This window comes from Ictidomys tridecemlineatus, chromosome 7, assembly GCF_052094955.1.
Source record: "Ictidomys tridecemlineatus isolate mIctTri1 chromosome 7, mIctTri1.hap1, whole genome shotgun sequence".
Classification (NCBI taxonomy): Eukaryota; Metazoa; Chordata; class Mammalia; order Rodentia; family Sciuridae; genus Ictidomys; species Ictidomys tridecemlineatus.
The window spans coordinates 173,697,702-173,986,059 of NC_135483.1; the positions used below are offsets into that span (position 1 = coordinate 173,697,702).

General features: G+C 35.6%; 2 protein-coding genes, 1 long non-coding RNA gene and 2 other non-coding genes across 6 annotated transcripts; 2 read left to right on the forward strand and 3 right to left on the reverse strand.

Moving 5' to 3' along the window:
* Positions 1-7,456: 7,456 nt before the first annotated feature.
* Lancl1 (LanC like glutathione S-transferase 1) lies at positions 7,457-42,927 on the reverse strand. Of its 2 annotated transcripts, none has more exons than XM_005331868.5 (10): positions 42,798-42,927; positions 42,458-42,554; positions 38,749-38,866; positions 25,479-25,686; positions 17,777-17,912; positions 17,067-17,213; positions 14,214-14,396; positions 12,237-12,413; positions 11,732-11,804; positions 7,457-11,116 (listed from the first exon to the last, which is right to left on the reverse strand). In XM_005331868.5, the coding sequence occupies exons 2-10, from the start codon at positions 42,536-42,538 to the stop codon at positions 11,040-11,042; spliced, it is 1,200 nt and encodes a 399-aa protein (XP_005331925.1). In that variant the 5' UTR covers positions 42,539-42,554; positions 42,798-42,927; the 3' UTR covers positions 7,457-11,039. The 2 variants fall into 2 exon arrangements, with proteins under 2 accessions (XP_005331925.1, XP_013216820.1); XM_013361366.4 differs by having other exon boundaries at positions 42,772-42,925.
* LOC120893111 (uncharacterized) lies at positions 16,509-21,951 on the forward strand. The gene is made up of 3 exons (XR_005738101.2): positions 16,509-16,630; positions 18,823-18,935; positions 19,114-21,951. It is a non-coding gene; the product is annotated as an uncharacterized LOC120893111 (long non-coding RNA).
* Positions 42,928-109,968: 67,041 nt separating the features above from the next.
* On the forward strand, positions 109,969-221,265 carry Cps1 (carbamoyl-phosphate synthase 1). Its single transcript, XM_005331867.4, has 38 exons — positions 109,969-110,254; positions 125,011-125,120; positions 128,066-128,210; positions 129,128-129,217; positions 131,269-131,325; positions 133,987-134,079; positions 137,063-137,152; positions 138,949-139,077; positions 139,648-139,754; positions 140,590-140,728; positions 141,404-141,481; positions 143,501-143,599; positions 144,588-144,683; positions 147,563-147,752; positions 148,716-148,873; positions 150,623-150,751; positions 153,750-153,894; positions 155,540-155,750; positions 157,185-157,383; positions 160,685-160,861; positions 164,252-164,370; positions 182,539-182,680; positions 184,108-184,173; positions 184,631-184,694; positions 186,753-186,934; positions 193,296-193,490; positions 193,912-193,979; positions 195,575-195,650; positions 200,225-200,302; positions 202,728-202,835; positions 204,447-204,536; positions 205,867-206,037; positions 208,462-208,536; positions 211,178-211,276; positions 217,114-217,173; positions 217,885-217,997; positions 219,315-219,444; positions 220,196-221,265. Exons 1-38 carry the CDS (start codon positions 110,129-110,131, stop codon positions 220,292-220,294), a joined length of 4,503 nt encoding a protein of 1,500 aa, XP_005331924.1. The 5' UTR covers positions 109,969-110,128; the 3' UTR covers positions 220,295-221,265.
* On the reverse strand, positions 144,280-144,352 carry Trnaa-cgc (transfer RNA alanine (anticodon CGC)). The gene has a single exon. It is a non-coding gene; the product is annotated as a tRNA-Ala (tRNA).
* LOC120883880 (U6 spliceosomal RNA) lies at positions 164,674-164,780 on the reverse strand. The gene has a single exon (XR_005726059.1). It is a non-coding gene; the product is annotated as a U6 spliceosomal RNA (small nuclear RNA).
* Positions 221,266-288,358: the final 67,093 nt, after the last annotated feature.

Sequence of the window (288,358 nt, forward strand, 5' to 3'; positions counted from 1 at the left end):
TTTTTTTTTTCTTACAGCAGCTTTGGGGAATTCTGAACTCATAGTTTGCAAGTGTTTTCTCCTCTTCAATTTTTTTGGGGGAAGAATTGGTATTATTATTTATTTAAATGTTTGGTAAAATATACCAGTTAAGTCATCTGGGATTTTCTATAATGGGAAATTTTTAATTACTGATTCCATTGTATTTGTCTACATACTTGGTATGATTCAGTCTTTTTAAATTTGTTAAGGCTTGTTTTGTTACCTAATATGTGATCTATTCTGGAGAATGTTACATGTGCACTTGTGATGAAGGTGTATTTTATGGAATATTCTGTATATGTCAGTTCAGTCCATTTGGCCTATAGTGCTGGTCAAGTCTTCTATTTCCTTATTAATCTTCTGTTCATATCACTTAAAATGGAATTTTGCAATCTTTTACTAGTAATATGGTACTTTTTTCTCCTTCATTCCTCCCTTCATATATTTGGATACTCTGAAGTTGGATGCTATATAGTTGTAACCGGTATATATTCTCGGTGAACAGATGTTTTTATCATTATATAATGTCTTTCTTGCCTCTTTTGACAAATTTTATAAGAATATCTACTTTTTCTGATATAAGTATGACTACTCTTACCCTTGTTTGTCTACCAAAATATCTTTTTTCATCCATTAACTTTGGACCTATCTTTGTCCTTCAACCTAAAACGAGACAGCATATAGTTGAATCATTTTTTTTAAAAACTTCCTTTAGCCATTTTATGTCTTTTAATTTTAGCATTAAATTCAAGTACATTTAAAGTAATTATTGATTGGGAAGGGCTCACTATTGTTATTTGTTAATTGTTTTCTGTCTTGTGTTTTTTTTGTCTCTCTTTATGCTATCTTCTTTTGTGTTTCATTGATTTTTTTGTAGTGATATTATTGATCCCTCTCTCCTTTTGTTTAGAGGTATTTTCTTAATAGTTATCATAAAGCTTTTATAAAACATTTTGCTATCACAATCTGTTTTAAGCTGATAACTTAATTTCAGTCTTTTACAAATACTATAGACTTTTACTTTTCCCCTTCTATATTTTTGTTATTGTCAGAAATTATACCTTTTATATAGTGTATCTATTAATTTCCATAGTTATCATTTTTATATGTTTGCCTTTTAACTTCTACACCAAAATTAGAAATGATTTATTATTACAATATTATACTATTCTGTATTTGTCTACATAAATTTGTGTATATATTTACCTTTGCCAGCTAGTTTTATATGTCAAATGGCTTTCATGCTGTTGTTTAGTATACTTCATTTTAACTTGAAGGGTTTTCCTTAGCCTTTTATTCAAAGCAGATCTAGTGGTGATAAACTCCCTTACCTTATGTTTATCTGGGGAAATATTTATTTTTGAGGGAGAGATTCGTGGGTATAAGATTCTTGCTTGGCAGTCCCTGTCCTGTGGCACTATGAATATATCATCCCACTGTGGCCTAGGTTTCTGCTGAAAAATGTATTGACAGAGCTTATAGAGGCTCACTTGTACAAGACATTTTTCTCTTGCTTTCAAAATTCTTTTACTTTTGACAATTTGATTATAATGTGTCTCAGTATAGATTTGAGTTCATCCTAGTTGGAGTTTGTTGAGCTTCTTAACTCTGGATGTTTATTTTCATTCTCAGATTTGGGGAAATTCTGACCATTATTTCTTTAAACTTTTTTGCAATTTTTCCTTTCTGAAATTCCTTGTGATATTCCCTTAATGCATATATTGATGGTCGCCATGAATTCTTTAAGCTTTCTTCACTCCTTCATTCTTTTTGTTATTATTGTTGCTCCTCTGACTGGATGATTTCAAGTAATTTATATTTGAATTCATTGACTCTAATCAAGCCTATTGAACTCTTCTGGTGATGTGTGTGTGTGTGTGGGGGGGTATGTATTTAGGGGGGAGGTTCTTTTTTAATATTTTCTATCTTTGCTGATATCATTTTATTTGTTCATTATTTCTTGAGTTATCATACAACATATTTATAATTATTATAAGTTGTCAAGTAATTCATATCACTTTGTTAGGATTACTCTGTGGATTTATTTTGTTCCATTGCATGGGCCATATTTTTCTGCTCTTTCATGTCACTCATAAATTTGTGTTGGGATTCTATGCATGTTTAAAGAGATGGAAATGATTATTGTCCTGATGTGATTATCACACATTGTATACATGTATGGAATTAACCATAATGTTCCCCATAAAAAGACAGTAAGATTATATCTCAACAAAAAAAGAAAAGTAAAAACAGTCACTTTTCTCCTGGTGTTTACAAACTGGCTTCATACAGGCGATGACTTTCACCAATCAGCCAAGCTAGGTATTTAGGGGGGTTATATTTTGGGGAATGAAACTTTTTGGGGCCTGTATCTGCAATTTCTCATTTGGGGGTGGGGAAATTTCTTTTTTCAGAAATTTATAATCTCTTGCTCCCTCTGGTGTCTGTCTTGGACATTACAAGTTCTCTGGTTCTGCCATGGTAATTTGCTCTACTCTGTTTTCTCATTAGCCACCAGGCATTCAAAGTATGCTGGCTCCCTGTTAATACTCTGTGTCTAGAAAGACATACCAGGGCCAAAGGCAGTCTGTCCCAAAGCTGTAATGCCAGGCATAGAGTCCACTTCTTTTTCTTCATCGTGGTAGAGAAATCTCAGTTGTGTACCATGCCAACTGCATCGAACTGTCCCCTTCTGTTGTTTTCAGAGGTCTTTGGGTTTCAAACTATGTTAGGTCAGTTACAACTCTCACTGAGAAGAGGCAGAAACTATTTCCTCTGGAGCCCTTGATAGAACCAGAATGCTGAATGTAAGCTCCATTATTTTTCCTCCCTGCCCAAATCTCAACTTATATTTCTCTCAGCCATTCTGAAAGTTTACAGGTTGTAGCAACTCTCCTTCCATTCATCTTTGTTCTCAATGGTCACCAGGCATCCTAACTATGCCAGTTCTATCAGTTCTTTGAAGAGGGCAAGACAGGAACCAGCCCTTTGGCAGCCCTCCAAAGAGACTGAATGTTGGACTCATGCTCTACTCTTTTCTATTGGAGAAGCCATGAGATGGGGTGTTCTCTGCTGAGCTGTGCAGATGGGATAGAATAAAGTGGCTTATCTTAATGAAGATGTTACTGGGTTTTTTGCTTCCCTGCTTACTGGACTTCATCATCTGTGTTAGATTTTCATTGGTGTGACCAAAATACCTGACAAGAACTAATTAGGGGAGGGAAAACTAATTAGTTTGGCTCATGGTTTCAGTCTGTGGTTGGATGGCTCCATTGCTTTGGGCCTGAGGTGAGGCAGAGCATCATAGTATAAGGGCATGACAGAGGTAATCTGATCAGCTCACAGCAGGGCAGCTGGGAAGCAGAGAGAGAAGAAGGGGCCTGGGACAAGATAAACCCTTCCAGTGACCTATTTCATCCAGCTAGGTCCTACCTCCCAATAATCCATTCAAATTATTAATCCATCAAATGAATTAATTCACTGATAATTTAAAGTCTTCATGATTTAACCATTTCCTAAAAGCCCTATCTGTAGACATTGCTGCCTTGGGTACCAAGACATGGGTACATTAGCCTTTGAGGGGTCATTCAAGATCCAAATCCTAACAATTTCTTAAGAGGACTCTGAAGGTAATTTGATCTTGTTCTGTTAAATCAGTGTTTCTGTCGGGGAAGAAGGGCAGGAACTTCTGTCCCACCAACTTGTGATGTTACTACTCAGCAACTCACTTTTTAAACTGGGCAGGTAAGAACTTGTAAGCGATGAAACATGCCTGGCATTTACTATTATATGTGGTAGAAAATGCATTAGTTGTGAGTATATAAATTTGGGTCAATTCTTAGTACAAAGTACTCAGGGTATATATGCTTATGTGAACAAGAGTATAGAGGTATTAATGATCTCTCTCATTTGCATCAGACTTTCAAGTTAGGATTTGAGGAAATGATAGGTTTTTCTTATTTCTAATTAACATTTTCAAGTTTCCTGGGTCAGCTTTGTTCTTAAGTATTGAAGTGTCCCTGGATAAATGGCTTCAGAGGCACTACAGACTCACATCACTTAATAAATTCTTATATAGCAATCATGGCAAATGGCAGTTGACAGCAAATAAAGGCAAATGATACCTAGACTATTCATTTCCTACTCATAACATGCTGAGAAAAACTGTTAGGGAAAAAGAAATGAGAGTTTTCTGCTTTTGTGTTTACATCATTTAGAGTTGGTTGGCTAATCTTGACTCCTTATAAGCTCTAAATAAGGAGCAGAAAGACCTAGTATTTCCCATATGAGCCTTGATAATTCCAGATGACTTAATTCTTTGGTATAGAGGTATTTCTTTATGATTCTTATATTAATTGAAGCTTATGACTCTTTGAAGAAAATTCCAAGTTCTTAGCATTTTTCCACTCAATTCAAATATGCTACCTGTTTCAGATCCTTTTCTTTTACTCATTATGATCACCAGTACCAAAAAAATATGGCTACCTCAAGACCATGGCCTTTGCTTTGACATTATATGGAATTTTGTCACATTGGAAATCAGATCCCCATCATTCTGGCCCATGCTCTTTCTTATACTTATTGCCTGATCTCATCTGATTTCACATGTATTCAGTCAATTCTTTCAACCCATTAGCCAACTCCTGGCCTTCCTTTTTTTTTTTTTTCCCCTCCCCTAGTTGGGATTCATGACGAATTATCTAATGCCTTGGTACTCCAAGTAGGCTCTTTGGCCAGCATGGGCATTATCTGATAAATTGTAAGAAATGCACAATAATCTCAGGTCCACCCGCTTGCATTTTAGCATCTCTAATAAGGGCCTCAGTGATTTTTATGCACATTTATGGTTGAGCAAAGTCCTCATTTCAAGGTTTAACACATTTCCTTGATTCTCATATACTTCTATCATTCCATTTCTATTAACGTACTAAAAGCCAGTTCTGTATCCTTCCATGTCACCTTGCAATTACTTGCTTATGTTCACCTCCACCTCAAAAAGTCTTTTGTGTGCAGATAATACAAATTTCTAATCCTAACTAGATGCTCTAACTAGAATATGCTAACAACACGATAATGTTTGAATTTCTCCAAGTTAATAGCTACGAAGGTCATGAACCAATTACTAGGTGCTAATGGCATAGCAGGATCAATAAACTGTTTCTTCTAAACTGGATGCATCTTGAGAGTATTCCTGAAGGAAATGAATTGAACCTAAATTATTAATGCTGGGAGCTTTTCCGAAGTCGACCAAATGAGTGGCATTTTGGGGGCAAGCGACTTTTGTCTTCAGATTTCCCTCCACCTTGATCATCACCAAGGTAGTCCAAATGTAATAACTCTGAGTGCTTCTGGGCTGGCTGACTGGGTTTTTAAAGTGTCTTCTCCCTCAAGATACCTAACTTCAGTACTTCCAAATAGAGACAGAAACCACAGGGCACATGAGAGACCTAGACTTATATTAAATTTATAAAGCAAGGGAAAGAGTAGTTGGCAGTGTTACCAAGAACATTACATTTCCTTGTAATTGCTTTCCAGTCACCTGTCTTCTTCACTGGACTAAGACCTGCAGTGAAGTTGCCAGAGTAGGGATGTTTATTTTATGCACTCAGAAGTCCCATCTAGGTACCTTGCACACAAACATACTTGTTTAATGAATTTGGAGATAAATGGAAGGACTAACACAAAAGCATGTCTGCAGCCCAGAAGCTGACAGTGCCACTAGTTCAGAGTGTATCAGCAAGAGAGCCCATGTGAGTTTCAGAATGCCCAATCTCAAGAAAACAATCACTATTAGTCATCAACTTAAACAGTGAGCCACATTGATACTTCAGGTTAAAAATGCCTTTCTTGATATCTAGCTTTAACAGAGAAATCAGGCAATTTTGACACTATTAAAAGCTGATCTACCAAGATTGCTGCCTTCCTCTACAGAATGACTAAGGGCCTCACAAATGGTTTCACTAACACTTATGTACAAAGCGATAGAACGTTAGCTACAGATTTAATGTCACCAGGGTTGTAATTTGCATGTGGATGAAAAGTTAACATAATGTAGAAAATGTGAAATTAAACTGACTGAGCAGAGGCCTTGCTCAGATCCATTTCTCTATCTTCATTATTTCACTTTTGGCTTATTGTGTTTGCTGCTTTCTTTCATTACTCACAAAATTGTAAAATAAGTCCCTGAGGATGCACTAGCACAGGGCTTCTGGAAAATCATGTTTGGACAGTTTTGTAATGGGAAATATGAAGCCAATATGTTCTCCATTGTAAAAACACCAGTGTTCTGTTGCTTTGTTAATTGATCCACAGTTTTAGAAGGAAGAAAGTTAAGTTTGGATGTGAAACAGAATGAAGCAGCACATTTTTAGCTGACTTGTAGGCTTTTCTAAGTTTAAGTGATGCTTGAATACATGAGACTTAGTGACATTGACTCCACAGATGCAACTATTTTGGGAAAAAGAAATGACATGAAAATTATTAGTCTCTTCTAATCAAAGAGTATCAGGAGGAGGAAGGCAAAGGTCTTTTCTAATGCAGAATGCAGAACAAATAAACTACTATAGGTAAGTTGCAAATTCTATTTAAAGTTTTGTTTGTTGATGAAATTAAAACTGTGGCTTAATTTAATGTGCTTGCCATTATTTTTCTTCCAGTGGCGAAAGGTAAGCAGAGAACAGCACCAGATGGCTTTTTCAGATGAAATGTAATTTTTCAGAGGTAGTAGGAATGCTAAATCTGTGTGACCTCTGCAAGGCACTATCCTCTCCATGCCTCATTGCCTGAATCTAAAGACTTGATGCCACCATACATACTTTTACTTCCTTCAAAGAAGAGAAATAAAAATAACTCTGCATTTATCCTCAGTATTATGAGTCATTCAATCAATAAAAAAGAGAGGATGAAGGACATTTTAATCATATGTACCAGAGGACAAAATGTATTTAGAGATGAAAACAGTACTTTATAATTTGGTAGATCTCTTTTGTGCTACATGACACAAACTAGATGTGTCATGTAAAGTAATGGTACAAAGTCATCCCAGGTGATTTCACAGAACTCCTTTCTAACTTTGCATATACATTTTAAACTTAAGACTAATTTAATCTCTTTCTCTATTCAAAGTTCCTTTCAGAACTGGTCAGCAAGGAAATGAACTTCTAGAATTGGGATATGTTCACGAATAGTACCCACCTCTGCTTGAAGCCTTATAGACTTCTCTTAGTTCTATGATGACAGATTTATAAATCTTGAGTAGTGGAAATCTTTTGTGAACCAACAATGAAGAAAAAGTTAGGAAAGAACCCTAGGGAATAAGTGTGTGTGTGTGTGTGTTTATGTATGTGTGTGTGTATATATGTATATATATAGCATTTACCACTGAGGAAAAATATTTTTCAAGTTTAAACTGAAGCAAACAAGCAAGGAGACTATATAGCACTAGTAAAATTTTATTTTGAACCATTAGGTCAAATTCTTTACATAACATATAAATATGATCTCAGCCCTTCCCAATAAATGACAATATGCCTTTCTGAATATCCCAAATATGGTTTTCCACCTACAGGAGAGAAACATTTCTTTTACAGCTCAACAGTACAAAACACATCAAAATGGGGTGCTCTCACCAGTTCAGGGAAGCAGAAAATGGAATCAGAACTCAGTATAAAAATCAGGGATGAGTTCTAGTAGCCAAAGGAGTATATAAATAAATGTTCACTCTCCACATTTTCTACTTCAAAATCAGCTGGTAGAAGCAGGGCATCATAAAATCAGATACAAACTAACCTGAGAATGTAGGAAAAGAGTGTCTCTCTCAATTCAGTTCTTTAGGGAAGTGAGAGTAAGGAGAGAAAATAGCCTTAGATACCCTTTTAACTAAAATTCTACCTCCATGAAGGTTTTTGATGCCAAATAATTGAAACTTATATAAAAGATGAAAAGGGAGTCAAGTAATTCTAAGGATTAAAGACCTATAACTCAAAGTCCAATGGGCCTATGGAAATGGTCTTGATGATGTTAACATTTTTTCATGAGTAAAAATTAACCAGTGCAAATTTTCATCACTACAATAACAGAAGTGTATGCTGGGATAAATTGGACACTGCTTGGAAAGCTTAGAAGATTTTACTACCTAGTCTTCACATGGAGATTGATGTTATTCAGTTTTCTGGGAAGCAACTTTTGGGAAGAGTTTTTAACCAAGAAGAAAAATATCAGAGGTCAAAATATAATAGAAATAGAACTAAAACAATGATGCCAAGTAGCTAAGAAAACTATTGAAAAATTTCTTTCAGTCTCCACCACGGTCTTAAGATCTTGTCTTTGTAACTTCCGCCTGAATTTCAAATTCTATCAAAACTTTCTTAGCTCTTAAGCATAAATAAAACAAACAATGGCACAAACATCCTGTCAGCTTAATAATAATCTTAAAACCCTTAAAAAAAGAAAACACTTTTCTTTTTTTTGGTACGGGCCACCAAATGCCGAAGTCTGGCTTGGCACAATTCAGGAGCCACTTGTCAAAAGAAACTAACTTTATTTTTAGAACTACAAACGCCAAACAAAACAGCTCCAGGGAAAAACCCTCAGAGCCCAACTGCCACCACCGGCTTCCACAAGCCTCTCTCCCCCACACCAGCCTCTCAACCTCCCACAATCCTCCTGCTCCTGAGGCCGATTGGCTGGGTTGCGTGGGCAGAGCCAAAGAAGTCACCCAATGAGCAGCTCCGTGGAGGAGCCAATCAGCTAGATGTTGCTGGGGCCGCTGTGAGCCAATCATCAGCTGGCAGTCTGAAGGGCAGGGAAACAGCCCAATGAACATCACCGCAGAGGAGCCAATCAGCTAGATGTTGCTGGGGCCACTGTGAGCCAATCATCAGCCGGCAACTGGAAGTTTGCTGGCAGCTGGATCATCAGCCGGCAGCTGGAAGTTTGCTGGGGCCCCTTTGGCTGTGGCTCTCAACATCGAATAGATGAATTTGTTAATGGATAACAACTGCTAAAGTATAATCCAAATATTAACAAGAATCTCATTTGAAATGCTTTCCTCCCTGCCTTGATATCTTCCTGGGATCAAATTATAGTAAAATACTAAGAACTGTGATCAAGTGTCCCCTGGCTCACAGAAGGAGTGTTTGGTTCTTTTCCCCTTAGTTAGTAACTCCAGTAGTTAAAAGTACAGACACAATATGATACGACATTTAATTAAGCCAAATGAGCTGTATTCTCTCAAGCTGGATCCCCAGGCCAAGGCAAATGTGGTTTGCTGTGCACTACTTGTACTTATTCCTGGAAGGGCTGACACCCTTGGTCTGAAACTTGCACAAGAAAGGCACAGCTTGCACGAACTTACCAGAAGCACTTCTGAAATCTAAGAGGCACAAGTCCCTTGACTTATACCAGTAACGGAGGGAGTAACCTAATCCTAAAAACTAAGCAGTGGGCTACTTTTTAGATCCTATTGTCAAGTAGCCTTTAGAGAGCAGGACAATTTCCAATAATATTAGTTATTGTGGTGCTTAACAAAAAGTAACAGGGGACTACTAACAAAAGGAACCAGCATACACTCTGTAGGGATTCTTCCCCTCCACCCCCCACGCCCCGGGTAAAATAGCATTTTTTTGAGTGTGTGTGACCAAGAAAGCCACAAAATAGGCACTCTAAAAATTCTCAGACCCTGTTATTTTAAAGCTACAAAATGTTCCCAAAACAGTCCCAAGGAGTCTAAGCAGGCCTGGCAAAGGCAGCTATGGGAGAGAGAAGGAGGATTCCAGTCAATACAATTGTACAGAACTCTGAAGCACCAGGAGTCTTCATTTGCCATGTAAAACCTGATTCTAGTATCTCAGAAAATGAGGAACTATTAGCCTAGGATATGAAAAGATTAACTTGTTAAAAGCATGACCTCTGGTAATTTCTCTTAATGAACACAATTTTCTATCCAAAGCTTATGTTCTTTTTGAAGTTACTGACTACAGAGCAATGCCCTTCCCACCCTTTTTTAAGCAGAAGTAGAAGCTGTATTCTTCAGTGAAAAGACCAATGTTCAGATAAACTAATAGAACGGAATATATTTTATGGCTTGTACCAAACAATCAGCACTTAAAGCACAGTCATTGGAAATAAGTAAAATACAAGTCAAAGTTTAGAAGATCAAACATAGCAGACTAGATTCTGAGCTCTCCCACAGAAAATCAGCTTTGTGATCTAATTAATTTGAATACCAAAGAGCAAACAAATTCAATAGTTTGAAAATACACTGTATTTTTTCATTTAGAGAAAACAATAAACAGCTGTTATTAGTTTATCTTGAATTTACACATCAGAAAGTTCATGACAACCATCACATTTTAAGTTTTTTATAAAAAGGCTGGCATACAGTATCTGGATGCCTTTTGATAAAGAGGCAGATTTGAAAGTATGTTTCTAGACCAAAAAGACATCAGGAATTTGAAAAATGGTACGTAAGGGCCCAAGTCTAGTTTATAATTCTTGCAAGTTTTTCACCTGGAAGCATATAGTTATATTTTGTCCCCTTTTATAATGAAACACTTAGAGAAAGACCAAGTCATAAAGTTGCCCACCCTCCTGTTGGAGGAAATATATGACACAGAAGAGGTGAGGGCAATATTCAATCATGGTCATGTATGTAACCTTTTTTATCTGTATTTAGTTTCTTTCAAACATTTTTAGAACAGTAACAGATGGTTACATTCATAAATTTAAATAAGATTTTCCTCTAAATTCTAAAATACATGTAAATGACCACAAAATACTGTATTTATCACCCATCTTTCCTTTTGGAAGAAACTTAACAGATGTCCTTGCATACTTTTAAATAAAAGTACATAATAAAAAAAAATCAATTAAAGACAAATTCTAGAAAACAAAACCCAACTCAATCAAGCACATAGTTTGATTCTGTTTCCTTGAAAAGCAATGAAAGCACTTAGACCAGGATTGAATATACAGAAAGGGTCATGCTGTAAGTTGCAGGGTATGAGCATGCTTTCCTTTTAGAGTTCAAATGCAGGGAACTTGGCTTTCGTGGGGACTAGCAGGTCGGCCAGGAAATATATTGTTCCAGCCATTCCTGAAGGAAGAGAAGGAGATAAAAGTTATTACACCAAATGACTCCCATTTTTATAGAGTTACTTTTTCTTTTTAGCATTAACAACATTAGAGTATTAATGGCAAAAATTTAAATGAAATGAAACAGTCTATATTTATATACTTTACAGTTCTATATTACAGGAGATCCCTGTGAGGTGCCTAGTCTTTTTATCCAGAGGGAAGACAGGGGAGAGAATGGAACCATACAAGTTCAAGTCTCTGCCCCGTCATTTACCACATGTGAGTTCCTTCCCCATGGCACCATGGGCCACTTACCTCTCTTGAGTCTCAGTCTCCTTAACTGTGACATAAGAATACCATGCTTTTATGTTTTTGCTGAAATGATTTTATGACAGCATCTGAAAAATGCTCAGCATGTGCCTGGCTCCATAAATGGTGGTCATCATTATGACTACCACTATTAGGTCTGTGCTAGTACATGTAGTGATTTTTAATACTGACTTCTTGTATTAGTAAGTACTATAAGAAATGATCATCAAATTAATTTGTTGATACACCTCAAATTCAAATACATTACCAAGCAGAGAAGTAGCTGCTGATATTATAAGGCATATAAGTAATGTGTGAAAAATACCTTCAAAGAGGGAGAAGGGGGTGTCTGGTGTCCTGCATCCATGTGCTCCATAATCTAAGCACCATTCAGCAAACTGCAATGAGACCAAATTAAGTTACTAGAATAATTTGTTTCAGTGACCCTAGAGGTTGATATATTGCCCCTAAGTATTATTCTGAAAAGTCAAAAACTATCAAGTTGGAGAAAAGAGATAAATGCCATTCATACATAGCTTAGAAGGAAATATATAATGAGTGGTCTAAGCCACAGATTATCAAGGTTATGGAAGAAGCAGCAACAAGATCACCCTATACCTTTTTTCTCACATAAATGCTTTTGAGTAGAATTATGCCCTTTAAAAGGAATACTAAATTCAACCAAACAGCATTTGAAGGTTTTTCTTAAAACAACATTCACTACCTACAGATGATTCATGATTTAAAAATTAAATTAATATCAAGAGATGAATGAAAGCGCTTCTCTCAATTTTTTGAAGCTACTTTGCTTTTGGCAGTCTGAACCCTACCTTACAGGCCCGGTACAGGTACTTCACATCCTGTGTGAGGTTGTAAAGAGTCAGGAAGGCATAGGCATTTCCTGCAGCACCATGGCACAGCCCATACCCCTTCTTCAGCAAACCGTATTGCCAGATCACATCTGCACATTGGTAGGCACAACAGAGATACTTCTCCTCTTTGAACACCTGAAGAGTCAAGGAATGTGAGTTTTCTTATATAGAATATAAAAGAAGGTTCCTTCCTGCTATGAAAAAAGAAGTAGTAGGGGAAGAAAAGAGAGGGCCTGACAAGAAAGGCAAGGGATTTAGTGACAGAGATGTGTTATACCGGTAGTAAAAAACTATTAAAATTGGCTTTGCTTTTTTTTTTTTTTTAATTAACTGGGCCTGACCTTGTTTACATGGTCTTGTTTTATGTGCATGTGTCTGTGTATAGGGGTGTGATCATTGAAGCAGCATTATTTAACTTGAAACTTGCTATCATCATGAGTCACTCTCAGAAGTACAAATGCTAACTTTCGTATGTAATATTGCTACTATTAAATAGGAAGTTTGTTTATATACTGGGGAAGAAACTGATTATAAACATAACTATCAGAACAATACAAGTAGACCTTCATTATCTTTTATTGCCTGCTATATTTTGAACAAAGACTTAAAAAATACTCTTGAGTAGGTATTTTTAATATCCCATTGCAAATCCTTAAAAGCAGAATAAGGCAGTTTTAAAAGCTCTTCTATTATATCTGACTTTCTGAAATGTAGAATTTGATATACTAAAAGCTTGCTTAGTGGGCTGGGGATGTGGCTCAAGCAGTAGTGTGCTCGCCTGGCATGCGTGCGGCCTAGGTTCGATCCTTAGCACCACATACAAACAAAGATGTTGTGTCTGTAGAAAATTTAAAAATAAATATTGAAAAAAAAATGAATAAATAAAAGCTTGCTTAGTTATGAGATGCCAATGCCTATTTATAGCCTACAGACATAACTTATATTTGATTTAGACCAATGGTTATACATGTCTTAGTTTACTTCTATTTTTTTCCCCTCAATTAAAAACCTTTTCTTTGATTGTGGCAATGCCATCCATACCAGCCTTTTTAGGAGTGATATTTGTATTTTTTTTTTATTGTGGTAAGATGTACAAATAATAAAAGTTATCAGTTACACTTTTCAAGCATATAATCCAGTGGTACTAATTACATTCACCTTGTTATATAACCATCATTACTATCCATGTGCAAGACTTTTTAATACTCCCAACAGAAATTCTATACCTATAAGCAATAAATCCCCATTCCCTACTCCCTTCCTCAAGACCCCAGCATCACTTCATACAGATGGCATCATAAAGTATTTATCCTTTTGTATCTGGCTTGTTTCACCTAGCATGTTTTCAAAGTTTATGAATGTTGCAGTATATATTAAAATTTCAATATTTTTTAAGACTCATATATAGCATATTTTCTGTATCTATTCATCTGTTGGTGGGTACCTGGACAATTTCCACCTTTTGGCTAAGGAACTGTTATGAACACTGATTGGTGCATACAAATCTGTTTGAATTTTTGTTTTCCGTTTTTTCTGGGTATTTTACCTAGGAGTAGAATTGCTAGATTATGTGTTAATTAAATGTTTAATTTTGTGAGGGAACCACTAAACCATTTTCCATGGAAGCCATATCATTTCACATTCCCATCAGCAATGGATGAGGGTTCTATTTTTAATTCAGCCTCTGGGATATGATTTTGGCTCTGTCACTGATGTCATAATCTTGGTTATTCTGTCAATGAAGCAGTCTCTTGTTCTATGAAATAATGTCTTCTGTGGAACAATGGATACTGAGACAATAATTCATTTAGCAAAGTGATTTTAAGTCTAACAAATGAATTATATATTACTTTTTTAAGGACTGTAAGAGTCATTTTAAATAAAAAAAATTGTTATGTTTTCCAATTTTTTCTCAAATGAGAAAGTACACAGTACCTTATAGGCCTGGATGAGCATGTAGATCACCCCAGGGGCTCCATGACACCAGTGGACAAGCAGATCTCGATTATCATCCACACATGGAGGATAATTGCCAGAAGGGAATTTCAGCTGGCAAACAAAGTCTACACTGGGCTTGACCAAAGTATGTAACTTTGCTTGGCTCACTTGAAGGCTGGGCTAAAAATAAGAAAGAAAATTGTTAGTTTTGCTGAAGCAAACAGACTTTCTCAGGACTCAGTATGAGTTTTAAACCAGTAGAGAAACATGACCAAAAGGAATAAAGAGTCATTAAAACTTTGAATTTCACCTAGTACATCATTTTGCTTTAGTCTTTTGTGATTTCACTTTATAATTTTTAAATCAAAATAAAACTTGGCCATCAGTCAATGCTTATAGTCTTCTGTAATTATTATTTTTCAGCATTTGTTGTTATCTGCATACATATAAGTTTCCTAAGTAAACACTTGAGAATGTGAGTGTAGAAGAAATTTCCTAGTTTCAATACCTATAACATGCTCTAAAATTCACAAAGAGATTCATTAGGTAAGCAAGAACAACTTTCACTAATATATTCAGAAAGTATCAGGTAATGTTTTCAATAGAAAAGGACACTTACAAGTTAGGAGACATGGAATCTGATACCAGACTATAGCATAACTTTAAATCATATCTTTCTGTAGAGGATTTGAAACTCATCTATATACAGCATTATCTCACAAAATGATATACAGATTTATAGGACATATTGATATAAAGCATATGAATGGCAACTCTTGATACAATTTTTTAGCTTCCCTTTTTGATCTTTTTAATTCAATGCACTGCTCACTACTTAAACAATCATTTTTAAGTGTTGTTTTATCAGGCAGGGGGTGGGGCATGTGGGGTGGGCAGTGGTGTGAAGCATAGACAGGAGGCAGTGCTGGGAATGAAGCAATATTGATGAAACATCTTTCACAAGATTTTAAAAGTTCTTCAGGGGACATATGGATTATACTTTACATAAGAAATAGTGTTAAAGCTCAATTTAAAGTGTTAGTGTAGAATGAGTAAACTTGTCCAACATGGCCTAAAAATAATATTGCTTTATTTTATTGATATAGAGGCTTTTACTAAATGAACTTTCAGGATTAAAAATGAAATCATTTCAAATAGATAACAACCTGAAAATGAAAAAAATCAGTACTTAGATTTTCAGATTTCTTTTTACAACTAACGAAAAAGAGGCAGAGTAGATGTCCTCTCATTACCTGTTTTAATGAAAGGTCAATGAGGCAAGCACTCTACCAACTGAGCTATATCGATAGGGCAGAGAGGTGGGAGGGGAAAGAAGTGGGTGTGGGGTTAGAAATGATGGTGAAATGTGATGGTCATCATTATTCAAAGTACATGTATGAAGACACAAACTGGTGGAAAATACTTTGTATACAACCTGAGACACAAAAATTGTGCTCTATATGTGTAATATGAATTGTAACATATTCTGCTGCCATATATGAATTTTTAAAAAATTAATGAAAAAGAAAAGGTCAGAGAGGTAATCCAGTCACTGACACGTATGATTTTAATTCACCCTGAACTTCAGAAGACATGAACTCTCCTTCCCTGTAAACTTTTTAATAATTTACATGTACTTCTAGATAAAAAGAGTCACTGAGGGAGTGTGCTAGAAAAACAAAGGAACTTCAAGTCTAAATTATCAAAAATCCTAATCATAAAATTTCTAATTGAGAAGTGCAGAATAATTACTACAGCTGACATCTGATTGGCACTAACATACAAATTGTGATTTTGCATTAAAAAATCAGTAATAACCTTGAGTTTTTCAGCTCTATTTTCATTATTGAGTCAGAGAAAGCAGGCCTGACATTTTGTATTATTATAGCTGGCTACTCAACCAGCTGATAATATGTATATCCAAGCACTCATTTTGAACATGTTAATGAAGCACTTTACACCACACTGTGCTCTGGGAAGATGAGGGGTACCCTCTGTTGCCATTAAGAATTTATTTTCTTTTAACATAAATTCTTCTTCATAAGTACCAATTCTCTTTAAGGAGAGCTTCTAAGTCCCCTAAAATGACATTCTCTGAGAAGTTTTTTCTGACCTCTTCAAGTCATGTTTCTACAGTGACTTCTAAGTCTATCTGACTTTAGTTGATGTCTCCCAATATTAACAGGATCCAAGAACTGTTAGATGTAGCACTTTGTTGTTGTTGTTATAATATTGGGAATTGAACCCAGGGGCACTCTACCACTGAGCTACATCCTCAGTTTTTAATTTTTATTTTAACACAGGGTCTTGCTAAGTTACTGAGGCTGGCCTTCACCGCTCGTCTATCCAGTTCAGGGATTACAGATGTGCACCGCTGCGCCTAGCTGGGCAGAATACATTCAGCCGTTTTTCAGGTATATTATTCAAAATTCACTGAAGAGCTACAGGTAACATATACTGATTTTAGTTTCACTCCTAGAAAATTTGTTTCAGTGGATTTTATCTTATAATATGGGAATATATTAATTAAAGGCATTTGCTAAAAGAGAAGAGCAAAGGGCACTTCATATAGAATTACAGGTCAAAATTCTTTAGTCATCATGAGTGGCAATAGGTAGGAAGGTATGGTCACCTACAAATCAAATGTCAACTCAAAGCACAGTGTCTTTAAGTTTATACACTTTAAAATGCACTGAGGCCAAAGTTACCATTGTTTGGCTCAAGCAACTGACATGATGCTGTAGTTGCCAGAAGGATAAAATAAAGCTATAGGGTCTGTCTTCCTACCCAATACAGTGTACGTGTTAGTCGGGAGGCAAATTTTAAAGTCTCACCATACTCATCCATTACCTGCATCAGGTAGTAATAAATTCCTGCCAGGCCATGAGCAGCACCCACATAGTATTCCTGGTACCATTCATACATCAGTGGAGACTTTGCAGTGAAGTTTCTCTTTCTAGCTAGGTTTTCTCCAGAGGTTAACACTGTTTCACAAATCTACAGAGAGAAAGCCAACCGAAATAACAAGACAATTAGAATAAAAAGTTTTCTGGTGGAGGCAAGGAGCTTTTTGCTATGAGGTACTGAAAAATGTGGTACATTAAACTTCTGCCAGGGAGGGGCACTGTTTACTTCAACTGAAGAGAAGTAAATGTCTCAGAGAAGTGAGAAATGAAGTGAGGAAAGACAAGGAGGATCTTGAACTCTTTTTACTAGTGCTACAAGAATTCACTTGTCAAAGGAAAGCATAAACTCCTCCAGGCACAAAAGGAGACATCTGCATCTGGGGGGTGAAATCTAGCCCTGACTTTCCTCTGAAAGAGTCTCTAAACTCTCAAATGGAGCAGGTGGCCTTCTGACTCAAGTCTCTCGCCAGTGTTTCCAGCAGCATTTAGTGTGAATTACTGTTGGGCCTCTGTGTCTGACTTCTAAAGGTCAAGATACACCCTCTTTCTTAAGTAGGAGGATGTGCTAACTGGAGAGACAAAGGTAATAGGTTCGGCAATGAGCAAGTAAATGGGCTCCCAAAAAGACTTCTAAAAAGCATCAATTTGTGGTACCTGCTGAATATGGCTTTGAGGAATCTTTTCAACTCCAAAGTTCTTGTTGACAAAAAGAAGAGCATAGATGTAGCCCATACGTCCATACAGCATTTCATTTGGAGCATGGGGATCAATTTTATTTAGGTGAATTAGCCTAGGAATAGAAACACATGCCTAAAATAATCTGACAGGGATTGCTACTGGTGAATACTTAAAAATGTTACATTAATACACACACACACAGACACACACACTGTATAGATATTTTATGCATATAAAACACATTTGTATAAAGATATATATGTATACAATCCAGGTTCAAAGATTTAGCCCTCAATTAATTTTTTTTTCTTTAGTTTATAATGGAGCATACAAAAAAAAAAAATCAAAGGAAAAGAATACAGTGAGTGGTTGAGGCTGCCTGGAACCTCCTAGTTCTTCATGGAACTATAGCCTAAGACTAGTACTTAGGCAGCTGGCATCGGAGAAACCAAACTGCTGGTTATCAGAGCATGCAGCCTGGAGAAAGAACTACATGAACACACAAAGGACCACTATTTCCTTAAAATGAAAGGCTTGTTGTATCCCACTCATCTCCTTCCTTAGTTTATTCCTTAATGTGAAGAATCTGTATGGCAGCCTGATCCTCTGCAATTGACAATACATGTAGATGGCACAAAAGTATCATGTCCCTGTCTTCCAGTCTCTCAGCATTCTAGTTCTTATCTTCAGAAATGATCTTGGTGACCAATTTTTTTTGGTATGTATTCCTAAATTTATTTCATGTACATACAGACATAAAAACACATATTTATAAATATAAATATATCCCACCATGTTCTACACCTTTGTTGAATAACACATCTTTACGATCATTATATACTGGCACAGATTCCTTCTTTATAACAGTTACAGAGGACTGTTGAGCTAAGTGGATATATTATAATTTATTAGGTCTCTATTGACAAACTCAGTTCAATTTCTCAGATAAAAGTTATTTTTGTTACTGGTCCCAGGTAAGATGGAGTAAGCACACTCAATCATACCTCTCCCACTAAATATAGTCTCCCAAAGCTGGACAGAAAACATGAAGCAGCTATTTGAGAACCCTGAAAAGTAAACATAAGAAGGCAGAATGGGGAAGAAGACCATAATTTGAAGATCCACCAAACTAAAGGTAAGTTTGTCATGTTTTCCCCTCTGATATGCCCCTGGCCCAAAGCCCAGAGGTGGCTCCCTGTGGGCTGATAGCCCTAAAAGCAGTCCTTTACTTCTGTCTCAAGGATGAACAGGAAAGGGAGAGCCTAATACCTGGAGAGGGAGGGTAATTTTTTCTTTGTTCTCTTGTGCTCCAGTCTACAGGAAATCTTATGTTGCCAGCAGAAGTAAAAGCAATGGAACTCACAGGAGCCAGAACTCCAAAGGAAGAAAACTTTCTCACAGATATGAGGAGCTGTATTCCCCTGGGGGAAGGGTGAACCTCACTGCTTTACTCCTCTTTCTATCCTCCACATCATCTAGCTCCAGATGCAGGCAGCCATGAGAAGTACATGGCAGAGCAGGATAACTAAAGTCTGAAGTTTTCTTCCCAGAGGACCAAAGAGAGAAGCCCCAGGGAATCAGAAGATAGGAGGAAGTTAAAGATGGAGGTAAATAAGACTGGAAAAGAAATCACATTTGATAGTTAAACTCTGAGAATGAAACTTTTTTTCCTTTTAGCAGTGGGTAGAGGAGTAAATGTGATAGAGAAATGTCTTTGCTATTCACACAGAATTTTGAAAGTGCAGTTGGGGCTGTATATACTCGCTTAGCTACAGACTGAAATAGGTTTTATATTTACTCTAAGAAGGGTCTGAGGACGATGTGGCTTTCTCTGAGGTATAAGAACAGGATAGGGAACTATCTGCATGTGTGTATGTATGTGAATCTTCTTTCTAACAAATGTTTGCACATTTGGCAGAATGTACAACTACTTATACTTTCATTTTAACAAACTCAGAGGTAAGGGTATAGCTGAGAAGGTATACAGCTCCCCCTGCTAATATATGGGGGCCACCAATATTTACCAAAAAACAAGAATAAAAGAAACCCAAGTAAACACCAGGTTGTACACCAACAGGGAGAGTGGAGAGTCTCAGCTCCACAGGGAGCATACTTGTAAAAAGGAAAATAATCCTCCCTCTTTACTACTTCCATAAGCTTTGAGGGGAAAGATATGCTTAACATTTAAAATGAAGACGATATGTTTCAAAAAGACAGAATTAGATGATTTTAGTGACTGAAAGCAGCTAATAGTGATGAAACAAAGGCAAAGAAAAAGGTATAAAGGAGATTTCAAGGGAACTTCCTTCCCAATAGGAAAGAGGAGTTTGAAAGGGCACAGCTAGTTACAGTTATTGCAAAAGTTACAACTTTTTCACATTATACCTTGAGAACTGAGGCATCTCAAATTAATATGCAAATGTTGGCTCATGTAATTTTTTTTCTCCTTTAAAAAATAAGCAATAAACTCACAGTGGAGCAGAGGTTATGTTAGAAACAGGGTCACCATGGTCAGATGTTTCTTTGTATTTTTTCATAATACTTTGTTTAACCTTTGCTCATCATCATTCATGGCTATGTGGGTGGTAGAATTATGGGCCACTATGCTTTCTATTTCACTACCATATAAATATGTATATTCATTCACACACATATACATCCCTAATTTTCAAAAGAATTCAAAAGCATTTATTAAGAATTCTCTTTTTTTCCTCAAATCAGATATGGTACCCTCAGTATCACTGAGACTATAAAGAACACAAATCTGTTTAAAACTGCTGCAGTAAACAGAATGAATGTTTGCACTTAGATAAGAACCTATTATCATTTTAATATAAATGCATTGAGTTATATAGAATTTAGATTTTAAAAAGCATTTTTGATTTGTTTTTGAAAAGGAAATCAAAGAACTATTCAAAAGGGAGAATTTAAGATACTTTTTAAAGCAAACATGCACTATGGATATATTACTCAGAACAATTATTCTTTTACTGCTAATGAGGTTCCTGTCAAAATAAAATGCTTGAAATTAGAAATTGCCATTCCTTTCTCTTTGCCAATGTTATCACTTATACTACCATTAGGTGGCGATACAAAATTAGTATTCTAATTAATTTAGGTTGTTCAAAGCAAGTAGCAAATACTTTTCATATACTTACAAGTAAAATATGCTCAAAGTATCTCTTCAATGGATTTTAGGGTAATAAGGGAAGTATTTCATTTTTTTTCCTGGATTTTAATTCATATCACTAAACCAGTTGAATCAGAGGTTAGCAACAGTTGGACTTTTGACTGCATGTTTCACATGCTAAGAAAAAATAATAATAGCATTCATAAATCATAATGGTTATTTTGTGTTTTTGTAAACTCTCAAACCCGCAAGCATATTGTTCCAGCTCCATTTATTTGTTTTGATTATGTTGATATTAATAACAACCAATCTTTAAAAGAGAGATAAGGAAGTCATTGAAATGTCACTGAAGGAAAAATAAAGACATTTAGAAATAGGCTACTTCTATCCCAGAACTAGCAGTATTTCCTCAGGGTGTTATTGGGAGAGTGTTTTGGTTTTGTATTATATCAAAAGGTTTGTAAGTTAAAAAAAAAAAAAAGTAGTTCTTTTCTGACCCATCACACTACAAAAGCAGAAAGTTGATACATTTCCTGTCTAGAAAGCTAAAGCTCTTCATCAGTCTAAGTATGGCTCTAAAGCACTAAATATGTCAGGTTTGTCACCTAATTGGGTACCTAACGGGCTATGCTTTCTATTTGTGCTGTGGTACTAATGCCTCTGTGTAGAAAGAAGGGTAAAAGTGGACATGATATATATCAGGCAGTAGAAAGAACTACCAACTGTGATACTATGTACTGTTGTCCACTCCTCCACCCCTTGGTCATCAGCAGGACAATATGAACAAGAACACATACACACTCCTTTTGAGGAGTCAGAGACCCTTGCCAGAGAAGTAAAAATGGTCAGCCAGGCATGATGATACATGCTTATAATCCCAATGGCTCAGGAGGCTGAGGCAGGAGGATCACAAGTTCAAAGCCAGACTCAGCAACCTGGAGAGTCCTTAAGCAACTTAGTGAGACCCTGTCTCAAAATAAAATATAAAAAGGACTGGGGATGTAGCTCAGTGGTTAAGTGTCTCTGGGTTCAATTCCTAGTACAAAAACAGCGCCCCCCCCCCCCCCCCCCCCGCATGCGTGCGGCCCGGGTTCGATCCTCAGCACCACATACAAGCAAAGATGTTGTGTCCGCTGAAAACTAAAAAATAAATATTAAAATTCTCTCTCTAAAAAATAAAAAACAAAACAAAACAAAAAACACCCCCCCGAAAACAACAAAAACAAGATTCTCAAAGGCCCAAGGTTAAGATTTCTACCCAAGGAAAAAAACTTAATTTATTTGAATTTCAGTTTCTTTGTTGAAGAATTAGGGTTTTTTTATGATTTCAGAGGTCCTTTTGGATTTTAAACTCAAAATTAAGATTTCTGAAAGACCATACATAAAAGAAATGTAGGCAAGGAAAGATGAGTTAGAATATGATTGATATTGGCAGTGGAGCACAACACAGCCTCTACAACAAATCCCAAAAGGGGTATGATAAGAGAAGGGAGGTTGGTAAAAAGTAAAACAAGCATGTAGGTTTATTTAATACCTACTGATACCAAATAATTTTGAATTTTCTAAAATCAAACCATAAAAATTATAAATTATTCCACTGAAAGGGAGGAAATTTGAAATATGAAGCAAGCATATACAAATAATTCTTCTTTCTGTTCTACCATGAACTTTAAAAATCTAAATAGTTTATTTTTCAGTCATATATCTGTATTCCTAATTTTTAACCTTAACAAGTCTTCCAGTTATATTCTTGAAAATCTCATAAAATAAAAATATATAAAAAATAAAAAATTTTGTTACCAAGGTTATGAAGAAAAAACAGAATCTTAACTCATTCTTCTGATTTTAATAAACCAACATTGATGTTTGGTATAGTGTTTCTTAGACTAGGTCTTCAAGATGTGTGAAGACAGGTGTCTATGTAAGTTCAGTAAATGCTGCTCTCTAGAGTTGCAGTGTTTCTCTATGCACATAAACTACTAAAGATTCTGAGCAGCCAGTAGAGGTGTATATTTAATTTTGTTTAACTAGTGTTTGAATACAACCCCCAATCTGAATACCCTGTTTTCAATGAATACCATTAACATTCCTCACACAGCAAACTCTTACTATTTGGCTGCACATATATTGGGAAATGGCAGCATCATCTGTAAAATATGGGAGCACTACAATTTAATTTGATGGTATTTAGGAGCAATTCACTGAATAAGACTATCTTATGAACCTTGTGAAGTTTTTTAAACTGCTGAAGAAAAAAGAAAAAAGGTAGTTTCTGTGTTTCAAATTTAAGTATGGAATAGTTTTTGTATTGGTTAGTCTCACACAAGTCAATTGTTATGGACGGAACATATTTTAATTAAACTTTAAAGCAATCATTCCATTTGCCATTTTGGTCAAGCTTGGTAATATGTTTTATCCTAAATATTTCCCAGCCTTGAAATACAATTTTAGAGTTTTTTCTTCCACATACACTAAATAAGTTGTACTACATAATTTATAACCTTTAACAGATGTAGCATAGTTATACATAAAAAAAAATGGTTTAGAGTCCTGCAAAAGCTCATGTGTGAGACAATACAAGAATTTTTAGAGATGAAATGATTGGGTCATGAGAACCTTAACCTAATCCACTGTTATGAATTAACTGGGTGGTAACTATAAGAGGTATGGTTGGAGGAGATATGTCAATGGCTTGGATTGCCTTTAGGATTTATATTTTGTCGATGGTGGGCAAAGCTCTCTGCTTCCTGATTGCAATGTCTTGAACAGCTTTCCTCTGACATGTCCTTCCACTCTGATATTCTGCCTCAACCCAGGTTCAGAGCTATGGAGTTGACCAACCATGGACACTGACCTCTGAAACCATGAGCCCCCAAATAAACTTTTCCTGTTCTACATTGTTCTTGTCAAGTCTTTTGGTCACAGTGATGCAAGAGCTCACTAAAACATGTCAATTCAGGGGATTTTTTAATATAATTATTAACAAAGCATTATAGAGTAAAAGACTCCTTAACCCACTCATTTTCTCCTTCTCTTACAATTTCTAGTGGAAGCCAGGTGCAGGAGCACATGCCTATAATCCCAGCTGCTTGGGAGGCTGAGGCAGGAGGATTGTGAGTTCAAAGTCAGCTTCATCAACTTAGCAAGGCCCTAAGCAACTTAGTGAGGCCCTGTCTCTAAATAAAATATAAAAAAAGGGCTGGGGATATGGCTTGGTAGTTAAGCACCCCTGGGTTCAATCCCCAGTTAAAAAAAAAAGTAAAAAATAAAGAATTCCAGTGAAAGTTACAATATGATAATAGTAATAAGAAAAAAATAGAAAAATATAATAAAGAAAAATTGAAGGAAGAGGGAGAATTTGTTTGTGTATGCTTTTGCCAATTTGTGTACATGTGTGGTTAAACAATATGGGCATGAATGCTTCTTTCTTTAAACACAACATAATTATGTCCAAAAAGCCTGTTGATGAAATACACACCACCACACAGTACAGTCACCCCTTAGTATTCATAGGGATTGGTTCCCATTTCTCTGGTGGGTACTGAAATCTGTGGATGTTCAAGACCCTCATATGAAATGGCATAGTAGCATATAATCTATACTTATCGTTCCCATCTACTTTAAATCATCCCTAGATTACTTACAATACTCAATGCAATATAAAAACTATGTAAATAGTTGTATTGCTTAGAGAATAACAATATGTAAAAAAAAAAAGTCTGTACTATTCAGTACAAAAGAAAATTTTTTTGTAATATTTTTGATCCACAGCTGAATCTATGGATGTAAAATTGTGGATATGGAAGGCCAACTGTTTAACTAAGAGATCCTTAACTAACTTTACTGGTGATGATAATGTTATTTGGGTGGTAATTTATAATAGAGAATACTGGGCATGAAAAACCATGGACAACTCAGTGATAATCACTGATTAAAATGCTGCTGAGTTTGCAACTCTCCTGTTAGTGTAAACATGCTCAGTGGGAGCCTATGAGCCCTACATGGAGTTGCATGGCAGTCAGATTCCTTAGTAAATTCAAAGGCATGCTCAATAAACTCTAATAAGGCAACAAATAAAGTTTATTAATACAAAAGTTTAGTAATTCATAATTCATAAGGTTCCAGTGGAGTGCCATGACTTGTATTAAAAATGGAAATCTGGATTTACATGGCATTGTCCCTGAGAAAGGCAGTCTTGAATTAGTTGTGGTCCCTTAGGATGCCTCTCTAGGCTCAAATGCAAGAATTTAAATGCATTTCTTTGAATTTCTGATGCTGGATTAGCAATCACTTGATTAGGTTTTTGATCTCACAAACGTTACTGAACTCATGTTTAATCTGGAACATGCCGATGTCTTGTATCTTGCAATAAAATAGGGATTACAATGGTTGTTTCTTAACTACGACACAGGAAAAATATATAAGAACTGATCAAATACAGGAATAAAATTTATCTGCCAAGAAAAGCATTCACTAGAATGTTTTTTTGCTGACATATGCAAAATGCAATACGTCTAGGTAATAATCCTTACAAAGAAACATGATTACCGTGTGATGCAATCATCTGCCTGCTTCTCATTGTTCATCTTGCTATACAGCACAGCGGCCACTGCGAGGGGTCCTGCATCGCCGCAAAGGAAGGTAATGGAACGCTTGGTCAAACAGTTCAGGCTTTGCTTCACATAGCAATGTGCCATCTGGAGGTAGGCAGGGTCCCCGAACACTTCAAAGAGATGTAAGTAAAGCACAGCAATACCTTGAAAGCAAAAAGAAAACAATGTAAAGATGAGGAAAGGACAACTGATTTTATTTTGGCATGTGTGTATTCTTGATAGCTAAACGATAAGTTATGAAATCATGGTCCCCAAAACATAGTAATCTACTTAATTAATGATTTAATTAATAAGACATGTTTTGTCCTTGTAACCTAAAGAAACTCAAAGTAGGGATTGGAAAACTAAATTTCTTTTCATACAAAAAACTTTTGTGTGAGAAGGTAGTTTGTGTCATCAAATCCCCTACGTACACTATCTTTTCAGGCAGGGATTGTAAGAAAGTTATTTGATATTTGAGAAAATACATTCAATTTCTCTTTAATCTTTTCTTTTCTGTCAAGGACTCAGCTACCTACTATTAAGTAAGAGCTGTCAGTGACTTCGGCTTTGGGTTTTACTTGATTTGCTTCTTATCCTATTCTTGAAGCCTGCTACCTGTAACTGAGGTGTTGTCTGCATGTCCTTATTCCAACTACCTGTCACAGTAGATCAAGACTTTCTTCTGAAGCCAACTGGTCTCAGAGTAGACTCAAAGATGTGGAGTATGGAGCCTGCCTGCCTGAAGCATTTTCAAAAACTCTTTTTTCTCCTTAAAGTACATTTTCCATCTCATTTACCATTTTTAGAAGACACGGAGCCTCTGTTTAAATCTAAATTAATAGAGCCAATCTCTTCACAGATTTCACTGCAGTAAAAATGTGGTTTGCAAAATTACATTTCACTGTTCTGAGGACAATTTTAAATTTAGATAGTTTTCTCATTTTGCATGGGTAATCTCCAAAGCTTTGTGCTACAGACAATTCAATTTCACATGTATATTAAGGCCAAATTTTCATTTCCTACAAAAGTTAATAACCTTGTCTGCTCTTTCAAAGTGGCTCCGTGTTAGTAATTCCACAAGTTGATGATCAGATGTACTACTGCTTAAGGTTTGTAGACAAGTGTACAAAACCAAGTATGTGGGTAAGAAAAAAAATTCCCTTTCACAAATGATCAATGTCAAGAGCTTCTTCCTTGAATGAGGTCCTTAATAGGCTTCATCTCCATCCATATCACGCAGATGCTGGCAATCCATTTAAATTGTTACCCTTTCATCTTGCTCTCCTATTCCCACTGATGCCTGAACTTGCTTAATTAAGTTATGTAAGCACAAAAGCCAGATAATAACATGACCGAGATCTGAGAAAATAAAAAGTGATTAAATACAAGTCCAGTGATTGTTTTCCTTTTCAGACCTTTGTCTCTCACAAGCAACAATTTCTCTTAGCCTCAATACTTAACAAACAAAATGTATTAAGGCATACAATTTTAAGATTTGAAGTATTTCTCACGAAAAACATGTAGTCATTTTTTGAGTCTCACAATATTTCACTTATTCTTTTTCTTTCTGAACAGTAGAGAATTATCTAAGTTTCTGAGATTCCATATACTCATGTTTAACATAATTTATCTTCTCCCTCTTGTTCTGGGCCTGGTGTTAGACTTGCTCTTCAGTTTAGTGTTCACCTTCTCTGTCACAAAGCACCCATGGGTGAAAAGGATTTTAAATGATGAATGTTGCCAATTAGAAAAATTATTTTGGACATACTTACAAATCAGCCAAGGTCAGGAAAATAAGACAGAATGTATAAGTCAAAGACATTTCATGTCTTATTAATATTTTTTTATTCCATGTATCCCATTTTCAAGGGACTTACCAATTCTTTCCCTTTCTGCTTTTGTGCTGACTGGAATGAAGGTTTGATGGTGTAGCTAGAACAGCCACTTTTGACCTTAAAGTTGGAAGTTGTGTTATGAGGATGGCAAAATGTCAAGATGAAAGCAGCCTAGACCCTAGAGAACAATGAATTTACTACACCAGTGTTTGGATTGCTATTAACCTAAGATATAAACTTCTGTGTTAAAGCTACTGTTATTTTAAGAGCACTACTACTATTTTAGTAGTGTGTGATTACATCACACACTACTAATCCTAACCCTAAAGAATATGGCTCTTTTCAAAGCTAACAAGGTAGCAGAAGCTAGATCAGACCACATAGGATCTTTTAGCTAATTAAAGATTTGAGGTATTACTTGAAACACACCATTTTAAATCATGAGAAGAGCATAAATAGATTTGTTTTCTCTTAAATTCACTATAGCTACACTGTAAGCCTTGAAACAGTGGATGCAGGAGAAGCAGTTAGGGGGATGTTTCAGGAGTGGGAGTGAGACAATAGGCAGGTGGGTGTGCAGGAGAGATATCATAAGAATGAACTGAGAAGACATTGGTCTGAAAGGTAAAAAATAAACAGCACCTGGTAGGATAACTAAGAGGGAGACACCATGCTGTCTCCCAAATGTCTACCTTCCACAGTTGGGCAATGGTGCCATACCCCAAAGAGAGCAATAGTCATCACCAGGTTTGACAAAGGATGATGAACAGAGATTCATCTTTCTAATATTTTCTTTATTTTTAATCACAGAATATTCTACTTCTTTAAAATATGCCAACAGCCAACTTAAGTAAATTCTTGAGCTTAAGTTTGAATGTCAGATAAAATTTCCTTGTGAACTATGTCAAGCAAAAACTTGAAAAATTGAGATATGCTTCCTTCTTCTATCTATACTTTTTCTTCTCGACCAAAAACAATTTATGAGTTTAATTTTGAATGCATTTAATTATAAACATATACTCCCAATTGTTTTAAGATTTTTAGAATTATTTTTATTTAAAAAAATAAAAGCCTTCTTTTTTTGAACCTGGATGTTTTGAAATTTTCATTAAAATAAAATTTAAGTTAAATATTGTTCTTTGTTGTTATTGTTGGTCTATTCCATAACTATCATTAAGCTATGAAAACTAAGATTTTCTGCCTGAATTTCATTATCTTATTAGATATACTCATATGTGACTTAAACATATGAGTATATTAAACATATGGGTATATTTTAAAAGAGAAAATAATCCATAAGAAGAGAGATATGCTGAGAAATATGTAAAGCAAAATCTAAGTAAGACATTATTTCTCCATCAATCCTCAAGTCATTAAAGGTGATCAATAAAATATTTGGGATACCGTCTTAATTCTGTGTTAACTGAAGTACTCAATGATTCCCAATGCAATTTAGAAGGAGCTTGAATAAAAAAAGACAGTGCAAGTGGGAATTACTTTTCATTAAAAACAAATCAAGACAAAACAAAGAAAACCTGCTTATCATTTCCTCTGTGATCTGAGAGGCTGGGAGAAGCCCATATACTTATACTTTGATGTTAGGACTCCTGGAGCCTGCTTGGCTCTCCTGGAACTGCAGTGTTCAATGCCAATGGTCCTACTCATCAGTGGCTATAGAAACATCAGCTATTTAAAGTGAACAAAATTTAAAATTTAGTTTATCAAAAAAAGTTAAAAATAAAATAAAATCCAGTTTCTCAGTCACACTAACTACATTTGAATGCTTAATAACCACATGTGGCTAGTAGCTGCTGCAGTGGAAAGCACAGGAACATTTCCACCACTGCAGAATGTTCTAGAAATTCTGTACAAGAAGTTCATGAAGTCTGGCACTGCTTCATAGTTCATCCTAGGAATCTCTTGGTTTTGAAATGCTGTTAACTAATTTACTTGAAAGAAAATACTGTGAGGACCAAGTAAAACTGCTGTTGACCGGCATCAGTCCTGGTTGTCAGGATAGAAGCTTTGAACCTTCCATTTCTTTCTACAGTTACTACTCTGGGAAGGGAGGGTAAATTGTTTAGGGACATTTCTAAATCTGCAATTTCCTTACTCAGCTACTTATCCTTAGCAGTACTATAAATACAGCCAGCTGTTGGGAAGTAATTAATACTAAGCCTTTGAATTTCTGAAGAATCATTAGTACTATTCATCTTGACCAATCAAAGACCTTGCTGTATCTCAAATGATATGGAGATGATAAAAATCCCCACAGATAGATGAATCTCTCAAAACACTTTAATTCTGCATTCTACAGATCACTCGTTAACATTTTCCATTTATTTTACAACCTGCCTATAGTGCTATAAAAACCTTTGCCAAGGTACTTCAGCTCTACAAGGTAATTCCTTGCAAGAAAGAGGTTTTTAAAAATTCCCCTGATGTACTCTGATAGGAAAAATCAGGTTAGATTTAACCTCTTGGGAGCCACTGGTGGTGGTCAACTAATACCCAATAGTTTTGAAAGAAAGATACTTCCTAAGAGAGGGAGGTTATAATTGAAGTTCAAATACATTGCTCCTTTGTTGAAACTTTAAAAGCTAATTAATTATTATGTGTTCTTCTTTTTGCATTGGGGTGGCATATAAGAAGTATGAAGTAGGATCACCTGTTTTTCTACATCAGGTTAGTACTTTCTAATCTTAGAACTATTTTCCAACTTTGTGTGTGAATGCATGGATATGTTCATTTCTGTTTCGTCAAAAAAATTACAGCTGTCATTAGGGCAGCTTTCCATTCCCTGTCACTGTTGATACTGGGCACTGTACTTACCACCAAGCCTGGGTATGAACACTGCACACTGATCAGGACATTTGCTCAGCTGCTGGATTAAAGCTGAGCAATATGAGCTGCTGGCTTTCCATATACTCCAGTATTTAAGTACAGGTAAGCTGGGAAAAAACTAGTCATGACTCTGTGTCTTTAATATTATGCAAAACAAAGGAGTTGTTTTTCTTTGTCAAAGAAGAGGTGTCATTTATTTTCAGAGCTAATTGTGCAGGAGGAGAAAATATTTAAGAAAACATTAAACTTTCCTCTTCCTTCCTTTGGTGACTGAAGTTCACTGCTTTGTATATGTCAAATTTGGAAGCACTAGGTCTTTTATTCTGCCATAATAGGTGATAAATCCCTCCTCCTAACAGCTGTTAAGAGCATAGATTCTCCATGCTGGTGTTGAAGCCTGCCTTCTGCCACTTTCTGGCTGTGTGATCTCAAAAAAACTTGCTATATACAAGCATTTTTATCTGTAAAACGTAAATAATAGTAATTATTCTACAGAATGACTGTGAATCTTGCTAATCACTCAGAATAGTCCCTGGCATATAATAACAATAAATGCCCAATTCCATTAGATGTTAAGTCACATTGCCCTCTTTCCGATCCCTGATTTAAAGGGACAGTGTGGAAGAAATATACTCTCCTCTTTTCCCATGTTCCTGCATCTCTCCTCCCTCCCAGATTCTCTTATCCATGAGGCTAGAATAGTGTTCCCTACACATATGTTACCTGGCCTCTCTCATTAGTTTTCTGAAAAGTCTGTGCTTTCTTCAGGCTCTCACTTTCTTCTTTTTTGTTCCCCACACTGTCATGCACATCTTCACTCTTTTTAGTCTGCACAGGTAGTAGCTGGAGTAGCAATCACAGGGCACTTATCTTCCTTCCTTTCTTCCTTCCTTCCATCCATCCATCATCCATCCAACAAATATTTATTAAACACTGACTATGGACCTGGCTAGGCACTTAGTGCTGAAGTTATTGGGATGAAAAACATAGACACAGCTGTAGCTTTCTTTGGGTTGTCTGTAAAAGTCAAATTGCTTAGATATGTCTTCCTTCCCTCCCACCACTTCTTTTGATCTCTCTATACTTTCATCCTGCATTTTGTGCTTCACTGGTGAGGTTTAAACCCTACACTTATTTCAAGCTTCTGTCTTAGTAATTTAAGGTAACCTACAGAACAATAACATGAACATTATACACAGCACAGCTAGAAAGAGAGCAGGAAATGCTCTTGGCCTAGTCATCTATCTAGTGGCTGCTGTAAAGGGCTTTAATAAATCCGGTGTGGATTCACACCCTTGATTCCCTCCATGTGCCTTACCAGCCCTGGATGGGAGGAGGGATAGTTGCCTCTCATGAAGGTGAAGGACATTTGCTCAGAGCTCAAATTAGATACTGAAATGCTGGTTCTGATGCAGAGCTACTTATAAGATCAAATTACAAAGAGAAGACACCTGGCCAGAGTGATTCCTTTCAAATAAATATGGTGTCAGCAGTAACTAAGAGCCACATGCTAAAGCCATAGCTCAAAGGCTATACATTTGGCAGATCAGAGAAACAGCATCTTGAAACACTATAATGACTTGCAAGTTGATATTACTCTAGGGATTGTGCTGCACAGCCTCTTATTTAAAATGTTATCTAAACTTGAAAAGAGGAAATATATGCCAATCTTAGCCTCATTAATTTTGTGAGTTGGTTACAGAAACATGGGTCATGCTTTTTAAAAATAAAACCCCTGAAGTCCTGGATATATATATATATATATATATTTTTTTTTTTTTGAAGTGTGAGCTATTACCATTTCCCTTTGGAATCATAGTTAAGACTATGGAAAAAATGAAGTTAAATGTGAGCTAGTACTTTCCCTCATTTTTCCTTAAAGACCCTAGTGAGATAAGACACCTCTTGGGTTTACTTACTTTTCTACTAAGTTATCTGCAACGGGAGCAATCTTTCCCAGAAAATGCTTATTTCTAACTCAAGAACACTTCATCTGCTCATTTAATCCTTTATAATAATTCCTTACAAGTGTTTTGTGCCTTCCATCATATAAAGCATTTTAAAAATTCTCCTAGATACTCCCCAGAACCCACAATCTGGAACAAAACCCAGTCCAATGACAAGCTAGTGTTCTGGTCTCTGTGCCACAGATGCCATGGATCTCTGGACAAGGACCACTAAGTAGCTGATGGGATTTGATTTTACAGGGCCTCCACACCTGTTATTTTTCTGCACTGTGTGCTGTTATATGTAGACACATATAGAAGTTCTTAACTGAGTACCTAAATAACCAAAATGCTTCCCCTGCTGCTCTAGCTGAAAGAACATACTGTAAAGAACTCCTGTAAATCTACTGGGAGGAGAATTAGGGTAAAAATGAACAACTCATGCTTACTGCTGGCATGTGTCATATATCAATATAATGATAGATTATACTTCAGTGTACTAAATTTTATAAGAGAGGATACTGGTGAAAAGAACTGAGGTTGTTTCTTTACAATATCAATTATTAACAGCTGTAAAAACTACTGATTGATTTCAGGTTATGGATGATAATGCATTTGAGAAGATCCTCAAACAAGTCTTTTCAAATACAAGCAATTATGAGGAAAGTCTTGATCAATGAATTTTATATTCAGAGACCACATTGAATATATTAACATAGGATTAGGGGATGGGAAAAACACCTATATAAGAATGCTGGAGATTTCATTTTTCTAGCTGCAAACTGCCCATATGTTTTTCCAGGATTTACTTCATGTAAGTAACTATCAAATAACCTTTTTCTTGTAGACTTAACAGGAATTCCTCTTGCTGTTCAATAAGGCTTCTTTTCCTCTTTCCTTCCAAATTTCTTTTTTGCTTCACCAGGAATTATTCTTATTTTTATTTTTAGATAAAACACTTAAATCTGACTTGTCATTAGCCATTTCTAAAATGTTTGTAAAACATGAGTTATCGGGTCATCATTGCTCAGATTATTCCATTTCATAGCTTAAGTAAATAATCTTTGCTTATGAAATGTATAGAATAAAATGTAGAAGCTGAAAATACATGCAAACATACACTCATTCAAAGGCTAAATAATAGGACTCAAGAGCCAAGTTTGTTGGGCTGAACTCTAACTGTGTAACCTACTAGCTGTGTAACCTTGAGAGGTACTTGACCTTGCTTTTCTTCATTTTTCTTGTTTGTGAGATGGACCCATGCCATGGAGGTGTTCTGAGAATTAGAATAATGAATTAACACAAACAATTAGGATTGTACCTAATATATAACATTAGTTATTGGTGTACATTCACACACATTTTTGCTCCTATCATTCAAATGTCTCAGTAACTTTTAAGATGAATTATGTTTTGATCTTTACTCCTGTGCTTCAATAATCAAATGATATATGAAACTGCATACCAATGACCCTCATTCCCTTGGAAAACAAAAATTTATTCAATATAGTTCATTATTAAATTACTGAATCCTTTTTCTGAACATTAATGTATAGTAATAATCTGTTATCTTTCACTGTCTGAAAATTTGATTAATCACAATGCCTTATTCCTGGATGACAATGAGAGAGATCAGGGAGATTTATGGCAAAAATTGCCTCACTTGAAGATATGAGATAGCTTTGGGGTTTTAAAACATTCTACCTTTTCTCTTTCCTAAATTCAAGGCCTTTTTACTTCTCTTTTGTAAAGAAAAAAAGGTAAGAGTCAGGTTATCTGCAAGTCAACTTGACTCAGCTTGTGATACTGCACAAGGATAACCTAAAGGTATAAATATGTAAGCTTCAGTGGCAAATGTTTGAATTCTAATAATTTACTTTTTTAGTTACTTTTGTTACTATATCTCATTCTCTGCTTCTATTTAAGAATAAAAGCCAAGTTAATTTCACTTGTCAAATAGTTTGCAAAGTGAATGTACAGTACTATCTAAAGTGATCATTTGCTTCTTTTAAATTTCGGTTTAAACCTGTACATATCACCCTTACCAAGCAAATATTTTGTATATGTGAATTATTTAGAATATTTCTATTTCAAATCTTAATCTTCTTGAACTAAACCAGCATTCAGCTATGGAACTACAGTATTACTGGGAAGTAAACCATAACAAACAAGATGGTAAAGTTCTAATCATAATTGTTATTTTCCAAAGCACATATAGCATAAAGAGATGTTATAGAAGAAATTTTAATAAGTACCCCCATCATTGTTGGCCTCAAAAGACAGACAACGGGAAAAACTAAAAGAGTAAAGGCTTTTGGTTTTAAGTATGTGTGTAATATTAAGCCCAAATGTTGCTTCATCTCTTCAGTAGAACTCTTCAAGATCAACTGAACAGTGAAGATAAATCTAGACACAGCGTGAACAACGCACTGTGAAGATGAGCAGCCTAGTTCATAGCTTTCTTTACAGTTATGAAGTAGAAATACAGATGTGTAACCATTGGATTTAATATGGACTGGTACAAACAAATTAAGGACTTTAGAATCCCACAACAGCAAAGAGATTGAGAGGAAGCACAATGGACAACTGTTTAATCAAGCTGAAAAAGAGCAATGTTTTGCAGTATTAAGTCTGGAACCAGTTGCAATTCCTTCTAGACTTAAGTTATACCTACCTTTAGAAAAATCATTCATGACTTGGTGTTTTGGTTCTAGGCTTTAAAAAAAGATTATAATTAAAATGAAGAAAAAGACTTAACAAAGAATAAAGGTGTTCTGAAACAAAATGAATCTGCCAGGAAACAAACAGCTGGCAAAATATTGCTTATTAGCACATTTCAAACTACTTCATGATATTGATAAATTTATTACAAAAATTCCCCTCCCATCAAAGTAGATAGAAGTTAGAGATCCTTTTGCAGATGGAAAAATTGAGATTTGTCATTTAAATAGTTTGTGCAAAACACTGGAATAAAAGAGAGGATCACTTTTGTTGCTATGTAGATGAGTTACGGCAGAGATGACTGCATTTTATTTAAAAATTCACTCTCCTTTAAGTAACAAAACCTTGGTTAACAGACTACATTTACCGTCTTTCCTTATTAACAAAAGTGACTGTGTTATTATATTCCAGCCAAGGCAAGCTAAGCAGAATTGAAATAATGAGTGAGATTTCCACAAAGTCTTTTTAAGGACAAGGAATGCATTCTTCTTTAACTTTTCTTTCTTCCAAGAATCTGAAAAACTGATATAATGGCTGGATTTTTAATGGTCATCTTTTTTTTTGTTTTGCTTTTTGGTATTGGAGAGTGAGTCCTGGGGTGCTAAACCACTGAGCTACATCCCCAGATCTTTTTTGTATTTTACTTAGAGACAGGGTCTCACTGAGTTACTTAGGTCTTGCTAAGTTGCTGAAGTTGGCTTTGAACTCACAATCCGCCTGACTCAGCCTCCTGAGCCACTGGGATTACAAGCATGCACCACCACATCTGGCTTAATGGTCATCTCAATCAAAAGGCAGACCTAGTGGCTGAGGGATGATGAAGCAGAAAGAAGCCTGCATTCCCATTAACATCCTAAGGCTATCTTATTAACCCTCTCTCAACCTCCTTTTACATGAAAGAAAAAAAAAAAAACCTTATCTAAACCACCATAATTTTTTTGAGTATAAGCAGTTGAACCAAATGTATCCCCAGTTCAAATGCAATAGGAATCAAATAGTATTTCTATTGGAGAAGAAAATTTAACACAATAATTTAAAATCCTAATTATAATCATGTAGTTTTCTCACACAAACTATATTTAATGATAACTTGCAAAAGCTTTCATTGCACAGACAACAAATGCTCAAAAAATATCAATGTTGAAGAAAAGAAGTTATAAAGGTTTTCTATAATAAGCTAAAATTTCCCCAAATAATGAAATTAAAAAAATATTTTTTAGCTGTAGATGGACACAAATCTTTTCTCTTATTTATTTTTATGTGGTGCTGAGGATCTAACTCAGGTCCTTATGCATGCAAGGCAAGCACTCTATCAATGAGCTATAACCCCAGCCCAAATAATGGAATTTTTGACAAGTAAAAAATAAGTGCAAACAATAAGGTAATATTTATAAAAATATGGTGCAAAAGTTGTTGCTGCACAAAGTTAAAAAGCTATAATTCTTGATTTCTAAAAAGTATCAGTTTTAGAAAGAACATGGGCATGTAGAAAGCAACATACAAATACATCATCATATAAACATTGCTTTGACACCCAACATCAAGTATTTTGATTGTGTTGTTTGTGGATGCATTTTTTGGTAATAAATTGAAGTTACAAATAGATAGTAGTTGGTAAACTATAAAATAATGGGAAAAGGCATTAATATTATGATCTTCTGTGGTCAAATCAAACTTTAATTTCTTGTGCTACTCAGAGCTTTATGTCATTCAGACTGTCTCAAAACTGAAACAGGGAAGCATTTAACTTAACAAAACACTAGAGGAGACAGTCTATTTTATGTGGGAATAATGGCTTTTTAATAGTGTTCGATTAGGGGACATTAGGAATCTTGCCTCGAAAGCCATTAGCAAATTTATCCAGAAGATTTTATGCTACATCATAAAACAACAAGAAACTGAAGATATCCTAAATGGCTTAGTATGCCAATTTGCTTCAGATACTTGCCATATAAGCTGCTTTCAGGAGCCAGTAATGAGTATCACAGATACTCAAGGATAAAAGACACTGACATTCAAAGGAGATGATGCCAGACAGCCAAGAAAACAAACAACTTGCATTTTATTTTGGAGTGAAATTTATTTTATTTTTCTACAGAAAGCCTCTTTTTTTTTTTTTTTTTTTCATTTTTTGTGGTGCTGGGGATTGAGCCCAGGACCCTGAACATGCAACCTATGCATACACTCTCCCACTAAGCCACATCCCCAGCCTAGAAAGTGTAACTTTCAATTAGTTTCTCAACTAGCTCTAGCAGTTAGGGAGTCTGAATAATAGCTTTTCCTAACATTGTCCAATACTTGAAATCAGTCCCCACTTTTTTTGTCCTAAAGCAAGATATCTTGTAATAAGTAACAATATAAGCTCATCTGAATGGCTGATTTAGGGGTTAAGTCATTCTTTTGTAATCAGTCCAAGAATTAAGTCTAATAATCTGTCTCAGCCTCTCTCTCTCCTCTTTTCTTTGGTCAGGGAAAATAACAGAAACTCCAAATATATTAGGAAAAGATTTGTAAATCTAGGCATTATATATTATTACCATGTGGTAATCAAAAGGAAAGCTAAAGACAACTTGAATTGTATTGGCCCTATTTTATTCAAATTCTGATAATTTTAAATAAAGAACAGTAATGTTCACCAATGAGATTAATCTACTAATTACACCACATATGGAAAACAGCAGATAACAAATGAAAATTGTGGTAACTTCCTTCATTTTATTCTCATCTTAACAGTTCCAATGTTAAGCTTCTAAAATCCACAAAATCATTAAACTTAAGACAAATGGTTCAACATTATCTAGTCCATTCTTTTTTATTTTTGTGAAATACTAATCTTAAAGCTCCCCAAAATTATAACTTTGCTGATTCTATCTGCCTTTCCTATCCTTGTAAGGAAAAACAGAATCACTTATTACTAAAAAGAATTGCTAAAAAATTGCTGTTGTACATTTCTTTCATAAAGAAGCCCTTAAATTGCACTTCATATATCACTATCTGCAACAGGAACACTGATGCTTGTAAAATGGAAGTTGGGTCCCAATCATAACCTAGGAAATCAAAATATCTGCTGTATGATCCAGGAACCTACATTTTAATGAAAAGCAGCATGTCTTCAAATGCAAAGCTCTAGAATACAAACTTGTTCCTCCATTCATCAAAATAAATGGGAAACACTGGGTCTCTAAGACTATGCTTTCTTCAACATTATAACATAGCTTGTCTCTTTTGTCTCTCTAAATTAGGTCAACTATTTTTAGTTCTTCAATTTTCCTTCTTGGTTTCTCTCTCATTTTTTTTTTTTTTTTGACACCAATGTACTATTCGTTCCCAATTTTCTCCCAAGCTTTAGGTGTTTGACATAGGTACACAGCAAATGCAAAACAACCAGCAATAATCATATGAATTAATTCATGAACTCAATATTTACCCTGTGTGCTGTAGAGATCCCTATTACAGGACAACTGTTTGATAAATGATACTTCTAGACATATTTTATTCCCTGAGGATAAATCCTTCTTATCTGTTACAGGTACTATGCTTTGAATCTTTTCTTAACCTCTTTCCATTGAATTCCACTTCCAAACTTACTATGTAATGCTTAAAATCAGGTTTTTTTTTTTTTTTTTTTACTTCAGAAAGCTACTAGCCATCCAAATGTTAGGCATGAATATGGGCAGTATGCTTACCATGCCATAAATTCTGGGAACTGGTAACAGCCCAGAAGCCTGAGTTGAGAGCACAGCATCTCCTAAAGGCAGTGACTCACAGGCAAATGCAAGAAGCACTGAAAGGTGTGCCACTCAGCCAGACAGCACTTGAAAGGTAACACAGTGGATCTCATATACAATGCTTATGCCAGCTCATTAGCACTCTGTACCTGTCCAGCCAGTATAACCAGTGCCATCCCGAGGGTCTGCTGACTTTAGGCCTCTTTCCATTTGCTGAAGGAGCTCTCGAATCTTATTGGTCAAGCGCTGTGAGAACTCAGGAGTCAACTGTAGGTATTAAGGGAAAACAAATATTAAAAAACATGGTCTGAGCTGGATGGCCATGCCTGTAATCCCAGCAACTTGGAAGGCTGAGGCAGGAGGACTATGAGTTCGAAGCCAGACTCAGCAATTTAGTGAGGCCCTATGCAACTTAGCAAGACCCTGTCTCAAAATAAAACATAAAAAGGGCTGGGGATGTGGCTCAGTGGTAATGTGGCTCTGGGTTAAATCTCTAGTAACCCCCACCCCCACCAAAAAAATCCTCCAAACAAAACAAAACAAAAAAAACCCACCCCCAAACAAACAAAAAAAAAAAAAAAAGAAAGAAAAAAGAAAAAAAGAAAAAGAAAAAACGTGGTCTGCTGGGTGTGGTGGCTCACGCCTGTAATCCCAGTGACTTGGTAGAGGTTGAAATAGGAGGATAGTTTGGCCAAATCAGCAAGACCATCTCAAAATAGAAAAGAAAAAGGGCTGGGGATGTAGACAAGTGGTAGAGCACTCCTGGGTTCAATCTCTAGTATAAGATGGGGAGAGAAATTTAAAAAAATTTTAAAACTTGGGCCACCCAACCTCCTGGAGGGCACTTCATTTCCACCTAGACCACATTTTTCTTGAGAACTTTACAATTAACAAGGGCATGTTAACACAACTTAAAAGTACTACTACATTTTTCTACTCAAGACAAGAAATATTGTTTTAAGTTAAATGTTTTCAAAGATTTTTCCACCTAATAGGGAATCATCTATTATTTGAAACAATATTTTTATATGTAAAGTCATTATTAAATTAAGTATGAATTAAAGGTGTTGTTTTTAACAGCAACACTGGACTCAAGCAGTTATAACATAATAACATAAATCCTCAAAAGAAACTTGTGTTTTTGTTGTTTTAAATGGAAAATTAAAAAAAAAAATTTTGGCAAAAAGTATAAAGAAAGCAAAACAAATTCATGCACATCAGGAACCTCAAGCTGAGTAGAAAGAACTTGTCAAACCTATCATCAAAACCCATACCCAGGAAAGTGCCTGGCAAAAAGAAAGGGCTTCATAAATACTGCTGAATCAATGAACCTGGCTATATCCTCCCCTGTTATTAGTTGAATGATCTTGTCCGCCTCATAATTTTTCTATGTTTCAATAACCTTCATAAAGTCAGAACAATAACACCTGCCCTACCAATTTCAAAAGGTATTCTGAGGATTAAATGAGATTGTATGTTACATTTTTTTCTCAGACATAAATGTTGACATTTTTACAATTTTTTTTAGTAGGCCAAGGGTATATGACAAGTAATAACTTGGATATGGATTGAAAGTACACTAAAGTAGGAGGTCTGGGGTTATACATAACATCCATATGAAGGTCTACAGATGTTAGGCAACTATCTTCCTATAGGCATATGAAAAAAATATTTTTAAAGTTCTATATATAGAATCTTTAAGTGTTTTAAAAAGTCACTTTAAATTATCAAACATTTTAGGAACTTCCTGTGATTCTCAGACTTGGATTTCACAAACCAATATAATTTCAAAACAATATAAAGGAACATCACAAAGATCCAAATATTTTATATTACCTTGTGAGTATGGTACAAACAAATCTAACCACTGCCTATTGTCATCAGAATCCCATTTTTAAAAAATGAGTATCTTAACAGCGTGAAAGGTAAAAAGGAAGTATAAAGTTAATAATAATAAGACATTAAGATTCACTTCTTAGGAGCGCTATTGATAAGGCTGATCAGATTTTCAACCACATCTGGCTTTACTCTGAAGCACCACTATGATTCCTAACTTTAGGATCTGAAGATGAAACCGCATTGTTTGACAGACATATTTCCATTATTTAATAATTTCTGTCAAAAAGTTAAGATTTCAACTAGCCTTGGGAATTAAGTTTATTATGATAAAATATACTTCAATATTATTATAAAGGTCTATAAATCTCAAGTAGATAGAAGAGTGTGAGAATACACCACCTTCTGTACATAGATCATGTATAATTTATCATCTTGCCTGGCCTTACATTGAGGGGCCAAGAATAATGAGACTGCCTCAGCCTGAGAAAGGGAAGATACTTTCTACTTGGAACATGCTGCATTTAATAAAGGTGACTTGCCTGAGAGTATCGATTACATGTGGCAGACCACCAAATTATTCAAACTCTAGCAATTACATGAAAAGTCTCTAAAAGTCCTTTATTCCTGACAGATGCCAGAAAACAAAAGAGTTTCTTATTGAATAAAATCTTTATGTTAACAAATGAAGGAGGACAGACCCCTCCAGGGTCTGTCTGATCTTTTGTGTTCAACATTAAACAATTTTAGAACTGGTATGCTAGTTTCTTTGTAGGATCTGTTCAAAAACTGAAAGACAATAAATTACATTATGATTTGGGGGCCAGAGTTTAGATTTGTGGGGTTTTCCCCTCAGAATTCTGTGAATTAATTTATAAGAAGTATATAATTGATAAGTAGCCTAAATAGCAAGTTACATTTTTATTAAAGGCTTCTATCACTGAGACACATCTTCTAGTGTTTTCTCTGCCAAGCTAGCATGAAGCAACACATCCTCCTCTAACAAGACAAGGCATATACTTCAGCTTCCAGATCTGCAGGGCTAGGCAGAATGCAGGCCCATCTGGCCAATGGGAATCCACCTAACTTCAAGATAATGATGAAAAAAAGCCTTGTGTGCAGCTCAATAATGGCTTTTAAATGATCAGATTGACCCTAACTCTATACACATATGGGTAGCCTTCTATACTACACCTTCTATCCCTCCTACCTGCATTACTGACCCAAATTAATCTATAATAACTAGTGTCTTAAGGGAGGAACCAAAAGAGACGCATAAAGTTAATTTGACAGATATGGAATCTGTAAGGTCATTATATAAAACTGTGTGTGTGACTGACAACTTTTGAAGAAATACAGTGATATGAAAAAAAAAAAAAAAAAAAAGATGTGTCTAATCTAACTCAGGATTTCCCAAACTAAGTATTATTAAGCAGAGGCCTAAGAAAAAAGAGGCTCCTGAAAGCAAGTGCTTTCAACCTTCTGGTTTTTTCCCCCCAGCCATGGAGATGTCCTGCAAAGGGTGTCAAATAATTTCAGGTGTATTTTCCACCTTTCTCTTTGCATTATTAGTTTAAAAGCGTCCTTACCACACAATCAGTTTGCTCTCTCATTATTACCTCATCCACACTCGTGTACTGTCATAAAGGAATAACATCATGGCACCAATGAATACCATTAGGATTCCTCACCTCTTTTTAAGAAGCAAACCAAAATGTATCAGAAGTGCCAAACTAAGGGCAAACTGTGCAACCGCCAATTTTAGCAATTTATATTCCCAGAGACTGAGGTTATTTCTTTATTAATAGCATTAATAACTTTATCTTATTGCCAACATGTTCAAAGAATGCACTTTAACAAATATTTTATATATGTTTAAGTTATCTTTTATATTTGTCCTCAAATCACATTTTTTTAAATGGGAATGGCATCCGCCTAAAGCAAAACTGAACTCCTTTCCGAACGCTTGGAGGGTGGTGTAACGGGCAGGTAGGGATGCAGGCAGATACACCCCAAACTCACCCTCCCAGCAGAATCAAAGTAGCATTCGGCCAGAGATTTGTTATAATCGGCATAAGGATTCGGGAAGGCCCTTTGAGCCATGCTGCCGGAAGCGAGCCTGCAGAACAGGGGAAAAAAAGATCCTGGGCTGAGAAAGGGGCCTCGCGAGTTGCGAGGGCGGCAGCCGGCGCTCGTGAAACCCCTTCCTGGCAGCTTCTTCCCGGCAGCTCCGGGGCAACCGGGCGGTATCAGCGGTCCGAGTGGACACAGAGGCCCCGGTCGAGTCGCCAGGGCACGGCACCTTCGCGAAAAGGCTGCCGCGGCCCGAAACCCACCGAAATGAAGAGGACCCGTTTCGCACCCCACGTCCCCAAGCCTGTGATTAAAAGCAAGCGGGGAATCCTGAGGCCTGAAGCGTCCCTCCGCCTGGGCCTCACACCACGCAGCCTCTGACAACAACAGAAGCGACGCGATCACCGCCCACTTCCTGCCAGAAGGACCAATCAGAGTCTTCGCCGCGGCCAAGACCCGCCCCCTTGCTTTCAGTTTATTAAAGGGGCAAGAGTGTGATTACTAAAGGATAATGCAAGGTAATTTAATTTCTGGGTAGCAGCAGTGAGGACATCTTAAAAAAAAAAATACACACGTGCCCAATAGTTTCTACTCTTCTTTTAATGGGAATTCAAATCCATATTTATAATAATTGGTTAAAAAAATCTGGAGAAGGAAAAACAGACCGTTTTGAGATCTGAACATATATCAATGTTACTACTGCTCTGAGTAAATAAAATTGGCATTATAATGACTTTCTACAAACCTTTAAACCTTTATGTTTGTTTAAGAAAAAGAAAAAGAAGAAAGAAAAGAAACAAAAGTACTAACAGGACCACCATTAACAAAAACAAGGAAATGCTGAAAAGAGGGAAAATAGGTGCTTTGGGGATAATTTATACTTAAGGGCACTCTAGAGGCCATGTGAATACTCAAGTGACAATTGATAAAACTTCAGGAAATGACTTTATAAAAACCTAAATCGCAGCTCTTACACAATTGAATTTGTTATAGCCAAAATGGGACCATAACAATAGATACTGAAGCCCTTAAAAAATGAGGCAAACCGAGCAAAAGATTTATAAAACACAATTTCAGTATAGAAAGGAAACAAAGGAAAGGAAGGAAAGGAAGGAAGGAAGGAAGAGAAAGAAAAAACCCTTAAATCCCACCTGGAACACATTAGGCCCATTCTGTTGTTTCAGAGAATTTTGGACCCCAGTTGAATGGCAAAGTCACTCCTTTTCCTCCCCTTATTTAGTGAAGGATCCTAGCCTTCTACTTTCAATTGTTGAAGTTCAGCTCCCACCCCAGTTATGCTCACTCTGGACCAAGTTTGTCCCTCTGTGGTTGCCATCCTAAGCTTTCTCAGATATTTTTTTAACTGTTGCTCTCCCAGAAAAACATATTAGCTCCTTTACTTCACCAAATTCAGGAAGATTTAGTAGAGACTTTTAGTGAATCTGAAACTGAACATTGTTCCTATCTTTAAAAAATGGTTGTTTGGAGGAGCAACTCATATGAGAGAAAAGGAAAAGGAATTAGAGGTATTTGTCAATTTGCTTTCATTAATCATTAAGAACTTATTATGAATTTTTATCTTACTCATGGCCTTTATATAAGCAATTAAAATCATATTGAAGTGTCATATTGTAGCATGGAGCATGGGGTTTGGGTTTTTTTTTTCTTGTGAATTCAAAGAATGAAATACAGACACGAGGGTAATACCAAAGTAATAGGATTTATTGGAGTAATAAAAAAGAACAGAGCTTCCAAAGGGGAGGAGTCCCAGGAGAGAGATATCAAAGAAAGGCTGTTGTCTAAGGGTTTATATGGATCTGTAAGGGTTAATGGAGCTAGCCCCCTCCCCAATCCTGGATAAGAAACTTAGTGTCTATGAACTCTTCACTTGCTCTTTGGTCCAATCAGATGACTATGTCACTCCCGCCCCCCCCCCCAGTTTTTTCTTTTCTTTTTTTTTTACTACACAGGAGTCAACCTGACCTTGATGAGGCCTCTTTTGTGTCTGTATCTTCTCATCCCTGCTGAATAGAAACCTGACCTGAAGGAGCCCAAGTTTCCTGCCTGTTCACTTTAACCCTTTCTCCTTCTTCAACATTTAAGTACATTTAAGATTCATAGGGGGAGCAAGGCATCATATCATAGCAGCTAGCATAATGAAAGCATGAAATAAGAAAAGGGAAAGAGCAGAAGGAGGCAGGGAGAGAGGGAAGAAAGACCATGTTAGCTTGGAGGGCAGCCTCCCAAGACTGAAGAAGCATATACTACATGGATAACATGAGACTGATTAGGGGCTCTCAGCCTCAACACTATTGATGTTTTGAAACAAATGCTTCTTTTGGGGGGACTTTCTTGTTCACTGTTCAGCAGTATTCCTTCCCACTACCCACTAGATTCCAGTTCCAGCCCCCCAAGTAGTGCTTGGGGATGATTCTTCCAGGTGACAAGTGTCTGTTCCCTGGGAGGTGAGGGCGTGACAAAATTGATCCTGTATTTGTGGGGATGGTATAACCCAATTGGTATAACCAAAAATGTTTAATAAGATCATATGATTTTATTCCAATATCCCCATTGCAGATATGGCTTGCTAGAATAATGTTAGTGAATTCTCAGGGAACTTTTGCATATGTGTTGAAAACGCTGGTGCAGAATTGGTTTAACTATATCCTTGGGGTTTAGTACAGCATCATCAGTGCATTCAAGACCCTCTTTTGTCTCCTTACTGGTCTCTACTTCCTGCCCATTATTCTCCTCCAGAAGGCAACTAGTACAATGTTTAACTCATATGTCCTTTGAAAAAATATGTCATGTTTAGTGAAATCATGCAAGAAATACTCAATAACCTATATTTAGATCTATCTGGATTACTCTATGTACAGTTTGCTATTTTTAGATAATTGTACAAAAGTTTCATAGCATACTTTTATATCAGTTTGTATTATGTTGCCAATAACACAATACCACAGACTAATTAAGGTATGAAAAAGAGGTTTGTTTGGCTCATGCTTCTGGTTCAAGGTCAGGAAACCACAACTGGTGATGGCAGAGTCCTGAGGTGACACAGAGCATCACGTGTGTGACTGTGTGTGTGTGTGTGTATGTGTGTTTGTGGGTGTGCACACGCGCGTGTGTTCTCTTCTTGCTCCTTCTTATAAATTCACCAAGATTCCGTTCTAAGGGCTCTACCCGCACAAATTTATCCAATTCTAATCTCTCCCAAAGGCTCACCTCTATATACCTTAGGTAGATTAAGTTTTCACCCTCTTACTATTTCACATTTGGGATTAAATTCCAACACATGAAGTTTTGGGGGACCCATTGAAACCATATCAAAACCATAGCAGCTTCTATCTCATTTTACTAATCCTTTTCCTGAGTGATGGGCATTATTTCTAACATACCACAGCTAGGAATATCCAGGTATGTTTTCTTAAAGAGCTGGGTATGTGAACACCTGAGATATATGCATCCAGAAGCTAACTGCCAGATCATACAACATTCTCATACTCCCCCAACAATGTTAGATTACTTTTTAGAACCACTGGACTAGTTTATATTCCTTCCAATAGTCTCTAATATATTCTGTCATTTCCATATCCTCTCCAGCACTTTGTATTATTTAGAATTCTAATTTTTTCATTCTAATAGGTAACATTGAATCTCATAAATGTTTAAAGTTTCCTTTCTTTTGTTGCAAATGGTATTGAGCTTTATTTATAGATTGGCTAAACAGCTGGGATTTACCGGACCACATTCTTTATTGCATTATTTTCTTGTCAATTTGCAGGACTTTGATTTCTTTTGAAAGGCGTATTTCAAATATTAATTTCCTTTGGCTTTAGATTTTGCAAATATCTCCTTTAGTCTTCTAATTTTTTCTAGAGTATCCTTCATTGAATGGTAGCTCCTTCATTTTTTTTTAGTTGTAGATGGATACAATATCTGTATTTATTTTTATGTGGTAATGAGGATCAAACTCAGTGCCTCTACCACTGAGCTATAGCCCCAGCCCTAGCTCCTTCATTTTGATGAAGCTGAATCCATCAATTTTGACACTGGGATTTGAGAATCTTCATGTTCAGATGAAAGTTCAGATGTAGTCAAAGCATGAATAAGTCCTCTGTTTGTTGTGAATACCCAGAAATATGAATTTTTGAAAACCATATGATCTTGCTCTCCCTTCTTTTTTGTTAGAGAATCAACCCCAAGAATTCCTCTTTGGTACCTGTGATTGACATTTAGTACTTGTATTCGTCTGCTAGGGCTGCCATAACCAAGTATCAGAGACTGAATAGCATAAACAACAGAAATTTATTTTCTCATGGCTAAGGATAGAGGTACTCTACCAAGACTGATCTCATCAAGATGATGACAGAGTAGATTTGTTCTGTGGCATTTCTCCTTGGCTTGTAGATGGCTTGTCCCCTCTGTTTTCACTTGGTTGTCCTTACTCTGTGTTGTCTGGCTCCAAATCTCTTCTAAAGAGGACATGATCATAATTGGATTAGAATCCCCTCCAGTGATATTTCTTAACCACAGTTACTACATTGGAGATCCCATTTCCAAATATAGCCAGATGCTGTAGTACTGGGAATTAGGAGGTCAGCATATAAACTTGGGGGCAACAAGGTGATCCATAAAAGTCTATGCTTTCACCTATAGTCATGGTGGTGGAACACATATGTGATTAACACAGATTTCACTGTCATATTTTCTCAAGAACCTTTCCACTTTTGACAAATTTAGAATGATTTTAATGATGTTCCTTGTTGTGCTTGGGATGTGAGGTGTCCCCCAACAGCTCACGTGTGAGACAATACAGGAAGGTTCAGAGGAGAAATGACTGTGTTCTAAGAGTCTTAAACCAATCAGTGATTTAATCCCCTGATATGGGTTAACTGAGTGGTAACTAAGGTGGTAGGGTGTGACTGGAGGAGGTGGGAATTGGGATGTGGCTTTGGGGTATATGTTTTGTATCTGGTAAGAAGAGTCTCTCTCTGTTTTCTGATCACAATGTGAGCTGCTTCTCTCTGCCACGCTCTTCCACCATGATGTTCAGCCTCTTCTCAAGCCCAGAGGAATGGAGCCAGCCTTATGGACTAAGACCTCCAAAAACCATGAGCCCTCAAATAAGCTTCCCCCCTCTACAGTTGTTCTGGTCAAATCTTTTAATTACAGCAGTGAAATAGCTGACTAAAACATTCCTCTTCTTAATTTGTGAAGCAGTCTTGTGTGATCTCTCAGGAAATAAAAATTGTATTACAGTCTTTAAAAGAGAATACTTCTAGAAATTTAGGAAGGTTTATATTAAACAGAGAAAACAAGTATCATTTAAGGACCCTTTATTTCCATTCTAAGACCCCTCAATTTCAAAATGTTATAAGGTGCATGCAGGTAAAATCTAAATTATGGCTATAAAGAAGCCCCCGAATACAATCCTTGAAGTAGAAATGTATTTATCTTAGTTCAGGGTGGATTTTGCTCCATGTGACCATTCAGAATTGTAACTTCCTTTTATCTCACTCTGTCACAGGTGAGAATTTAGTCATATGACCATCTCTAGATGCCTGGAAGGCTTTGAAATGAAGTCTTCTGAGCAACTGCATGTCTAGCTATGGTGGAACAAAGCGGGGATTGACTTTGATGGGCATTTAGTGGTTTCTAACACATAATGGAAGTTCCACTTGCCTGCTGGCAAAACAGCAACATTCTTATGTCACTGTGGTCTTTCCTTCTCCCCAACCTCATAGCAACCACACCTTCTATTTCCTCCAGTATATTGTCTTTAACTTATTTTAGCAGCTGGATCATTGATCTATGGTAGAAGATAGACCGTGAAGCTACAACAGTCATTCTTTTTTTCTGAAAATTTTCCTCTCTTAAACATGCATATGACACACACACACACACACACACACACACACACACACACACACACACACACACCAGGCAAATGCCTTTTAGGTCTCCCACCCCCCATCATATACACTTCCGAGTATCATGTCTTCTTCTTCTTGTAGAGGGTATTGTATTTCCTTTTCATTTTAAAGAAGGTGTTATCTGAGCCTGAATTTAATATCATCATTCTTGTTTGAACATCTAGCTGAGACTGTGTACTAATGAGGCAACTTTATGTATTGTTCATGGTACAGAACTCATGAATTGACTGAGCTATCTCCAGTGGAGGAAACAGATATAGCCTGGGCACACTCAGGTACCCTTTTAATATTCTGGAGACTGTATTTCCATGGCATTGGCAACATTTCCTCCTTGCCGTCTCAGGATTCTGATTAGTGTGCTGACAGATTCCTTTCTCTAAATGTTCCTGCTGGGTGAAAGCCACTATTAGGTGAAACAGGTGATCTGGGGTTTCCTTGGGAGAATGAAAAGATTGTGAGTACAGAAAGTTGGTAAAGATGTACAAACATTTACACTGTTTATTTTTCCCTCCTATACTTATTTAACACTTGAGCAGGGCTCTTGGTCAACAGAACAGTTTACATCTTTGTGGACAAAATGAAAAAGAGGCTTTCGCCTTTAATGTTGAAAATATGAACCTGTATTGTGTTAAAATCATGCAGTCTCTATTCTCTGTCTGCTTGAAATTCATGGTGAAGGTGAGGATGGCCTCTTACCTGGGGTCTTCCTCTTACGAAGTCATTGATCAGGTAGATTCATTTATTTCCTCCCCAACCCAACCACACAGAACTCACCCACAGAATAGATGATGTCTTAGCAAAGCCCTGTTGAGGAGTTCTTCAGCATTTAAGTCCAGCCTTCTGGATGGGCAAAGCATCCAACAGAGAGCCTGGCCCTTATGGTGTTTCTTCTAAGTTCTGGAATTGCCTAACATAAGTAATTTTCAATTGTTTAAAATAAAGTCTTCAAAAATTTCCGACTTGCATGGTAGCCACGGTATTTGTACTTCATTTTTTTTTCCATTGACCACAGAGGCAAGAGTTCAAATGTATAGGTGAGTAACTGTGCATCCATAATAGTTTATAATAAGAGATGGGAAAAGCTGCTTTACCAGGGTAATATGGATTTAGCAGTAGAGTTTACAGACCTAGAAGGATATTATGAATCTAGCTGGTTCAGCCTGCTACCACCTGTGGGATCATCTTGAACTGAGCACATTACTGGTCTGGCTGTGGTGCAGGGAGGTGGAGGGACAACCAGCAGGAAAGGGCTGGGTCCTTTGCTTTTACTACATCTGGACTCTGTCAAAGCCTGGGTTGGAACTGTCTTCAGCAATGACTGAGAAAGTGAGAATGAAATTCTCAGGTCTGATTTCTTAACCCTTGAAGGCTAGGACCTGTAGTCCTAGGTCAGACAAAACTGTTGCCTGGTTAACTCCCCATTTCCAGACCACCGATCACCACACATTATTTTGCTTCAGAAGCTTATTCAAAATACAGATTTGCACACCTCACTGCCAGAGATTCTGATTTAGGAAGGTTTGGGTTGAATCTGCATTTTAAAAATCTTTATATGAATCTATTTCAGATTAGGGTCCTACATACTAGGTTGAATCTTTGTATGATTCTCTTGCAAACTTTTGATATATGTTAGTTTCAGTGAGAGAAGAAAAAAATCCTGAATATAGAAATATGGCTCTAAATGGTAACAGACTGAAATTCTGTGAATTATTATGTCTTCCAGTGTACATTTAGGGCATTGTAGTCTGTCAAATATTTCTTTGACTACAATTTAAAAAAATAAGAAAAGAAGAAGAAATGTCTGTCCACTCCAACCTATGCCAATGTGTACCTTTAGGTAATTATTTTACTCACATATTTTCAGAGAAAGAACATTCATAACTACTTTTGGCAGTTAAGATGTTTTATATACCCTCATTTCCCAGGATTTCTTTCTTAGAGATGACTTAAATGTCTCTCAACTAGAAGTTTAAACATATTTTGAGCAGGGTGAGTAACTAGTCAGGAAAGTTTATGGTGTTTTTTTTTTTAATAAATTTTCAAACTTAAAATTTCAAACTTGATCTTCAGACAGAATAATTTCATTTTACACCTTTTTTTTTTAATGGGCCAAAGCTCTTTAATGCAACTCCACACTGTTAAGCCAGATGCTACTCAGACAGATGCTGTGGGTACCCAGAGGTTTGCTTTCACTCTGTGTGCAAAGGTTCATAAACTGTCCAGAGCATTTGAGGTAGGTGGTAGGAACATAAAAAGGCCTAGAAGAGGAGATTGGTACATAGCCTGTTCCTACTGGCAGCATCTGCTGTTCAGAGGGCCTTCACAGTCACCAAGCACTTTACCATTATTCCCTTTGTCCTTGGAATAGTCTCCTCTGAGTAGCACCACACATCATCCTACCTTTACACATGATGTCACCATCATACTAGTGATGACACCAGAACTTCTGACTTGAGAGATAGCATGTATAACAGCCCTTATCCCCCTATCTTATCCCAGAAGGCTCCAACCTTCCATGTCCTCTTCTCCATCCGTGCACCCTGTTGACATCAGGGCTCTTGGGCCACTGCACAGGACCTGTCACAAATCCCATTCAAATTCCTAAGTAATTCTTTCTGCTCTAAGGCTGTATTTCCTACACACTAGGTTGCTCTGAATATTTGAGTAGAACTCAAATAAACTGGTAGAGATGTACACGACTGTTATGGTTTGGATCTGAAATGTCCCTGAGTGTCACGTGCCAAAGGCTTGATTGTCAGCCTGTGACATTATAAGGAGGTGGTACAATGTTTAAGAGGTGGGGCCTAGTTGGAAGAAGAAGGTCAGTGGAGTGGCACTCACCAGTAAAATTACCCATCACCTTTACTCCTGCCTCTTATAAAGTCTCAAGCCATAAATAGAACGCAGACAAATTCTTGATCATGGTTTAGCATTGCTGGATTCTAGTTCAGTTTCCAATAGATTCCTCATTTCCATCTGAAGATATTTACTATTCACATTCTCAGCATTTTGGTCTTCTCAGCCCTCATCAGAAACATCCATTAAGTTCTGTTTACAACATTCTTGGCTTTCCTGTAGCCTGCTTCTCCAAACTTTTCCAAACTCCTTCCATAAACCAAATCCATAAGCCTCCCCCATATCTCAAGGTGTATAATAACAGCAAAGATTGTCCCTCTCTTTGGTACCAGTTTCTTGTGTTATTCAATTTTCTATCTCTATACCTGAGGCATTAAACTGATAGATATGAAAGCTTTATTTGGCTCATAATTTTGGAGATCCATCCATGATTAAATGAACCCACTAGCATTAGGCCTCTGGAGAGAACATATCATGTCAGGAGCACATGGTATAAAACTGCCCACCTAATGAGTCAGGGAACAAAGACAGCCATCGTTTTTTATTGTTTAGTTGTTTTCCATTGTATGATTATATCACAGTGTTACTTCATCACCCATTACTAAACATTTGGGTTATTTCTAGTCATTGACCATTACCAACAAATCTTCTTGTAATGTGTACAAGCCTTTGCATGGCTATATGATTTTGTTTGTCTTGAGATTCATCTTCTTTCAGAAGAGGAAAGTCTGGGTAGTATGTTAACTATGTTAACTTTAAGAAACTAATAAACTGTTTAACAAAGTGATTGTACCATTTCATACTCCCAGTAGTAGGATTTAAGAATTTCAGTTCCTCCACATGCTCACCAACACTTAATGTGTTCAGTTCTTTTAATTTTAGCCACCTAGTGGATTTGTAGTAGTATCTCATTGTGGTTTTAATTTTTATATTCCTATGCTATTAAAAACCTTTTAATGTTTATTTGTCAACCACATGTCCTTTTTTGCTGTGTGATATGTCTATTCAAATCATTTGCCCTCCCACTCCCGTTTTTTTTGGGGGGGGCAGGGGGCGGTGCCAGGAATTGAACTTAGGGGCACCTGACCACATCCCCAACCCTATTTTGTATTTTATTTAGGGACAGGTCTCACTGAGTTGTTTAGTGTCTCACTTTTGCTGAGGCTGGCTTTGAACTCGTGATCCTCTTGCCTCAGCCTTCCTGAGCTGCTGGGATTACAGGTGTGTGCCACCACCCCGGCTTCACTTTTTATATAGTGTGTTTGTCTCCGTAATAGCATTCTGAACACAAGTCTTAGGAGATATAATTTGTACATGTTTTCCAAAGCCGGGGCTTGTCTTTTCATTTGATGAACCACGTCTTTGAAGAGCATGTAATGACTGACTGTTCCTCCATAGAAGAACAAGTGTCCAGGTCCCTTGCTTCAGTCTGGAACCACTCTGAAGGAACAACTTAGGTCTAGAGTTCTTCATGGGATGGGATGGCAACTCTAGTGCAAATGCATTGAGGGTCAACTTCTCTATCCACTTGATCTGTTTCTACATGGCTCTCATTTCAGAGAACGCTATACCATGACCTCTTCCATGCAAGCCTCCACCTCAAGTCAGTTTCCAGGAACCAAACTAATAATGTTGACTTGTGTCTATTTTTGTTTGCTTTAAATCTTTACTCTGTATATGAATCACTTCTTCTATATAAAGAAGAATGTATACAGAAGCACATATTTATTTGTCTCTCGCTATCATTTCTAGAAAATGAAATCTAACTCAAGAATACTCTTAATTTTCTACCCTCTCATTTCCTTAAAGAAGCTACGTATAATTTTCTTGGAAGGGTTTGCTTAATCACATGCCACTGTTTTTTACTCACATGGCTCTATATGTGGTGTCCCCACCTGTATTTTTCCGTGTTACCCTGTGGTCTTTTGACCTCAATCGTTTAGATATTCAGCAGAAGGAATTGCTGCTCTCTGCTATCTTACAGCTAGACAGTAGAAATGATAGATGAACTTCACATGTCACGGATTCAATCTGATTCATCTGAATTTGTGGCAGTTTAGTAGTTTACAAATGGGAGTGACTCAAGCAGCTGCTATGGGGTGGAGAACACAATGGGGTTGTCTGAACCTGTATTTGCAAAACACTTGACTAAGACAGAAAAGTGTCAGTTGTGCACATTAAGGAATGAAGAGAGAGGAGGTTGATGGAAATTACAGGATTGTTCCTCCAATTCACCCCTTGACATGGGTATTGTTTGAATGACTTCTTGTCCTTATGTTTGCTATTATTTTATTGGTTGCTTGTTTTATTGTGATACTCCTTTTTGGTTCAAAGCTAAATCTAATCTCTCTCTTTTATGAATCCTTTTCCCCACAGTTTGGTTTTTCTCATTCAAGCATTTGGATAGTATCTTTACCTTTACACATGTTTGTGCTCCCAGCCATATGTATCAATTTGTAGAAAGTGAAATAGAGAACAGTTTAGCATCAGTGAAATATCAGGAAAATGCCCAGAAGGCACCATTGCAATACTTGAGCTTCGAATTTTGAGAATGGAATTAGGCCACTAAATCAGTTTTCCTGCCTGTGTCATGGACTATGGGGATGTGTCCTAGTTCTTTAAAAAAATGGTATCTGCATCTCACTCAGTACAACTCTGTGGTGGGGACCTGTGGGAAACCTTTGGACTTAAAACTAATTGAATCTGCATTGCAATCGCCTTTTCTTTTCTTTATTCAATCTCTGTTTTGCTCCACAACCTTTCTCTGTGCCTTGCTTGCATTATTCTTTTTTAAAGCTTCACAAATTGGCTATTCTCCAAGCTTAAATGAGAAGAAAGAAAAAGAGAAAACTAGAACTGAATCATACTTTTCAGATGCTGGGTGTAACTTTTCCTTTTGTGTTAGAGGAGAGAACACACCTCCACTGGTATAGAAGGGAGACAAGCTAGTTGTCAAAGCAAAGTATTATTACATCTTTGAGGTCACAGTTGAAGCTAAAACATCCTTTTTATTTCAAAAGCGAGGGAGGATAACATACATCTGGGCTCATGATTATCATTCAGACCCATACCGTAAAAACTGTCTGATTGTAGGCTGAATTTGCTCATGACCACATTTCTTTTCCAGGGCGTGACAGATTGTGGTTTTTCAGCTGTCTCCTTATTAGCATGCTGCCTGTCCCCTCTATCTGCTTTCACTGCACCTGCTCTGATAGTGAATGTTTTGTGTATATAGGTACCATTGCCTTCAGAGATTAAGGGCTCACTGCAAGCAGAAATAAACCAATGGATTTATCAGCAACTATACAAATTCTACCCATCTTTTGGAAAATAACTGAAAAATCCCTCTTGGGAAAGTAGTTTTTTGTTTCTTAGAATTGTAGGCTAAACACTTATGTTTACAACTCTGCCTATCTCCCCTTTCCCACTCTCTTATTCCTCCTATTTTTGATTTATAATTGCATTTCACAGCCCCCCAAAATAGTAGAGAGCTTATTTTTAAATAAACTATAAGGAAAAAAAGTGAATTTTTTCCCTAGTAGGTTTACTGAGATTTTTCTAGTAAGTCCAGAAGTTTAGTATACTGCAGATATATACACTTTATGAATAGATTTTTTTTAACATCAGCTTTTTCTCTGCTATGATTAAAGGGCTCAACCAGCACAATTGTAGAGGAGAAACAGTTTATTTTAGGGGTTTATGATTTTAGAGGTCTCAGTGCATAGACTGCAGGCTTCATACCTCAGCTCAAGATGAGGCAGAACATCATGGTGGAAGAGTGTGGTGGAGGGAAGCAGTTCACATGATGATCAGAAAGGAGAGGAGTGGGGAGGGAGGGAGAGAGAGAAGCGCTCTTCTTGCCAAATACAAATAAATATATATCTCTAAATCACTCCCCCATGCCCCACCTTTTCTAGCCATACCCTACCTGCCTTCAAATACCACTCAAATAATCCCATCAAATGATCAATTCACTGATTGGTTTAAGGCTTTCATAGCTCAGTCATTTCTTCTCTGAACCTTCTTACATTGTCTAGCATGTGAGCTTTTGGGGGACACCTCACATCCAAACCATAACACCTTCTGTTATACAAATATATATATATAGAGAGAGAATATATATGTGTATATGTATAGACTTACTTTAATATAAATCTTGGAAATTAGAGATATAAGAGAGTGTAAAAATTATTTAAATTTGTTCACTGGAGAGCTTAGGCAGAAAACTATTCATTTTAATATTTGAAAATTTATTTGGTGGACCTATACTGAAAATTTATAGATGTTGGAAAGACTTGTCTCAAAGGGGTCAGTGAAAACAACCCTGAAGAAAATAATCATGATTTTGGCTTACCTTTTAGTTCTGAAGGGTTTGAAGCGTAAGAACTTCTCCTTTCTATCTATCTCCCAACAGATATCCCTTTTCACTTAGGATCAGTCCAATTTGATGGATGAAGTAGTCAACTGCTACTGCTTTTGTTTAGAATTCTTGTCTACTGAGTTCTTTGGAAGACAGAGCATGGTTCATGTTGGGTGTAATAAAGGCGGATATTTGTTGGTTTTTGGTCCTCCCCCACACATCTTGGGAATTAATGCTTTCTACCTTGCACACTGACTTTATTCTAGGGGAGTGACCCAGAAATAAGGCTACCCCAGTTTTATGTGTGAATAGCTGGGAAGTTCCCTTCCCTGATTCATATACCTGTTGGCATTCTGACATTTCCAATTTGGAAGTCATAGAAACAAGTAAATTAATACTAGATAAGAAACAAAAATATGGCATTTGAAGCACCCTTTCCCCCAAAAAAAATCATAAAATAGGGAGACAGAGCCACAAATAAGTCATACCTACTTTTATCCATGTTATTTTAAGAATAAAAGAGGAAAGGAAAGAATGAAGGCAGGGACAAACAGAAAAGAAAAAAAAAACATTTTACACTTGGGGGGAGATTCAAGAGTTATCAACGTCATTCTGTGGCTGCTCAGGAACACAATTTAGTAAATCTCATAGAGCTAGAGCCTTAATAGTAGAAGTAATATTCTGCAAGATTATGGAAATATACATATACTCCTAAACTTACATCTGACATAGTTTTTAATTAGACATAATCCCCTCTTTCCCTTCTTGCACAGTCGTGATGGGTTTATCAGTGTAAATCTACACAATTTTAGTAGGTGGATTTCAGTTTTGTATGAAGTAATTTTGCATCTCATACATGCATATATACTTAACAAATAAATCAAGAATTATGACCTAGGTGATTTTATGATACTATGTTATTGGAAAATTGAAAATTTAAAAACTATGCTACTACTGAGATGTTCACTGCAGCTTGAGCTTCCATTTCAGATGTGAAGTTAAGTGCATTCATCTGTAGACAAAAAGATTCCACATACTTGTGGAAGGTGGTGGGAAGAAAAAATTTTTTCCCAGTAAGGGAAATTACTGGTCTATTTAATGTTGACAGGGCATATTAAAATTGGGAACAGAAAACAGGTTCTCTTCTTTTAGTGGTGAGCCATGACTACAACTAACTAGATCTGTATTTCTTGAAACATTAAAAATAGTATTATTCAGTTTTTACCATGAAATTGGCTTAAGATTTGGACCACACAGTACATATATACTTACATATACACTTGTTGTTCTATTAGCATAATTTTTTTTCTTGAACACTTGGGAAATATATTTTATTTTATTTTTATTTTGGCTTGTAGCATCCAAGGACATTCTTTCAAATAACTAGCTGAACATAAACTAAGAAGCAGACTTTAGTGATCACACATGACAAGGGATATAGTCTCTTCGAATATAGTTAGGAAAATCAATAGAGAGGTGGACTATTAGTCTTCGACAATTAAAACAAAGAAAGTAAAATAGCAAACTCTGTATAAAGGGATATATTTGATATCTAGAGTTACCATATCATAGTATACAAATGTCCGTTTTCAACAAAAATTACAAAGTATACAAAGAAACAGGAAGATTTGGCCCATTCATTTTTGACAGAAACTATCCACAAAGAAGTTCAGACATTAGAAGAGTATGACAAAGATTTTAAAATTACCTTAAAAATGCTCAAAGTGCTAAAGGAAAATATGGACAAAGAATCTGAAGAAAAAAAAGGCAAATATGTACACACAAAATAATAATAATAATGATAATAATATCACCAAAGAAATAGAAATTTCAAAGGGAACTAAATGGAATTTCTGGTGATGGGAATATACAGCAAATGAAAATTTTAAAAAATCACTAGAGAGAATCAATAGCAGATTTGAAAGCCAGATGGTAGAATCAGGGAACTTGAGATTAGATCATATGATATCTTCCAGTCTATGGAGTGAAAGAAAAAAGAATGAGAACAGTGAACAGGGCCTAACACCTGTGGGCCACCATTAAATGGACCAGCATCTGCTTTGCCAAAAGGAGAAGACAGGAGAGGACATAAACCATATTTCAGTATTGATGACTAAAAATTTCCAAATCAAACTGAAATGTACAGTCATCCCAATTCTAAGTTAGTTCATAGTCTGTTGAATTATTTATACAAAACTCATCCTTTTAATTATCTGACATCATCTCCATGAATTTTATTCTTATTTTCCACATAAGTTATTTACTCCAATGTCCTTGCCACAGCCTTCCACATTACTCAAAACTCATTTTCTTCTGACAAAAGAAATTCATTGACCCAGTTTTCACTACCCCTTCAATCCCTCATAGCTACCTTACTTCATTACTCCCAGTACAGTTATTTTAAGCCTTATCAAGACCTGCAACCTTCTGGTTTATCCTACTTTTTTTGTATGCATGTTTGTATATTTAGTGCTGGGGACCAACCCTGGGACCTTGCAAATACCAGGTAAGTGCTCTACCACTGTATTACATCCCAGCATTATAATTTTTTTTTCTTTTCTGAGTCAGGATCTCACTATGTTGCCCAGGTTGGCCTCAAACTTGTGGTTCTCCTGCCTCAGCCTCTGGATTAGCTGGAGCTAAAGGCTCCACCACCACTCCCAGATCTCCTACTTTATTTTATTTATTTTATTTTTGGTACCAGGTATTGAATCCAAAGGCATCTAACCACTGAGCCACATTCCCAGCACTTTGTAAAATTTTTCAAATTTTGAGATGGGTTTTTACTGTTTTTCCTGACTAAGTTGCCAAGGCTGGCTTTGAACTTATGATCCTCCTGCCTCAGTCTTCCGAGTCACTGGGATTCCAGGTATGCACCATCATGCCCAGATTCTTGATTCTTCAATCCTGTACTGTCTTCTGTCTCCTTACTTATCTGGTTTTGATTCTACACTTTACAATTTCAATCTATTGAATCCTGTTCTTTTCTAATATCCTTCTTTTCCAAAACCCCACCTTTTCTTATATCAGTAACTTGCTGCTATTGGCTACTACTGTATATAAAGTATATTTCTTTACAACTTGCTACATTGGGGTCACCATAAAATGGCTTTTTTCCTGCATTAAAGGATCATTTTTTTCATATTTTCCTAGTTAATTATTCTTCACTCTTCCCAAGTACAGTATCTGCCCCAGACATTTTATTCATACATTTTCAACAACACCTCCTCTACCCTCACTTATTATTTATGTAGTTTTTGAAAAGGCTAGTTTATACTTTTTGTGTGCAAGATATGCATATTGTTGAGAGACTCCTAGCTTGGTAGTCTAGTTCTGTCTCAACCTTGGAAATCTATGTCTCAGAAGAGTTCCTTCAAACTGTATGGTTCTTGTATTCCTCATCTGTCGGATGCAGATTTCTCTGGAGACAAAGATGGACATTTCTACCCAGGGCTGTGATGCTTCAAAGTGAGATACTACAGATGCTTCTAGGATGCTAATTTCTGGAGGCGATTAGTAGGTTTGTAAACAAATTGCTTTGAAGTGAAGTTTGAATTGTATATTGGCAGAGATTGTTTGAATAATTGACTTGAATGAGTTTAATTGGTTATAAGACAGTGTTTTGTTTTTGTTTTGTTTCTTTGTAAGATGTAATTATCGCCTGTGTTGAGTTCCTGCAGGAACAATTTAGATGTTGGATATTTAGAATTGTGAGCATTGTGAAAGCATGCATTTAATAGCTGTGGCTTTGTGTGGTTCTCCCTGACATTACAAGTGGCCTGTGATAATGGAAAGTGACCGCCTCACCTCCATTATTAAGGTATCAAGTTGCCACCTCTTTCCCCATAAAATGAGTTGCAGGTGCTCCTGTCAGCACTGGGAGTTGTACAGGTGCCTCTGTCTAAGGAATCCTCTGCTGGGAGCTTGGTGGTGGTCTTCTGACAGTTGGAGAACCAAGCTTTCCCTTGAGCTTATTAACCTGAGGAATGGTGATATCATTCTACTCTTTTGTTTTAACCTCCTTCACTTATCAGAGACTTGAGGGGAGATTTAATTAGTTAGCACTGAGGCTCAGGAGATAGCGTACCACTAACCATTGGCTATACCAACATTATGGTATGGAGAGTTACTAGATATTCCAAGAATTTGCTGACAGTGCAGGAACCACAAAGTTGCTGGATATGAGTTCAGTTGATGGATATGAGTTTAGATATGATATACTAATAGACAAGAGTTAGGTTTCACTATACTTCCAGAATTCTTTTTCTGTGTAATACAATTTTGTAATTTTATAACATTCATCATTTGGAAATCTCAAAAGATGTTATAAGTGATAGTAGCATTTGATGGCTGAAGAGCCTTTGGATATAGTTATACAGTTTTACGACACATAGCTTTATGCTTGGTATATATGGAGGAGAAGAAGTTCCAAAAGGTTAAGTTAATTGCCATAGTCCTTTAGCAAGTCACTATACAAGTCAGAAATGAGATAGCTACTGTATATGAGTACTGAATAATTTCTTTTCTTTTTTAAGAAATATTAGTGAAAACAATGACATTTCATGTCATTGAAGCTTGATCATCTGCAGAAAATAAATTTTAATGTATTATTTGGAATGAAGCATAAAGGATATCTGTCTTCTGTACCTCACCATGAGGTACATGAGGTACACCCAGAGGGCTATTGGTAGCACAGAATCCAGTAGAAGATACTTTGATTTTTTTCCTATCTTCCTAATATGAATTTTAGGATTTATAAACTCCATGAGAAAATTATGTACTTAGGATATATATTACGACTACACAAAAATTTAGCACAAACGAGGATGAAAAGAGAAGTCTTTTGAAAGCAAATTTTCTTAAACTTTTTGTGTCATGATTGGCAGTCTGCTGAAGTGTATCAATTCTTCTCAGAATGCTTTTAAATTCACAATATAATATATGAAGGATTCAAAGAAAAAATACCACATTGAAACAGTTATAAAAATAAAACATTGTGATATAGTATATGTGTGCTTACTTCTGGAATCCAGTGTTACACATTACATAACAGAATCTAATAATCATCATAAACCCAAAATAATAGTGCTTACAGTTTTTGAAAATGTGTATAACTGCAATTAGAAATAGAAATATCTGTAAATTCTGTGATGAAGTCACAGTAACAGCTAATACTATCAAGATTTCCCCCCTTGAATTTATGTTTGAATGGAATACTAAATTTCAGTTGTTAATGAAAGAAAATGATGGAATTTGTTTTTAAATTCAAGTTTATGGATTCTTTGAATTCTATCACTGGATCCCTCTCTGTGAGTTCAATATTAAGAACTCCTTTGTTGAATTTCCAAGTCATTTTTCATAAACTGCTTCTCTCAGATAGTGTTCTAATAATGATTTCAAATAGATTTTCAAATGGGGGCAAACTGGTGGGTTCTTTGGAGGAGAACTGAGTGAAATCAGCAGAAGATGGCAGCAAGAACACTATCTGAATAAATCCTAGAACAAATTATAGAGTGATAACTTTTTTCTGTTACACTCACCATACTTTTTGTGTAAACTTCCTCTAAGTCAGGTGTTCAATACTTTCGAGTATTATGGACAAGTTAACTAGATGTAATTGTTAAGTGATAATGCTTCACATGGGCATAGTATGTATATTTACATGGAGTCCACTGGGAGATAGCACTATTTAAAACAAAGGAATCCAGTACCAATGATGGATTTGGGGCTCCTTGTCACCTGGGTTAATAGGTAAAAGAATAATTTGAGCTATTGCAGAAACCTTTGAATCACCTCTTGATTGGCTGTTTCTCTTTACTATCATAAGTCAATTGTTGGTTTTATTTGGCAAATAGGAAAAGTGGTTCTTTTTCTGTTTGCTCTTGGTTCTACTTATCCTGGCAGTAACATTTCCCTGGGGGCAAGCAACTATTCCTTCAAGTTGAACATCTCATTTGCAGTGTTGTCATTTGAGGTGATAGTCATTTGTAGTTTATAGAGGCATGATTTCATACATAGGAGTGAACAGATGGGTTAATAAAGCTGTCAGAAGTTGTAAACTGGTTCACGGGCTCTTTCAGGGACATCCATCATGGTGTCATGATGCTGAATACTCAACTACTAAGAGTCTATTAGATTACAAGCACCTTGAAAACCAGGGTTAAACCTAATCTAAACCAGGTCCATAGCCACACAGCATGGAAAGGAATGCTTTCCTTCTGTGCTTTGAGAGGTAAAGAGGGTCTGCTGCTTTCATGCTGTTGAATAGCCAGAGGAAACATTTAAGTTATAAGTTAATTTCACAATAAAGAACTAAAATAAGTTTTGTGCTATCTTATTCTAAAAGCGTATTTCCCTAATTTTTCTGACTGTAAAATGGTTTTGGCATCTTGAAAAAAATGATCGCATAAATGAAAACATACTTTTAAAAGAATTGACACTGTATGGGTTATAGGTGAATGGATTATATATATATATATATATTCCATGCTCTCTAGTTTTTGGAATGAACTCAGTTTTGCTTTATATCTCTTTGCAATGTGCAATGAGATTTATTTTGAAATCATATAAGAAGGGAAGATTGGGAAGGTAGTGAAGGAAGCTGCCCTAATGGCTGGGTTTCTACTGGGCTTAATTGTCAGGGTGTACATGGCATGCAGCATTGATGTCTGATTGCATAATGCAACGAAGTTTAGCTCTAGCTCTACATTAGAATAAGTACATGAGTTTTAAAATATACCAGTTAAGTTGCAGTCTCTTTGGGTGGAGTTCTATCTTTGGTATATGTTGCTGCTGTTATTATTATTATTGGCCTGAAGCAGTATTTGCCATGTATTAAAAGCACTCCAGGGGATTCTATGTGTAGTTAGGGTTCAAAATTATTGGCAAGATAAATGCAAATATTAGACCATGAACTCAGATTGGCAAGAAATACAACTCATTTTTTTTATTACTAACCTCATTTTACTATTAAGCTCATTTTTTCTTATGATTCACTTAAGTCTATAGTGTAAAGTTCTTATAGACTGTGTGTGATGGTACCTGAGAAGAACAACTTACAGGAGGAAAGATTGATTTTGTCTCACAGATTCAGACCATGCTTGGCTGTCTACTGTTTTGGGCCAGCACCAGAAGGGTGTGGGGGAAGAAGGCAGCTTCCCTCATGGCAGCCAGGAAGGTGAGGGCGATGGGGTGGCTATAGTTTCTACCACCTTCCAAATAGTCCATTTAGTTATGAATTCATGAATGGATTAATCCGTTGATGAGGTTGGAACCATCATGATCCAATCAATTCCCCAAAGCCCATCTCTGATCATTGCTGCATTGGAGACCAAGCCTTCCTTTGGGGGATCATTTCAGATTTAAATTGTACCACAGTGTAAAATTTGGGGGAGAAGATGAATTTTTTTCTTTTCTTTTCTTTTAAAATTATTTTTTAGTTGTAGTTGGACACAATTCCTTTATTTTAATGTGGTGCTGAGGATCAAACCCAGGGTCTCGCACGTGCCGGGCGAGCACTCTGCCGCTGAGCCACAACCCCAGCCCCTTTTTTCTTTTCTTTTTTTGTAAGTTATGTCTCCATTGAGGAGTCTGTCCTTTTATTAGTGTGGCACTTTGGGTCCGCTAGAGTGGCATACTTGGAGAACCAGCATCTTCCTGTGATGTGTCTGTACTTGGGGAATAGGGCTGGGACTAACCGTTACTACAGAACTCAGTGATGACATAATTTGTATTTTAATGTAAAATTGCCAAAATTCAAATTGATGCAAAAAAATCCACAATGCACAAAATATCTTAACTTTAAATAATAAGATGACAACTCCCTACATCACCAGAGAGTAGTGGTAGGAAAAAAATTTCTAGTAACATGCAGTCATCTTCTTTCCTTGTGATAGGAAACAGTTTCTATCAATATACAGACCATCTTTTGTTTCTGCCTGTTTCTTCTACTTGAGGGAAATCTCAATCCAGGGAAAATATTTCTACTTTACATTTCTGTCTTGCATACTTAATCTATTCAGGAGAATGGTCTTTTCATTTTCCTATATCAAGCTTAGACTTTTGGAAACAGAATATATGAAAAAGTGTTTAGCAGGCAACTTTCATTATTTTTTTTAGCAATTTCATTTGTATTAGTTGCACCAAAGAAATATTTGCATTCATGCACAGGAAACTTGTGAAAGGAAATACATCAATCTCTAGAATACTACACATTTAGAAGCAGCTTACATATCCATCAAAAGGGGAATGAAAAAATAAACCAAGTTTCATCCATGTAATGCAACACATCACATGGGTAAAAAGAATGAGCAAATTTGTAAATAGGAACATAGATAGATCTAAAGATGCATTATTAAATGAGGAAAGCAATTTCCAGATGATTCACATAGTGCTTTAATATTTCTGGCAATTTTAATTTTGCTTTTGTCTTACCTCTTTTCTTTTTCACTAAGAGTAGAATTCACTACTCGCTCAAGGTATGTGTGTTGTTGTTTAGCTATAAGGTGTCCTCCCAAAACTCATGTGTGAGACAATGCAAGAAACTTTAAAGGTGAAATGATTGGGTTATGAGAGCTTTAACTCATCCGGTGAATTAATCCCCTGATAGTAATTAACTGAGTGGTAACTGCAGGCAGGTAGGGTGGGCTGGAGGAAGTTCTTCCTTCTCTCAGAAAAAACTCTTGTGTAGGAGCAGCTGACATCTTGTTATCAATATTTCCTGCTTCTGTACTCAGATGTCCTTGAATAAGACTTTACTCATCCTCTGACTACAAATAAGAGCCAAGAGACAAAATGAATCCTTTCAAGGAGACCAGGTGCAAAGATGTCTGAATGTAAGCAGTTCATGTATACCATCAGGAGTTAAGGACAATGAGTTCTTGGAGGTGAGATGATGTAGGACCCTACACTACAGATCATTGGAAGGACTTTGTCTATCTCCCCGAATGAGACAGGAAGCCACTGGAGGATTCTAAACAGAGAAGTGATGTAATCTAAATAAAACTTAATCCTAGCTGTAGGTACTCTCAAGCTAGTTTCATTGCTACTCCCCAAATATACCAGGCATGTTCCTTCATCAGATCTTTGATAATTGCTATTCTTTGCATGGGATGCCTGCCCCCAGAAGGCAACATGGCTCAGCACCTTCCCTTAGCAATATCTGTCCTGGTCACTCTACTTAATGCTTAAACTCTATCTTCCCTGCTTTATTTTCCTTCATAGCACTTATCGCTATCTGATGCTACATGCTACTTATTTATCTTACTTTCTGCAAAAGAAAACTACTCTTGTTCTGAGCAACTGATATGTTTTTACCAATAGGGAATGAAAATCTTGCAACTGATGATATCTCCCCTTTTCTTTTCATTAGCTCTTATAAGCCCAGCAAAATATGTGTAAGATTTAAGAAAGGAATATATTCCTGTATCCTAACTCTTCTTGATGTCATCTTATATGTGGTCATCATTACCCTTCACTCTGATTTTAAAAATCTTAAAAGGTGTTGTCATTCTTACTGTTATTATTATTTATAGGTGTGGTGCTGGGGATCAAATGCAGGACCTCATGCAAGCTCGGAGAGCACTCAACCACTTGTAAGCCACATTGCCAGTCCAGTACTGTTTTATTTCTACTTTTCTTCTAAGCCTTTTTTTGGAATTGAGGCAAGTTATAAACAAGAATTCATCTTTATACCTCTTATTGCCAGCAAAATTTGTGCACATAGAACCTGTCAAAATGTTTAGTAAGTGTAATGTGTAAGATGAAAAACATATTACCCAAAGACCTGCATTCTCTTCATCTTGAGAGGTTTATACTTTTTTCATTATAATATACATTTTTTTAAGAACACAGCATGAATATGTTGATAAATCAAACTAAAATTTGAACAATTTCACAGTTTTGGGGTAGACTTCAGGATAGGGAAAAAAAAAGAGGAGAAGAACAAAGGGACTCCACTCTAAAAGGAAGTCGCAGTTTCTGGGTCTAGGGTGCTTCTTTCCTGGCTCCTTCCCTGACCCTTCACAGTCTCATGGTTTCCACCTTGGTTTAATAAGAATTCATGATCTGAATGAGAACTGGGTTCCCTTCTCAGTTCCTCCAGCAAAGGATGGAGGTAGGGTGTTGCTCCTTCCTCCTTTCTACATTTTAAAACAGGAAAGGTTTCTCAAAACTTAAGTGGCCTGAAGAGTTTAAAAAAAAAAAAGAAAGAAAGAAAGAAAGAAAGAAAGAAAGAGAGAGAGAGAGAGAGAAAGAAAGAAAGAAAGAAAGAAAGAAAGAAAGAAAGAAAGAAAGAAAGAAAGAAAGAAAGATCCCAATTCTTTGGCTAACTCCTAGAATTTCTGACTTCTTTTATTTGGCATGATACCCAGGCACTGATGTATTTTTAAAAAGCTTTCCTTTCGATTGTCTTGTGAAGCCAGAGTGGAGATCGTTTGGTTTCACTAAGGTCTCGCTTAGCTCTGACATTCTGTGAGGAGGTGGCTGATTTAAGTCTTCCCAACTCTGCAGAGAAAGTCAGCAGATTACATTGATGGCCGATCGGAGGTTAAATTACTTTCTGCCACTAGATGGCGCAGGCATTTCTTGGGAGGGAGGAGATTCTGGTTATTTGTGAATTTTCTTTTCCCTGTGCAATATACTTGAGATACCCAGTTTAGGAAGCTTTGTGGGGACATAACACTTTAACTCAGAAGGTGCAGCTGTTTTGCTTGACAAGTTGATAGAGAGAAACTCATTAAATAAACGTTTTGGTGTCTGAAGGGAGAGAGAAGGTGAACCCCCTTGCATAAATATTAGTTCACATTTTTCTTCTTACTTCCAGCAGGTGTGTACTCCTTTCCTCTTCTCTTTCCCTTATTCTTTACTGGTGGACTCTTTCTTCCTCTCTCCCCTTTTGGTTTCTGCCTCTAATTAACATTTATAATCTGATTATAATGAACTAATGGTAGGTAAATTTTTATTTCACTATCTGGTTGATAAAAATGTCAAAAAATCCAAGCATGGGTTCCAACAGGACATTCTGAGAAGAGTGAACATATTCAGGTCACAATGGGAAATTCTTATGCAGGGGACTAGCACTGCAATGTTATGTTTGTTCTTAACAGCTGAAGCAGCACCAGCCAAATCCAGGAAGAAAGAAAGAATTTTACGCCCTATCAGGGAAAAACAGTCAGAATCCTTTCCTCTTTATAGTACAATTGGGGTGAGGGCCAAAGCTCTTAGCATACACATAAGTAGGGGTTTTGCACAATAATAGGGTGTGCTTCTCTGCTCCTTTCATTGGAAGATCTCAAAGCACACTTGCTGCTTTATTCTATAAAGCAGCCTCTTTTCTGCGACTATCAAAATAGGAAGATGTGTTGTGATTTTTTTTTTTTTCCCAAAGAGATTACATTCCTTCCTTGGCTTTGCTCCAGCCCAGCTGTTTGTGGTTCAGGGAGATGCTAGGCTCTTGGTGCCAGGACATACCACTGTGTTTACTTCCTCCCTAAGCGACAAAATACTGATGGGTCACTGCCTGGAACTAGGAGCAAAGCATGGTGTGTGTCCACCCGTGAACATCCCTTGTTTACTCTTCTCTGGTTTCCATCTGGAAGCCTCAGGTTCCTTTCTTATTAAAAATCAAAACAACCGACCTCAAACTCCAAATCATGCAAAAACCAAGAACTATAAGAAAAAGTGTTTTCTATACTAATAGCTAAGGTTTATTCAATGCTTACTATATATCAAGTGCTTACTGTATGTACTGCCATAAACACTTAGCATATATGATGTCATTTAATCCTCATATCAATGTCAAGCTAGGTCTTATTGTTAACCTCCATTGTATGATGAGAAACTGAGCAAAACCAGAATTAAGTAACTTGCTCAAAGTCACAGAGCTGATAATTAACCAGGCCAAACCTCTGAGTCCAGGTGATCTGATGCACTACATCTTAACCCTCCATCTAGATTCTAAAAGGTTAGGGATTGAAGTCACATACAAATAAAGAATAGATTCTCCACTTGACTAATCATTAAGAAAGCATTTATTTCCTTTTGCATTGCATTTCTTTTGGTATAAGATTGAGCAGATGCTTTAAGTTACCTTCTTTCCCATCCTGGAGGATCTTTGTACCTTGTGGAATACTTACTTCTTATTGGTGAAACAATAAAGAGGAGGGTGGGGGAGGAACATCGTTCCTAATTGTGACAGGCATCAGTGACTACATAGTCCCAATAAGCTGGGGAAGCAAACAATTAGAATGATGATCTTTGTCTTTTTCTTTTTAATTTTTTATTTGGAACTAGTGATTTAACCCATGGGTGCTTAATAACTCAGCCACATCCCCAGCCCATTTTAATACATTATTTAGAGTCAGGGTCTTGCTAAGTTGCTTAGGGCCTCACTAAATTCCTGAGGCTGACTTTGAACTCATGATCCTTCTGCCTCAGCAGCTGTGATTACAGGCATGTGCCACTGTATTCACCTTTTTTTAAAAAAAATTCACTTGTAAATTACCTGAAAGGGGTCAGGGACAGGGGACACTATATTAAATTCTAACAGATGGTATTTGGGAGATTTTCCCCATTAGCCATATCCTAACTTCTTTTGGCCAAGAAAAGGCTAGAGGAAAGAGGCAACTATTCATTTTGCCTAGTTCAATATGTTTTTAATGTAATTCATGTGATATGGGGTATGAAGAAAGAAGACAGCAACCATTCTCCAATGAAACTATTTCTAGGAGAATATTATAATATTGCAAATGGGGAATCTAGAAGGAAGAAACTCATCCCATCATTAGGGCTTCAAAAAATAAATCATGAAGAGACTGTAGCCACTAAAAAGAGAGAAGGAATACAGTTTTTGCTAGAGAAGAATGATAATATCAATGGAACAGTTACCCAAGAGCCAGAAGGCTCAGGTTGGAAACAGCAGAATCAGGACAGTCTTCCAGGAGAGTTGAAGAAGGGAGGCTCAGTATTCAAAGATCTTTATGATTATGTAAGCAAAACTTAAGGTTTAGAAATAAACTGTGGTCAAACTTAATGGGAAAAAGGCAATAATGGGCTATACCTAGGACAACATATAGACACTATTAGACAGGCTATTCCTGGAGCCATACTGGTCAAGGGTCAATATCAATTCCTTAGAGAGGAAGAACTATTGGCTAAACTTACAACTGACTAATAACTCTTAGAGTTTGGGTTATATATCTTACTTTGTATATTATTATTACTTATACATTGCAATTTAAATAATTCTTAACAATTTTTGTCCATTAATGTAATCCTTCAGCTAAGAATTTCTCAAGGTCTTATTCTATGTGATTCATTACATCATGAATTAAGGTGAATTTCAGATTTGCCCATCAATTGCCTTCTGATATTTTCTATTCATTCTCAGGCAGCTCAAATTGAGCATAATCAAAACTGAACATATTATCTGCTCTCTGGACCTCTTTTTTCTTCTGATGATCATATTTTAGGAAAACAAAACCAGCTCAAATCTGACACATAGATGGCATATCTTACACCCCCTCCCTCCCTCTCTTCATTGAGTCAATTACAAGGCCCACAGTGTCTGTTTCCTCATTCATCTTGGTTCTACTGTCTTTCCCTCTTTCTCGGTGCCTAAGTTCAACATTGTCTGTTCTCACCTATATAATTTTCTGTCTCCTCTCTGACCACATTCCTATATATCCTCCTTTTTGGTTTAGAGATTTTTGTAAAACACATATCTGGTATCATTTCTCTGTTTACATTTCTTCAGCTGCTGTCAGGCTAAAGAAAAATTCTATTGCAGAAAGCCCTTGGAGATTCCAACCCTGGCTACCTCTCTACCATTATTACCCTTTGATTGTTACGCACATCTTTCTATCTTCACATGAGCTTTTCACTCTCATCTCTTACTTGTCCTTCAAAACTCAACTCAAGCCACCTCATCCAGAAAACTTTTAAATTATACACATCAGCCATATAGTAAAGACTTTGATTTTGCTTTCTCTAATATATTTTTAGTTTCTTTCTTTACTATCTTTTTTGATATTAGGCTTTTCTTCCTCTTTATCACTTATTTATTAAAATATTAACTTTCATTCTCTTCAATGTTCTTTTCCTCTCTCTATTCTCAATAAATAAATTAGTGCATGTCCATGGCACCAATTTTTCCCTACTCTCATGTATGTCCCTCTGTTATTTCTCTGCAGATTTGCCTTATAATGTTTTATAAAGGAGAAAACATTTCATTAAGGAATTTCCAGTCTCACTTTGTTAATAACATTAAACTAAGGAAAATCTGGGAGCAAGCACATTGGACTTTTCTACCTAATTCCTTTAAGTTAGTTTTCTTGCTGCAATAGCACTGTTCTCAGCGGTTACAGATTTGGCTGTATCAAAGATTAATGAACTTTATTGGTGCATAATCTTCAAAGAGAGTCTTAAGGTCTACAAACCAGAGAGGTAATACATGCCTGGGTCAGAAGTCCAGGGTACACTCCCGGGTGTGAGTTCTTGTAAGGTAAGAGTTTCCATTTATTGGTGATAAAACAGGTAGGCCAAGATCAGCCCCATTCATAAATTTGGTCTGGGTCAGATTCAATTCACAGATATCAACCAATAGAAGTGTGAGCTGCAATTGTTAGTGGCCTTGAACTGCCCCACCTTGGATCTTGGGAAATCAATGTGGCTTTGTTCAGCAGTGACTCCCTGAAAGGACCATAAATCAGCAGCTTCTATAGGAACCTTTTATTGTCAAGGTAATGGCAAAGAAAAATGATAGCAGTTATTCCATTTACACAGTTTAGCCTTTTTCTTCTTCATTGATGTTTCTTCCTATTTTCTTTTTTTTTTCTTTTTTGTATCTGACTAATAAGAACATATGGCTTTGCAGTGTTTTTCCACAGGAATATGTGATATAAAACGACATGGAATTCTTCAATCATTTTATTTGTTGGAACTCGTTCTATCTATGCTGTATTTGGAAGCAGTCAACACAACCCTCATTAAAAATGAGAGTTTTGCATTTTTTGGGTGACTGTTAACCACCTTTGTCATTTGCTTTTTTCTCCCATATTTTTTCTCCCATATTTATGTATATGTGCATTATAGTCGTACATAATGATAGGATTTGTTGTTTTATATTTGTACATACATACAAAAATCACCTTTGTAATTTTGTATCATGATTATATATCAGAATTAAGCCATTTAATATAAAATTTATGTGATGGAATCTATTTATGCACCCCTTTAAAAAATGGCTAGCACCAATAGACTTTCAATGGTTATGTTATGATAGTTGGTCATTGGAAAGGTTCTCTGATCATGATTTCCTGTTGTGATCTGTGTGTCTTTCAAGAAATTTGTCACTAATAATTATTAAGGTACCAAAGATTGTGAATGCTTTCCTGTTTTAGAAATTAGATTGCATTCACAGTGATCCCTATGATGATGCTGTTACTACTACATGCTGTTTAATGGAAGAGAGTCTACTGTTGGAGCCATTTCTTCTAGGTACTTATGCTTAGTGCTAATTATTACCCAATAGGTAATAATTTTTTCCATAGTAAAATAAGCCATGATTTTTAGGTGAGTAGAAAATGGTTAAAGATTGAAGTTCCCAACCAATCTTACAGATGGGTGGCCATGAGGTAGAACAGCATTCAATTTATAGGAAGTGTCTCTAGAGGGAGGGAAGACTTTTCTTCTTCTTCTTTCTCTTTTCCTGTTGAATAGGATTAGGAAAGCATTCACAATCTTTGGTACCTTAATAATTATTAGGGACAAATTCCTTGGAAGACACACAGATCACAACAGGAAATCATGAACAGAGAACCTTACCAATGACCAACTATCAAAACATAACCATGGCTGAAGCTCCAGCAACCTTCTTGAACCATGAGGTAACTTTTGGGAAAGGAAGCTGATTCTGTGGAATCTTGTATCAGGCCAACTTTTGTACTTAACATATATGAGAGAGAAATGAGTTTCACTATTTGTTTAAATCACTGCAATTTAATTTTTTGAACTAATTCTCATTATTACAATGTCCAAACAAAATAAAGGTCAAGGATCAAAACAAGTAATTCTGTGATTCCTAAATAACAGATCAAAATTTCTGATTACTAAACCTTCCCTTGTGGATGACTCACAGGCCCTTCAAACATAAATTTTCCAAATTCAATTTATTACTTTTCCTCTAAATTTGCTCCTATTATGTTTTTATTTCTGTTAATTTATAAACTCAAATTTCATGCCTTTTTTGTAAACCCTGTTTCCTGCCCACGCTTGCTGTCCCTAGTTGACCCTTCTTGACTGTCATGGTTTGGATATGGTTTGTCTTCCAGGGGTCCATGTATTGCAAGCTTGTTCCCCACTGTGGTAAGACTGAAGTGGTGGGAGCTTTTAGGAGGTAGGGCCTGATGGCAAGTCCTTAGATCATTGTGGGCGCTGCCCTTGGAAGAGTCATGTGTTCCTGCTTCACTGCATTTCGGGTAATTTTTGATTGAGTGTCAGACATTGTGACTTATTTTGTCCTACAGATGTTTGTATTCATATAAATATTGCTGAGCTTTGTTCTAGAACACAAAGAAGTTACCTGAAAACAGTTTGACTTCTTACAGGTGTTGCTCTTACATTGTCTGAGGTGAAACTAACTACCTTTAGTCTAGGGTTAGCTCTTCCCCCACTATTGAAAAATGACTCTTCTGACTAATGTCTAAAACCCAGTCAATTATGAAAATTTTTAGTCTGATATTTTGAGGTGGTTTCCCCCCCTGATTTTGGGAAAGTTCCTTACATGTCAGTGTTGAATACTTGAAAAACACCCTCTGTAGACCTCCAAAGTTCTCATGGGGGAACTCACTCTATGGTGATAACTCTGCTAAGAACTCTACTTGCTTTTGTCCCTTGGACCCAGTTTCATGTTCTGAAATTTAGGGGTCTATTGAACATTGTGTCAGTCCCCTCTCCCTCAACTAAAGCCAGAAAAATCTTCAAGACACTAAGGTGTGGCAACCATTTGTATGCAGTATGTGAAGTCGATCCTTGGTTACCTATTTCTTAGAGTCTTGAAAACTATTATCTTATTTATGCTATTTTTTGGTTGTTTTGTGTGGGAAAGTATATCCAGCCCCTGTTGGTAAAAAATGGAAGTTTTACCCTTTGTTTAAAGAGCTTTCTTAAGTTGTTACTTACATACTATAACATCAATGCATTTAAATGTACAATCCAATGATTTTCGATACATGTTCAGTTGTGCAACCATCACTACTACCCAGTTTTAGAGCATTTTTTTCAATCTGCAAAAGAACACATGGCCATTTGCTGTCAATCTTTATTCCTACCTCCAGTTCAAACAGCTAAACTCAACTTTATAGATTGCTTTTTCTGGATATTTTATCTGACTGGAATTGGACAATATAGTGCCTTTTGCGTCTAGCTTCTTTTAGTTAGGATGAAATTTTTTAGGTTTATCCATGTGATAGAATTTATCAATAGAGTCTTCTTTCTTTTGACTGAGAAGTATCCCTTTGTATTAATATAACCTATTTTATTTATCCACTCATCAATTGACAAATATTTGGATTGTTCCTACAATTTTGGCTATTATGAATAATGTTTCTATGGATATACATGTATAAGTCATGGTGAGAACATATTTCTTTTCATGTCATTTATCAAGTAGAAAACTAGCAGTAGTATTGTTGTATCATATAATATATTTATGTTTGCATTTTTAGGAAACCGGCACACTGATTACAAAGCAACTGCATTATGTTACAATCCCATCAACAATTTATGAAGTTCCAACTTCTCTGTATCTTCATCAACACTTTTATTATCTGTCTTTTTGATTATAGTTTTTGTAAGGGTCACGAAGTGATATCCCATTGTGGTTTTAATCTGCATTTTCCTGGTGACTTCTGATGTTGAGCATTGTTTTTTGTACTTGTTATCCTTTTTCATATTTTTTTTCTGGTAAAATAGCTATCCAGATATATATTGTCCATTTTAAATTTAGTTATTTGTCTTCTTTGTCTATTCTGGATACAAATATCTTATCAATAGTATTATTTGCAAATATTTTCTTGCTAGTCTATGTCTTATCATTTCACTTTCCTAACAGAGAAAATAGTGTCATTGAAGTGCAAACTTTTACATTTTGATGAAATTTAATACTTTGTTTTTAAATTTTATGAATCATATCTTGGTACAGTTAAGAGTATTACTGTTTTAAGAAATCTTTTTTTCTACCTAAAGTAGTAAGAGTGAATTTTCTTGTATGCAACTGAAAATCCCGGCTAATATGATAATTAAGGAAGGAGGCAAGAAGAATTATATTTACATTCTCAAGATTTTGAATTAAAAATGGGAATGAGATATTCTGAAATCAAAACATTTTTTCTGGACTATTAAGTTTTTGTTACGTGTCTTTGATTCTGTCAACCAGAGGGTGCTATTGGCTCAGCTTCTGAGGCTCACTGAGCTTCCTTATCTGGCTGTTTGAAGTTGTTTTCATCTCAGAAATCTTCAGAGATCATTGTGGACAATAAAATCTTCAGAGATCATTGTGGACACTTGATGTTGCTTCTTGTTTCATGGAATTCCTTGCCATATTATATAATTAGAAAGAACAAACCATCATGTTGAGTGAGATCTCAGAAAAAGTTTAAACTTCTCAAGAAATCTATGATTTTTATCTCTAGGGGTCTTATGAGAAGAATATTGTAGACAATTTAAAGCTACCATGGAATATGAGTAAATTCTGGTGAATAAGAACAGAACTGAATTAGAAAATGTGAGACCCAGATTAAAGTCTTGGGTCTCATATTAGGCAACTCTCTTTTCTTATCTGAGCTTTCATTTTGTCATCTGTAAAGTAAACATAGACTAGATATTGTAGAGTTCTTTAGACCCCTTCTAGGTCTAACCATCGGTATGGAAAATGTTCTGCAGTCTCTTATTTTCCACCTCAAACCAGCAGCATTCTAGGACATATTGAGCTGGATTCCATCCACTTGGGAAGATAGAAGAGAAAGAAGTTTCCCCCAAAGCAAACTGGTCATACTGTCTACACATGTTAGAGAGAAGGTTCATGTAGGTACATAGCGCTTGGTGTTATTTCCTACAGTGGGTGTATTTGAAGGTAAGGCAGATATGGACTGCAAAGAGTGTTGTTTCCCTGACCAGCAATGTTGACCCTTTGCTCTTTACCAGAGCCAATGGCCCCATTGTGCAAATTAAATGTGTGCTGAGTGGAGGGTACTTCAGGTCAAGGGCCAGCTGTACACAAGATTATGAAGTAGATGAAGTCCACATTCTGTGGTAGTCATTATCTTTGCACATTCCCTGAAGTTTTGGTACACCAGTTTAATGACAGAGCATAAGCATAACTGCTGACTATAGCTGTCAGAATATAAGCATTCATGAACAAGACTTTCCTTCCCCTACTTTCCCCACGTCTTGCCCCTGCATTTACTACACCATTTATATTCCCTAAGCCTCTGGAACCTTCGTATTGTTCTCCAAACATTCAGGATTCTCAATTGCAGTCTGACTCAGGCTTTGATCCTTTTCTAAACTTTTGCTTTTACTAAAAATTTACTTATGGTATTTTTTTTTCCTTTTTGGATCTACTAGATATCTAACTGGTGTAACCAAAAGGCAATTTATTTAGAATTCAATTAATTGAAATTAAGTGAATTCTTACTACGTGCTAGGTAATAGTCCAGTGATATAAGTACAGTAAGGAACAACAGAAATAAAACTTTTGTCTCCATGAAGTTTATACTCTAAATACTAATGAAAAGTAGGGACATAAATAAGTAGTGGCTATTCTATCTTTGTTCTCCCCAAATCTATTGATCTGTTTCCTCATTTTCTTCTTTCTGTACCCTGATATTTCTATGGGAAATTTGTCATTCTTATTTGATTGGAATCTTGGTGGGACTGTCCCCCAAATTACTCTAATCTCTCGCCCTTAGCCAATCTGGGTACACGTGACTACATTCAACCAATCAGATGCTCTGTCAGGTTGAGTAACAAAAGACTGAAAATGATTGGACTGAATTCTGCCCAAAGATGGCCCTTTGACAAAGGCCAATGCCTAGAACGTCAGAGCTTCACTAGTTCTTGTTGGTTCCAAAAGCCTTATTCTTTGGCTATTGCTTCTGTGCAAAACTTGCATTGTTTCTCATTTAAATTATTGAGCATAATTTTGTGTTCCTTGGGATCCACTAACTCTAGTATGAAATTTGATGAAGTGAGAAGCATCACATTTCTTTTGGTTTAATATTTTCCCTCCAATTCAACTTTCAGCTTTTATTCACTGGGCTAGTAGAAAACCAAATCTAATTCTTATTGGAGGTCTTCCTTCTCTGTGGAATAAAAACTAAGGATTTCCTATTATCATCATCATCATGCTGAAGTACCTACTATTGCAGCTTTTGTGTTATATAAGGAAATCTAATGGGGTTGGTCACCCCTGAGAGTTTAGCTTCTACAGGTGTACCATGCAAACCTCTGAAACTTTGTACTCTCCAGCTAATTACTCTGATGCAAAATCTCCCTTAGACAGTTAACTTATCTGAAAGTGTCTGCTATCTTCTATGAACAGGGGGCAAACTATCATGTTCATTCTGTCTGTTCACTCACCTATCTTTAAATTACTCTGGATTTATATATTAAACTCTAGGGAACAATTACTTTATTCATTCATTTAGCATACATATATTAAGTTTCTCCTCTAATCCAGGTCCTATTTCAGGCTTTCAAGTGACAAAGAACTTATTATAGTTTCCACCTGACAATGACTCATCTTGGGCTGGGGAAGAGGAAGGGTTAGTGAGATGGCAGCTAAATCATCAAGTAGCCATGATAAGTGCCACAATAGAGGTATAAAAATAGGCATAATGGGAGCATAAACAAGTCTCCCATCTGTTTGGGGATGTTATTCTGGAGATAGCTTGCAGGACAGGATAGGTGGGCTTAGACCTAGGAAGCAAACAGAGTTTGCTTATATACATATCAGTAGATGTAGAACATTCCAAACTGAGAGGAGAAAGAGAGAATAGGAGGCAGAGGGAAATAAGAGACAGGCAGAAGAGAAGGAATAGGAGAAGTTTGGAAAAAGGGGAGTGGGGAAGAGAGGAGAATGGCTTGTGCTAAAAAATGCAAGTTGGACAACATGCCTGGTCCAACTGCAGTGGAGTCCACTGTGGGGCTTATGGGAGATGGGCAAGGAAAGGTGGGCAGAAGACAGAGCTCAGTTGGAAAGGAAGACTCTACAATCAGGCCACCCTGCGAGAGAACTGTTCCTTTGGTTCTGTGAGCTCAAGAAAGTGACTTAACTGTGGCTTTACCTGTAAAAGACTTAGAAGGTGACAATATCTCCATTTTAATATTAGTTAAAGAATTAGTTGTGTTTATGAATGAAAAGTACCTACATGGTGCTGTCACATAAAAAGAATAAAAAAATTTTCTTTTTTCCCTTCCCTCCCTCTCCTGCCTCCCACACCCTGAAGTTTATCAGGAAAGTCATAAAGCTGAAGGTTTCTGATAAAAAGTGCTTGGTGGATGCATTTGGGAAGTGCTGGGAAAATAATGAAGAGAGAGGAGGAAGCTGAATTAAAGAGAATCTTTGAAGCTGGGTAGAGGGATTGTAGTTAAAAATCACAAAAACATCTAAACATTACTTAATTGCAAACATAGTATTAAAACAAAAACAGTTATCAAAGATACAAATTATCACAATATTGTCATATAACCATGATATTTCTATTGAAGAAAGACTAAACTATCTATTTTCAATTTTTATAGATTTTCAAACATGGTTTAGATGGAATGTATACATTTGAAATTTTACTTAAAAACGAACCATGATATTTTTCAGTTATCTGACAGCCTTTTTGTGCTGTATCCTTTCCTGCCTTTTATATTCCCCTTAGGAACCATTAGCCATTAACTTATTAACCATTGTTAATAGCTTGGTGTGTTTCCCTACATATATTTCTCTATGCTCATAAAATCCTGTATAAACAAAAAACATCTATATTAAGTTGTTATTTTCCTAAAAATGGAATAAACCACATATTTCTTTGCAACTTACTTTTCTCACATAAATATACATAAGGGACATCCAGCCAATTGCAGGGCTCTCATGAGATGCAATATTACACTGAAAAATAATCGTAGAAGCTTTAGACCTACATGAGACCATACAGTTCACCTAAGCTAGTGGCGCTTAAAGATAAGTCTCCACAATTTAATTATTTTCCTAGTAGGTAGAGATTTTGGACATACAAGAAATTTTGAAATTGCTATTAAATACTATTTAGATAGTAGCAGAAAAAAAAAGATTTTGAGGGAGTAATCAGGGACTACCTCTTAGGTCTAACTTTAATGCCATTGCCCCAGGGAAGTTCCCTGATAGCCCTTACTAGGATAAGTCCCACTCTTATATTTCCTAAGAGAATCTTCTATTGGTTCTTTGTTTTATTCACTACACGATCAGTGGTCATTAATAAACTAGTTGTTTTTCATCTTTGTGCCCATTTATTTTACTACCTAATATAGGCTGGACACATTTTTAAAAAGGAGGAGAATGAATCCAGGAGCAGGGGATTTTGTGGGGGAGGGGCAGTCCCAGCTGTTGGAATGTGATGCAGTGGAGTGGGAGTGAGGGATGAGAAGTTGGCATTGGAGCTGGAGAATGGTATTTTCCCTGTGAATCCCTGGAAATTAATGTTATATTCCTTGGCATATTAAGACCGTAAAACTAACTTTAGTGGTATTCTCAGAAACCATTAGACTCTTGGTAAAAAGATCAGAGTGACCAAATAAATACATAGGATATTATTATTTTAAAACAAGACTAGACCCTTTAAAATGCTTACATCTTGCACACAGGTCACCCTGTGCCTGTGTTGTGGTATGGGGATACTTAAGTCATATTTGATTGCTTCATGGGCACATAGAATGAAGGGACAGTGATGATAATCTTGAGGCATGTTTTGTCTAGGTTGCCATGGAATCAGATAAAACATTTTTACCCCACAGCAGAAAAGGAAACGCTTTCTTAAAGACTGAATGTCAGTCTCTTTCATGTACACAGTATTATTTTCGCCCCTTTTAAACATGTTTTAACACTAGCTTCCACTCATTATACATAGTTTCTTTGTGTCAACACCAATTAAGCTTTAGCAAAATGTTATAGATCTGAGAGATTTTCTATCTCCTCTTATTATGTGTTGATTTAAATCATTTAACTCTCAATCTTATCTCCCTTTGTGTTGGTTATGTTTCTTCTGATTAAAAGCAATAGAAACGGATACTTTTAAAAAAGGTAATTTATTGGAAATACACCATGGTTGTTCAAAGATGGTAGGACAAGCAAACAAAGGTGCTCAGGACAGCCACAGTTGACTCTGGAACCTCCATGGTGAACCTGAGGACAAGAAAGTCATTCCAATTCTGTCTGTTACATTGTTATTCATTAGTTTCAGGTTCACAGATGTGCGTGAGGCAGATTCTGTCACCCTGTTTACTTCTGAATACAAAGGGAATCTGAAATGAGATGCATTAGTAGGAGAAATGGGGAGGAAAGTAATTTTATAGGGTAAATTCTTTGGGAAAATTTGATGGAACATGGTGGCTCATTGAATGTGGGATAAGAAACAAAAAGATACATGAAGAAAACTAACTTTTATAGTCTTGGATAACTGGGAAAATAGTGGTGGTGCCACTGCAGAGTGTTTTTGGTAGAGAATTGCTGCCTTTTAAATGCTGGGCATTGAATCTAAAGCCTCACACATGGTAGGCAAGTACTCTACTACTGAGCTACATCCCCAGCCCAAGAAGGGATTCTTATGTTTGGCTTTATACATATTTTAATTTATCATATGTTATTATTACTGTCCAAGTTCACGTTTTTAAAGGGAATTATAGTGAAGATAGTACTGAAAAAGTCAGTGTTAGGACAGTCATCAGAATAGAAAAACTCGCCTTGAAGTTAATTCTGTACCTCTCTATCCCTTGTTTCTTTGAACATAACATTCGTGTGTTGATCATCTTTAAGTCTTCTAGGGTTTACCCATTTAGTAGGTGCAAAAAAAGTACCTGTGACGTTAAATTGAATTGAAACCTTGAGGAAAAAAAGAGCAGTGTGCCAAGGATAATTTCTATTTGCTACTGGAACTAGTTCAAACTTCATTTTGAACTGAACTGGCTCTGTCAGAATAAACCTATTTTAAAGTCAACCTCTTTTGATAACCAGAGTCTACGTGCATCATTTATTTTCTTCAGTCAGGTTGATACTGTTTAGGAATAGAATTTTCATTTGCTTCTCTTGGGTTTTTGAACTTATTGCATTCCAACCCTAAAATTTGCATCTTGAAAGAAAACAATAAAGGATATATTTTTGTCTTATTTTCTTTTTTGACTCTGACAAAAACAAAAACAAAAAAGATCTGGAAAAATAGCATCCCAGAATACCTTTACTTACTCTTCACTGCTTAATCAATACTTACACCAGCAGCAAGAGACAGAATGTCCTCCCTCACATTGGAAGTAGCAATAGGTTAGACATGCTGATAATAAGCGACAGTGTTGTAGAGATGGATGGGATGGATAAAATATAGATTCTATTTGGTTTCTTCTTAACTGCATTTATTCTTTCCCCATTTTATTGCCCATTCATTGTTCCATGTCAGCTCAATTCTATTTCAACTGGAGATATACACATAATAGAATGCTAGATGTTTTCAGTCAAAAGCATTTTCAGATCTTGTCATCAGCTAAGTCTTCTCTCTTTTTAAACAATTCAAATTTTCTGTAGTAAATTCTAAGTGGATTTAAACTCCTAATTGCTTTCAACCTGTAGACTTCAGCATTTTATTAAAAATGTAGTATTATAATATTTTGATAAGGCTTACTGCTTTGTAATTATTTTCATTGACAAGAAGGATTGATTCTGAAGGCAATTTAGTGACCTGCATAAAGGCATGATGTGACTTTGCTAAAAGTTGAGTGAAAATGATCAAATCCCTGTACAAAATGGGTTGTTATATTAAGTGTAATATAATTTTGATGAGTAGAATTTTTGGATTCTTAAAATTGATGAGGTACTTCTGATATGGAATCAAAGTTGTGGAAAATGCCAACCATTTGCTTTTCTAAAATTTTATTGATCCTTGATAAAATAATTTACTCTTTTTCTTCCATTTTCAATGATAAAATAAAATTATTCACTCTTTTCTATCAAGTCTAAGTTTTTTTATAGAACCTTATTCTTTATGTTGCAATAATAGGGAAAGATTGAGCATTGCTAGAACTCTGCTGATCACTGTGCATGAGACAAGTCCACTCATTATGCTGATTTTGCAAAGCAGGGAAACAAATGACATAAACATTAATTAATTTGCTCAAATAAGTGGTGGCATTAACATTTAAATTCAGATGGTTTAACCCCAGAATGCTTTTTTGTTGCCACAACTGCTTATATTTTTGAGATATTCATGTTTAATTTATACATAGAAGACATAAAGATAAACATCACAGTTTCTGAGTTTCTGAGAAAAGTAAGTTTTTAGAATTTTTTTTTTTTTTAAATTCTGGCTTGCCACAGGGGTGTCTAATTAGAGTGAAACCCATCCATGAAACAATGCTTTAAGGTAATTGTTACTATTTTCACTCCTGAAATGAGGAAGTGAAGGCTTAGAACAATTGTATAATTTAACCTAAGAGAGAAATTGTGAGTGGGAGTTGTTAGGTCAGCTGTGAAACCAAGTTCCAGAAACTTCCTCTAGCACCACAGATGTTAAAAGTAAAAATGGTTCAATGATGCTTGTTAAAGCATAGTAAGGAATGCTTTATTCAAGAACATTGCAATGGCTATAGAGTTCACTGTAATAATGTCTTGTGGTGGAGGAGATGAATTGCGCTCAACTCCAAAATTGGAATGGGCAAGTAAAATTTGCAGCTAAGAAGGAATGTTGGAGCCATTATCTAGAGAATTAATAGGAGAAAACACTAGTTAACTGGAATTCTGGCTAAAATGACCAAATAGTATTTATACTGAAGATAGGCCAAGATGACTTTATATGAGTAGGGATTGAGAAGGACGACCCTGTCAGGTATCAGGGTGCTTGGATAACAAGGATGGGGATGTCTTACTAAACTGACTTAGCAGGTTTCTTAGCTAAAACTGAATTTCACAAGAAAGCAGAAGATCAGAACTTCTAGAAGCCTGACTAAAAGTTGCTTAAGCAAGGAATCTTTGTCAACAGAATATCTGTTAGTTTATACTCCAACCTCCACACACACTATAGTGCTATGAATTCCTAGTTGGCAATCACCTACTTCAGAATCAACCAAGGGAGCTAGTTGCAAATGAGGAACCCCAACTCTAACTGTAGAAATTTAGATTCAGTACAGTAAATGTGTGGCCTGAAAATCTGCATACTTAACAATCCATCTTTGCAGTTGTTACACACAATAAGCTTGCATGATAACCACCTTTGTTAATATCAGGAAAATGTTCATAAAAGAAATGTTGCCTTAAAAAAAACTTTGTTCTAATTTAAGCCTTGTGTATGTATTTTGAAACATAGATGGTAATATTGCCCTAGAAACTCTTGCCATGTCACTAGCTGAATAAAACTATAAGGCCTGAAAACTCTTGTATGTGACTTAAAATTTCTGGTTTCTGATATAGAAAAAAATGATGACAGAAGAAGTAACTTGTCCACAAGTTGAAAGATCATGGCCTTGGGGCTGAGAGCCTTGGGGAATCAATTTCAGCCATAGTGGGCAAAGACAAAGAGGAAAAAAAAATGAATTCTGCAGAACAGATAATTCTGTGTTCTGTTTGTAATTTGAATAGTACTCTTTTGACAGCTCCTTAGTTCCTATGTTTTCTATGTAGCATAGTGTGATGGTCTCTCAATTGTCAAGTTATTTTAAAATTTTTATTTCTTTGGTACTTATCATTCCATGCCTACTGAAAAAGTGAATAATAAAAGTAATCAATTGGGAACATTGTAATGAGGCAATTCAACCCAGAGCTTTGCATTCAAATGTTTGCTCAAATTTGAGAAAGCTATGCCTACAAGCTCTGTTCCATTTGGCATAGCCAATGAGAAAAGACAAAAGAGCTTCGGGAATTTCTGGTAACTTAGAGTTACAGGAAAAAAAAGGTTGCTGATGGGGAGAAGTTCACAGTAGAATGCTCCTTGAGTAAGTTTGCTTGAATTGTTTACAATTCACTGCCAAAGAGAATTGGGGAACAAGATTATAATTTGGCCTCAGTATGAGTTGAAGTTTTTAGTTAAGTTGTATGGTTTCCTGAATATTAAAATTTAAACATAAATAGTCATACCCTGTTTTTCTGTTCCTCTGGTTCATGGATTTTTAGGCTACAATATATATATGTACATATATATGTACATATATATTTGTCATTATATATATATAGTTGTCCATGGATCTTTATTTCTTTATTTATATGTGGTGCTGAGAATTGAACCCAGTGCTTCACACATGCCAGGCAGGTGCTCTACCACTGAGCCACAGCTCCAGGCCGGCTGCATTGTTTTTGTGAGTTGGATACCCCCAATATAATTTTCCCTATCATTTGCAGGAAAAATGTTTATTTTCACATTAAGTTGGGAACTCAATGTACTGAGGTCAATGGGAATAAGTTTCTCTTATTGCTTCACAGGACACTCTTTCCCTAAGATGGGGAGTTCTACTAATTCGGAAAATCCCACAATTCTTCTGTATTTTTTGTTTAGTTACATCTCTTATTAACTCCACATTTCCTCTTTGTGGTTTTCATGAAGGGCCCCTGAGGTGAAAGTTTAAACATTTCATTAATCTTGACTAGGTCACAAAGAACTATGAGGCATTTGAGAGTGTTTAAATAATTTTGGAGGGAAGTAAGACAGCTCCAAATTTTAAAATGAGGCAACAAGGTCTGTATCTTTGCCAGATTTCAAGAGAAGAGGTTAATTAGTCTTTGACCTTACAGTCATTTAGAAGGGAAATATGTTACTTGGAAAGTCTTAGATTAAAAATTATTCTGAAGAATGGAGAGAGCACTTGATAAAATGCTAAATGAAAAGCTTTATTACACTTGGCACGCATAAGTTCGCAGTTACTTTCTTGTTTTAAAATGATCATACACAAATCGTAAATAAATGTAGATTTTTTTTCTGTCTTTCTCACCTGCTTCTTCTTAGGACTAGAGTGGTGATTAGAGAGGGAAAGTTAATAGCTATGTCTACCTTTTCAAATTGAAATTTTCTAGGTCAAAAAAGATAACAAAATACTTCAGATTTTCATCCAGTGGTGTATATTCTGATGTTTATAGTTTGGAATTGTTCTATAGAATTTAATTCCTTAGGTTTAGTTTGACATTAATTATTTAAAACTTTAATTTAGAAGATAACTCTTTCTAAATAAACATATATGTGTGTGTGTGTATATATATATATATATATATATATATATATTTTTTTTTTTTTTTTTTTTTTTTGCAGTGAGTTTACTACTATTCACAGCGACTTATATCTAGTAAGCCATTCTAGCACCTTGGTTGAGTGTTGATCCACAGTCCAAATGGGAATATATGACCATAGTACTAAGTTTTAAAGATCTCATTATTTGAGGTTGACTAGATTTTTTAGCTTGAAAGAGTCTTCAAGAAGGGGATGCTGCAATAAGTAATTTTCTGTTATTATCAAGCTAATGGAAACAACACCATGAGAACAAGTGGTTAGTTAAGTAGAGAAAAGCAAGGAAGCGCAATGGCAAGAGGAGAAGAAAGTCACTTTTCCACTGTAAGATTTCATGGGAAATCTGCATGACCATGATAGACATGTAGGTGTCCTGCTGAGGCTTGTCACCATCTTCCTCAAGCTGTGTCTTATGAATGGAGTCTTATGGAGTCAAAGAAGACCCTAAACCATGGAAAGGGTTTCTGGTTTTCTGAATGTGTAAGTTTAGCTAAGAGATTTAGCAAACAAACCTCATGAACAAAGGACTTTGAGATTGCCAAAATAACAAGACAACAATAGATAGTAGCTAACACTCCCATGGAACTTATTATACATTAGATACTGTTTTAAACACTCTTTTGGAAATCACTCCTTTAATCTTTTCTGAAACCCTATGACATCAGTAATGCCAATAATGCAGATGGCAATTAGACAATTAGACAATTTTCCTGAGTTTGCGCATTTAATAAATAGTGGATCCAGGATATGGACCAGAGAGTTGAGCTCCTGAGGATGCGTTTTCAGCAACTTTCACAATCAAGTTTGTTAAAACATGGATGGATCAGTGGAAGCTGTGTACATTTAGATTCATGGGGCTGGAAGTGGTGGTAGCAGGCTATGTATTTGACTCTCCAAAACAAGAACAATTTGTATGTTTTTTGAAAACAAATCATTTTATTAACTGTCTTGTAATCAAGGGACTTCTTGAATGGTCTTTACATCTATTTCTAGAACTAACCTGGATGATCATGCAACAGACAGTGGCCTACTAAGGGGAACTGATCAAATGATTTTTTAATAAACACTGTGGGAACAAGTTCATTTCAGAGAAATAAATGAAGATCCTCTGTTCTTTTTCTTTTAAGGAAAGCTGTTGGGGAACATGATCATCAACCTCTAGAATTTTCTCCACCTGGTTTAATCCGACAGGGAAGTTCAATTAAGCCAGTGTCCTTAGCTGTCATCTTCTGGCTGCTCCTTGATTAGTCAAAGTGTGATTTGAGTGACAGAGCCATGTTGGATGTTCCTGCCACGTGTTCTGATGAGTTAGCCCTCTGCTGCTGCTGTCACACAGCTTCTTAAAGAAGTGTCAGGATATCCTGTGGGGAAATAAGCAATGTTTCGATGGCAAAGAGACTGCTTGCAGAGGGGCTGCCCATGGATGCACACGTTGCTTAGGCACGCAGCCAGCCCTGTAGTGATTGATGGATACTCTGCTGCCTTCAGGAGTATTTTCACTTGTACTGGGAAAGGCATGAAGGGCACCTTCGAAAGAGGAGGGACTGTAATAATCACTTCATCTTTCTTCTGTTTAATGAAAATTCATTCTTGAAGGATAAATGAATGTCCACTCTTGTAGCAACTACTAAAAACCATTACTCTGTATTGCCGTGGGCCAGATTTATACATTTCTAGGATCTTTCCATTATGGCGATTATTGACTTTAGTGTACGGCCTTGATTGCATGCTTTTGTTAAGGAAAGTGTCTTAGAAGGACTAGGGACTAAGATTCTGAGAGGTCTCAGTAATCTGCTTTACATGGAACTATACAATTGATAAGATATTGTAGTGGATTTAATTTTTTTTTATTTTTAATTTTATTTTTTTGTAGTTGTAGATGGACAGAATACCTTTATTTTATTTGTTTTTATGTGGTGCTAAGGATCGAACCCAGTGTCTCATACATGCTAGGCAAGCGTTTGACCACTGAATTATAGCCCCAGCCTGTGGATTTAAAATTTACAACCATAACTCAGGGATGGAGAAGTAAGACTTTTTTTTTTTTTTTTTAATACTGAACTGAACTTTGGTCAAACCCCTATTTGCTCAGTTGGCTGAAAATAGTTATTCTCATCACTTCAACTTAATTTAGTGACTTTCAGTTTATTTGGTCAAGGACTAGGGTTTCTTTCTTGCCCTTTCTTTGATTGTCTCTCGAGGTGATCTATGTTACTCGGTGGCTTATGGGTCATCTTGGCATTAGGAGAAGAATATCTTCTTTCCTGGGCCTTTCCTGGGCCTTGCTGGTTTCACAGAGCCTTAGAAGTTTTCTTGTAGCTCCTGGGCCTCATTTGCAGCATCTGACGCATGTGGTATATATGGGCCTGGACAGTTCTCTGGACTAGGTGTCTGGGTTACGCCTTGAGCCCTAACTCTGGCTCTCAGACAACAGGGCCTCTGAGTACTTTCCTGTTTTTTCTTACTGAATGCTCAGGAACTGTAGTGGTTGCTTTCTGTGCAGGAGGGGAATTCTGGAACTCTAGGAGGCTTTCTCTGGTTCCTCTGTCCAGAACTTTCCACAGTGATTGTCGGGACCACATTTACTTTAGTACCACGCTGAGTGAAAGGTTTACCTAAAAGGCTGCAGCATTCTCTGGCTGTGGTTGGAGAAAAAATGTATTAGCATCCTTGCTCTAGGTGTATTAACTGATCCTTGAATCTGGGGTTTCCATGGCCGGATGGGCGAATAGGTAAAATGCCCAACCTCTCTCACAGGGGTTTGAAATCTGCAAATTCATTGTTTTCTTATAATAATACCTTAAATTTCCAGACTATCTCAGTTATTGGCTTTAAAAAAGCCAGGTTTGAATATCAAAGGTGAGGAATGTGGTTCTTTGTTCTATTTGCCCTCCAGGAAATAAGGAATGCTGTTTGACTCAGTGGGTAGGGTAGGAAACACAGGGATCCCTGTGGAAGAAAACACATCAGTTAATATTTCAAAAAATATCATCCTAGCCATAACACCTTTCTTTTTTTTTAACTACATGCAGGGGAGAGAGAGAGAGAAAGAGAGAGAGAGAGAGAGAGAGAGAGAGAGAGAGAGAGAGAGAGAGAGAGAGAAATATGTTAAGTTTCTCTTCCTTCTCCATTCTTTGATGACATTGAAACCTCCTTATCAATGGGGCAAAGTTATGGAGCTTGGAGCTAGGCCCCTGTTCCACCAGGCCAGATTGCTGCCCATCTATAGATCATCTATAGATGACCTATGGAGAACACTAGGAGGGAGGTGCTTTTTTTTTTTTTTTTTTTTTTTAACCAGAAATTGAACCCAAGGTGTTTAAGCACTTAGTCACAACCCCAAGCCTTTTTGTTTCGTTTTGAGAGAGACTCTCACTAAGTTGCTTGGGGCCTTACTCAGTTGTTAAAGCTAGCTTTTGAATTTGAGATCCTCCTGCTTCAGCCTCCCCAGCTGTTGGGATTACAGGCATGTGCCACTGCTCCCGGCATGACTTTCATTTTTAAGATGAGAAAGCTGATTTGGAGAGATTGCATATAGGTTCACTCAGCTAGTGAGTGACAAAGCTGGGTTGCAGATTCAGGTCTGTTGGCATTGACTTGTCATCTTCAATGAAAGTTTCAGACTTATGCAAGAAGTAGGCTAAATCCATCCTGAGTACACTACATGGTGATTAAGTTTCTACAAAAATAGTTTTATATACATACAATTTTTAAATTTGAGAGAAAATCAATTTACTGTTATTGGTAATCTTAAAATTTTTGTTGACTTAAAATATATATTCAGCCAGGTGCAGTGGCGCACACTTATAATCCCAGTGGCTCTGGAGGCTGAGGCAGGCAGATCATGAGTTCAAAGCCAGCTTCAGCAATAACAAGGTGCTAAGCAACTCAGTGAGACCCTGTCTCTAAATAAAATACAAAATAGGGCTGGGGATGTTGCTTAGTAGTTGAATGCCCCTGAGTTCAATTCCTGGTACCAAATTAAATAAGTAAATAAATAAATAATAAGTAAATAAATAAAGAAAATATATATTCTGACTTAAATAATATTTAAATATTCTTTTGATATAAACCCAGTGGGTTAGCAATCCATAATGAGCTAATATATCTTCAAAACATTGGAACCACCTGTGGGTATCTCCTATCTAACAATTTTGTAGAGAACAAATTAATCTGCCTGATAAGTCTTATATCCAATAAGAGGGAAAAGAGAATAAGGGAGAAAGGACATAAGAATAAATTGTTGGCTGGGTTTTTAGATTACTTCTTAAAACTAAAGCTAAATAGTGCAAGATAAACATGAAAAAAAGAAAAAAGCCCATCTGATGATTTCACTATTTCATGTGGTAGAAATATTAGCCATTGAAAGACTGTGATAAATTTATATCACATTTATGAATACACCAAAGACCCAGAAAGATATAAAGTTCACCATTTCCCTCCTTAATGACACCAGATGCATTTCAGTAGGAATTTCTTTAGCTTTTGTACTTTGAAATACTGATAAGCTACTGAGGTGTATTATATACTATCTAAAGATGAATTATCAGTTTTGGATTTCTATTTCCTGAAATCACCACCAGGTTCAGTTACAGTACATTGCTAAGGGGTTAATTTTCAAACCAATGAGCGATGAGGAGGACTAATGTTAAGGGAAGAGGAAAAAGCAATTTTAATTGGAAAAACTCTTTCCAAGTGAATCATTTTTTCTCTTTCGCAGTTTCTGTGTGTTCTGGAGGAATGACAATTGCCTAACTCAGTCTGGTTGGAGTGATGGGTAAAGACTGTGCACAGGATGGCGAGTTCCCTCTAGCATGGAACTGTCATCCTCTGCCAGGGGTATGTCTGCCACACATAAATAACATAAATAACACCTGCCAAAACAGCCCTCTGAAGTATTGAGTGCTGACACAGTTGAGTGTTCTCGTGGTGTTACAGCAACACTGTTCAACTGCTGTTCAATTGCAGTCTTAATCAAATATGATACCCTGATTCTAGGGTGCGTGCCTTAGACCAGCAATCTCTAGTAAGCTGCCACATTTCCCTAAACAGTGTGCCATTTTATATGGAAATTATGAAACAGCAGTGATTATGTTAGGATCAGCAGTGATGCGATTCATCAGGTACTGTTGACAGATGATGTGCTTGTGCTTAGACTGGCCTTGCACGGAGACTAAAGCAGTTTGTTCTCCTATGAAACACCTGCTGTTCCCTCTTCCACATGACTCCCTGGTACTACTAGTCCTCTCAGGCTGAAAGAAAAGTACTCTATTACATGGAAATATAGACTATCTACATATCTTTGTCTATATTTTTTTCTCTGCTATACAGATGAGATCATTCAATGCCAAAATTTAATATGTATCTTTTATGTTAACTGTATTTCCCTGGATGGAAATGAGCAATGAAGGACTCTTTTTCCATTTAATATGTTTTTTTTTGAAGCTTATGGCCTGGGAGAGGGTTGTGTCATTTATTATCTTTCCTATGGTAGCATATTTTTGATTGTCTAAGCAGGATTTGAAGTAGAGAGATTACATAATTGTGTAATGAAATTATTTTCAAAATTAATAAGGTGCCATTTTCACAGATCTGTTATCCAAGTTTTAAAAACTATTATAAACTTTACAAGGACCTACATTTCCAATTATAATAAAGTCTGTATCCTTATTTCTTATTCTTTTGTACATGTATATGCATAAAAATAGCGCTCCAATTGAGGTGTTCTACTGTTGTATATTACAGATTGCACAACATCCCAGAATGAGGTTCAAGTGGTCTTTTAGAGAAATCAAAAAAACTGATTTTTATGGTAGCTAAACATATTTCATATATTAAATGAGACATGTTTATGTGTTTTAACTTCAATAATTTACTTCCCAATCTTTTACTTTTTAATGAAAACTATCTTGTCTACAGTAACTATTTTTGTTTTTGTTAGTGTTCATGAGAGAATGACATTGATCCCTATTTAATAACTACTGCATAATTAAAAATCAGCCCTTTGACACCCAGTGGGGATGATAGAGCAACTGTGTGCAACTTATTAACTTTCAACTTTATACAATTCATTTCTTATATTTTCTTATAATTTTGGCAATACAAGCAAATAAGTAGAAAATAAAAATATTACATATGTCCATACTTCAGGCCATCATTTTTAGCATCATATATTTTGTCAGGTTTTAGTAAAATGAGTACTCTATTACTATATTCTCAATGTGAAAAAAGAAAACATTAGAGATAAGGCTAAAATCTCCCTATGGGAAAAAATATTCATCTTGCTGTCTACTTTATAATATCCTTTCAGACCTTCTTCTAGACACTTACAGATAAAAGTTGTATGTTATAGTGTTGGCTCATGTGTGTTTGTGTTTTATTAATGTCATACTATGCACGTTGTCTTGTAAATGGTTTTTCTCACTCTCTAGAATACTTTACAGCTCCTTTCATTTAGGCTTCATCACTAAGTACTAGGGGACACCAGAGAAGACAACTTTTATGCAACAAGTTTCTTCACATGTAAAATAGAAACAATGGAACCTTCCTCACAAGATTTTATTTTATTTTTGTACCAGGGATTGAATCTGGGGGCACTTAACCACTGAGCTGCATCACCAGCCCTTTTAAATATTTTATTTGAGACAGGGTCTTGCTAAGTTGCTTAGGACCTCGCTAAGTTGCTGAGGCTGTCTTTGAACTTGCGATCCTCCAGAGCAGACCTACAGGATTATTGAAGGATGATATAACATCTGTAACACACTCAGCATAGTCTGCCATATGGTAAATGCTATGTCAGTGTTGGCTCTTACTCTCTGCTTTAATGCTGTAAGCTGCTGAAAAATATTTCACAGAACTGGCATACTGTATTTTGTTTAATCTTAGCTCTATAGATTACTTTGAAGCAAGGTTTGAATTGCCCACAGTAGGTTCAAATGTGCAAATAAGATGTAACTGTTAAAAAAAAATAACTCATCTGGTTTATTTCATCTACAAAGACTTTAGTTCAATATGACAATTTTTTTCCCTTGGTCCTTTTTCAGGATGGCTGCTGGTTGTTTGGCTTACATGATTTGGTGGTGGAGAAGGGAAGAGTGCCTGGATTGATGTGGTGACCTCTGGACCTTCCTTGATATCCACAGAGGGTTCTGAGCTGGTCTGCTCTTTGTGTTGGTCTCTGGTGTGATGTTACATTTCATTTATTCTTTGGAGTGATATTGGTTTGGCCAGCTGTAGTTTGTCTGAAATTATATGCTTTCACTGGTCTTTTTATCATCACTCCAGGCTCTTCATTCCTGTAATGCACTTAGAACTCTGGGTTGCCCCAGTGTGGATAATCCTGGGTCTTCTGTGTCCAGGCTCTGGGATGCCATGGGCTCTGTCTGCTGACCTGCTGCTGTCATTTCTGTTATATCACTCTTATTTCTTTGCCGAGTGGTTCTTGTTTGAGGTTTGGGTGTAGGAATGGAAATAAAGGATGCTGATCTTGACTCCTACATCTCTATTTTTCTTACTACCACTCCTCTTTCTAGAAGTGGTGGACTTTGGGCTATCTCTTTCCCCTGTGCCACATCTCCTACCTTCTACCTCAATACTGTACAATCATAATAAGAAGGCTTGGCCTCATTGTGATATGAAAATATGCAATATAATCTGAATGTCTTCTAGGCTGGGTCATGATAAATAAATAGCAGTATAAGGATTAAAAATTCTTTCTCCCTGGATAAATCTTACGTTTTAGAACTATTGTCTTGGAACAAGATCACATTGGTGTACTGAAAATGAACATTAACTTTTTCTTTTTCTTGTTTTCCTGTAATAATCTTAAACCACTCTAATAAAACAAGTGAGTATGTATCTAGAGAAGGTCAGTAAAAAGAATTTCAAAAGATAAAATTATATGAATACTTTTAAATATTATTTGCACTGGTTCTTTTATGGTGCTGTTAATGTCTATCCATATATGTAGCTATTATTTGGGACACATTTAAAAAATTTTTAATATTTGTTTTAATTAGTTATACATCACAGTAGAATGCATTTATGCACTTTGATATATCCTACATATATGGAATAATTTCTTATTTTTCTGAGTGTATATGTTGCACTCAGACATACACATGTAGTCACACATACACATATAGTAATATGTCTTTTTCGTTCTACTATCTTTCCCATCCCCACATCCACTGCCCTCTCCTCCCATCACTTCCCTCTACCTAATTTTAACACTGATCTAAGTTACATATGGAGAAATGCTATTGCCATAGGGTATGCACATTTTACATATTACTATAGAAGGACAGATTGTGCTAAAAAGTGACAAGACCAATTTATAATCTCACTGTAAGTGGCTGATAGTCTCCTTTATTCACCAATGCCAGACTTTATACATAATTTATTTCACTGAAATTATCTCAACAACTATCTATAGCAGGTGTTTTTATTCCCATTTTGTATATGAAGAAATTGAGGTTCAAAAAGTTAAAGCAACTTGCTCAAGGTCACATAGTTAGTAAATGGCTAACTTGGAAATCTACTCAAACCAAGCCTACTATTTTATTATTCCATTCTAGAAATGTCATTATTTTGAATAATAATTGATCATATTGATTGCCATTTTTTCTTCATATCCTAATTAATAATCTACGATAAAATAGAAAACTGTATCACAGATAATGGACAAATGATGTTACTTTCTTATTTAGCTCAGTTTCAATATCTATTTGATGGTCAAGAATAGTGACCTCACATCTTTTTGACTCAGCCATTAGTTACCCTTGAAAGGGGCAGAACTTGGGTGGATTAAGGCTGGGAGTACAAGCGATCTCACCACTAGGGATTGTAAGGACTGAGGCATAGCCCCAAGGCTCGAATCATCAGGGATGCTCTCTGTCCAGAGGGACCCATGTTCATAGTCTGCCTCACCTACAATTATGGGCATCTTTATTGAGACTGACAGTAGCGAATTCTTTGGGTTGGCAAAAACAGAAGAACTCTTTCAGCTGAGTTGTGATATTTAAAAATCTCTCTTTTTGAGTCTCTTCCTCCGTCAATCAAACTGTCCTCCCAGAACAAATTGTCAGATAATGAAATGCATGTACGGTAGCTGGAGAGTGCTGTCCTATTTGTAGCACTGGCTTCAGCCGGAGGCACATCTCTGGCTGCTCCTTTCTATCTATAAGTTACAGCAATGGCCTCGCAAGCAGTACACTCTGTACAGCAGCTGCAACTCGTTATCGGCTTTGTCCAGAATAACAAACAGAACAAACACGTTTTGCAAGGGCTTTTTCCCCCTCTTATGTAGAGGAGGAGGAATTAAGCAATCAGTGAAATGCTGATTGATCAGTTGTGCTGACTTAGAGAAGTCCAAGGCCACATTAGTACTATTAACCCCTGGAAAGAATTTTGTTTTCAGAACTGTATTTAAATCAATATTTCTGTGATGTGAAATTTAGGTTCCTCCAAAGGAAAAACTGGGAGAATATTTGTTTTATTGGATACAACTTATTCATCTGGGCTGCCTTGTAATACAAGGCATGTAATTATTTTCTGAAAAGAGAATTAATATTATTAGGCAGATGTGGCTGAACCACAGAGTACCCCAGTTGTGTGAACCAAATAGGTTGATGTAAAGCATCTTTAGTAAATGTCCCAATCCTATGCCTCAGCTTTGACTTCAGCAACCAACTGACTGTCACTTCTTTGACCTCTCTTTATGAGAAACTAGTCCTCCTTAGAATGTCAGTGTTCTTCTTGGCCCACCCCTCCCCTCCTGTATTTTTTGACCTTGTATATTCATTGATGGTTCTTTGAGCTATATGAGTGCTTTGATATATGATTACACAACATGTGTAATATAACTCTCCATCATGTACAACCAGAAGAATGATAAGTTATTCTCCATTTATGTATGATGTGTCATGTCATATGTAACTAATTAGAACAAATTTTAAAAAAAGAGTTATTTGAGCATCCCTTCTTATCTGCTTTAAAATCTAGGGTTTACCCTTATAATTATTCCTTCCGATGCTTTCTATGCTCCCATTCCTCTCTCACTGGCCTGGCAAAGCTCAAACCTTTGTGAACAGCCTTCCATCTCTATGCCTGCATCCACGCATTTGAAAATGGCTGGAGAAAACCATATTCATGGTCATTCTGCTGTCACTATTTATGATCACCAATCTCAAATGGAAATCTAATACTACTGGCTTTCTTGCTGTAGTGCTCTAAGGAGAGCGTGATCTTATTTTCCAAAGGAATTATTTTATGATTGATTGATTGATTGATACTGGGGATTGAACCCAGGGTTGCTTAACCACTGAGAAACATCTTCAGCCACTTTTTAAATATTTTATTTAGAGACAAGTTCTCAATAAGTTGCTTAAGGTCTTGCTAAATTGCTGAGGCTGGCTTTGAACTTATGGAACTCCTGCCTCAGCCTCCCAAGCCGCTGGGATTACAGGCATGTGCCACTGTGCCTGGCCAAAGGAATCATTTTAAACCATCCCATCTTCAGTGGAAAACTGAATGAAATACATTCTACTTCATTATAAAGTGGAAACCCCTGGGTGGCCATGCTCTTATCTTCATACTACTGAATCTATAAGCTTCCATCAAAAGAAGGGATATTTCATGCACCTACTCCTCCTATCCTCCTGTTCCTCCTATGAAAAATGAATCCTTCTCCATGCTCATTGGCTCTCATCTTTTCTCTTTTTTTCATAGTCTTCACTTTTTTCATTATATTCTCTCCCATGGAAACGTACATTCCCTCTTCCTTTCAGGTAGAACAGTCTTATCAGCCTCCAAATGTGTACAGATCACTTTTATCTCAAAACAAATAAATAAACAATAGCATATCCCCTCAAACTTGAAAAGCAAAACAAACCTACACCAAATAAAATCTCCTACTTCTGAATTCTCATCCAGCTTCTATTCTTTTAATTAACTGTTTTCTTCCCATATTATCTCCACTTTAAAAAAAATGTCCCATTACTCTGATCTACTTCAACCTGACATCTACCTTCATCACTTAAATAACAATATCTGGTTTCAACTACAGTCTAGCCTTGGCATGATCGACGGGCAAAGGATTGTGGAGTACAAATGACATGGTGGAATTGTTTGCCCTCGAGATAAAAGAGTTTGGTTTTTCATGCTTCTATGATGGAGCAAGGAAATGCTCCTAACCAGTACAACTCTCTGAAAAGGGTCTCAGGGGTGAGTGACTAGCAGCCAATGCTCACAGTAGATGGGCCATGAATGCACTGGCCCAGTAAAGAGACCTGCTTGGGGCATGCAAATAGGTCTACCACAGCTGGCTTATTACATGGACACCCCTTGCATTCAATGCATCTCTATACAGCAATCACATTAATCTTTTACATTATAAATAAAATAATTTCACTTTCTGTGTTCAAATCCTTCAGTGATATCTTATGGCACTGTGAATGCAAATCAATGTCTTAACATCTCCTGTTCACCTCTATAGAATCTCTCTCCTCTCAGATCTCTCTTGGTAACATCCCCTGCCTTGTTCACCTTTTTCCTGTCCCACCAAGCAATTCCTGGAAGTGCCATTAATTCCCATCTCAAAGTCCACAGACCATGCTCCTTCTGAGTGGGCTGCTTTCTCTCCCATATTACTCATAGAACATGTATCATTTATATCTCAGCTTCCTCAGATTGTACATGTCTACTCACCTGAATTTTACTCCCCAGAAAATACCCTACTATTTTTTCTGCAGTTTGTAATAGTGTATTGTAACTATATATTCTGCAGTTATTAAACTGTTTTAAAACACTAAAAGCCTCATGCATTACTTCATTTTTATGTTGGTATTACAAAATACCAGAGGCTGGGAAGTTTATAAATTTATTGAGCACACTGTCCTTGAGGGTTCAAAGGTATGGCACAGTATTGGTTCTAGTGAGGACCTCATGGCAAATAGCATCATGGCAGCATGCTGCTGATTGGTCTATCATCCTGGGTTCTCTCCTGTGGCTTCACTTCCATGACTACATTAGGCATCTCTCCATTGGGAACTATCTGCAGGGGCTCTGATCTGTGGCAAACTTCCATCTGGCCACCAAGGTTTCCTTTGAAATCTTCGTGCAAATTGTCATGCCTCATAACTCTTGTACTTGGTGCACCTGCTAGTCAACACTGAGTGGCTGCTATCAAGGTCATCCACAGGCACCAGCAGTGCCTATACCTGTTGAACCATAGCTGCAGCTCTGGAGAACTTTTCCAGGAAACCAGGGGACATATTCTAAAGTGTTCCTGGGCTAAATGCCCAGGGAAGTTGCCTCAGAGCACTTTCTAAAACAGTTGTGCCCTGGAAGGACTCTGGTTCTGTTGATGGGAGGGACAACCTTGAAGATTTCTGAGATGCCCTTGAGATCTATCACAATTGTCCAGATGTGAAGCTATTGGCACATTTTTATCGCACTTATTTCTGTAGCAAGGGGATAACTAGAATGCATCATTATTTTGTTCTCCTGAGCATACATAATTTTTCTCTCTTTCCTTGGTCAGGCTGTGAATTTTCCAAATCTTTCCATTCTATTCCTTTTGCTCCTGTATTACTATAATTCTGAGTAAAAGTGGCCAATAATACCCATGCTGCTGCCTGAATACTTTATTGTTTAGAAGTTTTTTTCTATCAGATAAATTAGTTTATCACTTTTAAGTTTGGTCTTCTGCAAAGTCTTAGATCATAGACACTATGCATCCAAATTCTTTGCAGTGGAGGTTGTAAGAAAGGCCTTTTCTTCATTTTCCAATATGATCATTATTTCAGGTCTGAGACTAATTCCCTAGTCTCCCTGTCTTCTGAGCCCTCACTAGAATATCACTGCTCTATTTATAGCATTCTAGTCTTTTCCTAGCCTGCCCCTCTAAACTCTTGTGACTTTTATGGCCATTAGCCACTTCCAAAGTCACCTCCACATTTTCAAGTATATTTACAGTAATGACCCTGCTCTTTTGCAACAATTTTCTATATTAGTTGCCTGTTACTATAAAGGTTGAGCACTTTGTAACAAAAAGAGATTTATTAGCTCGCAGTCCTGGAAGTTCAAGAGCTTGGTGTTGGCATTGGCTTTGGTAAGGATCTCATACGATTGGCATCATGGCAGGAGTGTGAGAGGGAACACTTGGCAAGACAGGAAGCCAGAACATAGGGAGGGGACAAAAAGCACCACTGACTTCTTAAAGGTCATATTACTTTTTAACATTGCCACACTGGAGACCAAGATTCCAACACATGAATGAATTCTTCTTATTTTTATTTATTTATTTATTTTTGGTACCAGGTATTGAACTCAGGGGCACTGGACCACTGAGCCACATCTCCAGCCCTATTTTGTATTTTATTTAGAGACAGAGTCTCACTGAGTAGCTTAGTGCCTCCTGTTGCTGAGGCTGGCTTTGATTACAGGCTGGGATTACAGACCTGCACCACTGGTGCCAGGCCATTAACATATGAATTAGGGAGCACACTTAATCTTACAAACCCTTGCACCCTAATTAAGCATCTCCTATGAGATATCATGATATTTGGGACCATGTCAGTTTATTTCACCATTGCCTCTTGGAATTTCTGGTATGTAGTAAAAGATAATCAACTGTTGAATGGATGAATGAATGAATGAATGAATAAACAATGACTAAGTCAAACATACAAAATCAGGGGTCAGAATCCCTCTCCCCTTATTCCTTAACAATTCCATGAAGGCTCTGAACATTGATTGGGCCCTCTGAGGTTTAATCAAATTGGCATTTCTTGGTGCTCTCTTCTGAGATTATAGAGCTTGATAGATATCCTCTCATTAACTCTTGCACGTCTCTGTCATTTTCGTCTCATTGACTTTCCCAGTTTTTAGAAAATCTGGGCCATCAGAAGATTAATTGACTTGGATAAGGGTAGGACAAGGTTATGACAGAGCCAGGGACAGAATTAACCTCTGCTTCTTGACCAGCTTAACATGCTGCACATGTTAGTGGTTACAGAAAATATTTGGGAATGAATTCATGTCAGTGGTTGTGAGATATTAGAAACTACCTTCTGAAATGCATGACTGAAAATATTCCTCCTCTGCACAGAGAACATTTGAAGAGACGCACCTTTAGGCCAAGAGTTCTTTTTCTCATGATCATTAATCTTTCTCAATTTCCTTATGTGAAAATGATGCACACAAAGGTTAAATAACTCAGCCATTGTGAGAGAATGAATTCATGATAAAGCTCAGCTCTGGGGTTTCTAGTTGACTTGTATGAACACATGGCTATGCTTTTCATACTCATTTGAAGAACATTTTATACATTTAATATTAAAAACTTCTAATTCTGCTGATTGTAAGGATTTAAATATATCAAAAGAAGATTAATAGAAACCAGGATGCTTTGCTTTCTTCAAGAGAAACATTTTAATAACATTTTACTTAACACTATGTATCATTTATACATGTAAATATTACTTAAAATAGTTTTAAAGCCGTAAATTATTTTCAACTGTATTTAATTAGTTTTCCTTATATTACTTTGAGAATGTGATATTCCTTGAAATAAAAAATTATACTAGGCTTGAGATATAATTACAAATAAAATTTGGAGCATGTTTCTGCTACTTAATTAAAAATGAGGTATGGCATGCTGAAGTGTAATATATCAGGTATGTGAAAGAATACCCATCATATTTAATCTTGAAATTCATCAAGGTATTTGTGACATATGTTTACTGAGGAAATATATTAATTTTGAGGCTTTTTTTTTTTAAATTAAATCAAAACGTCCAGTACATTTTCCCCCCTCACACTAGTTCAAAGTCAGGTGATCTGGCGAAGCCTCTAATCCTATTGGTATTACAGTATGACCTGTCTCCTGGACTTTGAAGTCATTTCTTTTCTTCAGAGAAGATAAGGAAAAGTGTCTTATCTTAGGTCTGGAAGAACCACGGAGTGCAGTATCAAGGTAGTGGAGTAGTTATTTTCCCAGACATAGCACAGGGTTTTCAAGCCTGAAGAAAAAGATTAATCTCCTTAAAAAAAGGACTTTGCTAACTTGGGCCTGGACATGGCAATCCTGTTTCCAGCCATCCTGTGTCTAAGCTTTAACAGTCAAAAGTGTGCTTGCTTTGATTTTGATGTGGCTCATCTTTTCTTAGCTGCTCATATTCAAGATTTGGAAAACAAAGAACAGTGGTGAGCTGAGTAATTCATTGGATTCTGATGAGGAGTTCTTGAGAAATTTTATTATTCCTGAGTTTTAAAACCCTTATATCTTTACTATAATTTTGGTATGAGCCTTTACTTTTCTTTCTGTGATCTAGTAATTATATTGTGGTATTCTTATTGGGTGGGATAGGAAGTCTAGATTTACAATTTAATGAGTGTTTGGGGTGTGTTTATTTTAAGACTTGCTGGTTTTCATATTATGCCTATGTCTTTACAGCAATCCATACTCGTCGGAATTCATTTTGAGATGTATTTTATCCTGACTTTATCTTTCACACGTTTTCAGAAAGCATTTTTTAAAAAGCTGTTAATGTTATATTTCAGAATTTATACCTTGTCTGTGTAGTCATATTTACAGTGGATATTTACAGTTTTACTCAATTTGTTTAGTGTTGATCACCAGACCTTGTAGACAACACTGGCTGGTGGAAAGTGTGATTCTTTTTGTTTACTTGAGAAGGTATGGGATCTGAAGGGCCTCCCAGGGTATGGATCAACTCCTGTGGGATATGAACAATGACATGGGGGCTTTTATTTTGTGAGGTGCATAAACAGGTGCTGGCACTTCATCCTGGGAGAGCTGCTGGGAGGAATATTGATTTGGCCTCCTCTGCATGGGTCTTGTGGATCTTGAGCTTCTTAGGTTTTCAGTTCTTTTTTGTTATTCTTTTTTGTTCAATCTCAGAGTAGAAAAGATCGGTTTTGTCTATTTTGAAGATAAGCCTGAAATGTTTCTCAGAATGAGCTTTGGTGGGGGCAGGCCCATGGTCCAGTCTTATTTTTGTTCTCTGGATTTAGCACCATGCCTGGCACATAAAAGACCTCTAAGAAATGTTAACAGGAGGAATTGGAAAAAATAATTATTTTTTATCGCCTATGGGAGGAAATAGTTGCTACTAGTTCCAATTTGTTGATATAAACAGTGAACAGATTAATTTAGGATCACATAACATAAATAAGGCAAAGAAGAGTGTGAAGCTCTGGAAAAGTGAACATATTATATTTTTAGCTTTGCACAGAGGCCAGTAACCAGTGTGGTGCTAATTTAATGATTTTAATCAGGAGAGTATCAGTGTATGAAATAAAAGTATTATTATAGTGTGTTCACTATATGGTACATACAGGATGGACTTAAAGTCCACAGCGAGAATACGGCTTCATGTAGCTTGGAGGACAGACAGGATATAGATAAATTGAGAAATTCAATCTAATTAACATTCAGTTTCAGATTTCTTCATCAGATAAATATTGTATCATTTTATATTGGGTAAATAACTCCTAATCTGTTTTATTACTTTTCCCTCTAATAACTCCTTTTACTAATAAAGAGAAGTTGTATGGTTTCTGAAGCTGTGAGATTCAGTTCTATCTTTTAAATATATCCTTCAATAATCATGCATTCCTGCTTTGACTCCTCTCTCATTTATACCCTTCCTGTTATGTCCTAAATATCTTCTCTGGTGAAATTTTTGTGGCAGAATGAGGAAAAGATGGAAAAAAAGTAGACAGAGAGGTAGAGTGTAAGACACTTGGATTCCACTCAGTGGCCATGGCAAAGGGTGGTGAAAGAACCTGGCTGTAGAGCAGGACCTCCCAGGGCCCAGGCCCTGCCAGGAGTCAGGCTTGACCAACATTGTTCAGGAGTCATCTGGCCCTCACCCTCTCTGACCCACACATTTTTGTTTGCCTGGAATCTAAGCCAAACTCTACCTCTAAATCTCAAGGGCTGAAATAATAATTAAAAAAAGATGGTGCTGAGTGGACACATTTGCTATTTTTTTGGTCCATTAACATGATAAACTTTTTTTTTTTAAAGCACTTCCTCTTTAGAAGAATGATTTTCATGGAAACTGATTCTGGTTTATAACCAGAGGATTGGCTACAGAGGCCGATTTTGCTTGCAGACAATTCAAAACTTAATTTTAAAACTATATTCCCATATATGAATCCTGCTTTCTTGATTCAATGTAATATTTCAATTTGCTTTTAAATATTATCAAGACAAATATTGGGATATCTTCATAATAAATTTCTCACTTTTCTTACCCCATATATCAAAAATGAAACTAAAATGAAAGACCTATATAGTCTATTGAAAGCAATATTTTTGGATCATATTCACAGAGAGATGATTAGAAGTACTTTGATTTACTTGTATATAAAAACTACACCCTTAAAAAGCCCTAAGTTGAAGGTATTAATAACTTTCATTAGGTCTTAAGTCTTCTAACCTCATCATGTGAAAGAAAAGTGAGAAAAAATACTATCTAATAAAAGGTTTTTATTTAAACTATTTTTGTTTTTTATTTAAAGATTTCTCAACTAAGCAATTTATTTACAGAATGTATAATTCCATGTGTTTGAGATTTTGGCAAAGAACTAGATATTTTTGAGAGAATCCTAAGTTTGGGTTGAGAGTAGCAATATTTTATAACTGGGATTTCATATTCCTATATTATTAAAGCCCTGGTCCCTGAAAGTTCTATATCTCTCCTTGTTTTGAAGGTGAGTTATAATAAGAGAAAGATTGATTAGTTAAGTAGTAATGGACTAGTTAAGTACTAATTGATCCAGGTAGTTACAAACATCTGACACTTATGGACAAGTGACTTTTTGGATCAGCATATTTAGAAATGTGAAGACACTTGTCATTCTTAGTTCATATCTTATTCTGACCTGAAGAGCTTTTCTTTGTCCAAGTCATGCACTGGTGTATCATCCACAGTAATTAGCACAGTAGTAACAATATTACCCCTGTCATCCAACCGTTTCTCTCATTTGTCTTACATCTTGCAAGGTATCTAATCACTTTTTCATACGATTTTCAATACTGCTTGACCTTAACATCTAATCCAAATTAACTTTTAAACACACACAATTTTTTTTTTAAATCTTGACATGTTTTTTGATTTTCTGATACTTGGCTATTGTAGTTCATAAAGTTTCCAAGTGTGTTCTCTTTAAATAATTAATTCCCTAATCCAAAATCAATTCAGAACAACTTTATATATTTTCCTCTTCCTACTAGCAGAGAATAAATATAGTCTCAAAATAAGTGACATTAAATAAATAGTACCAGAATACAACATTTAATTCTTCAACTCTCAAAGGCATGTCAGGAATTGAAATCCAAGAAGGCACTCATTGATGCATTGTTAGCAGTTTGTAGAATTCGAGGATCAGGAGATTGACTTCTTTTTCTTCTTTTCTTCTTCTTCCCTCTTCTCTTCAACTTCTTGTTATTCTTTTTTGTTGTTTTTTTCCAACTCCAGTGCATTCTTTTTTTTTTTCAAACAATTTTAGCCTGTATAAAATAAAAGTAGACACTCCTGCACTAGAATGATTCAACTCAGAAATCTGCCAGTCTGGAGGAAGAAGCTGTGCAGTCCATTCAGGGCAAGTTGCACTAAGATTCTGGGAAGATGGAATTTAATGTCTGTGAAAGCTATGGCCCCATTTCTAGGAGGGTAGAAAACATCTTCTACTTGGACTAAATTCTTCTGGAAATAGGAGGTCATAGAAAGAATGAGATTTAATATAACAAATGTTCTATAAAAGGGGTGGAGTAGGAATGTGCGTAGATGTTCTGTTAAAAAAAATGTCTTCTACGTCATTTTAATGTAAACTGCTGCCCTTTATTTCATGAAGTTGGCAAACTGCAAGACCATTGCACAACCGGCTTCTCTGTGATCCTCAAAAATGTTTAATTTAAAGAGGATCCAGTACTCTTCTGGAACATGAGTGGTATTACCATTGATAACCCCTCCTCATGGCCAGGATTGCTCTTTAGAATCTTGCAAAATCATTTGTGTTTACTTTTGTCACAAGTTGAGAAAACAAGCTCATCAGAGCAGTTTGTTCTGTTCAGCACATTAGAAGATTTTTTTTTTCACAGAAGCCTGTTGATGAATTTTCTTTCTTTCCATTTTTTTTTGTTAACTTTTTCTTAGAAATACTTTACAATTAAGAATGAACACTTATCTAATGATTTAGTTGTCTTATTTGGTGAAGTTTATGTTGTAGACATGCTTAAGTTAAGTTTTAAGAAAATGCTTTGGCCAAGATTAGTTTGATTTATGTAATTGTTAGTTTCTTTTCTAATTGTTTCATCATTTGTAAAATTATTTCTATTTGAAATGTAGTTATTGTTTGGAACTTAAGTTTCTATGTGAATTTCTACTAAAGGCTTGGGATCTAGCATTAAATAATTCAAGAATAATGGGATAAACTTGGCTCACATAGATAACTGTTTCTTACTTATATAAAATAAAGGAATTAGAAAAACAATTTGGAAGATTCCTTCCAGCTACATCAGACTGTCTATCTATATATTTTTTATACACTGTCTGATGGGAATTTAGCATTTCAAAAGTTTATAACTTCTACAAAGCATCTATTGGCAAGAGACAACCCTATTTCTTGATATACAGTGTTTGATTTAGAAACTACTCAATAAATCTTTCTTGAATTGACTATTCTTTTAAAAATTCTATATTTTATTTTTGAAAAAATCATAAATATTCAACAGCCTTAATATACCAAGATTCCATGGTTCTAGAATAAGTGACTCCAAGCAATGAGATATTAGAGAAATATAAGGTATCCTTTGCTAGGTTAGGTGAGACCAACCAAATCATTTAGCCAGCTAGAAGTGCAGCTCCCAAGCCAGTTAGCTTTAATCAAATTACTGGAAAAAGTAATTTTCCAAATTACTGGAAAAAGCTTTATTTCCATATTATTTTTATTTAAAAAAATAACAAATCAGATAAGTTATGTTTATTTCCTTCTCTCTCCTTATTTCATTTTTACTGAATTTGCATACTCATTTTTCACCTAGTGTCATAAATACTTTTGAACAACAGAAATCTAGCCTTTGTAACCTTCACACTTATATATTCTTTCTGTTACATTGAGTCTAACCAGCCCACTTTTACAAGTCATCCTGTGCTGTTCTCTCTATTTTCCCTAGATGCAACTGGCATGCTGGAAGAGGGTGGGCATTGGCTAGGAATTGAGTTTGAATCTTGGCTTTGCAACTTATTAGCTGTGTGATCTTGCACAAACCACAATAAATTGTGCTAGCATTAGCTTTTTTTTTTTTTTTTTTTAACTAAGATTGAACCCACTGGCATTCAACCATTGACCCACATTCCCAGAACTTTTAAATTTTTTTCCCCAATTTTTGAGTCAGGGTCTCACTAAGTTGCTTTTGAATTTGAGATTTTCCTGCCTCAGCCTCTCCAGCTGCTGGGGTTACAGGCATGCACCATCATGCCCTGCTTAAGGATTGCTTTTACTCTATTAGCAAATATTGCATGCTAATTACTAAATCAAAGGGTTTGAAAGATGGCAAGTACCTCAACTTTCAGTAAGAATCACACTAAACAAGACTGGAGCCATTAAAATGGGTTTGTTTAAATACCTACTTGCATTTACTGGCATAATTCCAAGTGTATATATCTGTCTCTCTTTGTAGATATAGATAATGTGTTAATAATATATGTGCTTATAAATTCCAGTGTTTTAACTACTATTGTAGGATTCTTTTTATTTATTATTCAAGAATTTCTTTTTTTTTTGACTTTTAGGAAGATTAAAGAATTTGATTAGGAATCCTCTATGACATCATTTTAAATTTCAGAGTCATCTATGGTCAAAATAACACTTGAATTTTAATTTATTTAATATTTAATTTGCTACTGAACTTCCAGTTTCTTTTTTTAAAATTCCACTCTAAATCCTACTTTATCTATGTGGCTTTTATAACTACAGCTTTTCATGACTAACTTTGGGCCCCATGTTGTGCATTATGACCGTTTCATATGCGATTTGACTCACTTCCTTACAATCAACCCTCTACAATTTTTACTAGCAATTTGTTTTTCTTCCTCCTTTTTTGACTCACACTTGAGCCCACTTTGCTTTCACTTCACCGAGTTCGTGTTTGGCTATGTCTTCAATTTTCCAAGGTCACTTGAATTCTGAATCAACTTTCTAAAGCATTGCCCACTGTGTTCTCATTTCGAGTGCTTGACAAGCTCAGTTAATTCATTGGCTGACTCACTCTGTCCTCTTAGGTTTGCGATAACTTGTTTATATACATTCTCTTGCTAATGTGTATGCACCTCATGTTGGTCTAGAATATAACCTTGGAGCTATTGAATTAAGGTAGATTGCATCTAACGTTTCTACTTCATTTAGTAGTAATATCATTTTTAAATTAGTATGACAAGGTTTACTCTTTATAAATACAAAATATGTGCTGCTTGTACTGACAAACCTGTTCTCTTTTAGGTGTTTTCAAAACTGGGTCTTATAAATGATTGCTTTTTTATTATCCTAGGATATAAATCACATGTGCCTTGGGTTTTATTGTGTGAAACCAAATTTACAAGGTCTCTTTTCCTGGTTCATTTTTCATCTTCTTTTGTATCACTTCAATGTTTATGTTATCAAATGTTAGATGGATAAACACATTCATCATATTTGATTCCTCACTTTCTATTCTTCACAATGCCAATTGGATCTTAATGAACATGTCTTACTTGATTGGGTTTCCAAAGTCACTGGTTATTCTACCCTCTAACCATCTAATATCTGTCTACTGTCATTATGGATCCTTATATTGCTAAGTGTTAAGATAACTTTAAGTCTTCTTCCTGGCCAAACTTAAATACTTCTCCCAGCTGTCCTAGTTTATATGCTAAGAGAAAGTATCTTCTTTTTTACATAGACATAAATTTTTATCACTTTCTTTCAAAGCATGGCCTTTTTGTCCCTATCCTTCTTGTGACAGTGTTCCTTGTTATGATAAAAATCATAGAATTGAATCTAATGACTTCTAACTTTGATACTCTATTTTCATGTATTCCTGCTCAAACACATACTAGTGGAACTTTCTTTAGAGACTTATTGTATTTCCTTTCCTTCTGAATTTATTTGCCTATAATACCTTGCTTCTTGTTTTAAATTTATCTCTTCAAAATCGTCTTTTAAGAATTGTTGTTTGGCAGCTCCCTCTACTGATTCTTAAGCATTTTTATTTCTCCCTCTTATGTTCTTCTGACATAATTTTGTTTGTTCCCATTTAAATAATCATTGCCAATCAGGCAGGAATTCAGGATATAGGAATCCATTTACTCATTCCGTCATTTTTCCAGAAGCATCTCTGCAAACTTGCTGATTAAAGACTTTTTGATAGATGCTCTTAGAGTTGTTTCTCATTCATTATCTAGCACACTCCAGGATGGCAGTTGGCAGTTTCCTTACCTTTAAAGAAAAAAATTACTAACACTATTATTTTCTCTTCATTCCAGAACCTGAGGTCTTTCTTCTCTAGAATGAGCTGTTCTCAATTTTCCCAATCAGCAAGCCTTCCCTTATCTTTGATATTGAACTATCCAAATGAAGAAGATACTCAAAATTAGTACATATACAGGCTGGTAATCAGTGTTGCTTTATGCTTCCCTTAAAGAGATTTTTTATGATCATTAACATAAATGGATTGATGGAGGGAAAAAAAGATGAAAACAGCAGTTGGCAAAAGAAGAATAGCACTAATTAAAAGCATATAGATGTGTTCAACTTCACCAAGAAACTAAATTTAAAAGAAAGCAAAACACGCCCTGCTTCAGAGGAGCAAATAAAATAAAAGATGGTACTTAATGTTGCTGAATATATATTGAAAGGGACACTCAGGTATTGCAATTTGTAGATAGGTTGTTCTTTCTGGAAAGAAATACTGCCAATATTGATAAAAATGGCAGTACTGATATGACTACAGCAGCAATAGAAGCAACAAAACAGAATTTTTTGCTGTTATTTCAACTAAGGTTTTAAAAGAACTTTGTAACAACGTTAAATATACTTTTAATATAACATTACTTCATAATAGCATAATGCAAGTTTATTACAGTTTCTAAAACTGTGACCTGTCCATAGACATAAATGCTAGGAAAAATACCCTAAAATGTTAACAGAGGTTATGTTTGGCAGGGTGGGCTATTGTCTGTTTTTCAAAATTTCTTATAATCTGCAATGAAAATAACTTAGTACTTGATATATCACTATTTTTATGCCAGTTATCTCAGTTGTGTAAAATTTAAAATATTAAGTGCTCTGAGGGATTTGGAATACTGAATGATTCTATTCCTTTGAAGAAATCATAAGTAATTGTATTAGTTAAAAAATTCTCTCTCTATACACACACACACACGTGCATGCAGCTTGAATGACATAGTTAGACATATAGATATATGAGGTAGTATTACATTGAAAAAGTAGGTATGTCATTTCCAAGTTCTTTTAAAACTTTTATTGAAATAGTCACAATAGTTAGAGAGAAAGAAAAGGAGGGGGAGGAGGAGAAGGAGGGAGAGAGAGAAATATATAGAGAGAGAGGTGGGGAGAGAGAGGCATTTTCCACACACATACGCATTAAGACATTTCCAATTTATGGAAGAAATAAAATACTTAGTCAGCATTGAATAAAAAGGTATTAGGATGTTTCTCACTCCATCAAATTTGCGAAGTGCTTAGTTTTTAATTTTCTACATGGGATTGTACAGAGGAAAATAGCCCAGAGCTGGAAAGAGTGACAATAAGGTCAATGTATCAATAGAAAATAGGACTAAATCCATACAAAATAATTTGCATTTCTGAGTGAGTGGTTTATGTTTAGGAGATCCTTAATTACCTGACTCACAAAGAAGGCATTTTGTTATGTGGATTCCCTGGGCCCCCCTGTGTGGCTGTGTGTGTGTCTGTCTCCCTGTTCAGTTGTGTGTAGTTATGGGAGGAGAGGATTGTGGATGTGTGATCAGGGAAACAAAATCATTCCAAACTGAAAGGCACTCTTTAAAATGCTTTGAAAAGCGTCTTGTATTAAAGCGTAATATTTCTAAATTTTAAATATTAATTTTAATATTCTCTATCAACCAACTTTTAGAGTTCTGCCCCTTTGATTTATCCTAAGGTAAGCTCCCTCACTCAGGTGAGATTTATTTTGCAGTTGGGTTGTAGATTTCAGTCTGTCTAAACACATGATCCTGAAACTACCCACTACTTTATGAGGCTTCCAAATCTCCATGACAATAGTAGAATCACAATAAACAGATTTTCCTTCTCTAATCCAGAATTTTCCAAATTTTCCAAATCTTCTGTTCCTTTTCCCATTATTCTGGTGACTGGAAACATGAAATGAAACTTTTACTGATAAAAATGAAAGCTCACTGCAACTCTGACACCTATATTTCTCTCTGGGTTTAAGAGTTGCAGGATTTTGACCCCACAGTTGTTAAAATCTCTCTGGAAAACCATACTCAGTTCATCATACTTTTGTCAACAGCTGTGGCTTGCATTAAGTCTTTCTCATGGTCAAGCTCTGGATTCCTTAGCACTTTAACTTTCATAGTTAGTTAAAAATTAAGGGAAAAGAGAGGAAATATACTTCAATGTCCACTGCATGGGTGGCTTTGGGGAATGGAACCATAACACATTTTGATTTATTTTATTTATTTTTAAACACTTTCTATAGGACTGCATGTACTTTTTCTAGTTAAGAAAGACAATCTTGGCCTCCCCCTACTACACATACAGATATAGATATTGATGTGTATATAACTTTTAAAAGACCAGAGATGAGATTGAAGAATAAGCTAAAACAGACTAAACCAACAGCACTCGTTCCGTTCTCAGTTCTCTAAGTTGGGGGTTTTTCTTTTGCCAGTTTCAGCCTATTCTAATTAATTTTCTATGATATTTCTTTAATAGAGATTTCACCTTTATTTCTTGTTCACAGCACTTCCTGGACTACCAGGAACACTATTTATGGGCATGGAGCCCAGAGTCATCTGTGACATGGTGTTCACTCATTTTCCTATCCTGTACCCAGGATCTAGGTTTCACCAGGCTCAGTTTTTAAAGGACCATGATTTCATGCCTCCATGCTATTGCTCATGCTATTCCTTCTGGTCTCTTTTCCCATTCCATCTTCTTGAAGCATTTGCATCCTTTAAGACATGGTCCCACATGATAGCTTTGAAACTTGGAACACAGAAGAAACCAATAGTAAGAATATAATATGCCACTCTACTAACCTACAAAACAATGAAGATGGGTTTACTTTGTGGAGAAAAGTTTATTCTGATAATTTTTTTCACCATTTATGGTTCTCATTACCTTTTTCCATGCAGAAAATGGTGAGGACTCAAGTTTTTCTTTTTTTTTTTTTTTTGGGGGGGGGGAACTCCAAAGTTTCTTTTGAGGTAAATTAGGCACCACGGGTAACACAAGTAAAAGCCTTTGATCTTTAGCATCACTGGAGAGTTGCTGCTCTTTAGCGTAAGTGATATTCCTAAGGTTGTCCACCGTGCCTAGGTCATTCTATTCAGCTGCATAAGCAATTCCTTTGATGGATGATTGGCTTTCTACATCTCTAGCATTATTTCAGCAGGAGAAGGTAGTATTTGATGTGTTGCAATTTGTATTACATGTCCATGGAACATCTCTGGACATCACCTGGGAGGAGGAGTTAGGAGAAGGAGGAGCTGTGGCTAAAGACATTTAATGGCAGAATGAATGGAAACTCAGATATCGCTGTGCAGTCAGCCTTGAGCCCTGTCTGCACCATCCCCCCAGCTTTTTTTCATTTCAATTAAGAAAATCTTATAACTAAAATCTCATAAATATACGTGATTTCATTGAATTTTAGTCACAATTCAGCTTCAAAATGACGAGGATTTTGACAGCTTGCAAAGTGGTGAGGACCCTGAAGAATGGCTTTGGTTTTACCAGTGTGACTGCCCGGCAACAATGGAAGTTTTCCAGACCTGGTATCAGGCTCCTTTCTGTCAAGGTAATTCCACATTCCTTGTTTCTGATATCATTGTCTGGGGCACAGTTTAGGACCAAAGCAGAGGTGCTTCTCACAAGGTGACTACAGATTTGAACTTGTTCCAAAGTGCTATTTTTTTTTTCTATTTGTTTTACTGTGGAATCTATTGATTTAGCAAATGCTCATTTTTATCTTCTCTGAGTAATATTACAATAATTGTTACCCCAAATAAAAAATGGTCTCAATTCCTGGAAAGTGTAAAATGTAAGTGGACTGCTAGAAAATAAATAAATATTTTAAAATTTTGATACTCTTTTTTTAAAAAAAAATCATTCTAGTTATACATGATAGTAGAATGCATTTTGACACATCATACATAGATGGAGTAGAACTTCTCATTCTTCTGATGTAGAATTACAGTGGTCATGTAATCATATATGCACATAGAGTTAAAAAACCAATTATTTAAAAAAGCTTTTATAGTTCTGTCTGTACCTAGATTTCATTGCTGGGTTTGGGTCTAAAAAAAAAAAAATGGAGTCATTTTTTATGTGTGTGAGCCATGCACAGTACATAGTGGGTTAAGCCCCTATTCTGTAATGGCTCATTGGGAAGTTTTCCCTTTTGAAATATATATATTTTTTTAATTTAGAAGTAAAATATCTATATAATTTGGGTATTTTCAGATCATCATGTAGATACGCCTTTAGCATTCTCTTTTTCCTCATAGCCCTTCTTATAGAAGGTCAGATTTGTTGTTTTCACTTTGTACATAAAGATGCTAAGGCAAACAGCAGCTGATAATTCATATTCTGCAAGTGTATCTATGACTGAGGGCTAAATCTAGGAAAGGAACATTGCATTGCCCCCTCCCCACCACTGGATTAGGAATTCTGTAGGGACCTCTTCCCTTTCCTATAATTTTATGAAGACATTTGTTGCCAGAGGAGTCTGAAATTACTCCATTGGCACCTTGCCAAAGAAAATCATCTTTACATAATATAAAGTTGAAGTAATCACAGTAGCTTTAAATGTACTGTTTCTTTTAAGAGCTGTAAAATGTGAAGTAGGAGAAAAAAAATCATATATATATTGTTGTCAAGATTGGTTAGAATAGTTTTGAGTGTTCTGCTTATATTTTATGTGTTCACTAGGTTGACTAAAAACTTTCCAGGTGCTTCCACAGCTTCTACTGCTTAGGTTTCTCAAATTAGGATCCAGTGTGTTTTACTTAGACAACTGCAGGGCCAAGCAATGTCACAGGTTTTTGTGGTCTCCAGGGATATATGTGGGAAAGGAATGCCAATAAAGGGGAGAAGAGAGAGGGAGAGAGGGACAGGGGGACACAGCAAAGGAAGAGACGGTAGGCTAGAGAATGAGGGAGAGATAAGTGGGTAGGGGAGGGAGACTAGATCCCCTTCCGCAGAGAGGATGGGTAAGGTAGCATTAGTGGTATCTTAACAACTTCAGCCTTCCTAGTTGAGAAAATTCTAACAGGAGGATAAGAAACTACCATTTTAAACCAAGGAAACCCATTTTCTTGAATTTGGTTTAATTATAACTAGAGAGCCAGAAAGGAGAATATCCTAAACTATCTTCTAAGATAAAGTAACTATATAAAAACTATGATGGTGAATATATGGCTTTAGCTGAGTACTAGTAATATCTTAGGGGTGCTTACCTGTCAACTCAGAGACAATAAATAGTAATGAAAATATTATCCCTTATGGTTATAGGTTATCTTTTAAGAATTCAAAGCCAGGTCACATGGAATATATTTTTCTTGTCACAGAAGCAGGTAGGTAAGGACAGGTGTGTCTCTGTCAGACATAAGAAACAGAAATGAAATGACCTGGGGCTGGGGTTGTGGCTTAGTGGTAGTACACTTGCCTAGTATGTGTGAGGCACTGGGTTTAATTCTCAGCACTGCATATAAATAAATAAATAAATAAAGTTCATTGACAACTAATAAAATATTAAAGAAAGAAAGAAAGGAAGGAAGAAAGGAAGGAAGATGTAGCCGAGTTTAGAAGCCATTCCTGAAGATCACCATAAATGTTCTATACAACAACCACTCCAACCCCAAGCACAGCAGAATGATCTAGTTATGTGGATGGACCACTGGGAAAACAGTTCTTCTAGCTTGCAGATCTATTTTAAGGGTTTGCTTCAGTGCACGCTAAGAAGGACAACTTTGTTGGTGGAATAAACCATCATTTCATGGTGTAAAAGCTATTACTCACACTCAGTCATTACTGGCCGGAGTTTTGGAAAAGTGCCAGCCATGAAAAATAGAAGTTCTTGAACTTCATGATAAAATTAAAATTCCACAGGCAGTCCAAGAGGACCTGAGTTATTTTTGCTTATTTTGAAATAATCCTCCACCTACTTTACCCCCAGTTCTTCCCCTTGAAAAACTCAACTCTTTAAGAAGGATATGTTCAAATTTATGGGCATTGTATCTGAATGATAGTTAAAATTATTAGGATGTAGTTGCACAATGGTCGGTCAGTGGAGAGTAGTGAGAAGAGTTTCTAAAGGTTAGTAGCCTGGTAGCTAGTTACAGTTAGTAAATGGATTGTGAAAGACACCCTGTGGTCAGATCTGTCAGAGTTGCCCTGCAAGTGGGGTTGCTTTTTCAGTGTCCTTGGAGGTCACTCTTCCTCTTCCCTTGGCTACAGAGGGAAAGGATGGATTTGACGACAGCACTGACGCATGGGTATTTTTTGTGGTGCTTTCTAGCCTATTTGCTTGTGGCTAATATTTATAGAACGTGCCTGTCCAACAGATGCAGTCATATTTCACTTACAGGGAAGAGGAAAGAGTTTAAAGGTGTTCTATATTTTAAAGGAACTTGTTATCCAAAGTAAAAGTGAGCAACAACCATAAAATATGAAGTTTTAGAGACTATAATCTTTTTCTACTAGTGTTGAAAAAAAATGTTCAGCATTTATTTTTACATTCAGCCAGTTGTAACAGGACTGTGAAAATACTGTGGATGAGGAATAAAAAGATCTGGATTCTAACCTCTGCTACATATTTTCTGGAGCTCTGACCTTGGTCATTCCTATATTCTCGGAACCTAAATTTTGTCATCTGTAGTGTGGAAACAATTTTTGATTTACTCAAAGAATTGTGTGGTCATCATTACATGATTAATGCTTAAGACCTATAAAAAAATCCTTAAAACAAAAAGTGGATACTTTAAAATTTTTCTGTTCTAACCATTTTAGCAGAAAGACCTAGCAGAAGGTCGGAACAGTGTCCTCCTGTTTTTTATGTATCACAAATTATTATAATGATAAGATATCTGGTGAGAATTCTCACATATAACAATGATTATTTCACCTTTGCTTCAATATTAAAAATACTTCTAAGAAGATATTTCTTATAATGGATCAAACTCAAGGACCATAAAGCAAATAATCTAAAAAGAAAGAAAGAAAACTTCAGTATAGAATATTCACTTCCAAAAGGTGGGACATACACCAGAATATCTTATTTCATTCATTCATATTCATTTATTCATTCATTCATTATTTAGTAAATAACCATGAAAGACTCCTCTATCATGGAAGTTTATATGAAGAATAATAGGTAAAATAAGTTGACAATAAGATTACAGTCTCTGATTTCTTAGAAATTCTGAGTTCACAAGTCTTGGAAAGTCACCAAGATTAAGTAGTTTTATTTTTACTTGCAAATGAATTTGGAAATCAAAAGTATTAAATGGAAAAGGTTACATTCCCTATGAATAGAAAAGGATTCAGTAAGTACTGGCTTTAATGTTAATCCACTCATTTTTAGAACCGATGACCTGTGTTACAATTAAGCCAGGAACCTAATGGTCCAACTGTCCTCTCTGATACTTTGATGTGAATGAGCCCCAAGAGTCATTATTCCCTTTGAGAGACCTTCATTTTGTAAGATTTTATATTCTGATTCCAACATACAAGTGTCTATTTAGCTTAAATTGGAGGTCTATTGTCATTTGATTAGAAATTGGCAACTACAAAACTCCTACAATTACGATTAGTTACATTGTAATCATTTTAATAGTCATTCATAGGAAATAGCTTTCATTATAATATTGGAGTATCTTTGTACATATTAGAGGTAGGGGTAGGTGAAGGAGAAAAGTTATCACATACTTTTAAGACTAAGGATTTTATTAGACTTTATTACATACGGATACATTTTAGGGCTGGATTTTATCTGTGGCAATCTGAAGTTGTCAGTGATAAATTATGTTCCAGTCCTAAATGATCAATTGTATCATTAGTTTGTATGATGGACAACTTTACTTACTTTTGGTGTGCATTAATTTTCTAGTTGGATAGTGGCCTCTTAAATATTTTTGTGTATGTTCTCCATGTTTTATCTTTCCCCTTTTAACATATTGATTCATTTGTTTGCCATCAACATGCCTTGATATGTTGAGCTTTTTGACACAAAAACCTTTGAAAAAGTTATAGAACAAATTGCATACATTAGAGAGAAGTGAGCCAGACAACTATGGTGCAAAGTTTAAGGAAGCTTTCTCTGGTTGAGTCAGGGTGTGTCTCTTGCAGTCTTGTGCCCTAGGCATCACTAGCCTTGCCCTACCTAATTCTAGCCTGGGTCTAAAGCTAAGAATACCCTATGGGAACTGCCTAAGGTCTAGCCTAGTTGAGACCTGTTTCCCTGGTCCCTCTGGAGTCCTGATTTGCTTATGTATGGGCAGACTTTCCAATGATCTAGGGGTGAGATTAGGTCTTACTGCTATGAATATGCAGAGCATTACTGTGCCCTTAGATCTCCATTAGACTTTCTCCATATTTCTGACTTGTTCCAAAGGTGAGGGGTGCAGTAGAGTTTTCATTAGCTCTTAAGTGATGGTCATGCCAGAGCTCACTTCCATGCTTCAGCAGGAGTTTGCTATCCAAGACTGACCATCTATGACATGACTCATATTTTTCAGGGTCTTTACAGTGGCTGAGCTCTGAAGAAGGCTCCAGGGTCAAACTTGAATAGACTTCCCAGTCTAGTTCAGATTTATTTCTGAACTAGGTATTAGATCGTTAATTTACACTTGATTTTTTCCCCATGTGCTCTAAATGAATCCAACTCATGAAAATATTTTCAAGGCTACACTCTTCTTTTTCTTTTTTACAACTTGTTAAATGTCACACATAGATTTTCTAAATTTTGTAGGATGGTTGGCTAATGTAAAGTTCTCATAAATGAATCAATGATGTTGCTGCCTCATTATAGAATTTTACTAAATAAGTTTCTTCTATGATGTAGAACTAAATATAAGATCATATAATTTATTACCATAAAGTAAGAATTAACTTACAATATTTAAGGAGATCCCTCTCAGATTCAGACCAATTTACCACATAGCATGCACTCACTAAGTGCTTGTATAAAGACCTAAAACTTCATGAAAAATTTTGCAAAGCAAATTTTATAAATACTATATTTATTTATGAGGCAAAATATAACTAAAATAAAATTACTCATTGATCTGTGCATTTAGTTTACAAATGTCCAGAGCATAGAACTATTCAAGTAAATTAACCTTGTGATTCCACCCGGCCCCTGCCCCCATATTGGCTTATGTTTAACCAAAGGAAGATGACTTTGGGTGTTGTAAGGTTAATCAATTATGGCAGTTACAGTGCTTAGAAATCCTGATGTTAGGCATTCCTAGCTACAGAGAAGTCTCATTAAACATTTTAAAGATGTAACAAATTGTTACATTCTGAATTTCAAAATATCCATGTTTTGATAGTATAATGTCAGGAATATAAAATAAGATTTAATTGACCAAAAAAGGCACTTCATGATTTTAATTCTTTACCACATTATCTATACAATAATTATCTGAAATAAATTCTGGCTTTAGGCTTCCTTCTTTCCAAAGCCTACTTCAGATTTGTTTCTTAAGAGACTGAGGACTGAGGCAAACCAATAGCTAAGAAACATCAGATAGGCCGGAAATCAAATAAGTAATGTAGCTTGAGGCCTTGGTGGAAATGAAAATAAACACATGGGGCCTTTACTTTTTCTGATATGCAAATAATTTAACATAGATAAATGACTCAACAGCAGTATGGTCTGATTTCCAGAGTAAATCATTTCCATTTCCACTATTAGCTTAAGCGGATTATTATCTCTATAATGTTTTATATTAAAATCTTTTATGGAGTTTATTGCTGAGTTAGCTTATGGCTTTATATCCAGAACATTTTGCTAGTGAATTCTGGTACGCAGGGGAAGAAATGCTGCTGTTCTTCCCATTCTGCAGATATGTAAGTGCCACTGTCAGCACGAGGATGGGGAGATCTGCTTTTGTAGGTAGAGTGAAATAAACATTAGAAAATCTGGTCAGAACTTTAATTAGGCCCCAAATATCAGATGGATCTTTTAAATCTGATCTCTTGTTACTATGCTCAGGAACCTGAAGCCATTGTTGTAGGTTAACCTGGCTGTAGAATGTTCTGAATTGTTTCTCCTTCTGGGGTTTATTTGTCTACTCAAGAGTCTATTTACATACTGAATTTCATCTCAATACAAGATAAATCCCATTTTTCATTTCTTTTGCTGAATTTTGAGAACAGGTTGTTTAAATAAAAAATAAGTAAAGATTACTTTTTTATATGACTGTTAGAGATTACATAAACAGAACATTTTAGGACAATGTTGTTTATTGTTGACATACTTCTTCCACTTCAACCAAAATATTCCCATGTGTTTATAACAGAGCATGCTGCTTTAGTTTCCTTTTTTTTTCTCATCTAGTTCTCTAAGCTCTATGTGCACAAAAGCCTAATATCATTTTAGCCTGCAAGGAAAATCTTATTTTGACTTGTTTCCAGTGTCTTGAAATAAAGAATCCAAGTAAACAAACAAACAAAAACTCCTTTAAAGGTTCAACATCCTCAAAGTTAGTCCAGATTGATACTGGATGTGGAACAATAAATAAACAACAGTTAGATGAGTTTTAATAACATAATAGCAAATACAAAGAAAAGATTCAACAATAATAATCATGAGGCTAATTAAAAAACTTTTATAGGTTAATTATACATTATATTTAGATTATAACTTTGTTTCCAAAAACTAAGTCCTCCAAATCAGTTGAGAATAGCACAAGGAACACATTTTCAAAGCCTTTTAAAGGTGGAATTTAGTTTTGTGACTCCCATTAGTAGCTTTTGAATTGTTTTTATGCTGAAAAAAGTTTTTGCAATATTTACCCTTTCAAAACATGCTTTCAAATTGAGAGTATTAAAGTACAAAATTCTGGTCATTTGTTTGTGGCCCCATAAAGCTAATCAATCATCTTACTAGAAAATGAAAATAGACCCCAAAACGTAATCTTAAAATAAATTTTAATTTTGAAAAAAATTAAAAACCCTCAAGATATTTGGGAAAAAATGTCAGTATCACATTGCATAATATCATTAAAAATAAAATAGTCCATTATTTGGTGAAACAACATGCCTCAGTAGACAAACCAAAAAATAACCATTGAGAATTTGTTATAATATCTACTTATCTGCAAAAGTATATTTTCATAAAATATTTCTTATAGTTTGTGAAAGATTCCTCAGGTTTTACAGATATTAGTAAACAATATTAAACTCAGTTTAGAATGTTCATTTTAAAAGTAATATAAGAATGGTGATTATATAGATATTTCTGTAACTCAGCTTAATTTAGAAACAGCATATTAAATAAAAGTTATAAAGCAGGAGATTAGAAATGGAGTAATTACATACACATAGGAAAATTAGGTTTTAATCCATGTAAATATTGTGAGTGGAAAAATCTATAAGCATATGGATATTCCTCCTAAAGTTTTGCAGATTAAAGTAACATTTAATATTACTAGGTTATAGAAACTTTTAATTTCAATCTTTAATCTTTAAATTCATACAAAGTAACAAGGAACCCCAATTTTTGAGTACACATTTTATAATCCCACTGATTCCCAGATTACAATACATACAAGCTAAAAGAAACAAAACTAGAATGTAAACTGGCTTTACTTCATTTTCCTTGATAGTCATATTAGCTATAATCCTTGGCTTAACTTTTTTTGTGTTTGTTGCTTGTTAGTATGTTTTGTAGGTATATTTATATGGGTAAGAGAGGACAAACATAATTCTGAAGAGGTGGAGATAATACTATTATTTGCAGATACAATTTAAACGTTGGTTCAGGACAGCAGGCAGCAAGTCTTTCCTGGAGGAAGAATCTGAGGGAGCATCTCCTTACCTGCCTCAGCATCTTTGGTCCTAAAAGTCTTGTGTGCTTGATTACTCAGGGCCTGGAGTCATTGTGAATAATTCTCCAAACCTGTTGGGCTCTCTTCAGGTTATAAAATATAATTAATGATTTGACATTTCACTATGACAGCTAACAGATTTATAGACAGGTAATTCTTAGTTGACCTGGGTCTTGTGGCTTATCCATGGCAATTTTGAATTAAAATTCTTATAAATAAATTAGAGTTCATGATTAAATTGCCTTTTGTCTCCACTTAAAAAAAATTGGAAAGCAGAAATAGAAATAAGCTTAGAAAAGGAAAAAGGGGTAATATGTTAGACTGACTGGCTGCAGGAATTGCTATTCCTTCAGTTAACTAGTGGAATGATCTCTGTTTCCCTAAGGCTCAGTTAGCTCAAGTGTAAAATGGAGGTCTTAATGTTACCTACTTCATTGTTTTTTTGTGAGGATTAGATGAGAAAATCCCTTAATAGTTTTAGAGGCAGTTCCTTGTATATTTCTGTTAACTATTAGCTAGGGAGGATGTTTTAGGGAGGAGATTAGTCCAGAATTCTCGTTGATGTCATGTGCTTTCCTATTTTTCCAACATAGATAGCATCTTGATTCTATTTGGAATAACATACCTTTCCCAGAATAGTGGAAATTTGTTCAAATCTAAAAACTTAATTTTCTGTGCAAAAGCATATGGATTTTAGTCAACATAGATACCTATACATGTAAACCAGTTTATATCTTAACAGCTTTTCATTAAAGTTATGACAAAGGGTCTAAATAGGACAGGGACTGGTTAATTGACTTCTACAAGACTCATTTAAGAAATGTAATGATTTACTTTATTCAAATGTATTACTCAATTTTTTTTAAAAGAGGGAGGTGCCTTTATATGAGGACTCTTGCTAAAGAAAATTTGAAGTATTTGAACATTATATTATTATTATTTTAAAAATGAATTATATAAATATTTATTGAGTGTATAATTATACAAATATTTATTGGATGTAGCAGCACAACATATAAATCTCAACAACAATAATAATAAAAACAACAGCCTCAGTTTTGTTGGTGAGGGAGGAAAATGGGCCAATTATTACAAAATATTTGGAAATTTAGTATAAACATGTAAAATTGCAAGTTTGAGTCTACAACCAGTGACATGTAGACTACTATAGACATGTAGTAAAATTTGTCAAGCATTTTAGGTTAAAAGTAAAAAGAGAAAAGAGAATGTTTGGGGTATGTATACGGAATCCAATTTTATTTCTTTTGCTAATGATGGAGGATTTGATTTCTAAATAAAATAGTCAATTATTAGTATTAATAATGAAAAATTATGTTGGAATCATCTAGAATCTTCTGAAGATATTACTTACATGACACTTGGTTAGTATGGAATGGCTAAAAGTACTTGCAGTTAGTAGTTGCTGCTCAGCTTCAACTGATTCTCCTTTTATCCTTTAGCACAAACTATAGGTATATGGGATATCCATCTTTGCTTTTAAGAGAAAAAGGTGAAAGTTAGTAAAAGTAAGTCAGTAGGCATCACAGAATTACTTTGAAGCACCATAGTGTTGGCATGCTAATATCCCAACATCCCACGGTGCCCCATTTTTCTGTATATTCACAGAGTGTGTGGTAACCACAGTACTGTGTAAACCACAAGCCACTATTCACAATGTTGAATTTGGATTTGGGCTTTTTGTTTGAGAAGTCACGACTTAGTGGAGGGAAAGAATACCTTAAGCGATTAACATAGAAGCTAACATACAAACTGTTCCTGATCAGGGCAGGAGCATAAAATAATCAGCGATTAGTTGTGACTTGAGTGATCTTTGAAGGTGTAAGCTGAGCACTAGCAAGGATAAGCAGAGTATAAATAGAACACCAGGAAATACTGAAGGCACAAAGAACGGACACAGGGAGTAAGATTCTAAGGTATTAAAGAGAATGGACCAATGAAGGGACCTTACATGCTAACAGAGAGTTTGAGAACAATAAATGTTTGAGAAACCCTTAAGTGCACTGGCTGGGATGGGTAGAGCAGGGGAAACTAGAGGCAAGCAAAGCAATTAGGAGGCAGCAGTAAATGATGACAAGAGTTTTCTCTTGGGTGATGGCACAATTTCCTGTTAATTAGAGTTCATTCTAGAAGCAAGTGGGTGGCTATTTATTAGTTGTTATAGTCTGTATTATTAAATATCAGACACTATGTGCTGAGCTAGAACTATTTTTAATTGGAGTATTATTTAAATAAATTTTTTCTCTATAGGAACTTTCCCTTTTTGACCAAACTCATTATTTAGTCATTTAGCAATACTCTGCCAAATAATTAGTAGGCTTTCTTTCTAAAGTAATTTCAACCAAGTGTGAACGAGGCTTAATTACTTGTTCTGGGAACCGATGTAAGCTGAAGGCTCATTGGTGAACAAAACAAACCCAATGCACTGCCCACATGAAGTTTCCTTTCTGGTGGGATAAGACAGATAATAAGTAAGGCACCGCATGCTGTGGTAGAAAGCAACAAGGGCAATGAAGAAAGGGCAGACCAAGGAGACAGGGGACTAGGGCAGCATATTATAATTTTATTTTATTTTTTACATTTAATTTTTAAAAAAAATTTCCCCCATGGCATATTGTAATTTTAAATAGAGCAATCAAGGTGGACCTTGCCAAGAAAACAACATTTGATCACAGAATTGAGGAAATCTTTAAATTTTGGACTTTAAATTCAAAATTTGACAAGCATTTATTGAAGTTTTAACTTTTTATTACTTGAAGCATAGGTGGAAAAAGAAAATTATTTATTAAAGAACCCCCCCCCCCCACCAGATCTCATGAAAAATCAAAGGGAGATCAGTAGAACAGAGGAATGTGAGGAGGTGAGGAAGGAGGGGAAGTTCAGGGAAGTGACCAAATTATATTGGCTAAATTATATTGTTATATTCTGTGCATGTATGAATATGTAGTAAGAAATTCCACCATTATATAGATGCCAATGAAAATTGTAGAAAAAAATAAATAAATGACATATGCAAAAAAGAGAAAAATCCCCCAAAGGAAAGGATACTAACTTATCTATCTGTGTTCTTCCAGGTGTTTCAGAGATACTTAAGCAATAGTCTTCTTGAGACTTCCTCTATTTCACAATACATGCACTTGTCTAGCTGTAACTAAATGGGGGAGACTGGGGACATTCATCCATGTGTCTCTAGAACTGAATGAAGTCCTTAACACATGAATGGAGCTCACTGATGTTTGTGGCTTGAATGTCTAAAACATCTTACTGGCATTACATGTTTATTATATACATAGGGATCATGTTATGATAATGCTCTTTATCTTGTAGAACTCACATAATCCTTTGGTTACATTTCCTGATATTGCAGTGCATATTTCCCTTCATTAAGGTTTTCTTTGCACTTTTCAGCTTTCAAAGTGGCAAAGTGCTCTGGCAGTAGGCACTTAAATTAGAACTTAATATTACTATCCAATTTGTAGGTTATGCACCTCTGTCTGCTAGGACTGAGGCTACTAAAATATCTTATGATGGTAACAAGGTGATTTCTTTTGGATGCATTGGAATGAAATAGCATTTGGGGAACTGTTAGCTAGAAGAGAGGATTCCAAATAATAGCTCTTTGTTCAGAGGTCCTCCATCAATTCATAGATAAGTCAATTGGCACTCATCATTTTAAACTCATTGGAGGCCAGTGTAGTTAAGAAGAATATAAAGGGTACTGTAGGCAATAAACAGAAGCCTTGTAACAATATAATGCGTAGTGGTAAAGAGAATTGGAAGATCTATAAAAACTGCCCAAAAGAACAAAAAATATAATTAAAGGAGCAAAAGACATATTGAACACAATCTCAGGAACTATTTCAGGCAGTAGTAAATGTCTCCTCAAATATATCTTTAGAGAAAGAAAAGCAAAGTAGAAAACTAGTTCCTTGGAGAGAAGAAGAAAAAATACCAAACAGAATTGTAGGAACAGGTTAACAAGAGTTGGATTTGCTTATGTTAATTTTTACTTTGTTTAAAATATTTGAATAGTGTCTAGCCCAGATGTCAGTTTGATGTTCTTGCATGAGAAGAGGATAGAGGAAAAAAAAATTTATATGTGATATTTTAAGCAGTCATGGCTCAGAGTAGGGCAAATAAATTAGTATGTAGAAAATAATTGAAATCTGCAGTTTATACCCCAGTTTTGTGAACTAAGAAATCTTAGGTTCTATCAGAGTTACATATTATGTAAAAAAAAAGTATCCTTCCTTACTTCTATTTTGTGAAAGCATGTTGGTTACACATGACTTCCTCAAGAACATAAAATAGTATTTCCAATAGAAAACTTTTTTGACAGTGCATTTTCATTACAACCAGAGGGTTCCATCTAGTGAATCGTGTCAGAGTCACTTGGGGAGTTTTTTTCAATAAACACATCCCTGTTGAGATCCATCTCCATAGAAGGGCTTAGAGTAATCTTTGGAGATACACTGGACATTATCACTTTTAGTTCCTAAATAATTATCCTCTCTCTTGAATTAAAATTAGACAAAAGTAATTGACAAAAAAATGTAGAATACATGCAAAGTTGACTTTCTGGGTACAGAAGCAGAATTCAGATTTTTGTGTTAAGCTGATTGCTTAAAATGTCATGTTGTCATTCATTTTTAATTTAATCATGTGGTTTTCTTTATACTAAGTAATTCCAAGTAGTGACTGTGAAGACAAATCATAACTAAATTAAAGATAGTGTCAAACTTGCAATCTCATACATTGGCTCCAAGGCTATATATAAAACTTTACTTCAAAGATAATTTGATAAGCCAAAAAAAGGGAAAAATTATTTAATCTTTCCCATGGACAGACACTCACACATAAATATCTATAGTGCTTAATACAAAGCTTTTTCATTTTTTCTCTGAAATGTAAACTTGAAACCTGCATGTCATACCTCCGATAAGAAAAATAATAAAATTACCTGTTGAGAAGAACATATTAAACATATTCTTTCAATTTTAGTAGAAAATGCTACAGTAGTTTTTGATGTAAATACAATAATTTCCATACTAATCTAGAAATCATTTTTGAGTACCTGTCCCTGCCAAAGTTGTGTGTGTGTGTGTGTGTGTGTGTGTGTGTGTGTGTGTTGGGAGTATATACTAAATGATTAGTTACTATGACACTAATCCTAAAACTGTAGGGGACAGGAAATAGAGAATTAGTATGTCTAGGTCTCTAATGACTTACCTTACAGAAAGAATAACCCAATGATAAGCCTTAATTCAACAGCTTAACTCAAGGCCAAACTGGTTTCATCATATTCCTATTTATTTCCTAAGTCCTGATTATCTAAAACAAATCTCAGACATCATATTAATTTATCCTTTAACATTCCAGTATTTATCTTTTAAAAATATAAGGACTGTTAAAAATATAACCATGTTGCTACTGCAATCTTTTTAAAAACTGATTATACCAATGTAGTCAAACAGCAATTGATTATTCAAATTTCTTCAATTATTACAAAGATTTTTTTATAGTTTGTTTTTAAAATCCATGTTCCAATTAATTTGTCCTATAGCATTTCTTACAGAGTCTAGATTTTGCCTCTTAAGATATGTGTTAACACATTTTTCTCTCCCCTGAATTTTATGGAAATTGAGGGTTAGATTTGAATTGTTTCAACAATAGAATTTAGAGTATTTATGAGGAGTGGATGATGTCTGCTTCTTAGATAAGCTTCTCTAATTGTCCCTTTTTCTTAGCCAAGAATTTTATAGAAGCTGGTTCAAAGATTAATATGGCAAACTAATCAAATTCAGAATGCCTGTAGTCTTAAGAGGGAACCAGACATGGATATAATTAACTCTAATAAAAAGCAAAATACATTATGCTTTTAGAGTGTTACACAGTGCTTGCTTTTGTATCAGTATTAATAGAGTGATAAAGCTTCAGCTTCTTCATGACCATAAAGCTGGTGTGGAGAGGGCAGCCCTTGGGACAACTCCATCAAACACAAGAGCTCCGTGGAACACAGTGATAGATAATCTTGAAGATTCCTTCTAGCTCTAAACCTCAGAGCAAGGAGGAGTTGTATGCTACAGTTCACAATGTTTTTGCAAACGCATAGGCTTCCCTTACAGCTATCCTTGAGCAGAGCTAGGGAATATTAAGGAGGAAAAGATAGGCCATGACATTCTAGCTAAATTGAAATATTTCTGGCGTGTCAACAACTCTACAAGTGGACTTAGAATAGGCAAGATATCGACATGCTTCAGTTTCTCTTTCAAGCAACACAAAACACCTGCCAGTGACAAGAGAAAAAGTGACAAGTAACAGAAGCGAAATTTCAAATATGGGCAACATAGTTTCATTAAATATACTGTGCATTTATTTAATATGCTTGTGTATTTTTTTCTTTGGATTTTTTCTTTTTGTGTGTGTGTGTGTGTGTTTTGTATTTAACATTGTGCTAAGATTCATGCCACTGTTTCTTCAGGCACAGACAGCACATATTGTCCTGGAAGATGGAACTAAGATGAAAGGTTACTCCTTTGGCCATCCATCCTCGGTTGCTGGTGAAGTGGTTTTTAATACTGGCCTGGGAGGGTGAGTGATGCTTCATTTCAAGGCTTTATCCTTCCACTATGTAGAGAAATAACTGGACAATCTTCCTCCTAGTGGTAAATTGAAATCCCTGCACCAACAGGCTATAGATTGCCCTGTAGTCGCACAGTGTCTTGCCCATAGCCTACTGCAGCCATCCTTGAAAGGAGGGGCAGACACATACCTCCTCTACTCTAAATGTAAGAGCACATGCACACTCTGGTGGCACCTGGGTGAGGGGTAGCGGGCAGAGAAGAAAATTAATTCTAAGAACATGTTGTGAGGACATGGGTTATGTGAAATTACCATATGCTTCTGGAAGGGAAGGTATGGATCTGATGAAGGTGAAGACTGGACCAGGGAATAGCACACTCCAGTGCCATTCCATTAGTGAAAACTCAACCTTGCATGTGTAAAAGGAAATACGGCAGTTCTTGGGTATTTTTATTATTTTGCACTTTAATGACAAAGACAAACTGACAGAAACACTAATTGCTTTAAAAATAATCAGTGAGAGAGTGGGTGCACAGCTCTAATATTTTAAATAATTAACAGTTCTTACGAAGTAAGAACTCTTAAGTGATAACTGTTAAGTGATATATAGCAATGAAGATAAGATTGGCTACAGAAATCATGTGGCTAGGCTTATCTAGTCAAAAATGCTTATCTAGGAAGCTGAAGTTCTTAAAGTTCTTGTCTCAGTTCTAATGATAACTGATTATGTGATAGTGAGAACATTGCTTAATTATTCTGAATTCTGTTTTCCCTATTTAAATAGTAAGGGGGCTGGATTAGATGGTAATTTATAGCCAGGGATTTAAACATTATGAGTCTTAAAAAAACATTACTACACCATTTCAAAAGGTTTCCATTAGAAAATTCAACCAAATGACCTTCTATGAAACATTTGATTAATTTTTTTAAGGGAAGTTCAAGTTAGCCTCATAAAGACATGGGGGCATTTGGTTAACTGAAGTTATTGATTGACCTAACAGCCATCATGTTATTAATGTACATTTTTTAAAAAAAACTCTTGCCTCTCTGTGTGAAATGAAGAATATTAGATGGTTTTTTAAAAATACTTCCACTGGTGAGAACATTAAATTACAGTGTATGAAACCTGTTTGCAAAGTTTTGCTTCACCAGGCAATTATTTAAGCTTTTCGACAGCACTAATTACTAGCTGTGTTAATATACCTGCCAACAAACAACTGTTTAATATAGATCAGAATGATGGAGGGCACTGGAGTTTTCTTCTTGGTGATAGATTACGGGTAATAAATCTTGTCACATCACAAAAGTCAAACAGGACCTGATGGATTAATTTGCTTCCAACACTGCAGTTCTCTCGAACAAGCCATATTTATTCATTTATTAGAGAATACTGTAAGTGTATATTTAAAGGGAATGGTCAGTTAGTTCTTTTATAGAAAGACAGAAAGGGAAGTAAAAGTCAAATTAATTAAACATTTTTTTGTGATGTAGAAAAATGCATTCATTTATCAGATTAGTCCACGGATCCTATTTTCCTTTGAGAAATGTAGCTTTCATTCTTGGCATGGCCCACTCAGTAATGTGGTTGATAATTAAAGGGGTTATTTTGTTTTTCATCTTCAAGAAATACATTTATATTGTGTGCAAGCCTTGGTTAAAAAGTATCAGTTCCTGACAGGTGAGAGGCATTCAAAAAATTAGCAGATGGTGGCTAATACCACAACATTTGAGTCACCCTAGGGATCACGGAGCTGAAAGACAGAGGGTTCTGTTGACAAAGTTAGCTCTGGTAGGAGTTAGTCTGAATGGGATTGAAGAATTTATGTTGACTACTGCCTGAGCGGAATTTTATTAGTTTCAAGGTTGTCGATTCTGTGCCCCTCAGCACATAAATTCACTTTCAGTAGAAATCCACAAGAAAGATTTGTCTTAACTCAGTCTTCAGAAAGAGAAAATGTAACAGGGTAGAGAAGAAACTCAATTGCAATATTGTTGTTGAAGGGAAGGATGTTTCTTATTCATGATACTTCTTATAGATAACATATCAGGAATATATCTGTATATTCTTAGCCCCCAACTTTAAATATAAGCTTCCTGCATCCCTAATTCTAAATCAGTACTTTAAAATAGTTGCATGGAATATTTTAATTCAAAGGTCAGAAATGCTTTAGGTCAGGTTTTGTGAGATTGAATATTTTTCCTAAGTTGATAAAACTGCTATCTTTGTGTATTTCTTTCTAAAACTAAAATACTTTAAAAATTCAATGTTATTGAGTTCTTCTTTCATGTAAATTAACTTTATTTTTCTTTTTTGGTGTGGTACTGGGAATCAAACCCAGGGCCTTGTGCATGTAAGGCAAGCACTTTACCAATTGAGCTATATCCCCAGCACCTCTTAACTCATTTTTAATGTTTACTGAGTTTTAATAAACACGCACACTCATGCAAATTTCACTAACATGATTGGAACACTCTTTGCTATCCCAAAAGATATCCATATATTTTTTTCAATTTTTGGCAGTTCATATCTTGGTGAAACTGGCAGTCCTCAACAGTAAATATCAATTTGGACTTACTGATGTCTGGTAGGCTATGGAAATCTTCAGATTATTTGCAAACTTTAAACAGGGCAGCGATAGTTTTAAAATCAAAATGCTATAAATGATTTTTAACAAGAATTCAAACACTTTAAAAACTTTATGGAATAAAATTATATGAGAATATGTGGTAGTACTTAACAGATTTTCTTTTCATATTAATTGTACCATATACAATTTGATATTATCACAAAATTTCCCCAGGTTTGTTAAATTCTTGAGACAGGCTGTAGAATTTTAATCTCCCATTCTTAAATTTTTAAAGATTAACTAATTCAGAGTATGTACGTAAATTGTAATTTTGGTAGATATACACATTTTTGTTGTTGTTGATAATGTTTTTCCATGTTTACCCAGGTACCCTGAAGCCCTAACGGACCCTGCCTACAAGGGACAGATTCTAACAATGGCCAACCCTATTATTGGAAATGGTGGAGCCCCAGATACTACTGCACGGGATGAACTGGGACTTAGCAAATATTTGGAGTCTGATGGAATCAAGGTAGTATCACTGATGACTACTTAAACAATCTCAATGTGAAGCAGTGTAGTGACATTTTGAAGAATCTAGGATGGGCAAAGTTTCTCCGTCAACATTACACAAAATAAATTCATGTACTCAACCTTATTCCTAAATAAATGAGAATAATCTTTAATGACATTATTTTGAGTTTTATTTTTCAGGCCACTTTAGATTTTAATGCCTTGGAAAACCAGCTTAATCTGAGAAAATGTTGTTAAAAGTCCAAATAACAACTATGCTATATGAATTGATGAAGAATTGTCTTTTAAAAGGACTCTGATAATCAGTGCTCTATTACCTATTTTATTTTTCATCTAATTTTATTCCTTTGAGGGATGAATAATATATGACAGTTTAAAAGCAAGTGCATTAGTAACTTCTAGTGAAGGAATTTGAGGTAATATCTTAGGAATATGTATTATATAAACAATTCAAAAATTTACTTTCCAAATTTACCACTTTTTCACCACTCTATTATGGAATGATTTGGATTTATCATTTAGTTTAGCTCATTTATCACAATTTTCCCAAATGTCATAGTCTCCTTTATATGTAGATTAAGAAAATTATTTTATTTTTCATGTGCATTAAACAGGTAAAAATGAATTAGATTATTGATGAGTCTAACAGGAAAAGAATACAGTGTACTAGCTGAGTTTCTGGATTTGGCAAGCAAAGTAAATCTTCTCTCCTGGATGATAATTAAGGAAACAATTATATATTTAAAAATCAAAGTGTAGAGAACCCTTTTTGCTCTATATCTATAACATTTTAAGTCTCATTTGGTGGAGAGAGTAAAGCTTTTCTTTAAACATGTAATGTGATCCTCAAGAAGAATCACAAGAGTTGGATAAAGTTCTGTAGTCACCATTTTAAAAGGATTTCTGTCTTTCTAGGTTGCTGGTTTGCTGGTGCTGAATTATAGTAATGAGTACAATCACTGGCTGGCTACCAAGAGTCTAGGGCAATGGCTACATGAAGAAAAGGTAAGAAAGCTGCTGGGGTGCCCAGAATCACCTCTAGGTTTCTAGTGAATATAAGGAAAGTTGGGAAGGTGTATGCAGATCTGAAGCGGCCAAATATATGAGGGAGTTTGTAAAGTCTGGGATCTTTTTATTTCAGAGAGTGATTCCTTTTCTTTACTACAAACAGGTTATACTGGACTCTTCCTCCTCCTGGCCGCGGACCACTTTTTTTCAGTTTATCCACTAGGTGGCGCCCATGAATGCCTGGTAGCATTTCTCATTAGGGAAAGGGATGGGGAAATTTTTTGAATTTTCTATACTGTTGAGCAATCTAAGTTCTTCCCACCCTTTTTATCTAGGATCTAGTCACGAATTTGCTTCATGGGTTCTCATACCAGCTCTATGGATTAACTGGCTGTGCAGGTCATGTAATGATTCCATACAATACTTTTATCACCTTTAATTCTTGTGTGTATAAACTAAGATTCTCATCAAGTATCTTTGGGTTTTAAACAATATGACATATAACTGGATATAATCTCATTTGAGTAATATAGGAAAAATATAATAAAACGTTACATTATACTTTCCATACCTTAAATATTAATTTCTAATCGAATAGGAGGATTTACTTTGAAATTGGAAGTACTTCACTTCACATTCATTAGAGGACTTAACTATATTTAGCTTCACCTCTAGTGTTATAATTCCTGTTTTTTGTTGAACTGCTGCTGGGCCTGTCATTGATAGAGTATTATTCCAAGAAAACTCTGCCTCTCCAATAAGTATCTAAATACTGGTGCTAAATGCTGCCTCTTTCTGACAAACTAAAAATCTCAATCTCTGAGATCTTAATCCTTTTTAAAAGGGAGAAGACATCTGTATGATATTGTGGGCCACTGATGTTTTTTCTCAACTCTTTGCTGAATTTATCTTCATTTTTTAGACAGCTAATTTCTATAATGGTAATTTTGGATATTTTCTTTTAGTGTTTTCTTTGTGTTATTTAGCACAACTGATTTTATAACATCTCTATATCAGAACTAATATTTTTAGCATAAATCTAACCCATGGTTTGTTAGTTTTTAAAAAATGTGCTTTCAATCTTCTATGATCACAGATACATAAAGTAGACAAGGTTCTAAGATAATAATCAGTTCACCCCTTCTATTATCAGAGGAGGACAAGCATTTTGTTTAAGCATCTCTTAGATAATTGGTAGAAGAAAACAAATTGGAATTTATGGAAAGATATTCAGTGGGAATCTGTTTTTGCTTATAAGGATTAAAGATGATGAAACTATTGTATGGGATGATTACACAATCTGCACAGGTCATAATTCCCAATCCATTGCTTTTTCATTATATATATTACATCTGACTCTATCCAACCTAGCCGAAGAAACTAAAACCAATGGAAGCATTGCCTGAATAGGGCATATGTTAGTGCAGCATGGCTACTCAACAGAGTCCTTCAGAAAAATGTATTGAGAACTTACTGTGAGCCAGGAATGTTTGGCTCAAATCAAAGATTTGCATATTATTGCCTATGAAGTACACTAGTTCTGTTATTTAAAATACATATTTTTAAATATATTTGTACATACAAAATATATATGTATGTTAAACTTTATGTGTATACACTCAAATATATCCAATTTAAAAAAATAAATAAATAAGTATATGTGAATATATATACATGCATATATATGATGAAAATATTGTATGAGAGATATATATACTTACATATACATATATATAAGTGTGTGTGTATGTGTGTATACACATATAAAACATCCTAGGTTAAAAGTAACAAAAATGTAGCAGAAGATTGATGTTCAGAATTTCTCATTTCTTACTCTGAGGAAGGGCCTGGAAAGTAAGAGTCCCATGCCCAAATGGAGCAGCAATTTACTGTATTCTGACAACACAGTCACCCTGGGTCAAAGAAAAGAAGGAGTGGGAAAATTATTTACTGCTCAGGAAGATAGATGAGGCTAAGTTTGCAACTTGAAAACAATATGCTGAATCTAATTTCCTCCAATTTCACTGTCACTATGATTTTTTTTATAGGTTCCTGCAATTTATGGAGTGGATACAAGAATGCTGACTAAAATAATTCGGGATAAGGTACAATCATCATCTTTAGCCAAATCTATGTTTCTTCACATACTTTCTTCCCAGTGTCTGAGAGACCTATTAATGTGGAAAGGAACAAATCTGGCCAGCTTCTACTATTTGAGTCTCTGTTATTTTGCTTTCCTATTTTAAATGTAATTTTCAAGGCAGAAAATTAATTGGCATTTTTGTAACTGGTTGGATTTGGGATTAATTCACCTCGCAGGAGTTTATGGGGTTACCACTCTGTGTTGTTTACACTAAAGACAAGTCATTTGTAATTCAGCTCACGTGACAGGACTTTGGTAAAGCAAGTGGAGAATGGAACTAAGGCCATGATAATTTTGCCTAAACTTAGTACCTACACACTGGAGAATACAAATCAGAAAGTATGTGGCATTTGTGCTGATCTTTATTTAGTTCCCTTTGAAGAACTATCTGTGAAATTAGTGAGTAATATTTCATGGGTATGCCAAAGAAACCCTGCATGGATTACCTTAATTATGTAGCCTTTCTTGAGACTATATTGTTGATCAAGTGGTAAAAGGAAAGGTTGGCTTTTGCTTTTTTGTCTGATTGCAGTGACACCAAGATCTGAGAAGGTCTCATTGCCATCTGCTTGCTTCTTCTTGCTGTAAGAGATTGATCCTACATGAATCCTTCATATTCCAAACTAGAGAAAAATATTCCCTCATTAATGTTGACTAGATTCCCTAAATGCAACCAAAATTTTCTTATTGGATGTTATTTAAAAAGAACACAATTTAAGAGTAAATGTGTGAAACAGATTCTTCAAGAAAATTTTTGTGGATCCTTTGTAAGAATATATGGCTAGTTGGTCTTCTTTATCCATGGGTTATGTATCTATGGATTCAGCCAATTGGGAAAAATGTCTGTACTGAACCTGAACATATTTTTTTTCAAGTTTTTCCTAAGTAATTCAATATAACATCTACTTGCATAGCACTAGTATTATATATAATTTTAAAAATGATTTAAAGTATATGGGAGGATGTTCATAGATCACACACAGAATCCACTGAGTCTTGGAACCAATCTGTTGCACATACTAAAATTCAACTGCATATTGACAGAGGCTATCCACAAGCAGAAAGAAAAAACAGGTTTTAAAATAAGAACATGGCTACATTTCCATGATCAGAAGGAAGACAGTGAGAGTTTATGCAGTCATTCTATTTTAGTTCTGATTTTATTACCTCCACCATGTTTTTCCTGGGAATAGACACCAGTGAAATTATATATTCTAGGTAAATTCTCATGTTTTCTTAGCCTAATAATGTGTGGGAGCAGTAAACAATGACAATGCTTCTAGAATGAAAAGGGAATAAAATTGGGGAATTCAATTCAGGCTGCAGAATTGGCAGGTTGAATAGAATATAGTTAGCCCTATTGATTGGGTAAAACTCTTTAGAAGATCACTTTGTGTCTCTTGTGTGATGTGTGAGGTTAAGACAAACTTTTATTTCACCACAGGCAGTTTGTTTTCCTAAATTTTGACTGAAAAGACTAGCACAGGTCAAATAGTAGTATTGCCTGTTTATGAGTAACAGTGGATCACAATTAAAATATATATTAAAATATATATATTAAAAAATATATATTAATCTCAGGTTGGAAAGTAAGATCATATTTCATCAACATCCTTTAAGAAAAAGGAGAAAATAAAATTTCAAAATTAGGGTTTCATAGACATAATCAAGGGATTATGGAACTTGGTTTCCCAAAGTAAGTACTAATCACCATGACCTTTAGCAATCCAGTGTGGAGATGAAAGATGGTGTTTGGTTCGTTTTCCCAGATGTCAAGGCTGGTTTTAAATAGAGCACTAAAATAACCATCATGCCTGCATAGTGAGCTACCATTTTCTACCCTTACTAACCAAATGACTTCTCCAAGGAATAATTTTAAAAGGGAAAGAAAGGATCTATTTCTTTTTTAAGGAAAAACCATTATAACTAAATATAGAATGCTATTTTCCTAAGTGGTTCCAAGTAGACTTTCTAATAAATAAATAAGTCTTAAGACACAGCTGATAAAAAGAGGGAAATGGAGCTATGTTTAATCAGCAAAGCTGATTAGTGAAAACTTAAAAAGAGAATTAAATACTCTTTAAAGTTCAGGCTCTTGGAGACACCTGGACATGAAAAAGTAGTGAATAATTTTATTGCAACTTCTAGAAGTCTATGATTTATGTTGCATTTCACTATGTTTGGTTATCAAAATATATAGCAATTCTTTTAAATCTTCTGTAGTTTTCAGATGACTTATTTTCTTTTCAATCGATCATTTTGTCCCTTCCTAGAAAATGTCTCTAAGTCATATGAACTAAGGAGTTCAGGCACACTAAATATTTCAATCTATATCAGCTTGGAATCTGAACATCCAAATTCTGATTCCCGTTGACTCTGCTCAATCTGGGAAATGATCTGAACCCTAAAAGAACTAATTGAATTTCCCAGAGTATTTCTCAAAATATTTGTGCCGATTGCTTCATTTTCCCATTTGAGAAGATGAAGATCTTCTGATGATGGCTACAAGTAGTTATAAAGACATCTAAATCTTGGAGCAGATGTTCAAAGTCCCTGTGAGTTTATCCTGTCAGCACCTTCCTGATTGCTTCCTTTTAACTGTCTAATGTTTTTAATTTGATAGGGTACCATGCTTGGGAAAATTGAATTTGAAGGTCAGCCTGTGGATTTTGTGGATCCAAATAAGCAGAATTTGATTGCTGAGGTTTCAACCAAGGTGAGAGATTTTCCCTTTGTATTTTGTAATTTTGGTTCATTCACTTTAGACCTACATTCTTCTGTAGTATCAAAATCTTCATTGAGGCAGAAGTCATCTTCCGGAAGTGCAAGAGTTGAGGGTTTAAGAGGTACCTCAGTAGCTAAAATACATATTACAAAATCAGTGCATTTAAAATTAATAAGTTTTACCTACAGGATTCATAGAAACATTCATGCCGTGATTTAGAGACTGATAACAGTTATTTTAACCTCCTTCTCCCCCTTGTCTTGTTTCTCAGGTTAAGCCTTTAACAGCATCAAATAAAGGTGAATTACCAAAGATAGTCATAGCAATGATAGGGAATCAGAGCTAGTAATCTGTCAGAGATCCCAGAAGACTTTATAGAAATCAGACACAATAATCAGAGTCTGGGGTCATTTTGTACAAGGGAAATATTTCTTCACATTGAAGATTTATTGGATTATAGCTGAGTTAAAAAAATAATGCTCATAATGATGACTGTGCCATCCCAAATTGAAATATACTTAGTGTATGTATAGAAACACATTTTAGAAAGTTGTCTTTTGTTTTTGGTTGAGTATCTACAGATGCAGGTATGAGTGAATCCCAGGAGCTACCTACTGTCTCTGTCCCTGGGGAACATAAGAGTCTGATGGGAAAAGGGAACAACCAAATCATGACACATAGATCCAGTTGTAAATATGGTCCTTGGGTTGTGCACAAGATACCACAAGGGCATGTGTGGATCAGCACTGAAAGTGTGCAGGTGCATCAGAGAAGACTTTGCAGAGATGTCAGGCTTTCTAGGAGATACAGAGAGCTGATGGACATAGGTAGATGGAGAACCAAGAGAACTGTGTTTAGGGCAGAAAAAATGGGCCCTGAGAGGCAGAGAGAGATGAAACAATGGGCATGTTTGAACAGATAGTGTAGTGTGATATGGCTGAACCAAAGGGTTTGTGCATGTCAGTTCACAAGTTTGCCAAAGATGAGTGGGAATGCAGTGGGGTCAGATCTGGAGGGTTTCATATCACTGGCTGGCTCGCAATACTGGAAACCATGGGAGAATTCATTCAGCATAATGTTGGAGAAAAGCATAAATGGACAAGGGAACAAGTAATTAGGTTAGTGTGGCATTTTCCAAATATGAGGAACACAGGCCTAGAAAAGTTTGCCTTAAAAAAATTCTGTGGTCAAACAAGTTTGGAAAGTACTACATGATAGATCTATCTCTCCCAGAGGGATGTGTCAGGCAAATTCACATATTCAAGTATTTTGATGCCTTACATAACTTCTGTCACTATATATGGAAAGTGTACATAGTTGTCCCCCTTTATATCTGCAAACTCAATCTGTAGATTTAACCAACCGTGGATTGAAAATGCTAAGAAAAAATTGTGTCTGTACTGAAAACATACAGGCTATTTTTCTTGCCATTATTACCTATAATATAGTCCAATAGCATATTTAAGTAATCTAGAAATGATTTTAAGTATAATGGATGATGTGTGTAGCCTGTATGAAAATACTCTATATTTTATGTGAGGGACTTGAATGTCTGCAGATTTTGGTATATGAGGGGGGTTCTGACATCATCCTCATGCTAATGTTAGCAAGTTTATGTAGAGATCAACAAAAAAATGAGCGTATCTACATGTTTATATTTAATCAAGGGAAAGATTGTAGTGGAGAAAGTTGTTCCTGTTTCTTAATGCCAGTGAAATTAAATAATTTCATTATAGCTATGATAAAATATCCATTTGATTCAGATTACATATGTTTTCTGAGTTTTGTTTGATTATATGAGCCTTGGAAGTGTTGATAACTTAATTCATTGTCTTGTAATTGCAATTTGGTATAGCTACAACTAGATGGTAATATTTCTTTATTTTATAGCAGAAGGCTAAGGTTAAGAATAAATCTGTACTTTTTCAAATTATCTTATGAGAGAGATTACCTGTAGCGTGGATGACTTCAGATGTAATTCCCAAGATCATGGAAGGACTAGAGTATATATATATTTTCCTCCAGAGTAGTTAGCAAGAGAAAAAAAAATATAATGACAAACTTTTCTTATATTTTCTCCTCAAGTACAGTCTAAGGATTATGATTTCACATCCCATATAAACTTTGCAGAGAGAGAGACATTTCAGCTTAAGTGAAATGCTCTTTTCAGATTGTACCTTTCGTGTAAAACCTTTGGCAAATTCTGAACTCATTCTAAATTCAGAATGTGCTGGCTAACTCTCAAAGCTGGAACCAGTGTGGCCACTCAGTCCTCCAGGCTTCCCTCTCTCCATTTCTTTTCTTTTCCCTTTTATGAGTTTGGAGAACTGTTTCTTGGATAAATGCCTCTGAAAATCGATCTGCCTCCAAGCAGTGTTTAAGACATAGGTAATGATTATGATATGCTCTGGGATCCTTTTATGAAATCTACCATTTAAATGCAAATGATTCTGCAGCAACCTAAAAGGACCAGTGGTCTCCATGAGTTTAGTAATTCCTGTGGCTCTCATACAGATTTTATCCATCTGGCTTCACTGTACAAGCCCAATGAATAGTGATTCAGCTCTACTCCATCTGATCTTTATTGCAAGTTAGGATCAAGTGGTATTTAAAACATGATTTATCTATCACCTCATCTGTTTAGTGCTGAATCAGACAATGATATTTGAAAATTCCATTGCTAATGGGGCAAAGCAAGGGAAAGATGATTTTAACTATGGAAGCGTTGATTTCTCAGGGAGTTTTATTATTACTCTAATCAACAGGTTACATAAAATAGCAGAGTACTTTATTTTCTCATAAAAAGATACAGTCTATAGCACTTGCTGTGCCTTTCTTACAAACTGATTACCTTCTAGTCACTCTCTAGTAGTTAGCAATCCGTTATAATCTCAGTGCACAGCGACTTCAGTTGCGTTTGACTAATGCTCATAGCTGGGGACTTCCTCTTACATTCTGTTTTTTACAATGGCAGGATGTCAAGGTGTATGGCAAAGGAAACCCCACAAAAGTGGTAGCTGTAGACTGTGGGATCAAAAACAATGTCATCCGCCTGCTAGTGAAGGTAAGTAATGTATCCCATCTCCAGGGTGAGGGTAGGTAATGTTGGTTGTCAGTGTTCAGCTGATTTCCTGTGTTTCAGAGAAAGCTTGAGTATTTTCTCAGAATGTCAGGGATCAACACTCTTCTTGTTGCTTTTGATCTATAAAATAGCACATTTATCCCTGTTCAAATTAAAGATATAGACTGCTATGTTAAAAAAATAAAAACTCTCCAGGGCCACTAAAATTCAAAAAAGAATGATGACTCTTTTTTTTTTTATCATTTATTGACTGACATTCTGACACATGCCACATTCATGTTCATTGAAGTTTAGAGATTACTAGAAAGCTAAATTTAGTCTGATATCTCCTCTATTGGCCTACATTTATTATGCACCATATATTTGCAGGAATTATGCTCTGATATACTACAAACTTTCAAAGTGCTTTATATTAACTCTTATGTAACCAATTAAAATTAAACTTTAAAAATCCTTAAGAAGAATTTAATCTTTGTAAAAATGTTCCTTAAATATTATTATTTTTTGATATTTCTCCTGATCACTTCTCCTTTCATAATCTCTCTATGTCTTTCCATGCCTCTCTAAGAAGCATAGTCTCTCTGTCTTTATCTCTCACACACATGCACACACTCATATACCAAATTAGCATGAATATTGGAGATCTTCAGTGCACCTATGAAGTTAGAGAATATCAGAAATATCCAAATCATGATTTCAGGTTGTTGTCAGTTTCATTAACAAAATTTGCATGGATTTCTCAGTAGCAGATGCTGTGAGTGGCCTATCCATATTCCACTCTCATTTTCCCGTTTTAATTCATGTCACCTATTTTCTAATTGCTAGCTTCTTACATCTCTTTGGTTGGTTCAAGGTTTCTGGCAGTCAAGAAATTTCTGCATAAGAAATTTCCCTGGAGCACCCCACAATCTATGAGCAGAGAGTCAGTATATGGCTCCTTTGCCCCATGGATTGGCTCTCAGAGTTCCCCAAAGAGCTTGAGTCTCAATTGTCCATGGTGATAATGTATACCTAATTGGGGTGTCCCATGGGTTAGTTTCTCTCTATTCTGTTGATATTTATTTTTAAATCCTTCCAAATAAGCTTATTTCTCTCAAATTCTTCTCTCAGGAAATGCTTAGGGAAACCCTCAAATGTATCTTTCTATATATTATTACAACAAAAAGTTCTATTTTTCCCCTCAGAATATAAATATCATAGATAACATGAGAAAACCCTAAGAAAGTAAGTGGATTAAAGTTTTGTCACCCAGGCCTAGTACAGAGGTGCAAGTGTGTAATCCCAACAACTCGGGAGGGAGGATTGCAAGTTTGAGGCCCAAGGTAACTTAGCACGACCCAATCTTAAAAAAAATAAAAAAGTCACACAAAAAAAGGCATAAATGAAAAAGGTAAGAGAGATGGAGCAACTAAAATTCTGCCAAAAATGGTTTTACCTTTGTTTGCAATTCTAGCTGGTAAAGATACCTGTGCTCCTGGGAGTCCAATCATGGAGCCTTCATACCCTGAAATGAAGAACAGGAAAGTGCATTATCTATCTTTTCAGAGTCAAAACCTCAAAAGTGTTTTCTCCCTTTTTGTATTGACCATTGCTTCCATTTATTCCACACAAAACACACTGAGTCACACAAAGAACTTTCTGTTCAGCCGTATTTGTTTAAATTATATACTATGTTTTCCTTCCCTTTAAGGAGTGGCTAGTCAAAAGAAGATCCAGCAGGATTAGAGTTTGGCAACGGAAATGTAATTAAATTCATCACTCTTGTGTTTCTTTTCCAGCGAGGAGCTGAAGTGCATTTAGTTCCCTGGAATCATGATTTCACCCAGATGGAGTATGATGGACTTTTGATTGCTGGAGGACCTGGGAACCCAGCTCTTGCACAGCCCCTAATTCAGAACGTCAAAAAGGTGCAGTGAACTTGGGCGGTGGTGAATATTAGTGTGTGAGTCGAGGGTCTTCTAATTTGAACTTATTCAGTTATGTTTTAATACTTGTATTTGGGATCTCTCAGGCAATATCAATGTAGACATTATACAGGCAAACCATGAGGAGAGAATACCAGAGGAAACACAGCTTTTCTTCAGGGAGAATAACCTTGGGCTTTTGTCCTGCAGTTGAAAGAGCTGGAATCCAATCTTCACATGTATTATTCCTTATGATTGTAAAATGACAACTCATGTTCCTTACAATGACCATGGGGCCTATAAGACCTTCAAGTTGCTAAGGAAATATTAAATTAGATTTAGTTGGGTCTGAATGCCAAGTATGTCTTATTGAATTCTAATGCTACCAATTTGTCAATCATGTCCTTCTTTATATTCTATCTTTTTAATTTAGTTACTATTTCCTTGTTAAGAGAGAAACTACCTTGTTAAGAGAGGGGAAAAAAAAGGGTGCTTCATTTTTATTCTTTCAGTGACAGCATTCTTTTGGAACCTGTGCTACTACTATGCTAATAAAAGTTCTTCCTGGTTTAGATTTTGGAAAGCGATCGCAAGGAGCCAGTGTTTGGCATCAGTACAGGAAATTTAATAACAGGACTGGCTGCTGGGGCCAAATCCTACAAGATGTCTATGGCCAACAGGTAAGGCTGTCTTATTTTGTTTTTGGCCAAATCAGTTCTGAAATACTAACTGTAACCAAACATAAAAAACTTAGAGAACTCACCTGCCTTTTCTTTAGAATCAATAGACAACCATCCTATTCCACAAGTTCACAGTCACCAGACTACATGGTACCATTTCTGTTGCATTTCTGAAAGGCAGCCTTCTCTAACGATAACTTTGCTGTAGTTTAAAGTCATTTTCCTTCTCTTGGCATAGATTGAGGTTGTAATATTCAATCAAATGGTATTCCGAGGGAAATTGTTCTGATTTTAAGCTTGATTTCAAATCACTGATCATACTTTATGAAGCTAGTATGACTTAATAACTGAGAAATCTTCAGAATGTCTTGGTTTCACTTTTTGCCTCAAATGATGCTAATTTATTCAATGCCAGGTGCTCCCCAACAGCCCACCCTCCACAGAAAGTATAATTCAAAATGATTCAGGTCTGATCAGTCACCTATCTCAGTATCTCTCAAGAACTCTCCTTGGGCTTTAAAATTACTTAAAATCAGTTGCTTCTATTTTTCTGTTTCTGTTCAGGTAGTGAGCAACTCTTTTGGTTATGAGAGCTTTTCTAAAACCGATTATAGAAGTTTAATAGACCTGATATTTAACACACAACAAAGCTTACCGAATTGATTTTTGTCGCTAAAATTATTGGAATTAACAATCTGTGACTTTTCTCACAAAGTGATTTTCACTAAGCAATTGAAACTTTTGAATTGTAAAAGGTTTTTCTTTTTCACAACTAATGCATTTGCATTCTCTTTTATTTTCCTTGTCCCTATTCCTTCTCTCCTTTTCTCTCCAGAGGGCAGAATCAGCCTGTTTTGAATGTCACAAACAGGCAGGCTTTCATCACTGCTCAGAATCATGGCTACGCTCTGGACAACGCCCTCCCGGCTGGCTGGAAGCCACTTTTTGTGAATGTCAATGATCAAACAAATGAGGTAAGTGCTCTCAATAAGCCTGTTCAGTGGGTGATGTGAAATTCAGGTGTTAATCCTGTGGTGCACGCTCCTTTTCCCTATTTTCCTATTTTTGGTGTGCGAAAGAACTCTTCTAGACTATTCCCAGAACCATCTCCTTTTTGAAAGTTATTTCTCTTTTACTTTCTCATCAGTTGACTCTCAAGATCCAATACATGTGTTCTTACTCAACAGCGTCTTACACACTCATAGTTTATGGGCACTTGGTCCAAATCTGTGTGGGACTAGTCCAGGCTAGTCTTGGGCACTTCTGTAGCACTGCAGCAGCCTTGAGAAGACCCTTGGAGAAACAATTTAGAAGCTGCTGATAATATGAGAATTTGGGTATATTTTGAACAGAGCCCAGAGGGGCCCCAAAAGCTGTGGATCAAATTTATAGTTGTTTTTTTTTAATTATGGAATCATAGTTGGTTGAGTCTTCCTTGGCCCATTTTCTATTCTTAGGGAAATGGTTTGGTATGTCAGTCCTTAAAAATCTCCAATCAGGTTATTTAATGGTGTTGGTATTTACCAGAATGTTATTAAGCACTCGGTTCAATTTTTAATTTGAACTTTATTGTCTATTGAATAATACATTGCCACTCTTGACATTTGTTGTTACAGAAGGAATTTTTTTCCTGTTTCTTATTCCTTTAGGGGATTATGCATGAGAGCAAACCATTCTTTGCTGTGCAGTTCCACCCAGAGGTCAGCCCAGGGCCAACAGACACTGAGGTATGTCAGAAAGATGGAGCTTATTAATATACTTAAAATAAATCAGAGGTGTGTTTATGTGAAAATTCAAGAAACTAAAATAATTATCGTAGATAATTTTCGTGCCAGACATTCTCCAGAAGGGTGCTTTGGTAACACACATTTTGTATTAAAATTTCTCCATGAATATCATGGAGTCAATTTTAATCTTTTCTAAAATTTAAAGTGGGAAAGCCCTTAAGAAACCTGCAGCAACACGATGATGCTATTTTTATTTAAACCCATTATCATTCTAATATATTTAGTTCTGAAATTTACAATTGTTGTACTATGCAAATGAATTCCCTCTTGCTCACTCCTTCTCATAACTGAAATGAAATTTTAATCCCCCATCTGTGACTTCAAAAAAATCCCTATGGCAACTGGTTGTGTAGTCACTAAGGGAGAATAAACAGCAGCAGGAGAAAGAAGGCAGGCAGGGAGGAGGGCGAGAGAGGGCTGCATGCACATTCATGTGATCAGATGGCTTAGGAAAAGAACCATAAGGAATGCTTGCAGGAGCTTTGCTTCCAAGCTAAATATTTTTACTTTTTTATGTGAGCTCTTGGTTCAATGTTCAAGCACATCTTTACAAAAAAGAACTCACAATGACACTGAGGGAAATCTGGGAAGTGTCAGGTGACTCTTCTCTCTCACACCCAGGGGCTTCCAGTAGTGAGTAGGATGATAATTCTTTGTCAGCAGAAACCCTCAGAAAAGACATCCAGGTAAAATGAGGAGCAGAATAACAATTTCTCCTCTATAAAGTCCTCTCTCTCATCCCTGAATTGCCCTTTCAGATATTTATATTTTATTCTTGTTTTAATGTTATGGGGAATATTGGTTCTTAATAGTCAAAATCAGTATGATATTAACCTACTCATAATGAAGCTCATAAATAATATTCAGCTACATATATCATGTAACACATGACAAGCAGTTTTTTAAATTTAAAATTTAAATAGTTAGCTTATGTTAGTACTTCAGATTAGAAACATTGCAATTATGATAGGCAATCAAATACACTATGATTTAATCCTTTTTTTGGTCCTGCCAAATAATTGTAAAAAGAATATTTTTGTTGAAATTCGTTGTATCTATTAGTGTTAGTCAGCTTTGCTGGGACCTAAATACCTGACAAGAACAACTTAGAGGAGGGGAAACTTTATTTGGGACTCATGGTTTCAGAGGTGTCAGTTTATAGATGGCTAGTTCCATTGCTCTGGGCTCAAGGTGAGGCAGCACGTCATGGTGGTAGTGGTTCTGGGGTGTGGTGAAAGAGCACTGCTCCATTTATAACAGCCAGGAAGCAGAGGAGAGGGGCCATAGGAAAGATGTACCCTCTTAGCACATGTCCCCAGTTCTTCCTCAGTCACTCCTCACCTGAATACAGTTGTTCCCCCAGTAGTCCTTTTAAACTAGGATGAACTGTTAGAATATGGCTCTCATAATCTAACCGTCTCACCTTGGAATATTCGTGCATTAATTAGGGGACACCTCGCACCCAAAATCATAACACTACTGAAACAATGAGAATTAAACTCATTGGTAAAGTTTAAGATTAATTTTTAGAGATTATTTTAGAGCTGACAGAAACTTAAAAAAGAAAATTCTCAGCTTTTTATTTTAGGGTACATAGTGATATAACTTCAATTTTTTTGGTCTAGTTAGGATTTAATTTAGAAGAAAATGAATTACAGCTAAGAGGCTGAAAACTTGATATTCTCAGAAGGCATTATCTGAAATCTTTATGGTCTGTTGAAAACTTTATTTTCATAGGATTTGAAGGCAACAGTTAGAAGTGTTTATTTTATATAATTTTTATGGCAGTAGATATTTGGTTATTGGCAAAAAAGCAAAAACAATAACAAAACCCCAAATATTACATAGGAAAATCATTTATTGCTTATATGAATTTCAACTTTAATAGAGCATCCTGTATTTTACTGGCAAGCATATATGTTTTGAAGTTTCTAACCAGTTGGTTATATTTCTTTTTAGTACCTATTTGATTCCTTTTTCTCACTGATAAAGAAGGGAAAAGGAACCACCATTACATCAGTTCTACCAAAGCCAGCACTAGTTGCATCTCGAATTGAGGTCTGTATGAGTGGGCTTCTTTTGGCTTATGCATTTTGGATTTTCTCTATCATGTGATTTTTTTAAAGCAAATGGTATAAATGACACTAGTATTTATGAAAGATGACTGGTAACATTGTATTCACTTAGAATTTCACAAATAATTATTTGGTTTGCTCTTGATGATATTCATTGGAACTTTTCATGTTTAAATTTAAAATATATCTATTAAAATTTACTTCTTCAAATGTTATAACATTTTGAATAACATAATTTAATAATGTTAATTTAGTTTGTATTTTGATATATTTTCTTTACCCAAACTATTATAGAACTATGTAAAGCCTGAGATACAGGTCAGACTACAGAAATCATTATAGTTAACACAATTCTTTTTTTTTCAACTATTAAATTATTGTTCAGTATAATAAACTGAATAATATAATTTTACTTCTAAATAGCAACTGGATTAAGATTAGTAAGGCATAAGAATTATTTATTTGAATATATATTAATATGACAATTTTCTTTGTAGTTAAACTATACATCTCCTCCACATCATTATTATATAAAATTTAGAAGGATATACTTGTATTTTAAAAAATATGATATATGCATATTTATGTATATTAATATATTTGTATAGATATTTTAGATATGTATATGTGTTCACAAAACCTCTTCCAATTTTTTTTTTTTTTTGGTGGTCCTGGGAATTGAACCCAGGGCATTGTGCATGCGAGGCAAGCACTCTACCAACTGAGCTATATCCCCAGCCCCCAAATATTTTTTACTTAAGTGAAAAAAATATTTATGAACTTTGGGAAGTGCAATGAAATGAGAGATGTTTAAATTGTTAAACTTTTCCCTCATGTTTCATATATTTTTTAAGCATCATATTTAAAACCATTACATAAAAGTAGAAATATGGCTTGTTTTTTCACTCTTGAAAATGCCTTATTTTCATAAGTTAGCAATAAAATTAATGTCCTTATCCTGTTGTTTATAGGTTTCCAAAGTCCTTATCCTAGGGTCTGGAGGTCTGTCCATTGGCCAGGCGGGTGAATTTGATTATTCAGGATCTCAAGCTGTAAAAGCCATGAAGGTGAGAGAACATGAGCTCTGCTAGAATTAATATGCTCTCTTTAATGAGTCTAATTAGTATTTTACAATTTAGATTTATGACACTACCTCTTTTCAAAGTGGCTATAATTATTTTCCTTAAGTATACTTACTTACATGTCTATATTAAAAGACATTTGTTCATGAACAAAATTTTTAACTTTTTCAAATGTGCATAACTGTCAATTAAGGAGGTTAGATTGATTTCCAAAATTACGTTATTGCTTACTCATAGTGAAAGCATACAAAACTACATTTATAGAAGCTGATTATTTCTTTTGAGTCAGTGAATGTTGCAAATACATTTGTCTTTCATGTGAAATATGGGCATCCTTGGTGCTTTATTATACTTCAAATGCTCTGCAAGATGCTTCAGGCACCTTTATGGTAGACAAGGGAATCTCTAGTTGGGAGAGCAAGGACAACAATGCATTTTGTTCAAGTATTAGAAAGTTTTACATGTCATCAGGGGACCCAATTTCCTCATCAGTGACTTGGAAAACTGGTTGGTATGACTGCATTTTCAAGTGAAAAAGAGCATTTGATATCAAAGTTGGGAAGCATATGTCCTTACTTCTTCACTTTCTTGAAATATTTTTAAACTTGATTGTAGTAAAATACCTCTTTAGAGAAATTGTATTATATATCTGAGGAATTTCTATTGGAGAGCAAACTTGGCCCTTTTTTGGTGTTATTTCCCCACTTGGTCTGCATCTTGTGCTAATCAGGCAATGTGAGCTCTCCGTGACTTTGCCTCAGGCTTTGCAGTGTAGAGGTGTTCACCAGGGACCCGCCAGTGGAAAACAGCACAGAGATGTCAGCCGCAGAGGATAGGAGGCATGGAAAAGCAGTTGGCTAAAGTTTTTCTTGTTTTCTTTTCTTAATTTTCTATAGTCATTGAGTTTCCTCTGATAGATGTCTGTTGAAGAGAGGTAGAACATAGCCCCAAATACCTTATTCTTCTTCCCATTTGTTTTCATTTCTTTATACTCTTCTCCACGCATGCATGGATGTATATGCACAGGCACATATTTTTTGTTCATATTTTTAAAAAGATGCCTTGCTTCATTGAATTATGATTTAATTTCTTATTAGATAGATAATCAGAGGATGTCCACGGGTTTAGATTGATTGTAATACAATCTGACTGTGTTCAAGCTTTAGAAGACTTGTAAATGGTCTACAATTTTTATGCTATTTGGGAGTTTTATAAAAAATTTAATAGGTTATAGTTTGGGTTTTTATGTATTTTATATCTATCTGTAGCTGAAGAATAGGAATTCTTAGTTTTCATGTTATGACCATTTAGGAGGCTATTAGAGATAAATTTATAAACTAAAAACATTAAGAACACTTATATGGCACATGTATTATAACCCTAATTAGAAAAATATTAGAAAAAGTGATATCAAATTAATAAAATATTTTTTAAATTATTTGTTTTGAAATGAATGAATACTTATGTATGCATGAGATTTTTTTTTATAATTTTATGAAAATAATCATATTCATTATGTTAAGCACATTCAGAAAAATAATTAAATATACTTCGGTGTGTGGAACTTTTCTTTAGTAGAGAGACTTTTTGTAACTCCTGTTGATGATGTTTTCTCAGTTCAGATTCAATTATTTAAATTCCAATCCACATTCAAGATGTATTTGCTTATCTATATGTATCATGCTAACATCTTGTTACTAAAAATGCTCTCATTCTGAACAATTTCTTAAAATTCTAAAGGGTGACTCATATTGAGACAAGGCATAGGACCTGAGTCATAATATTGGATTAGAGTCCTAGTATTGCCACTTTTTAGCCATGACCTTTAACCTCATTGAATCTTAATTTCTTCATCTAAAAAGCAGAAATATCTCCCATGGTCTTTGTATAAAAATCAAATAAATTAATCAAAAGTATATTACATGCATCAAGGGACTATTTGAATTTAAAGTTGCAGAAAATATACCTAATATTTATTCAGATCCTTCCCTTAATGTATGTAGGGCTTTCAAGGATGATTTCAATACTTCTGAATATTTTGTTAACGTTTTAGAAGAATCTAAAATTGACATGCTAACTCATGAAATAATAAGAACCATCTGGCCATATTTCATAATAATTTGCTAACTGTTGCTCTCATCCAGCTTTATAAACATATCATTCTTAGTAGCCTAAATGAAAAATTGTTTTGAAGGCCTCCATGTGTAAGAAATGGATAGGGCTATAGATACTTTCTTCATGCATATCATGAGGGTGTGCACACATATGCATTCATGAACATAAACATGGATTTTTGTTTTTATGTTTTTTGCCCTATAGTTATTTTCATTTTATATAATATGTATGAACAGCTGTATAGTGTGCTTTGTTAAAGTACTACAGCAGGCGAAAAAATCTAGAAAAAATGGGAACCAGCAAATGGCTCCTAGTGCTTCTAACAAGAGGAGAATACATTATCCTACATTTAAAAAGTATGCTCAACATTGTTTTCAGACAGATAATAGAAGGAGAAGCAGCTTCTATTATTGCCTCCAGTTCTATTTACTCATTTTAAAATTTTTGAACTATTTTATTCTTTTAAGGTCAGTTGAGCCATAAAGCTCAATAGTATTTGTAGATATCTAACTTGTGGTAATCCTTGTGAAGAACTTTTTTTTTTAAAACAGTTTTATTTGTTTTGAGGCAATTTCTCCGTTCCTTTGACCAAATGTTGTCATTCTTTGATTTCTATTCACTTGTACTGTTACTGATTGCCACAACAAGCCCACAAAATAACCCCAAATCTTCTTTCCCCCATAACCCTTCATTTGAGGGTAGCATTGTCTTTGGACCATATATTCAAATACTCGATGGTTTTGTTTTAGGAAGAAAATGTCAAAACTGTCCTGATGAATCCCAACATCGCATCGGTGCAGACCAATGAGGTGGGCCTGAAGCAAGCAGATACTGTCTACTTTCTCCCCATCACCCCTCAGTTCGTCACAGAGGTCATCAAGGCAGAACGTCCTGATGGGTTAATCCTAGGCATGGGTGGCCAGACGGCTCTGAACTGCGGTGAGTTCTTTTAAGTTCAGCTGCAGAGTTTTGACCCTGATACCTACTTGTGACATATTTTGTTTGAACTCATCTAACAATTGTGCTCTGTGTACTCTGAAAACCTTTCCTCTTAATGTGTGACAAAGCAGTTAGGAAACAGCCACCTGGAAATGTGATATGATGAGTACTATTCATTTGTTTCACAAAACAGCTGAGCAATACAGAAAACTTTAGCTTTCATAGGTTTCCTGGGTTTCTTCCCTCCATCTTAGGATGTGTTTTTTCTCTGTAATCATGAAGCTGTAAGAAGTATTATGAATAAACAATGAGTTTTAACATGGAATAAGTGCTCTTCTTCTCCTGAAACATCTGACTTTTACATATATGTTCACGGTGAGATAGATCAGCTCCTATCATTCTTCAGGCATCAGCTGAGTTTACTACTTAGTCTCTTTAGGGTGCTTCAAATCTTTGCAGCTAGATCATGAATGAAGATCTCTAATGACATTGGGGTGAACAATTGGGAAAATATTTTTATGTCAAACATAAAAGACTTATCCAAAACTAGATGGCAAAGTAAAAGAAATAAAAACAGTTTTGATGATATTTTCAACCTAGATAGAAACCCGTGTTTGTGAGATTATTTAAGTAACAGAATCTCATTATCTAAATATACCTTTGAAGGAATGGGAATATATTGAAGTCTTAAGGCTTAGTGTACTTCTATAATTTATGTTAATAAGGACACTAAAAGTAATATGAAGGTGGTAGTGGCATAAGCAATAGCAGCATCAGAAATTTTATTTCAAACTTTTTCTCTAAGTGCATTATATTGTAGACTGCAGTGACTGCTTGGGTTTAATTTTAAGAATTTGGAATTAATTTTAAGATTTCTTTTTAAGAATATTGTGTTCAGGTATCAGTTAAAGGAGACACAGAGTATGAGATTATAGAAACTAATAATAATTGGTTCTCCTGTAGGAGTGGAACTCTTCAAGAGAGGTGTGCTCAAGGAATATGGAGTGAAAGTCCTTGGAACTTCGGTTGAATCCATTATGGCCACAGAAGACAGACAGCTATTCTCAGACAAGCTAAATGAGATTAATGAGAAAATTGCTCCAAGTTTTGCAGTGGAATCAGTAAGGAATCTTTCTTTCTGGGGAAACAGGCATTATTTATTTTGGGTTGTAGGGAGAATGATTTGTCATGTGTAGTAATAACAGTTAAAGTTCTTATACTTGCATGTATTTTCTTCCAGAAATGTATTAGTACTCAGAGACATTGTATATTACTGGAAGTATTCAATGTTGATATATTAGAGATAGGTATAAATATTTTATTTTATGTAAAGAGAAACACAAGGCCAGAGATGAAGTGGTTTATCAGTGGTTGAGTGCCAAGGCATCTCAATCTCCTCAACTGAAACTAAGAACCATACAAACTGGCAGTACTGAAGTGATTTTCCCTTCTTCCTGACATCAGTCATACATCATTTATTGCAAATGCCCTGAAAATGGTATTGGATTTAAAGTATTTTTTTTAATGGAATAAAAGTTTTAGAATGAAATGCCTCTAGTCAGTAAGACTGATGACTGAGAAATTTGTATCTTAGATATTTAAAGAGGATGGTTTTGATTTTTCTATTACTCATTTTTTATTGTATGCTATGCTTATCAATAGGGTTTTACCAGTTACCAGGAAATAATTAACTAGCTGTTCATCTGTTTTTGTCCTAAACGTTATTTTTGATTTTGGACACGTTACATGAAGTGGAGGTGCTAGAGGAAGTTTTAAATGTAACTTTCCAATGTAGAAATAGGCAAATTCTAAGGGATAAGGCAGGCACAACTGGGAAAACTAAAATTGGGTATGTGTATTTCAGAAAAGAATGCTACCAAGTACTGTCAATCAGGAATAATCCCAGGAAAGCTCTTCTGGACACTTTGGGAAGCTATTGCCATACATTTATTCTTCCATTGCCAGATATAATTATGTCCTTCTTCCCCAGGATGAGAAACAGGCATATGGGAAAGGTGTAATTACATTCCCATTGGTAGTGTAATAATATTCCATGACAGAAAAATATAACCACCATATGTTGTATTCTGTAAGTTAAAAAAAATCCAAGCTTCTGGGACTACTCTCAGACTGAACTTGAAAAATAAAAAATCTCTTTCTATACCGTGTTCTTAATGGCTTATTGTGGAGTAATACCAACTTAGCTTCAGCAGTAGAAAACCTTGTTTCATTTAAACACAAAATTTAAGATTTCAATAATTCAATATGTCTTCCCAGTTTCAAATAAATGATGATTATTTGGCCATGGTTTTATTTTTAGAGAAAAAAATATGATTTATCAGAAAAAGTGAAGATTTTACATGTGTGTGTGTGTGTGTGTGTGTGTGTGTGTGTGTGTGTGTAAAGAGAAACACAAGGCCAGAGATGAAGTGGTTTATCCGTGGTTGAGTGCCAAGGCATCTCAATCTCCTCAACTGAGACTAACAACCATACAAACTGGCAATACTGAAGTGATTTTCCCTTCTTCCTGACATCAGTAATACATCATTTATGTGCAAATACCCTTAAAATAGGATTGGATTTAAAATATTTTTTTTGAATGGAATAAACATTTTAGAATGGAATATGCGCTCGCACACACGCACACACATACACATATGAAGTCTCCTGGAATTCTATAAATTCACTTAACATTTGCATTGCAACATATATTTTCAGAAGGAGATGAGGGAATAATAGAACCTTTCCATACTCATGCACACCAGATCAATTGATTCACCTAAATTGCCAGGCTCTTGATGTGTTTCTTCTTTTTTTTTCATGAGAGTGTGGTATCTTTTCAAGTTTGGTGTTCTTTTTCTTGTTTATAGATTGAGGATGCCCTGAAGGCAGCAGACACCATCGGCTACCCCGTGATGATTCGTTCTGCTTATGCACTGGGTGGCTTAGGCTCAGGCATCTGTCCCAATAGGGAGACCTTACTGGACCTTAGCACAAAGGTAGGTATTTTCATAGATGACATTCTTACTAACCAAAAGAGGAAAAAGAAAAAAAAATCCAAACAAAACAAAACAAAAACAAAAAAATGAACTGGTTATTGATAGTCCCTTTCCACTGGAGAAAGTTATGCAGATGAGAAATGACCCTTTTAAAAAAATTTCTAAATCATTATCATATTCTCTAAAAGTGTGGCTGAAAAGACCACACTCTGAGAGGGAACAGAAGTGCATATATTTATGCCAGGACACATTGAGAGTCCCTAAGGCTCTAGGTAAACCAATGGTCACTCTGCCTGAAGATCTGTCTTTATTTTATTGTTTACAGTCTTCAGTGATTGGAAATTAATCCAACTATATCTTAATCCAACTCATTAGCATTTGTAGTACTAAAATATTTTTAGTGGTTAAGAAAAAAAATCAAAATGCTTCATTTTACCATGATTTTTTAAAATAATGTGATGTGAATTCACATATCCAGTAAGTGAAGCAAAGTACTTTGCACAGTTTATCTAAAATTCAGATGACTAAACTCTATATACTGTAAATCTCTCAATTTAATAAATGAGCAGATTTTGTCACTTACTATACACACATAAAATCAAAATTGAGACTTAATCATTTATAATTTATTTTCTTTCAAAATCACTTCAATATACTGACAAATACTTTTTGAGTATTAAAGAAAATATCTTGAGAAACCTAAGATATGCTCAACAAACAAACCACAACAAAAGAAATCCAGAAATTAACACACAAAACATTGCTCCAGAATTCTGCCCATATTCTATTTCCACAGGACAGTGTCTGGCAATTCTGGGAGCTCAATAATTACTTTGAATGAATGAACACATGGCAGCCGAGAAGCTTGTGTGACTTACATGACAGTGTGGAGGCGAGTCTGGCAGGATTATCTTGAGGACTATTTTAGGGAGTGCTTAGAGAATAGCTCTAGAACAATTTTTAGCTTAATCATTACTTACTTTTGGTATTAAAGCAAAATGAGACCCTTGAATTATTGATGGTATATGTTGATTACAGATAAATAAAATTAAATATATTTAAATGACATTATGACAGGCTTATAAATCTGCAACTTGGATTTAATTTTTCTAATGTTACCAAAATTACCACCACCACAACAAAAAAGCTGGGTGTGGTGGTGCATACCTATAATCCTCGTGGCTCAGGAGGCTGAAACAGGAGAATGGAAAGTTTGATGCTAGCCTTAGCATCTTTTCGAGGTTCTCAGCAACTGAGAAAGACTCTGTCTCAAAACAAAAGACAAAAAGGGCTGGGGATGTGGTAAGGTGCCTGAGTTCAATCACTGATACAAAAAAAAAAAAAAAAAGAGGAAAACAATCATATAAATAGTTCTTGTTTGGAATCGTATATTTAAAGCAAAAACATTTATATGGATATATAAAAATTAATTTTCTATAGCCTATTAGATGTTCCAAATGTTCTTAATATTAGCAATCTCATCATTACTGGCAATAGTGGCAATACGTACTTATTCTCTATCAAAATATATTTTTCTCTTATGAAAAACCATTCTAAGTTCCAAAAATTTTTATGCAGAAGATAAAACAATTTTGGAATGAGATAGTTTTCAATGATTTTCATTCTGCTAAAATAATCACTAGCTTGTTGAATGAGCTTCCTTGTTGAAAACCTGACTTTTCCCTTGAAATTAATTAATCATAGCTTTACATCCTAAGTCACCTCCTTATATTTTTGAGGCTATACTTAGTACAACTAGGATCTTCATTAACACATTTAGGTCCCTAAGTTAACATTTTGTATAAAATCTGAGACTTAAAGAAAACAAACAGAGAAAACAGGTGAAAATCATCTCAATTTTCTTTGTATCCAAATATCCATTGTACTTCATTAGAATGTAGAAAGCTTTCCTAAATTCACACCCTTTGTTTTCTATACTTCTTCTTTTTAAAGGCAACCCAAATGGCAAATTAATCATTAATAATTGTTAACAATGGCTATAGAGTGGCCTGACCACTTTCAGAACCTCATCATGTGCAGCTTTGAGGACAAACCTCACGTTTTTAGTAGCATGAGCTACATCCTGTAGCAATGACTGTTGTTAAAAAAAAGAATAGGTTTGATATACACTATGGAAAATTTTAAATTGAGTTATTATGTTATTATACAACCTACTAATAATTTTGAAAAAAAAATTCAAAGTACCTTCCCTTTCATGCCTTTCTAAGTCATATATATTAGCAGAAAAAGGGACATTTCTCTCTTATATTATCAGTCACTATATGTCCTAAGTTCAGAGATTGCCTCTTTCATATTTTGGGTTCAGTATTCTACCAACTGTGGGTACTCAGTAAATATGAAGTGATAATTACACTAATTCATTTCTGTCTAATCAGGCATGCATGATATACGACTCCAAGTATTTAAGCACTTAAGCAGTGATTAGCCATAATAATAGCTGCATATGATTCTTCTAATTCCCAAGTTTCCTATGCCATCTTGCCTAACTGTCTACAACCATCATCATCTCCTTTCTCCCCCTCATCAACATCAACTAACTTTTATTGTGTGTGTCACTGTACAAAGCATCCTCAGCTATTTTAGAGAAAGCCAGAGTCTTTAGACTTATTTTTCCACATTTATTTGTACTTATCACATTTTCTGGTTTCACAGAAGCTTAGCTGCTGAAATAATTTCATTTCCCTCTGCCTGATTGCTCAATTATTTTCTCTTTTTCCTAAATTAGTTTGATTTAATGTCATATCAGCACTTTGAATGGCAAGCCTCAATAATGTAAATCAAGCACATTCACTGCAGGATGCTATTCCTGGTCTCACTGATTTTCTGACACACTATGCTGTCTGGAGTGTGGTGGAATATGGAGACTGTGTTTGAGACTTCAGGCCTGACCAGGATTTAGGTCAGAGCATTTTGCTAAAAATCCATGTTAAGCTGGTGCCTTTCCTTACTCTTTGGTACTTGTGTCGCCAATTTCCAGGCATTTGCTATGACCAACCAGATTCTGGTGGAAAGGTCAGTGACGGGTTGGAAAGAAATAGAGTATGAAGTGGTCCGAGATGCTGATGACAATTGTGTTACTGTCTGTAACATGGAAAATGTTGATGCCATGGGCGTTCATACAGGTAGGCAGAGAATCTTCAAGAATTATAGTAACGCTTTTAGCTCCTGACTTTGATGGCCCTAGCAGTCTTCATGAAGTTCTTTTCTTTTCTTTAAATTACTATACCTAGCTGACAGACTAATGATGACATTTAACACATGTACAATATCTTATGGTATTGCAAATATTGTCACATTTAATTTGACCTTCATAAAATCCATCTGGAGTAGGGCAGAAAATACTATCCTGACTTCATTTGTGAACAGAACCAAATATAAGCAACGAACTGAGGTAAAATCTATACAGTTTAGTGTTGACAGGTAAAGAGAGAGGTTGAGAAGGTTTAAACCAGATTGAGGTGTTAGTCACCAAGTGATTGAGAAAATAGACCCAAGTAACAAAAATAGCTTTCTTAGCAAGCTAAACTAGTTAGACAAGAGGGCAAAGATGATGACTTAGATTTTAGAAATGCTAAATTTGAGATGTGGGAGGAACTTTTGAGAGGAGAGTTGAGAATGTGAAATGAAACTCAAGAGCACAGAAAGAAAAAAGTTGGTATAAGGTCATTGGAAGTCACTTGGTACAAAGGAAGTAAGTTGGAGACACAGTATTCAAGGGCATAGTTACAGAAAGAGGAGAGACAGAGTCAACTTTGAACTGTGGGAAACACTTAGATTTATAGGGAGGAGAAAAAGGATGAGTATTGAAAACAAAGGAGAGAAATGAAGAGTTAGGAAGAAATGAGGGTAGAATTTTATCTAATAAGCCAAGGTAAGTACTTAGTTTTATAAAAGAGCTTTGTTTTTTGGCAGTGTCAAATGACGTACGAGGTCAATAATGAAGATTTAATTTGGGTTTTTAGATGTCCAAGAAGGCAATTTCAATGCAAAGTTAGTTTTGAGAGCCATATGGTAAGGAATTATATTATAATGAGGGATAAGGAGAATTGGCAAACTTTCAAGAAGTTTGGTCATATAAAGAATGAGACAAGTCTGTGTGTCTGGTTGATATTGGGAGATGGGCTTGCTGAAGCAGAGGACCTCTGAGCATATTTGTGGGCAGAAGGAATGGAGACCAAGGACGGTGAGATGGAAGACACAAGGGCTATAATTGGAGAGCACTGAGAATGAAAAGGGATGACATACAAAAGACAGATGGATGAGCCAGGCTGGAGAAAAGAGAGATAATATTCTATAGAAAGAAGAACTTGAGAGACAGTTTGAGATGAATGAAGAGAAGGTAAGTTGAAAAAGCTAACGTCAATCCAATAAGCAGATGATTAAAGCTTTAATAGCTAGATGAGCTTGGGCAAGGTTAGTAGGGTCTCTATAAGTAATGTATCAGAGTGCTGGGGTTTAGCTCAGAGTATAGCACTTGCCTAACATGTGCAAGGCCCTGGGTTTGATCCCCAGTATCACAAGAAAAAAATAGAGGAATATGTCAGAATAATATGGACAAAACAAGAATCAGAAGGAATACCTGATCTCTCTCTCTCTCTAACACACACACACACACACACACACACACAAACACAAACACATGATAATTATTTTCCCAACATATCCCAGGGTTGTTCTGTGTCTTTCATCATTTAAATGGCTTGCTAAGTCTCTGAAGTTGGCTATTAAAATATAACACCAGATAATGCGTGCTGCTTGGGTTTACAGGTGATTCTGTTGTTGTGGCCCCTGCCCAGACACTCTCCAATGCAGAGTTTCAGATGCTGAGGCGTACTTCAATCAATGTTGTTCGCCACTTGGGCATTGTGGGTGAATGCAACATTCAGTTTGCCCTTCATCCTACCTCAATGGAATACTGCATCATCGAAGTGAATGCCAGACTGTCCCGGAGCTCTGCCCTGGCCTCAAAGGCCACTGGGTAAGATCAGAATGATTGACCATGCCTCTTGCAGATTCTTTGGAAATGGAAAAATGGACTCCTAGTGGAAGATTGTGCTGCATTTATAAATATCCCTCCTTTCTGTGTGCTAGCTCCAAGTCATTTATGGAACCCTAAAGACATGGTTATTAATGAGCTTGCTGCCAGATTGAAGCAAACGGTATTGCTAGCTGGCTTTGTTTGCTGGCTAATCATAAACTAATCAAATCTGGATGGTCAAAACAGGCTGTGAAAAATCTGCTTCTTAATTGCACTTTGCAGATATTGCAAAGTGCACACTGATCCTTAATTTTAGCGTCCAACTGGATTCTTTAGGTATATAGCCCTATAGCAAGTATTAAAAAAATATAAAAATTATAGTTTGCTCAACTCAAGCCTTTGATACATATTGTTTTGATTTTAGCAATGTTGAACATGATAAAAGCATACAATGCTATATATTATTTAATGATAAATGAATTAATTAAAAAAAATCTTCTCGAGACTTGACAATGTAGGATTTTTCCACAGGTAAATGTTGCAACCAAAAAATAAATTTGCTTCTGTTTAACAACTGCTAACAAGCATAATTGGGAGGTGAAGCTAATTAAAACCTTTTGTTTCTATTAATAGCTTTAGCATCTGGCATTTTAATTATATAGAACTTAAATGAACAAAAATATTTACTTCTATAAATTTTTATGTAGCTACACAGTGCTACATGGTGTGATACAAGCCAAGTATACAAGCCAAGGAGTCACAAGACCTGTGTTCCCATTGGGTCCTTCCATTGACTATTTGACTTTGGGCACAATACTTGTCTCATCTGTTAGAAGGGTTGTTTGTAATAAAGAACTCATATTAAATTCTATAGTTCATGAATTATATTCTCAAATAAAAATAACCAAAAACTGACATTATAGATGAAGATAGTTGAGTTCCCAGAGGCAGAGCTAGGATCCAAACTTGCAATTCCTCCATTTTCCTTACCATTAGAGTTCTTATTAGTACCAGCTAACTATACTGTCTTCCTACCTACAGATAAGTATGATACTGTTTTCAAAATAACATTTGCAGATTCTCATCTGAGTGGAGGTTAAACACAAGTGGAAGTCAAACCTTATTTATCAAGGAAGCTATTGATTTAGGGTTGAAGAGGTGAAGGCTAGGAGCTGTAGAAGTACCTGCAAGGCATAGAAAGTGGATTCTGCAGTGCCTCTGTACTTTATCATGACTTACATTATTTTAAATAATGATTATTAAATATTTATGCAGAGCACAGTATCAGGAGAGCCTTATGCACTAAAGTGGAATAATACCAGAATTTTAAAGAAAGATCAATTAATATTTTGGGCTGTTTTCAATACTTATGGCTCAAAAGAAAAAGAAAAGAAAAGGAAAAAAACCTCAAAGAATTTCTCTCTCTCTTTTTAGCTATCCATTGGCATTCATTGCAGCAAAGATTGCCCTAGGAATCCCACTTCCAGAAATCAAGAATGTTGTATCAGGGAAGACTTCAGCCTGCTTTGAACCCAGTCTGGATTACATGGTTACCAAGATTCCTCGCTGGGATCTTGACCGTTTCCATGGAACATCTAGCCGAATTGGTAGCTCTATGAAAAGTGTAGGAGAGGTGAGTTCTTGGTGTTCTTCTCTATTTTGTATTTGTTCTCAGTGATTTTGTTAAATCCTTAACACCATTGAAACTCCTAAGGTTGTCTGGAGATTGGGTTTTTGATTGGAGAACACACAGTAATTTTGTTCTGTCTTTAGTGTTGAGCATCTCTCTCTTTTGATCTTAGTATGAAACATTTGTTACATGGTCATTTTGCTGCATCAAGGGGAAAGCCATGCCTTTGGGTATATAATACATACACATGCATATTCATATAAATAAAACAGAATTACAATATGTTTTATAACCAAATCAAGAAAGTTAAATGACATATAAGACAACAAAGAGCACTGATAAGATCTCTGAGCTGAGGTTAAGAATTTGACTTTAGTCCAGTCTTATGAATTGGTATTTTTATCTCCTTGGACCTCAACTTTACACATCTATAAAGCAGAGGGTTGGACCAAATGATGTCTCAAGGACCTTCCAGATCAAACATTATAAATGGAGAGGAGCATAGTGAAATATTAAGGTTCCTTTCATTACGTGGAAAAGTTCTAACCTTTTATTATCTTTAGAAAAATTTTCGTAATGTTCTGTGTTAGACTACTAGAAATTGAAGTTAGTGTTTGATTATTCTGTCATCAAAGATGCAGTGCTCTTCTGTGTGAAAGGAAGGAAAGGAATTCAGATGCTTGCTTCTGAGATTTACTCCCTTGCCTCCCCCAACTAAGGCCTTCTCTCTTTTGCATGGAGGAGGTTTGGCATAGTGGATAAAGCAGGAACCTTAAAACCAAATCTACTGGGTGGAGCTCTTGAAGCTGTCACTTAGTAGCTAGAGACTCTCAGGCTCAGGATCATATCCATGAAATGGAGATGACAATACCTAAGGTGTAGGGTTCTTTTAAGGTTTGGGATTAGTATGTGTAAAAGTGTTTAGCGATGATATCTTTTAAGGTAGAGTTATAGTAAAACCCCCAAATGTAATCCATCCTTAATACAATCATTAAATTATATTTATAAATGTTATATAGGAGGAGAGTTTTTAAATAACCATATGCTTAAATTTTTATCTCTCTGTCTGTCTTACTTTATGTCTATCTCATCTGTTGTGCAATGTGGAAATACAATCTATGTCTAGGTATCTAAGCTGGTTTGAGTGTGAAACAATGATTATTTATGATATATACTTCCATATAGGAATTCATTGTTACATAACACAAAGTGTAGCCTCAACTCAGAAAAGCCATTCAGAAATACATGCCACTAATCACAAGAAATAAAGTTTACATTTATCACCAATTTAGGGAAAGGGAAAAAAAAGCGTTTTATGGGTCTATGATATTCATATATAAGAACAGAATTATTGCTATTTTGGTTTCCTTAATTTTCAAGGTATTAATGGAAGATTTTGAAATAATGAAAGATAAGGAACAACTTGACCTTTTAAATTAAAATATCTTACTAGTTATAAAACAACAAGTGGTGGTTTTTATACCTCCACATTAATTTTAAATCTTATTTTTCCTATCATGCTTCTCAAAGCCCAATAGAATTAGAATTCCAATTTTATGAAAACACTGCATTGGTGGTGTTTCAGTCAAACAAACAACTGTTATTTAGTTTACACTTCATGGGAAATGTTCTTTTTCATAAATGTTCACAGTAAAATTTGCAGGCCAAAGAATTTGAGTGAATTTTGTAATGTTTTCATTTGGGAGTTATTATCTGAAGAAGTTTTGTTGCCAGTGAATATTTAACACCTCACATTTAGTTCAATTTCAGTTAGCAAACATTTCCTGAATTCTTACCACAAGCAAGACACTGACAGGATACAACAGTGAATAAACTATAGATAATTGTGATGCATTATCTGCAGTTGGAAAGCTCAAAATTTATAAACAGAAACAAATATGATATGAATTAATCTGTCATAAAAGTAAAAATAGTATGTACATACAGGTGCTGTGAGAACGTAGGAGAACAATGTCAAGGAAGGCCATGATAATTATTTTACTGAAAAATGGTGAAATTTTTACTTAATAAAAATAAATTTTAATAATATAAAGTATTAAAAAGCACACAATTTGAGCAATAGGTTAAAGCTATACATGCCTTTATTATATAGGTATGATTTCTTGTTAAATGAAGTACATATACCATTTTGTACAAATTAGAGTATGAATAGTAAATATATAGAGAGAATTATTTGTAGGACTAGTTTATTTAGGGCTAAATTTTAACTGGATAATACTTCAAATTTTATTAAATATCTTAAAAATATTTTCTTGGTTTTATGCTTCCATGCTTGGGCTATATAGAGTATAAATATATTGTCTAATTTTTAAAGGTATCATTATGAGTTGCTAATTTGATATCTGAATTGAACCAACACTTTTTTTTATCCATGCTATCATGAATCTTCCCTTATTTCTAATTAAATTTTGAAAACAGTGTGAAAAGTTTATCTGTTTTACTTTAGTGTATTTTGAGTATGTATCTTGTCACACAATTGATTTGATGATTCATAAGCTGACATTAATGGGAATTCAAATCTATTTGAGGACTCATGGAAATTTACTGAAGGCAGCATTATGACTTTTATTATTTTAAATTGAAGTCCAGAAATGCATAGCAATCTATTATTCCATGGAAAGTATCAAAAACAGTGTTTATTCAATGGGTAGGTTGCAAGATGTAACTTGTAACTTGTTCAAACTTAATCACCACATGTTTTTTCTAATTGATTAGTGTACTATTAGTTGTAAAGATTGTGGAAAGACACATTGAATTTGTCATGGAGAATTTAGGCTCCATCTATATTTAAAATCATAATCTATCAGTATTTGTTATGATTCTCAAGGTTCTGTTAATATTAATACTTTTAAGAAAGCCAACCCATCATGGATGCTAACACTCATTTAAAAATAGTTCTGTTTTTGCTTTAATATGTCTGTTTTCTCTTTATTTGCTTTCTATCAGAAAGGACATTGTCATAAAAGCAAGAACTTATTGAGGAAGGATCTGTATACTCTGGCCACTTATTCTTTATTTTAAGGTCTGTTGGTTCAAAGCAGGTACAGATGAACATAGCTGAATTCTCTAACAGAAGACTGACCTAATGTAAAAGATTCATTACACCTAAACCGTGGAGAAAGGGGAAGAGGAACTAAAAAAATTGCCTCCAAATTTGAGCAGTGTTCTCACTTATTTTTCATTCTTAAGCCTCTTGGAAAAAATATTCTGCACCCAGATCTGTAACGAATTAAAAAAATAGTTGTTCTTGTCTTCATTATGATATCTCATATGTGCATTACAGGTCATGGCTATTGGTCGCACCTTTGAGGAGAGTTTCCAGAAGGCTTTACGAATGTGCCACCCATCAGTAGATGGCTTCACTTCCCGTCTTCCAATGAACAAAGAGTGGCCATCGAACCTGGATCTCAAACGAGAGCTGGCAGAACCATCCAGCACTCGCATCTATGCCATCGCCAAGGTGATATGTTAGGAGGGGTCTAGCGCTATTTTATTTTAGAATATGGTCAGGAATTCATGGATTTGGGGAAAAATTTTACTTGTCTTCAATAGAGACTTCTGAGGAAGACTGGAGTCCTACATGGATTTCATCAAATACTCTGTAATTAATGAAAAATAATGCTTTGTTAATTTGACTTTAAGCTTGGACTTAAGGGCACATTGCAGTTTTAAAGGTTTATCACATAGATAAAATGCCGCTTCCTTTTAGTATATATAGTAGCTATGCTGTTTAGTAGATTTGACAATATTGACTTGTCCTTTCCTATCACCTTCATTACTTATTCCTTGAAAATGTGTAAAACTGTATTTTAGAAAGGAAGATGTATACAAGGCTATCATTGAGTATTTGCTACCTGAGACCCTAGAATAATCCTAATTATTTGCTTTTTTTCTGTGTTTAAACAACAACAACTACAACAACTGACTATGAAAAAATCTCCGTTATTATAGACTTTTCCATGTAATTATTTTATTGGTGTTACTTTTAGAACAAAAGAGCCCCACATTTCCATCCTCTAGTTCCTTTTTATGCAAATTAAATGCCATATTAATCTCCTTTCATATTTACTGTGCTTAGAGATTTGGAGTTTCAGCTCATCTGATTTTATAAAAGGTGACTTGGGCAGCTGGAATCTGTCTGGTCAGAAATCCCTGAATGGCTTTTTGACATTTAAAGAAGCACAGGCATTAATCCTTCAACAGTATCAAACCACACTCCGTCTCCAAAGCTCTGCTGACCATTTTATGTGTGTGTGTGCATGTGGGATTAGTTGATGAAAATATGAATTTTACCTTTAAAGAGGAAATCCGACTTTATGATAATTTGCCTTTGTAGCAACAGAAAAGTGCTGTTTATGATTTTTGAACTCACTTCATGAGTATATCCATATGTTGAGAGTCCTGGAAGGGAAGGGAAGAAGAGGAAGGGTTGCTTCCTTCATTGCATTTAATATGTGTTCTCCTCAATCTTATGGTTTTTACACACAGAATATTTAAGTACTATTGAAATTTTGAGAGATACTATTATCTTTTGATGAACAATTTTCAGTGTTAGAGGTTCAAAATTAGCATTTTTCTGGGGTGCTGGTAGAAGAGATTATTCTAAAAAGCCATTTCACCTTCATTTATTGTTCCTATTTTCATCTTTTATATAAAAATAAATCTGTGACATTCTTGTGTGTGAGGGTGTATGCATGCGTGTGTGTGTGTGTGTGTGTGTGTGTGTGTATTTTTTTTTTTTTTTACTCAGGCAAAGGATAGTAAATGGATTTTTCCTTTAAGTCTAGCAATCATGTTTCTGCCACATTGAGGCAGATGAAAAAGGGAAGCATTTCCAAGTTCCCAGCCAGGCTGTAAAACTCAAGCAAATCTCTCATTCTTTTCTAACAGACTTATAAAGGATGAGAATTCAGGGCAAATGTGTGCAGTTTCGTTCCTGTACAGAGTACCCTATGTACAAGCAAGAACTGCAGTGTCTAAGATATAAATTATTGTCTGCCAGAGTGCCAGAAGAAGGAACTGGTTTCTGTTTGTGAGAGGTCATCATTACTGTTCATTTCCACAGCAACCAGGAACTTGGTGATTTTGACAAAGAGTGTGAGGTTTGTGGAGAGCTGAAGGGGGAAAAAGAATGAAGGAAGTGTGTAAATCTTCGCTTGCTTTCATGATTTTAGAAAAGGGCAACTTGCTCTGAGGTCTGATTTTTGCAGAGTCTTATTTCAGGATGACTGGATCATCACCTCTTTTGATTTTGGGAGAATTCAGGGCATCATTTTTTTTTTTTTTTTTTTTTACTTTTAGAGCAGTAAAGCAACCTCGAACGTGTCTTGGGTCAATATGAACTTCATTACAGCAGCATAACATGGCAAAACTGCTGTGTGTGAAGTCCCAAGACTGATGGGATTCTACTTTCTGTTGGAAACTGTGGATATGACTGGAAGGTGTTCTTTCTCACAGTAAAATGACTGTGAGAACAGGATTCCAGGTCCTCCTGCAGTGTTCAGGATTGGATGACAATCTCATGATCTGTCAAAAAGCATAAGGATCTTAAGGCTCTATCCTCCTGATAATGGTGTTGATCATTCATTCAATCACTTGGAAAATAGGACAGATTGTAGTCCTGGGAACTGTGACTATAGTTTCAGGAAAAGTTAAGTAAAAGTGACATAAATGAACTTAGGAAATGAACATGACTTTGAGTGTTCCCCTTAGATGTCATCTTACTCTGGTCAACAGAATTGTGAGTCATGATATATTTCACCACTTAGAATCATGGTCTCTGATACTAGAAATAAGTAGGTCTAAGGAAACTAAACTTCCTTGGTTGAATATAATAGCAGCATTACTATATGTAGTAGTTACATATAGTTCCTAGTGAGGTTTAAAAATATAGAATATGATTCTAAAATAAGTGGTTTTGAAGTATTACAAGGTTATTATTTTTCATTGGGTATATTTGGTGTGTATACATATGCACATGTATATCTTTACATGCACAAAATAACAATAGACATTAAAACCAAAACTTTTATATGCAAAACTTTTGCATATAAAAGTTTTGGTTTTAAGAGTTTATCTCTTCTTTCAGATGCATTTTCTACTCTGCTTAATTACACAGTTGTAATTTTCCTTTTGAGAAATTGCTAAAGAGAACTTGAGATAAAGGTTGTGCTGCCTATAGAACCTAAGTTATTACTAAATTGTTCTAAAAAAAGTGTTAAGATTTTGTAAAATGCTTGTCTTAGCACAAAAGTCATAGTAACTGATTCAGAATAATTTTATGTTAGAAGTCTTCTGCAAAGCAGTGTTCTAGAGAAATAATGTCAAGTCAGATGCAACCCATGGATTCTCACTGATTCTTGCATATTTGTGTGAATCTAGAACGAGGGCTTAATAATATGCAATTTGCTGAAATATAACTATCATAAACACAAGCAAAACAATCATTATATCAATTCCAGATTTTCTTACCAATTTGATTTAACTATAGTTTCAAGAGATTCTATTAATTCCAAAGAGTTGTACCAAACTTGGAACATACATAATTGGTAACCCATTTGAAATTAAGAGGATATGGAGCCAGAATTTGTTAGGGTGACTGCCCTAAGCACACACCACTGTAACAGCTCAAGGCAGGCATCTGCCCTGTCTGCTCTCCATAGATGTAGTTGGCAGAATCTTTAGGTTTACTGGAAGGAATGTCAATGAGGTCAGTTTCATGCTTCATATCTAGGTGGTTAGCCTCCGGCTCTCTAAACAACACAGACAGGAATGTTTTGCTCTCTATTTCCAACCAAATAAGACATTTATAAATGTTTGCCAAAGAAAGTGTCTCTTCTCCTTCTGGCAGGCCTTGGAAGACAACATGTCCCTTGATGAGATAGAGAAGCTCACATCCATTGATAAGTGGTTTTTGTTCAAGATGCGTGACATTTTGAACATGCAAAAGACACTGAAAGGGCTCAACAGGTAAGCCAGTCTTGCTCTGATTCCCTCCACAGGGCTTCTGTACAGTTTCTGAATAGTCTTCTTACTCTTACGCATTTGGCCAAAATTCTGCTTCAATGAGGTAAGTAGTACTGACATTGGAAAATAATAGCCATAGCCAGAAGATAAGTAGGAACTTTTCAGATATTATTTTTTGAAAGATTTCTGTTAATATTTTTAGTCATTTTCTACCTCCACTCTTGTTAGCACATATGTGATGATTTTATTAGGTCCTTTAAATTTACAAAAATCAGCTACATGTATGATTGTGTTATTTATTTATATATTAATATAGAATGTTTCATGAATTTGTGTGCCATCCTTGTGCAGGGGCCATGCTAATCTTCTGTGTATCGTTCCAATTTTAGTATATATGCTGCCAAAGTGAGTACTGAATGTGTTATTTAATTACCAAACCTTATGCAGATTTAAATTTTATTAATCAGCAATTAAATGAATATTAGTCCTACTTTTTATAAATTCTTTCAAGATATGAAGGCTACATTTCCTTTTTTAAAATAGTTTTTTAGTTGTTGATGAACCTTTATTTTATTCATTTATTCATATGTGGTGCTGAGAATTGAACCAGTGCCTCACACATGCTAGACAAGTGAGCTAACACTGAGCTACTTTTTGATATCAAACCAAGCCCTTACTTTTACTTTTTGATATCAACTTATGCATTTGCTATATATTGATGAGAAAATGCCTTCATCTCGTATCTTACTGATGTTTTTAACTGTGGAATGTCTAGTTCAGCATACAAATAAGCCACATGCAAGTTTCTGTTGATAGACTCCTTACCTCTTCCTCATTTACATTTTTATCTCCTTCATAACCAATTATTTTAAAATTTTATTTCATGTTGAGAATATTCTAATAATGTCAGTACTTTAAAATCTACTTTAAATTTTTTCATGGGAAGACTGCTTGCTGGGGCATCTCAAGCTTATGACATCTTGGATATGTTTCAAACATATATCTTTGATAAGAGGAGCATTCATTTCCAAATTAAGAACAGACAGTATGGTCTTCTTTAGTTTCTCCCCTCTAAGAGGTCTCTAAGATAATCTCTTTTTGAAAAGAACCAGCTTAGGGATATGTTTAGAGAAGGATTTTTTTTTTTGCATTTGAATTTTTCTCAAATGATTTATGAAAATGTAGAAAGTTTAATTAGTTACAATGTTGTTGAGGACAGTGGAAGTTCTGATAGCCTGGGTGACTCATCTATTTAGCAACTATAAAAATAGTTGGGTTACTATATTGGCTTCATTGAGATGTACACTATCTGAGAAATAAAAACACCTGCTTTTACTTTAAAGCAAAATTAGGTATTTCTTTATTCTACAATTTCCCATGTCAAATGCTTGATTTTGAACATTGGGGATTCCTATCTGACAGAGATGAAACTAGCTATAGTTGCCTGTAAATCATCCTTTCTAGAGATCACATAAAATGAGCAGTATATAGCAAATAAGTTAGGAATTGAGCCTATACATTCATCTTAGAGTTTTGCTGACTTAAGTTTTCCTTTTCTGGTTTATGCTGCCAGCAGAACTTCCATGTTGAATTATAGCCTGTTCTACTGTTCAATTTAAGGAACCTGATTTCAAATGCCTATGAAATCACTCCAATTAAACCACATGAGGGTGCTAGAAACTTACAGAGTGCCAGATGTAACAGTGCAAGAGACTTGGGGTGGAAAAGAGCAGATGTTATCGTGATTTAATTTCCACTTGATGTATATTCTGATTTTCGGACAAATTTAATGTTTTAATTAAATAGTTTTTGTTACGTCTAGAAGGCAGGTAGAGATACTAACTAAGCACAAATAAGCATATATTGATAGTAAAAAAGGTCCTTGGAGGGTTAGAACAGTTCACTGTCATAGATCACTTATAATATCTTTCTGACTTCCACATTCTGTTGCATTTATTAGCTGATAATTTGATGTTTTTGGCTTCCATTTGCTGACATAAATTTATTTGTAAAAAAGGCCCTTTCTCTTGTATCTTCAAAATGATCTACATTTAAAACACTTTATATATGGAGCTTTTAATAATGTAAAAGATTATAAAAATTATTTACATGCTGTGTAAGTTTGTTTTGATTCAGGGAGGCTAAAATGCTATTATGTAACAAAAGCTGACAATAACTTGGAGTGAAAGTCAATAGATGATCCATGGCATTAGTAAACCTAATATCTGAATTCATTATCTAACAGATACTTTACTTCATTTTTTTTTCTTTTTTTGGAGAGTCACTGGTGCATACGTAGCATTATGATAATGACTGCTATTTAGAAGTGTTAGGTAAATGGAAAGAATGGATGGCCACTGAGGCTAGCTGTCTCAATCCTACCATGGAACATAGGGGTCTGAAGTTGAAAGGAAAACAAAATTGGGCACTCTTGTATTAAGGTGCCCATGTCCTTTTGCACTTTTCACATGGATCCCTGGGGAAATAGGCAATGGGGATCTCACTGGGAGAAGAGAAGAAAGTTAGAGGATGAGCATAGAATGCTAGACATTGGTTCAGTTCCTTCCTTGTACCTATAAGGGGAAGGGGCAATGGAGCCAGACGGATCATTGTGCAGGTCCCTGCCTGCTGTGGAGTCAAGGACGCATTACCTCCTTCCTCTTGCTTCGCTTCCTTTCTGATAATGTCTACTTCATAGTTTTGTTGTAAATCTTAAATGTTATAATTATAAAGCAGTCCTGGCACATGATGAGTGCCTGAGACTTTTCCTTTTTTCTCCTGAAAATGAAAATACCACTTATATAATGAAGATTATTTCATAACTTCAAATATATGCATTTGAGGACTCATTTTACCAGTCATAATTTGCATTTACTTATTTATTTTGAAATGTATCATTTCTTTATGAAGTATTGCCACTACTTTTAATGCCAGACCTATTTTTATAAGGAAGCAACGAAAACTAGTGATACAAAGACTATTATCAAAAGATTAATAGCACTCTGTTATGCTAATGAACCAAAATTCTCACTCTGCAATTGTTAGTCATGTCAAGTTCTTCTAAAATCCAATAAATATTCTTCAGGAGAGGATGAGAATATCACTTGCACTGATGGTCAGTCTGTGACTTGTATTTACATATAATCATCTGAAATGAAGTCTAGAATTTGACTGCCAAATGAATATACTCTCATATTTAGAATATATGTGAATGTCCATAGACAGATATAGGACAAATAAAACAATGATTATTGCAAGGTAGGCATTATGGAAATGACTAATTTCTATGCTAGTAAAAAAGTGGGAATTATAGTAAAAAATTCATTTCCTGGAAGGATGGAGATAAACATATAATGAAACCCCAATCTTCTTCAGGGTGATTGGTCAAGATAGATAGGCAATATTATAATTAACTTAGTATCCTTGTTCTGAACCCACACCAGAACTCAGTTTGTAGTCTCCAGTCCAGGAGCTTAGCAATGGCAGCCCTTATAAGACCTTCAGAGCAATATCCATTTTTAAAATTTAGGGGATGATCATTATTCAGACAGATTCAGGAAAAAAAAATTCTCTTTCCCACTTGAGTTCATTGACTTTTTCATTTTCCTCTTAAATTGTTTCTTGTTGCCCAAAGGCAAGCTAGACAAGTTGACCATTCTAGGTAGTCCCCCAAATTTATAAGCTAGTATAGTGGCATCAACCAGGATGATAACATTTACAGTTGACTTCTTTAAGGTTCGGAAGTTTCTCTTTATACTCAACTTGGTGTGAATTGTGTCATGCAGGATTCCAATTTTTCATGCATATACACTTGAATTTAGATGATTAATGTTTACTGAAGATGTATTAACTTCACATTAACAGATCATCCAGCAAGGAGTTTGAGAAAGATTATCAGAATTTTTAGTGAAACTGCAACATGTACATGAGCTCTATCCATTGGTCTTCACTGCTTAACTGTCCAAACTCTAGTCTGTGTGTCTTTCCTGTACTCACTCATCCTTCCAGCCCTGACTTCTATATCTTATGTTTCTCCTGTATAACATTTCCAAAAATACTCACTTAAAGAAAACTATGCTAATTTTGAGATATTAACAATTATAAAAATATTTCCTATAGTCCTTTTCTCCACTACCACATAGACTTAATCTTAGTCTTGCAAAAAACCCCAGTTTGGAGAATGGAAGTACAGGTATCACTTATCAAATACATGTTTCAAATGTCTTCATTAACTAGGTTCTCCTGATATAGCTTATTCTCTGTAGTAACAACAGGATGGATTTAGAACTCTGTTAATATAGAAACTTGAGTTTTGATTCAATTCAGTAATTCTGAATATCTTCTAAACGTAAGATAGTAATTACTGAATTTTTGGACTATCTATCAGGTACTGTGTCAACCACACTATTTTGTTCAATATTTCCACAGCATTAAGTTTGCAATTTCTTAATATGACTGATAAATTCAGCAGCTTCTTCTGTATCACATACTAATAAATGACAAAATTGAGATCAAATCTGAGTAGGACTCAAGAACCTGGAACATTTGATATTTAACCTCTAATATTTGATATGTTAAGTATGTAACTGTGCCTATATATGTGTACAGACACAAAATTTATGTTATTGGTAAGGAAAGGCAAATTTGATAACATCCAGAAGAAACCAGATGACACATAAAAGGCACTTCCAGTATAGTAACATCAGTCAATAAAAGGCTGATAGTCCTATCACTTTAGACCCAGCACACAGAATAAATATTTTAACTATATTCATAATAAATAGAAAAGCACAAGTGTAAGATTTCTCAGTGCTATAAGGAAGGAAGGGTGTGGTCTATAATAGGACTTCAGAAACTTACGCTCCATTTTTATTTATAATATCAATTTGGAGTAGAAAGTTTAGATTGAAAGATAATCATTATTTTAAACACACACACACACACACACATACACACACACACAGAGGCAAGAAAAAATTGTGAGAGTACTAATTGCTAGCTTTGAACATCTGTTAAATCCTTTGCCTGTTATTCTAAAATTAATTATTTTATTTTGGTTTTGGGGTTCTTTAGCTATTTCTGACTGATACATTCAGCTCAAGGATGTTATTATACCTGCCTAACTTGTAGAATTTTTCTCTTTTACTAGCTAAAACCAAGCTGCATTAAGTTTTGAATCCTTCCAGTGATTAGCTTAAAGACAGCCAGCCTCTGATGTTAAATTACCAAATGGAAGATTTTCTGCCATTTGTGATGATTGTTTCTTCTTTTGCATTCCATTTAATTTGGGCAATTTTCCTGGAACGGTCCATTTTGCTCTCTGTTTTTTATTCACAATGCTGCTATTTATGTTGGTATTTTTGTAGATGACTGTTTAAAAAGAATCTGTTTTCACCCATTTTAGATGTTCAAAACTAGGGCACAGAACCAATGAAATGAAGTTTATAGCACATAAGTTTGAAAGCTAAGGTTTGGATTTCTCTATTTAATTATTGACATAATTAATGGGTTTGGGTATAAATTATGCAGAAATTTCTTTTATCCAATATTCTATAAACTTCATGGGTTTTACTTTTGTTAAATTTTGATAATATTCTCTTCCCCCTTCACTGGCAGCTACTGCTATAGTTAATGTAGTAAGAAAGAGTAAAGTGGTTTTGAAGGGTCTGATTTCCATCTGAACATCACTGTGTTCAGTGTGATAAACTATGCCCATTGGTGAGTGCTGAAAATCATAGGCATGCCTATTGCTTAGGAAAACAATCTAGGGCAAGCCTGGCGAGTTCCACTTGGGCATTCAAGTGCTAAATTGAGCTCAGTAAAGTTGGCCATTTCCCTGCAGCCACAAACTTCTGGCAGATGTAATAATGCAGGTGTCACCTTAGCTGGAACACTCCCTTTGAACGTCCTCTCCTACACACGGTAGTTCTATTGACTTTTTATTTAACTTGCTCACGAAGCATGGCAAAATCAGACAAGAACGTTTTGTGCTTATATTTGATTGAAGTTTCCAGGAGAAAATTGCCACCTAAGAGTTGTTAGATGTAAGAAAGAGAGTGGTCAGCCCTTTACTTTCTGGTGGTTATTTGTAATTTCTTATAGAAAAAGTTAACAACTTCAGCCTTATTAAATATGAAAGTAAATTAGAAAAATATGTATGTATATACACACAATTATAACAGTCACATATGATAACTTTTATGACTCTTTAGTATGTCATGCTTATGATACCATTTGTCTTTTTGGATATAGAAATGGGAATGGAGATCCTGTGACACTTTAGTGGAGTCTTCTTGGTTTGATATGCAGAAATGGTCTTATGTCTGTTAGTTTCACTACCAACTCACACTGTATTTTTAAGTCTCATTTTCACTTTATTAAAAAGCAAAAACAAAACAAGATAAAACAACCCCAAACAACTCCCTTCTTATTTTGCTGGGCTTACATACAAATAGCTGAATATATAATGTACTACATGTAAAGTATTTTACATTAAAGGAAAACAGTCCCACCAGTTACTATATATTACCATCCTCTGGTTGTACTTATACTGTAATCTACTTATTAAAGCTCTTAAAGAAAACTAAAAAATTCAGGCTTACACAAACATGCTATTTTTTCCCTCTGCAAAAGAGGAGTATTACTATGTGAAATTTTATGCCTCTGTGAATTAATGTCAAAACATGTTTTATTTTTAATTTCATTTTATGTTCCATATGATAGGATATTTAAGGTGATATAATAGATTTGATAAGATTTCGTTAATTTTTTAAACTAATGATTTATTAAATTAGATATAACATAAAATTTTACACCAAATATTTAGTATTCTGAGATACTTTATTTATTTTTAAAAATTTTTTTATAGTTCTGACAAGTAATTTTGAATTGTTGAAAGTGTGAAAGAGTATGTTTCTGATACAGACAAGATTAATGTTTTACTTAAGAGATTTTCAGTGTGATATCTAGATTATTCACAAAACGTGTATTTTTAATTTTCTATATATTAATTCTTATGTTTGACAGCTACAAAAATCTTAAGATAATTACGTGTTTATAATGTGTATGTATCTATTAATAGACAGTAATTATTAGATTATCTCTAATCTTGACATGATGAGTGATTCATTTACATGATGGTATTTCTCTTTATTAGGAGCTACATGACCATATGATATTTAGCTAGTCAATTATTAATATTTGTTGGGTACTCATTGTGTACAAGGCATTGTATCGGGTATATACCCTTTGTTCACAAATAATTCTTGGTCATTAATTTGCCTTCAATGGGTTCAAACTTTTATACTAATAGCTATACATAGACAGGATGCATTAATGGACATGTGAGAAACAGAGACACAAAGAAATGAAAGGTGAACCAAGGTTAAAAAGAAGACTGGCTTTTGCACATGTATCAAGTATTAGTCTCAACATAAAAGTTTCTAGGAATTTGTGTGTCCCTACCCCATATTTCATGGCAGAAATGATGGCTTATGATGTTAAGTAAACTTTCCAGTGTTTCACAGGTAGTACATGTTGGAGCCGGGATTTGATTTTAGGACTTTCTGAGTCCAAGGGAAGCATTCTTTTCTTCAATATGTTACCCTGTCATGGGAGCAAAGGAAAGAGAGAATTTCCTATAAAATAAATAAAATAGGAAGAACAGTACTGTATGGCTTAGAGAAGAGAATTAGATGAGTCTATCAAATTCAAATTTGATTATAGGAAGGTATGAGTGGAAAAGGAGATTCAAACTACCAAATATGTGGAAGTAGGTAACTGTATGAATCCTATTTAAGAAATGACAAATTGTTCTTATATTTTTCTTTATGATATGTTTTATAAAAGTAAGACTCTTACTACAAAATAATTAAGGCATTTAAGTACCGTCATGAAACTACATGTTATCTACCTATTTGCCATTGTTTCTAACAGTTGAAGCCACGAAATTTCTTTTCACTGTTCTATAATTATTACATGGTTAGAAGTATCATCCCTTAATTAAATTGCAAATTCCATTAGGGCAAATCCCAAATAGCATAATGTCTTAATATACTTTTACTTAGGTCTAGTTTTTAGGTATTTTCTCATCAGAAATTTTGTTAATTTGTATTGAGTCCAGAATGAAATTCATAATTCTAAGGTACAATGTTAATTCTGAAACACATGTTTTCCATTTCTCTATTTACCATATATCTTCTTGGGAATTATTGTAAAGTAACAACAATATTTGTATGGCAATGTACCATTTTAAGAGAGAAAGAAATATTGTTAAGAAAGTGAAAATCATGATTTCTCAGTCATAGCAAAGGTGGGGGAATTGCAAAGGAAGAAAATGCATAATGTTCATAAAAATGCAAAGTGTTCATAAATATTCCTAGTTTCTCAAAGGGATGAACAGAATTGTTGATTGGAAAGTATGTAGTTCAAGGTATAAACTAACTCTGTGTTGAAAGATATTATAAATCAGCATTCCTTTGTTTTAATTTTGTGAGTGGTTATACATTTTAAGAGGAATATTCTGATAATATTCTCTTAGCTAGGAATATTCTGAATAAGTTTTTTTCCTAATAAAAGAGGATTTAGCTAATTGTATTATATATATATATTATATATATGTATTATATATATAGGGATTATATACATGTAAGCTTTAAATTATTCAAAGGTGCATTATAAAATCTTTATTTCTTATTGAGAACAAGCCCGCATTTCGTATGCTTTTTCCGAAAAAAGTATCCATGTTTTCAAGTTTTTGCATTTTCTGAAAAGTTTTTGTGAGAAATATTCATAAATATTTTCAATTGTATTGAAGAATATGAATTGATGAACCAAAAAAAGGGCTAGGGGAAACCAGAGTATTTATAGTACAAATATCTGCATTTTCTGATGACCTTAGAGCACATTTCTATTATAATACAGGTGAAAAATAACACTCTATCTTTATGGATGGTGAACTGAGTCACACTGAGGCAGGTGTCGTACTTATGTCACGCCAGGCAGAGGAAGGCAGGGAATTTTGCTCAGGGCTTCTGCCTTCACTTCTAGTAACTAACCCTTTTCAAAAGCTTCTTTTTAGAGATATGACTTTTAAATCAGACAGTTGGAGATCAGTTGCTCCTTAGCTGTCAAGTTGTGAGCTGCATGTTTCCCTGCCTGAATTGTTGACCCCACTTAGAGAAGGAGCATTGTGAGGAATGTGCCCTTTCCAGAACTCTAGTGGGGAAATACAGGGAGCCTGGCAGGAAGGAAGCAGGTCACCTTTAGAAAATGTAAACAGAATTTTCAAGGCTAAGGAGACCTCAGATAGGATATCCTCTTAAAATTTTGCTTGATTTATAATAAATCATGTATATATATTCATGTATATGGACACATATTTTTATTTTGAATAAAGTGTATCTGCCCTGCCCTCTGTGTTTATGTGGCTCTGAGTAAAACAACTGAGCATAGAATGGAAATTAAATTCAGGCAAAACAGGCTGCCAGAGCTAGAACTAGAGAAGTTAGACAAGCAGTCACTCATCCCAGATTTTTTTTTTAACGTGTTAATTAATACCTGGGATGCCTGTAGTGGGGCAAGTCCCCAGGTCTGACCTTGGAGATGGAGTGTGGGATTTCATCTCCAGGAGCAGAGGAGGCAGCCATGTCTCCTGAGGGTGGAGAAAATGCTTGAGAGCACATTCTCTCCAAAAGATCAGTTCTGATCTGCAAGGAATGACAAGTATGGGGGCACTCCCTGCCTTGAGGTGTGGGTACAGGAGTGCTACACAGGAGAGGGAGGAGAAAGAACAGAGGTGCAGGGCTAAATTTAGGTGACTTGCCAGTTTCGTTCTGCTGAGCTCCTGTTCTTGTCCTCCTCTGCCTCTTTTCCTTCCTCTAGGTCTTTATCCTTAGGCATCTGCAGTCTCGAAGCACACATTACCTGCTGACTTTTGTACTAAGCACTTTATGTGTTTATTCTTTCACCTATTTGACAAGCTCTTTTCTCAGTTGAGTTGGAGCCAGACTCTAGGATTTGTCCAGTTTCTAGAAGTCAAAGAAAGTTATGTATCAGATATTATACATCCATGGCTTGGGACAACAAATGTGATGTTTGGAAAAGTACTCTGTGGAGCTATGACTTGATTTAAACAAAGACCATAGGGAGGCTTTAAAATATAGGACTTTTAAAAATAAATTTATGTAACACATGAAAATGCTCAGTCTCAATTTTCTGCTGAGGCTTTATAAAGTGTGCCTTTTTATCTTGAGATTTAAATTCTGGACCTATATTCATGGAAATCCCATGGTTTTATTTACTGAATACATTCTCTTTATTTTTGGGAAAGTATGCATTGGATGGATTTAGAATTGTGAATAAACATATTAATCAAGAATAACAAACAACATTTCATATCTAGACTTTGCCTTTTAGTTCAGTCTAATTAGGTAAGACTTATTTGGTTAGAAGCATACTTTTTTTTTTAAATCTGTAAACTGTTTATTTCTGAAATTTTCCATTCAATATTTTTAAACTAAAGTTGACTACAGGCAAATGAAAATGCATAAAGCAAAATCACACATAAAGGGGTGAAGCATACTTTTTTTTAATGTGACAAAACTCTATTATATACTAACAGACAGAATTTATTCTTTTGATTAGGTGGTTTCCATCTTAAATCTTGAACAGAGAAAGAGTCCTTGCACTTTTCAATTAAGAATCATGGATAAATAAAATGTGATTTATTAAGCTTCAAAATTGCAACTAACTTGTGCTATGTTATTTGCCTCATTATTAGTATTTTTTGTTCATAGAACATAATTATAATATTATATTCAATAGCATATAAATGGCTTTGCCAGATTGAAAATGTCACAATATTTTTGGACTACTAGGGTTATTAATGATTTATAAAACTATGAACATGGAATTGGGGATGTAGTCCAGTGTTAGAGCAATTGCCTAGCATGTGCAAGGTCCTGAGTTCAATCCCTAGCACCACAGGAAAAAAAATATGACTATAGGATTCAGGAAATTGAAAATTACTTATTTAAAAATATTGACAGCTTGTAAGCTGTTTATTTCTGAAATTTTCCATTCAATATTTTTAAACTGAAGTTGACTACAGGCAAATGAAAATGCATAAAGCAAAATCACACATGAACTTTTCATAAGGTTTGTTTTTCATTTTGATTTTGTTACTGCCATTAATAGCCTTGAAGGTTAAATATGGTTTTAGGTATGCCATTTCTTGAAAACTGATTCTTATAGTATTGTTTGATGATGCTAAATGGACTCAGATCCTAGTACATAATTTTCATGTTACCATACTTACTTTCACCTGAACATGGGTGTAGGTATTGTTTATCCTGTATATGAAATAAAATGATAAGGCCTTTCGAATGGAGCAGAGGAAATGAACCAGGGAGAAGGAGGCATGGAGAAAAAGGGGAAATACTGGGGAATGGTTTTGAAAAAATTACATTGTTATATCATGCACATGTATAAATATATAACAATGAATACTACTATTATGCATAATTATAATGCAATAGTAAAAATGTAGACTAAAAAATCAAGGCCTTTAATTCCTTCAAAGATCTCATTGCTACCCAGAACCAAGCCATGTTGCTCTTGAAAATTAAGAGAAATAAGTAGTATTTATCCAGTTGTGCAGATTTTTATCATTTGCTTTTCTAAACATTACTTATTTTTTTTTGACTAATGTCTTTTGAATTTCTACTAGAAAGTGGGTTATACCTTATCTCTTTGCAAGAAAGGATGAGTAGACAAATAGCTGCTTAACTGATGGAATTACTGTGATTGTAGCATGGTCTGAAACCTGTGAAATGCCACAGATAATCAGCAAAGCCATGCAATGTTTAAGGGAGAGGGAGGTAAGGGCTATGTGAGGCAGAGAACATACATCTCACTCAGGCCTCTTTTCTTATTAAAGAAGGTGTCATTACTGAGCATCAGACCTAGTGAATTTTCAGGTTCTGCCTTTTGGGAGATTTTTTTTTTGAAAAAGAAGATAATAAATTGCAAGCCCACCTCATAATTGTAGGCCAAGTGGAGTGCTCATTTTCACATTAGAGCTTGTGCAATCTGGAGGGAAATTTGTTTAGTATTACTTGTGAGTTGGTGGATCAGATAAAAGCCAGTCAAGTGGAAGAGAGGACTGTGTGAAGTGCGCTGGTTCCCCTGGTAATTGCAATGCTGCAGGCGTTCCTCCAGTAGGCTAATAGATTTCCCCAGCTCCTCTGTGCCAGGTGAAAATTTCCTCATTAAGGGGAATTTATTCCATTTCCTTTTATCATTTATTATTGAAGAATAAGTGTGAGTGGAGGAAGTTTCAGAGGTGACAGGGTGGAATTTTAAACAACAACAACAAAATCTACATTGGAAGTCAGAGAGAGAGAGAGAGAGAGAGAGAGAGAGAGAGAGAGAGAGAGAAAGGCTTGTATTGTTTATAAACCAGAGAACACGCAAGAGACTTCCTGCCCTAGAAGCTGAGCCATGCTGTCTAAAGTTAAAAGATTACAGGCAGAGTGTGTAAAAGTCTAATTGCCTGGTTTTTAAGACATTTCTCCCCCGTCTAAAAATTTCACACTGTCATTTTGTGCTGCTAACTAGAGAAGAACTAAAGATTATGGAAAGACCAACATCATAACCATTTGGTGTATCTCTGTTTCATTGTTTCGGTTTTATTATACAGTGATGAATGTCTAACCTTTGAAGAATTTGCCCTTGAACTCTGAAAGCAACGAAAGCTAGTAGGGAAAGAAAAGTGTATATAGCATATTTTAGAGGATATAGTTCTGAAGTATGGATTTAATGTGCATATGTTTAAAAGAGTAAAACTAAATGAAATAATAAGACATATAAATACTTATTACATAATAGAAGGATAATTTATTATATGTATTTAAAAACTGTGTGCTTTAATGCAATATGCTCCATTTATTTGATCACTAGTTTGGTATAATGCTCCCTTGATTTACAATATAATATAAATGGTGCATTCCCTATTGATGCTTCAAAAAGCAGTTTTGAATTATAAATCTGGCATTTATATTTCTTTTAGTAATTATTCTGTTTTGAGTTTGTTCCAAATTGAGGTATTCATTTTCCTTCAGAAAAATAAAAGTGTTATAGTCTTGTTCCCTAAAATAAGGTTCTCCCTAGCTTGATTGAAAAACAAAAAACAAGAAACTTACTATGTTGGAAGTTCTTTTTATCAGACAAAATGGAGAATATGGGCAGATGTGGAGGAAGAGCAGGTATTGAATCTCTACATTGTTAAGTGAACTTTATGTTCACTTAAGATTATTCATCTTGAATTTGACTCTAAGGAGGTTTAACCTTATCTAAATCACTGGCCCAAAGCTAATGAATGGTGTCTTCAAACTGTCTCTTCTCTTGTTTTATTATAATGGGACACAAAATAAAATTTTGTATTAGAATGTCAGGAATAAAGTCCATTTTCTTCTGTGTATAATGATATTTCAGCCATCCTTGTGTTACACAGAAGAGAAAACAAATTAGGGAAATACAGAGGGAGTCTATGTGTTCCTCTTTTAGAGTTAGGTGTACCCTGCAGAATTACATAGCACTCAATTTGGGAAAGGAGCTTACTTGTCTTGGCAATTACTATGATAGGTCAGGATTAATGTCAGTTTCCCAGTAAGGAGGGTTCCAGAATGCTTTATGTTATTTCACAAATACATCTAAAGAGTAGAAATTAATAACCAAAGAGATCACGAGGGGAAAGCTACAAAAAATATACCACTTTGAATTTTGTAAGAATGTACTTTTTCAATGTTTGCATCCGTGTCAAGGTAGATGAACATGAATGTGGTAATATACCATTTTGATTTAATGCATTCTGATTTTCAAGACACTGAAAAATATAATATTGTACTACTGATCTAGCTATTTGAAAACTGGGCAAGGTTAAAGTAGTTTTTGGTTCATCAGGAAAATGTTCTAAGAATCAGTTATTGAGTTTAAAATACGCACTGTGAAGGTCTAACTTGATGTATCTGTTTCCGGTTCTCACTTGGTGAGCTTGAGGGGGCAGGCAGAAATAACTTCACCCTTGTTCTAAAGTATCATGATCATTACTTTGTGGTATTGTCACTCTTCTCAGTCAACCCCTTTAACTAATGAAAGCTCTCTGGGGTAGGGGATTCTCAGGGGAGAAGTAATAACTGAGTGAGTCTTAGTGACAGAAGGCTATTTTCTTTTTTGCACCAGAGCTTAGCACAAAATTAATTCACTTTTTTATGTAGAAGGCCAATACAGTCCATCGACCTTTCTTTCCTTTCTCCTATCCTCCCTACCTTCATTCTCCTTTTCTTTCATTTCTTTACTGACAGGAGTCAAAGTTTTATTTTGTGGGTAGAGGAGGAAGACTGTTAGAGATTTCTACATATATATATATATATATATATATATATATATATATATATAATCTATTGAATTCTTTTGTAAAAAGGAATGAGGAATTATGTATGTTCAAGTAATTGAAAAGACTGTTTATTGTGCCCTTAATAGAAATATGAAGGATTTAATCTTTCCCTTTATGTTTATTTAGTATCATTACAATGTCCATTTAAAGCCACGTAACAACCTTTAAAGAACTGCTTGGTATTTCATATAAGAAGAAGTTAAAATAAATCATTAATGACCAAAACAAAACAAAACGAGACCAAAAAAAAAAGTAAAAATAAAACCCCACAATAACAAACAGAAAAACATGATCCCACAAAAGCTAAAGAAAACGATGTAACTTCTCTTGTCCTTGGACTAGAACTTGTATTTATGGTGCTGCTGGTCCATAGTTACATCAGAAGTGTGTCATTTAAGTTAAATGGTTGTCTCTTCAGTAACATGATATGGATTTTGCCAAAGATGGTTTTTGCAGTGTCATATTAAAGATCTACTTATTCTTTGCTCTTCTTCATTGCTATCCAGTAACAATGGGAACATTTTTCAGCAAGCAGTAGAAAAAATATCTGTGGGTAAGGATGTTCTGTGTTACATTTGTACTGTTTCCCCATCTAAACCAAACTTTATTCCTTTGTTTTTAAGATTAATAGAACACAGAGAAAATAAGTAGCCTTTTCCGGTGCATGTAAACATTAATATGATTTGAGATTTGAAAACTCAAAATTAGGGTTTTCTTTTCAAAAGAACCTCATCCAAAGTTCTAATTGAAAAATAGTCTACTTGTTGTGTACTTCCAGTTTGAGAGTAAATGCATACTTGCACATAAACAAATGAGCAATGGGTTTAGGATTGTCGTCTTGGCAAGGAAATTAGAGACATATATTTCTAAAACAGATAGAAACAACAAGTCTTTCCTGTATGTTGTTTTCTTCCTTTTTATTTTTATTTTTTTGGTAAAACTAAAGGTAATCATAAACTTGGGTGCTTCAGAGTCCCTTGGAAACTCAGAAATCACTTCTTGGATAAAGCATTTCTAAACTTACCTATGGGAAGATTAGCCAGAGCCTCATCTTGTCTACGTTTCTCTCACGGCCCTCTCATAGTGTAGACACATCAATAGCTATCTGTCTGTCTCCTAATATACTCTAACCATGTAAGAATTCAATATTTTATCTCCCCATCATTCACACAGGTAGCACAGGCCTGATGGTCACTAAACATTAAAGTGCTAATGAAAGAGTGACAGTGAATGAGATTCCACTCTCACCATCCCGTTCCCAGGCACTTTTCCAGCTACAATCCTTGTTGTATTTCCTATACCTGCCATGTCCATTGTTGCCCTCAAATTCTTGTGAATACAGTTGCCCTTGCCTATAATGCATTCATCAACTCTGTCATCTATACAAAGCTGAACTTTCTTTATGGCTCTGTTCGTATTCCTCTACTGCCACAGTATTTCTCAAGTATGACCACTCACACTGTTATCTCTTTTCTTTGGCTTTACATTATACCGCATAGCTTATCCCTCCATAAATTGCTTTGACTCACAGTTGATCAGGTCATTGTTCCAAATATGGTTGTGTATCTTCTCATGCAGTATTGTCCAGTAGAAATTTCTATGATAAAATCTTCTGTAAGCCACACTAATACAGCAGCTCTTGGCTACGTGTGACTATTAATCATTTGTAGTGTGACTAAGTGTGAATGTAAACTTAAATTTTTAGTTTTTAAAAAATTTACTTGATTAACTTTTGAGGCTAGTGGCTACCTTATTGGACAGCAATAGTTTTAGAGCTTATAGCCCAGGGTATGGTACATGTTATAATCAACTAATTATAATATCAGGTTGTATTCAAGAATTTGACAGAAAAATGTGTTTCTCTCAGGGAATGCTTATCAAAAACTTGAGAAGGGGAACATTCAAAGTAGGAATAAAAAGAACAAATTAAATGCATTTGGAGAAATAATGCATTGATTTGAGACAGAAGGGAATTATGTAATAGAACAAGCAAATTGACTAGGAAGAGCTGGAGCTGCAAAAATCCAAACTAATACTGATGCAAGAAAGGCAGGAAATAGCCATTACATACAGCAGCTTGATTGCCCTCCAAACTCAGAATATGAATTAATTAAATAAAGAAGATGAAAGATTGGAATGAGAAGTATGCAAGAGACTTAGTTCAGTAATTAATATTCTATTAATAGATTCCACAAAAACGATTTGTTTAGTATAAGTTAGGTCTTCTGATAACAAACTATTATGTTTTAGTTTCATTGTATCAACTATTGAATTATTATAATTACATTTTATTGTATTGACTCTTGCTTGAAATTGGTGAACCACAGGTATTTGACTACAGATGTTTTATAGCAGTATTTTATTCTTCTGTAGCTTAGCACCTTACAAATTATTTTTCTGCATATTTTGAAATCTGTTTACAAATTGATTTCAAATTTACATCTATGTGTTTTTCTGTAAAATGAAAAAAATAGTTTTAATTTCTTTTTTTCATTTAGTAAATATTTATTGATTGTTGTCTGTGGGCTAGATAATGTGCCAGACTTGGGGAATAACCTGGAAAATGAATCAAATATATACTTTGCCCTCTTGGAATTTTAATCTAGTAGGGGATATTTGATTGATCAATAAATGTTAAGAAATAATATAAATACTAGGTAATGCTGATATGCCAAACCATATAGTTCTGACTGTGTTCATAGCTCCAAGAAAAAAAGGCAGGAAAAGCTCAAGGAGCTCATTGGGTGAGAGGAAGCTGAGAAACTTTGTAGATGAGACCTGGTTTTATTTGACCTTTGTGGAGTAGCTGAGGGTTGGGAAGAAGTTGGGTGGATAAAAGGTATGTCAAAGGCTTTACAGCCCAAGAGAAGCAACTCAAACTCTACATGATATAAATGAACATAAGAAAAACAAGAAGACAATCTAACTTGAAAGGAAAATAATTATAAAGCCACAAACTACTTTCTCAAATAGAAAAGTGTGTGATATTAGTAAGTAGAGGCAGTTTATAGAGGCGGTTCAGTCTGAAGCAAGACGGGGACATGGGTAAAGATGATTCCTCAAGTTCACATGCATGATGACCTAGAGCACAAATCAGTCACTGGAGAAGAGGCCACAGATTTGAGAGTCATCACCCAGCTCTGAACTCAAGCCACGATAGTGGCTGACTGTATAGGGGGAGAGAAGTAGATTACAGAGGGTAGAGCCTTGGGGAAAATCAGAAAAGCAAGAAACAAAAACCCCAAAACCCCAAACAGCAAATAGTTGTGAGCAATAAAATAGGCTGGAAGCAACTTAACAGAGGCCAGAGAAGGTGTCTCTTTAAGGAACGAAGCTTCAAAAGGGTTCTATGGTGACAGGTTGAGGAAAATGAAAATTGAGAAAGGGCTCTGGATTTAGACAGAGAGGTCTCTATTACTGAAGAAGAAAATTCATATGAAAAGTAAATACAGGACCTATTTTTTTAAGGAAATAAGCAGAAAAGAGGGCACATAGGCTATGAAAGTGGGAGAGCACAGAGAGGTCATCATTGCCAATGCAGAAGAATACAGAGACTGGGCGACTTAGTGGGTAATTTGTATATTTTTTAAACACAAGATGAGTGAACTGTGTTTGAAGGTAGAAAATAAGGAGTCTTTGTTGCTTTTGGAATTAAACCGTTTACTGTTTTTTTTGTGTGTTTGGTCTAACCTTGAATCGTTCACATTCAACCCCAGTGAATCCATTACAGAAGAAACCCTGAGAAAGGCAAAGGAGATTGGCTTCTCGGACAAGCAGATTTCAAAATGTCTAGGACTGACTGAGGCTCAGACAAGGGAGCTGAGATTAAAGAAAAATATCCACCCTTGGGTTAAACAGGTAAGGGAGTTTCTTTTTCCCCAGGATTTCCATGGTGAAATGTAGGCACCACTCAAAAAGACATTGTCAATAAGAAAGAAGGGTTTGATAAATGATCTTACTTGTCCAATTGATGCTCATGATGTCATCAATTTTATTCAACTTTTATTTTATGCTTAAAAGGGAAAGCAGTGAGATGTAAAGAAAAGAATGAATACCTAATTTTTATAACCTAAATAAATTTTAAAAAATGAAGTGACATTTCCTTTGCTTTTTGACCTATGTTAAAATATATATGTCCTAAGAAAAATTCTTAGTGTAATATTAGGATTTGAAATACCTTAGCATGCTGGCTGACCCTTTTGAAAAGATAGTTATTTCTTTTGGCATCTTTTTTTTGTGGTGGTACTGGGGGTTGAACCCAGGGTCTTGCACATGCTAGGCAAGAGTCTTCCATCAATCTACACCCCAGCTCTTTTGAAATTTAATTTGGAGGTAAGGTCTTGATAAATTGCCCAGGCTGGGCTCAAAAATATTTTACAAGATGATACTTCAGGTGCCCCGTTGCTATGTTTCATTCAGTATGCATCATGATAGGGCTGGGTGTAATGAGTTCCTCTAGTATTCATGACAGTCACACATGAACAGTCATAGTTGTGCCTTTTTGGCTTTTAATGGAAGGAATGTGTTCACTTAAAGTACTACCAGCGAGTTTTTGCCCTTTAAAAATCATTGACTTTTCTCTGTGTGCTCAGGGGGCACATGTATACTCTTAGGTCTCAAGCTTGATACTAAATATTTTCCACTCAGCAATTGTTATCTTTCTTCCTTCTCACCTGCTGTATGCCAGCTTGCCCTGTTGGCCTCAAATTCTTGCTCACTAAGCTGAGCCCTTGAGAGTGGAATTGATTTACTTTTTCCAAGTATGTTCAATGAGATCCTTGTCTCTCATCCCTCGTGTATGCTTTATAGTATTTGTGTCAGTCCATGTCTTGGTGCCATTGGTAATGTAAATCCTACACATTAATTTGCAACCAAATGCATCCTTACATATAGACTATTTTCTCTGATTTTAGATTTCATAGACAGTTGCTTTAAATAGCTGACAGGTTAAATCTTCCTGGTAACCAGTGAACTACATGATCATTTTGTTGTGCTCATGGAAACTACTATAGTGACCGAGCAATCCCCTGGGTGTATATGACTGTTAATTGCTCAAGTGATAACTAGATCACATCATTTTTTTCTCTCTCTTAATTCAGAATTAGAAAGCAATTACATTATACATAGCTTTTCCTGCCTTTATATTTGACAACATTTGGCATTAAGTAAATATGAATGCAGCATACAAAAAAAAATAAAACCACAGTTGTGAAAAAGGTTATAATGGAGATAGGGAGTAAAATTCATGTTAATAAATCAACTAATAAATTACTTTTCTCTTTCAGATTGATACACTGGCTGCAGAATACCCATCAGTAACAAACTACCTGTATGTTACCTACAATGGTCAGGTAGGAACTGCCTAACTGCCATATGCAGAGAGCTCTAATTTTAGTAGCTGGTCTACTATTGGGAATACATAGTTTTTTCCTTCTTTGATTATTTACTTATCTTGGCAATAAAAAGGGCCTCACAGAGTTATATGCAATGATGTATAGTCTGTTAAGAACTCTCTTATGATAATGAAATCAAGACAGTGAAAATATGATAAAGACAATGGTCACACAAGCATACCATTATGCTGGGTTCTCATGACTTACACTTACAAATATTTAGCTACAACTATTTTTTTAAAATGAAAAAGTAACTTGGAGAACACCATACTTTGGGTTCCCAGAGACTAATAGAGGATTCATGTGAACAAAATAAAGAATGAGAAAGACACATTTAAAAGACAGGACAAATAGTTGAATTAAATGGAAGAATAACATAATAACTTCTATATTTTCTGTTGTTTTCTATCCTCAGGAGCATGATATCAATTTTGATGAACATGGAATGATGGTGCTGGGCTGTGGTCCATATCACATTGGTAAAGTGATGACATATGTATATACAACTTCACAACTTATATAGTGCTCATTAATGTTAATTCCATAGTTCTAAGAACTGTGTATAGTAAATGCTGTTAGGGTAAATATTTTGAAAATTAGGAAATTGAGGTTCAGAGAAATAAAACCCAAACTTATATAGCTACTTAGTGGTAGAAGTGGAATTCAAACACAGATTTTAAACTAGAAATTCCATCTCCTTTCATTTTACCATGTTACTAAATAATTTTCATTCTCTTCAACTGAATTGACATCCGCTTTGGATTTGGGGAGTGAATTAGACTTGGCTATTTCTCTTCTAACAGTTTTTCATAAAGATCTACATTTTCCTCAAAGACTTATACATCAGCTAGAAATTACATTACTTATACAGTCTCTGAGTTAACGTTTGATGCATACATCAAATGCAGAGTTTGTCTCATTGGCAGGTAGAGATTTATAAAATCCAATTAAAACAAACTCACCAGAGATGGTGACATTTCCTCTCTAGTCAATTAGATGTTTAATAACCACTCCAAATCTATTACACAAGGTGTATATTATGTGGGCAGGATGTTAACCAACAGCTGCATTTCATATTTAGTCCCTGAAAGGCATTCTGATATGGAAATGATAAAATACACAATTTAAATACATGTAGTCTTACTATTTCTTTAAGTACAGTTAGAGTTTTTATAATTAATTAATGCTTCAGGGTATTCTAGTTTACCAATCTTTGGCCAAATCTGACATAGGCCAAAACTGTTTTTTTTTTAATCACTCTATTATTGTCTTAGTTCCATTTCTGCTGCTACAACAAAATACCTGAGACTGAGTAATTTATAAAGAACAGAAATCTATTTCTCACAATTCTGGAGGGTAGAAAGTTCAAGATCAAGGAATCAGCCCCTTCAGTTATTTGGTGAGGATTAGATCTCTGCTTCCATGATCACATCCTAAATACCTGTGTCCTTTGGAAAAAAATGCTGTCCTCAATGGCAAAAGCAAAAAGAACATGAAGGACAAACTCTCTCTTGAGGCCTTTTATAATGGCATTAATCTATTCATGAAGTCTCCACCTAAACACATCTCAAAAGGTTTCACTTTCCCAACACTGTTGCATTAGGAATTAACTTTCTGACACACAAATCTGAATTTTGATTCATTCAGCCCATAGCAGTTATCTTATAGGTAAATGGCCTAAACTTTGCACCTCTCTGGACCTTTTTTTTCTTGTTTTAAAATTTAACCTAATTTATTCAACAATTCTGCATTAACCTTAGTGTCTAGCAAGACTAGCTAAGCTGATAATCAAGTACATACTTGCTCTATAGTGAGAATTAATGTATTACTGTATTGGAACACTATAGTTTGACAAGACTTTTTAGGAGACAATGTATTAATACAAAGAATTAGGACAAGTACCAGGACTTTCAGTTCTATGGCATCCCAGCAGAGGTGATATTTGAGGCTGTTAGACCATTATTATATTTCAGATTGCTTCACAGAAGGTCACTCACTCTGCATGGGGTGGCCTTGCCAGGCTTAAAAGGATATGCTCAGAAAGGACAGGACTTTCTAATCAATCAAGATATGTCAGATCAGCAAGGTACTCAGGGATTATTTGGTTTAGCCCTCAAATAGTGGATTAAGTGGAAAAACTGAAGCAAATGTACAAGTATTCTGATAATTGGCTTAACTCTTTTTGTGTATTGAGGCGATTGTGTTCATTTTACATTTCTTTTCAGAACATGAGGGTTATTTTTACCATTGAAACTATCTCCTATTAACATCGAGCTCCTCAAATATGGAGATCATCAATTGTAGAATTCTGGATATAAAACAAGCCAAAATTTTCATGATTGTTTAATTAGTGCTTGGTTTTCCTACTGCAAATATAGTGTACCTCATAGGTCTGAAATTTATATTTTGCAGTTTGAAAAATTGAAAGGCATTGGCTACCTTAGCTTGGACTGACTGGTGATATATTTTTCTGCTTCTCTTTGTGCTGCAACTTCATGCTTCTCTCACCCCTTTTGCCCATCTTGTTGCCTCTGCAGGCAGCAGCGTGGAATTTGATTGGTGTGCTGTCTCCAGTATCCGAACACTGCGTCAGCTTGGCAAGAAGACAGTGGTGGTGAATTGCAATCCAGAGACTGTGAGCACTGACTTCGATGAGTGTGACAAACTGTACTTTGAAGAGTTGTCTTTGGAGAGAATCCTAGACATCTACCATCAGGAGGTAAAAAAAAAAAAAAGTGTTATATATATATATATATATATAATGCATTTTATGTATATCTGTATTCATGTCTCTAGATTTATATTGTATTTCCCCTAGGAGAAATTTCTGCCAGTGTCTTCTGTTGCCTAATTTTGTAGTGAAACTCTAAAAGAAAATCAGTCCAGCCTTATATTCTTGAGGTCTTGGCATTAAGTGATTATTTTCATGTAAAATTCTCTTTCTTTCTAAGCATTCTGGCTGTATTGAAAACTTTACTTGGTAACATGTACCAGCCACATATTAGCTATCAAGGTGGCCTTTCATAAATATTTTGCAGAATGTTTTAATTGGTCATCTAGACACACTATAAACAGTTTCTTTCTAGTTCATGGGATGTGTTTTGATGAGGAACAGTTCCCGGAGGAGAGGCATAAGTTGTTTACCAAGGACCAGTTAATGCCTGTTCCATCAGATAAAGTTGTTAGGCTTCAGTTTAAGATCAATGAGTCCATTCTGAATGATTTTGCTTCCTTTAAGGCCTTTTCTTAGAGTTGCTTTTCCATTTCCATGCCAATCTTATTGAGTGTGTTTTCACTGTGGATTCACATGATTGCAGGTTACTCTGTAACTGTAGAACAAATAGTTGTCATACAATTAAAAAAAAATAGCAACTGGAAAATTCCAAAATGATGTTCAATAGTCATGTCTTGAGTTATTATTGTTAATTCCTTACCACAGAGAATCATTCTTATGTATAAAATATGGTCATTTAGAGAAAAAAGTACTAAATTGAGTCACAATGCTTAAATTCTAGTTTTGATTTGAAAACTAATTGACTTGTGCAATTTGAATTTCTGTTCTTTGTCTCTGTCTCTCTTTCTTTCCCTCTCTCTTTTTATTAATGCATCCTATGCATGTAAAACATGCTACTTTCAGGCACTGTGCAGATAACATTGGGTTTATGATAGAAGTCATATTGTAAAGTGTAAACTATATGGTATAGCAATGTGATGATTTTATTATTATAAGGAGAAACCGAATTATGATACATATACAATCATAATTGTGTTTAGGCCCAACTTTCCTTTATGCAGAATATAGGCTGTTTTTAGTCCCCTTTCTGATAATGTTTTTCTTGTTGCTCCTTAATATTCATTTCAGAAACATATGTGGGCATCAAAACAAATACAGTCTGCAAACATGTCTTGAGTACCTTATATAGACCTGGTTCAGCAAGATGGACAGCTATAAAATCAAGCCCCTATCTTTAAGATATTAACAATAAAACTGGGTTTCATGATATAAATATGTGAAAAACCAAATATTTGTTTCAAAAATATGAAAAAGCATCACAGGCAATAGGAACAGATTTGTGATTTCCTTGTGAAATCATCTAAGAAAAGATGAAAAAGTTCTACAATTGCTTTTGGATACAGGTACATATAACTATTAATGAGATTCTTCTAGAATAACCAAAGTCAGTGCTATAGAAAGAAATAAACTGCCCTTTCTTTTAAGTTAATTGGCATTTAAAGTAATATTCCTATATATTATGAGGTAATTTACAATGTTATGTTGGAATGGAAGAACATTATCCCACTAATGTATTCTTCAGACTATCTCATAGGAAATGTTATAAATCACACAGTACACACCTTATCATACACACATGTAATATGTGTGTGCGCTTCCTTTTATGAGGCAGGTGTGTACTTCCTCATCAAAGGCTCTGTAGTGCTGCTCCGCTGTCTCTGATCAAGGAAGAAGCACACATCTAAGTCACTTGGGCAATCTACTTTCCCGAGGATGCATAGCTCCATGGGTACAATGGGTCTCCTGGTCTGAATCTCAGTCTAGTTTTGGACCAAGGCCATTTGCATGGTATCAAGGAAAAAACCATGGATAAGGCATTAAGGGAAAGTCAGTAATAACATGCCACAGAGGTGAAGCAGGCTGTTGTGGAAGAGGCTTTCATCACAGGTAGAGCAAGAAGGTGCTGAGGTATCCTCCTGTTTATTCTTAGTTTTTCATGTAAAATGTTATAATTCCACTTACTGCCACTCACTTTGACCATAGGATCATTCATTTGCTTTATAGAGTGACCCCTTAAGTACAGTCATTTATTCCTTGTGATTATGTTTATAGGTTCTGCTTTCTGAGAAGAGATTTAAATTTGATTTTTTGTTTGTTTGCTTGTTTGGCATGTGGAGTAGAGTCAAGGAAGCAAGAAGTTGGTGTAAACCATCTGTGATGCTTTGCAAGATGAGTTTTGCCTGGTTTACAGTTTAGGTTAGGATATTTCTTACAAAGGATAAAGGTGTTCTCAGAGTATGTTGAGGTCAATAGCTTGAAATTGTTACATTGTTTATAAAGTTGCTACATGGTGCTTTTCTTTTAGTAGATCTATTTGCTAGGGATAAATTATTAAATAATCTTTATAGGCCACAAAAAAGGAACCATATAGATCTGATCCTAAATTCATATTTCCCCCCCTTTATTCCTTTGAACACTCATGAGTTAAAAAGTTGTGTTCACCAACAACCATAATATTGGTCTATATCCAAGCCTCGTTTCTTAGTTTCTTTTGCAATTCTTCATTAAAAGATAGATTTGAACCAGGTACAGTGGTGCCTGTGTAGTCTCAACTACTTGGGAGGCTGAGGCAGGAGGATTGCTTGAGTCCAGTTTAAGACCAGCTTGGGCACTGGGCAACATAGCAAGACCCCATCTAACCAACAAACAGTAACAACAAAGAAAACCTCATCAGATAATATATCTGACACCTTTTGATGTCCCTGTTTGTTTAGAGTCTAGTTTAAATAATTTTTTTCTTGCTTGTATAATGCTTACTTTGCTTGACTATAAACATGTATCCTGTTTAACGGTTTCTTTGCCATATTTTCTCTCTCTATATATATCTATAGACAATGGCACAGGAGTTAACTGAATTAAGTAATTGCAGATATTAATTAGTGGTAGGCAAAACTCATTAGGGATTGTATGACTCTAAATAGAATTGGGATTCATTTCTAGCTTTTGGTTTAATTGTAATTAAATATAAGCCTAAAGTTCTGCCTACAATGTAAAACAACATGTTACTAAAATATAAATGATTGAGATGTATCTCAGTGGCAGAGTGCTTGCCTAACATGCATGAACCCCTGATTTTAATCCCCAGCACTGTAAAAGGGAAAACAAAAGAAGAGAAAATTAAAATTACTAAAATATGAACCACAATCCTTCCTCATTGGCAAATGTATAAATAATGGAATTTTGTAAATTGGAGATCATCCATGAAATTTTAAAAATCAGGGCCATTTTTAATGAGGCAAATGCTATTTCTATTAGTAAGATAAATTTTCTCATATTGCATTGTGCCTAAAATACTGCATCTAATTAGGACTAACCAAAGTGATTAGTGGCTAGGAGCAATTAAAATGATGTCAAATAAATTTAAGATATTTTCTTTTAATTCTTTAGTGCTTAAAATAAATTTCTGGTGTGATTTCAGCTTGAATATTGTTTCAGAAATACTCTTGTGTACTTTTCTTGGTGGTATCAGATTTAATAGAACAGAAATCAAAGATGAGCAAAAAAATACACAGATGGAGGATGTAGCTCAGTGGTACAGCATTTGCCTAACATGCTTGATGCTCTGGGTTTAATCCCAAGGACCACTGTTGCCACCCAACCAAACAAACCCCCACAGAAAACAAACAAACAAACAAAAATCACAGTACAAATTTAGATAAGAGTTTGGGGAGCCTAATGTATCATTTTAAGTTTAAATATTTTAGAAATTTGTGGAATAATATCTAAATTTTAGAATATTTTATTTTAGTAAATTATTTACAACTATTTAGACACAAGTTATCAAAATGATGATGATTTACCTGTGTGGGATACCAGGTTCTTGTCCTAATGTCCATACAAGCCCTGTTCTTAGAGTTAGGGACAATTTAAGATTAGATCTATGAAACTGCCCTACCTTGACTTCATCTAATAAGCATGTTTTCATACTGAACTCCTTTTGCTGTGTGGGCAAAACCTGCACTACATCTTCACACTGTTACTCTATAACATTTCTGTGGACATGATTTATTGTCCCAATGATGTTCTATATATCTGGAGGTCAACTATGAGGATTTGGTTGTGCACTGGAAGATTTTCTTTGTATCACTTTTCTAAAACAATGCTTTAGCAATAGCTTTTCTTTTATCCTCTAATATTAAACATTTCTGAAAATAGCCAGCCAAGTAGAGTTAGCCTAAGATTGGAATATTTGGTCATTTACTTGAGCATACCTGTTGTTCAGTCTACAGAATTGAATTCACACACCCTCTCTCTACTGCTGGGGAAAAGATATGAATGAATCATTTCAACTGATTGAGTCTCAGTTTTTTTTTTTTTTTTGGATGTAAATGGGGATAATAAAAGTCATCTTAGAAGGTCATCATGAAGGTCAAAACATATTGACCAGAATACAAAAAGATCAGCTATTAGCCTATTCTTATTTTGAAAGTTGATGTTTAGAAAATATAAATCAGTGTAATAATGCCACTTTGAAAAAATATCCATGTATTTATTAATGAAGGCCTTTTCATTCAACTTTAAGCTCCCATTTAGACCAAGTAACTACAGTTTTTGCTACTTTTTTCTTATTTTTTAAAAGTTATTTGAAATGTCTCACATAAAAAACTTGAAGAATTTGTTTTCAAGCCTCAAAGTCTTAACAACACTGCTAATAAACCAAGGATGATAATAAGAAAAAAAGATTATTATAGTAAAGAGAATAATTCTTTTTAAAGATTTTGCAAGAATGTATGTTGAACATATTTTAAAATGATGATAAAAGTATCTTAAGTACACTTATAAATATGCAGAACGTTGGATTATTATTTTCAGCACTGTTTACAATGCCTTAAAGCATTCACTTGCAGGGTGTTTGTTTAGGCAGTACTGTAATTGCTCTCATCAGAGAGAAATCAGCTTTATCCCTTAAAAGAGTGTTTCAGAACAATTTCAAATAATGATAAGATGTATTTGGCACATATCTATCACTTCAGTAATTCTACTAATATTTATTAGCAGGTCATTATGACAAACATAAATTATGCGAAGATCCGTGGACTGTCAGATAGTTTAAATATTAATAATTATATTTTATTTATTCATAAATGTAAAGTGTACAAAGGATTTTTAATGTTTATTATCCTGTTTCATCCACATAGCAGTCTTGTGAAGCAGGAAGGTATCTGATTCCAATTTTATACACAAGAAGTCTGAAGGTATTCTAACCCTAATTTTATATACAAGGACTGAACCTTAGGTTGAACATGGTAGTAAACAGAGGGAACCAAGATGGGAAGAGTCTTGTATCTGCAAATCCAATCCCCACCATCACACACTGGCTCATGTTTATTATTCCAACATCAATCTTAAGAGACTTTGAGATTTGGTGGGCTAATATTTTTTAATCTTCAATCTTTTAATCCTTAACTTTAGACTGGTAATAGGAGATTTGGTTTTAAGTAAGGAAAATTTAAACTAATCTAACATCTGAATGAAGGGCAATAATTCAGGCACTGGTTATGAAGCAAGTAGGAAGGAAATAGGAACTAAAAGCAGCTACTGGGTAGTGGGGATAGATGCTAAGGTGGCAGGAAAGGAGAGGAGATGGAGGTGGAACACGAGGTGGTTAGAGGCTAGATAACTATAAGAGAGAAGAAAGGAGTAACAGTCAAAGAAGTTTTGGTGGAACAGAAAGTTTGCTAGTGGGAATATACATTCTTGTGGGGAATGAGTAGTTGAGTCTCTGGGGCTGAGAAGGGTGGTGATAGCCAAGAGTAGAAGGTTTAAATGACCTGAGGTAATGAATTTGTACTTTATTCTCTAGGCAATGGGAACTTCTGGAGAACTCTGCATATAGGACTAACTTGGCAAAGCAGTTTTGTAGAGGGTTTAATTTGAATGTAAAGGGTTGGATGAAGGGGTTGCATGAGAGGCACGTTGGAAGAAGAAATTGGTATCCATTTAGGAAATTATGTGAGTAGTCCAGAAAATAATTGTAGTATAGAGTGCAAATTCATCAACTTGTTTTTCTTTTCCAGACGTCACAGGTGCAAATGTTGCCAGTGATATATACCATGTGAACTTTGTGGAAATCTTGCATAGATTTTAGGATGTGGTAGCCTGAAAAGTAAAAACTAAGTTCATTTATCTCTTTATGACATAATTTAATATCATCCCTTCATAAGAGGGATGGAAACATAAAATTCAGGTTGAAGATTGTCAGTAAGGAAATGGTGGCACTACGAGCACAGCTGTCCATTCATGATGAAGCTACTGCCGCAGCTGATGATATGAATGTCTTTTCCAGGCATGTAGTGGCTGCATCATATCTGTTGGAGGCCAGATTCCAAACAACCTTGCAGTCCCTCTGTACAAGAATGGTGTGAAGATCATGGGCACAAGCCCTCTGCAGATCGACAGGGCTGAGGATCGCTCCATCTTCTCAGCCGTCTTGGATGAACTGAATGTGGCCCAGGCACCGTGGAAAGCTGTTAATACTTTGGTAAGGAGAGAAGCAAGTGTCTCCTTTTAAGGTTCTTCTGTGGAGAGTTGTAACCTGAATGTTAACTACTGAAGATACTAAGGAGAGGGCAGACAGGATGCACATTATGCGTAGTGAATTTACTGTAAAGTTGCTGTATTTCCATGATTGCACTCTAAATGCTGATTATAAATAGATAGCAGTATTCTCATTAAGATTCAGACAATGAAAAGAAGTTCAAACTATTTTTGAACTAGATTTGATATTTAGAATTAGAAACTAGGAATTTTATGTATTTCAATGCTCAATTTACATTTTAATGGAGTCTTTTGAGAGAAAGAATAAAAAGAGTTAGGTTATCCCTTGATCTAAGATACAAGTCTGCATTTTGATTGCATATTTTAGCTACTCACACATTTTTGTTGTTGTTCCTATTAATTAGAATGAAGCACTGGAATTTGCAAAATCTGTGGGCTACCCCTGCTTGTTGAGACCTTCCTATGTATTGAGGTAATGTATTGTTTTCAGAAACAGATTTAAACATTGGGAGATACAGAAATGCATGCTGTATGCTGATAGCACTAGACTTTGATGTGTTGTAATTTGTGAATCCATGCACAATCTCGAAACCATCACAGCCAGCTTGAGGACCAACATGTGTTCCTTCAGTTTACCAAATTTTCCTTCAGGGAGAGACCTCAGTCCTATACCTAGAAGCATAGCTTCAGGCATCTCGTTGCCAAACTGAGTGAGGGGAGGGGAGTGTCAAATAAGAAAACAGGACAATTCAAACAAAAATTAGAAGGTCTCTTGCAAGCATCTATTTTCTGATACCCAGAAATGACAGCTTCTCTTTGACTATTTCAGCACCTTCTTGATATTGTTTTGTTTAGCAATTTTGAGTTTTTGAGATCAGATTTTTTTAAATAGATGAATTAGAACAGCAAGGAACTTGGGCAGTTAGGATCTTTCATATTAAACTTTGAAACTAAATTCTATCATCAAAGGAGAAGTTGTGAATTATCACTTCCTCTCTTCAGATGTTACCACATGTAAGGAGCCACTTCACTGAACAGAGGATAATAAGAGAAACACAATTTGCTGTGCACAATTTGAAAGTGCAAATGGAATTTGAGATGGGATCCTTTAAAATAATGAAAAATTTCAAATGAGGTGGAAAACTTTCCTTTTTATTGAAATGTCATTTTGTGTAAACCAGAGTCTAAGAATACTAGTTCTTTGAGGGAATTAATTTAAACAACATGCATTTAAGAAAGGATTGGGAAAAATGAAAAAAATTAACCAGCGTTGACAATTGTATTTCCTTTCCCATTTTGCAATCTATAACTTTGTTCCAGTTTTATATACTCTGGATTATCAGTATTATTTGCTTAGCCTTCCTGTCTTAAGCAGATGAAGCAATTAAAGCTTTTTATGCAAAAATTTATAACAGGGTAGAAAAGGTAAATGAATACCACTTTTTTTAAAAAAAAGGAAGTGGGAAATGATTTATCCACCTTATTCTTTAGTGCCCCTTATTAAGCTCCTTCTTTCCTCCCATCCCATTTTGAAAATGTCAAAAGTCCAGTGTAAATTGATCTCAGATAACATTATTTCTTAAGTATTTAGAAAGAAGGACACAGATGAATAAGTTTCTACCAGGTACTGTATATTATATTTGAAAATGTTACTAAAAATTCATTCTTTAGTGATAGAGAGAGTAGAGTGGTTTGCTTTGACAGCTTGCTAGTGAGTTAGGATCATCTGACTGAAGAAACAGGATTAGTGAAATTAGGCTCTAGGCTGAATCCTTCTAAGGTTTAATAATGACCTGGAACCAGCCAAACATTAATAAGTCAGAGCGAACCTTGGGGAAATGCAACCTTTAGAGCCATCAGGGTTCCCTTTGGACCCATTTCTCAACTCTGGTGACTTTTCACTTTTGCTTAATAATTCAATGTAGTAAAGTCTTAATTTAGACAGTAGCCTTATTTAGTCCAGATTGGAACCAGAAGATTGTCTGGAGCTGTTTTGATCAAGTCTAGCACGCCTTATTTCCAAAGTGGCAAAAGAACTTAACTGCTTTTCACTCCTTCTTTTCCCAGTGGATCTGCCATGAATGTGGTATTCTCGGAAGATGAGATGAAAAGATTCCTGGAGGAGGCCACTAGAGTCTCTCAGGTAGTGTCCAATTTCCTCCTGATGATTTTGTCCTTTCCTTTAATGGCCATCTTATTTTGCATGCTGTTTATCTTTTCACACAATGTTGATGGGATGATTTCCCTCAAAACAGACTTAGTTTTAGAATTCAGGAATCTATAAAAGTAAGCATCCTTGCTGGATGCTGGAAAACACCCTGTTCTCATGAATTAGACCCAGATAAAGTCATTCCTGGGATTCCTAGCCTCAAGGCTTACTCAACAAGCTCATCACTAACCAATAAAAGGATTTCTGATTTTTCATTCTCATACCTGGGGACTTTGTCTAAGTCAACCATGCAACACTAACAGTAAGTTCCCTCACTCCCCTATTTAATTTTTTTTTTTCATTTTGGCACATTTTATTTGTGGGTTAATAAGAATGTTTATAATTTTGTTGTGATGCCACCACCTTCCTTCACTGCCCACAGTTTTTGCTTTCTCCCTTGGTGTTACCTTGGCATGATCCATTTAAGATTTACCCAGTGGGGTTATTGATCTGCAGACCTTGTACTGTGAAGGATGAAAGTAATGTTTTCCTTTTAAAAGCTGTCAAAAGCTACTTGGGGTTTAAAAAAAAAAAAAGAACAACTCAGAAGAGTTTCATGTTAGGCAAGTGGAATTTGGAGGGAGCTAAAAAGTGAAATCAGAGTCATTTCAAAGAGGAATAAAGGGCATGGATTGTTCCTGCACACAGGAAGTCAGATTCCTCTTCTCTGTGATAGTTGCTCCCCATAGATGTTTAGGTCATAAAGAGAGTGGGTAAGGATGAAGAATGAGAAGAGGCTAAGAGTATAAAGAAGGAAAACCATGTGGGTTTAGAATTCACATTGGTGTGAAAGTCAGATAACTGTGAAGGGAATATCTTTAATGCCCACTTTTTGTCAACGCTGTCTGGAATGAGACACAAACTGTTCCTTCTATGTTAATCCCTGCCAGGGGTCCTGCAGCTCTACCCTTTTGAAAGACCAGTAACTATACCCATTTGATTTCATGTATGTGATCAGCAGGATTCCCCTCTTTTCTGCCTGAAACATTGAATCTCATAGGACTTCTACTTATTAGATTATTTAAAAATATTTTTCTCAGTTTTATTGTTAGAACTCAAACAGAACCAAAGTCTTATTATAATACAGATATTCTGATTGAAGAGTTTCTGATTCAAGTGTCCCCATCAAACCACAGCAGAATCTGAGTTCCTCAATTCAATATGTGTAGAGTAAAACCAGCCCCTATCAATCATTATTTCTATTTATGCATTCATTTAATATATAATAGAAGCTATTTGTTGGGGCTGTTCCCATTATCAGGGGATATACTCGTTGAAAGATATGGTCTCTGCTCCCTTTGCTAGGAACATCAAAATTTTAAGTAATTATAATTAAACATGGTAATCAATGAGCATTGTAATGGATAAAATACAGGATTCAGAAGCAGAGTGTAAAAGTCATTGTAATGGATAAAATACAGGATTCAGAAGCAGAGTGTAAAAGTCTTGCTGTCCAGATCCTGAGAAAGGAATTTTAAAATTATGTCTGATTGTTGGTTAAGAGTTAATTGGGTGCAAGTTTTATATTGTACATGTGACTGGGAAGAAAGCAACAGCATGTGTAAAGATCTGAAGATGAGAAAGAGTATAGAATTTCTCAAAACTGATAAAGCATTCGTTACATGGTCAGGACGCCAAATATGTGGTGATTATATTGATTAGTCTGCTGTAGTGCAGAGAAAGTGAATTATATAGCAAAACCAAATTCATGCAAAGAGTTTAGTTGGATGTTGCTGTAGCTCAGGATAGACATGACAATGACTTAGCTCAGAAGAATGGCAGTAAAGGTAGAGAGAGAAATATTGAGGATGTGCATTGAAGGAAATTAGTGAGTGGATGGAGGTTGAGGGTAAATGAGGATAAAGGATGACTCCTGAATTTCTATCTTGGACAATTGATGGACATTAGTGTCACTTACTGAGATAGGGAACACTGGAGAAAAAAAAAGTTTTAGAGGAGAAAATCATGTATTTAATTTTTGACCTTTTGAATGTGGGCTGCCTGTGAGGAATCTAAGTGGAGATGATTTAAAAGCAGAGGGTTATATATATTTAGAATTGATGATCAAGATCACAGCTAGAGATGGAGATATGAATATAGATTTTAAAATAAATAGCTTATCATTTCAATTGAAGCGTTGGGGATGGAAACAATTACTAAAGAAGGGACTATAGAAACGGGAATAGCTAAGAAGAAAGCCAACATTTTAGTGGAAAATCAAGAACCCTGACAGATCCTGAGAAAGAAACATGAAAATGTAGTTTCTAGATACCAAAGGAAGAAAGTATTTTAAAAAGACCAACAATGTGTATTATTATTATTATCATTATTATTATTATTATTATTATTATTCATACTGGACCACTGAGCCACATCCTCACTTCTATTTTGTATTTTATTTAGAGACAGGATCTCACTGAGTTGCTTAAAGCCTTGCTTTTGCTGAGGCTGGCTTTGAACTCACAATCTTTCTGTCTCAGCCTCCCAAGCTGCTGGGTTACAGGTGTTTGCCATTGTGCCTAGCAACAATGTGTATTATTAGATTAAAATTTATTAGGAGATTTTATTTCTCAACATAGGGTTCTTTCAAAAATCTATTCAGTTGTCCAGGATGGTGGATGTCATTGCCTGCTCCCACTAATCCCTTTATCTGTGGGAGCTCTTGTCCCCCGACTGCCGTGACAGCTGACCACACTTCCCAGTTACACTCTTCACTGGAAAACTATTCTCAAGTGGGAGCCTCATCAACCAGAAGGCAAGATGCCTCACCTCATGTCCACCATCAAAACCCTAGACAATGACACCTTGGATTCAGGAGGGGATTTAACCCTGTGGTGTAATTCATGCTGCAGAGCTTCCTGTGGAGTAAGGCTGAGTCTCATGTTCACCGAGACCACAAACATGCCAGCTTTTCCTGCTTCCCTACCTTGATTTCGAACTCCTTCAGTAAATCACTTGAACATGGATCTCCATCTCAGGCTTAGCTAGAGGATCTGACTGATAAAACAGCTGAAAAACCATCTTCCCTCTGCTTTTTCTCTCTGTGTGTCTCTTTCTCTCTCTTTTGGAGTTAATGTTATCGTATGGCATAGAAAATAAAACAACAACAAAAAACTCCTCATTTGTCTCAACGAAACTCAATTAGGCCCTCTATAGTAAACATCCAGGGTTTTAAAAAGAGGGAAAAAACATGGGAAAAAAATCTCTCTCTTTGCTAATAAACACTTGCCTGTCCAATAATCTTCAGAAAAGAAGACACTATTAAAAATTACCTCACTGAATAATACATTTTAAGAAGGAAGAAGCTTATTGATGGCATGAAACATTGTTTATTATGTCTTCTTCACAAAATTCATTTCTGTTTAAAATGTTCAAAAAGACAGGATATGTTAAATTTAGTGCACACACAAGATAATGTGTTCCATGATGGTGGCCAGAAGGTATTTGTGTTCAAGAGGAAAACAAGATGTTCAGAGCAGGCTGTAGGGAAGAGCAAACATCTAAGCCAGGGCCCGAGGAGCAAGTTGAGATATGAAAAGCCGAAGCTGAGGAGAAAAGGTAGAAGACACAAGAGAAAGACGGACTTGGAGACAGGTAGATACAGAGTCTAGTAAGAACGCAACATGTGGTCCAGGCTGCTGGAGAATGGGACACAGAGAGGCTGGCGATGATTTTCTCCCATTCTGTAGGCTTTCCTCTCATGCTTGTGTTTTCTTTGCTGTGCAGAAGCTTTTTAATTTGATGCTATTTCATATATTAGTTTTTGATGTTATTTCCTGAGCTTTAGGAGTCCTACTGAGGAAGTAGGAGGCATCTAAACTTGGAAGATTATCAGGCAATATCTTCATTTAGTCTGGAAAAAGCAAATGATGGTCAACACTGTCCTGGAGGAAATGAGTGTGGGAGGAAATGAGTGGCAATGTGAAACAGCCAGGAAAGGAAGCATGTGCTAAAATTAGTGAAGAATATGTTTGGTTTTACCTTTGGCAATGTTGAAAGCTGGATAAGGCACATCAACATCAGGCAAAGGATTTCATCTTTGGCTCAATAAAAAACAAAAGTAAATGTTACTCTCCTTCTTAGTTTGTTCACAGTTCTCATGTAAGAAACTTTTAGAAAGTTGTAGTGGTTGAAAAAAATGAGGGTAGGAAGAGACAAAGAACTGGAAGCAATAGTTATATATAATTATAGATAAAGTAGAAAAATTTTCATGATTCTGGTAATAGAGAAGGAAGCCACATTTTGTATCCTTCTTAGCTTCCTCTAACTGGCCTAGAAGTCAGTATTTGAGATTTTGAAACTCATGTTCAGTTTGCAGAAAGACCCTTGTTCTCATTGTAAGCAGAGAATGACCTTGTTCTTACAAAACAGACTGGCTAATGAGTTTATGTGGTGTTTGCAGCCTTATGTTTTCTGCAAGGTTTCTTCATATTCACTCAAACTACAGGATTTTACTTGACAATGATGAACATAATTTCAGCTAAGGTTCTTTTCTTCTGTGTTGACAGGAACACCCAGTAGTGCTGACAAAATTTGTTGAGGGGGCCCGGGAAGTAGAAATGGATGCTGTTGGCAAAGACGGAAGGGTGAGTGCTTTATCCTCATCTCCCCTATCCCTTTCCTTCCCATCAATTTTTTTCTTCCTTAGCAGTCTTGAAACATTCACAGATAAGAATTCACAATTTCTACAAAACAGAGCTGACAACAGTGGAGAAGTTGCTCAGTCAAAAAAAAAATGAAATTCACTGACAACCAGTTGATGTGTCATGGGTATCGTATTTCCTGTTTCATAATGTTAGAATTTTTCTTTGATGGTACTCAAAATTAATTATCATCCTCTTCTCATCATTCTTTTTGAATAGATTTCTTCTCTCATTTTCTTTTGTCTGCAGTTTTCCTTTTATGTTTCAATGAATATTATAAAAACATCCAATACTTTTCTTTCTGAAGTTTCAAATTGAATCCCTGGTTTTCTTTTGGTTTCCCACCCTCCCCCCTTTTTATTGGATTAATAAAGGCAAAACAAAACAAAGGAAGGTGGAAAGGATAATAATATAAAATTACTTTATTATATCACATCTGGTATCCCTAATAGAGCAACACATGCTTCAGGGAGAAATGAAAATATGAAGGATGTTTCACTTAAGCTTGCCAGTTGTGTTAATAAGGCATTTGTGATTTATCTTGAAATATAGGAAGCTATGTTTTAGAGGTCCATGTCATCAAGGAAAAATAAAAAGCCTTCATCTTCTGATTTGCAAATATTTCAAAACACTACTGAAGATGTCAAATGTTTTGTTTCTCTCTCTTTTTTTTTTGTCCCGATTAGAAGTTTTCTTATTTTTCTTTTTAAACATCTAATGTCTGTTTACCACAGAAGCATGGAATCTTGATTTGAAGCACAATTAGAGATAATTTATTCCAACTTCCCTTCCCTAAGGACAGGATATATATATTACAATGTCTTCAGAAGGCAGTCATCTGATTTTTTTTAAAAACTCTTAGGTGATTTAACACAAAAAATGCTGAAATACTGCAAGAGTATATTGTGGAAGTTTATTTTTTATTTATTTGTTACTGGAACTCTCTGTCATTCCTGATTTCCTGAATTTCAGAGCATAAATTTAGTCTCTTCTCTTTCAACATTTTAAATATTTGAAGGTTCAGATATAAACAAGAGGAATATGATTGTACATCTGTGAAAGTGGAGGCTGTAAGACTGTCCTAGAGACATTTGCATTTATTCAGTTATTATCCTGGTACTGCTCTAGTGATCCGATTTGGCTCCAGGATGCTAGGATATTCAGCACCTAGCTTCTCTCAGCTGCTGACTATTGTATCTCTTGTACTCTCTGTTTTATATATACTCCAGGTTATTCACACAGTTTTTAAACTAGCATACTCAAAATGGGGCATAGAAGTTCATTATGATTATTCCCATGTGGGATGATTCCCTCCCAATTTCCATACAATCATGTGTATGCACACACACACACACACACACACACACACACACACACACTCACTCACACACAACATGAACTCTTCCTCTGTGTCAAGTATCAAGCCAGATATTGTATATGTATTTGTTTTATCTTTAAAAATATTATGTGAGACAAAAACGATTGTTATTTCTTGTCAGAATCCAAAGCTAAGTAGATAAGGCACCTTGCCCAGGTCACAGTGCTCACAAGCGACAACAGAAAGATGTAGACTCCATATCACTCTGATTTAAGTCATTTATAAATCTGATAAGCAAATCTTCCATATAATTTATGTGAGTCTTTTACAGTCACCCTATTATTCTGCCTCACTTTCAGCTTCATTACTCCCCCCCACACCCTCCACACACATATTATTAACGTCCAGGAAAGTGATTGAGGCCATGGACTTTAGAATATGACAGATAGGGTTCAAAATCCTAACTCAGTCACTTACTGCTTAGATGAACTTGGTTATTTATTCTTGCATTGCTTTCATTTCCGTATTTCTAAAAGAAGACAAGAATATTTTCCTCTTGCATTCCTTCTCTCTCAGACTTCAATTTATAGATGTCTTGATCAGATCTAAAATGCTTTCTAGTCCACCTAAGTTATGCCATTCCTCTAGCTGGATTATTCACCTCTCCTATCTTCTTTTCTTTGCTAGTTCTAAAAGAAAAAGGTATCCCCTGTGCCTTTCCAATGCTGTAGCTTCTTGTCCTGTTCTCAAAAGTCAGGATGGGTTGGTTTAGGTTTTTATTTTATGTTTATTTATATCCATGTTAATCAGTGTAAGAGGAAGGCAGCTCTCAGGCACTCTCAGCTGCCTCTGGAGGCAACTGTCACTGAGCAGGGGCCTTGGACAGTGTGTGTGCGCACCTCATTCTCCTGTTTTCATCAAAAACTTAGCAAGGGAACTGTTCAATGCTCCAGGCGAGGAGGCATCTCTTAGGATCAAAGGGGTGGGTAAGGGAGCAGCTTCCTTGGAGCAGGTGTCTGACTGCACTTTCTAAAATCTTCTTTTGGCCAGGTTATCTCCCATGCCATCTCTGAACACGTTGAAGATGCAGGTGTCCACTCGGGAGATGCAACTCTGATGCTGCCCACACAAACCATCAGCCAAGGAGCCATTGAAAAGGTCATCATTTATAAATGAAAGAGAAGGGCAATAGCAAAAGATGAAGAAAAATTAAAAAGCTCAGTTTAAAAAAAATTAGGTAGCAATGTAAGACATGCTTCAGGTTAAATTTAATAATGAGGGGAACTTCCTTGTCCTTAGCTGAATACTTTAAAGATAATTTCTTTCACTGCCCATAGTGTGCATTCAAACTACCTAGGGAGCTTGATAAAATACAGATTGCTGGACTCGACCCTGACATTTGTAATCATGTAGTTTTGAGTGAGACCCTTAAATTGGCAATTTCACCAGATCCCCCAGTGATGCTGTTGTTGCTGGTCTGGGGACCACATTGAGAGAGTGGCTGCCGCAGGTGACTTTAGTGGTTGAGAGCCACTTACAGATTAGCAGCATATGAAGTGATGCTGATAGGAGTGGTAAAGCAGGTGTGCAGCAGTCTGACTTGGGAAACTTCTGGAACCTGTGCTTTCATTTTTCACCCTTACCCTCATCTCCAATCAGCAATTCCCGATATGTCTCTTTTGACCCATCTTTGAGAGCCACTTCTTTAAAGAACTTCCCAAGAAAGTAAACTCTGCCTCAGCACTCAGTATGCATGGCTGGTGTTCACCTAGGGGGCCTCTCAATACATCTTCAGGTACATTGAGTCAGGCTTGGCTTTTCCAACAATCCTGCCATCAGAATCCACATAGGCCTGTTGTATATTGGGCTGTATCCTGAAGGCTTTACTTTGTTCCAGAATGTGGTTGTAGCAGGATGAGTTTTAATAGTAGCAGTATAAAAGGAAAACAGTCCCTGAAATTCTAATATGCTTCACTGTCTCATGTCAGGATAAATGACTTAAAAAACTCAGATTTTTCCCAAATCTCTCAGCGGTCACTGTGCCACAGACTCCACTTCCTTTCATACCCAATTAAGTTGCTGACCTACTCCTGTAATGGTAATGAGCAAGGTGCTCTTGCTTCTTGAAATTAGTGCCCCCTCTTAGCATAGGGACCTTCTGGCTCTGGTTGGGTTCAGAAATTCCTATATGTTACATGCAGACATGCAGGGCCTCCCTGCAGGCAAACACCATTTCCTTCTGACCATAATATCTACCCTTATAGAGTTTAGGGCAACATAAAAGCAACATAAAGGAAATCTCCCTGGTCTCTTTGCAGTACCATGTAATTTCAGGGCCTGCACCTCTCAGCAGGTAGGTCATTAGATTGATATAGAGTTTAGACTGCAGTTTCTGGTGCTGAAGCAAGTAGACAGAAAGAATTTCATTTAACCCTGTACGTAAGATCAGGGTATATAATTGTAGGAGATAAGGGCTTTTGACAGGCAGATAATCCTGTGATACTATTTGTCTTTTTCCACTGCTAGCCTTTTATGATTATATAGTACATATTATTTTGTTAATAGAAGCCAAATAATGTTCCCTATCATCATCATCACCATCACTACCACTACCATCATCATCATCATTATCATCATCATCAATATAGATATAAATCTCCATAATGAGAAATTTAAGCAATATAAATTTAAGGTATTACACATTTTTGTTTGTTGGTTTTTAATCTAAGCTATGCTCTTCATCACCATGTCATTGGTCTTTTGTTTTAGGTGAAGGATGCTACCCGAAAGATTGCAAAGGCTTTTGCCATCTCTGGCCCATTCAATGTCCAGTTTCTTGTCAAAGGAAATGATGTTTTGGTAAGAAATACCAAAGTCCATGAGAGGGTACTTCCATAGAGCCTGATCAGTTTGGTTTGTGTCCCTCTGGTAGACTCTGAGCACCAGCCAGAGAGCCACCAAGACCCCTGCAGCTACTTGTGTCTGAGAGTGACATTGCACAGCTTACAATGCTGATTTTGTTTGAAGCCACAGGCTCTTGGTGACATTGATATGTCAGTCACAGCTTTGTGAAGCACTCTGATCCATTCGAAAGAAGATCACTGTATACTCTACCATCTACAGTAATACACAGTGCTATCTTAAAGTAATGCAGAGAGTATTCATAAATGTATTCATTAAAGTTCTGCTTTCTCCTTAATCAGAGAAGAAAGCTATTTTGGAATCCATTTATAAAAAGTAAACATGTGAGACAAAATTTAAATTAACCAGGTTATTCCTAAGTAACTTATTTATTTAACCAATTAATAACCAATTAAACAAGTTATGTCATTACATAATGGCTACAAAAAGTGTTTAAGGTATAATCTTTGTTCTCCAAAACTTTGTAACTTAGGACTGTGAAAAAAAGAAATTTGTAAATAAATATAAGAGTATAGTAGCTGCTTGTTGTTGTGGTGGGGGGGTTATACAAATAAAAATAGTTTTGGGGTTAAAGAACAGGGAGATTATAATTGATAGTGTATTTACACACATGTGCATGAGCCTGAATATCATTTGCCTGGTTTGGCATAGATCATAAAAGTCTTCCAGGAAGGTTTTGTCTTATGAGCTGGACCTTGCAGAATAGTTGGTATTCTGACAATTAAAGAAGTTAGAGAGGATATTATACATAGATCATCTACAAAGGTGAGAAGATAGTATATTTTATGAGATAGTAAGTAGTTCTGTTTAGTGGGGTATTTTTCTAGGTAAAAAATGGGAAGTAAACTTTGAAGTGGGTTTGGGGCCAGGAAGGTGGCATAAGATAAAACAGAGAGGTGTATTGAGGCAAGAGGATAGAAGGTCCTCATGGACTAGTCTTTGATGCCAGCAAATTTTTAAAAAGGCCTTTCAGTAGAGGCCTGGCATTATCTGAGCTCTGCATTAAAATAAATTTACCAGCAGTGTGTGGGATTCAATTGGGGAAATGGGATGAAAAGTCAGAGTCCAAAGGAAAAATCCAAAGATGTCAACAAAGAGGAAACCCGTTAGAAAAAATCCAAGCAATGGGGAGAAAAGGGACAGGATCAGCTAAACAAGTGTTGGGCTTTAGTTAATAACAGTTGGAAATCAAGTGGCAAGGAAAATATTAATACTCTATTTTTGGTTCTCATCATCTCTTTCCTGTTGAATCTTCCTTTCTCTTCAGGTGATTGAGTGCAACCTGAGAGCTTCTCGATCTTTCCCCTTTGTTTCCAAGACCCTTGGGGTGGACTTCATTGATGTGGCCACAAAGGTAATGATTGGAGAGAACATTGATGAGCAGCATCTTCCAACACTGGAGCATCCCATAATTCCTGCTGACTATGTTGCAATCAAGGTAACATTTTCAAAAATCCAGTAGTCATTTTATGAGTTCCAGTGAAGTAAAAGGAAGTTTGACATAAAAAGTCTAGTGACTTTATGAACCTTCTAACTAAAGTGACAGACTGGGGATTTATACTTCCTTTCAATAATGAGATGCAATTGTACTGTAGAAAATTCCATGTAACTGTTGTACCTTTACAGAATTCCCCCAACATCTAGAATTTCTAAAGTCAAAATTAACTAGCAAGTAAATTGTAAACTATGTTTATGCAGCTGACACATGATGGTACCAGTTTAGTTAATAAGTAGAAATCCTAGACATAATTTGTTGGGATAAGGGTAGAATTGTGCCACTTTTAAATTGTGTCAAATCTTGATGCAAGCATGACTTCTGTAAAAGTGGTTACCCTGAGGAGATGGTTAAATGATTACCAACTTGGTCATCTTTCTTAGTTTGTATTTTCTTCAGTGGCATAAATTTTCCTTTTGAAAGACTGAGATAGAATTTGCTGTTTATAGAGATGCTATGAGAGTAATGGATTAAAATTATATTTTAATAGTACCTTAATAATAAAGTCATGGTACTTCTCTGACTCAGTATGTTCATGCATGGAATATTTATAACTGTGGTCTTGAACTTCTTTGATGGACAGGCATGAGGACTAGTGTGATACATAAACATTTATAAATATTATATAAATATATAAGTATATTTTAATTTCTTATTAAAAATTTTAAATTTGTTTTAATTAATTACACAACACTAGAATGCATTTATTCACTTTGCTATATCATACATAAATGGAATAATTTCTCATTTTTCTGAGTGTATATGTTGCAGAATCATTGGTCATGTAGTTATATATATACACATACAGTAATAATGTCTGTTTCATTCTGCTGTCTTTCCTATCCCCACACCCCCTCTCTTTCCCTCCCATAACTTCCATCTACCTAATCAAAGGTAACATTATTCTTCCCTAGTGCCCCCCCCACCTTATTGTGAATTAGCATCCACATCATTTCTTAAGTGAAGCATACAATAAAATTAATTTATACTCCGTGATTTATTTAGGTGCTCTTGACATATTTTGGATGTCTTCAAAAAGTTTCTCTTTCTAAGGGTGCTAAGTGACTGACCTCTGATTTTTATAGTGGGAACTTCAAGTTGAAGCTATGAATCAGAGTATTTATTAAACTTGCTTAAGTTGACAACTTAGGATACTTTGGATTTTATAGTGCATTAAGATGGAATGTTACTTCATGTGGGGAGAAAGGTAGCATTTTGTTCCTAGAGACTATGACACAAACATAAATTAGTAAAGCTTTTATTTGTGTGTGTGTGTGCGTGTGTGTGTAAGATGTGATTTTGTTTGAAACAAACAGGTAGTAGGCACTCTAAAATATTTCACTGTATATAAATTTTAAAATTTATGTTTACTTGTAGATATAGAAATATGTCACTTATTTTTCTTATAAATATCATGTGTATATATGAATATGCATGCATAATTTCCAGCTACAAATAATATTTATGGGTAAACATTTTTCAAAATGCACCGTATTTTCCAGCTTGCTTTTTTCCTAGTTGTCATTGTATATGGATTTTGAATTTTTTTTACATAGTCAGTAGCCCTAGTGGGTTGATGGACATCAACAGAAGGAAGAATAGGAAAACTGGAGTGCAGGAATATATACTAATTTGATTTAGATGACCCAGTGAAATGAGCCCAAGGTAGAATTCCCATGATAACTTAGAAGGGTAACAGAGTAAGTGACGAAATAGTCTAGATCAGATAATTGGACATATATGCAAGATACAAAAACTTGGTTCTTAGTGAATTTCACTGGTAAAATAAAAGAAAAGGAACCACTCCTATGTTCCAGTTCATATGAAAGTTCTGGGAAAAAGTGTTCCCAAGTAGAATGTTTTCAAAGCTTTTAAGAGGTGTCAACAACAGTTTAATGTCTCAGAAGTCAGCTTACAGACAGCCAATGCTGGCAAGGTGGCTTGTTACAAGTTCAAATAATCAGAAAAAGAAGAAGAATGTTCCAAAAGCCTATCAAGGAAAAGAAAATGTGTTTGAACTCTGTGTTTGGGGAAACCAATGCCCAGTAGACATTGTTTGAAATCACTCCAATAAGAATATGTGTAGTCCAGATTAGAAGCACTGGTCTGGACTGGTCACAGGGGACCTATTTACAGAAATAATTTGTGATTACTTAACCCTAGTTTTTGGCCAAGAGCTCAACAAATTCTTGGAACAGAATTGTAAAGCTATTTTTCAAGTTAGATTCTTGGACCAAAGATATTTCTTTTTATGTCTTCCATAGCCTAAATGAATTCTATGAGAGATGATCCACTAAATGTATTTAGCCTCTCTTATCTTTTTGTACCTTTCCCTCACATATTTTTCCTCCTTGTTTTGTCTGACAGGCGCCAATGTTTTCATGGCCCCGGTTGAGGGATGCTGACCCCATTCTGAGATGTGAGATGGCTTCCACTGGAGAGGTAACTAGTTAATGATCCATGAGTACTTTCATCAAATCTACTTTGAAATCTATGGTTTTATGATGTGCATATAGTAAAGAAGATACTGAGTAGTGAGAGAAACACAAACTTCTACTTTCAGAGTCTCAAAGTACTGAAGAATTTTGCATTAAAGAGAAATCACTTCTTTTGTAACAGTCAAAATTCTCAGTTATATTTCAACGTGGGAAAATAATATATGTAGTCTTGATTCATTTCCACATTGCACATTTATTTCCACATTACAAAAATTTCAAATATTTCTCTAGATGTTTACTGCATTCTCAGTAAATGCACCCTGTGTGTTTCCTTTTATTTTAAGGTTCTCAGTTTTCTCTGTAACAGCACTTCATCCCCTGCTTTATTATCATGAAATCAGATCATAGTATTTTTACAGACAGCATGTAGAATGACAGCATTAAAGAGATCATAGACCTACATAGTGTGAAAATCTGCAAATACATGCAAAATCTATGGACCACTTTTAAAACAACTTGAACCACTTGGGGATTTTCTATAAACTATAATGGGACTGGCCACTGGATGTCCCTCTTCACTTGTGTTGGGACTGTGTCAATAGAAGGTTTCTTTGAGAATGTGAAATGTGTTTTCTCATAGCGAGCTGTCAGATTCTGGAAAGTTCTCTACATGTCAGTGTCAGGACATTTTATGAATCACCTAGCCCTTGACAGACATACTAGATACAACCTTCAGATCCTCATCAGTGCACATTGGAGTGGCAACATCAGACTGTGAGGCGTCATTGTTTCTCTTGGTATTAAGGAAAGCCTGAAAGAGGAGAATATTTAATTACAACAAATACGTGATGTTTTATATGGTTGCCTGGTTACAAGCAAGATCTGTGAGAAGAAGCCAAGTGAGACAAGAAGGCAGGCAATGAGGAATAAATGACTATCCTGTTTTTACATGGATTCTTAGAAGAGGGGACTTTTGGCTCCTTTGCTACCTCTTTTAATTTAATAGGGGAGAAAATCTAACTTTAGACAAGGTACTACATTCTATTTTTGGCCAGGTAAAGGAGACTTCAGGTTCATCTCAATCCCATGGTCAGTAGTAATAGGGCTGTTTTCAGCTGGTCCAGGGTCAGCCTGGGAGAGGTCTATATTCCTTCATGCATTTTCTCCAGTGTGACAAATTTGGTTTCAGTGCTAATGTCCTTGCCGCCTCCCTACATACATTTTCGGAATTGTTGAAATATTGAACAAGAAATTGAGCTCTGCTCTTGGTTGTACTTTTTTTTTTTTAAAAAAAATAAGTATGAAAAGGAGAAAATTCCTCTGTTATTAGAAATAAGTCATATTTCCAAGTGCCATCAAGTGTCATGTTTCAAGGTCTGTTTTATAACTGAAATCAGAATAATAATTTTAGCTTTGAAATCTCGATTATGCTTCAAGAGATTTTTCGGTGTTTAAATGGCTTGTTCCTGGTTCATGTAAGACTTCAGCTCCTGGATGAATGAAAGGACATTTTATTTTCTTGGTGGTAAACTGGGGATGCAAGTCTTAATCTTTACTGGAATATTCACTACTTTGTATGGTTTCACAGAAAATTCCTGAAACCACTTCTGTGTCATTTTACCTGTACTTTATGACTGATTCCACAATTCATTTCAGTAAAATTTCTGATCTGTTAACTTAGGGTGATATTATTTAAGATAATTGGTCAGTACAGGACTGATTAAAATAGTCACTGTAGAGTGAAAAGCAGCATGCACTTGTGGTCAGTGAAGGTTATAGTTATGAGCACTATCCTTGCCCAGTAAGGGAGTCATTTGCTTAAAGAATGAATTCAGACATCGGTGTTATTTACTATAATGGTGGTTCTGTACCTGTGCCAAATGATGATGTGCATGGCAGAAATGACTCCCATCATGTTGAAATATACCACTTGTCCTCTAGTTATGGTGGCTATTTGACTTGTAGCTAGATTGTAGCACAGTTACCCTCCATGAAACCTCTGTACGTCCTAATACGTGTTAGTTTGGAATCTTTTTTTAAACCTATGGCTGTGGCATTCAGGACTAGTTGCAGGATATTTTGGTTCATTCTATGAAAATGATAAAAAAACGAACAAGCTCCTCTGAGATTTTCATGCTGCTATTGAATTTCCCAGGAAGTTTTTCTATAAGATGTATGAAATGACTCCTAACCAATTGATCAGCAGTTAGTCATTTCTACTACTGACCTCTGAATTCATGCGCTGCTGGGTAGTATATATGACATATACTGTTATTTAAACATTAAGTCATATTAACACTTGGTAACTCACCACATTATGGACCAGAAGCTATGATTTGTATCCAAATAACTCACAGTAGAATCCAGTATGTTGTTCCACTGAGTGTTGTTGAATAGAGAAAGAATTGCTTATTCATTCATTATGCTTAATTAAAAACATAAGATACATCTGCCTTGGCCAGCCTTTTAATCCCTGGATTCAGATTGCCTGGTCTTTGGGCAACATTGATAAAAATCTAAGAAAGAAGTCTATGAGTAAATTGCTTTCCATTTGTATTTTGTTTTGTTTTGTTTTGCTTTGTTTTGGTAAGTGCAGTTGACCTTTATTTTCTTTCTGTTTTATTTTTTCCTTTGTTCCTAAACAGGTGGCTTGCTTTGGTGAAGGTATTCATACAGCCTTCCTGAAGGCAATGCTTTCCACAGGGTTTAAGATACCTCAGAAAGGCATCCTGATTGGAATCCAGGTAAGGGTGTGCACATTCCCCGGGGTAGCACAGAGTGCCTGGGACATTAATTGTGGCATAGAAGAGAGGAGACTTGTTCCGCATTCCACTAAAGAAAATACCAACTTATAGAAAAAAATGGACATTTGTTATTCTATTTGTTCTCTGATTTTTGTCTTTTCCTGTTACAGTAGCCAATTCAAAAATAAAATAATAAGATAAAAAGAAAGGAAATGTCTGTAGTGAAGGAGGATTTGTTCTAAAAGGCACTCAGGTACCTTAAAACAGCAGCAATCTCTCTTACTCCTTGGTATGGCCTTTTTTGTATATCTTGCTCATGGCTCCTCCTTCCTAGCCCTTCAACATAGGCTTTCAATAGAGTGCACTCCATTCTCTCCTCTTTTGACCACCTCCCTTGCCATCTCCTCTGTGTCTCTAGTATCCATTCTCTAGCTGTAAGTAACACCTTTAATTCTTTCTCTTCCATCATCTCATGTTTCCAACAATCTGTCTACCTCTTTTGGATGTTTCAAACCCAACATTTCTCAAATTGAAGTCATGTTTGTTCTTTCTTGAATATTCTTCCTTTCTCCTTCCATTTCCTTCCTCTCCTCCCTCCTTCTTTCCTTTCTCATTCAGTCCTGCATGTGCCCAGTCCTTCATATTTCAATGTCTGCTAAATGACAAAGATTCAAGTTTGAAGAAAGGAAAATTATTTGAGAAATGTTCTCAGTCTAACTTCCCAGGTTGAACATTCTTGCAGGGCAGTAACTTAAGAAATACTCCATAGTATATTGTGGAAGTTCTTAAAATATTAGTATTTGATAAGCTTTCAAGGTCAAATCAGGGAGAAATTATTATAAATATCATGTACAATGAAAAGGGCGTTATCAGTTTATTTTTTCAAGTCAAATGTAAATCTTAGGATGAAACAGCACACAGAAAACATATATTATTGCTTGAAATGTTTATTGGAAAAGTGCACAAATCATTATGTTTACAAATTTCCTGAAAAAAATACTATATGCTTCTCAATGGTCATTTTTTTTTTTGAGATTAGTAATTCTTAGGTCCTATAAAAATGATGGATGGCCTTACATAACATCCCCACTATGCTTTTAATAAGTACAAACCCTGTGTGGTTACATTAAAAAATCAATAAAAATATAATTAGAACAGTAACAGGTATTCTTAAGTCAGTAGGTGATTATTATAAATGCCATCTCATTAGGGTTTCTTAATATTAGTAAATGAGACTCTGGAGACTGGACAAGTAGTGGTTTTGGAGAAGTTTCTGCAAAGAGTAACTTGAGATTTTGCTTCATAAAGGTGCCAGAAGAAACTAAATAAAATAAAATAAAATAAAGGTGCCAGAAGGGTGATGGTGAATAGTTAGAGCAGAGGCTAACAAGATGACTTGCAATTGTGAAGCTTAATGGCAGTTTAGAGACAAATCACATCATCTGAGCGACTCATCACGTTATAAACGCATATTAAGTATTATTAAGTCTCAAGTATGAGAATATTTGCCCAACTTCCAGTTATGGCTTAAAGTTTAATGTGAGACCTGGGGGCATTCAAAGGAGACCATGCCCTTAGCCCTGATCTTCAGACTAATCATAATAGTGCTAACATTTTAAAATACCACTTTAAGAAGGCAGTGATGTATAAAATTGTGCCTTGTTTGGTTCCAGCGCTGCAGGGAAATGTGAAGCCAAAATTAATTTGATCCCTATGAAGTATTTGTGTGATTTTGGCATCAGTGAACAGAATTTTGCTTTGTAGGAAAAAAGGGGAGTTTTTTATTTTAAGGGGAAAAATTGTTTTCTTAAATCAGTATGATTTTGTCCATTGGAATTCTACCTTTGAATGCATTCTTTTTAAAGGATGTCAGTTTTAAAGAATATCAGTATTCTAGCATCTACATAAATTGTGGTAAAGGACCTTCTGTATGTGTATAAATACAAAATGTTAGGAATTTAAAAATATGTTCTTAAGTATAAAGTCAAAAACAAAGTTTTAAGGAAATATTTCTTAAAATTATATTTAATGAAATATTTACAACTATGGAAAAATTTGACAAGACTGGACTGTAAATCTCTAGAGGTAGACAAGAATCATTTTTTAACTTATTTTATATGATAGGCAAGGAAAACTTTCCATTCCAACAGTTAATGTATAGTCTCTTTATTGCTAAATCGGGGGTTTTCATTCATAATGATTTTAAAAAATGCTTAATCAGACAATTTAAACTGAAAAACATGACAGAATATTCTAACCAGAGAGTTAATAGCCATAAAACCCATCAGAAATCTTCTTAGCTAGAAAGGAATAAAATCTTTTCTTTTTATCCAATTTTCATAGCAGATACAGATAAAGTAATCCACGTTTCATATTTCAGGATACACTGTTTCTTTTAGAAAACACTTTACTGACCATGATCTTACTTGGTTAGAGAATATATATAAACTTTTTTCAAACATATAAAGTCAAAACTGAAAAGATCATAAAATACTATTGCTAAAATGTAAATGGAGCTTGGGCCTAGTAAATATATTGGAAAGTATATGGTTGAAGATGAGTTAGATAATAAAGTTCTGAGAGAACAAGTTCATGATTACATTTTGATTTCTTAAGGGAATCATTCATTTAATATAAAGCTATGTGAACTTCACTTACAGAAGAACATTGGTACCCAACTTTGCTGCAGTTAATTTGATAATTTATTTCTTCATTATTAATGGGGAAGATGATCAATATCCCATTTGATGTAAAGGGCTTCCTTTGTCTTCCTCTCCCCTACCCCCGACAAATTCCTGGTATGGGTAGAAGGATTTAGTGAAGGTACCTTGACTTATTAATTTTGCTGCAGGTTTCAAGAGATAGTTGTAGGAACAGATAAACATGAAGCAGAGGAAAAAGTATCTCTGAGCCAGGAAACATTTTTTCTTAGTGTTTAAACTTGTTACATGTTTTAAATAGGCATTTATTACTAGCAGGTTTCACAAACTGCTTCTCAATATTTAATAAGTAGATTGGGTGTGCTTGTGTGTGAGTGTGTGCACGTGCGCGTGTGCGTGTGCACACACACATTATCTGAGGCAGTCCTAAATATTAAATTCTCACCTCTTTTCTACCCTACTCCTTTACAAACTCTTTGTTTCTTTCTGCCCTTCCAAAGTTAAATCCCATGAGCCAAATTGCCTGGGAAGTATGAAATATTTGTAGTATCATCATATCAATCTTGCCTAACAAGGATTTAGAGAAAAAGTCAGGATTCACATATTGACAAGGGATCCTGGCCAACTTAACTGTTTCAAGTCTCTACCAAGACTTGCCATATTCCAAGGCATTTCAAAAGCAAGAAAGGCTTAATATAGGTTTATGTGGCAACAAAATCATGCTTGATTTTCCTGCAATAGTTCCAGCCACTGTTCATCACATCAGAACTTATTTTTAGTTTCTATGAGTAGGCAATCTGCCTTGTTTTGAGGTTTTCTGGAACACCCTTTAACAATAAATGATTCACTCTGGAGTAGATCAAGAGCACTCGCTTTTCCCCCCTCTGATTGGGCTATTCACTGATGCTTGTGAAATGGCAAGCACCAACCTGACATCTGCATTGCTCTGAAACACAAAGCAAGCATTTTATTTGAAAGGACAACTCCAAGTGACATGAATAACCTTTTATCTTCAATACAGCATCATTAGGAACAACCATAGAGTTGTCAGTCCTGAAGTCCCTGGAGAATCTGTAGGCATTACTTAGTATTAACTTGGCTTTCTTTTCTCCAGCTAGCAGTTGGGTTAATGGAAAAAATGATCATTGGAGGAAATATATATATGTGTTTCACTTTTAAAGGGATTCCTCCTTATAAACATTTCCAAGAAAATAAATCAGCTTGTACTTTTCACCTTTAGTAACAAATGGTTTCTTACACAGGTATTTTCAATCAGCTTTTAAATCTGAGGCTACTCAGATGCAAGCTGACAGCTGTAATTTCTTTTTGTAGAGAGGCTGTTTTATGTGTCACAAGTGTTCAATACATGTTTGATAGAAGTTTATAATGTGTCTATGGAAGCCAACACCCCAGACCAGAAGGCAGAGTGTTTCCCTGGCTGGAAACTGCCAATACTGTCATGTTGGATATTTATCTTTTCCACTTGGGGGACAGCACTGAAACAGCTCCATAATGAGGTTCTGCCTGGTGTCTGTAGATCTTAGAGGCCTTGCTGACTTATTTTACTTTAAAATGACAAAGAAAAAAATTGCATTCTAGTACTCCTCCCTCAACATTTTTCATTGTGACTTTGGCTGAGGTTAATGCATCTTGACCTTAAATTGCAAAATGAGTGAAGGATCGTCCACTCAGCCTCCCTTCTTTTCCACTTCTAAACGTTAATGTGCACCAGACTTGCCTGGAAGGTTTGTGAAACTACAGATTGTTGGGATATACTCCTTGAGTTTCTGATTCAATAAATCTGGGTGGAGCCTAAATTTTCATATTTTTAATAAGTTCCCAGGTAATGCTTGCTGCTGTTCTCAAAGTCTGCTTTGAGAACCACTTTACTGGTGAAATAGCCTTCTAGAAATATAGTTAAAAGTTATTTTCTGCGCATGGTGGCACACACCTAGAATGTGAGTAACTACAAAGGCTGAGGTAGAAGAATGGAAAATTTAAGGCTGGCCTTAGCAATTTAGTGAGACTCTGTCTTAAGATGGACTCAGTCTTTATTTTTTAATTTTAAATTTATTTATTCTAATTTGTTATACATGATAGTAGAATGCATTTCAATTCATGCTACACATACAGAGCACAATTTTTCATATCTCTGGTTGTACACAAATTAGAGTCGCACCATTTGTGTCTTCATACGTGTACTTAGGGTAATGATGTCCATCTCATTCCACAATCTTTCCCACCCTTCCCCTCCTTCTCCTTTGCCCTATCTAAAGTTCCTCCATTCCTCCCATGTTCCACCCCCACCCCCCCATTATGGATCAGAATTCACATATCAGTGAAAAGTTCAGCCTTTGGTTTTGGGGGATTGGTTTATGTCACTTAGAATCATATTCTCCAACTCCATCCATTTACCTTCAAATGCCATGATTTTATTCACTTTTAATGCTGAGTAATATTCCATTGTGTGTATATACACCACAGTTTCTTTACTTCATCTATTAAGGACATCTAGGTTGGTTTCACATTTAGCTATTGTGAATTGTGCTGCTGTAAACATTGATGTGGCTATGTCCCTGTAGTATGCTGTTTATAAGTCCTTTGGGTATAAATCGAGGAGTGGGATATCTGGGTCAAATGGTGGTTCCATTCCAATTTTCCAGGTAATCTCCATACTGCTTTCTATATTGACTGTACCAATTTGCAGTCCCACAAGCAATGTATGAATTGTGCCCTTTTCCCCACATCCTCACCAACATTTATTATTGTTTGTATTCTTTTTAAAAATATTTTTTAGTTTTTATAGTTGGAAACAATACCTTTATTTTATTTATTTATTTTTATGTGGTGCCGAGGATTGAACCCAGTGTCTCACACTTGCCATAATTGAGGGGATCTAAACCTATAGTCAAAGACTAAGTGGATTCAATAGGGAGACTTTGTAATAGTATAGAACAAATCAGTGTGGTTGAAATTTCATCTGTTGGAAAATTAATAAGAACTTATAATCAGTATAGGGGAATAAAAGGGGGAAAAAAACCCTGTCATCTTTAATATAAAGTACCCATCAACATGTGGTTTTGTCTTTTCTGACAGTGTGAGGGACCGCCATATTGAATATATTTAAATAAAAAGCATATACATCTAGAGAGTGAATCTTATTAAATTCCATTTCAGCAATCATTCCGTCCAAGATTCCTTGGTGTGGCTGAGCAGTTACACAATGAAGGCTTCAAGGTATGCTATATTATTATTCTTTTCAGTATTTTTGGTTTGCATTGATATCTGCCCACAAAACCAAATACGGTAGAAAGAAGGAAATAAATCACTTAAAATGTTTCCTCACTTGGTAGTTTCTATACTTCAACAGAAGGAAAAGATTAGAAAGACTAGTTTTTAACAAAATTACCACAAACTCAATAGACGTTGTCAGCTAAAATCTTAGCAAGTTTAGCTGAAGCCTAATTGGAACAAAGTTCCAAAGCATTTTCACATAGTTTTCTTTTTTATTTTCCTCTTTCCATATGAGGTCATAGTTTCCAGCTGTTATAGTTACAGGCAAAACTTCTTTGCAGTGAATACCTGTACACAAAGCCTGGTTCAGTAAAGCAAAATTATTCTCATGGCTCAGGGTGGGTCTGTGACCATGGGGCTTTGTTGACCTGATAAAAATAAGTCCTAAGTCATGAATAATTCTATATTTTTCTCTTCTACAAAACAGTTACAGCTGAGATTCTTATTTTTTTTTACTGCAAATATTTTAAAAGTTTTTAAAGTGCCCATGCCTCTAGATTTTGAGTCCCAGTCTCTACTACTGGTGCCATATTACTTCTCCTGCTTATCAATTTATTCTTTATATTTTAAATGATACATATATCTTAGTAGGCTTCCTTGATCTACAAAAACTTTGACTATGACACAGTAACTGATTTCTCATTTTGAATGCAGCTCTTTGCCACAGAAGCCACATCAGACTGGCTCAATGCCAACAATGTCCCTGCCACCCCAGTGGCATGGCCATCTCAGGAAGGACAGAATCCCAGCCTGTCTTCCATCAGAAAGTAAGAACTGAACTATTTTCTGAGTTTGTGACATAGAGGATTAATTGTGGGAATGAGTATAATGTAAATGTGTTACTTTACAATTATAAGCCTATGAAAAATCCTTTTAATCAACCAATTTAAAAATGAATATATTTGTGGATGCTAGTAAAATTTCACTAATGAAATTTTCAAATACTATAGAACACACTTTGTCTATTGTGTGCATGGTATTATGAAACATCTTTCAAATACTTCTTGGTAAGATCATTTTATTGACAGAAAAATGAAAGCAAGAATGAATGCCTTGCAGTACTTTATTTCATGTCAAACTCATGTATATTAAGTGTAAGGTTAATCATCTACATTTCACTGATGTTGTGCATCAATGGATCAATTTATTGAGCCTTTGCTTCATGAGCATTGTGGTAATGCCATCCATCAGATTTCTAAATTGCTCATTGCCTGATCACATTGTTATCATGCCTTAGACCACATCACCATTAGGTTTTGTAAGACATTATTTCAGAACATTGTGTGAGCCTTCAGGAATACCAGCATGTCACTACTAAACTATGTGGTCTAAAGTGCATGGCAGACCATTTCAGGATGTTACAACCTACCCACTGGCTACATTATACCAAATCTTATACATGCTACTATTTGCCCAAGCTTTTAGAAAGCCAACCTATAAATTATTATCAAATTAATAAAAAAATGGCATCATGTACAGACCATCACAGGCTTCCCAAGATAATGTAATTCCTCTCTTTAGAGCTTTGTAAGACAATAATCAGTACTACTTTATGCTTTTGGTATTTAACTGTCTAGTAGTGTCTGTAACAGCCCAGTAACAAAATGTGAAACAGTTTAATTCAAAATCAGGTTACCTGTGTTTTTACACCATCTGCTGAGAGGCCCTAGGAAGCAGGCAGTGAAGTAGATGGAATATGAGTTTGGATTGTGGGATAGGAAGGCTTTCATTGATACAGATATCACCACTCTGTAAAAAAAAAAAAAAAAAAAAAAAAAAAAAAAAACACAAAGTAAATATGTATCAAATTATCAATTCTTACTATGGTCAGATAGCATTTTTAAATAGAAACATATTTTACATCCCATTAGTTAAAATTTCAATTGAACTTTTTTAAGAGCACAATAAGAGTTATAATCCCCAAATGAGTTTGAAAATTTACTTAGGAATGGAGGAAGGCAGGAGGCAGTCAATTCAGTATGACATTGACTTAAATGACCAAGAGGATCATTTATGTTAGTATTTTAAAAACAAATTATACAATATACATTGCAAGTTTTAATTTATTTTGTTTATTCTTCCAGACTGATTAAAGATGGCAGCATTGACCTAGTGATTAACCTCCCCAACAACAACACCAAGTTTGTCCATGATAATTATGTGATTCGGAGGACAGCTGTTGACAGTGGAATAGCTCTCCTCACTAATTTTCAGGTATGTTCTCTCCTTTGGGTATAGGCTACACATAGGTTTTATTTTTGGTCCAACACTAAGAATGTTAATCAGTATATGCACATCTCTTTCCTTCTCCTTGCAATGTTCAGAATAGATTGGAATTTTTAATAGAGTCTAAGATAATGGTAGTAACATGGTAGGTCATGGCTTTAATGGGACAGTTGGTGATCAAGTAATTGAGAGCATTAAAATTCTTGAATAACCATGGCTCTTTCATTACTTCATTCCTTATACAAGTACCCTTTGAATAAAAAGTGACAGTGGGGCATGGAATAAAGGTTGAAATTTTATTCCACTGTTTCTCAATGAAAGTGACCACATGTAAGCAACAGATAAATAATTGAAGGTACAGTGCTTGTCCAATCCACAGAAAATGGTTGTATAAGGTCCATTCAGTTTTACTTAGACATGACCCACCAAATTTATCACAGGTAGACTCACAGACTTGAGACTCATTAACCTCCTGCCTACCGTATACATAACGTGTGTGTGTGCGCACACACACATACTAAATCAATATAAATCCCTGGAGGTTGGGGTAGAAATAAGCTTATTCATAGTGACATCTGAGAAATGGGGAAAAATCTCCATGAAATAAATTTTTTTATTCCTTTCATCCCATATCTGTTTAGAAATTGAGAGCACACAGTTGTGACTTTGCACTTCTTATTCATTGAACATTCACTTTCATTGCACGTGGGTTGCTAAGATTCTTATCATTTATTTGCAGGTGACCAAACTTTTTGCTGAAGCTGTGCAGAAATCTCGCAATGTGGACTCCAAGAGTCTTTTCCACTACAGGCAGTACAGTGCTGGGAAAGCAGCATAGGGAAGCAGAAGCCCAGTCCCATTCTTCAATCAACCTGAACCCTGTTTTATCAAAATGAACTGATTCCCAACTTTGTTTTCCAGAGATGAATATTGATACCAAACTTTATTTCAGTTTACCCTGTTATGCCTTAATATTTCATATCTTTCACAATTTAATTGTCAAAACTTGATTAGAGACCTTTTTAAGTAACTCATTCTTCGTGAGATTTTCATCCATTTAATAACACCTGTTTTGGGTGGGCTAGGCTCACCTATGTGTTTATTTGCAGTTAACATTTTATGGTGCTGATTAATGACAATCATGGCAGAAAAAAGTTGCCGTTCTATCTTCTGAACTCTCAGTACTTTAAACATACCCTTGGCATTGTTTTTAAATAGTATCTGCCACACTCAGGACACAGAATACTATAAAAATTTGGTAACATAAAATGTAGGTTTAATTTATGAGCCACTTCATCATGATGTTGTGTATTGCTTCTTTTTGATAATAATTCTCACCTATCTGGCTAATCCACAAATACCATTTTCCGTTCTCATGTGACTGAATTCAAGAAATGTGACAGAGGCCTTTAGGTTAAGGATTTCTTTTCAGGATACTGGTTTGTTGTTTTGGTCTTTGGAGTACGTTCACTGATGGTAGAGAACACTGAGATAGTTAAGTACTTGTTTGTTTGTTTTACATTGGAGTTTTACGTAGGTAAAATGAAATCTGTAGATTTGTGTCATTCACCCTCTCCTCCGATTTTGGAATGACTTGGAATTCTTGCTTACTCGTTCAGATAATGGATTCTGTCGATCTACTGAGTCCCACATGCACTATGAATTCCACACACTTTAAACACAGGGACACCATTCCTTTTACATACTAGAAAAGTCCTTCTTCTGGGCAGCCTTTGTCATTTTTAAATGTTTTGTGTTATTACAAGTGCTCTAATTGTGAACTTTTAAATAAAATACTCTTAAGAGACATTGCCAGTATAGTCTTGTACTTATTCATTTAATTACACTGATATATACACATCAATTCATTTCAATGATAACATAGAGCTTAGGGCCAGGATCACATTGCTTATTATTTATTTGTAAATTATTTGTATTTTTTCTATACAAACTCATAGAGGATAGGAACAAATTAATGTTGAAAATAGAGGAGTTTTGTTATTAGTTTTTCATCTTTTTTTTTTCCTTCTCTCTCTCTCTTTTTAATGCAATACTGGGGATTGAACCCAGGACTTCACACATCCTAGATAAAGCACTCAACTCCATGCCCAGTCCTTTAAATTTTTGTTCATTTGTTTCGTTTTTGAGGCTGGGTCTCAACAAGTTGCCCAGGCTGCCCTTGAACCTATAATCCTGCTTCAGCCTCCTGAGTAGCCGGGATTACAGACATGTGCCACCATACCTGGTTCTTATCCCTCTGGTGTCAATATAAAATTTATAATGTAGGCATGTTGTTATACACCACCTTTGATCTGGATCCTTTAAAATGTGTAGCTACGCCCATACACTGAATAAATATTGTCACCAATGTATAATAAACTTCTATAAGAAGTTTTGTGTAACACAGAAAAGAGTGACTGAACCCAATCAGAGGCTGACACACATTGACTGATGGAGACAGTGCCAATGGGCACAGTGATGCTGTATCCTGGACTTACCAGGCTATGTGACTTTGTGACAGTCCTAAGATAGTGATGCCATACAGATTTTATTCATTGTCTCTCATCCCAAAGCCAATTGTTGACCATTTTGCATAGATCTATATGACACTATTTCAAATTTGTTCTCTCCATTTCTTTCTTGTTACCACTGTGGATGAGAAATTAATGGCTTCTTCCTTGTAACTGTAAAAGTGTAATTCCTGGTTATTCATACATTTGCCTGAAGATGCTTAATGAGTTTCTGATGTGCTTTATGTAGGATAGCCATGTTCATTCTACTCCAATTTTTCTAATACTTTTCTCTCAGTATACTACTTGTCACCAGTAACACCACCACCACCACCACCGTAATAATTAACATGTGGCACCTGCTATTTCTCAGGCAATTCTAAGTACAGTATAAGAACTTGATCCTCAAAATATCCCTATGAGTAGGTGCTGTTATCTCTATATTATGAACAAGGAAACTTAGGCATACAGAAGTTAAGTAACATGCTTAATATCACACAAAATACAGCCTTTTTTGGGTAACTTATACTTTGATCAGATAAAAATAAAAAGAAACCATTTCTCATAGCAAAAAAAGAAATCTTGCCTGATGATATCAGACAAAAGCATTTTGGGGAGATGAGCTCATGTGTTGCACTGTGTTAAAAACTACAGGGTGAGGACATTCATTTAAGAGAATTACAAGTAATCTGATGTGAGTGGAACTCAAGACACACGTGCAGAGAAAGGGCTAGAGATAGAATTTGGGGCTGGACTCTTAAGCTGTGCATATTTAAACAACATAAAAGTTTTAAATCTTTTTATTTTGGAAAAACATTTTGGACTTAAAATTTCGGAACTAAAGTATTTAATTTTTTGTTTAGTTTTTATATACTTTACCTTATTTGCTTTATTGTGTCTCTTTTTCTTTCTCTAGTACAGGTTTTGTTATTCTAACAAAATACCAAAGGCAGGCTAACTTTATAAAAAAAAGAGATTTTCTTAGCTCACAGTTCTGGGTTCAAGAACATGATGTTAGAATCATTTAGACTCTGTTAGGGGCCTCTGTGCATCAGTTGGAATGCTTATGTGAGCAAGAGATCACATAGTCAAATAGGAAGCCAGTGAGACCCAAGGGTCAGTATTAGGCTTATGTAACAACTCACACTCAAGAGAACCCACCAGAGTCCCACAAGAAATACCTTACTCCTTTTGAAGGGAAGGGCCCCATTAATCCAAGGACCTCCTACTAAGACCCACCCCATAAAGGCCCATACCATTTTCCTACCACTACCATTCTGGACACCAAGTCTCCAACACATGCTCCATTGGGGAGACACACTTAAATAATATCCAAACCATAGCACTGTCATAATTATGTATCTCTCTCTCTGTCTTATACACACACACACACACACACACACACATACACACACACAAATTCATACTCACACACATATTCACGCTCACAGAGAAAGATAAAGATTGCATTTTGACCAAAAGTAAACAGGCTGGTAGGGACAAATTTAGAAATGCAACTCAGTTTGAAATAACTTCCAAATATTTGAAGTGATATTTAATTTTTGTATTGTGGGGATTTAATAAAGTTTCTTACCTTTTATATTAATTTGAACAGAATATTTGCAAAATGCGTAACATCAGAAGCTAATAATAATTAATCAGCAACCTGGTTGGTTTCTATATAAACACTGTCTTGAGGGTGTAATCAAGAATCTTTGGGAAACCAAAGACCAGATACATTCCTTTCATGATAGTGAAAATAGAATTATGTTAATTGTTGTTTTTGCTTCCTTTCTGTCTTCTAATGTTTCAAACTTTTAAAATACTTCAATAAAAATAATAAAGCATTCAAGAACTTTGGTCAGAGGTGAAAAATGAGTGCAAGAAAGTAGTAAGAAACATATTTGTGCTCAGTTCTGGTGAGGCACTGTCCTTTTTGGAACACATTTATTCTTTCCTATAAACAGGTTAACAAGTGTTTTTAAATGTCTGAATCTGTAATATATCACCAGCGCAGACAACACAGCCACTGTGTCTGTAAAGCCCAGTAGTAAATCCAAGAAGCTTTTCCCATAAGGAACATTTAACAGCATGCATGGAAGATGGGTGGGGTTGGGTAGGGAGCAGGAGCTCTGCCAGTTCTGAAAGAAGAGGAGGAATGAAGAACAATCCATTTATAGATTGAGGATTTCGTGACTTTGGAAAGGTAAGTAGAATAGTTTAAGGGGTACTTCTGTCTAACTTTCCTCGCCAGCAGCATTCCTGTTGGAAACTTTTGAAAGGGCTACACCATTCACTTATCTCAACAGCTGCAGGTACTTGAACCTCAGCTTCTACAGTGTCCACAGCCTCTTGAACAATGAAAGTGGAAATTATCAGAGAAACAAACCATGTCTGAATGCAGTTAAGTGCTCTGTAATTACACACCAGCCTTACCATTTGGCTGCTGGTGCGGCCCCCTGCGGGCACAGGTGCCATAAATGCTCACACACACCCAATCAAACCCACAAAGACCTTTTATTACATATCATTTGAGACACACTTAACTTGAAAAGGACTAGCTCAACTTTATTTCTCTCCCTTCTTTCTCTTACCATTTCTTTCCCCTTTGTTCTTATGTATAAAAATTCTATTTTTCCTACGACTATTACTGTGCTATTTTATAAGACGCTATTGAGGCTGGTGAGTATGGAGGGAATGTGGCAGGAGAAGGTTGTCTGTGCTCCCTCTGAGTGGCTCCCCGGGCTCTGTGAAAGATTAGTAATAATTGTCTCTACTTCTTCTCTTGTGCATAATGTAGGGTGCAAGGGCTCCTGAAAGAGAATTTAAGTACCTACAGCTGTTGAGATCAATGCAGCAATGGAAAAGAAATTCTCTGCAAGCCCAAATTAGTACCAGTTGTGCATGCTTTTTGTTGCTTAAAGATGATTTTTGAGTCTTAGCAACTTTTATTTTATAAAGGACTTAATCCATAAAGGAAATTATTAATTGCTCAAAAAAAAAAAGGACTTTCCCCAGCATCAGTAAAGGTCCATTTTTCCTGAAACTACCAGCCTACCAAATTATTTCTTTAAGGTATTTCCTAGAAGAAACACAAACCACAGGGAGGAGCTTTTGTTCATCAAAGCAGCAACAGGAGCCATCTCAGGAAACAGTCAAAGATGTTTGTGTCCTCTGTAGACAATTTCCCACTCAAAGCTCAGTGCCCTTGGGCAGCCATAATGAAAACCTTGAGACAAGATATCCTCGAAATGCAGAAAAGGAATAAAGGACAAGTTTAAAACATGTCATCAAAGGAGAGGAGTAACTTGAAATTTTTATTTTGTTAATCAAGGATATATTCTAGTATCTAGTGCCCAGATAGCTATGTTTTCCTGTCTGAAAGTTAAGGGAGTTCAGTAATTTGTTTAGCAATCTTTCTTCTACCTGCCTATGGAGCCCCTGGAAGGTTGAAATATGGCAGGATTTTGGGATCTTTAATGTAACAGAAGTATCCTAAGCGCTTTCCATAGCTCTTTAAACATTTCCTGATAGAATACTGCAAGTGAAATCAATATGGAATAATTTAATTGGATTGTAATATTAATCTTTTTATTCAAGAATATTTGTATATAGATTCTTTTTTAAAAAAATAGCTTCCTATTATGGGGATATAAAGTACAATGTTTGGTACACTTCCTTTTCCACTCCTCATTAAAATATATAGGGAGCTTCAGGGGAAATGGTGTTTTTCCAGTTAAAATGTGAGTGGGAATTTGTAGAGATTTTTGAAAGCATAGGTTGTAAGTATTTTATGTAAATTAGGCTTAAATTTTATTCATTGGATCAAAATGAAATAAACAACACTGACTTGACTTTCTCAACATTGGGGAGGCCTCCAGAGCAAACAATCATCTTGTGCTACATCAATCATTATGTGCCTTATGTCCTTCGCAAAGTCCTGTTCATTTCAAATATGCCTCACTAAGTCTAATGTCTGGTTCTGTTGAAATCTGTGGATCTGGGGGCCCCAGCAATTTGAGAATGCAAACATGTGGTACATTGTGAACTGTTTCCTCCTGGAATGGTCCCTGGCTTACCCTATTGGGTTTTACTATGCTGGCTCTGGAAAGCTGCTTTCAAACTGATATTCTCAGAAATACACAAAGATTCTAGTTACTGTTTTTGGTTACTGTCTTCATAATGTTAATACCAATGTGATGAGTTGGTTTTAATCAATGACAGTTTTCTTTGCTCTATTAAGGTGGTCACTATTCCAAATCATCGTAGCTTCCTTTTTCTTCAAATTGACACCTATTGCTGAGAGCAAATCATAAGTCCCTAGTATTTATACAAGTTCATGAAAGGCAGAGACATGTTTGTCTTATTGACTGTTGTGTTTGCAGAACTTAAATTATAGTTGCTGTTCAAAATGATTGAGCCCACACACTTTGATACTAAAATATCATTGTAGTGAGAAGTGTTTGATCAGAAGGATTATATTTCTCTCCTCTCTTTTTAGTTTTAGGAAACTGAGTATAATGGGAGTGTTGAGCATACCTGGTTGATGGTGAGGCCAGGGAAACAGGACTAAATCATAAGGGCCTTGTAGGTCACATTAAGGAGCTAGGACACTTCACTAAATGTATAAGAAGCTGTTGAAGTGTTTTAAGTCAGAAGGTGTGTTTCCATTTTGGGAGAACTCACTTTGACTGCAAAATAGATTGAATGTACCAGAATTGGAGTCACAGAAACTAGGAGGCTATTCCAATGAGAGAGAGAGAAGAGAGAGAGAGAGAGAGAGAGAGAGAGAGAGAGAGAGAGAGAGAGAGAGAGAGAGAGAGAGAAATCCAATTTGAGGAATGATGTTTTCAGGGGAAGAACTGCTATTTTGTACTTGGATGAGTGAAAGTGGGTATTAAAATTTCAAGTTTCACATTATAGACTAGAAAAAAATAGGTGAGGGGTCACATTGTTTTTTTTTTTTTTTTGGGCCCTGGAGAGCCGGAAGTTAGAGTAGGACAAAAATGACGTCATGTTTGGGCCTGTGCATTTCAGTGTTCATTATATGCAGAATGGAAGTGGTACACAGTCAGTCATTAAATGCCAGATATTACAGCTAGTTTTCTTGGATTTGAATACAGGCTCTGACACTTGGTAGTTGTATAATCTTGAGCAGGTTATTTAAATTTCCAATATCTCAGTTTCCTCTACAGTGAGAAGAAAAACTCCTACCCATAAGGGCATTGTGATGTTTAGACAGAGAAAATATAAATTATGAACTTGGAACAGTGCTGTGTAAAAAGTAGTGCTAGCCATTATTATTATTATTATTATTGATATGCAAATGAAGATATCTAGTAGACAACTGTATGTTTAGGTTTAAAGACTGGAAAGAGATTGTTTATCAGTGTGTTTGTGTCTTATTAAGTATCTATTAGATACTATAAATAAATGAACTGTAACAAAGGAAGTCCTAATAGTTATCATTGACTTCCTATCAATATAAAAGTAAAATTGATGGAATAATGACATGTTTAGGGGTCAATTATATAAAAAAGCATCCTAGGGATATAAAACTATGAATTATTATGACTCTTCATTGAATATATAAGAGCTTTCTTAGTATTATACTACTTGGAATAAAATGAAATGTTCCAATATTCTATAAAATAAAACTAACTTTGATATGTCCATCAAATGTAATATATTATGGAACAAAATTGTAATGTTGTAAAGAGTAATTTCATTGGCACAATTGGATCACAGTGAGTTTGGTCAGAGTCTCTGAGCATGATGGGGCTGGCCATTATACCATGTCCAGGATATGCTGTGGTTTTCTGGGCATTGTGGTTACTTTTATTAGAAGGCTTTGGTTGTGGCAGATGTGGTCCTGAATGAACTCAAAGGGAATGTGGATTGGATGGGAATGTGTGATAGGGTGTTGTAATTGTTAGTCACACAGGTGCTTATTGGTATGAGTTTATTGCTTTAGGTTAAATGATAATAACAAAAAATAAAGGTGAATATGTGTTTAGCACTTACTCTATTTATACTAAGCTGTTATGCTGATATTTTAGTTATGTGTTCTCAATGCTTACAGTATTGAGATGGGAGGTGGAGGCTCACAGAGGGGCAGTGACTGCCTGAGGCCACACAGAAGGAGGAATGTGGAAGAGATGCACAAACCGAAGGAAGAGGCGGCGGCTCTGCACGTTGACTTATGGGACCTGGTTTTGGGGTCCTATGAAGATGTTCATGAAAATATAAGTGACACTCAGAATCTGAAGGCCTTTGCTGGACCCAGAGGAAGCTGAAGGCCTTTTGCTGGACTCAAGGATAGAGAGAGAAACCAGAGAGTGGCCAGCTTCCACGGGCTCATTCCTGAATATGCTGGAGATGTATTCTGAGGGTCCAGTTAGAGAGTCAGAGGCCCAGAATTATTTAGGCAGATCCAAACACGGAAGTGAAATCTGGCTATAAATATGAAGTGACCTCCATGGGCCTTTTGTCTTTGTGTTTGGGTGATGATAGGATCAGAATGTCAGGTTTGATTTCCTTGAGACAAAGCCATATACCATACTCTGTTGTGGTTACCACTGTTGCATAACAAAGTACCACAGTAGTTATTAGCCTAAAATAACCATTTTATTCTATCTCATAATTATATAGATTAGAAATTTGGACCAGAATTGTCAGTTTGATTCTTCTTTTCTTGTGGCACTGGCTGAGGTCATTTTATAGTACTAAGCTGGTAGTTTGGCTGGTTTGGAGAATCCAAGGTTCTTCACTGGATGTATTGTACCATCAGGGAAAGAGTGGGTGGAAGCCTGGGCCCAGCCGTGGTGATTACCATGATAACCAGTGTGTCTTCCCTTCATCTTTCTAATATGTCTGCCTCAAGGCTGAGACATGGCAATTGGGTTCTTTTCAAGTGATCATGTCAAGGGACCCAGGTGGGAGTGGAAATCTTTTTATGCTGTGGTCTGAGAACTCCCAGAAATGGCATCCTCCTCTGCATTCTGTTGGTTAGATATATTAATCACGAATGACAGTTAAGATCCAAGGAAAGAGGACTCTATCTCTCAATTGGGCGAGTCGAAGAGAATTAATAGCCATATTCAATTAATCACACACAGGTAACTCCAAATGGGCCATTTGTAAATAAGAATTGATCCAAGAGCCTGAAGTTGTCCTTACATACTCACCATCTTTGCTGTAAACACCATTCACAGTGTAAATCTCATCAGCAGTGTAAGAACACCATTTTCTTCATTTGAAGATACATTAGCTTCTCCAGAGTACAAAGTAATATTTTGCTATCAGAGGGTAGGTGATATTTTAAAGTCAACATGGGTCAAGGACTATGATGACAGTAATTTTGACTGACTCAAAGGCAAAGCAGAATCATTACTAGAAATATCTATTTGGATGAGATTTAGAAGATAGGTGGGCATTTCTGATATAGTTGCATACCTAGATCTAGGTAACAGACTATACTCATGGCTCTAAAAATCACTTTGGACATATTCTTCTAAAGAGGCATCCATACACAGCATGCACAGATAGGAATTTTTGGTATCAATCACAGAGCTCTTTGCAACAATGAGAACATGACATGCCTTCAAGAAATGAGTGCCTGTATGCTGTGTACACTTTCTTTCACCCTGGTGTCAAGGGAGAAGACTGCAATATAATAGTCAAAATCCAAGTTCTCGAGTTTAAAGTTGGTCTCTAACAATGACTTGCCATATAACTTTTGTCAAGCTATCAAAAACCTTTCTGCTTCAGTTTTGTCAGTGATAAGGTTGGGGGAAGTAACAGCTAGTTTATAGAATTGTGTTACAGATAAACAAGATAATGCATGTAGACTGCTATAGAAAAGTACCTCTCACATAGCAAAAACTCAATAAATATTAAATCTTAAAGGTACTTTAAATCTTAAAGGTACTTAAAAAAAATCAACTACTCATTTCTGACCACAACTTAACCCTTTGTAGACACAAGGGTCTTTACTTCCATAATATTCTTGTTAACACACATTCAAGCGATTGAAAAAAAACTGACCTACTGTAAGATCTGATAAAATCAGAATGAACTTTGAAATATTTTGCGACGTTTGCACTTTCAAACACAGAGATATATAAAAATCAATGTAGAAACGGATATTCAGGTGCTCAGAGATAAGAGGGAAATACTTCTCTTCACAGATAATAGAGATAGAAGGTATCTAAATGCGAATTGTATAAAAACCATCCATATATTTAGATCTTTATGTATTTTCCAAAATACAGTAGCTAAACTGAGGTTAGTAAAGTATTTGGTTCACTATAAGGCAATGCTAACCCAGAGATACTAAACTAAAAATAGAGTGATTTTATTTTAAAAAATTAACTGTTGGAGAAATAGCCTTCAACAATTTTGACTCACTAGCCATAATCAAGGAAAAGCCTATTAACAATAATTGGTAGGTTCTTATATTCTAGGAACCCATAATTAAATTTTATTGTCTTATAAGTGATTTGGATTAATTACATCCATAATAGACTGATGCTTATTCCCCACTTTAAAGTAGGAGATGGCAGTTTCATAGAATCAAGTCATTTATTGCAATCCTTGAGCATTTTGTTCCCTGCCAAGGCAAATCTGCTACAAAGCCCATTTCCTCTTAGGATTTACTGAAAAGTGACAGGTGTTGATTTGCTGGTATCTTTCTCAACAGATCCGAATGAGCTAAACAAAATGACTTCTGTACCCATTTAGGCAGAAAAATAAATGGGGACACCAGCTAATGAGGGAATGAAGAGGTAGCCGGACTCAAAGCATTCCAAGCTGTTGGCAGCTGGAATCAAAAGAGGAATCATGCAGACAGTTGCTCATGTTTATTGCTGAACATGAAATTAGAAAGACACTTCATCTTCTCCACAGGTGCAAGAGCATATAGTTATTAATTGCAGCAAAACACATTTATTGACAACCTCAAGCCTACAGAATCCCACACTCAGCAAATGGCTTTCAAAGTTCATCCAAAAAGCACTTTAGAATCAATACAAAAGCCTCACATAGTTGACGAATCTGTGCCTAGTGAAATTCTGCATCCTGAAAGCATGGCATAGACTGTCTCCTAATATTTATGTAATTGAACATCATCAATGCTTTCTTTGTTCTTGCAAAAAAAAAATGAAAAACAAAAAATTTCCCCTTACAGTACAAAAAAATAAAAAGAAAGAAAGAAATCCCTAATTTCCCGTTCATTTGATAGGTGAATCTCCAGAATATTAGAAGGATTGAACTATTTTTGATTTTATCTAGACATTTTAAGCACAGTTTCACCCTTTTATTGAGCCATGTGAATTTAGCTATTTGTTTATCAATTAATTTAATAAAAGTCTATTGAGGATCTATAATATGGCAGATATATTCTGAGTGCTGTGGAGAACATATATAAATACATAAGGGCCAAAAGTCTTACAGAATCTATGTTATGAAATACATAGAAAGTATTTTTTATCAATACTGAACGGTAGCCAAAGGACTTTAAGTGTTACCTTAGTCTTGAGTGGGGATAAGCACTTGAAAGATTCACAGAGAAGAGATCCTGAGCTGCCTCAGAATACTGCCTGTAAGTAATAAACAAACATGTATATTTTATGCAGTTGTTAAAGTTTGCAATTTAGGTCAGTTCACATAGGATTTGAGATGATTTACAGAAAAGCATACAACACAATATGATAAAAATAGAACAAATAAAAAGGGGGATTTGATGGTGCACACCTATAATCCCCGTGGCCTGAGCGGCTAAAGCAGGAGGACCAAAAGTCTGATGCCAGCCTCTGCAACTTAGTGAGTCCTCCAGAAACTTAATGAGACCCTGCTTAGAAATAAAAATAAAGAGAGCTTGGATGTAGCTCAGTGATAAAACAGTCCTGGGTCCAATTCCCAGTACAAACCACAACAACAAACAAAAAAACAAATAAACAAAGATACACACACACACACACACACAAATAAGAGATGGATATATAAATACTATGCAATGATTCAAAGGGGGAATTCTGGACTCCAAATGTGCACCATGAATTTCTGTCTGGATTTTGGAGATGGGTCTCAGATTTGGCCCTGAGTTTCTTGGCAGCCCAAAACAAAAATAAGATTGGTTGTAAGAGACATATGATCCCAGATGAAGCACAAAAGTTGCTAGTTGGTCTTGTGTGTAATCCTTGAGATAAATATCTCATATAAATCCTTTTTAGGATTAAGGTTGAAAAAAATGTATTCAATCTCCCAAATTGTTTATACAATATAAAAGCTAGATCTAATAGATGCTTATCCTTCATAATAGTTCACTACTCTGATAATCCAGCATCACTTATTTATTCAATTAAGAAATATATAAAATGTATATTGAGGACTTGCTATGTGCTGGATTCTTTCATACTGGAGACAGACTTGGGGACAAGATGGGTAATGTGTCCTAGATGACAGCCTGTTTTGAAAATAGGTGATGAATAAATACCTGACCTTGGTTTGAAGAGGAGACAGTGCAGCAGGATCCACGGTGGGGAGGGAGCAGCCTCTTGGAAAGATGGCATTGCAGGCACATTTAAATGACACCAAGGAGATGTCAATATAAGACTCAGAAGTAAGGTTTACAGATGTGGAGAACAGCAATATCATAAGATCTCAGGGGAGGAAAGAACTGGGGTGTGTTGGAGAAATAGTGAAGAAGTTGGTATGGTATGAAATAAAGAGATGCTAAGCTGAGGCCGGAAGTAGATACAGTAACCAGGTTGATGCTGTTCTAAGGGCAATAGGAAGCAGGTTACTTGATACACAATGTTGGTAATTAAAATCCTTTTAGTTTCATCTCCTATGAAATAATTCTAAAATATTGAAAATCCAATAATTTGACAATATCTTCTCTGGCAAAAACCTGGAAATAAGAAAGTCAATTCAGGTCAGGACTGTTCTTCACCTCTAATTCCTATCTAAATTGGGTAGCATATTTGACAAGCCATGTGATTCTAATGCATTTTTTTTCTGTCAGGTTTCTTCCAATAAATTAATTTAAGGGCACTCAAGTTCCCCAAATTCTATGTCAGAGAGTCAAGTTTGGTATAAAATTTATATAACATGGTCATAATAATTTTATATTGAAAAAGAATAGGAAAAAAGCAGGCATTCCCAATTGTTCATGGTAGCATAAAAATATCAAGGCAACAACAGAATGCCTGATATGAGTCTAAGTAATTTCCTAGTACATCTCCAAGATAGACTGGTTATAAAAGATACACCTAGGTAACTAAATGAATTGACCTATGATACAGAGTTGTTAAGTATAAGCTAATTAACTTTTGGAGGTCTGCCAAAATGATTATTAAAGTTTTGGAGTGGGTGTTATTAAGCCATACTTTCTGACAGTGATTAGGTGACAGGATCAGAATTATCTGCAGAGGCCACTTTTGGTTGATGACAATACAACATAGGATCAGTGTGAGGATGTGTCTCCTCTCCCCTTTGGTCTCTTCCTGAGGGAAAGGAGAAGACTGACTTTTCTCATCATCAAGTTGCCCAGGAGAAAAGTCTTCCATGACCTGGGTTCTTGGATCTTCTTAAGAGAGGGCTTGCTTTGGGACTAAGAGTTTGATCCTTATTCACTCTAAGGTTCTCAACAGTGGTTTCCTCAAGCTGCTTGACAATCTCACTAAAAGGGTAAAAAATATTAACTGGATACTTCCAAACAGAAAATAGATAATATTTCAGATTTGACTTCTGTATTTGTTGCGAAGATCCAGCCATCTTATTGAGACTACAATGTAATTATTTAACACATCCATGGCCTGGATTCAAGCCCTGGTCACCACCTGATTTCAGGAAACATCATACTGGTCTTTAGTAATTTTTTTTTAATTGGTATAATTTTACAGCAGGGATGGGGGTATCTTGGAGATTTTTCCTTAGAATGATATTTTAAATATGGAAAAACTGAAACAGCATTTTGTAACTTCCCTGATGCACATGCCACGTTATAACATCCTAAATTTCTATAATTTTTTGAATCTGTTCCAATATTCTCTCTACTCATGAGAACTCCAATTCTATTCATATTGATAGCTGGTATTAGTCAGACTTCAGTGTGGGAAATAGTAATGTCAAAGAGTTATTTGAAGAGGACTTAATGTAGTACACACAGGACTGAGTAAAATTAAGGGAATGGAGGGCCATGCATGAAGCACCCAGGCAGTAGTAACAGTGGGAAGACTTTGATACCAGTAGCCCTGAAGAGATAGGAGAGGGACTCATGTTGCCATAATCCAGGGAGCCTGTAGCCAGGAAAGAAGCTGGACACAGCTCCACAGATGAATGCAACTACTTGTAAAAATCACAGCCTCCGCACAGCAGGAGTATGAGCCTTGGGAATATATACCTGACCTCTTACTCCTCCTCCTTCCTGCCATGCTCTGGCTGGTGCCTGCATTGTTAAACCCAATCCTTGTCTTGTCTGATGATAAATGCAGAGATTTTAAATCTCCTAGGAAAATAGAGCAGGGTAGACATAGGCAGATATTTGATCTTGATGGAGAAACAGTGACCAGTTTAAACTATTCTACCTATTAAATATGATTTCATAAAAAGACTGGTTCTTGGAATTGTTCTTCAAATTTCATTAGCTACCAGTAAATTCTTACTGTTAGTTTTTCTATCAAATGTTTATCTTATTTTGCTTTAGTAAAATTTGTTTTTGAAATATAGTTACATACAGAGGCATACATGTATCGATACTATACCACTTGATGAATTTTCAGGAAGTGAACATACCACGAAATCCTCACCCAGATCAAGAAACAGAAATTCACCTGCTCCATGGAAAGCCCCTTGTGGTTCTCATCTCCTCAGAAGGGTGATTGAATGTTATTCTGCTCTAGCACCAGATTAGCTGTGACTTCTTTCAGAGGTCAGTATTATATATGATATACTTTCTTGCATTTGGCTTTTTTATTTTTTGACACAAAAAAATTCATAAATTTCATTTATGCTGTTGTGGATACCTGTAGGTTGTTTACTCTCATTGTCAAATCACAGTACTTTGTGTGAATATCCCATCCTTTCTATATCCATTCTTCTATGGATGGACATTGGGTTGTTACTGGTTTTGGGCTCTTCTGAATAGGGTGCCCATGAGTATCCCTGAACATGGCCTTTGGGGGATATGTGTTATCTTTGTGGGATGTTTATCTGGAAGGAGAGTTGCTGAGTCAGAGAGTGTGCACATGTGGCCAGATTAGTAGATGCTGCCAGAGTTGTTTTGCCTGCATGTATTCCCACTAGCATCAGATGAGTTTCATTTACTCCACACTTTCACCTGACATTTGTATTGTCTATTTTCTGTTTTGGAGGGATTTTAGCTATGGTGGCAGAAGTGTGGCATGTTAACTTTTTGTTGCTCTTACCAATGTACCCCAGAAGAACAACTTACAGGAGGAAAAGTTTATTTTGGCTCAGGTTTCAGAGGTCTCAGATTGGCTGACTCCTTTGCTCCAGGCCCTAGCTGAGGCAGAATATCATGGTGGAAGGACAGGGGTGAGTCTCTTGGAGACAGCTCATGACAGTTAGGAAGCAGAGAGAGAGAGAGGAGCGCTGCAGGGAAGATGCACAATTCCAGGTCCCAGAGACCAACCTCCTCCAGTCGTGCCCCACCTTCCTGGGTTACCACCCAGTCAGTGCATTGGAACTAGGATAGACTGATTAGGTTGGAGCTCTCATAATCCAATCATTTCACCTGTCAATATTCCTATGTGAACACAGGAGCTTTTAGGGAACACCTCATGTCCAGACTCTAAACTGGTGATAATGCAATACTGTTTAAATCTGCATGTGTGTGATGGCTGGTGAAGCTGAACATCGTTTCATGTTTACTCGTCATGGGAATAACTATTGTGAACTGCTTGCTTAAATATTTTACCTGTCCTCCAGTAGTTTGTCTTCTTTTTTTCTTACTGATAGTAGTTGTTTTATCTCTTCTGCATCTAAACACTTTTTTTGAATGCAGTTGAATCTATGTGTATATATCTGTTACAAATAAATGTCTTGCATTCTATAGTTTGCCTTTTATCAGAAATTTTATGGTTTTACTTTTTGGAGAGCATAGTCTGTGGACATTTCAGAAAATTTTGCCTGCTTATGAATTGCTCACCTATGTTTTTCATTTAAGAACTTTGCAGTTTTCTCTTTCACATTTACATTTGCAATCCATCTAGAATTTATTTTTGCACATGGTACAAAGTATAAGGTAAGATTTATAGCTTTCCCAGGTCTGTTTATTGAAAAGACTATCCTTTCTCCACTGTAGTGCTTGTTTTTAATTTATTAGAGTCACTTTAAGTTTATAAATTAATTCATGAAGCGTTGGCATCGAAGAACCAGAATTGTTTTCCATTTACTCTAGTCTTTTTGAGTTTTTCAGAAACATTTAAATGTTACTCCACACAGGTAGAATGTAGTAACCTTAAGTATGAAATTTGCATACAGGTTTTGTACTTTTCCTAAGTTTGTTCCTGGTTATTTTTTCAAAATCTCCTCTATAAATGACATATTTTTCCCAATTTTACATTTTATTTGTATATTGAAGCCATTAATCTCATAGATTGATTTTGTACCCAGACATTTTACTGAAGTCATTTATTGTTTGTTATTTTCAGTTGTTTCTCTTGGCTTTTGTAAGATTTCATCTGTAAGTAATTATTTTTCCTTTTTCTGTTGAAATTTTTACTTCCTTTTTATGTTTTACTTTGATTTGTTTCAGCTAGTTTTCCTGAAAGAATTATAAATAATAGTAGTGAGAACTGATAGATTCATTGTTTTGCTAATTTTAAAAAGATGCTTCTAGTTTTTTTCCCATTCAGCATAATCATGTTAAGAAATTGTGCATCGGTTTCTTTTTTTTTATTTAGAATTTTTTATATCCACATTGATAAATGAGATCAGCCTGTTCTGTTCTTTTATGTTTTATTTTGCTATGACATAGAACCTATGAGATATGGGGGGTTAAAAAATTAAGAAATGCTATGAATTCCCTGTGGAGTTGTTCAGGACTGACGCCTTTTGTTGAAAAGAAGCCTTTGAAAATTATTTTATTTAAAATAATTTCTCTGTTTAGAGTTTATTTCTCTTTTTTGTTATTTTGAAACACATAATTTTAGAAAAATAATTAATCAAATTAGTCTTAAAAGAAATTCATATTGAGTTAAGTAAAATATCTGATTGTATAAATAATGTGTTAGTGAGTAACCATTACTCTTTTTTACAATTTGTTCATTTTAGTTATACATCACAGTAGAGTATTCTTATACAAACATGGAGTACATTTTACTCCAATTAGGATCCAGTCTTGTGATTGTACATGAAGTGACGATTCACTGTGATGTTTTCATATATGTACATAGAAAAGTTATGTCAGATTCATTCTACCATAACTCCTATTCCTGTTCCCCCTCCTTCTCTTGATTCCCCTTTGTCTAATCCACTGAACTTCTATTCTTCCCACCCTGCCCCTTAGTGAATGTTAGTATCCACATATCAGAGAAACCATTTGACCTTTGTTTTTTGGGGACTGGCTTATTTCACATAGCATGACACTCTACAGATCCATCCATTTACTGGAAAAAAAAATCATAAAGTCATTCTTTTTTATGTCCGAGTAATATTCCATTGTATATTTATATCACATTTTCTTTATCCATTCATCTTTAAAGTATTTCTAGGTTTGTTCCATAGTTTAGTTACTGTGAATTGAGCCGTTATAAACATTGACATGGCTACATCACTTAAGTATGCTGATTTTAAGTGTTTTGAGTATATACCAAGGAATGGGAAAACCAGGTCAAATGGTGGTTCCATTCCAAGTTTTCTGAGGAATTTCCATACTGCTTTCCAAAATGGTTATACCAATTTGCAGTCCAACCAGCAATGTATGAGTGTACTTTTTTCCCCAAACACTTACCAACATTTATTGTTGCTTGATTTCTTAATCATTGCCATTCTGACTGGAGTGAGATGGAATTTCAGTGTGGTTTAATTTGCATTTCTCTAATTGCTAGATGTGATGAATATTTTTTCATATATTTGTTGAGCATTTGTATTTCTTTTATGAAGTGCCTGTTTAGTACCTCTTCCCATTTATTGATTGGGTTATTATTTTGCATTAAGTTTTTTGAGTTCTTTATATCCTAGAGATTCATGTTCTATCTGAGGTACAGATGGCACAGATTTTCTCCCATTCTATAAGCACTCTCTTTGTTCTCTTGATTATTTTCTTTGCTGTGAAGAAGCATTTTAGTTTGATACTATCCCATTTATTGATTATTAATTTTACTTCTTGCATTTTAGGAGTCTTATTGAGGAAGTTGGTTCACAGCCAAAATGATGGAGTGTTGGGCCTACCTTTTCTTCTAATAGTTGTAGAGTTTCTGGTCTAAGGCCTATGCCTTAGATCCAGTTTGAGTTGAGTTTTGTGCAGAGTGGAAGATAAGGGTTAAATTTCATTCTGCTACATATGGATTTCTAGTTTTCCCAGCACAATTTCTTGAAGAGGCTATCTTTTCTCCAATGTTTGTTTATGACACCTTGGTCTAGTATTAGGTAACTGCATTTATGTGGGTTTACTCTGTGTCTTCTATTCTGTACCATTGTTCTTCTTGTCTGTTTTGGTACTAATACCATGCCATTTTTGTTACTATAGCTCTGTAGTATAATTTAAGGTTTGGTATTCTAATGTCTTCTGCTTCACTTTTCTCACTAAGAATTGCCCTGGCTATTCTGGGCCTCTATTTTTTCCAAAGGAATTTCATGGTTGCTTTTTCTATTTCTGTGAAGATCGTCATTGGAATTTTAATAGGAATTCAATTAAATCTGCATGGCACTTTTGTTAGTGTGGCCATTTTGAGAATATTAACTCTGCTTATCCAAGAACACTGGAGATCTTCCCATCTTATAAGATCTTCTTCAATTTTTTTTTTAGTGTTCTGTAGTTTTCATTGTAAAGGTCTTTCAACTGTAAAGGACTTTGTTTGGACGATCTACCCAATGAGGAGAGAGGCATGTTAATGTCAATATTATTGAGTTGTTGTCTATTTGATTCTTATAATTGAGAAGAGTTTCTGTGATGTGTATAGATGCTCCATTGTTAGGGGCATAAATATTTATGATCGTTATTTCTTGTTGCATAATTCCCTTAAGCAGTAATGAAATGGCCTTCTTGGTCTCTTCTCATTAACTTTGGCTTTAAGTCTGTTTTATCTGATATGAGGATAAAAAATCCTGCTTGTTTACGAGATCCATGTGAATGATACATTTTTCCATCTTTTACCTTCAGTCTGTGGATATGTTTGTCCATGGGATGAGTCTCTTGGAGACAGCTTAATGTTGGGTCTTGGTTTTTTGTTTTTTGTTTGTCTTTGATTGATGAGTTTAGGCCATTTACATTCAAAGTTACTATTAAGAAATAATTTTTAATTCCTGTCAATTTGATTTGTTTCTGATTTTTAATTTGAATTATTTTCTCCCTTGATTTCTCCCTATATATTCTAGTATAGTTCGTCCCTTTGCTGGTTTTCAATTTTATTTATTCTTTATGAAATATTTTATTGAACACGTTTTGTAGTGCAAGCTTTCTAGTTGTGAATTCTTTTAACTTCTGTCTATCATGGAAGATTTTTATTTCATCATCAAATCTGAAGCTTTATTTTGCTGGTATGGTATGCCTGGTTGGCATCCATTTTCTTTCAGGGCTTGGTATATATTATTCCAAAACCTCCTAGCTTTCAGGGCGTAGGTTGAAAAGTCAGCTGAGATATGGATTGGTTTCCCTCTGAATATAATCTGTCATTTCTCTCTATCAGCCTTTAAAACTTTATCCTTATTCTGTATTTTGGATGTTTTCATAATGATGTACCTTGGTTAGGTCTGTTTCAGTTTCGTGTATTTGGAGCCTTGTAAGCCTCCTGTATTTGATTTTTTTCATTTTATTCTTAAGGTTTGGAAAATTTTCTGATACTATTTTATTGAAAAGATTGTGCATTGCTTTGGTTTTTATCCTTGAGCCTTCATCTATCCTGATAAACCTTAAATTTTGTCTTTTCATGTTATGCCATATTTCTTAAAAATTCTGTTTGTGTTCTCTTAACATCTTTTCTCCATGGTAAACTTTATTTGACAGATTACCTACTTTGTCTTTGTTGCCTGAAACTCTGTCTTCCTAGTGGTTTATTCTGCTGGTGAAGCTTTGCATTGAATTTTTAATTCAGTTTATTGATTCCTTCATTTAGAGATTTTCCGATGGATTCTCCTTCTTCAGGATTTCTATCTCCTTATTGAAGTGATCTTTCACTACTTGGAATTTCTCTCTGATTTCTCTTTTTCTTCTCCTTATTTTTCACCAGGAATTAAACCCAGAGGTACTTAACCACTGAGCCATATCACTGGCTTTTATTTTTCTTTTTATTTTATTTAGAGACTGGATCTCACTGAGTTACTTATGGCCTTGGCATGTTGCTGAGGCTGGCTTTGAACTCACAATCTTCCTGCCTTAGCCTCCCAAGCTGCTGGGATTACAGGTATGCACCACCACACCTGGCTTTTCTGATTTCACTTCTTACACCATCTTTTACCTTGCAGATCAGTTCAACTATAAACTTTATAAATTCCTTCTCTGACATTTCTTCTATTGTGATATTTGATTATGTTAATGAGGTATGTTGACTTGTATGGGATGTTTTGGTTCCTTGCCTTTTCATGTTGTTTGTATGTCTATCCATTTATCAGTGAGAATCTGAGATGGTAGAGCCTCTACCTTATAAACTTATAGTGCTCCTGAAGGTTTCAGTACCTCATGATTTAGGGGGAGACAAATAGTAACAATAATCAATGCAATCAATATTCAGCATTAAACTAATCCTTAGTTCTTGTTTTGGCATCTACACTGTTAATTGACACTAGACACAGAAACGGTATGGTAAGCCATTGCCAACAGTAGAGATCTATATTTCCAAAAGGGTTTGCTATTTCAAAAGATGAAGAGAGAAAATGCAGGAGATATATAGGATATAATGATAATTAACAGGGAGGATGTGAAAAGTAGTAGTAAAGAATTAAATGAAGAGTGAAAGAATTTTTCTGTGAGGGAAATAAAAGAGAGTAACGAAATAAAGGAATATAAACAGGAGAAAAAAATAGATCAAAACCAAAGTATACTAATCAAAAACGTTAGTCCTCAATAGAGAGTCAAGAAAATAATTACCTTTAAGAAATGCTAGAAATGGGAAGTGAGACAAATATGTGCATGCACAAATGTCCATAGACCATTCAGCCCACAAAAGTTAAAAAAAAAAAGTTTATTGATGGAATATTAAGAAATTATTTCTGTTGCAATGGTTAAAAAAAATTGTCAATAACGTAATGTGTTGGTTGTCAGTTCCCAATTGTCTTTCTTTCTGTTTTTTCTTTTTTTTTTTTAATTTTTTATTTTTTTATTGGTTGTTCACAACATTACAAAGCTCTTGACATATTTCATACATTAGATTGAAGTGGGTTATGAGGTGTGTATTGCGTGCAAGGGTAGTGTTGGGGGCTGCCAATTCCTTTTTTTTTTTTTTTTTTGTAAAGCTAGTCATGTTACCCTTTCTCAGCTTTCCTTCTTGGAGAATGAAGTAGGGTGGGTCAGAGTGTGTTGTCTGCTTCACTCACAGCACGGGGTCTCTGTAGAGTGCTATGGCAGGGGTTCACAAAGGCCTAGATCCTAAAGGCGAGGTTTGGGTCTAGCTAGACCCCCAGTGCTTTGCCAATGATGTTTAGGCTAAAGCCTTTAAGTCAGCACACCTCCTGGCTGCTTCTGATCCATGCTGGGAGTCTGTATCACTGGAATCTCCCCTGGCTTCTAATCTAGGTGGACAAACTCGTCCTTAGCCCCCTCCCTGTCCCTCAGCTCCCACATCTAGGTCTTCTGGGCTGAGTCCCAAAGCCACTTTTACTCTCCCTTACCTGATCAACTTCCCGGTTTCCCCAGCTGGTCCTGTGGATCATGAGATTCAAAGAGTGGAGTGGGAGGCACCAGAATCCCTAGGATCTGAGTGTCTTAAATTCCCCTGGGTACAACACTCTCCACACCTGAATTTCACCTGGTTTTCTCTCTGATTTGCCTGCTGTGGATAGCATCCATGTCTGCTGATGCTAGTGGTAGGTTTTTTCTTTCCTTTTTTTTAAAAAATGTATTCTATCCAAACTTTTGAGTCCCCGGGCTGTTCTGAGAGTCCAGTATTAAATCTCAGTAGAATTTCTTTTTTCACCTACCTCAAAGAGAAACTGTCCACTTTTCTGGTTTCACTCCACGGAGCAGCTTGGAAAGTAATCTCTTCTACCCTGCCATCTTGACCCTTCCAAGTCTCCGTTACTCTTTGGTCTTGTGTACTTTTGTGCTATCCCTCTATTTATTTTTCTTCATTCGATCAACTGAGAGTTTATGTTTTGCTACATTTTTCTCTACCTACTATTTAACCCAAAACTTTTTCTGTGGTTCTAAATGTTCTATTTTTCTAAGTCAATGATTTCTGCTTTGTTTTTTCTTTACTAATTTAATTACATCCTTAAAGTCCTTTAGATAATTTTTAAAATTTTGTTTGTCACATTGTGCATTGATTGCTCCCTTAATTTATTTTTATTCTTTTTTCATAATTGATAAATCTACAATTCTAAGAATTCTACTCTAAGTCTCATTTTATCTGAATCCCATAGACCCTTATCTCAATAGTTTTCAATTTAGTTATTTTCTTGATAGTCTACAATTTGAGCCCTCTTTTTTAAAATTTCACAATCTTTAATAAAAAGTGCAATATTTTCAAGGTTTGTATTTTAATTGCTGTTGTATTTTAAAAGTAATTTCTAGTATTGCATAGTGAACAAATATCAAATGTAAGTTTTGAAATTTTAGTGGAAGTTTCTTTATGGCTTTACATATGGTGAATATACTTTGAATTTCCATGAACACATGTCAGCAAGGCATATGTTTGTTATGTATTTATGTTGTCATTTATTTAATATGTTATGGCCAGAAGAGATGATAATTTTTTTTTCATTTTTGTGTATTTTTCCCTCTCTCTGTCTTTTGGTAGATTTTGTGTTTAGAATTTTAGTGTTATACTTAGTAAAAGATATTCACAGCATGAACATCTTTATTGTATATTGTAAACTCATCATTATTACCTTTGTCTGTATATTCTGCTTGGTTAGCTATTATGATTAGGACCAATCACTGATTTTCATACTTTTTGAAATTGTTGTTTTTAAAATTGGATGTGCTAGGTAATTCTTTGCTATACTTTCATTTTCAATCTTCAAAGTTAAATTTGTTTAATTGCGTGGGCATTTCTTTCATATAGCCCATGTTTGGATTTGGTTTTGAAACATAATTTGTGAGTTTGTTCTGTTATATAATGTATATATGAAATGAAATATACAAACATACATAAATATATAATGTGTATATAAATTAAATATGATGTATGTGAAACTTTTTATTTTAGAACCACTTTAGATTTACAGGAAAATAATGAATATATTACAAGCAGTTCCCATATAACCTATACCAAGTTTCTTCTTTTAGTGTTACTTTTCAATAGTACATTTGTCACAATTGACAAACCTAAAATGATACCTTATTGTTATTTAGAGTATATACTTTATTCATACATTTTGGAGGTATTTTGTACCAGGGATTGAACTCAGGAGCACTCAACCACTGAGCCACATCCCCAGCCCTATTTTGTATTTATTTAGAGACAGAGTCTCACTGAGTTGCTTAGTGCCTTGTTTGCTGAGGCTGGCTTTGAATTTGTGAACCTCCCGCCTCAGCCTCCTGAGCAGTTGGGATTGCAGGCGTATGCCATCATGCCCAGGACTTTTTTAGTTTTTGCGTAATATTTTCTTTCTCAAGTCTTTTTAGGCTTTTTTTTAAAAATGGGGATTAAACATAGGCCAATTTGCCACCAAGCCACATCCCTAGGCTCTTTTATTTTTGCGACAGGCTTTCTTTAAGTTGCTTAGGGCCTTGCTAAATTGCTCAGGCTGGCCTTGAATTTGTGATCCTCCTGCCTCATTCTCCTGAGCTGCAGAGATTATAAGTGTGTGCTACCCCAACTAGTTTTTCCTTATTGCAAAAGTTTCTCATACTTTATAGTTTTGATGGCTTCATATTTTTTGTGTTTATATTTAGTATTAGGTTTATTTTTTTAGTTCAACATGGAAACAAAACCTTTGTTTTACTTATTTATTTATTTTATGTGGTGTTGAGGATTGAACCCAATGTCTCATGTGTGCAAGGCAAGTGCATATCAATGAGCTACAACCTCAGCTCCTGTGTTAGGTTTTGAAGAGTATTGATTAGGTGTTTCATCGAAAGTCTTTCAATTGGAGTTTATCTGAAATTTTCTTCATGATTAGATTGAATTTATATCTGTTGGGGAGGAAGACCATTTTCATCACATCTTCATTGTAAAATTACTTTTGATTCTTCTCACTCTTTGGAAGAAAGCCTGTATATAAAACCCACCCTTAAAGAAAAAGAGCTATGCTCCACCTCCTTGAGAGCAATGGTTCCCCCATAAATTATTTGAAATTCTGCACTGTGGATTTATCTCTCTCCAAAATTTATTAATGTAGTCAATCATGACTTTATGTCAGCAGGGCTCAAAGATATTCATTTTGTATATTGGGTTATAATCTAACATAATCTTATTTATTTTGTTGCTCAGTTGTTTCAGTTTTGGTTTTGGGAAGATCTTTCATTTGGGCCCTGTGTCTCTTTGCCCTATTTCTACCAATCATGGTGATTTCTTTCTTCTTCTTCCTTTTTTTTTTAGCATTCTTATTTTCTGACTTTACAAGTTTATAAGATGTTCCAGGCTCGTCTTGCATATTTCATCATCAAATTCCAGAGTAAGTAATTTCTCCAACAAGCCTTATTATTTTTTCCCTCACTCTGTTTTATAGTTTTTTAAAATAGTACATATATTTTTAATATAGACATAGGAAGAAGGTTATAGATATATTTGTATTACATATAAACCAATACACCTATCTATTTCTTTAGTTTTTATCAATTTACTTTATAGAATAAACCACAATGAAATTAATATATACTTTCTTCTTTCTGCCTTCTTCTTCCTTTACAATGTTTTATATGGATATTATTTTTCTTAGGTATCTGTTGATTACCTCCTTTGAATAACTTATGTCTCTTCCTTAGTTTATTTCACTTAAATAATATATTTCACATTCTGCATATAGAATTTGAGGATATTAGTGTTTTATGTCTCTTTTTTCTTCTCCTCACTTAATAATTTCTCTCATTCCAATTCATTTTGTTTCCCCCAGGTCTTGTCTTCATACACATTACTCTATTTTTAGCAGTATTGTCTCCTTTTTGTTACTTCTCTGGTGGATTTTAGTTTTGTGATTCTTTTTCATTTCTTTCTGAGCCACTTAAGATTATGTTTCATCTCCTTCTGTTGTCTCACTATATATTTTTTCTGGATTCTTGTAGTTCTTTGAACTCTTTGATTAATTCACTCAGTCACTTTGAATTCATAGCAATGTTCTTGGCCAAGATTTTCATCTGCTTGGTAGCAGTATTTTTTCTAGTTATTGTGTTTTTGGTCTATCATTTTTTTTTCTGTTCCTTTCCTCTTAAAGTATTTTGAAGTGATTCTATGCTGTACTCTTTTTCTATTATACCACATTCTTAATTGAGGTGACTAATCGTATGTGAATCAGTGCTTTGCACAATGCCTATGTGAGCAGTATCTGGGCATTATTATAAGTGGCAGTGATTTATTTGTGAGTTATTTATAAGTTGTTTGCCTTCTTGTCTTGGCCAAAACCTTTGACTTTTCAACAGTCAAAATGTGCTATCATTAGTCTCTTCTTAGTTTCACCTGCAGACCTCTCTCTGTAAATAAGATGTGTCTGTGTTTTCTCATTCTGTGGTGCAAAATATGTTCTAGAAAAAGTCCAGTCTTCAGTTCACTTATCCTTTTTCTATTGTTGTAAACAATGTAGATTAATCAGAAAACTGATAGAAAGAAGGTGGGTCATTCAAATGGAGAAATTGCTTTTAAGACTGTAGTCACACAAAAGGGAAAACACAAAGAGATGATGAAATACCCTCATTAGACTAACAGCAACAGGGAATCAGGATTTTCAAGGACATGGGTATAGGAGATGGAGTAGATATAGGAAGAGAGTGTGAGAGAGAACTATCTATCTGCCAACAGGATCTACATCCTTTGGTAAAGGACTGATAACCCGTAGCTCAATAGGGAAAGAACTAGGAAATAAATATCTCAACTATGTATTCTTTCTTCTTGATTGTTCTCTGAGATGATTTGCATTATTCAAAGCCAGTTTGAAATTCTGTGCAGTGACATGGGTAATGCAGTCGATAGAGACCACATGACTGTAGGGTAATGAGGTTGGAATAGGCGAAGAGTGGAACTACAGAAGCAAACAGAAAAGATGGAGCTTATAATCAATTTAGTTAGAATTTCAGGATTTGTCATCCATTTTAGATTGGTGGCATGTGTTAGACAAAACTTGGTAAACGTGTCCGAGACACATATCCACAGGTTTCTTTTTCTTTGTTTTTTTGGGAGGCGGGGAAATTCTTGCACTCTGGTTTTAGCTATGTTTCATTTGGCAGCTTTCTGTTTTGCTTTTGGATGTCTGAGAATTTCATTAAGGTTAACTTTGGGGGTTTATTGCTTTTTGTATTGGGTGATTTTCAAAAGGACAGTGGAAAGAGATTATCTAACTCACTACTGTGGCTGCAGTAGGCCTGTGATTTACAAGAACACGAGACAGGACATGAAGCTGATTTTCGGGATGATATTGCAGTATTCTAGATGAGAGATGGCAACAGCTTAGACTTGGGTGGTGACTGTAGAAATGGTGAAAAGCATATAAGTTCCAAAAATGTATAATAAGTTGAGTAAGGCTTTGATGACTGGCTGAACACAGTGAGTGAGGTAAAAGCAGCTAAGGATAATTCCCACGATGGTGGCATGTGTGACCATGTGGGTGGTGATTCCATTTACTGAGGAAGTTGTGTTATGATGGACTTGTCTTCACTACCATTATTTCTTGACTCTCATGCTCCTCCTAGTTAAGGAAATAAAGAACAACTTTTAAACTATCATTAATATAGGGTGATAAGGGGGTAGGTCAATAAGATTAAAACTCACTGGTCGAATATACCTGAAAACTTTGTATATTTTACTCAGAGCATAAACATTTGAAGGAATCTTCCTTCACTTCCTCCTACTTTGTGATTTAAATTTACATTCTTTCCTCATCCAGCAGGAGAAATAGGTGGAAAACAAATGATTCCACTATACTAGCAGACACTAGAACTTTTGGGGTGAATAGAGCTTAAAAAGCATTGGTGCATGAGAGGGAAGGGAGGAGATATATTATCTATGCAGATGAAGAAGTACAGGTGTGATGTCCCACACAGTGATTAGAAAAAACAGAATAAGTACACCATTCTCCAGTTCTTACTAAGTCTGAAGTTAGAAACTTATATTGAATTTGGGAGCATTCTGTTCAGTGTGTGTGTGTGTGTGTGTGTGTGTGTGTGTGTGTGTGTTGTGTATGTGGGTGTATGTGTGTGTATCTAATAACATGTAGAAGTGGGTAAGACATACTCCATAAACCTCCTTCCTACCTCAAAAGTAGGTATATACATGTTATCAGTGGGCAAAAATTAATTACTGAATGATTGTTTCCTGACTGTCCCACATTCTTTTGGTAAGTTAAAGTCTATAACACTCAGGTTTCTACAGGAAACATTTGATGAGGAGCAGTTTGAGAGTGAAGGTCACAAGTTCAGTTTGGGCATATTGAATTTCAGGTACTTGTGAGAAACCTAAGTACAGACTTCAGTTAGGCAAGGACAGATAATCTGAGGTTCAGAAGAGAAGCTGGGGTTGGAGAAAGAGTTTTGGTTTTATTGTTATATAAAAAATAATTGAAATAGCAGCAATGAATGATATCCCTGGGAATAGAGTCCACAATGAGAAGAGAAGCACTGTGGAGAAACAAGATTCCCCCTCTTGCCCTTCCCACCCCCACCTTCCTTGAAAAGCTGGGTAGATGGGGTGGGAATGTGGCTCAGGCGGTAGCGCGCTCGTCTGGCATGCGTGCTGCCCGGGTTTGATCCCCAGCACCACATACCAACAAAGATGTTGTGTCCGCCGAGAACTAAGAAATAAATATTAAAAAAAAAAAAGAAAGAAAAGCTGGGTAGAGGAGGATGAGTGATCCCAGGAGACTGAGATGGTGATCATAGGAAAGTAAGTGGAAAACCAGAAGAATCTGGGATCAGAGAATTCAAGGAAATATGTGTTTGTCCGGGAGACAAATTCTACCAAATACTGTTAAGAACGCCTATAAAATGAGGAACCAAAAGTTTGAGTCACAAAATGTATTGACTTTATTGAAAGTTATCTTCATGAGTGATGAAGCAGATGCATACTGAAGTGGATTGAAGAGTCAATAGCAAAAAGAGACTATCAAAACGATTTACGGGAGTAAAGAAGAGAGAGAAGAGAAACTTAAGAGAATGTGAGGTACAGTCACATTGTCTTTTTTTTTTAATAATTGAACATGTTTTCAATTAAAACATGTTCAAATGTGAAAGGAGAGAATCTGGGTGAAGATTCAGCGAAGGATGTGGAAGAGAATCTCTAGTCATGGAATCCTGGGAAGGTGGCAGGTAAGGGAGACCTTGAGACAATTTGCCCTTTTCAGAAAAAATATTTCTTCCATTTTCAAAGTAGGGAAAGGCTAATCTGAGTGCCCAAGTTTGTATGTTTCCCGATGAGCATTGTAAAATTCCCTTACAGTGTTTCTGGTTTATCAGCAAAATCCTGAAATACCAGAGGACAGAGATAGGTCAGGGATTAAAGAGAATAAGCACAAATGAAATGGTCATGGTGGAGAGTTGGAAAGCAAACAAGGAAATCTTGAGGGACTTGAGGAGTTGATAGAATGTAAATGCACCCCACTATATATATTCTTTTCTCCAGAAATGTAGAGTTATCTGAAAAAGAATGATTAAAGATCTGACGCTGGCATCTCTGCCTGGCAGAGTTTCTGTGTTGTCCCTCTCCAGTGTTTGAACACCTGTCCACAAGAAAGCTAGTCTGATCTCTGCAGAACATCTCAGTTCTCTTCTACATAATTGAAGGGACTTTCTTGTAGATATTCTAAGTTGATTCTATTCTGTTAAATAAAGCTTCCCTTAAAATAGTAATAGGAAAGGCTAACAGGTAGATTTTGAAGTAAGAATAACTGCCATTCATAAATATGCAATCATTTGCCTCAATTCCCTGCTTCAAATTTAGCACTAAGTGCCTTTTGAATACTGAAATGTTCCAAGCTCTGTGGTAGACCCGATTAAAAAATATAGACAATAGCTTTTCTGCTGGGCGTGGTGGCACATGCCTGTAATCCCGGTAACTTGGGAGGCTGAGACAGGAGAAGGATGAGTTTGTGGTCAATGTCAGCAACTTAGCAAGGCCTTCAACAACTTATACTCTGTTTGAAAATAAAAATAAATAAAAAGGGGTGGGGATGTGGTTCACTGAGGATGTGGCTCACCGCCAAAGTGCCCCTGGGTTAAATGCCCAGTACCAAAACCAAACCCAAACCCAAACCCAAACCCAAACAAAACATAGCTTTTATTTCAGGGAAATGTATAATGTTTAAAGATCAGTTTTAAAAGGATATTTTCTTAAATTGACATCAAAACTTTCAAAATACATTAACTCTTCAAGTATTAACTTCACATCTAAACCTAGTTTTAGAAAACTAATAAGTAATTTGTAGGTTAATATGCTTTAATAATGCATTATCTCTTTGGCAAATTAGATTTGGGAATTTCTGGTTTTGCTAGTATAGTGAAAATATTTCTATTTAAGAGGGTGACAATTTATGTGCTTTGGGCCAATAGAAATTGAAGAACATAGGTAAAGGAGATAATACATAGATAATTCTTGCTTAGCTATTGGAAAGTATGTCCCACTTCTCTGAAAGTTTGTATTTTTTTTATTGTTTGTATCAGAATTTGAATTCCTTGGTGTTTTGCTGCATGTCAATCAACCAACGCTGTGAAATGTCACAGAGGTTACCATGCATTTGAAATAATGTTCTCTTGAAGTAGGGGAGTGGAAGCTACACTGGAGTATTGAAGAGTGAATAGGAAAAGGGAAGCTGGGAGACAGCTCTTTCTAGGAGGTAGGAAAGTTAGCTCATTTGTTGAGTCTTAAGTATGGGTATACATACAGAATTTTAGTGTGTATATCCACGCCCACAAAACAGAGGATGAAAGCAAACCTGTCATTTTCAGCCACTCTAGTTGACCTGTTCAGAATTACTAAGAGGCAGGGATACTATAAATTATTCTTTTTGTGTGCGTGTGTGCAAGAATTGTTTTTGTAAGAGGCATGTGTGGGTAGCTTTCATTTAAGACTAAAATATTTTGACAAATCAAAACTTCAACTAGAACCACTGTGACTAAATTTAAGTCCATACATTGAGATATAAAAAGGCACTAATCACATATTTCAGCTGTCAAAATTCCTGGCAGAGTGGATTAGTAAAAAAAAGAAGACATAAAAGAACAAGAAAAAATTTATCTGCCAGGGAAAAAAGATGGTTATAAATACAAATTTTATCTGTAGATTCAAAGGTTTTCACTAAACATGCCAAGAAAGGATAATTTAGAATCTCAGTAAGAGGATTTAGAAGGTCCAAATGAACATGAAAAAGACAGACCATGCAAATGACAGGGGTCAGAAATCTCCAATAATTTTTATGTAAGGTCTTGTAATCTCATTGAATTTGTATGCAATTCTAACTCAGAGATATTAGGAAACCTAAGATCAGATTTGTTTTTCTTATTGATATTCAGCTGGAAGGGCAAGTCATACATTATTTAAATAAAGAATAATAAATCCATTTGAAAGGACTAGATCAAACTCATACAGATATGTATTATTCTCCCAGAACTTTACAGACTCCAAAGGCAAGTGGAAGACCCCAGAGGTTGGGCAGTTCATTTTCCTGCACTTAGAGCACTCCAGAAAGACAGCTTTGTTTCTTCTTATTGAGTTGTAGACATGCAGTTGCTATACTGTTCATCCAATTTTTCCCTATTAAATTTTGGTTCAGTGATTTCTGCTCCATCATCTTCACCATCCCATTTATTGAACAATTAGCAAACATCTATTTTATGCCAGACACTTGACCAATTGCTGTGGGCACCAAAGTTAATAAGCATTCCTTTCCTTGGGGAAATTTGGTGCGAATTATAATGAACTGGATGCTTTGGGAGTTCAGAGAGGATATCTAAAACAGATGGAGGACAGGACACGTAGAAAAGTGTATTTGAACTGAGCCTTGAAGATACAATATAATTGAGCTAGCAGGAAGAATTAAAGCAGGACATTTTGGGAAGAGGAAACAGTCAATGCAAAGATGTGAGGGTGTCAAGAGTGTGATTGGTTCCAGAAGCACCATATGTATCAGGTAAAGCCTGCTTTTATAGGGAGATGTAGGAGATAAGGTTAGAGCAACATTCCCAAAAACATATTTGGAGGAATATTAGTTGTGCTAGAAACACTGCAAAAAAAAAAAAAAAAAACTGTTTCAAGTCTTAATTGCCCTTGGTAAACCAAGTGCATTATATCCCTATCCTGAAGATTCATAAATATATGATCATATTAACATTGTAAAAATGCTATAATAATAAACTTTATTTAGCACCACACTTATGGTACCAAGAACCATTTGTTTTAATATAGCACTTTCAGCATGGAGGAACAGTGCTCCATGGTGCACACTGAGAAACACAGAACTAACGGGAGAAAAGGCCATGAAAATTTTGAGTTCTATCCTGAACATCTTGAAGGGCACTTGAATTTTTTAAATTTTAAACAGGGAATGAACATGACCACTTATAAGATTTTCATTTTAGAGCTCTCTGGCACCTTGAGAGGATGCCAATTTTGCCTGCTTTGGAGGCCATGATAGAAAGGAATGGACTGGAGGGAGGAAGACTAGAGGCTGCTGTGGCATTTCAGAGCATGATGCTGGTCAGGACTAACGCAGCAGCAGCAGCAGCAGCAGCAGTGGCATGGAGAAGGGAGGAGACATGAGAGGCACTGCGATGAAGCCATGAAGCCTGATGGAAGTCCCTAAGAAAGATGGGGACTACAGGAAGGCTAGAGGAGGTTTTGATTGGGAGGGCAGGCAGGGGAGGACACACTGGAGAAAGAAAGCTTGGAGCAGTATTGGGCTAAGAGTCCAGGCAAGGAAGGAGAGTTGGAGCAATGGTGAAGGGAGATGAAGGTGAGGTAATGACTAGAGCCTCAGTTTCCATGATTGCTAAACAGAGGCGTTGTGGAGGTTTTGTCCATTGAAATCATGAGCAAATATGTCATGTGCTGTGACTCCTCTCCAAGTGGTATGGTTGTCTATGCAATCATTGACTTCCTTTACACCGCCCGCCTTCATCAAGTGTCTGCAGAAGGTCACATCCATCCTACAAAAGCTTCCCTCAGGGACAAGTTAGAACTTCAAGGTATCTTGCTTGGCTCTGCCAGCTCTTCACACTCCTAGTTTTCCTAGCACCTCCTGTTGGTAATATAGTTCTTGACTCTCCTACCAGCCCTTTGTAATTCTAGAATTCTGGTGCTCATTTAAACTCAGGATTAGGGATGATAATTTTGCTTTCCCTTTTGATGACTTGCAAACTGGCTTCAGACTGTGATCATATCCTTGTAGATGACTAGCTAACATCTGCTAGGTTGAATGCTTTGGTAGGTTGACCAGCTGTCTGAATGTTCCTAGACCTGAAGTATTTCTGGGATGGAAGACTTTCTGTGATAAAAATGGACAAGTCCCCGGCCAACTGGGACAGTTGGCTGATATAAGTTACTCTGTATGTTATATTCACTACTGTATCCCAGCACAGTGCCAGATAGAAGATAGCATTTAAGTTTTACAAAGGAATACTTGTTATAATTATTCATAACAATGATTTAGCAAATATTTATATGTATTATATCATTTTATCTTCATAGTCAGTAACACTCTGTTCATCATACATGTGAGAAATTTGAAACTTGAGAGGTTGCCAACTGTCCAGGGCCACATATCCAGTAGGTGGCAGAGTCATGAGATAAACCCAGATCTGTCTGATTTTGAACTTGGGTTATTTCTGGAAGGCAATGATGCCTCTATCGCCTCCTGTCATCCACCTGCTGGGGTAGTGAGTTAATGCCGAGTTCTGGGAGCTGTCAGAGACAGGCTCCAAGGGAATGAGAAATGTTAATAGGGTCTAGCACTTTGTAAACTCTCAGTAATAGCTACCACCCTTCTCTCTCCAGGGTCCCTTTCCCCAGGGAAGCTTGTTATCTGCAAGAAACATGAATTTGTGAGAAAGAGAAAATTTGTAACTATCAGCGGGAGTTAGAAATCAGGCATTTGTAGTAACTTTTATCTTCATGCACATAACATGAAATATATTGCTTTAATAACCTTAAGCCTTCATGTGCTCTTCAAATGACAGCGTGTATAACCAAAATTAAGATACCATTAGGATAAAAGGTAGGATTTCTCTCATGTGTTTACCTACAGGTATTTTCACATTGGAATTGGTGCCCTGTGTATTTTCCATTGACCATCTCATGACAGTCATTAACTTGTGACATCTTCTGCTATGGAATAAGTCTCCAATCACTCAAAATCCTCTGAGTAGCTTAGATTTATAATGCAGTGTTGAGTTCTCTTAATAGACTATTATTATCAGATTAGTTACTCATGTGGCAGCTATTATTTTAGTATAATAAACAAATGTAGTTCATAATTGTAAATTGTATTGTGATTAATGAATGTGTCACCCTGGCACAGCAGTAACATATTTGCTCTTTGTTTAATCAAATTTAAAAGGAGATTGAAGAAGGAATTACGATGATATGACACCTACTAGAGATGAAACTGGTAATGCAGTTCTAGGTCAGCGCTTCTTTCTCCTATATGGGAGCAGTTTCCTTGATGTGAACAATTCATATAACCAGGGATTACAGTAGACTGCAATGTATGTACAGGGTCCACTTTCATCATCAATTAAATAATCTGGTGTGAAAGACTCCCCTACTTTAAAAAAGCTAAAAAAATTAAAGACATGGACATGCAGTTAATTCATTGACTACTTTTTTTCCCTTAAAACTGTTGTCCACATTGTCACTGTCTTGCTTCTCTGGGGTGTGAACTACAAGCAACTTTGCAATTTGTCAAGTTGGTTAGCTTAGAAAATTAAAAATTTAAACTTGTGCCTGTATTATAATTGTTGTAATATGCAGTGGTAAAAATGACAGCTTAATGTAGAAAGCTATAATTGGTTATAAAAATGCTTTAAGAAATATTTCTATGAATAATTTAAAGGCCAATATTTTATAATGCCAAGTCAAAATAAAACTGACCCTTGCCTGCCATTAGAAATCGAGTCATACTGAAGTTCTCATAAATGAAGGAACAGAACATATTTTTATTTCTACTGCTAAGTATAATGACGGTTTTGGGCAGCTAATGCGAATACTCAGTTTGATGTGATAAACTCAGGACCAATGTGATGGTTATTGGTTAAAGGAGATCCAAATCACTCCTTTGGTAACCTTATTACTTTTTGTCCTTTTTCTTTTTTCTTTAACAATTACAGTTCTTAATTATCCAATCAGTATGTAAATACCTTGATGACAAAAGAGATTTTATGTATTCTTGTATTCTCTGAAAAGACCAGCATGGTAACTCACGTCTAGTTGGATTTTGTAAACATGTATTACTTGCTTGGTCTATACTTTTGGAATAACTGTGTAAAGGACATGGGAAGATAGCTATTGAGATATGAAAAATAAATTAATGTGATATATCTCAAAATTGGGGGATTAATCAATTATGCTTTACTTCTGATAGGAGAAATAATATCCAACTAATTAGCAGAATTTAATGATCTGTCTTGCCATCAATTTGTTGCTGCTGTCACCAAGAGGGCCTGGTTCCTGAATTGGATGTGGTCTACTAAACATAGGCACCCTACTAATGCCCAGGAAGAATCAGCATTTTCAATACTCAATAAACATTACTTCTACTTAAAATGTTATTTACATTATTCTCACAATATTATGAAAATTTAGGGAATGTTGATCCTTTAGAATAATTTACATACTTTTTGGGGAATGGGACTTATCTTAAACAATTATCAAAATGTAAAAAGTATACATTAGGTTGCATTTGGTGGAGGCAGGGCTTAAGAAGATTGAAGACAAAAGGCACTGCTGTGTGAGATGTAAAGTAAGGTGGGGAAGCTTCTCTTTTCTACTACCTTCGTGGAAGGAACTACAAGTTCTAAATACATGTAGGTAACAATGGCAAGCTAAATCTTCCCTTAATTAATTTGGGGCACTTGGAAAGATTATTTGTGGTTGTGACAGAAAAGTTAAACTCTTGAACCTTCTAATACTGAGGACTGTTGAGAGTAACTTTCAGGAGAGAATCTTTGAACAAAAGAAGATTTGATTTATAATATGTGTTAAAAACAAATTGCCTTAGGTTGCAATGGTGTGTCTGTGTTCCACCAAACTTCATGTATTAGAAACTTAATCCCCAAGGGCGTCTGTTAATGGCATTTAGAGGTGGGATCTTTGGAAAAAAATTAGGATTAGGTGAGGTCATGAAGATGAATCCTCCATGACTGTACTAGGTCTATAAGAAGAGGAAGAGAGACTCAGCTGGCACACTCACTCTGTCTTACCATGTGCTGCCCTCTGACATGTGAGGTGTGGCAAGAAGGCCCTTGCCAGAAGCCAAGGAGATGCCAGCACCATTCCCTTGAACTTCTCAGCTTCCAGAATTATAAGCAATAAATTTCTTTCCTATATAAATTACCCATCCTCAGGTATTTAACTATAACAACAGAAAATGGACTACGAAATAGGTCTTTTTTTTTTTCTTTAGTTACCAAGAAATGTACTATAGGTTTTTTTATTTCTTAAAGAAAACTTTCTCTCAAAAGATCTTTTCTTTGGCTAATATTACTTATGTTCACTTGCCATAATAAAGTTATATTTCTATATCAAAATATATATATTCCAATCTCTTCTTAAAGTAAACGATGAAACTCTGCTTCCTTCAAAAGCACAGATGTGGTGTGCTGATCCAAAATTGCAGGTCCAGTGTTTTTGAGTGGTGAATAAGCCTAATTTTAAAATTTGGCACTCTCAAACTAAAGAAGCATGTTGTATGCCTGAATAGAATCACTAATGGTGAATTAAGCAAACCATTGATTTGGGAACAGAAGGGACAATGTGGGTTCTATTTACTAAGTCCCAGAATCTTTTGAGGCAAACTACGTATTACTGAGCAATATTGAAACTCTACGTTCCTGGCTATATGTTCATTTATAGCAATATATATTTCTGAAAAAAAATCTGTGAAGGAGCCAAGTAATTAAAATTTCTCCCTTCTCTCTACAACACAGCTCAGGGAATGCTCCAAAAATTCTCTGGAAAACAAAAATTTAGAAGAAATTTTAATGGAGTGAATATATTAGTTCCGTTAGGAAGGTAACCAGAGTTGCATAAAAGGTATTTTTAACGGTTTATTGAGACATAATTTACCTATCATACAATTCACCCATTTATATGTACAACTTAATATTTTTAGTGTATTCACAGAGTTGAGTGACCATTAGCACAGTTTTAGAATATTTTTATGATTTCTAAAGGAAGCTGTATGACTATTAGCAGTCACTCTCCATTTCTCCCTCCAGTTCCACTTTTCTGGAGCTATCAGGGTAGAAGGGACATCTCTAAAGAAGTGTTTGAGGAGTTCCCAGAGGAGAGGGAGACCTCAGCTTAGGACCAGCCGGGTTCTTGACATATATGATGGAAAAGAATTTCAGCACAAGCCAGACAAAGGCATGGATGGAGGTTTATTTAGGAAAGTAGATATATGTTTCAGGGAGAATGCCAGGTTTCTCAGGTGTAAACTATTGGCTGGGATCCAATATTTATAGAAGGGCTGTATCAAGAACCTAACTGGAGATGGAGCCAGGGTGGAGCTTCACAATTTCACAACAGTTTTCCCTGTGCTTGCGAATTTCCCTCATTTTACAAGGGAAATTTTTCATGATTTACAACTGTGCTTTCTGCATCTCACTGGCTTGTGGGCATTACTTGAAGATTCAGTATTTCTCTCTCTTTTTACTAAATCCCCTTCTCAGAACCACTTACTTATTTCTGTGTCTTCAGACAACACATGGTCTTTTGTGACTAGCTTCACTTCTTAATATGTTTTCAAAATTCATTCATGTTGCAGGATGTGTTCAGACTTCATTCCTTCATGTTGTCAACTGACATTCCATTATAAGATTATACTTCATTGTATTTGTTCATTCATCTGCTGATGGTCATTTGGTTTGCTTCCAATTTTTGTTATTATTAATAATGCTATAAAAATCTGGGTACAAACTTTTGTGTAGAAAATTGTTTGCACTTGGGGGAAATAGATACCTAAGCATAGCACTGCTGAGTTAGATGGTAACTCTATCTTTAAACTTTTGAGGATCTATTTCTTGAAGCAGATGTGTATGTCACATTCCTATTGGTATGTTGGTTCCAACTCTGGATACTGATACTCATCCCTCTCCAGGGTCTGTTTGGTTGGAGTACTGTTGGTGAAGTTTGCCCTTCCCTGATATGTTGCTCGGAGGGTGCAGTCTCTGGCATTGCACGGATGCCCTGCTGTGGCAATTATTTTAGAGGGTTCTCCTGACTGATTTTTTTTCCCCTGATCTCTGATAAACTGTCTGTCTTTGATAGTATCACCCACAGCACCTAGCCTCCACTAATTGCTGGCCAATCCATCTATTGTTTTTAGCAATGTCCTGGGACATAAGTTGCTCCATGGTCTAAGCCAATTAAATTTCATTCTCTTTGCAGGAGCGCTGTGCTCTTTTGAAGCTAACTTTTGAGGTTTGTTCTTAGCTCAGAAGGGATCTTCTTTTTCTCTTAAAATTCCATCTGTCCTTTAGTTTAGTTGTTGCTTTCATGGAACCATCAGGCTCCAAAATTGCTTACTAGCAAAACCTGTGCTCTATTGCTGCAGAGCTGAGGGCAAGGATAGTGACCCACTTTGTGAGAAGCAACACCCTTCTCTCCAAGTTGACACTGCATGGGGCATTAGCCTCTGGTCTTTTGGCCTGCCTCTTTGGGCACAGAAAACTCTATCTTACTAACTAGTGATCTGGGACAAGGACAGTGGGCAACCTTTTATTTTTATTTTTTTTAATTTTTTCATGACATTGGAGTAGAGCCTTGATTTGGGTGAGAGTTGGGTGAGCAAGGGCATCCTTTCCAATTTTGCCTAAAAATAAGCTGCTCCAGCACAGAACTCTAAGAGAAGTAATGGTGGCTTGCTCCACCAGAACAGGTACTGCAGCTCTTGCCTGAAAGCCCTTGTTCATGGCTGCACCCTGAGGTGGGAGAAGGGCAGGTAACGGTGCAAAATACCACAGACTCTTGATACTCACCATGATTTCACAGATTACTTTAAATGTTTCCTCATTTGTTTTATGCCCTCAGGACAACACCCAGTCTTTAAATGCTCTTTTTGTTTTTTCCTTTGAATAATTTTCACCAGTTGTTGTTGAGAGCCACAGCCAAAGGGGCCCCAGCAAACTTCCAGCTGGCAGCAAACTTCCAGCTGCCGGCTGATGATTGGCTCACAGTGGCCCCAGCAACATCTAGCTGATTGGCTCCTCTGCGGTGATGTTCATTGGGCTGTTTCCCTGCCCTTCAGACTGCCAGCTGATGATTGGCTCACAGCGGCCCCAGCAACATCTAGCTGATTGGCTCCTCCACGGAGCTGCTCATTGGGCTGTTTCCCTGCCCTTTCAGACCACGGAGCTGCTCATTGGGGGACTTCTTTGGCTCCACCCACGTGACCCAGCCAATCGGCCTCAAGAGCAGGAGGATTGGGGGAGGTGGTGAGGTTGGTGTGGGTGAGAGGCTTGTGGAAGCCGGTGGTGGCAGTTGGGCTCTGAGGGTTTTTTTCCTGAGGAGCTTTTTGTTTGGGGTTTGTAGTTCTAAAAATAAAGTTAGTTTCTTTTGACAAGTGGCTCCTGAATTGTGCTCAAACAGACTGCGGCAAGTTGTGGCTGTTTCATTGGTGATAGGGTCCACTGCACCCACCCCTCATGTTGCCATATCTCTGGGGAAGATAGTGCAATTTGTACATAGGTCAGTTTGGTTAAGACAAAAAGAACATTCTAAGAACAACAAAAGAACATGAGCAGAGAGAGCATCTATGAAATATAAAAAAATCAGTAATATGTTATACTTGTTGCAACAGAAACTTGGATGCAAAAAGATAATGGACTATTACTAAAATGTTGGAAGAAAAAAGAAAATAGAAGAGCTATTTATTATCTTGGTTTCTGTGAGACAGGATTATAGACACAGCTTAGCTGGGATTTCTCTTCATGGTCTAGGTATTAGCCAAGCTTCATTCTCATCTCAACCTTGACAGAGGAAGGTTGTGCTTCTAAGCTCCCTCCAGTTCTTGCAGAATTCATCTTGCAGCCATGGAACTGAGGTCCCCATTTTATTTCTTGCTGTTGGCTGGGGCCTGCTCTCAGTTTAGAGCCTTCCATAGTTTTTTGCTATGGGAGCTGCCTTGTTGGCCCTATTACGCCAAGCCAGTCTAGTTGAAGACCCAATAGAGAATTGATATCTCCAGTTTTCTAAGTCAGAGTCTTATATAAAGTAATGTAACAGTCGGAGTGACATGGCATTACTTTTACTGTTTAAAGTAACCTAACAAAGGACTTGGCATCTTATCATCTTTCCTATAATCTACTGTTTGGAAGCACATTGCACATTCCATCCTACACTGAAGGGGAGACTAGACAACGACATGACTCAATGGCAGTATACAAGGATTTTATTTACTTTCAGAATGCCCTGTTTGGGGTTGCTGGTTCAACAACTGGCTCAGGTAGAAGAGTTGGTGAACACTTCTCCATACCTCCTTGATGCTGAATGTCTTTTCTCAAAGCAGTGCCCCAGTCATGGTCTCAAATCATGACATCAAATTAGAGCATACATCATTTATTTTCCATTTCTGCTTTACATCCCATGACTTCTTCCTCCAAGGATCTGGGTATATCCCTGACAAATTTTAATTATAAACTCAATCTTCAAAAAGGTAGAAGAGGAACACTGGGAGAGGAAAGATGTGAAGAAACAGGATTGGGTTAACCAAGGGAAATTTTTAGAAGACAGATGCATGCCTGAGAAAAAGGAGAACAGAAACAGCAAGGAAACAGAAGGGCAGATTCATATTTTGGTTCAATACCAAATCAAAGGAGGAATGAAATTAGTTTGGTTGCTTATTCATATTTTTAAATCTCTAGCTAATCAGTTAGTGAAAATTAAAAAAAAAAAGTTTAGAAGCTGCAAGCAACATTTGAGGCCAAGGCATTACTCAAGATTAACGCAATGAGCTTCATTCTGTAGTCAGCAGTGACTCCAAGTAAAATTTATGAAGGCAGTCAGTGACTTAACGTGACATAAAAAAGCTATTTCTCTTTACTGATATTTTTTTAATCGTCCTGTCTTTCCACATGGTCCTCGTATCTGGTGGATTGCAAGTATGTGTCAGCATAGAAGCTGCTGTTGGCTTTGATTTCTAGAAGCTGATTGATGAGGGTCTTTCTAAGGAAGCAGAAGTTACCAATAAAATTGACTCTAATGGGTGCTCAGGGTGCTGTTATTACACAGCTGCAGACAATAAGCCAAGAGAGGAGCAGCTGATGTACATCTTGAGATTAAGATAAGGTGGTGCTTGGAGCAATAGTTTAGTAGAAATTACAAAGTATTTATACTATTTATTGTATTTGTGGTGCATTCATTGAATTGGCAAGAGTGTGGTATTAAGAGAGCCATGGATCAAAAGCTCAAAATAATTTGAGTGGAGCCCAGACGGTCTTCTAGCTTGTCTGGGCTAGTTACTAATGAGGGAATGAATTACAAATTAGAAAATCTGCTCACACCAGTCACCTGCTTAATCCCTTTGCTGAATTTTTAGTTCCCCTGCTTTAAGAATGAATTCCCAAAGCCTTACCTGACCTATCAGGCCTTCCATTATTTTTCCCTTGACCAGATTTCCAGCCTTTGCTTTAGACACTCCAGACTTCCTTGGTATCATTATTTTCCTTCAAAGTGTCTGACTCATTCTCATTTCAAGTTTTTCATACATGGGGCTCCTCTCTGCTACTAATTCTTTCCTGTTTCCTTTCTCTTATTGACCTTGCTCATGGGTTCATTTTCTCATGTCAAGTGTCCCTTCCTGGAGGGGTTCTTTTCTCATCCTCCCGGTAGTAAGGTTAGTCTTTCTGTTGTATGCTCTTAGAACTCCTTATTCCTGCTAGGGTCAATAGCACCTGTAATATTGATGAGAAAGTGTTCATTTCCTACATTCCCTGAAAGTTCATACTGTGTCTTTATTTCAGTGACTCAGTGTGATCCTCTGTGTCTAGTATTTGGGTCAAGAGATGAAGAGCAGGACTTTGGAGTCCAATGCCGCCAGTTACTGGTTGACTGAGTTACTATTAGTGTTATGGTTGAGATGTAGTGTCCCCAAAATCTCATGTGTGAGACAATGCAAGAAGATTTGGAGAGGAGAAATGATTGGGTTACAGCCTTAACCTAATTAGTGGATTAATTCCTGATGAGATTAATTGAGCTCTAACTGGAGGCAGGAGGGGTGTGATTGAAGGAGGTGGTTCATTGTGGGCGTGGCTATAGGGTATATATTTTGTATCTGGATCATAGAGACTCTCTCTCTCTGCTTTCTGATCATTATGTGAGCTGCTTCCCTCTGCCACACTCTTTCGCCATGATGTTCTGTCTCACGTCGACCTCCAAGGAATGGAGCTGGCCTTCTATGGACTAAGACCTCTGAAACCCTGAGTCTTCAAATACAAACTTTTCCTCCTCTGCAATTGTTCTGGTCAGGTCTTTTAGTCACAGCAGCAAAAAATAACAAAAGCTGACTAAAATAGTTACTGTTAGTTACAGCCAATTACTGTTAACCATGGAAAGTCATTTAATTTCATTGAACCTTATTTCCTTTTACATGAAAAGAATGATATCTTCCTTGCCCAGTTTTTTGAGAATTAAATGAGATCACACACTTGAATCTGAAAGAGCAGCATAAAAACCATGGTTATGAAGCCCAGACAATTTAGATCTGGCCTCTGCATGATATGAAACCCATTATCTTTTTTTGTAATGACAGATACTAATCCCAGAATACTGAGAAACATAACGTATTTTAGCAATATACATAACTAATTTAATTCACTTTTGATAGTTTTGGTTTGTCTGTTTTTATTCTTAGTCATCGCCTTTATGTTGGGTAATGGGGGAGGGGACCATGAGAGCTATAGTAACTTTCTTCTATAGTCCTATGTGAACATTCCTGCCACAGGGTGAACACTTCATAAAAGTTACCTGCCATGTTAACCTTGTTGTCTTTGAGCTATAGAGAATTTATTTGCCTGCGAATTTTTTCTCCTCTCTGGCTATGTTAGGAGGGCAATAAGAGATCAAAGAAGAAAGTTCAAGAAATTGTACAAATTGGCTTTTCAATGAAGATTTTTAGCATGTTGTAGGAACTATGGAAATGTAGTAGTATGAGACCACCACTTGGATTTCCATTTTTTTCCCATTAACTTTATTTTTATTTAGTTACGGTCACTGTTAGTACCAAAAGGAGACGAGACTTATTTATCCAGTTATTGTATTAAATACTTTCATGTATTAATCTTTGTGATAGCATTTTGGAATAGTCAGTCTTCATATCCTCATTTTAATAATAAGGCAATAAGAGATAAAGCTCTTGACCAAGGCCCACAAGCCTAATGGAGCTGGCATTTAAAGTCTTGATTACTATATCACTCAGCACCATGGTGGAAGCACATTTCTAAGGGTTTAGAGGGACCAAGAGTCACCCAGGGAGCATTATTTTCTAAATGCAGTTTCCCTGGATCTATTACCAGAGTTCTGATTTAGTGATCTGTGTTGAGGCTTTTAAATCTGTATTTTTAACCCATGTTTCTAAGGCAGGGGTCCCTAAGGCACCTGGAAAAACATAGATCTATATATCCTGAAAGAAAAGTCCATTGCTCCTTCGAGTTCTTCTGTAAAGCAAATGTAGGACTGAAATTCTAAAGTGATTTTTCTAGGCACAAAAATCACTTCTATGTGCAAACATTTTTTTTTCTTGATATAATCAAAACTAGTATTGGTTATCCAATTAACTATTAAGTCATTATAAAGAATTCTAGAATGACAATTCCCATAAGTATGTCACCGGTGAGGTAAAATCTTCTTCCAATTCTAGGGACAGTGGTCTTATCCACAGTATAGATGAGGATTTGGATACAAGACACCAACTGAACCCTCTGCCACATGTGTGGTTCATTCCATAGGGCTCTCTTCATGTCTTGCGAGTTGCAAGAAAGAAAGAATTTGCAAAGAAAAACTGATAAAATATGGTTAGTTATTTCAGGTGAAAGAAATCAAAGGCTTCGTATAAAATAAGCCTGCCATCAGAATCATTCAAATAATTCCCTTTGATCCACTCGAGAAAATGGAATGACTTGTTTGTGGTTGATGCTGTACCCCAGCATGTCGTTTCCTTTCTTAACCTCTTTCTTTGTGGTTGTAATATTTCTTACAAAAAAATTACATCTCTAGTCAGACAGAAATATAGCACCTATCCTGACTCAAGGATTTCTTTGCCAGACTGTACTTGGTGAATTCATGACCAGATTCTCCCGAGGCCAATCAAGCAGGATAATCAGCTTGCCCAGACTGACCCAATTAAGTTTAATTAGTTGTTTTTTCAATCTCTAAATTTCCTAGCCAGGTGGATTTTATGGTTTTTATTAAACAATGAAAAAGAGCTGAATCTTTGGAATTAGTTGGCCTCTCAGGTGCTTTCTGTGGGTAATAAAACTCCAGGAAATCTTCAAATCTCCATAAGGAAGTCAAGTGATGCTTAAAAAAAAATTTTTTTTTTGGCTCTGCTTTTCTCAGGTTCTCTTTTAAATGGAAAGTATTCCTGCCTCTGTTTTCTTTGGCCAAGATGATAATGACAGTGCTGAACCTTAGAACGTGCAGAGTAGGCCTCACCACTCCTGGCTGGCGTCTTTTTGACATTCTATATTGGAAGTTGTCTGGACAAGTGAAAATGTAGGCTCTGAAGGGGGCCTTAAAGGCAGTCATGAAGAATCTAGGGGTAAAGCAGAATTAAAGTAAGATAAGAGGTGGATCAAATAGAGAGTAAAACTCCTGGGAGAAAACAAATGAAAGTAACTGCCAGTCTGTTTTCTTTAGATCATAATGAAATACAACAGTTTATAATAGCCTAAGTTATAAAGTCATGAAGAAAAAGATGATTTTGATTCATGGGTTGGTCCAAGGTTGAGTGACCTCATCTGGTCATGGCCTTCTTATTGAGAGAGTCCCCGTGTGGCACAGGGTGAAAGATGGGGATATGTAAAGTTCAATACTAGGGTGGGGGGGCACCCTGATGACTTGATCCAATCCTATTTGCCTTCCAAAGGCCCAACCTCCAAATGTCATAGTTGGGTTAAGTTTCTAATCTTGCAGTGGGGATTAAAGTCCAATATAAGTTTCAGGGGGAAAAAAAAATTCAAAGCATAATACTCATTGTTAATAATGGACTAAAATAAGTAATATTAAAATGGCTCTTAGCTAATTTAATAGTGATCTGTTTTGGGGGGCTCATGATTTTATTACAGACACTACAAATACTAGGTTTCAGGGCATTTGGAAACTGTTTAATTTACACAATTCTTAAAAATACTGTGAATTGGGGCTGGGGCTGGGGCTGAATGGTAGAGCGCTAGCCTAGCACGTGTGAGGCCCTAGGTTCAATCCTCAACACCACATTAAAAAAAAAAAAATACAATACCTTTGTGTTCAACTTCAACTAAAAAATATTTTAAAAATACTGTGAATTAAAAAGTTCTACTTTTAATTGGCATTATAGTTTAGATGTGGTGTCCTCCAAAAGCTCACATGTGAGTCAATGCAAGAAAGTTTGGAGGAGAAATGATTGAGAATCCCTGATAGAAATTAATGGGGTGGTAACTAGAGGCAGCTCTTCTTTCTTGGTCTCCTTTTCTGGACCTCCTCACCAATCTTTGAAAGTTGAAACCTCTCAAAGCTCAGAACTTGCTTTTTTTTTCCTAACATTGACTCCTTAAATCATACCCTGCTTCAGATCTTGATACAGCATGTGTGTTTGCACACATGTGGGCACACACAAACATATCCCCGAACTGTATGTGATGTTGGCTCGGTGAATTATGGAGGCAAGACAATTAGAAGAGCCTAAAGAATTGCAAAGTTTTCACCTGATTCAAACAAATTCTAATTTTATGTCTAAGATAATTGCCTTTTGAATGTGTTTTTCTTTTTTTCTGCTGTCTTTTGCAGGATTAAGCCGTTGCCCCTTGATACATATTAAACATGAGTTAGTTATCTCAACTGTGGGAAGATATGCTAAGAATTACAAGGATACTTTCTCAGTTGCTGGGAGAAAATTAGATGTCAGGTATATGGGCTAAAACACCTGGCACAGACTAAGGGCAGAGGCCAGGGACATGCTGAACAATTTTGGAATGGTATTGCTGGGGATGCTTTCCAACTTTAAATTTGAAAATAAAGTGATTGGAAGCCTTCAATTACTTCCTCCACCTGGAAACATATTCTCATTGTCCCTGAAGCACCATCTTTTCTGACACTCCTTGGATCTCATTGGCAGCTCTTCCTTCTTGGTCTCCTTTTCTGGTTCCTCCTCACCAATCTTTGAATGTTGAAACCTCTTAAAGCTCAGAACTTGCATCTTTTTCCCCCCTTATATTCACTCCTTAAATCATACCCTGCTTCAGATCTTGAATCAGCATGTGTATGCACACATGTGAGCACACACATATTACAAATTTTATACCTACAGTCCTGACCATATCTTCTAACTCCAGACTCCTAACTTCAGTTGCTCACATGATATTTATGTCTGAATGCTCAGTTTTCCTATCTACTATGTCTAAATGTTGCCTTCGCTTCTAGAAATTGTTCCTCTGTCTTTTCCATGCCAATAAACTGTGTTGGGAAAGGCCCCAAATGGCTGTAATTAGGCTCCCTTACCAACACTTCCAGCAAGTTATGTTTTTAATGTGTAGCTAGGGCTGGGAACCAGCTATATTATGGTCAGTCAAGGACAGAAACCCTGATTCAGAATATATACTTAAGGTCATAAATAGTAAGTTGTGATCTTGTGTCCCCGTATGTAATCTGTTGACACTATGTCATCTTTGGCCTGTGTGAATAAAAGGGCTTATGGAAAATACTTGAGGGCTGATAGGAACAAAATGAGGGCTGTAATGAAACAGGCTAGGAGCTGAAGCTGGAGGCTGTGGCCGCTTCTGAATAAAGCACATCTACTATCTTAATGGCTGTGGCCACTTCTGAATAAAGCACATCTACTATCTTAATTGCATTTTGCATCTTTATTCATCTAATAAGCTCCAAACCCTGTTTCCTGGGTCAGAGCCCCCTCATGACATGGTTTCCATTTTTTTCCCAGTTGCTCAGAATAAAAATGTTCATGTCATTCTAATTTCATTAGTTTATCCTGTGAGCTTGATCCTCAGAACACTTCTTGCTGTGTATTCCCTTGTCCAAGATGATTGTTTCCCCTCAGCTCTTGAAATAGCCTCTGATTCTCTGTATCTGCCATCACACTCCTATTTTCTGTCCAGCACATGCACAGTGATGTTTGAAATATGATTTTATTTTGTCACTTTTTCCTCAAAATCCTCTAATACTCTTTCCAAAGCTGAATCCTATAATAGCAAGTACCATAAAGGCCCCATTTCTTAGCTTTCTGATTCAGCTTTACTTTCCATTGAGCACTGTTTGGTTCACTACTCACATGGTACTATTTCTTGCTTCTTTGTCCTGTAGAATGGGTTCCTCTGCTTCAAGATTCTCCCCCATCTATTTACTACTCCTAGTAGCTTCTACCTTTGAAATGTCTTTTTTTCCCCCATTAGGTTTTCCTGGAATCCATTGCTCTTGTATTCCTTCTTTCTTCCCTTGTGTGCTTGGTCTTCCTTGCTCACCAAATGCTTTATGCATGTCTCTGTCACTCCATTTACCACAATGATGAGTTATTGTCTTCTGTGCCTGCAACCTCTGCTAAGATATGGATTTCTTAAGAGTAGGAGCTTAGTCTTCATTCTTCAGTCAAATCTAGTGCCTGGTGCATTGTGTGTGTGTGTGTGTGTGTGTGTGTGTGTGTGTATGTGTGTATGTGTGTGTAAGGAATGAAAGAAGCAGTTCAACATTTGTTTGGGGAATGAGGTTAGGCTACTTTCCCCCTGTGATTAACCAAAGAGGGGATAAAATAAACTTGAACATGTGCCATTAAAATTAAAAAAGTCTAAAAGTTGAAGGAGGTTCTGTGTGATGCCTCCTCCCCACCTCCCTCCCCCACCTCGAGCCCTCAGTATAACTAGGGTAGTAAAAGCACTGCAAAAATCTGGAGGATTGGAAGTAGGTAAGAAACTTAAAAATAACTAATGTTTGGGAATAGCCATTTTCTCAAGGGGTTTCTCAGATGTTTTATAAGGTTAAGTGAAAAAGTCAACTTAAAATTCCTTATTCCTAAGACCCTTCTCCCCTTGTCAAAAGAATACCTCAAAGAATAAGTCTATGGATAGAGTTGCTATCCGAAACTTGTTATGTTACATATTTTTGTTTCTTTACTGTGGTTTGTACAAATGTCTCCCAAAGGCCCAGGTGTTAAAGGCTGGGTTCTGAGTCAGTGGCTCTATTGGGAGGTGGTGAAATCCTTGGGACATGGTGCCTAGTGAAAGGTTTTAGACAACCAAGGCATTGCCTTGAAGGGGATTATGAGGCCAGTTTCTTGATCTTTCTCTTTCAATTCCTGACCATGAGGTGAAAGTGCCTTCTCTGCCACCATGATATATACTGTGCTTCTCTAGCCAATGTCATGGACTAAAATATCCCAAGCTAGGAACCAAATAAACCTTTCCTCTTTTTATATTGATTTAAATAAGATATTTTTTAAAGAGATGGCTCACATATTTTTTAACTAGTAAAAATTTTTAATTTTTTAAATAATTTTGTTCTTTTTAAGTCAAATTATACTGTCATACATGATTATAAAAACATGGAATACATTTTTATTGGGATTCCAGTCTTGTGGTTGTACATGATATAAAGATTCACTGTACTGTATTCATATATGTACATGGGAAAGCTATGTCAGAATCATTCCACTGTCTTCTTTACTTTCCCTTCATTCCCCTTTGTTTAATTTACTGAACTTCTGTTTTTCTCTGCACCCACCCCCTCTCCTTGTGTGTTAGCATCCACATATCAGAACATTTGACCTTTGATTTTATTTTGAGATTTGCTTATTTTGCTTGCCATAATAGTTTCTATATCAATCCATTTTCAATTTTTGGCAAATGTCATAAGGTGATTCTTTTATGGTTGAGTAATATTTCATTGTGTATACATACCACATTTTCTTTATCCATTTATCTGTTGTAGGGCACCTAAGTTGGTTCCACAGCTTAGATATTGAGAATTGAGGTGCTACAAACATTGATGTGGCTGCATCACTGTAGAATGCTGATTTTAAGTCCTTTGGGTATATATGAAGGAGTGGGATAACTGGGTCAAATGGTGGTTCCATGCCAAGTTTTCTGAGGAATCTCCATACTGCTTTCCAGAGTGATTGCACCAATTTGTATTCTCACCAACAATGTATGAATGTACTTTTTCCCACATACTTGTTAAAATTTATTGTTGCTTGTGTTCTTAATTTTTGCCATTCTGATGGGAGTGAGATGCAATCTCAGTGTAGTTTTAATTTGCATTTCTCCAATTGCCGTAAACGTTGAACGATCTGTTCATATATTTGTCATTTGTCGATCAATTGTATTCTGTGAAGTGTCGGTTCAGTTCCTTTGCTCATTTATTGGTTGGATTGTTTGTCTTGTTGGTGTTAAATTTTTTGAGCTTTTTATATATACTGGAGATTAATGCTCTGAGGTGCCAGTGGCAAAGATTTCATCCAATTCAATATAATCTCTCTTCATACTCTTATTTCTTTTGCTGTGAAGTTGTTAGTTTGATATCATCCCATTTACCGATTCTTGATTTTTACTTCTTGCACTTTAGGATTCTTATTGAGGCAGTTGGTTCATAAGCTGACATGGAGAGTTGGGCCTACATTTTCTTTTAGTAGATATAAGGTTTCTGGTATAATGTCTAGGTGTTTGATCTATTTTAAGTTGAGTTTTGTGCAAGGAAGGGGGGATAAGGGCTAAATTTCATTATGCAACACATGCATTTTCAGTTTTCCCAGCACCATTTGTTGAAGAGGGTATCTTTAATGTATATTTATGGTGCTTTTGTTTAGTATAAGTATACCTATGTGTGTTTGTCTCTGTCTTCTATTCTATTCCGTTGGTTTTCATGTCTGATTTGGTACCAATACCATGCCATCTTCTTTACTATAGTGTGGGAGACCAACCTTACACTTGACTGAGTCACACTCCCGGCTGGGTGCTGAGGTGCTCAGCCACAGGAATGTGGCAGAGCTTTCCCCACTCTTCTTGGGTTCAAGGGTCAGTGTCTCGTGCATGGGTGTGTCTTGCTACAGCCTCATGGGTGAAGCTATGCTCACCTGTTCCTTTGTAATATAATCCCTTTTCCCTGTTTAGGATAGAATCTTCCATGGAAGTGCCTTGTGTGTGTTCCCTTCTCTTACTGTGCCCTTGGGTGTAGCCTACCCAGGTGTCAGTCAACCTGACAGTGGACATCATGAAGATAGACTCAGCCCCCTGAAAACTGACCCCTTGTCTCATTTGAATAGCTTCTCCTCAATAAAAGGGGTCAGCGCATGTGCTCCTGTGCTGGATTGCTCTCTTCCTGCAGACCCTTAAGGTCAAAGGAGCCGTCACAGAGACCCCAAAGAAAAAAAATATTGTGTCTCTTGTGTGGTTGTTTCGTGCAGCCCAGTTAGCCCAGTTTAACTGGAGTGACCCCTGAGCCTTTTAGTCGTGAGAACAGAAACCTGGCACTACAGCTCTGTAATATCATTAAAGGACTAGTATTGTGATGCCTCCTCTTCACTTTTCTCACTTAGGTGAAGAACAGCTTTGGCTGTTCTGAGCCTCTTATTTTTCTGAACACATTTTTACTCCTTTTTTTCTGTTTCTATGAAGAATATCATTGGAGTTTTAGTAGAAATTGCATTAAATTTGTATAGTGCTTTTGGTAGTATGGCCATTTTGATAATATTAATTCTGCCTATCCAAGAACATGGGAGATCTTTCCATCTTCTAAGGTCTTCTTCAATTTCTTTTAGTGTTCTGTAGTTTACATTGTAGAGGTCTTTCACATCTTTTGTTAGATTGAATCCCAGGGTTTGTGTGTTTCTTTCTTTTTGAGATTGTGAAATGGGATAGTGTTCTTAATTTGTCTTTTGACTGATTTATCATTGGTGTATAGGAATACAATAGATTTGGGGGTGTTAATTTTATATCCTGCTACTTTGCTGAATTCATTTGAATTCTAAAAGTTTTCTGGAGTTTGAGTCTTCTAAATGTGGGGTCATCTCAGCAAATAGGATTAAAGAGGTCAAACTATCCCTATTTGTATTCCTTTCTTTCTTTTGCCTAATTGCTCTGGCTAGAATTTCAAGGACTACATTAAACATAAGTGGTGAAAGAGGGCATCCCAGTTGTTTTTGTTTTTAGAGGGAATGTTTCCAGGCTTTCTCCATTTAGAATGATGTTGGCCTTGGGTTTAGGTGTATAGCTTTTACAATGTTGAGGTACTATCACTAGTTTTTCTAGTGTTTTGAATATGAATGGATGCTGTATTGTCAAATTCTTTTTCTGATCTTTTAAGATACTTATGTGATTAAGTCTGTTGATGTGATGAATTACATTTATTAACTTTTGTTATGTTGAACCAACTTTGCATGCCTGGAATGAAGCCCACATGATCAAGTGTTTTATCTTTTAAATATGTTTCTGTTATTTGCCAGTATTAAGAGTTTTTGCATCTATATTCATCAGGGATATTGGCCTGAAGTTTTCTTTCCTTGATGTATGTTTGGTTTGGGTATTGATGTGATACTAACTTCTTAGTAAAGGTGTTAAACCTTCTAAATTCATTCTATTTCATGGGATAGTTTGAGGAGGATTGGTATCAGTTCTTCTTTGATGATCTGGTAGGACTTCATTGACAATCCATCTGGGCCTGGGCTATTTTTTTTGTTGGTAGATTTTTTTGATGGCATCTTCAATTTCATTGCTTAAAATTGATATTTTCTATGTCGTCCAGGTTCAATTTGGTAGATATATTTCTCTATAAATTTGTCTTCAAGATTTTCTATTTTATTGGAGTATAAGTTTCCAAATAGTTCTTGATTATCCTCTGTACTTCAGTGGTGTCCATGTTGGTGATATTCTTTTTTTATCATGAATTTTAGGGTTTTTTCCCCTGTTTCTGTTGGTTAGCATAGCTAAAGGTTTATCAATTTTATTTTTTCTAAGAACTGTTTCCTTGATTCTCCCCCCACAAACATTTTAGTGTCAATTTCGTTGATTTTTTTTTTTTTAAGGGGTAGGGGCCTGTGATTTTACTTCTTGTCATCTTAGGCTTTTAATGTTGACTTGTTGTTTTCCCAAGACATTGATATGTAATGTCAGGTTATTTGATGATGTTGTAGTCTCTTAAATTAATGAGCTCAGTGTTATGAACTTTCCTCTAGAATCGCCTTCATAGTCTCAAAGATTTTGATATTGTGTCGCATTTCTCAATTACCTCTAAGTACTTTTCTGTTTCACCCCTAATTCTTTCTATCCATTGATCATTCAGTAGCATATCATTTAGTCTCCAGATGTTAGAGTAGCTTCTATTTTTTATTATATTTAATTTCATTCCATTATGATTTGACATAAGGTATTATTATCATTATTTTTTTTTGCATTTGCTAAGCATTACTTTGTGGCCTAAGATGTGGTCTATTTTAGAAAATGATCCATGTGCAGCTAAGAAAGCTTACTCGGTCACTGAAGGATGAAATATTCTATGTCAAGTGTAAGATATTAATTTTATGTTTTGGTTCTATAGCTGCTTTAGTTTTTGTTTGTTTCATCTAAATAGTGATAACAGAGGTATGTTAAAGTCACCCAGATTATTGTGTTGTGGTTTATTTGTTGAAATTGAAAGTATCTTTGATATATTTAGGTGCTTTATTGTTTGGGGCATAAATATTTGCAATTGTTATATCTTGTTGTTGAGTAATTCCCTCAAGAAGTATGAAATGACCTTCTTTGTCCCTTCTGATTAACTTTGAAGTTCACTTTATCTGATATAAGGATAGAAACCCCTTCCTATTTATAAGATCCACATGAATGAAATAATTTTTCCATCCTTTTACCTGCAGTCTGTGGATGTCTAGGTATATGAGATAAGAGTCTTGGAGACAGGATATTGTTGGGTCTTGTTTATTTAATCCAATCTGCCAGTCTGGTTTTGATTGATGAATTTAGGCCATTTACATTCAATGTTATTGAGAAATCAGTTATCCCTGTCATTTTGATTTATTTCTGGTTTGTAATTTAAATTAGTTTCTCTTTAACAATTCCTATAGTATAGTTCCTCCCTCTGCTGGTTTTAAATTTTATTTTTCATTTCTTCATGAAATATTTCATTGGGTATTATTTGTAGTGTAGGTCTTCTAGTTGTGAATTTTTTAAACTTGTTTTTATCATGAAAGGTTTTTATTCATCAGATCTGAAGATTTATATTGCTGGTTATGATATCTTTCATTGGCATCCATTTTCTTTCAGGTCTTGGTATATATTCCAAGACCTCCTAGCTTTTAGGGTGTGAGTTGAAAAACTGGCTGACATCTGATTGGTTTCCTTCTAAATGTAACCTGTCATCTTTCCTCTAGCAGCCTTTAATTTTTTATCCTTATTCTGTATGTTGAGCATTTTCATAATGTGCCTTGGTACAGGTCTCTTTCAATTTTGTATATTTGGAGTCCTCTGTGGTTTCTGTATTTGATTTTCCATTAAATTCTTAAGATTTGGAAAATTTTCTGATAAATTTTTGCTGATAAATCTTAAATTTTGTCTTTTTGTGTTAGCTTATATTTCTTTTAAGTTCTTTTCATGTTCTCAACATTTTTTCTCCCTGGTCAGCTTTAGTTTCCAGATAGTTTCAGGCAATGAAAACAAAATGCACCATCTTCCAAGTGGTCTAGTCTGTTGGTGATGCTCTTCAGTTAATTTTTAATTTAGTTTACTGATTCATTTTTGAGAATTTCTCGTGGATTCTTCTTCAGGATTTCTATAACCTTGTTGAAATGATCTTTCAGTTCTTGGATTTTCTGTTTTCACTCCTTAAATCATCTTTTACTTCACACATCTATTTAACTGTGAACTTTCTAAATGCCTTCTCTAACATTTCCTCTACTCTGACATCATTTGATGCTGTTATTAAAGTATTTCAATTTGTTTGAATGGTTCTTTTTTTCATGTTTGTGTGTCTACCCATTTATCCGTAAGAATCTGAGGTGGCAGAGCTTTTATTCTATGAATTTATAGTGTTCCTAAAGATTTTCAATATCATGTTTTAGTGGAAACAAATAATTACAACAACCAAGACAATCAATATACAGCATTAAACTAAATATTTCCTATTTTGGCATCTACAATATTAATTTACACTATAAACAGAAATGGTATGGTAGGCAATTGACAGTAGAGATTTTTTTCCCCACAAAAGCATTTGATATTTTAAAAAGGTAGAGAGGGAGAATGAGAGGAAATGTAAGATGTTATAACTGAAAGGGGGAATGAAAGAGTAAAGTGTTAAAGGAAGAACGAAAGAACAATAGAATTTGGCTGTTGGTGAAAGAAAAGATAAGAATCAAGAGAAATTGAAGAAAAACAATATGAAATGAAAAACAATAATAAAAAAAAAAAACCAAGGTATACTAATCAAAAACCCTAGTCCTCAAAAGACTAAGTCCAGAAAATAACTACCTTCAAGAAATGTTTGAAATGAGAAGAGTGAGACAAATTGTGGGTGTGTGTGTGTTTGTGTGTTTTCAAATGTCCATGGACACTTTGACATACAATAATTAAAAAAAAAGATTCTTGATGGAAGATTAAGGAATTGTTTCTATTGCAATGGTCAAAAAAGTGGCTATAATATTATATATTGGTTGACAGTTCTCGGTTGTCTTTCCATTTTTTTTTTTCTTGAGGTATATATTGTGCACAAGAGTGGTAGTTGGGGGCTGTAAATTCCTTCTTTTTGTGAGTTGTCATTATTACCCATCTCAGCTTCCCTTCTCAGCAGTTTGTGGTGGGGTAGGTTAAAGGGTTTTGAGTATAGATAGACCCTGATGCTTTATGGAATGATATTTAGTGAAGCTTTTAAGTTGGCACACCTCCAGAGCCCAGATGCTTCTGATCTGTTCTGGGTGTCTATTAATTGAATCTCCCCTGGATTCCTCTCAAGTGGTGGAGCCAGTCCTTTGCTCCCCCTAGGCCTCCCACAGCTCCCATGTCTCAGCCACCTGGGCTTAGTCCCAAAGTGCACATTTGCTCCCCCATCCTCACCTGATCAAGTTCCTGATTGTCCCTAGCTGGTCATGCCAACTGTGGGACTCAAGGAGTAAGAAATACCCAGGATTTCGGATCTGAGGGTCTCGAATTTCCTTGTGTGAAACACTTTCTATGCCTGAATTTCACCTAGTTTTCTAGTCACACTCTGGGTTGCATGGCAGTCCTCTGCCATGTCAGGTTTCTGGACTCGCCTGGAATTACACAGGTATTACCCTGGTTTGGACCCCATCCCCTGGCTGCTGTAATACAGTGGAAAGAGATGGCGACTGACCCTGTTCTCTGCAAATCACTAGGAGAGGTACAGCGTCCCTCTCACAAGAAAGCAAAGTGCAGCTCACCCACTGGATCAGGCTCAACAATATTCCCATCACTATTCTCTTTGCTTCAAGACATGCTTTGGTGCCACCAAATATGTGGGCTCTCTCAGTTTCTGTGTCCTGCCCAAGGTGGATGGGTGCCAGAGGTGGGTTTTTCCTTTCTTTTATTGATTTCTAAAAATTTTATTCAATTGAATCTTTTGTGTCCGTAGGCCGTTCTGAAAGACCAGTATTAAATCCTAGTAGGATTTTCTTTCTTTCCTGATCCTAGGCCATGAAGCTGTTTGGAAATTAACCATCTCTACTTGTCCACTTTGACTTCTTTTTCCTAACACATTCTTCTACTCACCTTTTCTTCCTGCCTTTGTTTTCCTCTGTACTCCATCCTTGTTCTCTCCTGTTGTAAAATTCCTCCTTATAGTAAGATAAGTTAGGAGACTTTGACCAGTGCCACACATTTGTCATTCTAATTCAGAGCTCCAATGGGAGTAGGCATATATGCATACTCTATGAAAGATGCTAGTTGGTCTAACTTAGCATCTGTCTTCATTACTAAGCCAACTACCTTGTGAGGGAAGGACTATAATGGACCAGTTCTAGGTTCAGTGGCTTTGTTGGTACTTAGATGATTAGGATTAAATTTGACTATAGCTGGAATCTCTGCTAACATCAGTGGCCTTGAACAAGACAGGAGGCCCAGAGCACCTGTGCTCCAGAGTTTTTAGTCACTCGGATCCATTCTTATTACAATGTGAGAAGTCTCCATTTTCAAGATCACCTCATGATCTAAGATTGCTTCTCCAGCTCCAACCTTCACATTCATATGCCAGCCAGGAGAGAAATGCCATGGGTGGGGGGGAAAAAGCCAAAGGACATTTGCTAAAATCTTATCAACAAAATCACAAAAGGTATCTCATGAAACTTAATCTCATTTGCCTAAACTCGGACATGTGACCATTACAAGTGAGATTCAGAAACCGACTCGACTCTGGTGGCTATTATTTTGCCGTATTGTGGAAGTAGAAACAAATCTTGGTGAACATTTAATAGTTTCTTCTATAGTGTACTGTGATTGCTAGTTCTACCACCTTCTGGGAAAATAGCAATAAAAATAGACATCCCAGTTAAAGCCTGAGGGAAGCTAGGAAAGCCCCCTCAATAATTGATATTGTGGTGTTGATAGACTTTTATTTTTGAGTACTACAGTGAATCTTGTTATCTTTCTATTATAAAATATATCTACTTACCACAGGAAAAATTTGAGAATGATACTTGTGTTCAGCTATGGTTAAAAAAAAAAAATTAAAATTAAACTGGCGTTGTAAGATTCCTTCATTTCTTGAATTCTTTCCAAAGTAGATCCCAACTATCTTGAGCACTCAAATTAATGTTAGACTCTAGTGGAATCATTAGCTTATATAGAAATAAAATTAAATGAATTTTGTCTTGAAGAAAGATTAGCAGATAATATGTTCAACAAGCACAGGGGGAAAAAGACTTGGTATTCTTCTTTAAAATGGGGGTGGTAAAATTAACATTGCATTTTTTTTTTGTCTAACACTTGATTTTCAGATTTTTTAAATTTAATTGTTCTGACTTTTTTCTTAAGTAATGGAATCCTAAATACAAAGGAGGGATTCCTTGCCCCCTCCTTGCATATAATGTGGTCCAATTGCTACTCGAGGGGCTCTGGCCCTTCTAACAATCAGACTAAACTAGGTTCAAGGGCCTTTTCTCCCTGGAATTGTAATGTTGCTTTGAGTGACACTAAAAACTGGAAATGTTTAGAGCTCATTCCTTTGCGAGGAGACTATGGGGAATTGCCTGCACTGTAGATTATGGACATCTCTGGTTTCTGCCAATTTCTGATTTTTTCTAGATTTTTCTTGAGTTTGGGGAATTTTATGATATGCCGTTTGTCAATTTTTCTTGCTGTGCCCAGAGTTGGTTTTGTCACTTGCTTTAGAACAATGGTATCTACACTGCTGGACTCTGTAGCCAGACTTGATTTCTCTCTCACAGGGAAGAAGAATCTCTGTGCTGAATTTATAAACATAGCCTAAGTGGGGGGAATCCATACCTATCCTCTCTACTACAGCCTTTTGTAGTGTGAACTATAAAATTCTTTAGATGGTAAGGAAAGGTAAAATGTGTCAGAATCTGTTCCTTTTGCTAATTTGTGAGTGACAATCTCTTAATCTCTGTAGGATTTATGAAAGGGATGATAGTTGTTAGCATGTTAGAAGTGTTATGGGAAGTAGTATTTCCTCAGGCTCAAATGATTCAGTAACAAAGAAGTCTACTCTACTCAACCTAATTAAATTTATTAGTGCCTTTATTTTTAATGTTTTTTTCACTTAGACAGATTTTACACTTATGATCATTAACGTCTATCCAGAGCTGTGGATGCATCTTTATTTTAGCCCACAGATAATTGAAAAATTTAAAAAAAAGTAAAGATAAGGCCATTATGATTCATTTTGGATTTTTCTGAATTGAAATCCATCCATCAACAAGAAATTTTTTGTATGAGAAGTGGAAACTCACCATGGCTGGGAAGATTGGGAGACGGTGTTTAAATGAAATATAACACTTTGGTATTTGTTCTCATAGAAACTGTCACTAGAGTCAGACTTTGGTGTTCTGTACCTCACTTGAAATGAGAGGGAGCTTAGTTGTTGAGACAAACACTCTCATCTTGTCTTCTCATGGGCAATCAACCTTACTGCACATATTTTATTATAAGCAATGAGGTCCCTGGCACAGAAGTTCAAGAGCAAGTCAACAGTTCAAACTTCGTCTTGATTTCAGTTATTTGTCTTTGGGGACTTTCCAAGGACCTTGTCCTGCCTTCATATATCCTTCAAATATACCAGCCAACCACATCTTTACAGTCCCATGTCAATTTAAGCTATTCCTGCCAACATGCAGCTCAGAGGGATATTTTCCTTTTGATTTCCAGAGCATTTAATACAGTAGATGCACACATTACTAATGTGAATTCTCTCACTAGTAATAGCCAGCCCAACTTAAAGCAGCTTGTGGAAAAATGCAATGTATTTGCTCAAGCACCTGCAAGTTTGAGCAGAAGTTTGATATCATCAGGAGTTTGGCTGTTTATATCTTGAGGGACAGAACTTCACTAGTTCAAATCATTAATACTTCAATACCCATGGCGTTGAGATTATATCAAGATTACATTAAATGATCTTAACTCGTATGCAATAATAAGCCAATAAAAGAAATCCCAGGACAAAATGGAACTACAAATCTTTACCAGATACTATTAAACACATGTAGTGAAGACTTGTAAAATATTAGCAAAGCAAATTAATCAACATAGAAAATATACATGGTAGCAAAAGGGTAAGGATTATTGGTTATGGCAAAGAAGACCATGATCCCTAATATTCTTTTTGTAATAGGTATTTCTATTATAATTCTGTTTTTGTAATAGTTTTGCAAATTATATCTGGTTCATGGTCACCTGGTTAGAGGTATACTCTCTAACCTTTGGCAATGAGGTATGGCTTATGACAGTGCAATAAATGTTTTGTGATGGGTAGGGTGAAGGGGAATGCAAATAGAAATGATGTGTGCTGTTTTTCAAGATTTTTTTTAAATAGGCAACTTCTTGCCTGTTGCTTTATTTAATCTTTCCCCAGAAACTGAAATGGTAGTAACAAAATTAACTCCCAATGGGCCCAGGGTTGAAAGCCAAGAATTGAGGGTGGCAAGCTTGGGCTGCTTTTCTTTGAATAGTTATTTGTGAATAAAATAAACTTCTATTTTATTGAGTTGGACTTTTGACTCTTGTTGTTATAGCACTTTACTAACACATACTAAAGAGGTAAGGCATAATTGAAACCTTAACTGCTTTCATTTATTGCCCCCACCTGGGTGCGTAGTGTAGCTCATTGCAGTTCCATTTGAAAAGCCTCATTTCAAGCTACCTTGGAGTGTAGGATCATAAGGATCTGGAATGACAGTCCATATTTCTTGGATCTATTTTCAATAAACAGAATACACATGCCAATAAACCATTATCCTCCGATCTGTGACCACTCAAGCCCATGTTAGATATCGGACATTGCTGGACCAGTCAATCTTTTCTCTTGGGAATCAGGAAATTTGAGAAGAGAAAGGCAGAGGCTGTGATTAGCTTGGTAGCTGAATCATGTTATGGCAGGATACCTAATGATGGACCAGAGACTCCTCTCCTGAGGTCTGCAGAGCTCTACTTTATGGTCAAGAATAGGAAATGTCAAAGAAGACATTCAGCATTTGTTTTTTAATGATTGGCTGACTTCACTTAGCATAATCTGCTCTAATGCCATCCATTTCCTTGTAAATGCCATGATTTTGTTATTTTTTTTTAGTGCTGAGTAATATTCTATTGTGTATATATGCCATACCCCATTTGAAACAAATGTATGATATATGATATGTCAAGATCAATGTAATGTTTTGAGCAGCTAATAAATTTCTGATGTTTAAAAAGAATGAAAAGGCAGCAATATATGCAAAATGTTTTTAGTAACTAAAATATTTAATCTGTTATTTCTTTATAGAAAAACTTCAGGACATTTTGATTAATCAGCAAATACCTTCCCTAATGTATTTTCCTTCATTCTGTTTAACATTCTTTCATAATATGCTAAAATCTTTACTCTGCTATAAAATTGATTAAAAATAGTTTTATTAATACAAACAATATAATATGAAGATGTTTGACTTTTGCCACACTTCTTTCTCCAACACACATGTGCACAAATAAGTCCTTGTTTTTTTAATAACTAGTGGTATCACCACCATCAATTTATTGGTGATAAGTCCTATTCTTCACATGTTGACGGATAACATTAGAGAAGCATGCTGAGGCCAGCACATAAAATGGGGCTTATTTAAAAAGGGATGATACAGACTTCTCCTGGGAGGGAGAAGGGGGCTATAGCTGTTATCTTGGTATCCTCTTAAGTGAGAGCATTCTGCCTCCTTTTTATATCCTAAATTTTCTTTGTTCTCCTGCTCTCGTACCCCTTATCTCTCTCCTTTATAGGTGACTAGACCCAGAAGATGCTCAGGTAGGATGGCCAGAAGGTTAGAAGCAGATGCGCCCGAGGGCCAGCATGATCCGGGAAGGAAGGGAGTCCAGGACACATTAATTAACAACTTTTAAAACTCCCTGTATAGGTTACCTTAGAAACAGGTTGGAACAGGGGCAGGTTACCTTGACAAGTGTGGAGGAAAGGCTCTGAGGGCATTAGTATTTCAATTCCTCAGGGGCAATCTCCAACTTCACTCAAAACTGACCTCTGTTCTCTGTCTCACCTGATTTACCTGTCTATACTGACTGCCTGTCCTTAATTCTGTCTTCAGTGGCTTATTTTTATTCTGTTCTACCTCCTCCTGATGTTATAGGTATTAAACTGGTGGTTACTAACATTTAAAGAATCATTTGAGAATATGATCACAGATTAATTAGTATACTATATGAGTGATAGGGACAGAATCTTAGGACTTCTCAAGATTTAGCACCTTGCATTAAAGTGCCAACCCGAGTCTCTTTTGGAGGTATGTTTCCCTCTCCTGAGATGGAAGAATCCAGGTTATGTGGTGGGTAAGTATTTGCATACCCTTTGCTGCATCTCAGCAGGACAGCCAACTTCTCTGCTCTCTGTGGTTACCAGGACCAATAACATGGATAGTAACAATTGATCTGAATGAAATCTCTCTTCTCAAAAAGATTTAATCTTTATATGTGAAAGAGAGACTCTTGTCCGCTAGGATTTAGGAATCTCTTCTTTATGTGCACTAGAGGATAAGATCCTGTGACTTTATTATTAACATCTCTGCAAAGCTTTGAATCTTTGCTAGACAGGGATATAGATTTTATGTATTCTGCATGACTTTGAGGCTTTATATATTCTGTTTATTCTATTTCATCTTCTAAGATTGCCCAATTCTGCCTTCCCTCTAAACATTTATCTGTGTAGCCTAGAATCTGTTCATCTGCTCCAGTGAACTAGAATGGAGGGGAGATATTCTCAAGATACCTCCTCCTCTAACAAGAACTCAGGGAGCACATAGGGAGAGAAGCTCTCCAGTGTGTCCATCAGGACTGCAGGCAGCTTCTTAGGAAGTCAGTGTGTTTCCATACCTCTTGAAGCTGTAGCCATAATACTCCCTAACTCTCCCTGGGGAAAATCCTCCATGAGCATCACAACAAACAGCCTTTGGGTCTTTGACATTTAGGTCACTTGACCCTGAGTTGGTTTACTTCTCTTCCTGTTGTGTCCATTCATTAATCATTTGCAATTGGTACTCAGAAGAACCAGATGTCACTCCTTTCCTTCCAAATCCAAAGAGGCCCTTGACTTTTGTAAAGTCTTTTGTCATTTGTGTCAAACAGGATAGTGAATGATTTATTTTGGTTTAGAAAAAGATAAGCTTTGTTTCCCAGCTTTGAGCATGATAAAGAAGTGCTTCCCAGCCTGGGCAGTTAGAGTGGTGGGAGCAGGTATGTTCTTTCTCATTGCGTTTGAATGGAGAGACTTATTTAAACAAATGGAAAAGAGTCTCCAGTAATTATTCTTATCAGACATAGCGGGTAAAGCACAAGACTTTGGAAACAACTACTTAAACTACTTTTTTTTGGGGGGAGGGGGTACAGGTTGTTGAATTTGTCTCATGGATCTTTAAGGCATCATTAGACAGAGAATAGTCAAGTTTAAAATTTTCTAGTCTTCTTTGACCCTGATATTAAATGCTGATTTCTATAGTCTTGAAGGTAATAATAAAAATATCATATAAACAGATCCTCTGGGTACTATGTAATGTTTGAAAGAGCAAATTTCTTTAAATTTGGAAAATGATAATTTTCCAACATTTAGCTGTTTTTATTCATTATCTTCAAAGAGACTTTGGTCAAGTAAGATATGTGATTTGAGAGATAGTGATGAGATTTGCACTTATGAATAGAAATGTCTCTTGCTTAAAAAATGTCTCTTGGATTATTTCATTTTATTTCTAGGCTTCTGGGCATCAAACAGGCATCCATAGCTTTTGATGTATGTCAAATATAAAAAAATAAATTTGCAGAGAAAGAAATTACAATTGATTATAACTAATGTTTTTGCAGACTCAGTATGTGGTTTTTCTTATTGATTTTAGTCCACATGAAATTAAGTTATACTGAATTACTATTATAATTATTAATAACTGTCAGCATAATTATAAAAAACTATTGCCTTGACAATTGAAGTGTTTTACTGATTTCTCCTATTAATTAAATATATGGACAGTTAAGTAGTATAAATCCGGAGAAACGGAGCAACAGTGAAAGTATGGTTATTTGACCTCTGTAAAAATATAATTCATTTTCTGAAGCCTCTTCAAACCAATCATATCTAGAAAATAATTTGAACGTCTTTTAGAAAATAAATAAAATTTATAGTCTTTAGATTGTATTAGTGTCATTAAAGAGAAGTACAGACGACAGTTAAGACAAAACTTTTAGAAAATGCTCATTATCACAGGAATGCGCTCTGACCTGCAAAAAGACCTAATTAATCAGAATGAATTTTGTTTTCTTCCTCCTACTCTTCCATCTTCATCTTCTTCTTTATATAAAATCCTTTTTAGTTCTATGTTCCTTTGTATTTTGAGAGGGTGGAAAGAACTGAAGCAAAACTACTGAATATACTAAAGAGAATCCAATCCAGACACAGGAACTATTGCATACCTTATAATGAGGCAAACTGCTGGGTATGTCTCCCCATTTTGTGGGCCTGCCTGGTTATTTTTGTCTAGAATAATGTATGATTTCACAGCTGACCCTGAACCTAATGTAAATGGTGTACACATTTGCTTCCTTGAAAGAAACAAGCATGTTTGGTGAAAACTTTCTTTATCAGACGATTTCCCAGGTAACGGGTACATAAAGAATTTTCTGTGAGCCCAACTTTGTTAGTAAGTATGTAAATACAGATCTGTGATTCCTTATCTATGATTCTGAAATCTCAAATTTTAGAAAAACTAACAGCTTTCTTTTAAGTCATTTGGCTGCAAAATCTGACCTCACCACAGCTGACTTATCTTTTGAAAGCTAAATTCAATTTGAATATTCATGCTTTTCAGTATAGAATATTAATGTGTGTGATTATCGAGTGCTACTTCTGGCCTTACAGGAGATTCAAAATGTGGTGTTTGCTGTGTATTATCTTTCTGAAGTCAGAATAATACTAAGTTCTGAAATACATGTTGCCCAAGAATTTTAGTTAAGGGACCACAGGCCTGTGCTATCATCACACATATTTACACATTGTAAATAGTTTGGCAACAGGTTTTGTAATCAGTTCTTCAGTTCTTATTTTTTGCCACATATTAATCTCATTATCAACTATATGTAATTATTTAAAATATACTTTGTTGAAATACCTTTATATTGAGTATTTACTATGTGTAAGACTCAGTTCTTTTTATATCTGTATATTTTACAGATTTGAAGACAGATTCAGTAATGTGTCCAAGATCACATATAGTAACAAAAGAGCCAGAAATTTAGAGCTAGATATTTCTAACTCCAGAGTCTTGGGCTTTCAAGCAATATATCAATTCTGTATAATTTTCTGTTCCACTTTTGTTCTGTTATTGTTTTCTGATTAAAATAATTAAAAGAATCTAAAATTCTCCACAGTTATATGGGACTTAATTCACATAGTATACAATAACCCTCTGCATATTCCCATTGTGCAGATGATAAAACTGAGTCTCAGATCATGGAATTAGACCAAGGACTACACAATTAGTGAGTGATGCAAGTTTTGAAACCAGACAATCTGATTTCATGCTCTTAACCAGTGATTGAAATGTAAACCCGTCAGAATTGCTTCTATCTCGACCTGCGAAATGCTCAATTTTATGGTCAGTCTATTTTTTTAAAAAATCAGTTTCTACTGTAAGTTAAATCCATAGCTTTACCTTGGCCTTAGTACCAGAAAATCATTTCTCTGTTGTCTATATACATGACTCCTGACAGTAAAAATGTGAGTCGAGCCCTAGTGGATTATGAGAAGTCTGTGTATGATCACAAATCTATGTCAGTGTGTTAAAAACAAGGTAAACATTTTTAAAAATTTTTGAAACTAGTTTTTACTGACCTGTACCTTATAAAGACTCAAGTTTTATTCCAAATCATTCTTTTACACATATAAAATTTTGTGTGCCCCTTATACATCTGTTTTAAGCTAAAGGTTAGCACACTATTCCTATCTTCTGTATCATTGTTTGTTTTAACCTTGATATATTTTGCACATCATGTCATATCAGTATAATGAAAGGTTGTCTCATCTAAAATACAATGGATAAATTCAGACATACAAAAAGTAGATGATAAAATGAAAAAGATACTATAAAGAACTCCCATGAAATCATCCATCTTTAACTTGAACAATGGCCAGTTTTTCCCATACTGGTAGACTAGCTACCTACTACAATGTAAGTTCTCTGCATGCATGATTACTTCAAAGTTCACTTTCTTACTTTTGCCAATTGCCAGCAGGTGACTGAACTCTACTGCTGGTCTTGAACCCTTTACAGGAATATTCAAAACCTATATTTACCACTGCCAATGAAAATGATTAATGCAGGCACTAAGTTTCCATTGAAGCTGACTGATTAATTAAGGGATGATGAGAAAGCAAGATGAGCCAAGTCATCATGTGAAGAACAATGATGGTCAGACTCACTGAATCCCTATGTTTGGATAAAGCAATGCTTTTTACTTTGTTCAGATATTAGTTTTACAGAGAATGGATTTTGGCAGCTTTAGAAATTCTGGTTGAAAGCAACAAAGTCTAGAAGCAAGTGACAAATAGTTATATAGAAGCAATAAAAAATTTCAGAACAGTTAGCTGAAATCATCAAAGAAGGTGCTGTTATTTCCTGTATTTAATGTTCATAAGGTGTAGAACAAACAAGAGGAAAGAGCTGAAATTTTTCTGGAATTTTCCATCTCCCAGAATTTATCACTCAAATAATTTTAGAGTCAAGATTTAACATCAAAGTGGCAACATTTTTTGAGACAGATAATTTTATCTTTATTAAAGTGCTACCTTATGGTTATATAGTACTTTTCAATGCTTAATATTTTTATGATTTAAATGTTAGGAACTTTAACATATTACTGAAATGACTACATAAATTAAACTTTTGGCTAAATAGTAGATAAACTGTTGGATAATATGGTAAAAATGTTTTAGTTTTGTGAGAAAATGTTGTAACTTTCCAAACTGGTTGCACCATTTTGTGTTTCTACTAGCACTGGGTGAAAGTTCCTATTGTTTCATGTGCTTGATAATATTTGCTATTGTCAGTATTTTGGATTTTGAACACATTAATAGGTGTATAGTAGTATTTCATTGTTACAATTTTCGATTTTATAGCATGATTTAAGCATCTTTTCAATAAGCTTGTCATCTGAATAACATTTTTTCATAAGGTGTCTATTCACCTCTTTCCCTGATTTTTTTTTTTAAATATGGTTGTTGATTAAAGTTGAATTTCAAGAGATCTTGTTGTGCTCCTAATCATAGCAGGAAAGTGCTAGTTTTTCATTGGAAAGCTCTTTAGTTCCTTCTGCTTTCCTTCCATGTCCTGATCAAGAAACAGAGTGCTTTGACTACTTTGATTTACCCAGATCCATGTTTTCCTCTGCAGTGTTGAACTGGAGCTAGGACCTGGAGCATTCATAGGCACTGAAACACTGGTTTAAGTGATTGCCTGGGACACTGATACATCAAGAACCTTGATAATTATTATTAGGAATGAGTCAGGCCCTGAGCTCAAATTCTTTTAGCCTCTATATAAATTCTGTAATCTGACCCCTTGATGTTAACAGATGAAGGTAGAACATCTCTTGTCTTGCCGTCTATCATGAGGAAGTTAGAAGTCCCTTCTGTTTGTAAGTGCCCCTAAAAAACACTTTGGATTGGTTACCCAGGCCTTTAGTGTTTCTTTGAGACTCCAACCAGCCCATCTTCAGTGTTTGAGGTTATCCCTGGCAGCGACTCTCCTGCTATGACTTTGGGATCTACTGTAGTTTTGAGCTTAGTGGGGCTAGAATTCTTATTGTTAAATGTAATTTTTTAGCTGTAGGGGTGTGTTTTTTTTGTTTGTTTGGTTTTTTTTACATGTTCTTGATTCCAGTTGAGGAAGATCCTGCCTCTTCTTAATTAGCTAAGAGTTATTATTGTGAATGGTATTGGATTTAGTCAAATATATTTTCTTCATCTATTGATATAATCATATAAGTTTTCTTTAGCTGGTTATATGGTAGATTACATTAATTCATTTTAGAATGTTGAGCTGGACTTGCATATCTGGGTAAAATCTTTCTTGGTCATGGTGTATAATTCTTTTTGTACATTGTCAAAAACAATTTGCTAATGTTTTGCTAAGGATTTCGTTTTTAATGTTCATGAGAGAGATTGTATATAATTTTCTTTTTATTTAATTTTATTTTTTTAACCAGGGATTGAACCTAGTGGGGCTTAACCACTGATCCACATCTCCCGCCCTTCATAGTTTATTTTGAGACGGGGTCTCACTAAATTTAGTGAGGGTCTTGATAAGTTGCTGAGGCTGTCTTTGAACTTGCGATCCTCCTGACTCAGCCTCCTGAGTCACTGGGGTTACAGGCATGCTCACTGTTTTGTTTTTTTAGGGTCCAGCATTAATTTTCTTTTCTTGTAATGCCTTTGTCTGGGTTTGCTACGAGAGTAATTCTTATCTCAAAGGATGAGTTAAGAAATATTGGCTTCTATCTTCTGTAAGATTAGAGGGAATTAATAAATTTCTTCCTTCAATGTGTGGTCTGTATTTTTTCCCCTTAGATCTGCAATCAAGCATATTAAATTCCATCAGTCGTTTTATTAAAGTTTCCTGAATATTATTTGGATGAGCCTCATTCTCTGGTAGATTACTCAAAAAGTTCATAGGTATGATTGCATGAATTCTTATTTAAATTTACTTAATTTCAAATCCTGACACTTGATGGATTGGTTTTCTTATCTGGGTTAACAAAAGTCTTGTTCATAACTACTTCCTTGAGTTCTTAAAAAGGTTTCCCACTTTTTCCATAGCTTGTGGGTTGCTTTTGAGGGGTATCTAATTGTCTGCTTCTCTTGTATATTAGTTGATATCTATGCTATTTCCAAGATAATTTTTTCTTTATAAAATACTAATATTTAATTGTATGTCCTGGCACTAATAAATATGGGCTAATTTGCCTAACTAAATGTTAACTGGACCCTTTTAACTGGTAGCTTCAGATCTTTTATTTCCAGAATATTTTCTTTTTCTTTCTTTTTTTCTTTCTTTTTTTTGTTCAGGAAATCAGCTATATTAATATAAAAACTTTATTGACCATTTCCCTTTATAAGCATTTTCCTGTCTTTTTGTACTCCTTTATCTTGTTTTTAGTTTCTTGTGTTTCTTCAATGTTAATTATTAAATTTATAACTTTGCAAATGTATTTTTTGCCAATCTTGTACTTTTAGTTTTCTGATGTTTTCCTTTTCTATCTTTTCTGAATTCAATAAGCTCTCACTTTATTTCTTGATTTGTTCATTTTCTATTTTAAAATTTTTACAATTATTTATTTGGATTGTTTTTTCTTGTCACACAATTCTTGATTGAAAATGTTGGTGAGTTTTAAGAAAGTTTTTTTCAAAAATGTGTTTTACATACTAGATCCTTCTCAGAGTTATTTGCAAACATTTTCTCCCATTCTGTAGGTAGTCTCTTCCTTCCTTCCTTTCATTCTTATTGTTTTGTTTTGTTTTGTTTTGCTCATGCTTTTGGTTTTGTATTTCAAAATCCACTGCCAAATCTGAGGTCAAGAATATTTTATTCTAATCTATAGTTTTAGCTTCCATATTTAAGTCAATCACCCATTTTGAGTTAATTTTTGAATATGCTGTGAGATATCCAGCTCCTTTTTTGCATCAATTTTCTATAGATATACATGTATATTTTTCTATTCTTGTTCTTTTTCATTGGTGTACGTGCTTCTCTCTCTCTCTCTCTCTCTCTCTCTCTCTCTCTCTCTCTCTCTCTCTTTATCTCTGTGTGTG

Excerpts from the sequence above, each read along its gene's own strand:
- Lancl1 (XM_005331868.5), bottom strand. The coding sequence starts at position 42,538 with ATGGCTCAAAGGGCCTTCCCGAATCCTTATGCCGATTATAACAAATCT. Across the intron at positions 38,867-42,457 it reads ACTTTGATTCTGCTGGGAGG|TTGACTCCTGAGTTCTCACA; the intron begins GTGAGTTTGGGG and ends TAATACCTACAG. Across the intron at positions 17,214-17,776 it reads CTCAAAGCCATATTCAGCAG|ATTTGTGAAACAGTGTTAAC; the intron begins GTACCACAAATT and ends TTCTCTCTGTAG.
- Cps1 (XM_005331867.4), top strand. The coding sequence starts at position 110,129 with ATGACGAGGATTTTGACAGCTTGCAAAGTGGTGAGGACCCTGAAGAAT. Across the intron at positions 139,755-140,589 it reads AAGATGTCTATGGCCAACAG|AGGGCAGAATCAGCCTGTTT; the intron begins GTAAGGCTGTCT and ends TTTTCTCTCCAG. Across the intron at positions 184,174-184,630 it reads ATGTTACCTACAATGGTCAG|GAGCATGATATCAATTTTGA; the intron begins GTAGGAACTGCC and ends TTCTATCCTCAG.